Raw genomic sequence first — 288,358 nt, 5'->3', positions numbered from 1 at the left:
TGGTTGTCAACGCAACCAAATATTAACATTTGAAGTATACATCTCCGTCAAATGTTTACATTTGGTTGCATTGACAACCAAAGACAATTCAATATCACAAATAGCATTACATTTGAAATCAACCAGAGATTGAAACCTTAGGCCTATATGTATTGTCTATTTTTAGTTGAAACCTGGGTTGAATTGAAAATATATGTTGATGAATTTGCAAATGCTATATGCCTAAATAGCATCATTGATGATATGAGTCAAGTGCGTCAACTGAGTATGGCTCAACACCAACAATTTAAAATAGGCTACTAAAATCACTCCAGTTCAGATTAAAAGGCAAATGCAGTTTAGCGGTATAAAGCGGCATTAAAGGCTGACTTTTGGAACATGCTGACACCTGGGAGTGAGAGGGATAGCTGTTTGTATGTCTGACTGGCTTTATGGAAAGTTGGAGATCTGTACATAATGATGAGATGTTCATGTCTCCGCCATAACAATGGGAGTCGTTGTCCTAAAGGCGGGAAGCAGGAGGCAAGTTTAAGGTCCAAAATAAACCCCCCAAAAATAATTGGGCTTATTTTAGACAGACGTTGTCGAGAGTGAAACTTCTCGCTTCGCTTTTTCCTCTCTGTGGAGAGTGCATGGACGCAGCTGCAGGGAACAGTGGGACTTTTTCTCAACACATTGCAGAAGTAAAGATGTCTGTAGTAGATGGTAACTGCTGTTTGACTCAACATGAAACTAAGCTAGAGTTTTGATCCCGGTTCTGAGCTAGTGTGTAGCGGGCAGGTAATTCTTGTATCACATGTTTGTAGAATGTTAAAGTGGAACTGACAGCGTTTTAACTACTTTGCAGATATGAAACAGACAATCATAATATCAGTAAAAAATGTCAAACTCCCAGTTTATAATACAAAACCAACTTCATGAGAAGTTTTTGACTCAAAATCCCATGACGTACATTAAGGCAGAATAGATGGATGCAGTTCATTGCATTATTTATTATTTTTTTTACCCCTTTTTCTCCCCAATTGGTAATTGCAGTCTTGTCCCATTGCTGCAACTCCCATACGGACATGGGAGAGCTGAAGGTCGAGAGCCATGCATCCTCCAAAACACAACCCTGCCAAGCCACACTGCTCACTTAACCCGGAAGCCAGCCCCACCAAATTGTCTGAGGAAACACCATACAACTGGCGACCGTGTCAGCATGCATGTGCACGGCCTGCCACAAGAGTCGCTAGATCACAATAGGAAAAAGACATCCCGACCGGCCAAACCCTTCCCTATCCCAGACAACTCTGGTCCAATTGTGCATCGCCTCATGGGTCTCCCGGTTCAGCCAGCTGCAACACAGCCTGGGATCGAATCCAGATCTGTAGTGACGCCTCAAGCACTGCAGTGCCTTAGAGCGCTATGCCACTCGGGAGGCCAGTTCAATGTATAATTAATATAATTCACTGTTTGAGTTTCAATGACTCAATATTTTGTACAAAAACGGATGAATCCCAGATCTGTAGTGACGCCTCAAGCACTGCAGTGCCTTAGAGCGCTGCGCCACCCGGGAGGCCAGTTCAATGCATGATTAATGTAATTCACTGTTTTAGTTTCAATGACTCAATGTAATTTGGTTATGTAGTAAGAAATAAGAATTGCTTTGCTAGTAAGGCTGGGAATGTCAATACAGTCAAACTAGCAAGGGTATTTATTTAAGTAAATATTCATTTAGCAAGCTAAAAACAAAGCTGCTGGGAGGATGTCATGTCATTGGCGCAGTGGGTGAGTGACCTACTTTTTCCCCTCATTGTTTTTTGGTGGCTACAGCTAGATATGTTTTATTTATTTTATTTAACCTTTATTTAATTAGGCATGTCAGTTTAGAACAAAATCTTAATTACTATGACTACCTACCGGGTTAACTGCCTTGTTCAGGGGCAGAATTACATATTTGTACCTTGTCAGCTCAGGGATTTGATCCAGTAACCGTTCGGTTACTGGCCCAATGCTCTAACCACTAGGGTACCTGCCACTCCAAAGATGCAGGTGTCATTTGGTTATCTTGTAAGAAATAGGAATTGCTTTGCTAGCTAGTTAGCTAGCTATGCTTAACTTGAAGAATTGTTATCCAGGATGAATTTGTAAATTAATTCTGTCTATCCAATGTCAGAGCACTCTCGTGTGAGTGTGCCAGAGCGCAGAATACCTGATGAATTTACGAACGCGCAACAACCACTGACTATGACTGGTGTCAGGAAACGTATTCAAAAAGTGATTACTGTGCATTCAGAAAGTATTCAGACCGTGACTTTTTCCACATTTTGTTACGTTACAGCCTTATTCTGAAATTAATTAAATTGTTTTTCCCCCTCATCAATCTACACACAATACCACATAATAACAAAGCAATTTTTTTTGAAATTTTAGCAATGTATTAAAAATAAAAAACGGAAATATCACATTTACATAAGTATTCAGACCATTTACTCAGTACTTGTTGAAGCACCTTTGGCAGCGATTACAGCCTCGAGTCTTCTTGGGTATGACACTACAAGCTTGGCACACCTGTATTTGGAGAGTTTGTCCCATTTTTCTCTGCAGATCCTCTCAAGGTTAGATGGGGAGCGTTGATGCAGAGGATTGGGTTCAAGTCCGGGCTCTGGCCCGGATATCATGGATATTCAGAGACTTGTCCCGAAGCCACTCCTGCGCTGTCTTGGCTGTGTGCTTAGGGTCGTTGTCCTGTTGGAAGGGGAACCTTCGCCCCAGTCTGAGGTCCTGAGCGCTCTGCAGCAGGTTTTCAGCATGGATCTCCCTGTACTTTGCTCCGTTCATCTTTGCCTCAATACTGACTAGTTTCCCAGTCCCTACAGCTCAAAAACATCCCCACAGCATGATGCTGCCACCACCATGCTTCACCGTAGTGATGGTGCCAGGTTTCCTCCAGTCGTGGTGCTTGGCATTCAGGCCAAATAGTTCAACCTTGGTTTCACCAGACCAGAGAATCTTGTTTCTCATGGTCTGAGAGTCTTTAGGTGCCTTCTGGCAAACCCCAAGCGGGCTGTCATGTGCCTTTTACTGAGGAGTAGCTTCCGTCTGGCCACTCTACCATAAAGGCCTGATTGGTGGAGTGCTGCACAGATAGTTGTCCTTCTGGAAGGTTTTCCCATCTCAACAGAGGAACTCTAGAGCTCTGTCAGAGTGACCATCGGGTTCTTGGTCACCTCCCTGACCAAGTCCCTCCTCCCCCGATTGCTCAGTTTGGATGGGCAGCAATTTCTAGGAAGAGTTTTGGTGGTTCCAAACTTCTTCCATTTAAGAATGATGGAGGCCACTGTATTTTTGGGGATCTTCAATGCTGCAGACATTTTTTGGTACCCATCCCCAGATCTGTGCCATGACAAAGTCCTGTCTTGAATATCTACGGACAATTCCTTTGACCTCATTGCTTGGTTTTTTCTCTGACATGCACTGTCAACTGTGGAACCTTATATACTGTAGACAGGTGTGCCTTTCCAAATCATGTCCAATCAATTAAATTTACCAGAGGTGGACTCCAATCAAGTTGTAGAAAGGTTGTAGAAACATCTCAAGTATGATCAATGGAAACAGGATGCACCTGAGCTCAATTTCGAGTCTCATTTCAAATGGTCTGAATTCTTACTGTATTTAAATAAGGTATTTCTGTTTTTATGTACTATATTTGCAAAAATGTGCCAAAAACTTTTTTAGCTTTGTCATTATGGGGTATTGTGTGTAGATTGGTGAGTATTTTTATTTATTTAATCCATTTTAGAATAAGGCTGTAATTGAACAAAATGTGGAAAAGGTGAAGGAGTCTGAATACTTTCCGAAGGCGCTGTAAATTGTAGTCAGCAGCACAGTTAGTAACTAATGCTTTAGTTAACATGTAAACAGCCTAACTTGCTCTTCTAGCGCAAGTAAAATGGCCAATGAGGTGTTCTCTCATTTGTGTCTGGAAGTAGCTAGCAAGCTTGCCAACTTTAGCCACTTGGGTGTTTGACTGCAGTTGTGAAGAATCCTTGGATCAACCCTACTCCTCGGCCAGAGTGTCCAGTGTCAATAGTGCAGTGTGTGCTCTGAATTTACGAACAGATTGTCTGACAATGCTCTGAATTTAGGAATGACCCAGAGCGCACTCTGACACACTGGAAGCAATTTACGACCGCACCCTTAGTTGTCAATCAAATGTATTTTGGCATCGATCAAATGGGATGGCAGGCAGGGAAGTTCCCATTCAGTTGTCAAAACGTGGGTTGGGACAAGCAAGCTGTAGAAGGACGAGCAGGTTATTATTTCCCATCGCGCTTTCAGTGCCGAGCGTTACACAACCTTTTCCCAGCTGGCACAATTTGATTGGCTGCTCTCCGATTCAAACTGTAATTCGTTAAATAAAGAGTTTATGCTTTTTTTAATAGCATCATTTTTAATATTGGGATTCAGGTCAGTTTGAGTCAAAAGGCTCAAGTCCAAGTTAAGTCACGAGTCATTGGTGTTAAAGTCAAAGTCGAGTTGCAAGTCATCATATTTGTGACTCAAGTCTGACTCGAGTCCAAGTCATGTGACTCGAGTCCAAACCTCTGGTATTTACATATTTGCAGAAATCCATTCTGGTGTATTTTGTGGCTTTTTGTGAATGCATTCTAATTATCTAAAGTCGTGCTGTTGCTACTGCCTGTAAACACACAGTCCAGTTCAAAGTGTATGATGGTAGGCCCATGTGGCAAATGGCTTATTTGCATAAAGGCCTGCTGTAGCTCTGATTGGCTATGGCGCACTGGTCTGCTAATCTCCGGTCCTGGACAAGACAGATGTTTTTATTCGGTTTTATTTATTGCAGTGTCTACTACTTGTCCAAACGCAAGGTAGCTTTCCCACTCTGTATTGCTGTAGAATTTTCACAAATTCCTTACTATACATCATTCCCAAGCTTTATGAAAACATGAAAATGACCATATCTAAATACTGGCTTGTCAGAAAATGGTGTCATATTCTTCTTGGTGGTGTATATGAACTGATTTTTTATAACATTTCATGTTGTTATAATGCTGTCAGTTCTACTGTAAGTCCCCTATTAACTGAGGTGAATGAAGCTACACCAACAAGGTGATAATGACTTGAGTCAATTCTGCTTGTTTTTGCTGTTCTCCAAATTGCATTTAATAGCTTTTAAACTGTGTAGAAATGCAGTAAATGAGCTTCAATTTAAAAATAAGTCCTTGGAAGATTGTCACTTTGCCATACCCGAAATTTAGCTGAAATGACGCCCCTGATATGAGTAATAAAGTATGGTCACGGTTCATTTGCTCTGTTAAACCTACTCTTTGGAATGACTTTGATAGCAATAGTAAATCTATTTAGTTCTTAAGTGGAGATCTTTCAACAATCATTCTCACGATAGCACATTGATAATAGTCACTCACAAAGAGTAATGGAAAAAGTACCCAATTGTCATATTTGTCACCCAGTAAAATACTACTTGAGTAAAAGTTTTAAGTATATTTAAAACCAAATACTTTAAGTATCAAAAGTACATTTATTTGATAAAATATACTTAAGTATCAAAAGTAAAAGTATAAATCACTTCAAATTCCTTATATTAAGCAAACCAGAATGCACAATTTTCTTGTTTTTAAAATGTATGGATAGCCAGGGTCACACTCCAACACTTAGATATTATTTACAAAATATGCATTTGTGTTTAGTGAGTAGGCCAGAACATAGGCAGTAGGGATGACCACTTGTTATCTTGATAAGTGCGTGAATTTCACAATATTCCTGGTCTGCTAAGCATTCAAAATGTGACGAGTACTTTTCGGTGTCAGAGAAATGTATGGAGTAAAAAGTACATAATTTTCTTTAGGAATGTAGTGAAGTTAAAGTAAAAGTTGTCAAAAATATAAATAGTAAAGTAAAGTACAGATACCCCAAAAAACGACGTAAGTAGTACTTTAAAGTGTTTTTACTTAAGTACTTTACACTACTGCTGACAAATATCAAAGCTTAGCAGGCTGGGCTTGGTTAGAACCTTGGATGGGAGACCAAAGGGGATCTGGGCTTCCATGAATAAACCAAAGCAAGGTCAAAAAGATATACATACATTTACAAGATGTATGTAAATGTAGAATCAATAAATCATTTGCTTCTCTGAGGAAATTTTCTGAACCATTTAGCTCAACCCACTGTTCCTGGCATGGCTGAGGGTAATCTGTCTGGCTGAGGGTAATCAACTTTTTACATTCCTGTTTCACTATGCAAATTGTTTCCATCATCACAATGTGACACGTACTGACCAAGGAGCAGAGTGAGGAAATGGACAAAGCATAATGTAGGCAGACTTTTGAGAGGATGATTTTACTGATTCAAGTTCCTCAATAGTTCCCGCTGTCACATTTTATTTCACTAAGACATACAGCTCTGCGCTGATATACTTTGTGAATTGTAACACATTCATCCAATGGAGTTGCTATTGTGGTATAGGCAGTGGGCCATGGATGACAGAGTAGGAACAATGGGGATATCAATTAGAGCAGAAAGCCTCGCCCACCTTTGTCCCTCAATACTCCATACACTCCAACACATGGGCCCCGTTAACAGTGGAGTGCTGCTCCACCACCGCCATCCCCAACGAGAGATCATCAAATGATTAAAATTGAAAAGGAAAGACTGGCTTCACACCCCATTTAGCACAATGCAAACATAAATCACATTGGTATAAACTCACATTTCCAGGCCGGAAGCTTTAGAATGGTTCCTCAACTCAATGCATCCTCTCACTTTCCTTTCCCATATGTGCTTTAATTCTGGGAATTGTTATCTTTCTTCATAATTGCTGGTGTTCTCATTTTTGGTCTGTACATTTTTTGGTTTAAAACGTTGTGATTGCTACATGTCGCTGCCACTCATCGATGGAACAATGACGGTGAAACAGTGTAGAGACGTTAGTGTACAATGTCAATTACTGCCCTTAGTACTCTCTCCACTTTCCCTCTGCAAAGTACTGGGAAATGACAGTGGTTCCGCACGCACACCTTGCGGGCTGCTGCAGCATTCTGTGGCACGTTATTTATTTGTCAGACATTTCTTCTGTTAATGCGAGTTAGTGCTAGTTTGACCACCAGAGGGCATCTTTGAGAAGCATTTGATAGTCTTCCATATTGGCATTACCAGAGATTTTTTATTTTATTTTGAAATAACATAGTAAATGGGATTGATTTTAAAGAAATTTGTCTTAATTAATTTGATTAATATTATGGTGTTTCTATTCCAAGAAAAATGAAAATTGAAACCCTCGGGGTTTCCATTAGGATGGAATGGAAAATATGGCGCCGTACAACGTGAAGGTCGGGAGTAGGCTACAGCATAAGAGGATTGGAGGACTCTAAATTAATATCTAAGGGGCATAACATTTCCACACCCTAATTGTAGTGTAACCGAACTTTCAGTTGAGCATACTTGCTCTTTGCCTTCTCTACTTCTCTACCCGGAAGTTGATACTGTTGCGATGCAACCTCTTGCTCGCTAGTTATCACAAATTATTAGTTAGACATTTTTCGACTTTGGGTGTGTTGTTAAATTCTCAAGCACGCAAGCTAACGTTGGCTAGCTTGTTAGCTACTTCCAGACACAAATGAGACCACTCTGACCATTTTACTCGCCCTAGCAAAACTGGTTAGGCAGTTTTTGTGTTAACCAGAGCGTTGGTGACTGTAACTATGCTGCTGGAAACAATTTAATTACGCTTTTTTACAGACGTTTACTGACACTGACCATATTCAACAGGTGTTGAGCGCTCGTAAATTCATTATTCTGCGCTCTCGTACTCAGACGAGAGTGCTCTGAAATCAGAGTAGATAGCCAGAGCGAATTTACGAAAAGCACCCGAATGTCCATTGAGGACGCACAACGACTATACCATTTAGCTAAGCTAAGAATGACGGGAATAATCAAGTCAATAAACGTTGGGTAGTTAGATAGCCTATAGTTAATATACTGCCAAGTTTGATGTATAACTACTAACGTTAGGTTGATGGCTAACATACCGGGACACACTGTTGTAATGATATGCTATGTGGTTCGTAAGGACAGCGTAGCCAACAAAATGTCAGCCAACATAACGTGTAAGGTAACTTATTTGAAAAGTCATTACTTTATTACATTGAGTAGCAAGCTACCACGAGGACGCTCTCTATCGACTCTGCGGCTTGAGCACGCTGAACTTCGGGCAAGAATGTTGAGGGTTCGAAACCTGCTCCCTGCTTGTTTCATTTGAAGTCGTGCACAATTATCAGTTTATTGTTTGGTTTATATTGCCCATTCATTGTCAGTTAGAGACACAGTAGTGCATTGGGACCAAAAGCATAATCAGTGCTCTAACTCCCCCTCGGTCGTTAGGGGCAAATCTGGTCTGTGACAGGAGGGGGGGTTTTCAGTCAAAAATAATTGTTCTGAAAGAAAAAACGAGGCAATCAAATATTTTGTAATAGAGCTCAAAACGTTATGCATTTTATTCCCCAAAATTATTTTGAAAACAAAAAATGTATTTCGCTTTCAACCACCCTCCATTTTGGCAATTTTTTGAGTGTCAGTTTGGCTACAACGGATACTGTTCAGCCTTTCTTTCCAACACAAAGGAAGTCATAGCGGACACCTACGAAGGACTGTGTCATGATGGCATCTCAGGTAAGCAGCACTGGGCATTATTCCGTCCAACTTCTACATAGCTAGTAGTTAGCTCCTTCGATTCAGTGTCGGTTCATAACATTCTACTATATTACATACATACATACATACATACATACATACCGTAGAATGATAAATCATGCAATTATTATTCTCAAGCTAACCAAAAACATTTAGCTATGAACACCTGTTCTCGCCATTTTCAGTTGAATTCATCAAACTTTCTTTCATGGCAGCTCATAAGCAGACCATGTCCTATTTGTTTCATAGTCGAAATATAATAATTTTGCATGACAGTATAACGGTTAGCTTTTTTTACAGAAGGATGAAAGAACACAATATGTCTGTCGGGGAATGCTATTCTGATATGTCAGATGAAGAGTTAGACCAGAAAGTCAGGGCCATTAAGGCAAGGATGCCCCATGCGGGCTTTAGAATGGTCAAAGGAAGTCTCCAAGCAATGGGCCATCGTGTACAATGGCGAAGAGTTAGGGAGTCTTTGCAGCGTGTAGATGGTGCAGGTATCGTTGCCAGAATGATCCAGCTTCGTTGCATTGCTCTGCAAAAATACTCTGTACCTGCTCCCCTGTCTCTCGTCCACATTGATAAAAATCATAAATTGATAAGGTACTAGATGTATAATGTCTCCATCAAATCTTAGAAGTTATTTAAACTTTTTTATTCTTACTTATTCATAGACAAATGTTTAATAATGTATGACATTGGAGTTGTTCTTCATCAACTGGCAATACATAAATAATGAAGCAGGTTAATAGGTTAAACATTTCACTTTTCATTCCAATGCTTTTTTTCAAGATACAACATTGTCATCGTTGGCGGTATAGATGGATTTTCAAGGAAGGTAAGTATATTATTTTGTATACATATTGTATATTTCCCATCACCTAATGAACAACCACAATACCAGTCTGGTGTTAAGCTTTCTGTGCTGTTTTGATGTATCCTACAAATGACATCTCCTGCTTTAGATTGAACAGTCATATCTCAGTTATTCTTTTCATATCTACAAAAAATAAGCGATTTTCTTTACTTTCAGAGTGAGAGCTGATCAAGGGGTCGAAAATGTAGATATTGCCAGATGTATGTTCACTGTCCGATGAACAGGCTTTATTGTTGGCAAAAGTGTCCATAACCAGAGGTAATTAAACTCTTCTGTGTTCTTTTTCGCTCTTCCTCTCTGCCTGTCTTGTTGTACATGGAACCTGTCTCACGTGCATTCATTAAAGATGTCAGCTGCTAATTTTCAGATTTACACCACATAAACACAGCCATTTTCAGTGGACTATCAAGCCCCAGTTGCTGCCAAGTCATGATTTCCCTGGGGGTTAGCCTTGCAATAACCAAGTGGTGAGACACATAGCCCTCTATATTTAAATGTTTCAGGTACACTCAGATAGGTGTCTGCATCACATACAGTCAGTAACCACTCAGAGGCACACGCAACTTGCATTTCTATAACCTCGGACCCACCTTAGTGTTCACTATTCATGGAGGAAGACCACAGGACCCCAGAGATTAGCCACCCCCCACCACAAATCTTTTTCTTTCTCTCTGTTAGAGTGGAACGCTTATGGACAGATGTTTGGAGTGCTGTGACATGTCAGTACTACAACTTGCTGCACAGTTTGGAGGAAGAAGGCTACCTTGACCTGTCAAATTCTATCCACCTCTTCTGTGTGGGATATGTGTTCCTACCTCGTCTGCGGGCAGATCTGCAGAGTTTCACAGAGAGTTGGAATAATCACCCTTTAAGTACAGAGGCGAACCTGACACCTCCCCAGCTGTTGCCTTAGCACTACACAACTGATTTAAATGATCAAGTCATCATCAAGCTTCAAGTGGTATTTATGTATTCATTTGTGATCTGGTAATGTAAAAGTTTAATAATGACATTATCTTCTGTTTTTCAGCATAAAGTACTCTGTAGTCACTTAGTGTGGACACCAGGTGAGACTACACACACACAGATTCCTGTTGATCACAGTTTCTTTAACTACCTTATTTTCTCAGTAACAGTCTCTCTCCTTCACTTCATCCCTCTCCCCCTTCTCCCTAAATCCTCTATGCTATATCAGCTGTGTTGGTGAACCCCTGAACTGGCTGACACAGAGAGCACAGCATGATCATAGGTGAGAGGTCAATTGGTCGGCTCAACAGGCACTATTATTAAAGAAATGCTTAACATTGAAATACAGATAGGGATGTAGTAGTCCCAGAGTTAATGATCCAAGGTCAGTTTTGCATTTCACCTCCTGATGATTATGATGACTGACCGTGTTATAATAAAAAAAACAAAGCTTAATCATGCTCTGTCTGTATCCATCTGTCTCTCATCTGCAGGTATGTTTTGATGTGAGAGAGGAAGCCAGTCCCATCATCGCCACCTTACCCGCTCTTAAGATAACCTTCGGGCCAACTGGGAGCCCAAGGCTGGTTAGGAGACACCGCTAGAGACACTATATAATTGTGATGAACTGAGAGAATATTAGGATAGCACTGTAATTCATTAACCTTTCACGAGCCTCTACCCCGGGTCCGGGATCACCCCCCACCCCCCCCACACACTGATTAGCATAGCTAGCATAGCTTCACAAGTAGATAGTAGCATCTAAATATCATTAAATCACAAGTCCAAGACACCAGATGAAAGATACAGATCTTGTGAATAAAGCCACCATTTCAGATTTTTAAAATGTTTTACAGGGAAGACAAAATATGTAAATCTATTAGCTAAACACGTTAGCAAAATACACCACTATTCTAACTCCATCAGTTTCTTACTCCTTCAGGTGCTATCACCAATTCGGCTCAACTAAGATATTGATAGCCAATAACCTATAAAAAAAACCATCAGATGACAGTCTGATAACATATTCATGGTATAGGATAGTTTTTGTTAGAAAAAAGTGCATATTTCAGGTAGAAATCACAGTTTACAATTGCACCGACCATCACAAATCGACTAGAATTACTAGATAGAGCAACGTGTATGACCAATTTACTCATCATAAAACATTTCATAAAAATAGACAAAGCATAGCAATGGAAAGACCCAGTTCTTGTGATTTCAGACCATATTTCAGATTTTCTAAGCGTTTTTCAGCGAAAACACAATAAATCGATAAGTTAGCATACCACATGTGCAAACGTTACCAGAGCATCGATTCCAGCCAAAGAGCGCTATAACGTAATCACCGCCAAAATATATTAATTTTTTCACTAACCTTCTCAGAATTCTTCCGATGACACTCCTGTAACATCATTTTACAACATACATATACAGTTTGTTCGAAAAGGTGCATATTTAGCCATACAAAACCGTGGTTATACAATGGAAATAGTCACAACTCAAGCCTCAAAATGAGGAACGTCAGCTTTCAGAGTGATCTAGTTTAATCGAAAGCTAATCATATACTTGACTAAAAAATACAGGGTTGACAGGAATCGAAAGACAAATTAGTTCTTAATGCAACCGCTGATTTACATTTTTAAAATTATCCTTACTTTTCAATACAGGGTTCGCCAAGTGAAGCTATACCAAACAAAATGGCGAAATATGCGTTTAAAATATTTCGACAGAACAACAATTTATCATATTAAATATTGCTTACTTTGAGCTGTTCTTCCATCATATTCTTGGGCAATGTATCCTTTCTATGTTATAAACATCTTTTGGTCGATAGATGTCCTCTGTCCTTCGAAATATCCACTAACGATCGAACGGGACCCCAAAACGTGTCCAAAGTTTCAGAGTGCACAACAAAGAAATTCCTCAAAATCGCACTAAACGGATATAAATTGCTATAAAACGGTTCAAATTAACTACATTATGATGTTTTTAACAACTATAACGACTGAAAACATGACCGGAGAAATATTGCTGGTTAGACAAGGATTTGGAATGAGGCAAGTCCGATGTCCTTCACGCTTCAGGCGCGCGACGAGAAAGGGTGGTCCCTATACATTTTGTGGTTTTATAATGGCTGGGATTGTGCAATAGACTCCATTCAAAACGTGATGACGTACAGACACCCAGAGGAAGACGTAGGCAGTGTCGGTTTCTTCATAGCATTCACTGTCGCCTTAAAAACAGACTCCAGATCAGGGGTAAACATTTCTGGAATCTGACCCCTGTCATGAAAAGTGCTGTAGATTTTGTTCTGTACCACTCAGAGACAAAATTCCAACTTCTATAGAAACTAGAAGGTGTTTTCTATCCAATAATAACAATAATATGCATATTGTACGATCAAGAATTTAGCACGAGGCAGTTTAATTTGGAGACCCAAATATGCTAATGCGGAACAGCACCCCCTATAGTTGCAAGAAGTTAATCATATGCTGTCTTCCCTGCTCCTCTGTTTTACCTCATTCCCTTTCTGTCTTCTACACCTCTCTCCCCACCTCCTCTTTCTTCCTATTTGTTTTATAATGCACACCATATGTACATTGAAGTACAGATTGAACTTGTATTTATAAAATTATATTACAATTATAATATTTATAATGCATGTATTGTGTATTTATAACACCTGCATAATGAACTTTCAATAAAGCGTTTCACATTCTCCACTGGTTGAAATTAACTATCTCATTGAAATACTAAACATATTCTGTGTCCTCAGATTAATGCAGATGAAGGGAGTTAGATATGCATAGGACGTGTAGACTACTGTTTTTTTCTGTATATATGAATTACAAATCAGCCTTAATTAACTTAAATCATGTTTCTAGTCTACTGCATAGTTACAATGTGTAATCATTGATGTCCCAGGGGCAGGAGTGGTAAACACGGTTGAAGTGTATAATTGTAATACATACATGCAGACACAGCATCATTCAAATAATGGAGTTTGATGCACCTGGTATTGGATATGACTGAAAAAGAACGTCTCAGAGATTCATACTAGAACCGCACCTTTATTTGCCAAGGAAGAGTACATGATCAGTTAATATATTCAATATACAGGCTACAATGTGGGGGATCTCATGCTTGGTAATAACTACAGTACATAGGACTTGCATCCTTGGCACAATAAAGTATTATATTCTACTCAATCAATAGGCTTCATTAATGCCATTCAGACTTGAAGTCGATACAACAACTATGATAGCTGAGGTTCATAGGGTCTGAACTAGTATTCATACCAAACGTTTTAGGGTCCATACACAGAGCGGCTACATACTGTAGCTAGCTACACATACATAGGCATACAGTTATTTTTTTATCCTCCACTACACAATAAGCAAATAAATAGTTAGCTATCTATGTTACTTCAGCTGCATTGCATTGCAAATAAAAGCAAGGCAAGCTTACACAATTGTACATTACATTTGCAGTAAATGCTTTAGTCAGCTAGATTCTTTACATCCACTGTTTCACAAGATGACAGACTGGTTTGCTGGTTTTCTCAGGAGTCCCTAAAACATTAAAGAACACAAATTACAATTTCATACTCATGTCTTAGCACTAGCTAGCTAGCTGGCTAATTTTAGCTAGTCAGCTAACTTGCTAAATAGCGATTTTCGTAAATTAACTTTATGACAAAAAAAATATGCACAATCGTTTGTCTCTACATTAACTAACATAGTCCTCAATTGTACATGTTTTGCTTGACTCGTTATGATGTTATAATTACTTACATTTGCTTCCACCGTAATGTTTTATCAGCCAACTTTGCTGAAGAAAGTCACAAGTGACGGATGGCTCGCGTCAAAATCGTCATTGGAACCACTTGATATGATTGGTCATATAAAAACATTGGGACCCAAATGCATAATGAGTGCTCTACCTCCCCCTTGCGGTGGTCTGGAGCTCGCAACTTTTAAAGGAGGAACCACTGTGTCACGTTCTGACCTTAGTTCCTTTGTTTTGTCTTTTGTTTAAGTATGGTCAGGGCATGAGTTGGGTGGGTTGTCTATGTTAGTTTTTCTATGATTTTCTATTTCTGTGTTTGGCCTGATATAGTTCTCAATCAGAGGCAGCTGTCAATCGTTGTCCCTGATTGGGAACCATATTTAGGTAGCCTGTTTTCTGTTGGGTTTTGTGGGTGGTTATTTTCAGTCTTTGTGTTAGTGTTAGATAGTTGCCAGGACTGGATGTGAGCCGGGGGTGTAACTGCCGACTGGAACATCACTGGTCATCGAGGGGTTTGAAGATGAGGGGGAGGCCCTATTTCCTTACTCCGTGTAGACGGAAAAGGGAGGGTAGGCAACATACTGTAGGAGGAAAAGCATACGGCATCACCCTATTTCATGGGTGTGTCAACTCTCCCACCCCAAAGGGCGTGGTCACCGTTTTGGGGATGGGGTCTCCCAGGGCCCTCACAAGGTTGTTGCTTCTATCAGGCTGCTGCAGCAAGTCTGTCAGGATAAATGTGGGATTTCTCGGGACAGAGCAGCCGGCAGGCATAACGTAAGATGTCAGGCAATGTAGCCGAAGGAAGAAGGAAACGACTGCAGTGCATTATTCATAATCCTGGGCAGTAGGACAGCTATGTGACTGGTATGTCTTGGCCCTGCTCCATGGAAGAGGATTGTCAAGAGCAAAGATATACCCTCGCTCCCGTAAGATGGGGAGGCAGAGCAGGCAGTGGCCCGGTTGCGTGAACCAATCAATCACAGTAGAACTGGACAAGGAAAAGCCAAAGCTTTGTGGACTCGGGAGTACCAGATAGCTGTCTGGGGCTCTGACGCTTGGTGAGGGTGCCATCCCTGCCCCTTCTTTCCTAAGACCCAGAAAGTAAAGTAAGGAATAACTATACTGACTGAAATTTAGCTCAATGGACAGTGTTTTCCATAACAGAGCCAATATGACTTTAGAGGAAAAACACCTCTCAGAACCCTGGAAACCTGTTCTCCTGTAGAACGGGGAAGCGAATATGGTTAGGGTTCCTCTGCCTTGTTATCTAGAGTGGCAGCGTAGGCTAGCCACTAGTGTAAAAGCCTTGCTGCTGGTGGCTAGCAAACAGTAACTTGTGTAAACGGCGTTATCAGCTACAGTACCTAGTTATAAGCCGTACGGCTAATTTCTAGCAATAATGAGCACAGTAGAACACTATAGCCACGAGGCTAGTTGGGTGTTAGATAGCTAGCAGCTACTTTGTGGTGAAGGTGTGTCGTAGCTAGTTCAGTGTGCTGGCTGAAGGGATTCACATGGCGGCAGAGTTAGCCTTCAGTTAGTGTGCTCCTGCAACCGACGGAGCCGTGGGGCTGAGACAGTCAGTCTAGTTAACTCAATGGGTGAAAGTAGGTTAAGATACACAAGAGAATGGAGTTAGCAATGCTACTGTGTGTGCAGGTAGGAAATGCTAGTGAGGTTATCTTGGCTCTCAGCGAACTAGACAAGTTAGCCTTCCAGCATGGGCTAACTGAGTTTCAACAACTAGCCGCAAAGCAAGCTACCAAAGGAGACTCAGAAGTAGAAAAAGCAATTTCTACACAAAGCAAAAACCTTTCAGACCGTACTCTAACTCTCGACAGGGTCTGAACACCTATTAGTCCATTCAGTCCCAAAATGTTTTGCATGTCAGCAGTCAAGTTTTCAAGATATTGGACTTTCAAGAAGCAGAGTGTCACCGGCCGCATCAGCATGATGATGCAAAATGCATCATATTTTGCTTCGTCATGCTGATGTGGCCTGCAAAGTTGCAGTGAGGATACAAGTGCATTCAGATCATCTCAATTCTCATTTTGCACCCAAAAGGTGTTAGACTCGAATGATTGACACTATCAAACAGATCGGCAAATAGCCACTCCGTAAAGGGCTTAGGGACAGTTTAATTTCAACATAACATTGGCATTATGTTGTCTTATGTAAACAAGTCTGAGGCGCTGCATAATGGGCAGGACTGTCTCACTGTCTTGAGGTTCTGGCCGCTATGATTGGATAGAGCGTGCACAGCTGATAGAGCTCAATCAGCACAGCTGATTCTCTCGTGTTAGTAGGTACTGGGTAAGTGGGCATGATTTGGAATTCATACTCAACCCTCCAGGAAGTCTGTTTTGGACGAGAATGACTTTATGACCAAAATTATCCTATTTACACTTTGTAGTACATTTTGACAATATAATGAATGTCTCTGACTCATATTGATGCCACATAGGCAGTTTAAAACCAGAGAAGTTGGTTCTAAGGGGCAGTTGACCTTTAACACCATCTGCGCTGAAATTCGCTCACTACATTATTCAGAACAACACTGCTTACCTCGAAACAGCACTCTACATAACTCAAGAAGATCTAAATGCATATTCCCATTAAACTGATTGAGATCAATTGGTTGGCAGGTAGATGCTGCATGGACTATCATTCATGATTGACAGTGAGAAATGTTTAGGGAGGGTGAACACAACAATTTGTGTGTAAAGTAGAGGTTAAGAAACACATACGCAGAACTTTATTCGGATCTTCAGCTCTGGAGAAGACGCTTCCAGGGGGGTGGGACGGGGCGGTTACCTACGGATCCACAGCCTTGACCAAACAAAAAAGCAGTATGTACCAAAAATCCTTTTAACAAACATACATTTTCTTTTGACTTGTTATACCCCTGTCTAAATTCAGTTTATGTACTCTTGTCTGTATATTTCCTTTTTTGTATTTTGTGTTATTATATATGTACATTTTATATGGTTGGATGGAAACATGGCTACAGACAGCATTTGCATTTACCACTGTAATGTTATAGTCGACATTCTCCTGTTTTCATAGAAGTAAGTTTACCGAGCAGTGTTTTAATATTACATGTTACATCTCTATTGGTTACACAGACTTTTGGCCTACCATCCCATTCTAACCACCTCTCGCCGGCTTTGTGTTTATGTTATCTTCTTATGGCTGAAGGGGCAGTATTGAGTAACCTGGAAAGAGGTGCCCATTTCAAACGGCCTCGTACTCAATTCTTGCTCGTACAATATGCATATTATTATTACTATTGGATAGAAAACACTCTCTAGTTTCTAAAACCGTTTGAATTATTTCTCTAAGTGAAACAGAACTCCTTCTGCAGCCCATTTCCTATCCGGAAGTGAGATTTCCGAAAGCGAGGTCTCTGTTCAAGAGCTTGTCTATAAATGGGCATGTCACTTAGGACTATAGATACACGTCATACACCTTCCCCTGGGTGTCAAGCGGAAGTGAGAGCAGAAATGAGTTGATTATCTTGTTCAGAGATTGAATACATCATCTTGGAATGAGAGGTCCGCCATTTTTTTTTCTTTTCGAAAGCGCGAAGTAGGACCTGGAATCGCCTTCTGGAAAGCCGTCGTTATGGGTGAATACAATCTCCGGCTTAGATTTTATTTGATACATGTCACAATATCATCCTAAAGTATGTTTTTTCAATATAGTTTTATTATATTATTGAAATTTATTCGGGACTTTAGGCGTGATGCGTTGTATGAATTTGTTCACGAAGGAGAGGTTAGCGCCGCATGGCCAGTGTGCTTGCTAATTCAAGAGGGAAAGAGTTCGTTCTGGATCCAAACAAAGACGGTTCTGGACAACGGACTCCTTGTACAACATTCTGATGGAAGATCAACAAAGGTAGGACCCAATTTGGGATGCTATTTCATATATCTGTCGAACTGTGCTATCGCTACCGATTACCTGGAATCAATGCTGTTGTGTGTTAGCTACTGCAGTAAGCTAATATAACGCTATATTGTGTTTTCGCTGTAAAACACTTAAAAAATCTGAAATATTGGCTGTATTCACAAGATCTTTGTCTTTCATTTGCTATACACCATATATTTTTCTGAAATGTTTTATGATGAGTAATTAGGTATTTGACGTTGGTGTCTGTATTTACTCTGGCTACTCCCGTGCTATTTCTGACTGTAGCTATGATGGTAGCAGTAATGTAAAACTGATTTATAGCTCAAATATGCAAATTTTTCGAACAAAACATAGATTTATTGTGTAACATGTTATAGGACTGTCATCTGAGGAAGTTGTTTCTAGGTTAGTTTGGTTGGTTCTAGGTTAGTTAGGTTGGCTTTGTGCATGCTACCTGCATGCTACCTGTGCTGTGAAAAATGTCTGTCCTCTTTTGTATTTGTATTTGGTGGTGAGCTAACATAAATATACGTGGTGTTTTCGCTGTAAAACATTTAAAAAATCGGACATGTTGGCTGGATTCACAAGATGTTTATCTTTCAAATGCTGTATTGGACTTGTTAATGTGTGAAAGTTAAATATTTTAAAAATATATATTTTGAATTTCGCGCCCTGCACTTGAGCTGGATGTTGTCATAAGTGTACCGACCTCGGGCTTGCAGCCTTCTTCTTGAGGATAGGGTGCAGAGTTTTCACTTAGGGAAAAATAGCGTGCGCAATTTCAACTTCGTGCTACTCATCCCCAGAATATAAGATATGCATATTATTAGTAGATTTGGATAGAAAACACTCTGAAGTTTCTAAAACTGTTTGAACCATATCTGTAAGTATAACAGAACTTATATAGCAGTCAAAACCCTGAGGACTAACTTTTTTATTGTTAAGTTCCTGTATGTTCAATGGGTTCTCATGGGCAAAGCAGAATTCTAATCACTATCCACGCAGTTTCTACTGCTTCCACTGGATGTCGCCATTGTATGGAAAAAGGTTAAGGTTTTTCATTAGTAAAATGAGAAAGATATTGACCCGGAAGTGGAGTGACGTCGTGTGTTTATGTTTGAGAGTTGAGCAAGACTTGAAAAGTACCGTGAGTTTGTTGATATCCTGTATTGAAAACAGATTGACCCGTCTTCAATTTGATCGATTATTAACGTTTACAAATACCTTAAGTTGTATTACAAAAGTACTTTGAAATGTTTTGGCAAAGTTTAGAGGTAATTTTTTAGATATTTTGTCGTGATTTTGCGCAAATTGAAGGCTGTTTTTCCTGGTACAACGGCGCCAAATAAATGGACAATTTGGATATATATGGACGGAATTAATCGAACTAAAGGACCATTTGTGATGTTTATGGGACATATTGGAGTGCCAACAAAAGAATCTTGTCAAAGGTAATGCATGTTTTATATTTTATTTCTGCGTTTTGAGTAGCGCCGGCATGGTTGAAATTGTCAACAAAGAGAGTGTAGTCATTGCACTATCATCAGATAATAGCATCTTATGCTTTCGCCGAAAAGCCTTTTTGAAATCTGACATGTTGGCTGGATTCACAACGAGTGTAGCTTAAATTTGGTATCTTATATGTGTAATTTAATAAAGTTTGATTTTATAGATTTTTTTTTGAATCTGGCGCTCTACATTTTAACAGGCTGTTGGGACGCAAGCGTCCCGCGATCCCAGAGAGGTTAAAGTAACCAACTTTGGCCTTCCGAATAGTGTACTTATTTCTCATTTGCCTGAACGAGAGCCAGTCAGCCTGAGTATGCGTGTGCAGATCCTTTCGCCAAATGCAATACTTGAGGTGGAGTAACTCTGCAAGATCACGGTCGAACCAGGGGCTGAACCTGTTATTAATTCTCATTTTCTTTATGGGGGTGTGTTTGTTAACAATAACACTGAAAATATCCAAAAAGAAGGGCTAAGTGTCTTCGACAGAGGGAATCAAGCTGATTCTATACCATTTTACAGAGGCCAGTTCATGAAGGAAGGCTTGCTCATTCAAGTTTTTTAGCAAGCGTTTCACTGAGCAGCCATTACGAACACAGGCTGTAAAACAGTGATCACTAAGGTCATTACAGAAAACACCAGACTGATACCTATCAGGATTATTTGTGAGGATAACATCAAGAAGAGTAGCCTTTTCTGGGTGTTTGGAGTCATGCCTTGTGGGATTGGTAATAATCTGAGAAAGATTTAGGGAGTCCCATTGCTTTAGGACTTGGTCAGGGGGTTTAAGCATGTCCCAGCTTAGGTCACCTAGCAGGAAAAATTCAGACTTAGTGTAAAGGGCTAGAAGAGAGCTTAGGGCAGGTAAGGTTTCGGCCGGTGCTGATGGAGGACGATAGCACCCAGCAGCAGTCAACAAAGAGCTATTTGAAAGTGTAATACTTAAAACCAGCAAATCAAATTGTTTGGGGACAGACTTGGTGGAGACAACCGAGCACTGAAGGTGATCCTTGGTTAAGATTGCCACTCCCGCACCTTTGGAAGATCTGTCTTGCCGAAAAAGGTTATAACCAGAAAGGTTAACATCAGTATTCAAAACACTCTTCCATAACCACGTCTCAGTAATGACCAACACATCTGGATTGGAGCTGTGAACCCACACTTTCAATTGATCCATTTTAGGTAATAAGCTTCTATAAGCGTTATAACGTGCAGTTATAACATGCAGCAAACCCAGGCTTTTACGAGAGCAGAAATCAGTGATGCAGATATCAGAGCACAAGTCAGAATTGGGGCTAGCAACAGTAGATGGGCCAGAGTGTACATGCACATTTCCAGATATCATCAACAGTAATAGAAACAAGGCATGGCAGAGGACAGGGAGAGCTCTGCAGTGCTGATTTATGACATCTGAATGTGCATCAGATGGCAACAAGATCATATTGTTCAGCAATTTCATCAGTTAAGGAGCAGTTTTCTCTCTGTGGGTCTAACCCCAATAAGTTCTGGAAAACGGTGAAAGACCTGGAGACTAAACCCTCCTCCTCACAGCTGCCCATGTCCCTTAAAGTTGATGATGTAGTTGTTACTGACAAGAAGCACATAGCTGAGCTCTTCAATCACCACTTCATTAAGTCAGGATTCCTATTTGACTCAGCCATGCCTCCTTGTCCAACATTTCCTCATCTCCCACCCCTTCTAATGCGACTATCTCCGATGCTTCTCCCTCTTTTTCCCATCCCGCTACAAAGTTTCTCCCTGCAGGCAGTCACTGAGTCCAAAGTGCTAAAGGAGCACTGAAACTTGACCCCCAAAAAACATCTGGGTCAGATGGTTTAGACCCTTTCTTCTTTAAGGTTACTGCCTCTATAATCGCCAAGCCTATCTCCAACCTTTTTAACCAGTCTCTCCTTTCTGGGGAGGTTCCCATTGGTTGGAAGGCAGCCATGGTTCGTCCTTTATTTAAAGGGGGAAATCAAGCTGATCCTAACTGTTATAGGCCTATTTCTATTTTGCACTGTTTATCAAAAGTGTTGGAAAAACTTTCTTGATATCTATAGTATTCTCTCTGGTATGCAATCTGGTTTCCGCTCAGGTTAAGGATGTGTCACTGCAACCTTAAAGGTCCTAAATTATGTCACCATTGCCCTTGATTCTAAGCAATGTTATGCTGCTATTTTATTTACTTGGCCAAAGCTTTTGATACGGTAGACCATTCCATTCTTGTGGGCCGGCTAATGAGTATTGGTGTCTCTGAGGGGTCTTTGGCCTGGTTTGCTAACTACTTCTCTCAAAGAGTGTAGTGTATCAAGTCAGAATATCTGCTGTCTCAGCCACTGCCTGTCACCAAGGGAGTACCCCAAGGCTCAATCCTAGGCCCCACGTTCTTCTCAATTTACATCAACAACATAGCTCAGGCAGTAGGAAGCTCTCTCATCCATTTATATGCAGATGACACAGTCTTATACTCAGCTGGCCCCTCCCCGGATGTTGTGTTAAATGCTCTACAACAAAGCTTTCTTAGTGTCCAACAAGCTTAACCTTGTTCTGAACACCTTCAAAACAAAGGTCATGTGGTTTGGTAAGAAGAATGCCCCTCTCCCCACAGGTGGGATTACTACCTCTCAGGGTTTAGAGCTTGAGGTAGTCACCTCATACAAGTACTTGGGAGTATGGCTAGACGGTACACTGTCCTTTTCTCAGCACATATCAAAGCTGCAGGTAAAAGTTAAATCTAGACTTGGTTTCCTCTATCATAATCGCTCCTCTTTCACCCCAGCTGCCAAACTAACCCTGATTCAGATGGACATCCTACCCATGCTAGATTACGGAGACATAATTTATAGATCGGCAGGTAATGGTGCTCTCGAGCAGCTAGATGTTCTTTACCATTCGGCCATCAGATTTGCCACCAATGCTCCTTTTAGGACACATCACTGCACTCTATACTCCTCTGTAATCTGGTCATCTCTGTATACACGTCGCAAGACCCACTGGTCGATGCTTATTTATAAAACCCTCTTAGGCCTCACTCCCCCCTATCTGAGATATCTACTGCAGCCCTCATCCTCCACATACAAAACCCGTTCTGCCAGTCACATTCTGTTGAAGGTCCCCAAAGCACACACATCCCTGGGTCGCTCGTCTTTTAAGTTAGCTGCAGCTAGCGACTGGAACGAGCTTTAACAATCACTCAAACTTGACAGTTTTATCTCAATCTCTTAATTCAAAGACTCAATCATGGACACTCTAACTGACAGTTGTGGCTGCTTTACGTGATGTATTGTTGTTTCTACCTTTTTGCCTTTTGTGCTCTTGTCTGTGCCCAATAATGTTTGTACCATGTTTTGTGCTGCTATCATGTTGTTGTCATGTTGTGTTGCTACCATGCTGTGTTGTCTTGTATTGCTGTCTTGCTATGTTGTTGTCTTAGGCCTCTCTTTATGTAGTGTTGTATTGTCATGTGTGTTTTGTCCTATATTTACATTATTATTTAATTTTTTGTCTTTTTAATCCCAGCCCCCGTCCCAGCAGGAGGCCTTTTGCCTTTTGGTAGGCCGTCATTGTAAATAATAATTTGTTCTTAACTGCCTTGCTTAGTTAAATAAATAAATACAAATATATAACTGAATGAAAGTGACGGCCGGCAGCGGCCACTGCAGTAGAATGTGGAGTGACAGTTCGTGGCTATTATGAGGTCTAGAGGCTTAAATTCCTGAAATATTATGTTGTTTCTCTAAGTTCTCTGAACATTCGGAGAATGTCACACCATCTTTGAGAACGTTCCCAGAATATACCCCCAAAAAGTTTTTTAAAGAACCATGAGTGAACTTGTTGGAAACATGTTCAAGTCCTGAAAGTTCCTGAAATCAACGTTGTTTCTTAAAGTTTTCGAAATTCATGTGTGAATTTAGGAAACATTAAAGTAATGAAATAACAAATGTGAAGTTTTCTAGGTCTAAGCCCTCAGATGGTGATATATACTAAGCTAACATATGGAATTGTTTTAAGATTGTCCTACCATGGATCCTTTAGCTATTTGATTTTGAATTTTAGGACCCCTATAGATATAAAAAAAAATATATAAAACATGCATTTGATGAAACATTGAATTGAGCAATAGCCCATGGAAACGCATTGAATAGCACATTCGTACATGGCAAAACAGAGTCAAAAAATGTATCAAAAGGAAGTATGTTTTGAAGTGTCGGTCCTATATCTGAGAGATATAAGAAAACTCAGGATTTTAACAACTTTACTCATGGCACTTTTTACCTCCCATTCGATTTGTCATTTATACAAGCCGGTACTGGGTTACCTTCAGATGACTCCCAAAAAGCTTGTGTGCGTTATAGAGCAGAAACATCTGACACACTCGTGTTTGTGAGAGTCTCAGCTTTCTATGGTGGTGTCATATTAGTTTCTAGCTCAAAGTGTTTGGGTTTTACAGATGATGTTGTGACGATTGTTTTGTCCGGATCCTCCCATGTCTGGAAAAACACCACATTCACAAGCCCCAGGCTATGGAATAGGCAACTGGCAGCTAGCTACCTGCGAACTCAGTAGAATCTCACAGAGCCTATGCAAGAAACAGGAAGTCTCTAGTGTAAACACACAGGGAGCTATTTAATCAAATCTGATGACGTGACGTGTCAATCAACTCTAGGGGGTTTTGTTCCAAAGCCAAGCAACTATCCTGTAACAAGTTGTGAGAAGGTCTTATGCCAGATAACCATAGGACAATCACACTCAAACCATGCTCTGATGATTCTTAGAACGTTTTGTGCTACCTGGGTTATTAGAGTTGTGCATGGGACTGCAGTCGGCTCCAGGTGCATCTGTAGTAATGGTTTCTTTATATGGTTCAGGGTCAAGCAGCATTAAGCAGGCCTCGATCGTTTCACACTGAATATTAAACGCTTTATCATGAATTTTGTGTATTTATGCTGCAAAGAGAACATGCACGCACACACACACACACACACAGATACACACAAACATGCTGCTGTCTTTTTTGGAGATGTGAATAATTCATGTTTTTTGAAGTTCTAATGCTTTGTGCTTCATAGCGGATGGAGTGTTTCTGGTCCAAGTCAAGGTTCCGGGCTGCACCTGTGCTAGCGGGACTACAGCGGAATTACAAACGAGGCTCAGGGGAGGAGGAGGCTTTGGAGGAGGGGCGAAGGCTGCAAACAAAATGCATCTTTAATTGTGAATCTGTTTATATTTAATCCCACTTGAAGTGGAAAAGCCCATACAGTGCAGACACCTCTGCATTAATTATGCCCAATTTCATGATGGTGCATGGAGGAGAGCGCCCTTGGTAATTATTAAAAAGTCTTTACACCGCCTGCAAAGAAGGATACATCAAAGTGGCATCAAGAGTTCTTCACAGAGCTAATAACCTCGAGGAGAGCGCCCTTGGTAAAAAATAAAAAAGTCTTTACACCGCCTGCAAAGAAGGATACTGTACATCAAAGTGTGCACCAAGAGTTCTTCACAGAGCTAATAACCTTCAGTTATACTGTTGGTTGTCACTTACAAAGCTTTGTCACTCAGTGACTTAGTGTGGGCAAAACTGGGGCAAATAATCTGAATTAAATCTTGAGAGATAAAGAGAACAAGGGGAATACTGGATCACAGTGCTGCCACCGAATGTTTGAACAGAATATCATTGTGCTGAGATCTTTATTTTACTGTGATCAGAAATGTTATGAATCTTATACCGAAGCAATTATTTCATCAGATAAATGAAGAGATGGTGTAAGCATACCAATGCCATGGGAACACAAACGTATTTACTTGCATAATTATTAATAATAATAGTAGTAAAAATAATAATTATAATTGGTACCATAACTGTCAAAAACCTTACTGACAGTGCTGTCAAATCCATTTAGATGTTGTAGCCTATTTAAATATCACTGACAAATACAGTATAACCCACTGGACACAGACCTCAGTTCACAGACGTCAGTTCAACATCTAGAATTGTCAACCAATGGGAATTCAAAGCAAAATCAACAAAAATGTTAACCAGTCATTGGATTTAGATTTTTTTTAAAGACATACATTCCTTTTTGGAAATCCAAACAGTTTTTCACATTGATTCACATTACATTTTTCTGTTGAAATGAGGTGGAAATTATGATTCAATCAGTTGTGCCCAGTGGGAACTATTAATAACTCAAATCATAAAGTTGGTTCAGCAGGCATGACCAAATCCTAAATAAATCGGTGGACTATTAGTGAAATAGACAATTCTATAAATTTAACGATTTATAAAGACGCACCAACTTCACACAAGTGATAGCGTAGTGAAATGTGATTAAACACAACTCTTTGTTAAGTGAACATCAATACAGAGGATATTAAATTGTTAATGCAATCTGATTACATTTCTTCTCCTATTTTCTCCCCTGTATGGTGCTGTTTGACTTTTCTGCTCTGCTGTATTGTCACCCAGCAGCAGTCTACTGATTGGTTGAAGGTGGTCCAATTGCTGACAAATGTGGTTTGCAAAACACCATTCATTAGAAATATAGGAAGTGGTTTTGATGGAATCAGTAAAGTAAAACAATAGTGAAACAGACAGGTATTCAGTCTGGATTCTTTATAGACAGTGGGAAAAACTGGCTACTGCCCACCATTAATTACAACCAAGTCAATCAGGGAAAGCATGTCAATGAGATGAGCAAAGAGATTGAGGGTTATACGTCTTCCCACAATGGCAGCACGGCTAATATGATGCCACTTGCAAGAGGTTTATTGGAGGATCACAAAACACCATGTCAAGAATACATAATTGCTGCCATGAATACACATCATCATTGTTTATCCACATGATCTATCATCTATCAGGACAAAGTAAACATTTATGGAGAAACATTCAAATCAAATCAAATTGTATCTGTCCCATACACATGGTCAGCAGATGTTAATGCGAGTGTAGCGAAATGCTTGTGCTTCTAGTTCCGACAATGCAGTAATAACCAACGAGTAATCTAACCTAACAATTTCACAACAACTACCTTATACACACAAGTGTAAAGGGATGAAGAATATGTACATAAAAATATATGAATGAGTTATGGTACAGAACGGCATAGGCAAGATGCAGTAGATGGTATAGAGTACAGTATATACATATGAGATGAGTAATGTAGGGTATGTAAACATTTTATTAAGTGGCATTGTTTACAGTGGCTAGTGATACATTTTTTTACATCAATTTTTCCATTATTAATTAAAGTGGCTGGAGTTGAGTCAGTATGTTGCCAGCAGCCACTCAATGTTAGTGGTGGCTGTTTAACAGTCTGATGGCCTTGTGTCACGCCCTGGCCTTAGTTATCTTTGTTTTCTTTATTATTTTAGTTAGGTCAGGGTGTGACATGGGGGATGTAGGTGTTTTTGTCATGTCTAGGGTTTTTTTATGTTTATGGGGCGTTGTCTAGGCTAGTCTAGGTGTTTGTATGTCTATGGCGGCCTAGATTGGTTCTCAATTAGAGGCAGCTGTTTATCATTGTCTCTGATTGGGAACCATATTTAGGCAGCCATATTCATTGGGTATGTCGTGGGTGATTGTCTATGTGTAAGTTGCCTGTGTCTGCACTTGTCGTTATATAGCTTCACGTTCGTTTGTTGTTTTTGTAAGTCTGTTTAAGTATTCTTCGTTTCGTTATAATAAATAGAAGAATGTATTTATATCACGCTGCGCCTTGGTCCTCCTCTCTTCATCCAAACGACGAACGTGACAGAATCACCCACAAAAATCGGACCAAGCAGCGTGAAAGAGAGGAACAGTGAGTTGTGGATTTCTGGACATGGGAGCGTGATCTGGACTATACAACTTGGGAAGAAATTGAGAGGTGGTCGATCGATCCAGAGAGAGTGCCGGAGCCCGCCTGGGATTCGCTGGAGCAGTGCGAGGAGGGTTACAGGAGAATGGAGTAGGAGAAACGAGCACGACGGCGCGGTAGGAAGCCCGAGAGGAAACCCCAAAAATGTATTGGGGGTGGGCACACAGGGAGTGTGGCGAGTTCAGGTAGGAGACCTGCGCCAACTTCCCGTGCTTACCGTGAGGAGCCGAAGATGGAACCAGAGCCAGTCGGGGTGGAATTGGAGGTGAGCAACAGGAGTGAAACAGAGACTGTGAAGGATTTAATGGGGAGTTTGGAGGAGAGTGAAATGAGGGAGCTGCTGTGTTGGTGCTTGAGGCACGACATCCACCCGACGGAGTGTGTTCGGGATTTGATGTTACCTGAGTCAGCTCTCCATACTCGTCCTGAGGTGCGTGCTAACCGTCTGGTAATGACAGTGCCAGTCCCACGCACCAGGCCTCCTGTGCCCCTCCCTAGTCCTGCACCTCCTGTAGCAGCCCCACGTACTAGCTCTCCTGTGGCAGCCCCATGTACTAGCTCTCCTGTGGCAGCCCCACGCAACAGCTCTCCTGTGGCAGCCCCTCGTACCAGTCCTCCGGTGCCGGCGCCACAAACCAGGCCTCCAGTTCCAGCACCCCGCACTCGCCTTGAGGTGCGTGTCCCCAGCCCAGTACCACCAGTGCCAACACCACGCACCAGGCTTCCTGTGCGTCTCCAGAGCCCTGTACGCCCTGTTCCTCCTCCCCGCACTAGCCCTGAGGTGCGTGTTCCCAGCCCGGTACCACCAGTCCCGGCACCACGCACCAGGCTTCCTGTGCGTCTCCAGAGCCCTGTACGCCCTGTTCCTCCTCCCCGCACTAGCCCTGAGGTGCGTGTCCCCAGCCCGGTACTACCAGTTCCGGCACCACGCACCAGGCCTACTGTGCGCCTCCAGGGTCCAGTATGCCCTGTTCCTTCTCCCCGCACTCGCCTTGAGGTGCGTGTTCCCAGCCCGGTACCACCAGATCCGGCACCACGCACCAGGCCTACAGTGCGCTTCGGCAAGCCTGAGCTGCCCGTCTGTCCAGCGCCGCCTGAGCTGCCCGTCTGTCCAGCACCGCCTGAGCTGCCCGTCTGTCCAGCGCCGCCTGAGCCACCCATCTGTTCTGAGCCGTCAAAGCCGCCCGTCTGTCAGTCAGGAACCGCCAGAGCCGCCCGCCAGTCAGGAGCCGCCAGAGCCGCCCGCCAGTCAGGAGCCGCCAGAGCCGCCCGCCAGTCAGGAGCCGCCAGAGCCGCCTGCCAGTCAGGAGCCGCCAGAGCCGCCCGTCAGTCATGAGCTACATCTCAGTCATGAGCTGCCCTTCAGTCATGAGCTGCCCATCAGTCATGGGCTACCCCTCAGTCATGAGCTACCCCTCAATCTTGAGCTACCTCTCAGTCATGAGCTACCCCTCAGTCATGAGCTACCCCTCAGTCATGAGCTACCCCTCAGTCATGAGCTGCCCCTCAGTCCGGAGCTGCCCCTCAGTCGGGAGCTGCCCCTCAGTCCAGAGGCGCCCCTCAGTCCAGTGGGGTCATTTAGGATGGTCGCCGTTCCTAGGAGGCCACCAAAGCGGGTAATGACTATGGTGGATTGAGGTCCACGTCCCCTACCCGAGCCGCCGCCGTAAGAAGGCCCACCCGGACCCTCCCATTCAGTGTCAGGTTTTGCGGCCGGAGTCCGCATCTGCACCTGTACTGACCTCGCCTTCTGGATGATAGCGGGGTGAACAGGCAGTGGCTCGGGTGGTTGTTGTCCTTGAAGATCTTTATGGCCTTCCTGTGACATCGGGTGGTGTAGGTGTCCTGGAGGGCAGGTAGTTTGCCCCCGGTGATGCGTTGTGCAGACCTCACTACCCTCTGGAGAGCCTTACGGTTGTGGGCGGAGCAGTTGCTGTACCAGGCAGTGATACAGTCCGACAGGATGCTCTTGATTGTGCATCTGTAAAAGTTTGAGTGCTTTTGGTGACAAGCCGAATTTCTTCAGCCTCCTGAGGTTAAAGAGGCGCTGCTGTGCCTTCTTCACCACGCTGTCTGTGTGGGGGGACCAATTCAGTTTGTCTGTGATGTGTACGCCAAGGAACTTAAAACGTACTACCCTCTCCACTACTGTCCCGTCGATGTGGATAGGGTGTGCTCACTCTGTTGTTTACTGAAGTCCACGATCATCTCCTTTGTTTTGATGACGTTGAGTGTGAGGTTATTTTCCTGACACCACATTCCGAGGGTCCTCACCTCCTCCCTGTAGGCTGTCTCGTCGTTGTTGGTAATCAAGCCTACCACTGTAGTGTCGTCTGCAAACTTGATGATTGAGTTGGAGGCGTGCATGGCCACGCAGTCGTGGGTGAACAGGGAGTACAGGAGAGAGCTCAGAACGCACGTTTGTGGGGCCCCAGTGTTGAGGATCAGCGGGGTGGAGATGTTGTTACCTACCCTCACCACCTGGGGGCGGCCCGACAGGAAGTCCAGTACCCAGTTGCATAGGGCGGGGTCGAGACCCAGGGTCTCGAGCTTGATGACGAGTTTGGAGGGTACTATGATGTTAAATGCTGAGCTGTAGTCGATGAACAGCATTCTCACATAGGTATTCCTCTTGTCCAGATGGGCAGTGTGGTTGCGATTGCGTCGTCTGTTGACCTATTGGGGCGGTAAGCAAATTTGAGTGGGTATAGGATGTCAAGTAGGGTGGAGGTGATATGGTCCTTGACTAGTCTCTCAAAGCACTTCATGATGACGGAAGTGAGTGCTACGGGCGGTAGTCGTTTAGCTCAGTTACCTTAGCTTTCTTGGGAACAGGAACAATGGTGGCCCTCTTGAAGCATGTGGGAACAGCAGACTGGGATAAGGATTGATTGAATATGTCCGTAAACACACCAGCCAGCTGGTCTGCGCATTCTCTGAGGACGCGGCTTGGGATGCCGTCTGGGCCTGCAGCCTTGCGATGGTTAACACGTTTAAATGTTTTACTCACAGCGGCTGCAGTGAAGGAGAGTCCACAGGTTTTGGTAGCGGGCCGTGTCAGTGGCACTGTATTGTCCTCAAAGCGAGCAAAAAAGTTGTTTAGTCTGTCTGGGACCAAGACATCCTGGTCCGCGACGGAGCTGGTTTTCTTTTTGTAATCCGTGATTGACTGTAGACCCTGCCACATACCTCTTGTGTCTGAGCCGTTGAATTTCGACTCTACTTTGTCTCTATACTATCGCTTAGCTTGTTTGATTGCCTTGCGGAGGGAATAGCTACACTGTTTGTATTCGGTCATGTTTCCGGTTACCTTGCCCTGGTTAAGCAGTGGATCGCGCTTTCAATCAATCCACGGTTTCTGGTTTGGAAATGTTTTAATAGTTGCTGTGGGTACGACATCGCCGATGCACTTGCTAATAAACTCGCACACCAAATCAGCGTATTCGTCAATGTTGTTTGACGCAGTGCGGAACATATCCCAATCCACGTGATCGAAGCAATCTTGAAGCGTGGAATCAGATTGGTCCGACCAGCGTTGAACAGACCTGAGCGCGGGAGCTTCCTGTTTTAGTCTCTGTCTATAGGCTGGGAGCAACAAAATTGAGTCGTAGTCAGCTTTTCCAAAAGGAGGGCGGGGGAGGGCCTTATATGCGTCGCGGAAGTTAGAATAACAATGATCTAGGGTTTTACTAGCCCTGGCAGCACCGTCGATATGCTGATATAATTTAGGGAGTCTTGTTTTCAGATTAGCCTTGTTAAAATCCCCAGCTACAATGAATGCAGCCTCAGGATATGTGGTTTTCAGTTTACATAGAGTCAAATAAAGTTCGTTCAGGGCCGTCGATGTGTCTGCTTGGGGGGGAATATATGCAGCTGTGATTATAATCGAAGAGAATTCTCTTGGTAGATAATGCGGTGGACATTTGATTGTGAGGAATTCTAAGTCAGGTGAACAGAAGGACTTGAGTTCCTGTATGTTGTTATGATCACACCACGTCTCGTTAATCATTAGGCATACCCCCCCGCCCCTCTTCTTACCAGAAAGATGCTTGTTTCTGTCGGCGTGATACGTGAAGAAACCAGCTGGCTGTACCGACTCCGATAGCGTGTCTCAAGTGAGCCATGTTTCCGTGAAGCGAAGAACGTTACAGTCTCTTATGTCTCTCTGGAATGATACCCTTGCTCGGATTTCATCAACCTTGTTGTCACATTGCGACTCTCTAAGAGTGGTACATTTATTGGGAATGTGACAGAGTATTATTTTCAATACATGGAGGGAAAAATAGGAAATGTCACTACACTATTATTAAGACATGCATCCAGTGATACAGAAAGATGCATATTGGTGATGATAGGGGGGATGATGTGTTGGTGATGATAACAGGTGATGTGTGAATCCCATGGTGTCCATTCTATATAAAGACCAAAAAGGATCCTCAATAGCAACTGCCTGCCTACAATAATAGACAGAATTTTCAGTTTATGGCAGTGCATTGTTATTTTAATTTCACTCTCCCACACACACGCACACACACTCTCTCTCTCTCTCACTCTCTGTCTTATCGTCTCTCAGACTACGACTTACCATGCCCCACTGAACCTCAACCTTATAGCTCAATAAAACGACAGCGGCCACGACGACAGCAGCCACGACGACAGCGGTGAATGTAATTGCCAGGCATATGATTGTAAAGAATACGACAACCCATAGTCCTTGCACGCAATGACTACGTCAAGTTTGTGGCTCTACAAACTCGTTGGGTGCATTTGCAGTTCTGGTTGTGTTTTATTTTTTATTTTTTGCCCAATAACTGAATGATGAATGATGACTGGAGTAATTGTATTTCTAAGTAAGTAGATAACATGTTTCTGAACACTACTAAATACATCCTGATAATGCCATTTAATGATTAAGATGTGAGAAACTACAACAAAACATGCTAACATTTCACCATTAACAATAACAGGGGAGGTACTTTATGATCTGTCATTATTCACAATTCATTTATGATTATCCATCATCGTAGTAGCATAAGTGTTCAGGAACATCTTCTATTCTTACTTACAATAAAGGTGACTCAAAAATGACACAAGTCATTATTAACCATTCAGTTCTATTGGGCAAGACATAATCCAAAACAAACTGCAAACGGGCCCAAGAAGTTTTTACTCTTACAAAACAAACACCTAAAATGTGCAGTTTCACATGTGAACTACTGAAGCTGTTTTCACATGGTGAGCTTAAATGTCATATGTGAAACCAAATTTTCACATGTATTAAGTATAGAGTTCACAGGTTAACAACACATTTTCACAGTGAGGAGAATAATATGTTTTCACCTCACGTGAATTGTAGGTACACGTGAAATTTGCAGTTTCACATGTAAAAATATTGGATATGCAGTTTCATACGTAAAAAATATTCACATGAAATTCTCACTTTCACGTGTGGAATTGCATTTTCTAGTGAAAAACATTCACATTGTCACGTTCCTGACCTGTTTTCCCTTGTTTTTGTATTTGTTTAGTATGGTCAGGGTGTGAGTTGGGGTGGGCATTCTATGTTATGTGTTTCTATGTTGGGTTCAATGTATTAGCCTGATATGGTTCTCAATTAGGGGCAGGTGTTTTACGTTTCCTCTGATTGAGAACCATATTAAGGTAGGCTGTTCTCACTTTGTTTGTGGGTGATTGTTCTTGTGTCAGTGTTTGTGCCACACGGGACTGTTTCGTTTGTTAGTTTGTTCCTGTTCGTGCGTTCTTCGTTGTTTGTAAGTTCTCATGTTCAGGTCTGTTTACGTCGTTTATTGTTTTGTAGTTTGTTAAGAGTTTTTCCGTCTTTGTCTTTCTTCAAATAAATCATCATGTATTCTACCCAAGCTGCGTTTTGGTCCGATCCATGCTCCTCCTCAGACGAGGAGGAGAACGAACGTTACACACATGTGAAAATCACATTTGCCGTTTCACATACACATTTTAAAAACTGTGAAAATCAATCACGTGAAAAGATAATTAGCAGTTTCATATGTAAGAAAACTACAACTGTGAAAATCTCACTTTCAAATTTGGAATTGCAATAATGTTATTCTTCTCCTATGTAAAAAAGATGGTGTTAACATGTTGCAGTAGCAATGTTTCCACCGGTGGACTTAGGGGGACCACATCTTAAAAGCCCAAATGCGGGACAAGGGACCGATTTTGCGGGACATTCACAGAACAGTGGAGGGCAGGTTAATGGATCACGTTCAAATGGCGACATAGTTCTTCTGTATGAAGGTCACTGTCTGTTAATAAAGGGGCAATCCTTAGTTGCTACATCCATTTTTAGACTTACTGTACTGATGTATATTATATTGTATATTAATGAGATGTACTGATGCCTCATGACCTTAGTTCAGCTGTTGTACCCCACCAGAACTCAACATATAAGCTTGTTTTACTCCGATGTTTGTAAACAAAGTAAATGTAAGCAACCACTGTATAGCCTAAAAACACGGTTAAAACTATAATTTTGATATCATGGATGATCAGTCCTTGCATCCATAGCGTAGTGTATTGATTTGTGAGTGGTTGCATTTCTCCAGCCCCATCCCTCAGCTTTTTACTGAAACTGTGGCGGGGATTATATGTTTAACCTCTTTGGGCTATAGACGCAGTATTGAGTAGCCTGGATAAAATGTGCCCAATTTAAACGGCCTCGTACTCAATTCTTGCTCGTACAATATGCATATTATTACTACTATTGGATAGAAAACACTCTCTAGTTTCTAAAACCGTTTGAATTTTGTCTGTGGGTAAAACACAACTCATTTGGCAGCACACTTTCTGACCAGGAAGTGGAAAGTCTGAAATCGATGCTGTGTTCAAGATACTCATCCTAAAACATTTCTGAAAAATACACAGCCTACAGCAATTGAAAGACAAAGATCTTGTGAATCCAGACAATATTTCAGATTTTCTAAGTTTTTTACAGGGAAGACACAATATGTAAATATATTAGCTAACCACGATAGCAAAAGACACAACTTTTTTTCTCCACCATTTTTTTCCTGCATCAGTAGCTATCACTAATTCGACTAAATAAAGATATATATAGCCACTAACCAAGAAACAACTTCATAAGATGACAGTCTGATAACATATTTATGGTATAGGATATGTTTTTTTAGAAAAATGTGCATATTTCAGGTATAAATCACAGTTCTACATTGCAGCTGCAATCTGAAATAGCGTTGGAAGCAGCCGGAATAATTACAGAGACCGACGTCAATTACCAAAATACTCATCCTAAAACATTTCTGAAAAATACACAGCCTACAGCAATCGAACGACACAGATCTTGTGAATCCAGACAATATTTCAGATTTTCTAAGTGTTTTACAGCGAAAACACAATATATCGTTATATTAGCATACCACATGAGCTAACATCACACCAGCATTGAATCAAGGCAAAAGGGGCGATAACGTTATCGCCACCAAAATATATAAATTTTTTCACTAACCTTCTCAGAATTCTTCAGATGACAGTCCTGTAACATCATATTACACAATGCATATAGAGTTTGTTCGAAAATGTGCATATTTAGCATCACAAATCGTGGTTATGCAATGTAATCTGTCAAAACATGGCATGCATTCTGGCCGGCGCCATCATGGAAAGGCACCTAAGTTTACGATTATTTATCGATTAGATTGACTAAAAAAATACAGGTTGGACAGCTAATGAAAGATGCATTGGTTATTAATGCAACCGCTGATTTAGATTTTAAAAATTTACGTTACTAGACATACATTGTGAGTTACAGCCAGACTAGTGCCGCAAAAAATGGCTGACAACTGCGTTTACATTTTTCCACATAAATACGGAATAAAATCATAAATAACTCTTACTTTTGGACGAGCTTCCATCAGTATCTTGGGCAATGTGTCCTTTGTCCAAAAGAATCGTTGCTTTGTTGTAAAACGACCTCCTCAACTTCGGAACTAGCAGCTAACGATAGCTACACGGCACACACATGCCCAAATCCTCAAACGCAATACTAAGGAAATTCAGAAAAATAGCAATATACTCGCATAAACTGATATAAATCGGTTTCAAATAACTTTGTTATGATGTTTCTAACACCTATATCGAATTAAATCACAGACGGATATATCTTTGATCAATAACGAGAGCTTTTGAGCATGCGATTCTGATGTCCTCCCTTGCGTCCTGGCGAGCGTCGAAAAGAAGGGACATCTCACTCCATTCCCTTTTATAAACTCTGAGAAACACCTAGAGACACCATTCCACTTCTCATTGGTTACTGACATCCAGGGGAAGGCGGGTGCAGTTCATGTCAAGCCATAGGGCACACACAGAGTTTTAAACTGATCCGAGATCAGAGACTATTTTTCAGAGCTTCGCATGTCCTGTCATGAGTTTCGCTGTAGAAAGAGTTCTGGTTCACCCACAGACATAATTCAAACGGTTTTAGAAACTAGAGATTGTTTTCTATCCAATAGTAGTAATAATATGCATATTGTACGAGCAAGAATTGAGTACGAGGCAGTTTAATTTGGAAATGTAAAAAATTAAATAATGCTAACAGCTCCCCCTATTGACAAAAGGTTAACCTGATGAGGACCAGAGGGCGCTGTTTTCACTTTGGGGGAAAATCGTACCCAATTTAAACGGCCTCGTACTCAATTCTTGCTCGTACAATATGCATATTATTATTACTATTGGATAGAAACCACTCTCTAGTTTCTAAAACCGTTTGAATTTTGTCTGTGGGTAAAACACAACTCATTTGGCAGCACACTTTCTGACCAGGAAGTGGAAAGTCTGAAATCGATGCTGTGTTCAAGTGGCTGCCTATAAATGGGCATGATACGTATGACTATACGTGCACGTCATACACCTTCCCCTGGATGTCAAGAGGAAGTGAGAGGAAAAATGAGTTGATTATCTCTGTCTGAGGTTGAATAAACCATCTTGGAACAACGTGTCCCCCATTTTCTGTTTTCTGCAAGGCGCGTGTTGGGACCTGTTATTGCCTACTGGAAAGCTGTCGTTATGGGCGAATACTCTCTCCGGCTTTGATTTTATTTGATACATGTCACAATATCATCGTAAAGTATGTTTTTTCAATATAGTTTTATTAGACTATTGAAATTTATTCGGGACATTAGGCGTGTTGCGTCGTTTGCGTTTGTTCACGAAGGAGAGGTTAGCACCACCTGGCCAGTGTGCTTGCTAATTCAAGAGGGAAAGAGTTCGTTCTGAATCCAAGCAACGACGGTTCTGGACAAAGGACCCCTTGTACAACATTCTGATGGAAGATCAGCAAAGGTAGGAACCATTTTGTGATGCTATTTCATATATCTGTCGAACTGTGTACTAGTAGCTTTGCGCTCAGGTTTTGGTTATTCCCTTACCATAACTAAGTCTTATGTCGTAATGAAGATATTTTTAGAATTCTAACACTGCGATTGCATTAAGAACTAATGGATCTATCGTTTCCTATACAACATGTATTTTTTTGTAATGTTTATGAATAGCTATTTGGTCAGAATAGGTGAGAGTCTAATAGAAATATCCGCACATTCTGGGAAAAATATGCTACGTTAGCACGTTATGCTACGTTATGCTACGTTGTATAACCACGGATTTCAGCTCTAAATATGCACATTCTCGAACAAAACATAAGTGTATGTATAACCTGATGTTATAGGACTGTCATCTGAGGAAGGTTTATGAAGGTTAGTGAAATGTAATATCTTTTGCTGGTTTATTCGCTAACGCTAACGTGCCTATTGCTATCGCTAACGTGCCTTGATGAATGAATGCGGTAGTGTGGTAGGCTATTGTAGTAAGCTAATATAATGCTATATTGTGTTTTCGCTGTAAAACACTTAAAAAAACGGAAATATTGGCTGTATTCACAAGATCTTTGTCTTTCATTTGCTATACACCATGTATTTTTCAGAAATGTTTTATGATGAGTATTTCGGTATGTCACGTTGGTGTCTGTAATTATTCTGGCTGCTTTCGGTGCAATTTCTGATTGTAGCCGCAATGTAAACTATGATTTATACCTGAAATATGCACATTTTTCGAACAAAACATAGATTTATTGTATAACATGTTATAAGACTGTCATCTGATGAAGTTGTTTCTTGGTTTCTTTGGTTTGTTCTAGGTTAGTTTGGTTGATTTTGTGCATGCTACCTGTGCTGTGAAAAATGTCTGTGCTTTTTTCTATTTGTTGGTGAGCTAACATAAATATATATTGTGTTTCCCTGTAAAACATTTAAAAAATCCGACATGTTGGCTGGATTCACAAGATGTGTATCTTTCATTAGCTGTATTGGACTTGTTAATGTGTGAAAGTTAAATATTTCAAAAATTTTTTGGGGGAATTTCGCCTTTTCAGTGGAATGTGGGAGGAGTTCCGCTAGCGGAACGCTGGGGCTAGAAAGGTTAAAACATTTCTGAAAACCATTGGTTATATGGTCACCATTGGGGTTTTACATTTTGCCTTCCTGACAAGTTATGGAGTCTGGACTGCCACTGAAAATCAAAGGAACAGCACAAAAGAGCAAGTGAAAGGAAGTATTTTTCTCTGCTGGATACAGATCATTTTTATTCCATGCAGGTATTATCTGTGTAGGCCTGTCTTCACGCTGTGATCAATAGCTTTGTATAACGTCTGTTCCCATGCTCATCTTAATAATGAGACCTGAACACAGCCAAATTCTCATTTTGTTTGGCTTTGAAGAATAACAAGGTTGCTAGTTGCAAAGCTTCCATTGATTAATATTTATTTTCTCACAGCCGTAGATGAGAAATGATCGGTAATGGTACTTGCTAGGGCAAGAAGAATCGATTGGGATTCATGCGAATGATGAAAATCAATCCGAGTGGGATATGGGAGAAATGAACGAGGAGACAAACAGTGGAGGAGATCCGGGCAGAAAAGACCTCAACTGTCACACCCTGATCTGTTTCACCTGTCTTTGTGCATTTCTCCACACCCCTACAGGTGTCGCCCATCTTCCCCCATTATCCCCAGTGTATTTATACCTGTGTTCTCTGTTTGTCTGTTGCCAGTTTGTTTTGTTCGTCAAGCCCACCAGCGGTTTTCCCCTTGCTCCTGTCTGTTTATAGTTCCTGTTTTCTTGTTTTCCCAGTTTTGACCATTCTGCCTGCCCTGACCATGAGACTGCCTGCCAGTCTGTACCTATTGGACTCTGATCTGGATTACCGACCTCTGGCTGCCCTTGACTTGTCGTTTTGCCTGCCCCCTGTTATAGTAATACACTTTTGTTACTTCGACACTGTCTGCATCTGGGTCTTCCCTAAAACGTGATATCAACACTCCATTCAGGGAGTAGGTAGATCATTTTCTTGACAGTATCTAAGCCTAAGTGACACAAATTATGCCTTAACAGTTGTTTCCCAAATAAAAAATATTATAATAATTGTAAGCACACTGATAGAATTAGTGCAACAGTAGAACCATATGGTTCAGCTTGTTTCAGAAACAGTATAAAGATTGGCTAATACTTTTTTTTAAATTGTCCATAATAAACCATTTATAGGGCATTTGTTTAGCTACAGTTTATTAATCATTACTCCCACATTTGTAAATGTTAGTAAACTAGTTATTCACACATGTATACATATTTCCTTAAACATCCTGTGTTCTGTGCTTCTTCTTTTACCAGGTACTGCCGGAATGTTTACCAATGGCATGCCCGTCTTTATGTCAGAAATAACACTTGTCACTCAAAAAATTTCTAAAGTATTTCTAAAGTATAAATGGTGCGCACTTTATAGTAGTACCCCCTAGAGTCGATGTCCGCACCTGCATGGACATCTAATTACAATTAAAAAAAATCCCCATAAAAATCTGTCTGCTTAAGATTTCATCAAGACTTTTCATCAAATCATAAAAAGTATAAATATTGGAGAATACCTACAGGGGTCCTAAAATCCCAACGCAAATAGCTAAATGATCCACAGCATGACCATTTTTAAACAATTCCAGTAACAAATATGTTACTGTAACTTAGTAGAACCCCCCCCATTAGAACGAAAACTCCTTGCTATAGATTTATTTTGGCTCATGCACGGCACCCCTCTTGAGTTTGAGGAGCAGAAGCGACAAAACCATCTTGAGTGATTCCATCCAGTGATCCTCCCCCTTTGCTGCGTCTGAAGCAGCAGACATCGGTGGAGAGACAGATGGTGTGTTACACTAGTTTTCCTGTCGTCACGGTAACTGTTATTTATACACTACCACAGATGAGATCTTTTTGTTCTCCTCCAAGCTAGAGAGGGGTTGAAGATAGAAAAGGTGGAGAGAAGCGAGTGGGTGTCACGACTCAGGATAAGACCCAGATGCAGACACAGGAGGCAGACAGTTAGAATCTGAGATATTTATTATAAAACAGGTGGCAGGCAAATGGCAGGTCAAGGGCAGGCAGAGGTCAGTAATCCAAGGCAGAGTCAATCTGGGACAGAACGGCAGGCAGGCACAGGGTCAGGGCAGGCAGAATGGTCAGAACCGGGAAGACAAGAAAACAAAACTTGAGAAAAAGGAAAAACAGGAAACACGTTGGAACGACCTGACAAGACAAGATGAACTGGCACAGACAAACAGAAAACGCAGGTATAAATACACAGGAGATAATGGGCACAAATGGGAAACACCTGGTGAGGGGTGAAAACAAGCACAAGACAGGTGAAACAGATCAGGGTGTGACAGTGGGAGAATAAAACAAATGTCCCTATCACCTCCTCAGACCCCTGTTGAACAACTCACTTCTGGCTTTCTGTAACTCGAAACGCGTGGGCCCTACCAAGAAAGTATAATAAAATAATAAAAAAATGTAAAATATCACTTATATTAGCTGGGGGTACAAGGCCATGGATCATTATAATGTCACCATGTACAGAACACTTAGGGTTGGAGATCAATGATAGATTTTACACCAAGATCTAGCACTACAACCTTTACATTCTCCAACCCCCTTCTGTAAGCTATGGAGGCAAAGTGAATTATCCGGCACTGCCATAGCCTATGATGTTCATAATAGTGAGAAGTGATGTGAGGTGGGAGGAAACTTGTTTTCCTCTTCCAAGTAACATTATGGCAGTTGGTCATCCGTCTCAGCGTGACAGGTCATAACGTTGTTATTATCTCTTCAGGAGGTTTACCTCACTCAGGCCACAAGGTTATCTTCCAGACCACACCCTGATATGACAGCAAATTAGGGAGCGGGCTAACACTTCTATTGGTATTGTTGGCATGATTCCTTGCTTGAGTTACGGATGAAAGTTTGGTCTTCTGTTTTAACTCCAGCATATTTAAATGAATGTGAACACTGAAATGTTGATGAATGTGCACTGTCCCTGTCAAAATAAATGCCGTAGGTAAATGTGCTGATTCTGGCTCAGAATGTTTGATTGAATGTCTTATTGCTTCTCTGATCACTTAATTCGCATAATCTCATGCAATCGTCTTTGCCTCACATCTCCATGGTTAGTTTGTGAGAGCGGTGTTTTGAGTGTAGATAAGAGGGAATTGGAAGGTCACAAGCCTAGCCAATTTAAAGATGCCATTTATTATAGTTAATCGCACACATTATTATATGTCCTGTTTGCAGAGAGCACCGTAGGGAGTGGTGGGGTGGGGAGAAATTCATAACCACTCATTTCAAAAACTTTACCCGGGTTTTGGGTAAAGCTGGCTACCCAGTTTTCACAACTGCAAAATGATGGTTATGGTTCGGAAGGAAGCATGAGCAAGCCCTACGCAATTGAGCAAATGTGAGATGCGAGGGGAGGTGATATGAGTTGAGATGAGGAGAGACAAGAGGGAAAGGAGAGAGAGTGAGGGGGCAGACTAATCAGGCCTGTTTGTCTCTGTCTCTCTGATTGCTTTGATCTTTACTTTGGACAGTAAGTCTGACCACTGCTTTTTCAAAGTCCTTGAATATTGATGGTCACAATAACATTCTCCAGACTAAAATGTGTCAAATCAAGATGCAGCTTGAGTGCGAAGAATAGTGTGGGCACGAACCAATGAGATGCTCATTATCTTGATGAGCTCTCATGTATTGATTGAGATGTGTGTTAAAAAAATGTAGCTACATGAATTAGGACAGGGACAGGCACAGCACTAGATTGACAATTAAAGATCCCCAGAGATTCATTTTGTGATTCAAGTCTTGGAACTTAAAGTGGTTAATCAGGTGCCATCATCACACATTACAAATTGTGTGCAGCCTTTTCTTTGTGTTGGTAACTGTCTTCTCTTGCCTAATTATCACCATCACATTTGAAGTTAACTTAAACTAAACCGACGGGTGTTTATTTTCACTTAGTGTTACACTATTTACAATTGTTGTTAGATTGTTTTTATTTTAGTGTGTCTTGTCTGCTTAGGGGATCGGACTGGTTGAGTTGTCAGGTCAGTGGAACACAGGCAGAACAGAGAAAAATAGTCCAAAGAGAATCTCAGCAAATCATACATGATGGAAGAATGACCTTTGGAAAGAGGTTGACCCTGATGCAGGAGCCACATACTGTATGTCAGGAAGCCTACTACTCATAGAACACGTGGGCATTGTTGGCCTGAGAGAAGCTACCAGAGCAGTACTGATTCAGACACTCACCTGCTCTGATAGACATTATGCACTTTACTCACACAGACACAGTTGTGTAGCCTAAATGCACCTTTGTAAATGCCCTGCTGGTCCGACGTGCTAACGGCTCAATTTTCACATGAATCAACTCTAAAATTGCTCTGAATCAGAGACTCCATTATTATAAAAATCCACCATGTCGAATTGTGGTCTTGCCCCCAAGGTTCCTGGCGAAGGTGTTTACCATGGTGTGAAATGAGGTGATGTCTAAAAATACAGGAGGTCAACAGGGGGGTTTGGGAGGGGTTAAACGATTGGCCCTCTATTCAGAGAGCGACAAAATGAGCATCTCTGCCTAATTACAATCTCCAGAAGGTGGTGGGCCTATCAGGACATTTGGAGGGCCGTGGCTGCCAGACCAGACAGTGGGCTGAGAGGGAGGGTAGAGAATGGGGGTTGAAGACAGCTTGAGGAAGGGCAAGAAGGTCACCACAGCCCCTCCTTTAGACACAGCAGAAGGTGGAGGGTAGCAAGGTGACATGGTGGAGCAGATGGCATATCTCCTCCTTATCCCTTTTTTCTTTCCATCCTCTCCTCATTCTCTCCTCTTCCACCTGCGGATGTGGACACCCCCCGAGGCTCGGCCCACCCACCCCAGGAACCAGGATGCAGGTAATTTATCACTGAAATCCACACACACTGTACAGTAGATCCATGCCACTCTTTACTCCACAGCACGCTCAGTATCATTGTCAGGTCAAGCACGGTGTCCTTTTTGATTCCCTATTATTTACCCTTTCATGAACAAGATATGATTCCTAAAGAAAATGTGAAACCTTGATGCTATCATTACTGTTTGTACTGATGAAGACAATTGATGGAGACCAAATGGCACCTTTCCTAGAATGAAATACAAATACAATGTGTTAAGTGACATAGTAAGTGGTGGCAATAGTTCTCAGTGGATGTGGAGGATATCCGGAGAAAAGACGAGAGGAAAAAGTTGGAGTTCAGATTGATCGATTGTTTTCACCCATGAAAAACCATCCTGCAGGGCCAACAGCAGGTCCTTCTAAATGCCTGTCATTCTTTGTGTGGGTAACTCCAATATCTCAGCCAAGCAATCTGAGTATTTCCCCCTCTACCTTATTTTTTCACATAGACTGCAGACATGTATCGGTTTCACTTCTCTGCGAGTGAGTTGACGGCCTGACAGGACTTGAGAGGAAAGGATACACAGTGTCCTTATTCTGTCACCCTCCTCCATTGGCTTTAACTGGCCCAGACATGATGCATTCTAGCACTTACAGCACATCCAATAAATCACTGTCCTCTAATACAATACCGAAGAGTTTACTCAAGGAGCTATGAAATTACCAGCCTTCAACCTAATCTATTTCTGTCTCCTCTCCTTTTTTAGTTTATGTGATGGCTGAGTAGAAATAAAACTTTTGTCAGTAAGTAAAGCTGCACAGTGATATTGTGACAGTGTTGCTGCATGGACAGTAACGTGTCACATTGCGTTGGGAGTGAAAGCCCATACAGTTGTGACAGCTATTCCCTAGGCTATAATATGATGCAAACCTATATGATCTTGGGAAGTGTACTGTAATACACAAACACAAGCATATACACAAACACACTTACAGTATGCCCATACTCTTTACAAAGGATTTCAAACACAGCACACAAAAGCGTCCAAGTCAATTTTCAGCTGTAAAGGTGCAGTGTCCCTTTACGGGGTCCCTAAGCAAGATTTGGTTGGGGGGACACCGCAACTCGAGACAAAACATTTTAGTGCCCCCCCTCTTGACGGTGGAGAGAACATTTTTAGTTTTGCAGCTATTTTCCTGCAATTCTACACATTTTGTCATGACTTATGCCATGTTAATATGATATCTGAGCGAGAATGACTAAGAAAATCAATGGGGGCCCTCTGGAGGTCACAGCCCTCTGGAGGTGTCCGGTCGGTATTCGGCCATGATTACTATATGTTTATATAGCTGGCTAGACTAACTACCAATCAAAAAATTCTTAGTGGACATGGCTAACTACTGTCAGTGACTGGCATAACAAAAGAAAAGCTGATGCACAAACACATTTCTAAATGGTATTTGGTGTATTCTACTATTCTTACTCTCTATTGTAAGTTGAGACCCCGTCTGTGTTTCCATAAAAATAATATATATATATATACTACTGTTCAAAAGTTTGGGGTCACTTAGAAATGTTCTTGTTTTTGAAAGTTGAAAGTTAATGGAATATCTACATAGGAGTACAGAGGCCCATTATCAGCAACCCTCACTCCTGTGTTCCAATGGCATGTTGTGTTAGCTAATCCAAGTTTATCATTTTAAAAGGCTAATTGATCATTAGAAAACTGTTGTCCTGATTAAAGAAGCAGTAAAACTGGCCTTCTTTAGACTAGTTGAATATCTGGAGCATCAGCATTTGTCGGTTCGATTACAGGCTCAAAACTTTCTTCAGAAAGTCTATTCTTGTTCTGAGAAATGAAGTCTATTCCATGCGGGAAATTGCCAAACAACTGAAGATCTCGTACAACGCTGTGTATTACTCCCTTCACAGAACAGCGCAAACTGACTCTAACCAGAATAGAAAAAGGAGTGGGAGGCCCCGGTGCACAACTGAGCAAGAGGAGAAGTACATTAGAGTGTCTAGTTTGAGAAACAGACGCCTCTCAAGTCCTCAGCTGGTAGCTTCATTAAATAGTAACCTCAAAACACGAGTCTCAACGTCAACAGTGAAGAGGCGACTCCTGGATGCTGGTCTGTTGGTTCATTGCAAAGCAGAGCAAACAAACACAACAATGTATGAATGAGATCACCAGTCATACACTTTCTTATACAGTGGATTCTGTCACAGTTTCTCACCTTGCATCACAGAATACACACTGTAAAATGTGTGTGATAGGTGGGAGCACTCGTCTTTAATTAAGGCAAACAGGAGCATTTCAGATAACTTTAATGGTAAGATTGTGAAACTGTAAATACTTACAGTAGGAAATGTATGCCTTTCCTAAGTATTTTGATTTAACCCTTCATAGGCCAATATAATTCAAGAATTCTGTTGAGATTACTGAACATTTTCAAAATAAAGCAAATTTTCTCACACATTTCAAACAGACAAAGCTAAAAAACAAAGAACAAAAGAAAATTACTAGTTAACTTAGTTTTAAAGAGCCCAACCTCTTCTTTAATATGACACCACATTCATGTCATTACGAATAACACTCATTTTGTCTTCCATTGTGTAAAGACACTCACTATTATAAAACGGTTAACACCAAACAAAACACAAAACCCTAGAGTATTTAAATTGTAGTAAATTTTACTAAATATCTCACTCAAAATGTACCAAGTATAATATATTATAAATATTATTTACATATAAATAAATAAAAGTATCCAAAATGGGACCAGAAGACAATATTCAAAAAAGGTTTATTTCAAAACCCACACAAAGTAGGCTATTTGATTGACAACGATTCTTACTTCTTTTACACAGGATGAGCAGTAGATGGCGTTGCATGACCAGATGTGACAGCCGGTGGTAACTTGTGGAAAATGCTGGAATGTGATTTTAACCAATCAGCATTCAGGATTAGACCCACCCGTTATATAATTTGAAATAGTCTCTGAATAGTTGTTTGTATTTTTACATTGTTACAGCAGCGGACAAACATCTGGGTAGAAGGTACGCCGACCTCTTCCTCCTGCTCGGGGAAGAGCGGGGGCTGATACTCCAGGGAACACTCAAACGGAGATAGGCCCGTGGCAGAGCAGGGAAGGGTGTTGCGGACATACTCGACCCACACCAGCTGCTGGCTCCAGGAGGTGGGGTTGGCGGACACCAGGCAGCGCAGAGTAGTCTCAAGATCATGGTTGGCTCGCACCGACTAGCCATTGGAATGGGGGTGTGACCCAATGAGGGAGCAGAAGGCCTTCCAGAACCAGGACGAGAACCGAGGCCCCCGGTCGGAGACCATGTCCATGGGCAGTCCATGGATCCAGAAGTCATGCTACACCATGAGCTGGGCCGTCTCCTTAAGTGAACGGCCTAGAAAACCGGCTTGACATTCGGGGAACCCGGCCGGTACGAGAGGTAGAAGTTGAACCGTGTGAACAGCAGGGCCCACCTGGCTTGCCTGGGGTTGAGGCGCTTGGCGGTGCGGAGATACTCCAGGTTCTTGTGGTCGGTCCACACGATGAATGGGTGTTCCCTCCCCCTCCAGCCAGTGCCTCCATTCCTCCAACGCAATCTTCACCGCGAGAAGCTCACGATTCCCCACATCATAGTTATTTTCTGTAAAGTTGAGGCGGTGGGAGAAGAAGGCGCAGGTATGTAGCTTGAGGTCCAGGGCAGAACGCTGGGACAGGACCACCTCCACTCAAACATCAGAAGCATCGGCCTCCACCACGAACTGAAGGGAAGGGTCCGGATGAACCAAGATGGGAGCTGTGGTGAAGCAATGTTTGAGGTCCCAGAACGCCCGGTCAGCAGCTGGAGACCACGTGAACGGAACCTTAGGCGAGGTGAGTGCGGACAGGGGGGAAGCCAGGGTGCTGTAACCCCAGATAAAGCGGCGATAGAAGTTGTTGAACCCCAGGAAGTGTTGCAGCTGAACCCTGGAAGTAGGCTGGGGCCAATCCACCACCGCTCTCACCTTCCCAGGATCCATTTGCAGCTGCTTCTCCAGAAGGCATTGGAGAACCTGTCGGACGTGGAGCACATGTTCTTGGGTGGAACGGGAGAAGATGAGGATGTCATCTAGGTATACAAATACGAACCGGTTCAACATGTCGCGGAGAACATCATTGACCAGAGCCTGGAACACAGCAGGGGCGTTGGTAAGGCCAAATGGCATAACCAGATACTCGTAGTGACCGCTGGCCATGTTGAAGGCGATCTTTCACTCGTCCCCTTCCCATATCTGCACCAGGTGGTGGGTGTTCCGTAGATCCAGCTTGGAAAACATGGTGGCCCCCTGGAGCGGCTCGAAGGCCGAGTAGATGAGTGGTAGCGGGTAGCGGTTCTTCACCGTTATGTCGTTGAGACCCCGGTAGTCGATGCACAGGCACAGGGTCTTGTCCTTCTCCACAAAGAAGAACCTTGAGCCGGCGGGAGAAGAAGAAGGATGGATGAATCCTGCAGCAAGGGAGTTCCCAATGTAGTTCTCCATCGCCTTGGTCTCTGGTCCCGATAGAGAGTACAGTCGTCTTCGGGCAGAGTCGTGCTAGGGGGAAGGTTAATCCCGCAGTCATAAGGTCGGTGCGGCGGGAGCGAAGTGGCCCGGATGGCAGGCAGGCTCAGGGTCAAGGTAGGCAGAGGTCAACAATCCAGAGGTGGGGCAAAGGTGCATGTTGGCAGACAGTTTCAGGGGCAGGCAGAGTGGTTAGGCAAGCGGGCTCAGAGTCCGGACAGACAAGGGACAAAACCAGGAGGGCGAGAAAAAGAGAGACTGGGAAAAGCAGGAGCTGAGAACAAAAATGCTGGTTGACCTGACAAACAAGACAGGCAACGGAAAAACCGAAAACTCAGGTATAAATACACAGGGGATAATGGGGAAGATGAGCGACACCTAGAGGGGGGTGGAGACAATCACAAGGACAGATCAGGGTGTGACATATACGAAGAAATGTCAATTAAAAAACGGTCAAACGAAATGAAGTGCAGCTAGTTTGCAGTCTTTACAGCTTCAGTGTTTGAAGTGATTGTGTTAGCTGTGTTGTTGGCTAGCTCCTCTGAACAACAATGTCCTAATGAGAGTGCACATTTTCTATGCCAGGCGAAATCACGCCTCATTAGCTCATTGTTACGGATGTACCCAAATAAATGTCACTAGAAAACAGCTTAAACAACCTCTTTGGGCTAGGTGGGGCGCTAGTGACCCACCTCGACAACATCCGTGAAATTGCAGAGCGCGAAATTCAAAATACAAATATCGTAATATTAAACATTCATGAAAATACAAGTGTCATACATCATACCATGTGATTATCTGAGGACAGCGCCCCGCTTACACCAGCATTAAAAACATTTTCCAAACCTGCAGAGGCATCACAAAAATCTGAAATAGCGATAAAATAAATCACTTACCTTTGAAGATCTTCCTCTGTTTGCAATCCCAAGGGTCCCAGCTACACAAGAAATGGTGGTTTTGTTCAATAAAGTCCTTCTTTATATCCCCAAAAAAGTCTGTTTAGTTGGCGCGTTTGATTCAGTAATCCACCCGTTCAACTCGTTCAACGTGCAAACAAAGGAATCCGAAAAGTTACCAATAAACTTCGTCCAAACAAGTCAAACATTTCCAATCAATCCTCAGGTACCGAAATATGTAAATAAACAATACAATTTAAGACGAAATGTAGTATGTTCAATACCGGAGATAAATAACGAGGTATGCGCCCTCATCCACGCGCGCGACAAGACTACAGTCCAAATGAGAGCCACCTTGAAAAACTACAACTACTAATTCATTTTTCAAAAAACAAGCCTGAAACCCTTTCTAAAGACTGTTGGCATCTAGTGGAAGCCATATGAACTGCAATCTGGGAGGAATTCCTTTGAATTCCTATCCCATAGACAAGCATTTGAATGGACGGTGACCTCAAAAAAAATCATTTCCCGGATGGGTTCTCCTCGGGTTTTCACCTGCCATATCAGTTTTGTTATAGACACAGACAGTATTTGAACACTTTTAGAAACTTCAGGGTGTTTTCTATCCAATGCTACCAACTATATGCATATCCTAGCTTCTTGGCCTGAGTAACAGGCAGTTTACTTTGGGCACATCAGTCATCCGAACTTCCGAATACCGCTCCCTAGCCTTAAGAAGTTTTAAACAAATGAAAATACAGCTACTGTTGTTATTCTTTTTGAGGTTTGACATGACTGTAAATTAGCCGTAGTTGGCTAGCTAGCAAGCAAAGGATAAGAATGTTGCCAGCCAGTATGGCAACGGAACATTTAGAACGAACGACCATAGATACAGAACAAAAAGACTGAACAACTGGGTCGCTTCTCTGGCAACCGAACCAATTGAACAAGTGACCAGCCGTGCTTGGGAAGCAACCCCAAATTTGTGTCGGGACTACATCTTGTGGAAGGATGAAATAGTATGAATAAATTAACCTTTTCACACGTACCAACACACGGGTGTGATCATTCTACAGTGGTCCCTGTAGTGTATGATCAAACCGGTGTGATTAGAACTCTTATTTAGAACGGCCAGAATGATGCAACAATCAGCATTTGAGCTGGCCACACTGTTTTTTCAGAAACATTTTGCACAAACAGTCCTTACAAAGTTGTCCAGAATGTGAGTAGTTTATTTTTGGATGCAATGATCAGACATTCACTGAAGTATCTACTACAGCATAACACAATAATCAAATAATCCAATAGTCCTAGCGCTAATTGAGGAAAGATTAATGTAACACAAGCGGTCACATATTTTTATAACTCTCGGCTGACAAACTACAATATGAATTAGCTAATAGCTATTACTATTATAATTAATCACATCACGGGTGAGCTCACCATTTATCGAAAAAATTGATTAAAACACTTTCTAGAAATCGAAAGTAATCTGACAATGGGTAGTTTCTGCACGCAGCCATGCTTTTTTCTCTCACAGAAACCAAAGATAATAAGAGAAGACAAGATGAGTTTGGTCTGTTTATAGTATGCATGTTGAAGGGGATGTGTCGTCTACCATTGTTCACATCCCACGATTCACTTCCGGAAGTTCTCAAAAAATTTGTGAACCCTTACTCACCTCATTTTGTTATAACATATTCTATCCGACAGACCTGGTCTGACATCCAGAATGCATTGTATGTCAACAAATATGGCTCCACACAGAGCTGGAATTAGTTTAGCTCATCATAATCAGTACAACCTTCAAAAAATTATTTTACACACATAATATGTGCCCATTACAATCTATGCAAGAATCGGAATGCATGATTTGTCAATAGAACTTGAAAACATGTGAATAAAACAGTAAATATATAAATAATTACCTCACAAAATATTTTCTGATAGTGATTTATTGATACGTTTAAGTGGCGCGTGCCGACAGTCAATCACGTAACCTCTCACTCCCACTCTGAGCCATTCAGTGTTGTTATTTATGTATATTTATGTATATAGCTAGTGAGATAAGCTGTAGAATTAGCAATGTCTTTCAAAAGGAGACAACTCGGAAATTCTGGAGATTTTTAAAATTCTGACAATGAGTCTGAGTATGAAAGTCACGAATCAGATTCTGACAGTGAGGAGCTGCCCCCCAACCTTGTAGCCATTGAGAACCCTGAATCTGAGGACTCCTTGTCCACTGACGATGTCCCAGGTCTCTTTGAAGATGCTGGTGGTGATGGAGGCAGACCAACAGTGGATGAAGTACAGGAGTTCTGTGGAAAGGTTCAGCTGGAAGGCCGCCAGTCATTTCACCCCTCCTGGCCCTGCTGTTTGCCTTGACGAGTCCCCGTCTGGAGTGCAACGCCCCTTGCCATTTCCATCTGAGGCAGAGTGCTTCAAGTAGTTTCTGACAGAGGAGCTGGTGGAGACATAGCAGAGGAGACCAATCGCTATGCCTTGGAGCTACAGGAGAAGAGAGAGCCAGGAGTGAGGGGGAAACTTGCTAAATGGGTGACAACCACAATTAGTGAAATGTATACCTTCCTGGTGACAGTCCTTCTCATGGGGATAGTAAAGAAGAACTCCCTAAGATAATACTGGAGCACAGATCCTGTTTGCAACTCCCTTCTTTGCCACCCTCTTTTCCCAAGACCGCTTCCTAGTTCTGCTGCGATGCCTACATTTTGTCAACAATGCTACTGCCATCCTAAATGACCTGTTATACCAAATAAGAAATGTTCTTACCAGCCTGACATTAGCATTTGGTCGGGTCTTTGTGCCATACAAGGACCTATGCATTGATGAGTCCCTGATGTTATGGAATGGTAGGCTGGCGTTCCGTCAATATATTCCCTCCAAAAGGCACAGGTTTGGGGTTAAGTTCTTTGTCATGTGCGACGTGAAGACAGGATTTGTCCAGGACATTATAGTTTACACAGGGTCCACCACTGAAATCCAACATTTTGAGGGGCTTGGGAGTGTCGGGTCCGTGGTGATGGCTCCTCATCTCAGCAAGGGACACACTTTGTATGTGGACAATTGTTACAGCAGTCCCACACTCTTCCAGCATCTGCTCTCCAACAGCACAGGGGCCTGTGGCATAGTCAGGTCGAACAGGAAGGGGATGCCGGCATTCGGATGCAGAGAGGGGAGGTGGAGTTCAAGGAGAACGGTCAACAGCTGGCAGTAAAGTGGCATGACAAACGAAACGTCCATGTCCTCTCCACTGTCCATACAGCAACCATGTCGGCCACAGGGAAGGTGGACCACCTGACAGGAGAGAGAGAAATCAAACCAGACTGTGTGCTTGACTATAACCTCAAAATGGGGGCAGTGGATAAGGCGGACATGATAAACAGCTTTGTGGAATGCACTTGGAAAATGACCAAGTGGTATAAGAAGATATTTTTCCAACTGATTGACACTGCTGCCCTCAATGGCCACATAGTTCACCTCCAACTAACAGGTGAGATGATTACTGAACAAGGTATTTTTGGTAAATGGACATACAGTTCACATACAGAAACTATTATAACGTAATAAGTCACTTACTTTGATAGACACGCAGCCTGGATTTGAACCAGGGTGACTGTAGTGATGCCTCTTGCACTGAGATGCTGACCGCTGCGCCACTTGGGAGTCATAAGGCCAGGGTAGCTTCAAAATACAACACAAGCTAATACTTCTCTGACGCAAATATATTATGCTCCATACATACATTGAGCTGTGGTAAAAATGGCATAACACGACATACAGAAACTATTATAACGCAATAAGGCACTTACTTTGAAAGAAACGCACAAATTTCCAAAGTTATTATTGGAAACGAAAACAACAATGACTGCGAACGCGGACAACAGACGGAAAATATGAACACAACACGTGTGTGCAGATCCTGTTCTGACGGGAGTTGCGCAAATATCTGCAGACTTGAACTGCACAAGCAATTGGGAATTGCATTGGGTAAGTCTGCCTGGGTCAGAAAGTCAAAAAAATGAATTGTCCGCAAAAGACTTCTCTTGGGCCTAACAACACCTGCCAATATATCCTCCAAACACCGGCTTCTCGGGCATTACCACTTAAATGTAGGTAACTTCGCTCAATAAGATTTAGTACAGACCAGGCCTGACACAAAATGTAGGAATGTAGAAAGAGTAGCCTACTTTGACAACAATTCAGTGGATGCAACAAGTATTAGATAGAGAGAGATAAAGAGGGAAGATACAAAACATAACTCTTCAGCGACAATAAAAGATTTGTAGGATAAATTCATATTTCACACAGTCACTTTAGTGTTTGCATTTAGCCTACAGCATGTCATGGAACTTGTGGAAGCACAGCCCCACCCTGCAAAGTGGCACAGAACACTTAGAGCACCTAAAGGAGGTTTTTACACATCTCCCACTCTTTGCCCTGCATCCACTTCAGATGCACACCACACCGTCTCTCTTGCGCCCTTCAAACTTCACCTGCCTTCAAATGAGCTGTAACTCGGTCCACACACCCTGGTGCCACATTCTTGGCTCCCCTCTTCCTGCCATTGTACCCATATGATAAAGTGAACGCAAAAGCTGCATTTTGAATGCCTTCAGGGACCAGCGCCTGCAGTTTCTGAGAAGGGGCCTTTGCATTGTCCCCCACACAATGTACGCATTTATGATGGAAATGTTGAGCATCCCCCAAAACGCATACTTCCACCATTTTCTGCTGTGCGTCCAACATTGTAATAGCTCCTCAGCTGGTCAAGATGGTCAACAATGCCCATTTTCTTGTTGTAATCGATTACAAGCTCTGGAACAGATATAAGTTCCTACTACTTTTAAAAACAACTCCAAAACCCCTGCCACTGTCACTTTAGGCCCAGGCTGTGTGGTACAAGGGTGAATGGTGGGACTTGGGGCAGACACATGCCATGGAAACGTAGGCTCCACTCTCGGGTGTGCTCTCCCTCTTCCTCCTCCTATCCCTCTGCTTCGTCCTCTGCTTTGTCCTCTCCCTCGTCCTCTTCTTCCTCCTCTCCTCTCCTTCACTAGCCTCTTCTGCTCTCCCTCCTCTTCACTCTCCTCTTCCTCTCTCCACATCTCTATCCCTCCAATCATCTCTAACTCCTCTTCCTCCCTGCCTTTTGCTGCTGAGCCCTGACTCTCCACATCACTTACCTCACGTTCACTGACCTAGAGGAGCAGAGTAACAGAGGGAAAGGAGAGGAGCAACAAATAGGATACAATTGTAGTCAGGAAAAGCATCTCTCTCTCTCCCTCTCACACTGTCTCTCCCTTCCTCTTTCTTTTTTCTCAACCATACACATACTCTCTTCCTAATAAGGGTTCTCCATAATAAATTGTGTGATATAGTTACAGGCCTCCCATTCCACACACACACACACACACACACACACACACACACACACACACACACACACACACACACACACACACACACACACACACACACACACACACACACACACACACACACACACACGCTCTCTCCTCCAATCAACTCTTGCCTGACAGACTAACTACAGAGTTCGCCAATGTTAGCTGATTAGTTACGAAGCTGGGACAGTTTAATGAATTACATCGGTATAAACAAGACAAAACAACCAACTAGTTAGCTGATTATATACGCATAAGCACTGCAACTATTTCTATGAGACAGAGAGCAGTCATTCAAGATCCACCGCTAAAGTACCAAGTTATCATGACATGACAGCATTTGTTAATCTGAGTTATTCCCCAAGTTTCACAGCATCAAACAACGACAACACCAAACATATATCTGTTTACTTATTTCACTCAAGATCATCACTTTTCAAAGTGCAAGGACGTGTGAGAATCCGTATCACTAGCCAACATAGATAAAGCCTCTTTCACAGTGAAAAGTTGTGTCTGCTTCGGAGCCGTCATTTTGAGTAATGATTTAAATTTTTTATTCAAATGACAGCATACCCTGTTTCTGATTTCTGGTTGATGACAACAACCATGTTGTAGTAATTTAAAGAAAAGCCGTCGATGGCCGCTTTGGGTTCTAATTAAGCACTTCTCAGTATTTAATATTCAGACTTACCTTACGCAGGTGCGCACCGAGCTCTTTGGGAGTGGCTAAAAGCTTCAAGTTCCTTGGCGTACACATCACTGAAACTGAAATGGTCCACCCACACAGACAGTGTGGTGAAGAAGGTGCAACAGTGCCTCTTTAACCTCAGGAACCTGAATAAATTTGTCTTTGCACCTAAAACCCTCACAAACTTTTACAGATGCACAATTGAGAGCATCCTGTCGGACTGTGTCATCGCCTGGTATGGCAACTACACCATCCGCAACCGCAGGGCTCTCCAGAGGCTGGTGCAGTCTGCCCAACTCATCACCGGGGGCAAACTTCCAGGGCATCCGATGTCTCAGGAATTCCAAAAAGATCATCAAGGACAACAACCACCCGAGCCACTTCCTGTTCACCCCGCTATCATCAAGAAGGCGAGGTCAGTACAGGTGCATCAAAGCTGGGACAGAGAGACTGAAAAACAGCTTCTATCTCAAGGCCATCAGACTGTTAAACAGCCATAACTAAAACATTTGATGCCCTATATACATAGACTTGAAATCTGTGGCCACTTTAATAATGGAACACTAGTCACTTTAACAATGCTAACATTATTTACATTACTAATCTCATATGTATATACTGTATTGTATCCTATTCTACTGTATCTTAGTCTATACCACTCTGAAATTGCTCGCCCAAATATTTATATATTTTTAATTCCATTCCTTTACTTAAAATGTGTGTGTATTGTTGTGAAATTGTTAGATATTACTTGTTAGATATTACTGCACTGTTGGAGCTAGAAACACAAGCATTTCGCTACACCCACAATACATCTGCTCAACACGTGTATGTGACAAATAAATTTGATTTGATTTGAATACATTTTATTTAACCACTGCAAACCCTCCCAGTGGCTGGCAAACAGATTTCCTTATGGAGTTTTCATTAAATGGGGGTTGCAGTACATTTATCTAAAGCCATCCCTTTAAATACGATTTACCCTTAATTTGAATTTTCTCGACAGAGAATGTGTTCAGAATAGGTTCAGAATATTAGGGATCAATTAAAGAAATCCATCAAAATATAGGCCTATGAACATCTCAGTTTCAGCACCGATTGGTAGATTTAAAAAATCTTGGATCTTTTAGGGTTAGGAATCTACCTACATCATAAAAAACAGGTTTGGAGAGCCTTTACACACAAAATATATTGGTGACTCAGAAATACAGTGGCTTGATTCATTCTGAAAGTTGCCATTCAGTTGTTTGATCCATTAAATATAGGAAGGGGAGAACTCTGTGACAATAAGGGTTGATCAATAGTCCTGTAAATCTACCCTAATCTTCACTGATTATGGTACTGATATGACAACGATCCAGTCATTGTAAACCATGCGCCAGGCTCCAGGTTTAAATTGCCACCAAGGCGCAGCATGACTTGGGTTCATCATACTTTAAATGTGAACCAGCGGGAAAAAAACACAACGAACGAAAAGCTCCGTCGTGCAAAATACATGCAACCAAACAAAGACAAGATCCCACAACTGAAGGTGGGAAAAAGGGCTGCCTAAGTATGATCCCGAATCAGAGACAACGATAGACAGCTGCATCTGATTGGGAACCATACTAGGCCAACAAAGAAAAAGACAACATAGATATACAAAAACTAGAGTACCCACCCTAGTCACACCCTGACCTAACCAAAATATAGAGAATAAACAGGGATCTCTAAGGTCAGGGCATGACACTTGGTCTGCATTCCATGATGATTCCATGATGATTCCATAAAGTGGGCTGTCACGGCCGTTGAAAGAACTGGACCAAGGTGCAGCGTGGTGATCGTACATTTTCTTTATTATTATGAAAAGACGCCAAACAAAACAATAAACACTACCAAACAAACCGTGAAGCTAAAGGCTAAGTGCCATAAACAAAGTCACCTTCCCACAAAGACAGGTGGGAAAAAGGGCTACCTAAGTATGGTTCTCAATCAGAGACAACGATAGACAGCTGTCCCTGATTGAGAACCCTACCCGGCCAAAACATAGAAATACAAATAATAGCACATAGAATACCCACCCCAACTCACACCCTGACCAAACCAAAATAGAGACATAAAAAGGATCTAAGGTCAGGGCGTGACAAATTATTGAACAACTTGTAAAACGTAAAATATTTTCCACTATCATTACTAGCGACCCTCGGGATCAACCACACGGACATGACAGAGGAAAGAAAGGGAAACGAACAATGTAATCTAATGATGCCAAATGCAGGTTACAAATTGAAGGGAACTAACACTAAAGTGATAATTATATGTGTGTGTGGGTATTACTGACGGTGGCTACCGATAGTGGCTAATATTTAACATGATACAAATTGTTTTAAAAAAAAACGTGAGAACAGTTCGGACTGAGATTAAAACATTCTGTAGCGCACAAAGATTACATTTGGCCCGACTGTCACTCTGTACAGATTTGGCTTGTCATCTCATTTGGCTTGCGTCTCCAAGATTCATCCTTGCAAGGACATACAATTTAATTTCTGCATAATGGCACATAGCCTACCTGTCATGTTGATATGCTTCAGTTTGCTGCCATTTGACTGGTTTCACATTTGTTTCCAACAATCATAAGGTAAAATAGATCTAAAACAATTGTAATTTATATTTACAATCCCCTTATCCAAAAGGATTACTAATTTAGCTAGCTCTCATCATAAAACAAATGTATCTATAAATGTCTTTTTACATCAGTAGTTGTCAAAGTGCTTGTACAGAAACCAAGCCTAAATTCCCAATCAATAGCTCTTACCAATTAATAAATTACAGTGCATGGAGAATGGTGTTATTTATGTCAGGAAAGAATGTATTTGATGTTTTTCCACTTGGAACCAACAGGTTGTGCAACCTTATTCATCGTATCCTTATTCAAATGTGTACCTTGCTGGCACTGGCTTTTTCCCATCCGTAAGTTAAAAGGTCAGAATATGGGTAGAGAGAAAAGTGCATAAAAATTGAATTAAATTCAATTTATGCACGGGTAACTCGGGTCTGAATTCCTCCCATAGAAGACATCACAGCTAAAAAGTATTTGTCCATGCAGTATTACATAAGCTGCCTCAGCTGGACAGTATAAAGTTCATTACCATTGTTTTATTATTATACAACCCAATGACCCAGGCCTCCAGAGAAAGCCAGACAGAGCTCCAGTTTCAACACCACTGTGTAGGCCTGTCTCAGAATGTAGTTAGTGTGGCTCTCTGTTTGACCGGCCAGCCAGGATAGGGGAGAGAGGGGGGTGAGAGGGAGAGCTAGGCCCTGGGGTTGAGTCCTCAAAGTGCCTGTTATGCTCTACTTAAAGTTCTTTAAATAGGGTGATTCACTAGGATGTGATAGCCCCAGTGATCTTTCAGCGGTATCATGGGATGTGCTTGATCTGCGCATCATGGGAAACTGGGCTAGGTTGTGGACAGGACAGCAGGCCATGCTACTGTGCGGCTGGAGGTCTGTGCTCTTTATATCTTCAGCAGATGAATCTGTATGACCCAGCACAGCTACCATAAGAAGAGTAATACCATGCTTCCTAATAAGAGGCCCTTAAAACCGATGTAGGATGTTAATTTGATCACTCCTTTGTTGCTGAGAATTGTTCTGCTCAGCAGGAAATGCAAACTTGGCTTCTAAAGTTTGTCATTTCCACTTAGACATTTCTGACTTGATTTGGCCAAAGAAAAAATGTCTCAACCCCTACAAAAATGTCCATTCATTATAATCCACATAATAATATAATGCCCATTTCCTGTTGCTGCAGGATTATTTTCCTGCTGTAGCAAACTGTCTCAAATTAAGATTCTACATCTGTAAATAACTGTATTTACAATGTAAACTGACCTGTCATATGAACCCTGGTGATTGCAGTATCTCCAGTACAGTTGATTGGCCTTAATCAGCACAATTCATTCCTGCACCGAGGGAAGGGATTCATTGCGACACAGCAGACTGAGTGGAGGAGGCTGTAGCAGTAGCTACTGTAAATGCCTTCCAGTGGATGTGGAGGCACTAACGGAGGCTAAACGGGGATGCTGAATGCACCTCTATCTGCAGCTCATTACCCTCCTCTCCATTCCCAGGAGGCTTGGCTCCGGTTCACGCTGAGCGCTGTCCTGCCAGGAGGAGGGTGATTACAACCATTTTACTCAACAAGGGACTTTCTCTCTCTCGCCCGCGCTTATGCCCCTCTCCTCTTTCCCTTTTTACCTCGTAGCCATTTGATTTTTATAGTTATGTATCAATCACATAAGAATACTCAGAGAAAAACGGGTTTTGAATGACAGAACATCATTTTTATTTACTAAGAGGCTAAGAGAAAAAAGCCAGGCATGATGAAAATAATAGAATCATGAATCATACATCAGTTATGTAGTCTGACAACAGAACACAAGTATAGAAATCAGCCCAGATTAGGCTCTTTGAAATGAGATTGCAGTAGTGTGTAGCCGAGGGGGGAGACAGATGGGAATTATGTACTGCAGTTGTTCCCAAACTACGGGGGGCACAAGGGGATGCCAGGGGTGGCGCGGAGTTCCCCAAAACCAATTTTTTAAGGAACTCAGTCAGGCTTTCAACTTAATCATGAAAGTTGAAATTTCTAAATTGGGTAGCGCATCAGCAGTTTTTCCCTTTGTCATGTCAGTTATTAGATAGCGATTTATAACTTGTCAGAAATGTCCAGATCAACTAGCCCATGTCAGCTAATGTTTTTTAGCTAGGTTTTTAGCCCATTGATTTTGTTGTAATGTTTAACTCACTCAGATATTACATAAACACACATAAGACATGCCAAAATCTGTAGAACTGCAGGAAATGAGCTTTAAAACGGCAAAATATTTCTCCACCCCATGGCAAAATGTGTTTCCCAATGATGGAAGGCGGACTGAGAATGAAAAAGTTAGGAACCCCTAATGTACTGTATGTATAAAGATGGTGTTGTATGGGTGTCTGAGAGGAAGATGCTTATGCGTTTCTCTGCCAAGGCTCCACGTACTCCAAACCCAGATGGGCAAAGATGTCCTTCTCAGTAGTCGCCGGTAGGCATAGTTTCTGGAGAAAGAACAAAGACAAAATTGATGGTTGGATTCAGAAATATGGTAGACATAAGAGATATGTGAGAGACTGTGAGAGTTGACATGGCTTGACGGCAAGATGCCACGCACGCACTGAAACATCTCAAGTTGCAAACCATACAAGCCCAAGTATGATCAGATCAGAGGTCACTCATGTTTGTCTCAGATGAACACAAAGATAACATCTCTATACAGGCGCTTGCGAAAGTATTCACCCCCCTTGGCATTTTTCCTATTTTGTTGCCTTACAACCTGGAATGAAAATAGATTTTTGGGGGGTTTGTATCATTTGATTTACACAACATGCCAACCACTTTGAAGATGCTAAATATTTTTTTATTGTGAAACAAACAAGAAATAAGACAAAAAAACTGAAAACTTGAGCATGCATAACTATTCACCCCCCCAAAGTCAATACTTTGTATTGCCACCTTTTACAGCAATTACAGCTGCAAGCCTCCTGGGGTATGTCTCTATAAGCTTGGCACATATAGCCACTTGGATTTTGCCCATTCTTCAAGGCAAAACTGCTCCAGCTCCTTCAAGTTGGATGGGTTCTGGTGGTGTACAGCAATCTTTAAGTCATACCACAGATTCTCAATTGGATTGAGGTCTGGGCTTTGACTAGGCCATTCCAAGACATTTAAATGTCTCCCCTTAAACCACTTGAGTGTTGCTTTAGCAGTATGCATATGGTCATTGTCCTGCTGGAAGGTTCCTGCCAGACATAGCATTTTCCTTGATGGCCAAAAAGCTCAATTTTAGTCTCATCTGACCAGAGTACCTTCTTCCATATGTTTGGGGAGTCTCCCACATACCTTTTGATGAACACCAAACGTGCTTGCTTATATTTTTCTTTAAGCAATGGCTTTTTTTCTGGCCACTCTTCCGTAAAGCCCAGCTCTGTGGAGTGTACGGATTAAAGTGGTCCTATGGATAGATACTCCAATCTGCTGTGGAGCTTTGCAGCTCCTTCAGGGTTATCTTTGGTCTCCTTGTTGCCTGTCTGATTAATGCCTGGTCTCTGGGTTTTGGTGGGCAGCCCTCTTGGCAGGTTTGTTGTGGTGCCATATTTTTTTCATTTTTTAATAATGGATTTAATGGTGCTCCGTGGGATGTTCAAAGTTTCAGATATGTTTTATAATTTATAACCCAACCCTGATCTGTACTTCTCCACAACTTTGTCCCTGACCTGTTTGGAGAGCTCCTTGATCTTTATAGGGCCGCTTGCTTGGTGGTGCCGCTTGCTTAGTGGTGTTGCAGACTCTGGGGCCATTCAGAACAGGTGTAGATATACTGAGATCATGTGACACTTAGATTGCACACAGGTGGACTTCATTTAACTAATTATGTGACTTCTGAAGGTAATTGGTTGCATCAGATCTTATTTAGGGGCTTCACAGCAAAGGGGGTGAATACATATTGTAACGATCTTCGTCTGGAGAAAGAGAGGAGGACCAAAGCACAGTGTGGTAAGTGTTCATGATGAAACTTTAATAGAACAAACTGAACACTGAAAATACAAAACAATAAATTGAACGAACGAAAACCGAAACAGTTCCGTGTGGAACACACAGACACGGAAGACAACCACCCACAAAACACAACAGAAAACAGGCTACCTAAATATGGTTCCCAATCAGAGACAAAGACTAACACCTGCCTCTGATTCAGAACCATATCAGGCCAAACGAACAACCCAACATAGAAACACAAAACATAGATAACCCACCCAACTCACGCCCTGACCATACTAAAACAAAGAAAATACAAAAGAACTAAGGTTAGAACGTGACACATATGCACGCACCACTTTTCCGTTGTAATTTTTTTTTTTTTTTTGAAACACGTAATTTTTTTCATTTCACTTCACCAATTTGGGCTATTTTATGTATGACCATTACATGAAATCCAAATCAAGGGGGATGAATACTTTTGCAAGGCACTGTATCCATGGGTCAACAAAGTCAGTTGCCCTCTTCCCTTCAGACTTTTCTCTTCTGACTCACAACAGCACCCCTAGAACCAAGTGTGCACAAGTTGCTATGATTTGATGAAAATCAAACCTATCAATATGTACATTAACTCAGAAAGTAGAATGGAGGCTATCAATCTTATTGCACAATAAATGTGCCAACACTGACCATAGCGTGAGCACCCATATTTATATCCAGCTGTCTGCGTCCTCCTCATAGTCATAAAAAATCTGACCTTGCTCTAACGCCACTCTTGAAGAGACAATAATTTTCACTGACAAATCATGGAAGGGATTTTAATGGTTTAGCGTACACAAGCATCATATGACAAGTTATGTCTATATAGCTACATTGGGGTGGCAAGCCTTGTGAGTGTGAGATTCCCGGTGAAAAGCTGTAATCCTTGAAGTGCTAAACTAGACCTGACACACAAAAATGAGAAAAGAGGGAAAACGGGTATGTGTTGGGCCCCTCTGCCAGCTAATGGCAGATGATAAACAATCATATCTGGTAGGAGAGAGGGAAAAGTGCTTCTAGGCATGTATTATGCCATTCTAGCCCATTATTTACAATGCAAATAACAAGGGGGACATTACAGGCCCTGAGTGCATGCTGGGTAAAAGAAGTCAGTCCAGCCCAGGTCCAATCTGTGTAAATATCACTCCCTCAGTCTTCATTTGACTTCTGTCTCTGTTGATAAAATCAATTTCACAAACAGTCAAGGCTTACATCTTGATCATCTAAATTTGATTATGACCTGACACTCATTAAACGCAGTCATGCTCGCATGTCTGTCTGACAGGGGCACACACACACACACACACACACACACACACACACACACACACACACACACACACACACACACACACACACACACACACACACACACTTACTTTAAGTCTCTCCACCAGCTAAGTGGATGATTGTTTCTCTGCAGGTCACCCTCACTAACTCTCACATACATTAAACTCTAGAGAAAACACCCCCATGGTTACAGCAGATTAAAATATTTCCACAGAGGTGCAATTTGCTATATTCTTCCCAACAACTCCCTAGTACCAGAGCAGACCACCAGAGACTTTTTTCCTCTCAGGAAGTAAATAAGACAACATCCACACAGTGATTGGGGAACTGGTGAAGTAGTCACATATAAGAGCTTTGGACAGTCAGATCTGAAGGCTCATAGAGCATCATGTTCAGGCATCCCTAACTAGATGCATGTTTACTGTTCAAAAGGCTCAACGGAAAGCTATGGTAAGCTCTAACGTCCAACTAACAAAGGAAATGTGAACTCTGTCTAATCCCCTCGGGGGAATTTTTTCATTACTTACTGGCAAGTTATGTTTATATTAACTTGTCAGTTATTTGTTCCCCAATAGCAGGGGCACTGGCTAGATTTCCTCGACTAAGCGGTACCCCCTGTATATAGCCTCGCTATTGTTATTTTACTGCTGCTCTTTAATTATTTGTTACTTTTATTTCTTAATCCTCATTTATATATATTATTTTTTTAACTGCATTGTTTGTTAGGGCTTGTAAGTAAGCATTTCAATGTAAGGTCTACTACAGTTGTTGTATTCGGCGCATGTGACAAATACAATTTGAATTGATTTGATTTGACCACAGCAAACTCTCTGAACGCTTTGACCAAGAACATGTTGTTGCTCTTCTGAGCGTTGTCTTACTTGACTTAAACCCTTTTACTCCGTAAGGAGCATATGCCATCCAAATACAAGCCTACTTACCATGTACTACAATAAGTACTACTTTATTCAGACAGATCTATGGTAAGCACTCCATTTCTGACAGAGTAAGTGCAGAGGAGCTGGAGTGTGAGTTACTGCATGTCAATGTCCTTGCCTTAGTGACCGGCTAATCAGCTGTGTATTTCCTTTTCCCGCTGCATAATTACAGCTCTCATGGATGTGAACACAGACATCAGGCCATGACACACAGGCTGATGGATGGGCCTGATGGAAATTATTGACTGCCACTCGAAGAGCCATGCACATCCACACGAACACACAAATGAATGCACACCCACAAATTCAAACATTTGTTTTACTATATTTGTGGGGAGCAAACAATTGATTCCCATTCAAAAACATATTTTACCTAACCATAATCCCTAAGCCTAAACTAGTATTTTTCCGTGTTTTACTATGCTTGTGAGTCACCACAAGGATAGTAAAACCAAAAACACACACACACACACACCACACACTGGAACAGACTTGCTGGCTTTTGGGTCCTCAGACACAGTGAAATGCAAACACAGTTGAATAATATGCAAATCCACACTAAATGAACAACACATAGGAACATGTAAATACAGATGTTACACAAACACTACAAACACACACAACAGGTGGCCTGTCAGAGAGCACTTTCTTTTGATTGTATTCAGTGTTGATATTCATAATCTATAATACACTGGCAGTATGTCTGAAGGACACGGCAATTCGGGACTGTTGCGTTTGTTTTCCTCTGTTGGACAGCAAGCAATGCATTTAAATTATTCAAAGGAAAATAAGTATTTTGACATAGTCACCTTTGAAAATCACCCATTTACATTTGTGTCCAACTCTTTGACACTGAAAAATCCCCCAGGACTAAAGAACACATTGTTTCTGTAAGAGAGAAACATATACATCCATCTACTGTATCATATTTCTCCGTATCCATAGCGTACTAGTCCTGTGGGTCTCTCCATCAGAAATCCATCGATATCAAACCACATCAGGACTATTACATAAGGCATACCAGCGTGGGCCACAGCCTTCCTCCCTCTCTTTGTTTAGATATTTTTCTCCTTACTGTCACCACCTGGAAACATGTTATTGCCAAGAGAGTGATGAATCGAAAAACATTTTGATTGTCTCTAAGTTAATCTATCTTTATTGCAGCTCACAGGAAAGTGCTGACAGTGGCGGAAAAGTGGGAGTCGATTAGTGCCTCTGCTTTCCTACTGAAACGATCCACCCATGATCAGCACGCACGCACAGGCTCACACACACACACACACACACACACACACACACACACACACACACACACACACACACACACACACACACACACACACACACACACACACACACACACACACACACACACACACACACACACACACACACACACACACACCTAGCCTTCTCCAGGCACACTGGGACAGCAGAATAGAACCAGGGAGAGAAAGGAGACGATTCAGACACCTCACTAATCAACCCAGCAATTAGAGTTAGCATCATGAACCACTCTGAACCATAAAAAGGCTATTGAGCTGAATGTGGTTTACATTGCCTAACTCTCTCAGCCTGCTAATCAGCCAAATAAACTGGGCAGTAAGAGGAAACAGTGCCAGATAATCAACCGTTTAATCATACACAGCAAATTAGTTTATTTGGCCGCCAGGGTTTTGCCACATAAACATGAGTAAAAAAACATAATTTTTGATTAGAGTGTCCAAATGTAACAAGCAAAGGAAGACAAAGTCATTAAGCCAGTGTAATATGACCTCACTATATCTCATTGTCTATTAAGCAGAATTCTCTATTTATCTCCTCTAACACTTTCCTTCAAGCCTTCATAAGGCCTACATAACACATCACTGTCATACAACTAACATAAGCCCAAATCACACGGAGGGACATCCGTCAACGATGTGAATTTTGGGTACGCGAGAGTAGCGACCGTTCATTCACAAAGACAGTGTAGTGTTCGCCAGCGTAATTGTGATGAAAAGCCATTGGAAACAGTTGTATTCTCTCTTGAAATCGGAGTTACCTCATTCCTCGAGTTTTCCAGCCATAGCCTAGGCTATAATGCCTATGATCGAAATCAACACAGGTAGGCTGCCATTGTTTTCAAATAGGTAACCTAATTGTCAGAACAAACACAGCCTATACATCCCAATAAACGTTTTAACCATAAAACTTTACTTGGTAAAGTAGAGAAGTTTAAAACAATTCCTCTAATTCCCTTTCGACCCACTCAATCTCTAGTCCAGACGTGAATAATTTGAACCAAGGCAATCAATAACCATGCACTTTCTTTTGAGGCTCCCTAAATTTTATCAGCATATCAGCATGCGCGACCCGGGCTGGCAAAACCCTGGATCATTGTTATTCTAACTTCCGCGATGCATATAAAGCCCTCCCCCACCCTCCCTTCGGAAAATCTGACCACAACTCCATTTTGTTGCTACCAGCCTATAGACAGAAACTAAAACTGGAAGCGCCCGTGCTCAGGTCTGTTCAATGCTGGTCTGACCAATTAGATTCCGCGCTTCAAAATTGCTTCGATCACGTGGACTGGGATATGTTCTTCATTGCGTCGGACAATAACATTGATGAATACGCTGATTTGGTGAGCGAGTTTATTAGCAAGTGCATCGGTGATGTTGTACCCACAGCGTCTATTAAAACATTCCCCAACCAGAAACCGTGGATTGGTGGCAGCATTCGCGCAAAACTGAAAGCGCTAACCACTGCTTTTAATCAGGGCAAGGTGACCGGAAACATGACCGAATACAAACAGTGTAGCTATTCCCTCCGCAAGGCAATCAAACAAGCTAAGCATCAATATAGAGACAAAGTAGTCACAATTCAAAGGCTCAGACACAAGAGGTATGTGGCAGGGTCTACAGTCAATCACGGACTACAAAAGGAAAACCAGCCCCGTCGCGGACCATGATGCTGATGCTGATCTCTGTACCCCACGCATAAAATTATCTGTAAGGTCCCTCAGTCGAGCAGTGAATTTCAAACACAGATTCAACCACAAAAACCAGGGAGGCCTCGAAAAGAAAAAAAGCAGATATTGAATATTTCTTTGATCATGGTGAAGTTATTAATTACACTTTGGATGGTGTATCAATACACTCAGTCATTACAAAGATGTAGGCGTTCTTCCTATCTCAGTTGCTGGAGAAGAAGGAAACCGCTCAGCGATTTTAACATAAGGCCAATGGGGTTTAAAACAGTTGCAGAGTTGAATGGCTGTGATAGGAGAAAACTGAGGATGGATCAACAACATTATAGTTACTCCACAATACTAAGAATACTAACTAAATGACAGAGTGAAAGGAAGAATAAAAATATTCCTAAACATGCATCCTGTTTCGCAATAAGGCACAAAAGTTAAACTGCAAAAAAATGTGGCAAAGAAATGTCCTTTATACAAAGCATTATGTTTGGGGTAAATCCAACACAACACATCAGTGATGTAACACTCTTCATATTTTTATGGTGGTGGCTTCATCATGTAATGCGTATGCTTGTCATTGGCAAGGACAAGGGAGTTCTTTGTTGTTGATATAAAGAAACAGAATAGAGCACAGGCAAAATCCTAGAGGAAAAACCTGGTTCAGTCTGCTTTCCAACACACTGGGAGATACATTTACCTTTCAGCAGGACAATAACCTAAAACACAAGGCCAAATATACACTAGAGTTGCTCACCAAGACGACATTGAATGTTCCTACAGTATGTGGCCTAGTTACAGGTTTGACTTAAATCGGCATGAAAATCTATGGCAATACTTGAAAATGACTGTCTAGTCAGAATAAAGAATAAAAGTGTTGTGTTCAGTAATATGGTGTCGATGCTCAGTTGAGTATTGAATACTGTTACTTTAAGAATGTATCAGGCACGTTGTGCGTAAACGGAGGTGTAAGGATTGGATGAGTGAGTTTTGAACGAGTGGTCAACATCTGAAGTAAAAATGTTCAGTTTAATTGCACAACAAGCCTCTTATAACATGTATTGACTCAGGAATGTGAATACTTATGTAAATGTATATCTGTATTTCATTTTAAATACATTTTAAATACGTTTTTAAAATACAAAAAAAAGTTTTCACTTTGTCATTACGGGGTACTGTGTGTAGATGGCTGAGAAAAAAATCTATACTGTATATTTTGAATTCAGGATGTAACAACAAAATGCGTAATAAGTCAAAGGGTATGAATATTTTCTGAAGGTACTGTATACAGCTGAAGTCGGAAGTTTACATACACTTTAAAAAAAATGTTTTTCAACCACTCCACAAATTTCTTATTAACAAACTATAGTTTTGGCAAGTCGGTTAGGACATCTACTTTGTGCATGACACAAGTCATTTTTCCAACAATTGTTTACAGACAGATTATTTCACTTATAATTCACTGTATCACAATTTCAAAGGGTCAGAGGTTTACATACACTAAGTTGACTGTGCCTTTAAACAGCTTGGAAAATTCCAGAAAATAATGTCATGGCTTTAGAAGCTTCTGATAGGCTAATTGACATCATTTGAGTCAATTGGAGGTGTACCTGTGGATGTATTTCAAGGCCTACCTTCAAACTCAGTGCCTCTTTGAAATCAAAAGAAATCAGCCAAGACTTCAGAAAAACTATTGTAGACCTCCACAAGTCTCGTTCATCCTTGGGAGCAATTTCCAAAAGCCTGAAGGTACCACGTTCATCTGTACAAACAATAGTACGCAAGTATAAACACCATGGGAACACGCAGACGTCATATCGCTCAGGAAGGAGACGCGTTCTGTCTCCTAGAGATGAATGTACTTTGGTGTGAAAAGTGCAAATCAATCCCAGACCAACAGCAAAGGACCTTGTGAAGATGCTGGAGGAAACAGGTACAAAAGTATCTATATCCACAGTAAAACGAGTCCTATATCGACATAACCTGAAAGGCCGCTCAGCAAGGAAGAAGCCACTGCTCCAAAACTACCATAAAAAAGCCAGACTACGGTTTGCAACTGCACATGGGGACAAAGATCGTACTTTTTGGAGAAATGTCCTCTGGTCTGATGAAACAAAAATGTAACTGTTTGGCCATAATGACCATCGTTCTGTTTAGAGGAAAAAGGGGGAGGCTTGCAAGCCGAAAAACATCATCCCAACTGTGAAGCACGGGGGTGGCAGCATCATGTTGTGTGGGTGCTTTGCTGCAGGAGGGACTGGTGCACTTCACAAAATAGATGGCATCATGAGGCAGGAAAATTATGTGGATATATCTCAAGACATCAGTCAGGAAGTTAAAGCTTGGTCGTAAATGGTTCTTCCATATGGACAATGACCCCAAGCATACTTCCAAAGTTGTGGCAAAATGGCTTAAGGACAACAAAGTAAAGGTATTGGAATGGCCATCCCAAAGCCCTGACCTCAATCCTATAGAAAAGTTATGGGCAGAACTGAAAAATTGTGTGCGAGGAAGGAGGCCTACAAACCTGACTCAGTTACACCAGCTCTGTCAGGAGGAATGGGCCAAAATTCACCCAACTTATTGTGGGAAGGTTGTGGAAGGCTACCCGAATCGTTTGACCCAAGTTAAACAATTTGAAGGCAATGCTACCAAATACGAATTGAGTGTATGTAAACTTCTGACCCACTGGGAATGTGATGAAAGAATACTATTATTCTGACATTTCACATCCTTAAAATAAAGTGGTGATCCTAACTGACCTAAGAAAGGGAATTTTTACTAGGATTGAATGTCAGGAATTGTGAAAAAATGAGTTTAAATGTATTTGGCTGAGGTGTATGTAATCTTCCGACTTCAACGGTACTTTCGAAACACAACCCAGTTGATAAATGTAGAATGTCGTTGTATTCATGCATTGCTGCCACATTTATATTAATAAAGCACTATCCTATACATAATGTTGACTTGCAGTTAATCGTATCACTAAATACACTTTCTAACAGTACATCACAATTTCAGAGGTAACAATGCACAACCAAAGTGCCAATTTCAGTATGAGCTGGTGGGGACATTTATGTCCAATCGAAAGCTGGTCTTAGCTGTGAAGCAGTTGGGTATGGCAGTGTTTCCCAAACTCGGTCCTGGGCATATAGCCTACATGGAAGGGTTTTTACACATCCAAAATAATAACAGGAGCTGGCAAAAATAATGTAATAGCTTACATATATTTATAGATAAAAACGGGATGTCCTCTCACTGTTTTGCTGCTGCCTAACTTTATCTTTTAATAAAGCTTTGGTGATAAAGATTTATTTCAAAGCGGTCTCCCGAGCCAAACCTTTTATCGATGGTCTTAGTCCTGGGGCCCCGCCTGGGTGCACGTTTTGTTTTTAGCCATAGCACTACACAGCTGATTCAAATAATCAAAGCTTGATGATGAGTTGGTTATTTGAATCAGCTGTGTAGTGTTAGGGCAAAAAACAAAATGTGCACCCAGGCGGGGCCCCAGGACCGAGTTCTGGAAACCCTGTGTTATCACATAGCTTTTGACAAATGAAGCTCATCCTATCCAGCTGTGGCGCAGTGCCCATTATGCACACGGAACAAGATAGTGTTTTTGTGCCCGTTAACCTCATATTTAGAAACATAAACTAATGATTTCTCCCATTTTGTTTAATTTGATTAAAAACCAAGCACAGCCTCCCCTCCTCTGTTTTTTTTGTCATACCCAATGCATTCGCCATGTAGTCAAGACTATTGATAAAAGGTTTGCCTCGTGAGACCGCTTTGAAATAAACCTTTTTCACCAAAGCTTGATTAAAAAATCAAGTTAGGCAGGAGCAAAACAGTGAGCGGACATCCCATTTTTATCAATAAATATATGTAGGCTATTAAATTATTTTTGCCAGCTCCTGTTTTTATTTTGGATGTGTAAAAACCCCTCCATGTAGGCTATATGCCCGTCTTGAAATGAGAGATGAGCCCATGTTATTTAATAAACTGTAGTATCAATCCATAATTGTTGCGTTTCCCAACAAGAAAACCAAATAATGTTGCTCAAACAGAAGGGGGAACGAACAGAGTCACTGACAACAACCAAAACGATGGGGTTTTAGGAGGGATTATGAAAGAGACTCATGGGGGTGTCCACTGAAAGTTGACTAGTAACAACAACTGGAACCATAAAGACACCCACCATGAGTGCCCACTAAATTTGCCGAAAAACAGGCAAACAAAAATAAAACCCACACCAAACTTAAAGACAGGAGGCACACCAAAATGTGGAGCAAAATGAAAACAGGGAAGATCAGATAAAGGTATTTTTTTCAATAAATCAAATAGGGAGAGACAACTAAAGGAGTTAACCCTCTACATCTCTCAAGACAACTGGAGCACTGGGCCAGCCAATCTTAAATATCACCTAGGTCAGCAGAGGTGAAACACCTACCCACTAACGAGATGACAAACCAGTGCGCGTCCCATGTGCTAACGTCCAACCTTGAAATATAAATGGAAAAACCAATACCTGTAACAATAATGGACTAGGAGGATAATATGCCGTTACCCCTGCCGAAATTGGAGTTGATGACAATGCAAAGCCTGTCAATAACATACAGAACTTGATTGCACCTTGATTGCCAGTGAGTGGCCAAGCCCTTGTCACACTTACAACTTGATTATTCATCAAACCCAGCCCTTTCGCGCCACCGCCAGCTATTGCGCTCATAATAATGGCTGTGAAAATAGCGATAAATATTTCTTACACACCCACGGAGCTGTAGTGCTACCGCCAGCGCTTAGACTCACCATTGAATAAAGTTTGTTAAAAATAGAGCTCTGGGTGTTTTTCACGGCTCTCTCTTGTACGGACCCCAACAGAATGCTCCATTAATGATTACAATAAATTACGTTTCACTGGTCTACTGAAGCCTGTAAATAATGAATTGGTTTGTTCTAAAGGGGCTGGTTTTGCATGACCAATTTAATTCCGTCTGCATCCAGACAATGTGATCCGGTGGTGCTGCATCAGCAGAACGAAGGTTCTGCTCAATTAAAAAAGTATCTGCAAAACATGAGCTTTGTTTGGAAGTTTTCTTTAACTGTGCTTTCATCTTATAATGAGTTAATTCTTAAAAGTCTAAGCTGTGGTGGATGGGGGGGATCATTTAGCTATTTGATTCGAATTTTAGGACCCCTTTAGGTATAAACAATTATTTGATAAAATATTTCATTTGGACTTTACTAATATAGCCCAGAGAAACGCATTGAATAACACATTCATAAATGGCAAAAAAGGCAGTCAAAAAATGTATAATAAGAAACAAGGTTTGTAAAGTGTCTGTCCTATTTCTAGGAGATATAAGAAAGCTCAGTAAATATTATCATCATTTTATTTTAACACATATTTAACCCCTTTTTTGGGTAGGCACAAAACTACCTTCATACTTCCATTCATTTTTAAAAACCGGCACCGGTTACCTTCAGACGAGTCCTGTGACACTTGTGGGTGATGTAGAACAAAACCACCATCAGGTTCTTGGGTCTTCTCCCAAGTCCGATTTTTGGGATGTCTCATAGTCTTGACAAACAACGCCCTAGCTCTGCCACCTTTCACCGCAGATACGGAAGTGCGACACACAGTAGGTGGATGCTGAGGGTTGAGATTCATCCAATGTTGTTTATTATGTTACTTAGATTGACGCACAGGTGTATCAATCGACTCTAGGGGGATAACTGATTTTAATGTTTATTCTATTGTATTAGAAAAGTTGCTGTTGAAATAATTTAACACGTCAAATTTGCCGTTTCACATGTAAAAGTCACATTTTCACATGTGAAATAGCTGTTTTCACATGTTGAACCTACCTACATGTCGCATGTAAAACCATAATATCATATGTATTAAATTTAGTTCACATGTCATCACCAACTTTTCACATATGAGGAGAATGACATGTTTTCACCTCACGTGAATGGCACCTCACGTGAATGGCAGATTCACATGTGAAAATCACATGTTAAAAAAACTCCACGTGTAAATCTCACTTGCACTTGTGGAATAGCATTTTCAAGTAAAAGAAATTCACATATGAGAATCATATTTGCCGTTTCTAAGCTTGGACGGTATACCATTTATACCGTATACTGGCATATTTGGAAGTAGTCATGTGATGGTTTTTCAATACCGTTGAAACTATTTCTGTAAAGTTTTTTAATACATTTGAATATTTGTAGCTATTTTTAAGTCAATACCGTCAGTCAACTTGTGCAATATGTTAGGCGATAAAGCAGATCGCATTCTTCATTTCACCTGTCACATTATAATTCATTATGAAGCTTGCCGGTAGTCTTTAGCCACATGGTATTTGTTTACAAGCACAATATGACAAGCGAACGACAAGCCTTGTGAATCTCTTACGGTTGTGCATCACATGTCAGGTGATCTAGTTACAGTATGGAATTCATAACTAAATGTTCGTCAGCTAGATATCTTATAACTATTAAGTTAATTGTCTAGAATGTGCTAAATGCTCTGCAGTTACGAATTTGGTTTGCTAATTTAGTAGCTAGTTAATAGCTAAGTGGTTAGCTTCTTACAAAATCAAGCTTCTCTTGGTAACAGCAGAGAATCGCTTCCTGGATCAAGTGCCTTGCTGTCTTATATTTGTTTTGTGTATGCAGCAAACTTGTTTTGTTACTTGTATAATTTTATTAGCTGGGATATATGTCCTGCAAATAGTTTATGTCAAAGACTGTATGAAAGGTTAGCATTCACTGTAGGATTTTACATGTACTTGTACTTTACATGTAACCTTCGAATTACAAATGTTGCCCCTTGTGTTTACTGCCAGTATTACCGAATATCCCGGAATGGCGCAAGTTCGGAATGAAGGTATAACAGTCTGCATACCGCCCAAGCCTAGCTGTTTCCCATGAAAGAAAACTCCACGTGAAAATCTCACTTTCACATGTGGAATTAAAAGTTCCATATCGATCCCGTTAACGGGACTGCAGCCATAAGAAGTTATTAATAGAGTAATATTATATGGTGCAAATATTATATAGTGTTATTATATGGTGCAATCCTCTAGTGAGTGAGTTACTTTTGTGCCATTAATATCAAGCAAAACTCCTGAAGTCAAGAACAAAATTCGTAGTTTTGCATACAAAAATAATGATATTGAAAGAAAAACATAAACCTAAAAGTATTGATAGCGAAATAAAATATTACAAGGAAGTCATTTTGAAATGAGAGAACAAATTAATTGTAAATGGATTAAAAAAAATTTTTTTAATTCAAATTAAAATGCCTCCTTCTTTCCTGCAATTTTCCCTATCTTTGGTTATGTTACATTGGCCTTTGCTTTCACTGCCATTTTTCCAGTTGCAAGTTTTGGCACATTTATTCCAACAACATAGGACCCTGCATCCCACTGCTGGTTTGCCTCAGAAGTTAAGCAGGGTTGGTCCTGGTATGTCCCTGGATGAGAGACCAGACGCATCTGGAAGTGGTCAAAAATAATGATAAACATGACAAATGTACATGTGAAACTTCACATGTCTGATATCTAGCGTTTCACTGTAGTAACATAACACATAGATCATGTCGTGGTTACTGTACTGCACACAAAAGCAGGAGGTTCCATCTGATGCAGGACATTTCATTGTATGTTCAGTGGAGTGTCCCGTGAATTATTCATGGTCCAAACTGAAATTGGATATATGGATGGATGGGTGCCACCCACCCCAAAGGCCATGTCAATTAATGTTACATGACAGGCAGACAGACCCAACATCGGAGCCGGAGTGAAAACGTCTGCCATTCACTTTCATCAATAATGCAGCAGGATCCGTCTCTAGAGTTAGCCCGATTGAAGACACCACCCCCCCCCCCCCATCTCTCTCATCCTCCCCCTCATATTCTCTTCTGAGTTCCAAAAAATATATATATAATTCCATAATAATAGATTGCAACAATAGTTGTGTATTCAGGGATAATAGCTTGAGATTAAATTTCATTTTCGAAACACAAAAACATCTGCAAGGAATTGGATCTATAAATACCACTCCTTTTCTCTCCCAGGATAGTGATAATGGGCCTTGTGTGGGAGGATGGGAAGGAGGGGGGAAAGGTGAGGAATGAGGGGGCGATGGTGAGAGGGGTGTCAAAGAAAGAGGATGTGAGAGGAACTTTCAGTGTGGTATTGTTCACCCTGGTGGGGGAATGTTCTAATGTGTGTTTCTCCCCCTATCTGTCTCGGTCTGTATGTCTCTGTTCTCTCTTTTCTCTCACAAGGTTTCTTGATCTCTCCATCCGTATCTCAAACTCAGTTTCATTGCTTCCCTCAGAAACGCTAGCCTCGTTCGAACTCTTGCGAGATTACATTCTGTTGGGGGGGACATAACATATATATTTATTTTATATATAGTTGAATAAACACTCCAAACAGCCTAACCAACCGCTCTGAGGCGTCCGCATGGTCCTAAAGCACGTTTTGTATCACTTTCTAATTATTAAACTGGTTGCACCGCTGCAGATAGGTTCTGGTCACAACCAGATTCAAACTATTTGAGTCCCTCCCTCCCCTCCACTGTATGGCTGATCTTAAGGAAGTTGGTGTTGATGTTGCTGTAGCAGACGTTATATCAGAACAGGAGAGCATAACTTAATTGAAAGAACAGAAAACAACTGCATTGAAGGCTTTTCTCAGGGAAGAAGATATTTTGGCTTTTCTACCGGCTGGGTCGGCAAGAGCTTGATTTACCACCTGCCTCTTCTGGTAGTGAAGAAAATGTGACAGATCGAGGAACCAATTCTCATTGTTTTGTCGCCTTTGGTTGCCCTTATGGAAGACATTGCCAGGTTGTTTTCGGTAGCCCAGAGTCTTGGCATAAGTTAAATAATAAGACCAAATAAAATACAATTTTAAATGCACTTTAAAAAAAATTGGGATTTGATTTATTCCTATTCTTCTACTTTAATTCCTGGTTGAGATGGAGAAGTGAATCCAACATACCAAGTATACATTTGTAGACAAATTGGAATTAAAGCCAGACTAAATCATTGGCACAAAATGATTTGCCCTCCATTTGGCAAATCTGATCATAGTTCTATCCTCCCTATTCCTGCTTACAAGCAGAAACTAAAGCAGGAAGTACCAGTGACTCAATCAATACGGAAGTGGTCAGATGACGCAGATGCTAAGCTACAGGACTGTTTTGCTAGCACAGACTGGAATATGTTCCAGGACAAATCCGATGGCATTGAGGAGTAAACTACATCAGTCACCGGCTTCATCAATAAGTGCATCGATGACGTTGTCTCCAGTCACCATACGTACATACCCCAACCAGATGGCATGGATTACAGGCAACATCCGCACTGAGCTAAAGGGTAGAGCTGCCACTTTCAAGGACCAGGACACTAATCCGGACGCTTATAAGAAATCCCACTATGCCCTCAGACGAACCATCAAACAGGCAAAGCTTCAATACAGGACTAAGATTGAATCGTACTACACCGGCTCCAAAGCTTGATGGATGTGGCAGGGCTTGCAAACTATTACGGACTACAAATGGAAGCCCAGCCGCGAGCTGCCCAGTGACACAAGCCTACCAAATGAGCTAAACGACTTCTATGCTCGCTTCGAGGCAAGTAACACTGAAAAATGCATGAGAGCACCAGCTGTTCTGGACGACTGTGTGATCATGCTCTCCGTAGCCGATGTGAGTAAGACCTTTAAACAGGTCAACATTCACAAGGCCGCAGGGCTAGATGGATAACCAGGACGTGTACTCCGAGCATGTGCTGACCAATTGGCAAGTGTCTTCCCTCACATTTTCAACCTGTCCCTGGCCGAGACTGTAATACCTACATGTTTCCGCAGACCACCATAGTCCCTGTGCCCAAGAACACCAAGGTAACCTGCCTAAATGATTACCGACCCGTAGCACTCATGTCTGTAGCCATGAAGTGCTTTGAAAGGCTGGTCATGGCTCACCACACCATCATCCCAGAAACACTAGACACACTCCAATTTCCTATAGGGGGGAGGTCATAGACCTGACCGTGTGGTGCCAGGACAACAACCTCTCCCACAACGTGATCAAGACAAAGGAGATGACCGTGGACTACAGGAAAAGGAGTGCCGAGCACGCCCCCATTCTCATCGATGGGGCTGTAGTGGAGCCGGTTGAGAGCTTGAAGTTCCTTGGTCTCCACATCACCAACAAATTACCATGGTACAAATACACCAAGACAGTCGTGAATAGGGCAAGACAACACCTATTCCCCCTCAGGAGACTGAAAAGACTTGGCATGGGTCCTCAAAAAGGTCTACAGCTGCACCATCGAGAGCATCCTGATCGGTTGTGTCACTGCCTGGTATGGCAACTGCTCGGCCTCCGACCGCAAGGCACTACAGAGGGTAGTGCGCACGGCCCAGTACTTCACTGGGGCCAAGCTTCCTGCCATCCAGGACCTCTATACCAGGCGGTGTCAGAGGAAGGCCCTTAAAATTGCCAGAGATTCCAGCCACTCTAGTCATAGACTGTTCTCTCTACTATCGCACGGCAAGTTGTACCGGAGCACCAAGTCTAGGTCCAAAAGGCTTCTTAACAGCTTCTAACCCCAAGCCATAAGACTGCTGAACAGCTAATCAAATGGCTACCCGGACTATTTGCATTGACACCCCCCCTTTTTCTGCGCTGCTGCTACTCGCTGTTTATCATCTATGCATAGTCACTTTACCCCTACCTCCATATTACCTCAATTATCTTGAATAACCTGTACCCCCGCACATTGACTCGGTTCTGGTGCCCCCTGTATATAGACTCGTTATTGTTATTTATTGTTGCTCTTTTATTTTTTCGTTTAGTTTATTTAGTAAATATTTTTCTTAACTCTTATTTTTCTTAAAACTCTATTGTTTGTTAAGGGCGTGTCAGTAAGCATTTCACTGTAAAGGTCTACACCTGTTGTATTCGGTGCACGTGACAAACACAACTTGATTTGATTTGAAAACGCAATTCAATATCACTTTTGCCATACTGTAAATAGCCTATTAAAAAAAAAGTTATCGAATTTTATATTGGATTCACGTCTCCAAAATAAAAGTTAAAGAATAAGATTAAGCCAGTGGCTCAGATGAAACTGTCCAAGCAATAGATACCCTTTAAATGTTGATATTCGGTTGTGTTGACTATCAAACACAATTCAATATTAGTTATTTTGTCATGTCTATTGCATTGTTTACACTTTTGATATGTATTTATCATTGTCATTATTACACTTTTTTTTCAATTTTATCTCAACAGATGTCCCGGACGGTTGTATTCCTGACCACGTGAGTAGCGATTCACCTGATATGAAGATGAGCTGGCTCCATGCCTCTGTGTCACAATTGTGGACAGATTCGCCATGTTTGGAGACATCACTGACATTGTCAGAAATACCTCCAGGGGCCAACCTCTAGAGAAAAAGCATCCCATGCCGTATGCCAGGTGGCAGAAATGTCTACACATACAGCAAAGCAAGGGAGAACCATGAAAAAAATATGACTTGGTAATAGATTCAGTACCAGTGCCAGATGCAACCAGGTCTAGTGAGGTGGACCACAAACAACAACATACTGAGGTAAGACTCAGCGTTGGCTTCTTCCTGTCCAACAAGCAGGATGCAGTGAAAGAGGGAGATGGGGAGAGGTTGTTGAAGTTACACACTGTAGCTATGTTGTTCTACAAGGCCTATGGTCATGGCCAGATAGCCTACAGTACACTTCTACTGACCTTGCAAGTCAATGCCACTCCTCCCTTCGGATGGCACACAGTCTTAACTGGAACAGGTTTTGGAACGGGAAGGGAAAGAATATCCCTGTTGACTTACACCTAGACCACCTCAACAACTTCTTGAAGTCATTTTTAAGGGGCTGGGTCCAAACATGACAAAGCAAGGGGCAGACAGGATTAGCAAATGCATTGGTGCCCTCAAGTACTTGATGGACATCACAGACTCTTGAGTTATAGGTATCTAAGTCTAGTGGCATCCATCATGCTGCTCATCAGACCGAGGACATTCTATCCCTTGTGGAGGTTATCAGGGAGGCAGAGAGGTTATCAAAACCCAACCAGGCAGAGAGTTCACAGCATTCCCTGGTTTTAACAGAAACCGACTCTCAAAAGTGAAGTACAGTGAGTTGTGGGGGTGGGTGAGGTCCAAATTGAAGGAGTGGAGAAATGTTCCAGTTTGATTTGAAACAACTTATGTGCCAGGCTAGCTGGTGATGTGGGCTGCTTAGTCTGACTATCGAACCCTGTCCAAGCGGTAGATAGCGATTGGGAGCTAAGGAGTAGTCTAAGTCAACTAATGTTGTCACTGTTAATATTTCGTATTGATCTGTATTTGAATTTATTTAAGTTTTGTATTTATTTTGTATTTATCAGTATAACTTTGATCTGTTTTTATCTGTATAACTTTTCATGCATTATTGTTCTGTTGTACTGTATACTGTAACAAGTTAAAACTCAAACTTTGGTTTATACTTCTTGATTAAATCATCATAATTTGAACAAATCCATAATGTTAACAGTTGAAATACCTCAGATAGTTTTGAGCAACAGTTATGACAGTTTTTGAACAAGTAACAACATAGAGATAGTAACACAGTCTCATTTCTGAACAGTCGTTCAACTAACTCTCGTTCAACTAAATCTATATAGAACAATGTCCCACCCCCCCCATAAAATGAAAGTTGTGTTATAGCAGTTTGGTTCTAGTGGCCTACTGCTGACCAATGGCGCCACGTTTGTTTAAGTGTCCCTTTTATTTATCTGTCTGAGTCGAAGCTGCTGTGTTGTTTTTCCATCTCATGTGCCTCATCGTCCTCATCAAATTAACCAATGTAATCAACATCTGGCTCCGTTAAGCTATCCTGATGGAAAGTAGGCTCTACGCCGTCAATGTTGCCAAAAACGTCACTGATGATGTGGATGAATTTCTCTTGCATGTTGATGCTGTGAGTGCCAACACTGGTGTACCTGAAAGACAAATACATGCACCAATGCATAAGTAATAATAGCCATTATAATAGCCTGAAGTTCGGGAAAGTTCTCAAAGGCATACCTGTGTCTTATCGGATGTTTTTGAAAATATTATAGACACATTGGTGTGTTTCCAGATAAATAAATAAAATTTAACAGGGGTGTATGTGCGAAGTGTTATGTCTCATGGGTTTCATAACCACGTCTTAATAACAATTCAATTATGATAAGACGTGAGACAGGAATCAGTTCAACCATTTATTTGGAACGTGACATCAACACATACAACTCCTATGATGCTCTGCTCTACAACCCCAAAACACTACTCCTCCCCTCCTAAATGAATTATCTACCAAGTGTCTAGGTGCCCTCCTATCTCTTGTAGGATAATGGCGGTCAACCTGACTGTAGACTGTGGCATTGGCACAGGTGTAGGCATGTGAGTCGCCTGTGTCCCAGTCTTGTCACACACTTGTGTGGTGCGGCTGGGTCAGTGCCCTGAGTTACGTGACTGTGAGCTCCTAGGTGACGACTGCTGGGTCAGGGTGTCACCCATTAACAGTTCTGGACCACTCACGACTGGTGGTTCTGTCGGTGTTGCTTTACTCAACAGTAACTGATCTGTGTGCCTTTTTTTCCAGATGGTGTCCTCTGCAGTCTGGACAGTGTAGGACACAGGACCAGTCTGAGCAGTGACTGTAGCAGGAACCCACTTTGGTCCTTTGAGGAAGTTCCAATCTAAGACTGTTTCTCCAGGATTGAAAGCTCTGTCCTTTAATCTCAGTTCACAATGTTTGACTTGACGCTTCTGTTGATGTTGCACTGTCTCCTTTGAGGTTTGAGGTTTGAATGGGTTGCAGCTTGTGCGTAGCTCTCTCTTTATGAGTAGCGATGCAGGTGAAGCCTTGGTGGTTGCGTGAGGCGTGTTCCTGTAGGATAGCAGGAAGCTGTTCAAACGTTAGTGTAGTGTCCCTTGACCCTGAGATGCTTTTAACCTTTCTAGAACCTCAACCCCGGATCCGGGATCACCCCCCACCCCCCACACACTGATTAGCATAGATAGCATAGCTTCAGAAGTAGATAGTAGCATCTAAATATCATTAAATCACAAGTCCAAGACACCAGATGAAAGATACAGATCTTGTGAATAAAGCCACCATTTCAGATTTTTAAAATGTTTTACAGGGAAGACAAAATATGTAAATCTATTAGCTAAACACGTTAGCAAAATACACCACTATTCTAACTCCATCAGTTTCTTACTCCTTCAGGTGCTATCACCAATTCGGCTCAACTAAGATATTGATATCCACTAACCAAGAAAAAACCTCTTCAGATGACAGTCTGATAACATATTCATGGTATAGGATAGTTTTTGTTAGAAAAAAGTGCATATTTCAGGTAGAAATCACAGTTTACAATTGCACCGACCATCGCAAATCGACTAGAATTACTAGATAGAGCAACGTGTATGACCAATTTACTCATCATAAAACATTTCATAAGAATAGACAAAGCATAGCAATGGAAAGACCCAGATCTTGTGATTCCAGACAATATTTCAGATTTTCTAAGCGTTTTACAGCGAAAACACAATAAATCGATAAGTTAGCATACTACATGTGAAAACGTTACCAGAGCATCGATTCCAGCCAAAGAGCGCTATAACGTAATCACCGCCAAAAGATATTAATTTTTTCACTAACCTTCTCAGAATTCTTCCGATGACACTCCTGTAACATCATTTTACAACATACATATACAGTTTGTTCGAAAAGGTGCATATTTAGCCATACAAAACCGTGGTTACACAATAAAAATACTAGGAAATCAAGCCTCAATATGTCTGACGTCATCTATCAGAGTGATCTAGTTTAATTAAAAGCTAATCATATACTTGACTAAAAAATACAGGGTTGACAGGAATCGAAAGACAAATTAGTTCTTAATGCAACCGCTGATTTACATTTTTAAAATTATCCTTACTTTTCAATACAGGGTTGGCCAAGTGAAGCTATACCAAACAAAATGGCGATGTATGCGTTTAAAATATTTCGACAGAAACACGGTTTATCATATTAAATATTGCTTACTTTGAGCTGATCTTCCATCATATTCTTGGGCAATGTATCCTTTCTATGTTATAAACGTCTTTTGGTCGATAGATGTCCTCTGTCCTTCGAAATGTCCACTAACAACGACCGAGACCGCGAAACGTTCCCAAAGCTAGAAAGTGCACGACAAATAAATTCCTCAGAATCGCACTAAACGGATATAAATTGCTATAAAACGGTTAAAATTAACTACATTCTGATGTTTTTAACAACTATAACGACTGAAAACATGACCGGAGAAATATAGCTGGTTAGAAAACGATTTGGAACGAGACAGGTCCGATGGCCTTCACGCTTGAGGCGCACGTTGAGAAAGGGCGGTCTCTGTACATTTTGGTCATTTATAATGGCTGTGAACGTCCCATCGATTTCATTGAAAACGTGATGACGTACAGACACCCAGAGGAAGACGTAGGCAGTGTCGGTTTCTTCATAGCATTCACTGTGGCCTTATAAACAGACCCCAGATCAGAGGTAAAAATTTCTGAAATCTGAACCCTGTCATGAAAAGTGCTGTAAAAATTGTTCTGTACCACTCAGAGACAAAATTTCAACTCCTATAGAAACTATAGACTGTTTTCTATCCAATAATAACAATAATATGCATATTGTACGATCAAGAATTTAGCACGAGGCAGTTTAATTTGGAGACCCAAATATGCTAATGCGGAACAGCACCCCCTATAGTTGCAAGAAGTTAAGGCATGTTTCATGGTCTGTGCAAACCTCTGTGCAAGCCCGTTGGTGGATGGATGATGCGGTGCCGACCAGATGTGGTGTAAGCCATTCACCGGTATAAACGTGGTCATTTCCTGTGACATCAGTGATACCTCTCATGGTGACATTCACCTGTTCAAAGTCTTTAACAAGATGTGTGCTGGTTGAAGTTGAAGGTGTTTCATTGTCTTTTTGCAGACGGCGTCTGACACAAGAGATACAGCTGCCCCCTGTGTCGATTTCCATACGCACCGGCTTCCCCTCTAGCAAGGGAGAGACATAGTAGCTGTGGGGCCCCCGAGCAACAGTCAGTATATACTTCCTCGTCCGATGAGTCACTCACCTCTGTGTTCTTCTGCTAAACAGCGTGAACATGTCTCTTGTTTCCAGTCTTCGACATTTTCAACGTTTTTTTTTACCACATGCTCGGCAATCCATGTCTTTAGAACAGCATGTAGACGCCTGATGAACCACTTTCCGCTGTGGCAGCTTGATTTCCCTGTCTCTGATTTTCAGTTGCAACTCTGTGCACTTTTCCTGATGGACTTAACTGCTGAACCTCTTTAGCAGCTACAGTAGTTCCATGGACACGCTGATTTCAATGGCCTTTGCCAAGGTCAGATTACTTTCAGTCAATAGTCTCTTTTGTGTAGCTTCACTCTGTGGCCCACATACTAGTCTCTCTCTAATGGTGTATTTTAGAACATCATTCATCTCAGTGATCTGATCATTTCTTTAGAGCAGCAGCAAACATTGTAACAGATTCCCCTCTTCCTGATTTCTTCTGTGGAACCTAAACCTTTCAGCAATAACTAGCGGTTTTGGTGAAAAGTGTCCTTTCAGCATTTCCCAATATCCCCATACGTCTTATTACCTGGCCTGTCTGGCTGTTGCAAGCTACTTAGTAAATGAAATGTTCTTGGCCCCATTACACTCAACAGTTCTGCCCCCATCAATGTAATTTACAAGGACACAATATTCAAACTGTTCTGTATATGAGCTCCACTGTTCAATACTTTCATCCAATTGGAAATGTCCAATGTTTCCAACAAGTCCAGACATTTTTCCTTTCTAAATAGGATCCTGATTATCACTCACTTCAATGTTGTGCTTAGCCACCGAAATATCTTCCTCAGTTACGTGATCTTCATTCACTTCAATCACTGACATTTCCTCCTCAAGTTCACTCATCAATCAGTTTTTAATTCACAGTTGAATAAATGTCCTTTCCTTTACTTACTGTATATTTCTCCCTTTTTAATCACATTGTTTTCCCGCTCCGACGTCCATCTCTAATCCTTTTCTGCCGTCCATGACGATGCTAATTCTCTCTCTTAGCTAGCTCAAATATTGCTTCTACTAGCAATACCCTGTGCTAACATTAGCTTAGACTGTACCACGGGAAATAGTTTTAAACATGTAAAAAATGACTTCTTCCTGACAGAATAGTTCCTGCAGGTTCAGATTTCCTCTTCGCTAATCTTTGGTTATGTCTCGTGGGTTTCATAACCACGTCTTTATAACAATTCAATAATTAATTTAGACGGGAGACAGGAATTAGTTCAACCATTTATCTAGAAAGTGATTATCTCAACACATGCTCTGCGGCACAACCTCAATACATAACACAAAGCTTATTTGAAATCGTTTTATCCATCATCTCAGCTAACACTACTGATATCAAAAGTGCACATGACTGTGTTCTTTCATGTCCCTCACACAGACCTAGAGGCTCTCAACCCAGCATGACATAGAGATATTGTCTGTTAAATTATGGGAAATCAGTTGGTTAGGCTTCCTCTTGAATTTGAGGGCTACAGGATCGGGTTGAGAAGGAAGTGAAAATTACCAGAGTCCATATTTAGGAGTTACAAACAGGTGGGACCTGATCCCTGATCAACACTCCTAATCTAAGACACTTTAGGAATATGAGCCCAGGACATGAACTGGCACTGGTTTTATTTGGTGACAAGGTTTACTCACCATCTTTGGCAACGGATCGGAGTTCTCCCAGCTTTGTAAAGCTCTCTCTGAAGGCTAATCCCCTTTTGCACCCTCTCCCCTGGTTGAAAGAAAATAAGATCCAACATTAGAGTCTAAATCAGAAAGTGTAATAATAACATACATAATAACATACGAACTTGCAAAAATAAGTCATCATACTGTCCATTACTATCGGTAACATTGTAACGTGAGGTTAGAGCAAGTCTAAAGTTAGCTAGCTACAGTAGCTTCTTGTCTTTGAGAAAGTCTGTTACTTATGCACTAGCTAGCTAACGAGCTGCTAGCTAGGAGTCCAACGAATGTTTAACATAGCATGGACTCGTTTGATATAAAATGATGTAGTTATATTTACCATTTGTATGTGACATGAACCTCATCCACATCAATCCCCATGAGGTTCTCGAAACAACCTGGCAACGTCCATGGAGGATGTCCGCCTCATTATTTACACCGAGCTGCATAGCAGTGATCCCCAGGTTCGCACCCTCCCTCATCTGGTACTCCATGAAGGCGACCAACGGCGACACAACAATGAAAATTGGATCCTTGATCAGTCTCTTTTTCTTGACTAGCAGCAGAGCTAGCTAGTAAATCAAGCTCTTGCCAAACGCAGTCGGGAGAAGAGCGAAAACATCTTTCCTCTGAGAAAACCCTTCAATGCAGTTATTTGCCTGTTCTTTCAATGAAGTTATGCCCTCCAGTTTTGATATAACTGATGCTATAGCAGCATCAACACCAACCTCCTGAAGAGGAACTATTGTTGTTATGATTTTCGACTTCTTTCCAATACAGGCGCTTCTCGTTGTCATTATCAACTAAACCACCCCCACAGATTAGCAGAAAACACTGATTGGTCTAGCCATACCCTGGAGGGAAGGGAGGGGCTCAAAAGGTTTGAATCTGGTCATGACCAGTCTGTATTCGTGTAGCGAAATGTAAGCTTGCGAGATCCGGATCCGTTCGTACGAAGCTACAGAGAGGCACTGACCTTCAGAATAATTCATTGTGAATAACGGTCCCTTAATAGAATATGATCAGACAACACAGACATTGCTTCGCATGGCCTTACCAGGAACAGTCTGTACAGATCTGGAAGTAAAAAGTACATTTCAATGTAATATTTTTACAACAGTATTTAAGTGTGAACTATACATCGGAGGCTTCTGATCTTTCAGTAGAATACAATCAAATGTAAAAGTAAAATCTCAACCCTGAAAAAAAGTACAAGCAAAACAGAAGCACGCAGACACACACAACTTATTGATTACTCAGAGCCACCAGCACCATCACCTACGGCAGCATTCAGCACTTTGCCCACATGTACATTCAAAGTCAATTTATAGTCAATCCGGCGGCATTTCCGGCGATATGGCCTCGGAAGAAGTCAGGGCATTCATACTACGTGCAATTCGCCCAGTAGAGCGTGGTGAACGAAGTTACGCAATTGCGCACACCCTCCATAGAGCCTCTGACCGCATATCCCGATCAAGCATAAATCAGCTTTCAGTAGTCTCAGTACTGTACCACCACAGGCCATCAGTTTAACACCCTGCTCCTGTCCCTCTCTCATTGCACACCATCAATTTCACTGTAGCTCCCTCTCCCTGACTCTCCCCTATCACTCCTATTACACCAGCCTTAATTGTCTCTCTGACCTCCATGGAAAATGACCCAATCACACAGCAATTGTAGCCTGAAATGAGAGTCCATATTTGCATTGTTCCCCTGTCACTGGGGGTGTGATTTCTTTGGTGGATGGAGAGAAAAGGCTCCATGTTCAAGGAGAGGAAGAGTGAGAGGCATTGTGAAGGGTTTGCTTTGAAGAGATATCTGTATTAAAAGCATGGCAATCTCCTCACAATAGAAATTGGCAGACAATTCAGTGCATTCGGAAAGTACTCAGACCCCTTGACTTTTTCGACATATTGTTATGATACAGCCTTATTCTAAAATTGATTGAATAGTTTTTTCCCCCCTCATCAATCTACACACAATATCCCATAATGATAGAGCAGAAACAGGTTTTTAGAAGTTTTTGCAAATAAAAAGCCAAATAAAATAAGTAAGTATTCAGACCCTTTACTCAGTACTTTGTTGAAGCACCTTTGGCAGCGATCACAGCCTCAAGTGTTCTTGGGTATGACGCTACAAGCTTGGCACACCTGTATTTGGGGAGTTTCTCCCATTCTTCTTTGCAAATCCTCTCAAGCTCTGTTAGGTTGGATGGGGAGCGTCGCTACACCGCTATTTTCAGGTCTCTCTAGAGATGTTCGATTTGGTTCAAGTCCGGGCTCTGGCTGGGCCACTCAAGGACATTCAGAGACTTGTCCCCAAGCCACTCCTGCATTGTCTTGGCTGTGTGCTTAGGGTCGTTGCCCTGTTGTTATGTGAACCTTTGGCCCAGTCTGATGTCCTGAGTGCTCTGGTGCAGGTTTTCATCAAGCATCTCTCTGTGCTTTGCTCCGTTCATTTTTCCCATAAACCTGACTAGTCTCCCAGTCCATGCTGCTGAAAAACATCCCCACATTATGATGCTGCCACCACCATGCTTCAACGTAGCAATGGTGCCAGGTTTCCTCCAGATGTGACGCTGGGCATTCATGCCAAAGAGTTACATTTTGGTATATTCAGACCAGAGAATCTTGTTTCTCATGGTCTGAGAGTCCTTTAGGTGCCTTTGGCAAACTACAAGTGGGCTGTCATGTGCCTTTTACTGAGGAGTGGCTTCCATCTGGCCAGTCTACCATAAAATTTCACTGTGAGGTCTACACCTGTTGTACTCGGCGCATGTGACTAATAAAATGTGGTTTGATTTGAATTTTACTACAAACAAAATCCTGTTTGATCAATATCCTTTATATGCATGTATTTCTTACCTTTGCTTTTCTTTTGAGTGGCAGCCAAAATATATGAATTGATATCACAGGAGGTTGGTGGCACCTTAATTGGGGAGTACAGGTTCATGGTAACGGCTGGAGCGGAATCGATGGAATGGTATCAAATACATCAAACACATCGTTTCCATGTGTTTGATGCCATTCCATTTGCTCCATTCCAGCCGTTATTATTAACCCCTCAGCAGCCTCCACTGATTGAAACTGATATTGAGCCTGTAAAACCCCCCCCAAAAAATTACAAAATAAATCAAACCAAAAATACATACGTTTGTTTTACTCCAATGTTTGCAGACAAAGTAAATATAAACACTCTATAGCCTCAAAACATAGTTAAAACTATAATTTTGATATCATGAATGGTCAGTCCTTGCCTCAATAGGTCTGTCTATGAATTTGAGAGTGGTTACATTTCTCCAGCCCCATCCCTCAGCTTTTTACCAAAACAGTGGTGGGGATTACGCTTTGATATTGTTTCTACTGTGGATTGCCCTTTTAAGTGAAGTATATTGCCAGATTTGAAAGAAAAATATATACCAAAGCTCGCATTTTCCCATCTACTGTAGATTCAACCTAGTTTTATGCCATCTCCTCAAATCCCTGACACTCTGCCCTCTCAAAGCCAGAGCTTTCCAACCCGCTCTGAACGTAAACACCCAGGGATAAGCCATTGAAAATGTCCAAATCCATTTGGTGTGATCAAAGCAAATATTTCACACCGCAAAGTCCTTGAGCTGCTCTTGACTGGCTGAAGACTGTACATGTTTGAAAGTTTTTTAAGCTAAACTGCCTCCTGGGCTTTGTTATACAGAATGGGCAGTTTCTCCTGGTCAAGGAGAGTGATTGAGAGTTTTAATCTGGGTTGTATTCATTAGAGCACGCTACGGAAAACTAAAAGAAATGTGCATTTCTATCTGACTGTGCCAATAGGCCTGGTCTGGTCCAAGCCAGCAGAGTAGGCCCTGGTTACAGCAGCTGCACTCAGATTGGATTCATGAGGCAGCAAATGATGATCAATCAGTGCTGCGGATGAGGCAGCCTAACTGGACTATTAATCCTTATTCACACTGCAGGCCCTTATGCTCAAATCAGTTCTGTTCTTCAAATCCTGGCTGTCCAAACGGCAAGTTACAAGTGACCAAATCGGATCTGTGTGTGTTCAGACAGCAGTCATTTGCTGACATGGCTATGCTAGTTGTCAAAAATGTCATAGTAAGGACGGGTGCGTGCAGTGGTGTAGGCTGATTGAGGCACCACAATAAGGTGTAGGCTGATTGAGGGACCACCTGTGTAGGGCCATAAGCAAGAAAGAAAATACAAATCCAAAGGCAAAGCTTTTCGTGGCCGGTGATTTTAATGCAGGGAAAGTGAAATCTGTTTTAACCTATTTTTTGGACAGCATGTCACATGCGCAGCTAGAGGCAACAAAACTCTAGATCTCTTTTACTCCACACTCAGAAATGCATACAAGGCTCTCCCTCACCCTCCCTTTGGCAAATCTGATCATAACTCTATCCTCCTGACTCCTGCTTACAAGTAAAAACTCAAAACAGGAAGTACCAGTGACACGCTCATACGGAAGTGGTCTGATGAAGCGGATGCTAAGCTACAGAACTGTTTTGCTGTTTCACTAGCGCAGATTGGAATATGTTCCGGGATTCATAACATTGAGGAGTTTACCACATCAGTCACCGGCTCCATTAATAAGTTCATTCGATGACAACTGTCATGATCTCGCTCTCCGTAGCCAATGTGAGGAAGACGTTTAAAAATACTTTTAAAGTCTGCCCTGCCAGATGGATTACCAGGATGCCTACTCAGAGCATGCACTGATCAGCTGGCAAGTGACTTCACTGACATTTTCAACATCAGTCTTCTGTGATGTATATAAAGTGTAATATTGGGATGCAAACTCCAAATTGAATACATCTCTATATCTGACACGGTACAGGTGTCTTCCTTTTTTAAGCCCATAACCATGTACTGTATGTGAGGTGTAAACTTTTGTCTCAAAGTAGATTTGTTTAAGACTACCAAGAAACACTCTGTGTGACCCTGATGTAGCCCAATGCAGTAAAAGGTTAAGTTTGCTGACGACACAATGGTGGTAGGCCTGATCACGGACTACGATGAGGAGGTCAGTGACCTAGTAGTGTGGTGTCAGGACAACAACCTTTCCCTCAATGACAGCAAGACAAAGGAGCTGATCGTGACTACAGGAAACGGAGGGCCAAGCATATTTTTGAATTTGTAATGCACAAACTTAACTGAATGAATATTGCATTCAGTTTCAAAATTCTATTTGAATTTAATTTAAAATTCAAATACAATATTCACAGAGTGTACAAAACATTAGGAACACCTTCCAAATATTGCGTTGCATCCACTTTTGCCCTCAGAACAGCCTCAATTCCTTGGGGGCATGGACTACAAGGTGTCAAAAACGTTCCACAGGGATGCTGGCCCATGTTAACTCCAATGCTTCCCCAAAGTTGTGTCAAGTTGGCTGGATGTACTTTGGCTGTTATGAGGGAAAAAGGGCAACTCAATATTGAAATTATTTATTTGGGATTTTTTAGGAATGAACAGCTGACTGAAGACAGGACAGCCGAGCATTAATGCGGTTAAGTCCTTTTCTGCAATAACATGTGCTCTTAACAACTCGATAAAACTTTTCTGCCCCTTGTTGAAACAAGCAAGGTGTTGTGGCGAACAGGGTTGTGCTCAATTCAGATTTTTTTTCTCGGTTGATTCCCATTCTAATTGAATTGGCCACACCACGAAGGATTTAGATTTTGAATTTGAGTGACAGGAAGTCACATTAAATTCAGTGCAATTCAAAGAAATTCCACTTAGTCATAGAACATGAGAGTTTCATTGAATCTGACAGGTCACACTTCCGGATACCAAGGAATATATCACTTTTCTCTGGAAACAATGTTCATATAGTCTTTTAACCTTGGTGCGTAGAATAGCCCATTTCATCAGTGTTTTTTTCTAACCTGATACAATCTTGTCTTTGTGTGACTTAGTCATAAGACTGGGCATATAGCTAAGATCCGTTTAGGTGCGACCGCACAATGTGAGACATCCCGTGGGTTTACTATCTGCAGGAAGTCAGCTGTGTTGAACCTTGCAGGAAGGAGCACATTATAGCGTGAACTGTGACAAAACGCAGTTGTACGGTTGAGCCATCCTGCTATCAACCTCGGGGTATCTTAATCTGCACAGACAAACCAATCCCCTTTTATACTATCTTCCTCCCCTGTTTACACACATCTGCTAAACTGCCACGTAGACAAGAGGTTGTACTTTTTCTATAAATGCAGAGACCCGACTGTGTTTGTTAAGCTTTCAACTCTGAACCATTCTTGGTAATGGTTTTGGGCTCCGGAGTGGCGCAGCTGTCTAAGGCACTGCATCTCAGTGCTAGAGGTGTCACTACGGACCCTGGTTCGATTCCAGGCTGTATTACAACCGGCAGTGATTGGGAGTCCGATAGGGCTGCACACGAGTGGCCCAGCGTCCTCCAGGTTAGAGTTTGGCCGGTGTAGGCCGTCATTGTAAATAAGAATTTGTTCTTAACTGACTTGCCTAGTTAAATAAATGGTTTAACTAGGCATTTTTGCAAATCTTATAATAAAACTGTTGTTCCTATAGAATTTCTCTGAAAATGAGTTGTCAGAAGTGGGATGCTAACTCCGCTTGCTGATCGTTCCCGAGGAGACTGAGGTTAACTGTGGGCCATTCCGTTCCGAGCATGCATAGTTAAGGGTGAGGCTGATTTTCTTAAACAAACCTCCAATTGGGGAGAAATCTGGGAACTTTTAAAATCTGACATTTAAAAAAAAAATGAAAATCCTGTTCTGGGAATATGTCACGTGTGTTGGAGATACCAAGACTATCTCAAACATTATGGTCACTATAAGCCAATGAGCTCACATATTATACAGGTTAGCTACAGTAGACTCACATCCCTTAGCATGTGTGCCATATTCCTTGACTGACTCAAACAGATCAAGATATACAGTATATGAGAGTTCAGTGCACGTAACCGGGTTGACCTTTATCACCTGATTTCCTTAACAAAAGGAACATCTCAATAGATGGTCTCAATAAGCTTTATTTTTTCCTATTTGGGGGACCTCTTACATAAAAAAAACACTGTAGAACTCACTAAATTGGTGTAATTTAGCCATCTCAGGGATCGGCCAGCAACATCCCATGGAGGTGGAGAAACAGCCCAGCAAACATGGCCCCATTGGTTTCATGTGGGTATTCAGTCGGCTAGGTGAGCACAGTCTGGCACACACCAGCCCAGCACTGGCTATCCCACAACAAAGCCCACACCAGTCTGACACGGGGTCGCCATCACCAGTCAACACAGGCTAGCCCACACCAATGCCATACTAGCCCGACATGGGCTAGCCCACACCAATCCCACACCAGCCCAACATGGGCCAGAACACACCAAGCCCAACACATCATCCTTATTTGCAAATTGCAGTAGGATGTAACATACTGTCTCCAGTCTCCCTGGTACATACCTTATTCTGGTTAAACAACAACGACTCATGTGAACATACTTTCCCATGAGAAGTTTCGTCAACCACTGCTGTTTCTCTTAACTAATCATCACCTACCAACTACAGGCACAGCCACCAATACGCCTTGTGGGAACATATTTACCCTTAGGCAATTTAGAGCTGCGTTTCTCAACTCCAGTCACTTAACATAGGGTCAAGAGTCAAGATGTCAAGATGTATTGCACCATCATGGTTTATACCGTGTTCTAATTGACAGCTTAATTTACATACATTGTCTTTTTACATTTTGTTTTAGGCCAGTACAAACACACCTGATCCACCTGGGGTGGGTTTCACAAAGCATCCAAAGCTACCAATGTACTTTATTTCTCTCAACCATCCAGACACACTTTCGTAGAACAGCAAAGTGCTTACTTTAATAATTTAATTAATTCACACATCAAAATGTTATACTTTTTACTCTCTCTTCTGGGTGGCTGGGTAGTGGAGAGAAATAACATACTACTTAAACTACAAAGGCTTTATGGAAACATTTCCACAGATGCATAGGCTGGAATAAAAATGTGCAAGTTAGAATCACTGATATAAACTTTATAAACTAATCATCAGCCATTAACTAGCCTGGTTGCCAGATCTGTTGATGCCTTAGCCAAGGTCTGTTGGAAACATTGGGTTAGCTAAATCACAAAAAGCTTCAAACAGTGTCTAGAGAATGATGACAAGAACATGAAACAAAACCAAGACTTTGAGATAGAGGTAGAGGTTCTAGTGGCTTCTATACCTAAATTCCCTCGCTACAAACTGCAGGTGTGCAAGTTCACATGTCACAGCAACTGCTTTCTCCCTAACAAGGATGACATCAAAAGTTCTGCCATGATGGATGATGATGGCACCTGTATCATGTGTCCAGGAATCTGCTCTTACCATGACCACAACAGGGGAAAAGGACACATGAAACCAAGAAAGAGAAAAAGACCATTCAAAAACTTCATGAAGATGCAGGGAAAATTCATGAACAACAACCTGATGCTGGATAATATTGAAGAGAAGTATGCTGTGATGGAGGACAACGAGACCTTGGATTTATAACATTCTATCTGTGAAAAAATCTAGTTCTGAGATAATAATAATAATAAAATGACATGGTATTGTTATAGAGCTTTTCTAGTACCTGGAGTCGCTTTACATAGTTATAAAAATACAAGAAAATATAGCTGCAAGCAGCCATGGCAAGGTTCAAGCCCTATTGCACCACAGTGCCACCATCAGGACAAATTTGACTCATTGCCTTTGGATGATCTACTTCTGTACTCCTTACCACACCTGCCAAATATTAGAACTCAACATCAAAATTATGCTTTTGATTGATTTTGGACAATTTTTTATTATGTTGACTACTTTCTTGAATACTACACTGCTCAAAAAAATAAAGGGAACACTTAAACAACACAATGTAACTCCAAGTCAATCACACTTCTGTGAAATCAAACTGTCCACTTAGGAAGCAACACTGATTGACAATAAATTTCACATGCTGTTGTGCAAATGGAATAGACGAAAGGTGGAAATTATAGGCAATTAGCAAGACACCCCCAATAAAGGAGTGATTCTGCAGGTGGTGACCACAGACCACTTCTCAGTTCCTATGCTTCCTGGCTGATGTTTTGGTCACTTTTGAATGCTGGCGGTGCTCTCACTCTAGTGGTAGCATGAGACGGAGTCTACAACCCACACAAGTGGCTCAGGTAGTGCAGCTCATCCAGGAAGGCACATCAATGCGAGCTGTGGCAAGAAGGTTTGCTGTGTCTGTCAGCGTAGTGTCCAGAGCATGGAGGCGCTACCAGGAGACTTTGAGCCTTTGAGCAGGAAGAGCACTGCCAGAGCCCTGCAAAATGACCTCCAGCAGGCCACAAATGTGCCTGCTGGAGGTCATGGGGGGACCTGTGGACGTCGGGCCCTCATAACACCCTCATGGAGTCTGTTTCTGACCGTTTGAGCAGACACATGCACATTTGTGGCCTGCTGGAGGTCATTTTGCAGGGCTCTGACAGTGCTCCTCCTGCTCAAAGGCGGAGGTAGCGCTCCTGCTGCTGGGTTGTTGCCCTCCTACGGCCTCCTCCACGTCTCCTGATGTACTGGCCTGTCTCCTGGTAGCGCCTCCATGCTCTGGACACTACGCTGACAGACACAGCAAACCTTCTTGCCACAGCTCGCATTGATGTGCCATCCTGGATGAGCTGCACTACCTGAGCCACTTGTGTGGGTTGTAGACTCCGTCTCATGCTACCACTAGAGTGAGAGCACCGCCAGCATTCAAAAGTGACCAAAACATCAGCCAATAAGCATAGGAACTGAGAAGTGGTCTGTGGTCACCACCTGCAGAATCACTCCTTTATTGGGGGTGTCTTGCTAATTGCCTATAATTTCCACCTTTTGTCTATTCCATTTGCACAACAGCATGTGAAATTTATTGTCAATCAGTGTTGCTTCCTAAGTGGACAGTTTGATTTCACAGAGGTGTGATTGACTTGGAGTTACATTGTGTTGTTTAAGTGTTCCCTTTATTTTTTTGAGCAGTGTATGTTGATGGCAGATTTGCAATATGGCTTCAATGAACCAACTTCTTTAAACCCAATATTTTCCAAGACTCTAGCTCAAACATCATGAATGAGCTTTAAATGAATCAGTTTTCCTGGAACATCAATTTATACAAAAATAATTAGGACTCCAGAGTAGTACGTTTTTAGGCTATTCCCCTTCCTGAATTAATTTTCCATGAATTAAGAATGATAGGCCTATCTTCTTATTTTCACATCGTATGTGTAAATGTGTGTCGTCCTGCATTTGAGCTGCTCTTGTCTATTTTTATTCTGTATTGTGTACATTTTTATGTTGTGTGGACCCCAGGAAGAGAAGCTGCTGCTTTTGCAACAGCTAATGGGGATGCTAATAAAATAACAAATAACATTGACAACTCAAATCGCTTTGAAGAATAGCCTTTTAATTAGCCTTCGTCTTACCTAATGAAAGCCTGTAACTGACATGACAAAATAATATCTTTACATTCAATATTGTTTCAACAATCACACTTAATTGAAACTTAAATGATCAATTCCCAGAATCATATAGGCTATGCCACACAGGTTTAAACTTTGTATGGCCTGCGTATGGTCTAAATGAAAGAAATCCTGAATGCATGTAATAATGAACTGATATTGTTTACTTAATTATGGAAACAAATACTGGCTTGCGCTTTTGCAGGCTGTATCCATGCACTGGGTTGTTGTCCTCCTTGTCTACAATGACTTGCGCAGCACCTGTTCCCACGATAGTGTATTCCAGCATTATAACCTTTATTTTTTATTTCTCCTGTTACATTAGCCATTTTTGAATGAACTAAGAGTCAGGGAAAATACATTTGTCAACATATTGTCAGGTGGTGGATTGGAGTTTTCTGGTGTGGATGATCAGGGGCCCGGAACATAATTACAAAAAATGGTATACTGCAAATTGACTACAAGAAGTATATAATAAATAAAAAAATATATATATAATATATTACTAACATAATAATTTCAAACCTTGCTTATATTTGTATACTATCACATATAGAGTATTTCTGTATTATGCGTGGGAATACTATTATGCGTGGTGTTTAAAAAAAAAAGTTATTAAAATAAAATAAAACATATAATTTTTATTTATTTATTTATTTATTTTTGCTCAGAAAACTTGGAGGGCCAATTGGGGAACCCTGGCCTTGGCTGTCTGTCTCACCACTTGCATAATAGAATTCGCAACTCAATTCAACACAAGCTCCTGGGTTTGTAAAAAATATTTGAACAGTCAAGCCTCTAGTGCTTTAGATAAGATATCGACTTCATTGTGCGTGTGTGTGTACTGTAAAAACTGCATAAACGATTCAGGCAATTCCTGAACTCATCTCTGAATTTAATTTATTCTGGGTCTATGGTATAGTATAAAGACTTTGCATAAGGTTACCAATTATGCAAAAAAAAAACTATTCATTTTTAAAACAACTTCCATCAAAACTTTGATTGCTGCTCAAGGACTTATGGGTTCAGTCATATTATGTGTTATTTACTTGGAAACAACATCTACTGTTTGTCCATCCAGATTGGGAGACTCACAATCTTTGGCAAAGAAAACGGAAGAAAACTTCTTCAACCTAATGCTGAGCTACAGACATGATGTCGACGTCATAGTGCAAACAAATTGACAACCATGAAGTCTGAGGCAGATTTCATGCTGCCCAAGAAAGATAAATGAGCATCATTAAACTTTACACGGGGACGTCAGTCCGAGAAAAGTATTATCAGGAGCTGAACAAATACGGTTAGAGCGTTTGACCAGTAACTGAAAGGTTGCTGGTTCGAATACCGACAAAGTGAAGTAACTGAAAAGTCTGTTGATGTGCACTTGAGAAAGGCACTTGCTAGTCACCGTGCTTCTACATCTGCATTGATTGCTGTTTGGGGTTTTAGGCTGGGTTTCTGTATAGCAGTTTGACATCGGCTGGTGTAAAAAGGGCTTTATAAATACATTTCATGATTTGATTGACTTAACCCTAATTTGCTCCAGGGACGCCGAACTACTATGGCTGACCCTGTAAAACAGTGGTCACCAACCGGTCGATCGCGATCTCCAAGGCATTCCTAGTCGATCACCAAACATTTCTGTAAAAATCCCAACAATAAAGCTTTGCATTCCTATTTATTTTATTCATTTCGCTCTGTTCGCGGTAGGTGCACTTGATTCAGCAGCCCTAGCGCAGGGAAGGCAAAGTGTTCCCATTTTGAACAATTTCATGTGTCTGAAGGTAAAACTTTGCCTACCCAGCAGGACCAGAGAACAAATCAAGTGCACCTATAGGCTGTGGTGTAAAGTATGACAATTGAGTATGTTTTACACCACTGCCTATAGGCCAACCACTGGCCAATCAAATAACTCAGATCACCGTGTGCACAGTTTCCTTGAGCCATAGACTGTAAAAATAAGCCTCAAAAGGACAGCAAAGTTGATACAATGAGATTTAAAATCTTGTAAAACCATACTAGAGCGACTCAACGAATACAGCAAACTGAGCAATCGGGGGAGAAGGGCCTTGGTTAGGGAGTTGACCAAGAACCCGATGGTCACTCTGACAGAGCTCTAGAGTTCTTCTGTAGAGATGGGATAACCTTCCAGAAGGACAACCATCTCCACAGCACTCCACCAATTAGGCCTTTCTGGTAGAGTGGCCAGACGGAGTAAATGGCACATGACAGCCCGCTTAGAGTTTGCCAAAAGGCACCTAAAGACTCTCAGACCATAAGAAACAAGATTCTCTTGTCTGATGAAACCAAGATTGAACTATTTGGCCTGAATGCCAAGCGTTATGTCTGGAGGAAACCTGGCACCATCCCGATGGTGAAGCATGGTGGTGAGAGCATGCAGTGGGGATGTTTTTCAGCAGCATGGACAGGGAGACTAGTCAGGATTGAGGCAAAGATGAATGGCGCAAAGTACAGAGAGATCCATGATGAAAACCTGCTTCAGAGCGCTCAGGACCTCAAACTGGGGCGAAGATTCACCTTCCAACAGGGCAATGACCCTAAGCACACAGCCAAGACAATGCAGGAGTGGCTTCGGGACAAGTCTCTGAATGTTCTTGAGTTGCCCAGCCAGAGCCTGGACTTGAACCCGATCAAACATCTCTGGAGAGACCTGAAAATAGCCGTGCAGCAACGCTCCCCATCCCACCTGACAAAGCTTAAGAGGATCTGCAGAGAAGAATGGGAGAAACTCCCCAAATACAGGTGTGCCGAGCTTGTAGCTTCATACCCAAGCAAGACTCAAAGCTGTAATCGCTGCCAAAGGTGCTTCAACAAAGTACTGAGTAAAGGGTCTGAATAGTTATGTAAATATGATATTTCAGTTTTTTATATATATATATAAATCATCAACAATGACTAAAAACCTGTTTTTGTTTTGTTTTGTGAGTAGATTACTGAATTTAATACATTTTAGAATAAGGCTGTCACCTATCAAAATGTGGAAAAAGTCAAGGGGTCTGAATACTTTCTGAATGCAGTGTAGGTAATTTAAGTGGAGATTGTCTTGTCTTTTCCTACTAGCACTGACTTTGCTAGGGAAAATGTACTTACTACGACTGTGATATGTGGTTGTCTCACCTAGCTATCTTAAGATGAATGCACTTACTGTACGTCGCTTTGGATAAAAGCGCATGCTGCATGACTAAAATGTAAATGTGAAATGTATACTAATACATTTTTTGCCAAAAACCTGGTTGCCTCTGCCAGAAAGCTGAAACATGTCCGAAAGGGGATATTCCAGCAAGAAAATAACCCCAAGCACACATCAAAATCCAAAGAAATTGTTAATTGACCACAAGAGATTATAAAAACATTAACGCTCCAAATCTCAAACGACCACTCATGATGCATAAAGGCACTCCACCCTCCTTTGTCCTCTCTCCTGTCTGTCTGTCACACCTCAGAGGTGTACATGTGACGCTCTGAGGGCACTGTGGTATGAGCCGCAAAATTAAACCCAGAGTCTTTCCTCCCCATCCTCTCCTGCCTTTCCTCTCCTTTCTGTGAAAGGCCTCTTTCCAGACAGTTTTCATCCTGTCTGCAAACAGTGCTTTTCAGCACCAGCTGGGGAGCATTAAAAAATGACGCTCCCCAAAGCCCAGTGCAATTGCTCCGGGTTTTGTCTACCCATCCGCTTCTCTGAGAATGGATGGAGCGATGGAGGGAGAGAGGGAGAGAGGAGGGAGGGGGAGGAAGATTAGTTGTGAACACTCCACATGCTACGACTGAAATCGGACAGGCAGTTCAACTCACTGCTGACTAGTGTTCCTGGAGGAAAGATGTGATACTGAATGTTACAACTGTAACAGATGTGACCTCAACAGAGAGGTCACATCTGGATTGTGACGCTGAGAATTTCCTCTAAATGTGTGACGTGTTGAGGGATAAGTGAAAAACGAGGTCGCATTGGGGAATTTAGGTCATGAAACACTTTCTTTTCAGAGTGATGCTAAGTTCATTACATGTTTCAATTGTCAATTCTAACACGAGCTTTGCATATTTGCAAGGCAAAATGTAGTGATGAGTTTCAGACATGCCTCTAACCTTGCATGAGGTACACCAGGCTTTGAACTCAGAAACAGCCCTGCTTCACTCTTGAAAAAAATAAGTGTTTAATAGTGTTCAAATATCAGGATATACAGTAGCCTAAATAAGAGGAAATGTATCTGTCAATCAATTTACATTACATTTAGGTGAGAGAATATTAATTTCCCCACTGTATGACCGCACAAACATACACACACACCCATATTCACACCCATACAAACACTCAAAGACACTCACATACAATATATAATCACACTGTGTGCACATACAAAACATATGCAGCACACATTCATACTTACACACTAGCACATACAGTAGTGAAATACATTTGCATACACATTTGTATCAGACAAATACTCACATACCTTCCTTGACACACATGCACTCTCTCACACACACGTACTCCCACAGGTAAGGAATGTTAAGGGTACACCATGCAGTAGAGGGCTTTGTATAGGAGGTGCTGGACAGGTCACAGAGCCCTCCTCATTGTGGAGGGAGTCAGTTTGTCTGGGGCTTGATGAAATCCTCCACCTGTCCTCATTCATCAAGCCCTGAAAACATACTAATTATGCCACACCTTCAGCCTAACAGCAGAGGACAGACACTCAACCCAACTCCCTGCTCCCATGGAACACAGGCCCTCACATCACACCTCACTCACAGACTAGGCTAATGTATGCTTTAAATACAGCCGCAGTAGTACTATATTGATCTAAGGCCTTGGGACTTCTCTGCTGTCGTAATATGGACAACATACAGAATGACTGTAGCACTCCAACGATGTGATGTTTGTATAGGAAGTCCAGCTGCCCGCCAGGTATTGCTATTGTATTGTGACACGCTGTCTCTGGAAGCTGTTGCGTTTCTTTCTCAAGGCTTTTCCCCTGGGCTTGTCCTTCCTTAATTGGGATAATTAGTGTGAGTTTAGTCATATCGTTTCCAAGCTATTCCGTATTACAGTGAGACAGAGCACGTCGTCATGTGCATCCATCCAGGAAGAGCTCTTTAAAGCAAATGACAAGATGGAAGTCCTCCAAATGACCGTGTTTGGTCTTCAATGGTCAGGTGGAGACGAGTAACCCCCCCTCTCTCTGAAACCCCCTCCCTCCTAATCAGCCCATTCCAATATCTCTCCGGTTTGTCCTGACATCAGTCAGACGCAGAGCATCGACTCTCTGGGGGGAAAAGATTGGTCAATTATGGCGGCTGCAAAGATAAAAGTGCCATTATCTGAGTGGTGGCGGCCATACGTTCATCCAATTAATGAGGGCTTTGCAACAGTGATGAGGACCAGACAGAGAGGGACCACTCCTCCCTGCCTAGAGCGAACAGAAGAACAGAAGGAATAGTCAACGATCTGTGGAGACGGAGGCAGCCCGGCGACTTAGAAAGTGAATTGATCTTCATTACCTTAATTATGGCTGTAATGTCGAGCTGTCAGCTGAAAAACGGGCCACACTGTTGAATGATATTGTCAGAACGTACCCTTTTAAGCGATCTGCTGACCTTGAAACTAGCAGTGAAACTGCAGTCTGTGCCAAAGTGAGCCTGGGTGAGGGAGGTTTGTGTGTGTGTGTGTGTATGTGTGTGTGTGTGTGTGTGGTGTGTGGTGTGTGGTGTGTGGTGTGTGTGTGTGTGTGTGTGTGCATGCAGATAACGTCAACATCTCAATTAATCAGAATGTTTCCGACCACTTTCCTCATCAAACTCGAAAACTCAACCATACACTTGTCACGACTTGGCCCTTTTGGGGTGTATATCGTGGCTCCCCCCATCTCTCACTCTCTTTCTCAGGTTTTACAACCGTCATAAATTCCTGCTAGAAACTCTCTCTCTTCGCTGCCATGGAGTATGGAGAGAGAGAGCCTATGGAGAACAAAGACATTCTTCTTCCCAAAACTCCTAATCCCCAAAACTGGAGAATTAAACAATATTTATATTTTTGAGAATGTGGGAATGGTCCGTGGACACTGAAGGGACAGTCATGTCGAGTGTGCTTCATTTGGTGATCTCATGAAGGACAGGAAACGCACATAACTATATTTCTTAAAGTGTACATTTCCCAGCTGTCAGGTTTACTTCTGAATGGTGTATAAGATGGATGAATAAGTATAAGAATACTTTTGAAAAGATAACAATGTGATTTAGTCTTCTTAATTGCTTGTTTTATGGTAACTTATACACAGTCAATAGCCATGCCCAGGTGGGCACAAACATGAAGAGATGGCCCCTTTTCTACCCAAGTATAAAAGCCCCTGTGACGCAATTCACGCCAGACCACGCAACCACGGTGTAAGCTAAGGTTGCAAATGGTTGAATTTCTAAGACCAGAAAATATAAAGTGGTAGCTACATGTTGAAATGGTTCGCACTACAACTCTACCAAAGGAGAAGACCATACAGCGTGGAGCAATGGCTACACGGCTAGAAATGGTTAAATTCTGAGACTATCGATTCACAACAGAAGTAAGAAATCCAACTACCAGTCTGCAGCCGGAAATGTACAACCGCCAAAACATTTATTCTATGCGACAACCATGGGTACACCTGACTTATCCATTATGGACACAACAAGAGACTTTTTGTCGATTGACTCTCCAGCAGACGAACCGGCGGCCACAAGACAACACTTGTAAATATGTAAATTGCAATTTATTTTCGAATGAGCGGTCGTTCATGTAAAGTATTATCAATTTCTATGAGTGTAGTTATCAGCTATGAGTTTCCCGCTCTTGAGCGGTCCACACCCCTTTTCCTTTGTCTACCAAGCTGTCATATCGGTTTCGTCCGCTAGGGACTTTTTCTTTGTATCATGTAATACCCCATGTATGACCTAATTGTGTGTGTTTTCATGTATTTCTGTGACTTGATTAGTTAGTTAGTAAATACATAATTAAACCAATTTGTATATCACTGATTCATGATTTATGCTAGGGTTCGTGCAGATATCCAAGGGTTTGCGATGTTCAGTAATGAGAACTGATGAGGTACAATTCATTAATAAGCGACTGTTTTGATAAGATATTAAAATATCTAAAGAGTCGAGTCAGGAAATAGAGACTCTATAAACATTTTCCCGTGGTTCCCCGACTTCCTAGTTAATTAAAGTTTACATGATTAGTTTAATCACGTAATAATAATTACACAGAGAATTGATTTGATTAAATAACAGTCTTCACATTTAATGATAGTCACAGACACAACACACTCATCTGACCTGACCCCAGATCGAATTTTGAGTGTAAGTGTATGTGATCCAATCACCCTGTCCCCGCCAGCACCCAGATGCTTACCTCTGCCCTTGTGTTTGAATAAACAATCTCTGAGATGGCCGCATCTGTATAATATGTGTCATAAAGCTGCCACCCTGCTCTCTCTATGTCCTGACCCCCATTCCCAAGGGAGGGGGTAATGGGGGCATTGCGGTGACAGTGTGTCCCCCTGTCGGTCAGTCGGGTGACATGCCTGGTGCCCTTGTCCTGCTTCACTCACTCCTCAAGATGCCTGTCCCCATGCTCCCCCAGCCCTGTACATGTAAATGTGCCAAGATGCATTGCTGCAGGATGCCATGCTCTTAGCAAGGCTAAGTGTATGCATAACCTCAGCACTGACTGTCATCTGGGACTGTAATAAACATATTTATGTTTTTCATGTGACACATTCTCTTACATTATGTCATATTTGTTCAGAGGAATTTTAGCGTAAGCTTGAAATGAATGATCAAAAAAAGGAACGCTCTTATTTAAAACGTATCTACCCCCAACTTCACGCCATAGTCTTTAGCATGTAGTGCAATAGTAACATAGTGATAGTAGTAACCCTTTGTGATAAAACAAATTAATTACATCATGTATCGAAACAAAGTGGAATTTGTCATTAATTTAAAACCTCTTAGATGTTAAGTTCCCTATACAGTATTTGGGACTTTGAGCAGTTCTGGACCAGTTCCGACTGATAATTCTGTTTACAATGCGCTCTGTAAATGGTGCAACATCATTTGCCTTACAATCTCAAAAAGCACTGGTTGTTCCAATTCATACACGCTATTGCAAGCTCAGTTATCAGTTTCACGGACACAGGAAATTGGCTATTTGCATAAGGAGCGACAAGTCATAATTTCTGGCCTATCCAGACAAAATAACGATTTCTTGTGCCTGTGAAACTCACAGCTGCGCTTGCAATAGTGTATATTGCATATAGCGGATGCAACAATAGTGATATTCTCAGATGGATTTATAGCTGTCGACAGGATTTTTTTTAATTTTTTTTTATCATACAATTTAATCAAGACCACTTTCTCTTGGTCACAGACAGACGAAATCACTTTGTGTTTGAAGCTGAAGTTGTAACGCAGCCAGTGTGGCTCAGCATCAAGACCACGTGGAACACGTGTCAAACTCATTCCACGGTTGGCCGAGTGTCTGCGGGTTTACACTCCTCCCTTGTAATTGATTGATGAATTAAAGTCACTAATTATTAAAGAACTCCCCTCACCTGGTTGTCTAGGTCTTAATTGAAAGGAAAAAACAAAAACCCTCAGACACTAGGCCCTCCATGGAATTAGTTTAACACCCCTGTTGTAACGAGACTGCACACGTATGAATGGTGTCTCAGCACGTCTCAAGGGCGTTTGGGGGGGAAAAGTATCTTTCGTCAGTAATATGAAATGGTACCAATATTGTATGTCACTAAGTATGATCATATTTATTTTACAGATATAAGAAAGGTGACATTTGATAGTAAGATGTTTATAATTTGATTGTTACTAAGCATTTCAGTCATTTGAAGCCCTTTTGCACCACTTTTGTTGAACAGGAAAGAAATCAAAAAAAAAAAAATCATATTTTTTTTTTTTCATAATACTTCTACTGCGCTTGTGTTTTCAAAGGTGAGAACATGTCAACAATCTATAATTTTTTTTTACATTTACATTTACATTTAAGTCATTTAGCAGACGCTCTTATCCAGAGCGACTTTTTAAAAAGATACTTTTCTAAAACTATGCAGCATTACCAGTTATTGTTATTACTTTTGGATATGTCTATTTATGCAGAAATCTACATTTTGCCCTATCATTCAAGAGGTATTAAACTGAGTGTAATTAGCTCTTGCTGTGTGGGCAAGTGAGGGTTAATGTGATTTGAATTCTAATGAGATGTAAATCTATATAATAGCCTTTTATCATATCAGTTTCTCGATCAATCTGTTGGCTGAAACTGAGATGCAAATGTAAATCATTTGGAAATGTGTAAATGAACCTTGCGCTTCCCATTACAATTAACTTCACCTTAACAAGCCTCTACCTCATATATTGAAACCAAGATGGATTTGATTCACTTATAACTTAATGCTGATGTGTCATTACTTCTTCTCGTTTTAGTGTGTATTTTAGAAGGTGTGTGTGTGTGTGTGTGTGTGTGTGTGTGTGTGTGTGTGTGTGTGTGTGTGTGTGTGTGTGTGTGTGTGTGTGTGTGTGTGTGTGTGTGTGTGTGTGTGTGTGTGTGTGTGTGTGTGTGTGTGTGTGTGTGTGTGTGGACGTGTTTAACTATACTTGTGAGGACCAGAAGTCCCCGCAAGAATAGTAAACAAATAACAATTTGACCAACTTGGGGAATTTTGTTAGTCCCCACAAGGTCAAATGCTATTTCTAGGGGGTTAGAAAATTAGTGTTAGGGTTAGAATTAGGTTCAGGGTTAGGACCTAGGGTTAGTTTTCGGGTTAGGAGCTAGGTTTTGGGGTGAAGGTTAGGTTTAGCGGTTAGGGAAAATAAGATTTTGATTGGGACTGAATTGTGTGTCCCCACAAGGTTAGTTATGCAAGACTGTGTGTGTGTGTGTGTGTGTGTGTGTGTGTGTGTGTGTGTGTGTGTGTGTGTGTGTGTGTGTGTGTGTGTGTGTGTGTGTGTGTGTGTGTGTGTGTGTGTGTGTGTGTGTGTGTGTGTGTGTGTACATGCATGTGTGTGTATGTATGTGCGTTCGTGTGTGTGTGTGCGTGCATGCCTGTGTGCGTGCATAGGTGTGTGTTTGTCTGTTTGTTTGTGTGTGCATGCCTTTGCATGTATGTGCGCATGTGTTTGTGGGGTGCATCATGCCACTTCACAGCAAGCAGAACTGTAATTAAAAATGTTGCCCTCACGTCAATATCTAGTTTCTGCTCACTCAGAGGAGAATCATATTGTTATAAAATTACTCAAGATAATGTGTCTGTGTATTTCCAGCACAGGCATTCTAACACCCAAGCCTAATCCCTCCAATAATGTTTGAGGACAAGTGCTTTGCTGTAATTCACCACCCAGATTCATAAACACACACTCTGGAGGCTAGACTTTGGAGTGAGAGAGAGAGCCAACACGACAACTAAAACATTTGTACTAATACAGCACAATACTGTAGGTGACAAAAAAAAATCCTCAGTGGTAAAGATATATTGAGCATCACCTCCATTGGGACAAGACCGGTCTAAAATCAATGGTTGAGCCTTGTATTTATCAATTGCAATGTAATGAGAGAACACACAGTACCTTAGTTTTGTCATACAGGGCATGGTTGTCAAGAAGCATCTGCCTCTCCTTTTGGGCAAATGTCCTCAGATCTCTCCCAAACTGCTGTGGAAGAACAGAATTGATAATCATATCTCTTGTTATCAATTTATCTCCGTTTCCTGCCACCCTCCTGCCACCTTACAACCCTTGTTGTATTCCCCAACAGTAACCCTGCAGAAGAAAAGAAATGCATAGACCAGCATAGGTTGGTGACCAGCCTTCTATGTAAATTCGCAGGTGACCAGCCTTCATTGCCTTTTCCCTGGTGACCAGCCTTCGTTGTGTTTTATCTGGTGACCAGCCTTCGTTGTGTTTTATCTGGTGACCAGCCTTCGTTGTATGTACGCTGGTGACCAGCCTTTATTTTGTTATCGCCGTTGACCAGCCTTCACTGTATTTTTGCTGGTGAGTCATATTATGCTGTCTTGCAAAGGGATGTCTAATTCCTACTGGAATCCAGCCTGAGTGGGGATATCCAACAATTTGTATATTACAGTGAAAGAATACTAAAGATTACCCGCCGAAACACCAATCTCAACGTCAACAGTGAAGAGGCGACTCCGGGATGCTGGCCTTCTAGACTTATAGGCGGAGTTGCAAAGAAAAAGCCTTATCTAAGACTGGCCAATAAAAATAAAATATTAAGATGGGCAAAAGATCACAGGCACTGGACAGAGGAACTCTATCTAGAAGGCCAGCATCCCGAAATTTCTCGCATGGAATAACCTTCATTTCTCAGAACAAGAATAGACTGACGAGTTTCAGAAGAAAGTTCTTTGTTTCTGGCCATTTTGAGCCTGTAATCGAACCCGCAAATACTGATGCTCCAGATACTCAACTAGTCTAAAGAAGGACAGATTTATTGCTTCTTTAATCAGGACAACAGTTTTCAGCTGTGCTAATATAATTGCAAAAGGGTTTTCTAATTATCAATTAGCCTTTTAAAATGATAAACTTGGATTAGCTAACACAACGTGCCATTGGAACACAGGAGTGATGGTTGTTGTGTAACAGTCCTGTGTGTAGCTGGTGTAGAGAGTCAGGCGCAGGACAGCAGATATGAGTAATCAACGTACTTTACTCAAAAATACACAGCAACATAGCGAGCCCACAAAACGAAACCGATGTACAATGAACAATCACTCACAAACAAAACATGGGGAACAGAGGGTTAAATAATAAACAAGTAATTGGTTGAGTGAAGCCAGGTGTGAAAGATAATAATTAAAAGTGGATCGGCGGTGGCTAGAAGGCCGGTGACTTTGACCGCCGAACGTCACCCGAACAAGGAGAGGGACCGACTTCGGCGGAAGTCGTGACATGCTGATAATGGGTCTATGTATGCCTATGTAGACATTCCATAAAAAAATCTGCCGTTTCCAGCTACAATAGTCATTTACAACATTAACAATGTCTACACTGTATTTCTGATCAATTTGATGTTATTTTAATGAACAAAAAATGTAATTTTCTTTCAGAAACAAACACATTTCTAAGTGACCCCAAACTTTTGAAAGGTAATTTACATTCTAAACTAATCCAATCTGTTATTTGGACTTATTGCACCCATTACTGAAATTGATGTTCCAGTTTAGATGGTTTAGCTAGTCTCCTTTATTAATTTCTCTAACCCTGGCAGTCATTCTTTATACAGATTGTAGGAATCCACTCTGGCTGGATTCTAACAAGGAATTAAACATCACTTTGCAAGCATGATGTTACTTGATGCTGGTTTTGCTTTAGTTTATGGTGGTCACCAGTGTCCAAAACACAGCGGAAGTTGGTCATCAGTGAAAACACAATGAAGGCTGGTCACCAGCAAAAACACATCAATTAAAATGTTTTTTTTTTGCAGTTATTGTGGGTGTAGCGAAAGGTCAGTCACCAGCGAAAACACAATGAAGTAAGCATAACCAGCTAGACCATGCTGGTCAGACCAGCTTGGCCAACTAGACCATGCTGGTCAGCTAGCAGAACCAGCTAGACCATGCTGGTCAGCTAGAAGAACCAGCTAGGCCATGCTGGTCAGACCAGCTTGGCCAACTAGACCATGCTGGTCAGCTAGCAGAACCAGCTAGGCCATGCTGGTCAGACCAGCTTGGCCAACTAGACCATGCTGGTCAGCTAGCAGAACCAGCTAGGCCATGCTGATCAGACCAGTGTCCAAAACACAGCGAAAGCCAGCATGGACCAGCATAGACCAGCATAGACCAGCTTGAAATGTATGCTGGTCTATGCTGTTTTTATCAGCAGGAAATACATCTGCCATATCATATGTGTTCCGATAGTAACTTTCTTGTTAGTGTTTAGCTATTCATTTCTCATCATCAATGTTTTATTTTTGGTTATTGACTGCTCTGTCAAGCACTATCATCATGTGACTTGGATCATTTGTTTTTTGCAAATTAAATGTTTCCTAATTCAAACTCATCTGTCTTTAGATCAAATTGATTAACAATTTTAGTCAATGTATCTTTGTGTGTCTTGGCATCCACATTTATTTCACAATAATTTGACCCAAGCCTACCCTGGAGCCGGTCCAGCCCAGGAGGGCAAAGGCGTAGCGGTCAACAGGTGGAGCCACCAGGTCCACCCGTATGGCTCTCCAGCCCCTGCTGTCCCCTGGGTCCCTCTGCAGCCCTCTCTCCCCCTCCACCTGGCCCTGCTCCAGCCTCAGGATCAGGAAGCACTTCTGGAAGCTGTCCATGTCCTCAAACCTGCAACTAGGCAGCTTGCTCACATCAAAGGTGGAGCCCTGGTACTCACAGTACAGCAGAATGCCCTTGTGAGGAGAGAATATTAATCAGCGTGGACATAGTCACTGTCACCGCTAATAAAATAGATATTGACATTATAAATATAATATAGATATTGACTTTGTAATGGGATTGGTTTATGCTGCTACCGTACTTCAGTGCCTGATGTATGTTATTATGAAAATGTAGTTGCGTATTTGCACATGCTGTCATCTAGAGCCTGCAATGGGTTTGTAGGATTTCTATACACACTCGCAATAGAAGCATATAAAAACAGTGTGTCTGCCACTTAGTGTAATATGCCAACTGTGAGATTGCAACTTCAAGACTCAGAACATAGTGGGGCCATTCGGACCCAATGGCACACAATACCACTCCATGGAAAATCACTCCCAAGTAAGACATTACTTTATAGCAGAGAGGGAGAGAGAGAGAGCGAAAGAGAGAGAAAGAAAGGAGATGGTTGGGGAGCGATATAGGGAGAGAATCAGTGAGGATACGGCTGAATAAGACAAAGGGAAAGAGGGAGAGGAGTAGATGAGTAGATGACTTGGGGTGTGGATAGTGGAGAGTAGGCAGTAGCAGGAAGAAGAGGATTGATTTCCTCTGGGCTTTGGCCCGGCTGATTATGCAGCTCCCGCAGTCCAGGAGCGCTAAGGTGATTAACATTACAAATTGTCAATTTAATTCCAGCACCCACAGTAATTGTTGGGATACTGTGTTCCTCTAACTGACCATTAATCTGCAAGGCTCTTCTCAAAGAGCAATAATTGCAGGAGGAAGTGCAGCTGTAACTGCTCCTCCTGTCCTACCAAGACACTGAGGTCAATCAAGAGACATTAAACCGTACTGAGCCAGTACTGCCTGGTCTTGTTTGACCGTGTTTCTCCGCTTCATTAGAAGAGACAGCGTTTCCCAGAGGGCATCGGGAGAGGAGGTGATGATTGAGTCATTAACTGATGACATCAGAGAGACTGAGTGAGTGACATGTGGGGACTGCACTCAGAGATGTTGTCCTCGTCCCTCTTCCCCTGCCCCTCGTCCCTTACACCTCAGCTCCTCTAATTAGCTTCAGGCGCTGATCAGCTTGTCCTCAGAACTGAGAGAGAAACCCCTGATGTCACCCCTGTTGAACCACAGAAACCCTATCTATCTGCAATTACTGTACAGGTAACCGTTCACTTCCAGTAAGGATACAAACAGATTAGAAAGCCTCCAACTCCTTCACATACTGGATCATTCATTCTACATACATTCTCATTACCTACATTTCAACATACTGTAGATAATGAAGCCAAAGAAACTGAAAATACTTAAATACTTAATTAAAACAATCTTCCATCAAAATGTATAGCCTTAAGCGTGAATCATAGTCCTGAGATGCTGAGAGACGATAGTCCGATGTCCCATTGTGACATAGCTAAGCGTCTCTGAGACCACAATCTGCAGCCCGATTGTGCACCTCCCCACAGAAACCCTCACTAACTTTTACAGGTGCACAATCGAGTGCATCTTGTCGGGCTGTATCACCGCCTGGTACGGCAACTGCACCGCTCACAACCGCAGGGCTCTCCAGAGGGTGGTGCGGTCTGCACAATGTATCACCGGGGGCAAACTACCTGCCTTCCAGGACACTTACAACACCCGATGTCACAGGAAGGCAAAAAAGATCATCAAGGACAATAACCACCCGAGCCACTGCCTGTTCACCCCGCTTCCATCCAGAAGGTGAGGTCAGTATAGGTGCATCAAAGCTGGGACAGAGAGATTGAAGAACAGCTTCTATTTCAAGGCCATCAGATTGTTAAACAGCCATCACTAGCACAGAGAGACGCAGGGCCTCTACCTTCCATGCAGCATCAGCTGTGAGGCCTGCCAGGCGATGATTGACACCAGTTCCACGATATCCCTTGTTCAGCCTGGTGTTCTTCCAGACACAGTGGGCCCTTCCCCTCTGGGTTGGACCCCTACCTTGGTATATCTTCACAATGTGACAGGGGATCTTGCGGAAATGAAGCGCCGGCGGTCCTTATCGGTGAGAGTCAGCAATGTCTTGTTGGAGCACAAGTTCTGGTTGGGCGATATCCAAGATGACTGCATCCTAGCGTTGGATTCACTCAGTCAAGTGCCTAGATGTTGGAATGCGGAGCTTCCAGATGAAAGACTCCATGATGGGACTTCGGAGCAGTGGAAGAAGACACCGGCAGCCGCAGCTGACTCGTCAGGAATTGGTGACAGACAGCCCCACAAAGATCCTTCCCACAGATGAGAAGGAGCAACTAAAGACCCCCAAAGAGGTGAGTGTGCCCCAGCAGGTCACCAGTGGCACAGTGGACATACCTTCGGAAGCTACCCGGCAAGCTGTGCGGGAACAAGGGTAGAGGTGTTCGGAAGGGCTGGAGCCTGAGCAGCGGGATGTGTTGGAAGCACTGTTTGCAGAGTTTGTGGATGTCTTTGCAGTATGAGATGAAGACTGCCAGAGAACCAGTCTGGTCCAGCACTCCATTGCTTGCCACTGGCAAAGAGAGAGATAGCAGAGCAGAAGATCCGGAAGATGGCAGAGACAGGGTTCACCCAACAGCCCTTGGGAGGCCCACCGTAGTCCTTGTCAAGAAGGACTGCTCATAGTGCTTCTGTACAGACTACAGGCAGCTGAACTATGTGACCAGGAAGATTTCCTATCCCCTCCCGAGCATAAATAATGCACTGGACTACATCACAGGGTCACGATGGTTCAGTTCCCTCGACCTACGCAGCGGTTATTGGCAAGTGGAGCTTGCCCCCTGAAACCAGGTCAAGGTTGCAGGTCACCGTGATACCCTTCGGGCTCTGCAAAGCGCAGCCAACCTTTGAGCGTCTTATGGAGCAAGTGTTGGACACAATTCTCCGCAACAAGTGTGTGGTCTATCTGGAAGACTTCCTTGTGCATGCAACATAATCTGTGTGAGGTTCTGCTTGCCATCCGGTAGGCAGGACTCAAGTTCCTTCACAAGAAGTGTCACCTACAGCAGTAGGAGGTCAAGTTCCTAGGCCATTTCGTTGGGGCAGACGTAGTCACAACTGATCCAGCCAATGTGGTGGCGGTTCAGCACTGGGTGACCTTCAGGGACCTCTCTGAGTTGAGAAGCTTTGTTGGCCTAACTTCTTACAACTAGAGGTTCATCAAGGACTTAGCAACAGTAGCCAGCCCTCTACACGCCTTACAAACAAGGAACAGCGGTTTGACTGGGATGATGACTGCACGGTAGCAATCGCTGAACTGCATCAGTCCCTATTCAAGGCTTCTGTCCTGGCATACCCCAACCCCCAGCACCCATTCATTGTGGACACAGATGCCAGCAATGTGGGCATTGGGGGCAATCTTTCACAGGAGGGGCCGGATGGGGAATGGGTGGTGGCCTTCTACAGTCAGCGCCTCAACCATGCCGAGTGCAACTACTGTGTCACCCGGCGAGAGTTGTTGGCTGTGGTCGATGCACTCCATCATTTCCGACTTTACTTCTATGGGACCCAGTTCCTCCTCCTCATGCCTCACTTACCTGGCTTCTCAACTTCCAAGAATCAGAGGGCCAGGTGGCTCGCTGGTTAGAAGAGTTACAGGAGCAAGATGCAATTACCAGATGCAACACACACGCTGATGCGTTGTCTCACCAGCCGTGTGAAGAGGATGACTGCAAGCACTGCCCACGCTTGGAACAAAAGGAGGGTCTCCTGCCCACATTGGTGGTAATTCAGACGGGAGACAGGAGCTCAGCACCCTTGGAGAGCTGGAGAGGGAGTAGGAAGGTGACCGGATGTTGGCAACTATTCGGGGTTGGTTAGAAACCGGTCAGTGGCCTGTTTTGAACAGTGTCTCACCCCTGTGCCCTGAAGCCAAGGCCTACTTCTCCCAGTGTGACAACCTTGCCATTCACAATGGGCTGATGTTTCGAAAATGGATGGAACCAACACACAACTTGGTGGTGTGGTAGCGGCTGGTGCCTTGTTCCATGTGAGCCCATGCCTTCAGGCCTGTCCATGGGTCAGTGGGGGCAGAACACTTCTGGTACACAAAGACCCTCCAACGACTCTGAAGGAAACTCTACTGACTCTCCAGATGCTCCCATGCCCCGTTGCAGTAATATCAGGTGGGGGCCCCTGTGGACATCCTGGGTCCTTTCCCCATGACAGAGGCAGGCAATCGATACCTACTTGTGGCCATGGACTATTTTACCAAGTGGCCAAAGAACTACGCACTCCAATGGACTTGTCCTTGTTCGTGGAGCCTCAGGCTTGGAGTACCTCCACCACCTTCATCAGCACCTGGACACAGCCCATGACTTTGCATGGCATCACTTGACGGAAGCAGGGGTAAAGCAGAAGTGGGCATACAACACCTGCTGCCGAGGTCAGCCTTTACAGCCTGGCCAAAAAGTGTGGCACCGGCACAAACATGGTCTGATCCCAAAATGAATGAGTCACTGGGAAGGCCCATGCAGGGTTCTGGAACGACTTTTTGACATGGTGTACTGCATCCAGCTTCAGACTAGTGGATGAGTTGTGGTCCTCCATCAAGATCGGCTGGCACCTTACCAACCTCATACACCTCGTAAAGTGGAAAGAGAGGACAAGGAGGTGGTTACTCCTCCTCACAGCCCTGGATCATTGGACAGCACAGCGGTTTCCTCACCTGAGGGGCAAGGTCAGAATGGGACTCCGTCGCGGTCACGAGGGAGCCACTGTCGCAGGCTCCCATCTCGAGGTCAGGATGGTACCCCTCGACGACAACCACGACTCCGCCGCTGAAGACCCCCATCCAGGTTTCAGGTTTTTGTGTTGGATTTCGGGGTTGTCGGGGACAACTGGCCCATTAGATGATCTGGAGGTGTGACTTGTTGGAGGCGTGGCCTTGGGTTAACTCTGTTGGGACAACTGTGGGTGAAAGTGTCATGCCAGTTCATGTATTACGCTGTACTCTTTTAATAAAGGTTAACTTCTTGCGACTACAGGGGGTGCTGTTCCGAATTAGCATTTTGTCGTCTCCAAATTAAACTGCCTAGTACTCAATTCTTGCTCGTACAATATGCATATTATTAATTATATTGGATAGAAAACACCTTCTAGTTTCATACAACGTTGAAATTATGTCTGTGGGTGACCCAGAAAAATTTCTACAGCGAAATCCATGACAGACAGTGAAAGGTCTGAGAGCGAAGCTCTGGTTTCAGATCAGTTTTTAAGGTCTCTGTCTATCCTATGGCACGACACGAACTGCACCCGCCTTCCCCTGGATGTCAGTAACCAATGAGAAGTGGAATGGGCCTTCTAGGTAGCTCTCAGAGGTTATAAAACACCAAGGAGTGAGAGTAGCCCCCCTTTCGACGCAAGCCCTTACGCAGGATGGGACCTCCGGACGCCATTTTCACAGGCTCGGTTATCAACTTGAAATGTATCCGTCTGTAATTTAATTCGATATAGGACTTAGAAACATCATAAGGTAGTTAATTTAAACCGTTTTATAGCAATTTATATCCGTTTAGTGCGATTCTGAGGAATTTCTTTGTCGTGCACTTTCTAGCTTTGGGAACGTTTCGCGGTCTCGGTCGTTGTTAGTGGACATTTCGAAGGACAGAGGACATCTATCGACCAAAAGACGTTTATAACATAGAAAGGATACATTGCCCAAGAATATGATGGAAGATCAGCTCAAAGTAAGCAATATTTAATATGATAAACCGTGTTTCTGTCGAAATATTTTAAACGCATACATCGCCATTTTGTTTTGTATAGCTTCACTTGGCCAACCCTGTATTGAAAAGTAAGGATAATTTTAAAAATGTAAATCAGCGGTTGCATTAAGAACTAATTTGTCTTTCGATTCCTGTCAACCCTGTATTTTTTAGTCAAGTATATGATTAGCTTTTAATTAAACTAGATCACTCTGATAGATGACGTCAGACATATTGAGGCTTGATTTCCTAGTATTTTCATTGTGTAACCACGGTTTTGTATGGCTAAATATGCACCTTTTCGAACAAACTGTATATGTATGTTGTAAAATGATGTTACAGGAGTGTCATCGGAAGAATTCTGAGAAGGTTAGTGAAAAAATTAATATCTTTTGGCGGTGATTACGTTATAGCGCTCTTTGGCTGGAATCGATGCTCTGGTAACGTTTTCACATGTAGTATGCTAACTTATCGATTTATTGTGTTTTCGCTGTAAAACGCTTAGAAAATCTGAAATATTGTCTGGAATCACAAGATCTGGGTCTTTCCATTGCTATGCTTTGTCTATTCTTATGAAATGTTTTATGATGAGTAAATTGGTCATACACGTTGCTCTATCTAGTAATTCTAGTCGATTTGCGATGGTCGGTGCAATTGTAAACTGTGATTTCTACCTGAAATATGCACTTTTTTCTAACAAAAACTATCCTATACCATGAATATGTTATCAGACTGTCATCTGAAGAGGTTTTTTCTTGGTTAGTGGATATCAATATCTTAGTTGAGCCGAATTGGTGATAGCACCTGAAGGAGTAAGAAACTGATGGAGTTAGAATAGTGGTGTATTTTGCTAACGTGTTTAGCTAATAGATTTACATATTTTGTCTTCCCTGTAAAACATTTTAAAAATCTGAAATGGTGGCTTTATTCACAAGATCTGTATCTTTCATCTGGTGTCTTGGACTTGTGATTTAATGATATTTAGATGCTACTATCTACTTCTGAAGCTATGCTATCTATGCTAATCAGTGTGTGGGGGGTGGGGGGTGATCCCGGATACGGGGTTGAGGTTCGGTAAAGGTTAAGCTTGTACACTGCCAGTTTTATAGTCTTAATCAGACTGACATAAGTGCATATGATACTAAAGAGTCTACTAGAGTTCCATTGTTAAGATAGTCACCATTTTGTTGCAGTTTGAAAGCCAATACTCTAGAACACTGCTGTGCGTATGTGTACACATTTTGGACTATGATAAACCCTTTAGGCAATCTCCTATCACAAGTCGTTGATGAAGAAAATGTGCATATTTTAAAAGGCTTTAATTTAGGTCACTTATGTAAATACTGATGGATATTTCTGTACATTTATTTTCTAACCTTGAATCACTAAGTATGCCTTGAGCGAAAGGATTAACTTCACTAGGGTAGGGGGCAGCATTCGGAATTTTGGATGAAAAGCGTGCCCAAATTGAACTGCCTGCTACTAAGGCTCAGAAGATAGGATATACATATAGATTTGGATAGAAAACACTCTAAAGGTTCCAAAACTGTTAAAATAATGTCTGTGAGTATAACAGAACTGATATGGCAGGCGAAAACCCGAGGAAAATCGAACCAGGAAGTACTATTATTTTGAAAGGCTGTTTTTCCATTGTAAGCCTATCCACCATACAAAGACTTAGGACCCAGTTCACGAGCTCCGTGTCTTCCTCTACATGTGGCCAGTCTTTGGGCATTGTTTCAGGCTTTCACTCTGAAAAATGAGTGAGATACAGCACTTTCAATCAGTGGCCAGTGGAAATTTCCATTCATCAGCCATGCGCCCTGATCGGGAATGTGCCTTTCTTGTTTCTCCATTCCTATTGACGAAGCTTTTGTCCAGTTGAAATATTATTGATTATTTATGACAAAAACCATCGGAGGATTGATTTTAAATATCGTTTGGCATGTTTCTATTAACTTTTATTGTACTTTTTGGGGTACTTTTCGTCTGGAATTAGTGCACGCACCTTTTATTACTGGATTACTGGACAAAACGCGCGAACAAAAAGGAGGTATTTGGTTATAAAGAGGGACATTATTGAACAAAACAAACATTTATTGTCTAACATGGAGACCTGGGAGTGCCACCAGATGAAGATCATCAAAGATAAGTGATTAATTATAATGCTATTTCTGACTTTTGTGACACTCTCCTTGGCTGGAAAATGGCTGTATGGGTTTCTGTGGCTAGGTGCAGACCTAACATAATCGCAAAGTGTGCTTTCGCTGTAAAGCGTTTTTGAAATCTGACACCGCAGTTGCATTAAGGAGAAGTTTATCTTTATTTCCATGAATAACATTTGTATTGTTTATCATGTTTATGATGAGTATTTCTGTAATTTGATGTGGCTCTCTGCACTTTCACCGGATGTTTGTTTGAGACAATGCATTTCTGACCATGACGCGCCAATGTAAACTGAGATTTTTGGATATAAATATGAACTTTATCGAACAAAACATACATGTATTGTGTAACATGAAGTCCTATGAGTGCCATCTGATGAAGATCATCAAAGGTTAGTGATTAATTTCTATCTCTATTTCTGTTTTTGTGACTCCTCTCTTTGGCTGGAAAAATGGCTGTATGGTTCTGTGAGTAGGTGCTGACCTAACATAATCGCATAGTGTGCTTTCGCAGTAAAGCCTTTTTGAAATCGGACACTGTGGTTGGATTTACAAGAAGTGTATCTTTAAAATTGTGGGTAATACTTGTATGTTTGAGGAATTTTAATTATGGGATTTCTGTTGTTTTGAATTTGGCGACCTGCAATTTCAATGGCTGTTGTCGAGGTGGGACGCTACCGTCCAACTTGTACCAGAGAGGTTAATGAGTTAGCGACAGTTTTACAGATCATAAGTGTCTAAACATGGGTGCCCTTCCTTTGAAGAAGCCTACGGCCCCACGCATACAAACCCACCATAAAAAAGCGACGTCTTAAAGTTTCTGTCTAGGATGCCTGTTTAGCGCAACGCCACACTGTAATATTCTTCTACGCAGCAGGTAATGTCAGAGAGCATCCCATCATAAGCTTATTTCACCAGAACTGTTTAAAGAGGGAATTACTGAGGCGGCCATGTTGCAGGGAGTTAATCTTTGAAGTTAAGCTTTGCCTTTAAGACAAAAAACACAAATGCAAGTGATGGGATTCTGCGGCTTGCCAAATTGATCAAAAATTCTTATTTGATTATTTATTTTGTTTCGTTCTTTTCAAGTGTGTGACAAACAGCTGACAAGCAGGCTGCCACCATGGCCACCTGCCCCAGATGACAAGCAGGCTGCCACCATGGCCACTTGCCCCAGAGGACAAAGAGAGCGGCGGTCACAGCGGTGGCAGGGACACGGGCCGCTGTGATCTAATGTCAAATTTTCTCTGAATCAGAGCACAAACCCTCCCTTCATGTCCCAGATTAGTGTGTGTTAGCAGGCTATGTTTGAACTGTGTTTTCCTTTGATTCAAAGCTTTTCCGGAACAGTCCGGTCTGATTACTGAAATTATAGTGGAGCATTTTGAAACGTCTGTCTGTGTGTTTGTGTGTACTGTGTAGACGTGTTTAACTAGACTTGTGGGGACCAGAAGTCCAATAATAGTAAACAAACACAAATTTGACCAACTGGGGACATTTTGTTAGTCCCACAAGGTCAAATGCTATTTCTAAGGGGTTTAAGGTTAAGGTTAGGGTTTTAGGGTTAGAATTAGATTTAGGATTAGGGTTAGGTGATAGGGTTAGGTTTAGGGTTAAGGTTCGTTTTTTGGGGTTCAGGTTAAGGTTAGGGTTAGGGAAAATAGGATTGTGTCCCCACATGGTCAGTTATTCAAGACTGTGTGTGTGTGTGTGTGTGTGTGTGTGTGTGTGTGTGTGTGTGTGTGTGTGTGTGTGTGTGTGTGTGTGTGTGTGTGTGTGTGTGTGTGTGTGTGTGTGTGTGTGTGTGTGTGTGTGTGTGTGTGAGCAAGCGTGTGTTTGTGTTCATCCAATGTCAGTGAAAGTACAAAAATCATCTGTAGTTTTCTTTTAGACAACGCAACCGTCAAAGCAAATGGAGACATTTGTGAGATATGGAGTGTCTTGCTGTTTTTATTACGGCGTGTTTTGCAGTCAAACTGGGCAAAAGTGAAACCTGAAATGTACATTTAGGCAAAATTCCGACTGGTTAGGGTAAAGGTTCGGGATAGGGTTAAAACAGAAAATTACAAAACAAATGCCTAGCACTGGGATTGAACCTGCAATGCTCGAAGCCGTAGCGTTTGGTTTAAGGCCATTCTCAACCACGTCCCCAATGCCCTAGCTCGTCCCGAGCGTACTAGATGGTAATAGGCAATCGCATTGCCCTTAGTGGCGCCGACAGATAGGGCAGCCATGCTTTTAGCTCCTAAGCAACTTTGCAGTATTTAGTTTTATATGCTATTTCTTACATTAGTAGCCCAGAATTCTTTGGGTGTTATTACATACAACCGGAAATAACTTTTGAATATCACAGTGGCGGTAACTCAACAGGATTACGACCAGGAATACGACTTTCCCAAATTGGATCCTTTGTTTGTACCCCTCAAGGCAATTGAACTGATTCCAGAGCCTGATCCAAAATACCGCCGGCGGAGAAGAGGACTCCTAGTCCGACTCAGGAGGCGCGCACACCACCCACCACTTCCTATTATATTACTCGCTAATGTTCAGTCTCTGGATAAGTTGACGAGTTCAAGGCTAGGATCTCCTTCCAGAGAGACATCAGGGATTGTAACATACTCTGTTTCCCGGAAACATGGCTCTCTCGGGATATACTGTCTGAGTCCATACAGACAGGAAATCTGTTTCATGATTAACTACTCATGGTGTGTTTGTGATAAGATACAGAAACTCAAGTCCTTTTGTTCACCCGACCTAGAAAACCTTACAATCAAATGCAGACCGCATTACCTCCCAAGAGAATTATCTTCGGTTATAGTCACAGCTGTGTATATTCCCCGTTTAGCCTTTACCACGACGTCCCTCAAAGAACTACACTGGACCCATTGCAAACTGGAAACCACATATCCTGAGGCCACATTTACTGTAGCCGGGGATTTTAACAAAGATAATCTGAGGAAAACACTACCGAAGTTCTACCAACACATTGACTGTAGCACTCACTCTGAGAAAACATTGGACCACTGCTACTCAACTTTTCAAAATGCCTACAAGGCCCTCCACCGCCCTCCCTTCGACAAATCTGATCACGACTCCATTTTGCTTCTCCCTTCCTATAGGCAGAAACTCAAACTGGAAGTACCCGTGCTATGGCCTACTCAACGCTGGTCTGACCAATCGGAATCCATGCTTCAAGATTGTTTTGATCACACGGACTGGGATATGTTCCGTGTAGTCACTGAAAATAATATCGACGAATACACGGATACGGTGACTGACTTTATCAGGAATTGTATAGAAGATGTTGTACCCGCTATGACTATTAAAACCTACCCAAACCAGAAACCGTGGATAGATGGCAGCATTCGCGCACAACTGAAAGCATGAACCACCACATTTAACCATGGCAAGGTGACTGGGAACATGGCCGAATACAAACAGTGTAGTTATTCCCTCAAACAGCCAAAACGTCAGTACAGAGACCAAGTGGAGTCACAATTCAACTGCCCAGACAAAAGACATATGTGGCAGGGTCTACAGACAATCACGGACTACAAAGGGAAAACCAGCCACATCGCGGACACCGACATCATGCTTCCGGATAAGCTAAACACCCTTTTCGCCCGTTTTAAGGATAACACAGTGCCACCGACGCGGCCAGCTACCAAGGACTGTGGGCTCTCATTCTCCGTGGCCGACGTGAGTAACACATTTAAGCGTGTGAACCCTCGCAAGGCTGTTGGCCCTGACGGCATCCCTAGCTGCGTCCTCAGAGCATGCGCAGACCAGCTGGCTGTAATGTTTACGTACATATTCAATCTCTTCCTCTCCCAGTTTGCTGTCCCCACATGCTTCAAGATGTCCACCATTATTCCTGTACCCAAGAAAGCAAAGGTAACTGAACTAAATGACTATTGCCCCATAGCACATACTTCTGTCATCATGAAGTGCTTTGAGAGACTAGTCAAGGATCATATCACCTCTACCTTACCTGACACCCTAGACCCACTTCAATTTGCTTACCGCTCCAATAGATCCACAGACAATGCACTGTCCATCGCACAAGAGGAATACCTATGTAAAAATGCTGTTACTCATTACTCATCTCATATGCATATAAAGTACTGTATTATATTCTATTCTACTGTATTTTAGTCTATGCTGCTTCGACATTGCTCGTCCAAATATTTATATATTCTTAATTCCATTTCGTTACTTTAGATTTGTGTGTATTGTGTGTATTGTTGTGAAATTGTTATATATTACTTGTTAGATATTAATGCACTGGTGGAGCTAGAAACACAAGCATTTCGCTACACCCACAATAACATCTGCTAAACATGTGTATGTGAGCAATACATTTGATTTGATTTGATCATTGGAACTTGTCATGGAAATAAAATGCCATAACTTCACCATTTTAAATATGGCCGGACTGTGCATAATCCACTGGAGGTTGGGGTGCTTTTAGTGTGTTTTGAGTATGACTTGATTAAACTAAATAATTGTCCTTGACTTTTAAATAACCTGAGTATTACTTTCTCGCAAACATTTCTCTACACACATGTCCTAACTGCACAGTCTACAGTTTATGGTACTCAAACCTCATAACATATCTAATTCATGTGCCCTCTGGCTACTATTGTTGCTTTAAAAGTACTACGGCCAACATATCCATAATCATATAATATCATTACATCAGTACTTGATCTACATAGTGCACTACAATGGAAATTAATCTACCACCACCACCCGGACAGTTAGAGCAGATGATTGGTGAATGGTGGATGAGGCATCGCCCTGTCACGTTCTCCGTTGCTATTACCAGGGCAAATAGCTGCATCTCATCTGTCTACCATCAAAATGTCTGGCTGACCTTTGCTTGTGCCCCCAAGTTATGCTTTCATATCCATCAGAAGAAATGATGAAGCCCATTTTTTTCACAAGGACATTTCCAGATAGATAGATTTTTACCTCTCCCCCAGGGCTAAAGGGGAAAAACAGCCATGATATTCAGCATAGGCAAAGAGTTGATGACATGTGGCCCCCAGGTGACCAGATTGAAGATGACAAGGTTACACGACTTAGAGTCAACCTCTGCTACCTCCACTTTATCACAGTCTCCTGTGCTCCCTTTCCTATGGACATATTCCTCCCCCATGCCATGGACCCTATCTGGGGAAGTTCCTTCCTTCCTTCCCACCCTCCCCTCTTCTCACCCAAGGGTGGGAGGAACCAGCAATAACCAGAGTGTGTGTGTGTGTGTGTGTGTGTGTGTGTGTGTGTGTGTGTGTGTGTGTGTGTGTGTGTGTGTGTGTGTGTGTGTGTGTGTGTGTGTGTGTGTGTGTGTGTGTGTGTGTGTGTGTGTGTGTGTGTGTGTGTGTGTGTGTGTGTGTGTGTGTGTGTGTGTGTGTGTGTTAGCATAGGAGGTTTTATCAGAAGAATGGCCCATTAAAGCAAGTTAAGGCTGGGGGTGGAGGGTGGGGATGGAAGGAAAGGGGAAAGATTTTTAAAGCCAGGAAGCGATGACAAAAACAGGCCTGCAGCTACAGTAGACACCACAGCCCTGCTCTTCATCAAACACTGTTCTCATTTCATCCCCTCCAACATGAAATCCATCAACTGTCTCAGAGGAGAGGAGCATGGTGGTACCAAAGAACACGTCCCCCCCCGTACCCCATCTCTTTCTCCCTCGTTCTCTCTCTGACTCTCTTACTCAAAGCCAGGTTAACTGTATAAACCACATTAAAATAATCATTTCCTGGGCCGAGGCCCTCGATATTGGTGTGACCATCTTATTATTGCCTCCTTATGTGCCAACTCATATGCACTTGGCTCTGTAATCATCCTCTCCTCCAATCACTTTATCCCTCTCCACACTGTAGGGCACTAACCCAATTCCCCTCAGCCCTCTCCTCTTTTTCTCTGTTCATATTACTCCCTCAACTCTACAAACATTTCTTTATTTTTTCTCTACTGCATTCTGAGAACATTCTTTCTCCATTTTTTTCCTCTGTTTTGTTTCAACGCATTTCTTTCTGAGGTGTGGAAATATAGTGGAGTGGAGTGAGTAAGTCGGGAGGGTTAGTGTAATGTCTGCTTCCAACTCACAGCCTCAAACACGTAGATCCCCTGAACGCAGCTCACTTTCCAGCCCACTTTCCAGCTCACACTCTCAAACACCTAGATCCCCTGAACGCAGCTCACTCTCCAGATCCCAATCACCTGAATTCTAATTACCTGTTCACACACCTGTATGTCATTATCACACACTATTTAATTCAGTTCTTTGCACCCCATCCATGTGAGGTATTGTTTGTTTTGTGACACACGTCTTTCGGAGCGCCGGTTTCTCCCGTGTATGATAGTTTTTGCCTGCCTCACTAATGACGCCTTTTGCGTATTCCCTGCCTGTATTTCCTGTTATAACAGGATTTCCTGTTATCTACCTATTGCCTGATCTACCGGACTACTAGCCTTTTCCCAGCCTGTACTGTTGTCCCTTTTGACCCCCTGTGTATGACTTTCTGCCTGCCCCTGGACCCAGCTACCTGCCTCCTCCTGTAGTCCTTTGCAATAAACACCTGCTGCGCCCTGCACTTGAAACCAGCTCTCTGTCTCCCCTTGTGTTCATTACAGTTAGGCACATCATTACAGTTAGGCACATCATACTCAGTCTTTGCAGTAGTGTATGTGCACTAGGACAGATGTGGGAGGAATCACAAGTTCCATACCTTGAGGAGACAAACTAGTTGTTCTTTGTCAGCACTGACTAAGCTGCTAATCAAGGGTTTTATTCTCTTTTCAACTTTTTGTTGAAAGAATGCAATTAAGTAGAATTTACCTTTTATAATAAAACAAACCTTCACCAAAACTGCACACTCCAATCTTTACTGAATGTTGATGTTGATGTTGCCACAATCCAAACATCACTTGGTGCTGTGCTTTTCTATCATTAATCTTGGTAAAGGGTAACTAACCACGCTGGAACCTTCTGAGGGGACTGATATGTTTTTTTACTGTATATCCTGTATAACTGCTATACAGTTCAATCACAGTCATTGCGCTTTGTCTACTGCATATGCAATAATACATTGATTTACCTGGTCCCTCAGTCTGTCAATCACATGAAGCAGTAGCCCCTCTTCTTTCCCCATCTCAGGCATAGTCAAGAGGAAGTCCACATCATGCCCATACTCTTTCCCCCTGGGGACAGAAAGTGATTTAAGACTATTGTCACCAGTCAACGCAAGCAATAAATAATTAAATGAGAATATCTTTAGTCACACTGGATAACTGTTACACAGTAAGATGGCAGCCTGGCTGTTAGGAGAAAGGAGTATATTAATGGATTTGACTTTTTCTGTTATTCAAACAAGCAATTTGTCCCGCGTCATTAAGTTCAAAAGCTCATTTTTGTTATCTCAGCTGTCAGCAGAGCCTTCCCTTTTATGAGAATCATAATTTTCTACTTCGATTACTGTAATAAAGAAAACTCGTACTGAGCATGGCTGCTCACACAATATATAGTCTCTCAATGTCAGCAGAAATGTGAGCAGTGAACAGATAGACAGAAATAAGTGAATAGAACAAATAGAAAATGCTTCTCTGACATGTACTCAAGCTTTGAGACATATCAACCACAGATGTGCCATGGCCCTTGAATGTCAGATGAGTGGAGTGAAATGTACTGATTCCTATTAGGACAACCTCAAAAACCTGTTTCTAGACCTAAAGGCCTGAAGACCTTATTTAACCAACCTATCAAATAAGAGATCTGGAGGTCTCTATTTTTCTGCTACGAATCTAATTGGAACCAGCTGCCCTGAGAGGATGATCCAAAGAGTGTATTAAATCATGGAAACCCACCCGCTCTACTAGTCTCTGGCTCAGATGGCATCAACAGTGAGTTGAACAAAGAGTACACTGATACAAAGAACCTAAGCATTGCCTGTGACTGTTGGAGTTGGCCCTCAAAGGCTTATAGCCAAGTTATGCCTGATTGTCATCCTGTAGGTAGTTTATAGAGGAGCAGCATGCCCCCTCAGAACCTGGGCCTTGGTGGCTCTAAATAACCCTGCTGGTGTCATCCCAGAGCACTGAGGCAAACCACAAGTTTCTTTCAGTTCCTGATCGCCCCTCTTTGATCAACAAGCACCCACAATCATATAGTCATAAGCGCCTATCTTACGGTTAACAACGCATCAAAACAACAACAAATTGGCCCGTGTCTTAAAGCGCCGTTTGATCTTGTCCACCACCGCCATCGCCGCCATCTGAATGATGGGAGTAACAGAGCAGCAGGGCGTCAAAAAAAGAAAAAGGAGAGGACAAACAGACTGTCTGAGGGAGAAGGCTGCAGCAAAAGGTCATTGTGTCTAATTCAGTGGGCAAGGAATGAGACAACAGATGCTTAGAGCTCAACAAGGCATGCTAATGCCTCTCTAGCTCAGTTGTAGCACAGCAGAGAGGTCTACCTCGCAGACATAGACAGTACCTGGCTCACATGTTTAGTCTGACTGAAGATAAGGTCCCAGCTTTATTGTGATAGATTCAGGGCATTTTACGCTTTCGAAGTACTATGGGCAGTCTGATGCACAATTACAAAATCACGGACAATCTGTTGCTCAAGCCGATTGAAAAGCACTTCCATCTAACCACTAAGCAACATTTTGATTTAAAACTAAGTCATCATGTGCCAAATTGTAAAGTTGGAGTAATTTGAAGTGAATTACCAAGGGCTGAGGCCTATCATTCTGAGTTCCACATTCGGATTCAATGAGAGACAGAAGCTGTGAGGTGAGAGAGCTAGTAAAGATTTGTAACCTTTTTGGAAACACACACATCTAATGAATGGACACTACTTTCATGCAAATATGCCACAACACACTTCTGCCTAATACCAAGGCAGTGTGGTTCAGTAAATCTCTGAGCTAGCCTCTGCTGTACTAGCAAAATGCACTTGATTGCACCACGTAAGTGTGTGTCATGAATAGCAAAACTGGAGGCCGGGGAAAATCATCAGCATAAATTCAGTTTGCCTCCAATCAAATCTCAAACACCAAGTATTTATCGAAGTGTGTGCTCCAGAAGCCAATTTCAGTCTGGTCTCATAGACTAGTCTTAACATAGTAAACGCAGGGACTGGGAGACTAGTCAGGATTGAGGCAAAGATGAATGGAGCAAAGTACAGCGTGATCCCTGATGAATACCTGCTCCAGAGCGCTCAGGACCTTAGACTGGGGCGTAGGTTCACCTTCCAACAGGACAATGACCCTAAGCACACAGACAAGACAACGCAGGAGTGGTTTCGGGACAAGTCTCTGAATGTCCTTGAGTGGCCCAGCCAAAGCCCGGACTTGAACCCGATCGAACATCTCTGGAGAGTCCTGAAAATAATAGCTACGTTCCCCATCCAACCTGACAGAGCTTGAGAGGATCTGCAGAGAAGAATGGGAGAAACTCCCCAAATACAGGTGTGCCAAGCTTGTAGAGTCATACCAAGTGATGATTTTAGCATGTAAATATGTGTGGGTCTAAAACAAAAAAGTGGAATGCATGCCAGCAAAGTAACTACACAACACAACACTAAACAATACTTTAATCGCACTATAACGGTGACAAACGGTGCCCATAACTGTTAGGGCCCACATAAAGCTGTCTCAACAGCAGTCCCAACATCTTGGAGGAGCCTTGTCTGGCAGCGAAACAGTTAATTCAGCCTCATTTTACTGCCTTTAAAAAAAACATCGCTGATATTGCTGACTTGCTTAAACAAATGTGGTTTCTAATGACAATTGAGATGTACAAACTATGGCATTAGGGGACGACAAGCGAATAAGAGGCAATCCGTAATGTCGATTAACCCTCCTTCTGTGTTCCGGTCGAATTGGACCGATTTACAAGTTTTCTCTCTGAAAAATGTAGTTCATTTAATATGATTGGCATAAGGTTCCGGGCATCTGAACACACAAAATACATTTTGATGATTTGTTGTGTTAAGTTGGCTGGATGTCCTTTGGGAAGTGGACCATTCTTGATACACACGGGAAACTGAGTTTTGAAAACACAACAGAGTTGCAGTTTTTGAGACAAACCGGTGCGCCTGGAACCTACTACCATACCCCTTTCAAAGACACTTAAATATTGTGCCTTGCCCATTCACCCTCTGAATGGCACACATACACAATCCATGTCTCAATTGTCTCAAATCTTGAAAATCCTTCTTTAACCCATCTCCTCCCCTTCATCTACACTGATTGAAGTGGATTTAACAAGTGACATCAATAAGGGATCATAGCTTTCACTTGTATTCATCTGGTCAGTATATGTCATGGAAAGAGCAGGTGTCCTTAATGTTTTGTATACTCAGTGTATATGGATGTATGAGCTCTGTGGTAACTTATTAAAATTACTATTAATAATTAATAGAATACTAATAATTAATAAATTACTCTATGCAAAGATATTTTTTTGTCCTCTTATGAATTATGTCTTATTTACATTGGTCTCATTCCTAACGCAAGAAAAAAGCGACAATAGTACTGTTTGTCCATCTTCAGGCGCCATAGCCAGTATTGGAGTAACTACAATGTTGTTGATCCATCCTCAGTTTTATTCTATCACAGCCATTAAACTCTGCAACTGTTTTAAAGTCATGTTGGCCTCATGGTGAATTCCCTGAGCAGATTCTTTCCTCTCTGGCAACTGAGTTAGGAGGAACACTTGTATCTTTGTATTGACTGGGTGTATTGATACACCAGTGTAATTAATAACTTCACCATGCTCAAAGTGGTGTTCAATGTCTGCTTTATTTTTACCCATCTACCAATAGGTTCCCTTCTTTGCAATGGTATTGGAAAACCTCCCTGGTCTTTGTGGTTGAATCTGTGTCTGAACTTCACTGCTCGACTGAGGGACCTTACAGATCATTTTATGCGTGGGGTACAGAGATGAGGTAGTCATTAAAAAAATTATGTTAAACATTATTATTGAACACCGAGTGAGTCCATGCAACTTATTATGTGACTTGTTAAGCACATTTATACTCCTGATGTTATTTAGGCTTGCCATAACAAAGGGGTTGAATACTTTCAGTTTTTCATTTTTTAGGGAATTTGTAAAAATAAAAAATCTAAAAACATAATTCCATTTTGACATTATGGGGTAACGGTAGCTAATCCCAATCCGTACGCATTTGCGCAATCGCAACATTCAAACGAGGCTATAATGAAAACTAATGGGACTGAAGCGACTGTGTTGGCATCAAAATCCGGGGTGTGAACTAAGTTTCGACTCAGCATTGATTGACATGGCAATGGACCAATAGTATTGGAGAAAAGTTTAAAAAACTGACGCCGCTGACGCTGTACGTTAAAGTGTGGCGTGTCCCGTAACGTACATCATGCATTATTCAACGAATTCTGTGCCGTACAGCCTCTTTCCAGCAGGTGTAGCGCTTCTCTCGCATATTAAAAACAAGAAATGATCAATAGTGAGTGTAAATTACTCGTGAGTTCATCAATAGTTCATTCAATCAATTGTTAATTTTTCGCGTTATCACTGCGAGCCATCATGACTCTCAAAAACCGTGACAGCCACAGTTTAATTGTTAAGATAAATTTAGCGCTGCCCTAAAAACCCTACACAAACTTTCAAATAGGTATGTAATGAGACATTATATAAACTATTCATTGTGTTTCATTTACATTTGAGGTGATAAGTTGGCAAAATCAGGTGGAAAAAGCAGTTTCCCCACACTATCTCCCCCTTTCACTATGATGCAGTAGCTTTCTCTTTCCAACGCGCCATTTTGAAAAAGACCAGACGTAGCTCCATTGCCTTCAATCATGCAGAGACGGGCAGCATGAAGGTCTCGTCATTGATTTTGCTGGAAAGGGGAGAAATTGTGCGCTAAAATAATGTTTTTGTGGCGCTAAAATAAGGTCAACTGTACGGAACAGCGCGATGTACAAACGTGCGTTAGCTTACATTATAGTGTGTAGGCCAGTGACCAAAAATCTCTATTTAATACATTTTAAATTCAGGCTGTAACTCAACAAAATGTTGGTAAAGTCAAAAGGTGTGAAGTCACTGTAATTCATGAACCATTCCTTGTTAGCATGTTTTAAATGACAACGCGATCATTGGACAAACCGTTGTGTTTTTTGGAAACGTGGGTGTTTATTATGCTGTGGTTGTCTTGGTTGCGCATAGGACAGGTTTAAACATTTGTGATTACAATGTATAAACATCCTCTCAATGCGTGGTGTGAGCGGGTAATAAATAGCCTGACTTGTTTGAGAAATGGTGCAGACTCACCGCAATGTTTAAAACTCAAAATGCAGTTGCCTGGAGCTCAGACACTCTGTCTAACTGTAATTCTAACATAGCCGGGTAGGCTGAGACAATGTAGTCTCAAACATTTATACCTAACATTTAACCCTTTTACTGTTGTGTGGTAATCAGTTGAGTGTGATTTTTATTCCTATGCGTATTGTGCATATGGCCAAGTCCATTGGATATGTGAAGATATGTGTGAGTTTTGTCCCACCCCTCTGCTAGCCAGTGGCTACCCGGGTGGCTGTTCTTTGACAAGCTACACGGGATGGTCTAAGGTATTTGATAGGAGTGTCCTATGTTTACATTTGTTCGCTTGTTGTTATAATGATGATTGACTATTTGCCCTTACACGACAAAGATTACTTTGATTTCAGATTTTGACTTTTTCTGACTCAACCTATTGCCATTACGTATTTTTCTAGCGTTTGATCTAATCACTGACACTATGGAAAGCAGCTGAGTCCTGGGATGAATTTCTTTGCTTTGGCTCAACGATAAAAGGGAATCACGTCGGCCTGGCTGATGCCATCTATATGGATGTAGGATCTCTGTGGTAACTTGTATCTGTACAGGGTACATTTTAAATTACTTCATGCAAAGGGATTTTATTGTCCTTTCAGGCATTATTTCTTATTTACATTGGTCTCCCTCACATAAGCCTATGACATCCTGTAGAGATGGGGCCTGGGTGATCAGGTTACTGTAAACTTGGTATCATTTGATTGGTAACTAACGTTAGCCACCTAGCTAACGTTGGCGTTAGCCACCTAGCCAAAGGTTAGCCATTACAAATTGTAATTTGTAACATATCCTACGAAATGGATGATGAACATCCACAAATTAATACATACCATATGAAACTTAAAATATCATACTAAATGGAGAGAGATGGATTTCCATTTACTATGTTACGTCTACCCCTGAGTCCAGGTTGCTAAAATGGGATGAAAGCTCCATTACCAAGGAGAGGCAGCTTTTACAGTATAGTCACTGAGTCATGGCATCAGTTTAGAGGCTTTCTTTCGTCTACAGTCGGCAGATACTTCTGAATCAACCCTGGTTAACGGAAAAAGAAATGACAGCATTTCATTGAGTCTCAATCCCGGCAAAGAGATTTTTTGTATCTCTAATGGTATGCCCTGAAAACACTGTATTCTTATTTAGCTATAATTTAAGCATCTACTCCAACTCAATCAGACGGCTCTAAAAGTGTGCTTATACGACTTCTTGAATAGAAAGACTGATGGATGTTTTAAAGGCTGTACCCAGAAACCATGGCTGTGTTCAAGTTATCCGGCCTAAGCAACAACAGTTGCTGAGACAACTACATCTACTACTGTGGGCTGTATACCTGAGGGGTAGTTACTGTACATACAGCTTATAACACTACTACATTAGGAAAAACTGTAATATTATTGATAATTTCTGTGCAGAACATATAAAGTTTAAATGGATATTTACAAGTAAATGACAGGGGCGACACGGATGAATAATAGATTTGTTGGTTGTTTTGCTGTGCTTAGAATCTTATTAAAAAACACATTGTAATAAGTTAGCTATGTTATGGCAGCTAGAAATACCTGCCAAGAGAACTTACAGCTGTTTCCTGATTCTTTAATGTGTTTTAATTAACAGCTCCTATATTCTTGAGGATCTTGGGGAACAGTTTTGTTGGCTAAGATGATACACCTGAACATACTGTAGTGGTTGAGTCCACATACTGTCAGTATCCTTAAGGATAAGCATACTTGCATCTAGCAATATGTTATTTCCCAAAATGTATCACAAAATTGGCAAAGGATTTAAGTGAAGACGTATCCTCAAAAACATTCTTAGGATGCCAGAGAGAACTCTACAAACACTATAAATAATTCAAATGCTTCCTATACGATTCCACAATACAGAGAAAGTTGCAGTTCAATGGAGCAAGTTGAGCTAATGCATTTTTTAAGTGAAAAAGTTATTGACAAAAAAGCAATGCCATGGCTGGGATCTGTGATAACATCACTGCAAATAAAAACAGCACCTTATTGACACCTCAGTCTTTTCACACTCTGAAGTGGCAGACAGCTTTTCTGTATCTATTTTTAATCCTCCTTGTTACCCTCCTTCCACAGCTGTCCTCTCCATAAAGGTGAACGTCACAAGCATCAAATCACTAATGCCAACAAATCCTCACACACTTCTCCAACTGAAGTGTCATCAAGGCTATGTGCTATAGATTGTGCAGGAGTGCAGGACCTCAGAAACTTTGAATGGCAAATTATTATTCTCTATGCTTAGTGGAGATTTTCTTTTAGGCAGAGGCCGCGTTTCCAAAGGTAACCGCCCCGTTCCACCCCCTCCCGCCCCCTGGAAGTCTCAGTATTACGTTCTGCGCATGTGTTTCTTTACCTCTACTTAATGCACACATTTGTGACTTGTTTCAGGAAACTAGGCCTATGTCGCACGTCACTACTTCACAGGAGTGGCATTTGAAATGTCTTCTGGAACATATGAACTTTCATGTGCCTTAATAACAGACTTGTATTTCATCCATAAATATGAATAAAATTGTTAAATTACGAGCCTAGTTTAGCCACGGAAAAAGAGAGGAACCTTCCCGCTAGCCATGACTGGCTGAGATAATGGATGGGCTGGACATGCCGGGAGATGAGTTTGGATTGGTCTGCCATGTAGCTTGCTTCTGTCTATAACATGAGGTGTTCAGTATGTGTTGACAGTCCATTCTACCGCGCCGTTTCTCAACAACATTGATGCCCCAAATTTAGCAGGCACTATCGACAGATCAATTGGAAAAAGTGATGGGCTACTTTCTGCACACACCACGGTCAGTGTGGACCGGTGTCACTTGACACAATGCTGGCCAAACAAGATGTTGCTCCAAGTCTGCTGTGAAGCGTTCATCCACATAACGTAAACTCACTCACTTTTGTACATCGCCTTGGTCCGTACAATTTACCTTATTTTAGCGCCCCAAAAACGTAATACTTCCAGATCAACTGTAATGTCAATACCATTGTAAAGCACAATTTCTCTCCTTTCCAACAGAATCAATTACATGACCCCCACGCTGCCCGTTTCTGCATAATTCAACAAGGCAATAAGCTCCGTCGGGTCTTTAAAAAAATGGTGGGTGAGGAAGCGAAACTAATGCGTGATAGTGAGAAGGAGAGATGTTGTGTGGGAAAATTGCTTTTTTTCACTCGATCTGTCTAACTTATCACCTTATCGCCTCTAAAATGTAAATAAAACACTATAAAGAGTTTATATAATGTGTCATTACATACCTATTTGAAGGTTTGGGTCGAATTTGAATCTGGTTTTTAGGGCGGTGCTAAAGTGATCTTAGAAGTAAACAGCAGCTTTGAGAATGATGATCGCATGCAATGATGACGCAAAAAATGACTAGGTATCCCCCCTTACCCCCGTCACTGTCCATTTCTTGTTTTTAAACGATGAGAGAAGTGCTACACCTGGTGGAGAGAGATTGTAAGACAGAAATAGTTGCTTTATGCGTGCTGTACGTTACGACATGACACGTCACCATGTAATGGAGGGTCCGTTTTTTTCTACTTTTCTCCAATACTATAGAGCCATTACCATGTCGATCAACGCTTGAATAGAAACCTAGTTCACACCCCCGATTTTGAAGTCAACCCAGTCGCTACAGTCCCATTAGTTTTCTTTGTAGCCTCATATGAATGTTGCGGTTGCGCACATTTGTATGGAATGGGGTGAGTTTACGTTATACGGGTAAGAGTCTAGCTACATTTTCAGATATAAGTTTCTAATTTAGTCAGAAAGTAGTTTTTATTGCAAGTTAAAGCATACTGTTAGTTAGATAGCAAACAAGCTAACGTTACGTGTTTGATCTGTGTAGTAATATTATTTAAATCAGAAATCCATTTTCATTGCTAGTTATTACCTAAGCTTAGCTAGCTAACATTGAACCTAGTTTGGTAGCTGCACATTTATACCACAGCTATGACAATGTTTGTATTGATAGTAGTATGAGTTGGGATTATGGCAGTTCATTGTTTAGCTAGCTAGTTACATGTCTAAACAAAAGACGCCACTTCGGACGGATTAGTACATGATCCATCAAATTAGCCAGGTGTGTCTGGGGGTGATTTCGACCATATATTGTATTTCCTGAACATGTGTACATGTCTAGACAATCGTGACCCATCCACTTAGCTAGATGTGGCTGGGGGGTGGTTATAGAATTTCCTTCACATGGCCCATCAATTTAGACAAGTGTGTTGGGTACGCATCATCTAGTAATGATAAAGGCTTAAGAGGGTGTGAACGATGCTGAATGGGTGTAGACAAAGAAGAGCTCTCCAGTAGGTGTACCAAACTTTGGTACACCTACTGGAAAAGTGGGGTTGCATCCAAAGTGTGGTTCCAAGTTTCAAAGCAGAATTACTTCCCCATTGTTCCTCAACTGCAATGTATGATATACAATTGTATAGCTTGGAGTCTCTACTTTTATCCAATATAAAAACACAATTTCAAATATTGCTACATAAGACCGAATTGAGGCAGTCGGTCACATTTGTGGTCAACCTCCATTCACATTTCTCACTGTCAATCATGAATGGTAATTATTCAAGTTATACCAGTGAAACTTCCATGCAGAATCTGCATGCCAACCATTCTTCTTGAGTTATGTAGAGTGTTGTTTAGAATTTTTTAGCAAAGCACATATTTTGCCTAGTGGTGAGTGCTGTTGAGTTTTGGCCCCGTGAGAGAAAAATGTGACCATTCGCACAACCATCCTATAATCTAATCAGAAATGAGGTGATGTTTTTTGTCTTACAGTAACGTTATATTATGCTATTACATTATGTTCTGTTAAGTAGAATACTATCCGTATGTGATCTTGTAGACATTGATTCAACTTTATTAACGAACACCATTCCTCCAGAGTAACCTGTTATCTGGACAGCCAAACGAGTAGAGCAGAGACAGGCTCTGTATAAAGTACAAAATCCTGCACATGCACAGAAACTTCAACTTCAAAGAAGCCCAAAGAGGCTTCCATAGAAACAGATAGACAGCCACTCCGTTTTGCTTTTAATGACAGTACTTAAACGTACAAAACAACGGGTTTATAAGGTTATTCGCGTTATATGAATCATAACTCTAGTACAGTATGACGTGGATGGACGGATAGATGAAAAGGGCTACAGAATAGTGTAGAAATAACATTCTGTACATTGACCTCCTTTATGTGATGTAGAGGAGGATGACTGGAGGGCCCCTCACTGTTAAGAACATTTGAATGATGTAATAATATTTATTTTTGGTATAATAGGTCTCCACTGCAAAGGTGTTTCATCAACCCTGAGAATATCTCCATGGCGATGTGCATGTTCTCTCGCCAGTCGATGGTTCGATTATGAACTTGAGAGGGTCACCTGGCTCAAAGAACAACTCTATAGCAACCAGTTCATGATGCAAATTAGATTATGGTATTTTCTTTTTGAACTACTTCCAGACCTGGGTTCAAATACAATTTGAAATCATTTCAAGTACTTTAGATGTGCTTGCTTCAGCTTGCAATGGAACCAATAGAAAAGTCCCAAAAGTGCAAAACCCGCCCACCCGATAATCCAGGCAGGTAAAAAGGTCACCCAGGTCTGGCTGCTTTAGATTGTTTCTCTCTTCCATTGAGCTTTGAATACTTTAAATCTCTTCCTCATACCCTGCAAACAATAATGAGTCGTTATGGCGTCCCGGGATATTATGAAATGGTCACCTAAAGTCGTCAGGATGTTGTGTCATGGTCCCCTGGAGATTTTGTCTAGTTCGCGGTTGGTCCCAAGGAACTACTCGTTTGGCTGTCCAGTCACAGCTCTTTGTCTTTTTAGGGACACCCACACACACAAGGAGTGCTTTTAACATACATATTTGACACACTTTGACATAAATGATTACATTCGGTATGTTTATTCATACAATAATTATTATTTATTATAAACTGGGTAGTTTGGATACTGGATGCTGATTGGCTAAAACAGCATTTAGCCGTGTGTACAGTACGTGAGACTGTTTCATGACTATGATGTTTATCCTTTTCACCTCGATAAAATGCCTACATCAACAATAGTTCAACATGCCAATGTAGAAAATAAGCATTTAGAAAAAAGGGATACAATGTGAGTTTGGGAACACAACAAAAACCGAGCTGAACGTCATTCTACGGGACTTTTATGGTTCAGTAAGAAACATGAACAGCGAAGAATATGGGATTAGCAGCTACGCTGGACACAGAGCTGGTTTGAACCGACATATCAATGACCCCCCTCTCAGTCTGGCATGGAGTATACAAAAGGACACCGAACTCACAACAAGCAACAATGCTGCCAAAGCCTGCAAAAAAAGCTGCCTCTTCGCAGATTTAAACAAACCACTGCTTACGAACCACCATGATCCAGAAACTGTTGGAAGCTTGATTAGAGGCACGAGAAATATTGTCTGTCATAGGACACAGATTCACAACCTCTTCAAAGTTACTGGAGGCCAAATCTGGAAGCGAGGACGTGGTGGAGCACTGACAACACAGCAGCAGCTCCCCCAGCTAAAAGAACAGCACCGTGGAGCCAACAAACGATTACATGGGGAAGCCAAAAACAAACGATAACATGGGACAATTTTTCATCCAGATCAACATGAATAAATAATTGCCATGTCTTTGTCACTCTAAAAGTGGCGCTAATGCTCGGTTTTTGAATACATTTAATGTAAGCTTGCGAGCTAGCCTGTGGTTATGTTGCAATGCAACCAGTCTAGCAATGAGGCTTTTGTCCGGACTACCTTTTCTGTCCAAATGTATTTATCATGAATTTATTTATTAAAGCAACATTTCAATTTACATGTGTAGTTCCTTGCCTTACTGTGTTGGCAACCGGTATATAAAAACAATAAGGTACCTCGGGAGTTAGTGCTATATGGCCTATATACCACATCTAAGCGCTCAAACTGCTGAAATAAGTCAGATTAACTGATAACTATAATAGCAGTGCATATTGTACTCTTTTGCTAAGTGCTTCTGAAATTCTACAGACTTTGTGGAGCACCAGAAAGATCAGCATACCCCAAATTCAGAAAAAGTTGTGAGTTCAAATTTCAGGTTGGGTCATATTGAAAAGTCAATCGAAATCATATTGTCATTGATTAACTTCTTATGGCTGGGGGCAGTATTGAGTAGCTTGGATGAATAAGGTGCCCAGAGGTGCCCACAGTAAACTGCCTGCTACTCAGTCCCAGTTGCTAATATATGCATATTATTAGTATATTTGGATAGAAAACACTCTAAAGTTTCTAAAACTGTTTGAATGATGTCTGTGAGTATAACAGAACTCATATGGCAGGCAAAAACCTGAGAAAAAATCCAACCAGGAAGTGGGAAATCTGAGGTTGGTCGTTTTTCAACTCATTCCCTTTTGAAGATACAGTGGGATATTGGTCATGTTGCGCTTCCTAATGCTTCCTCTAGATGTCAACAGTCTTTAGAACCTTGTTTGATGCTCCTACTGTGAAGGGGGGTCGAATGAGAGGGGATTGAGTAAGGTCTGCCATGAGCTGATCATGCTCGTTCACGTGAGAGTTAGCTTGCGTTCAATTGCATTTCTGAAGACAAAGGAATTCTCCGGTTGGAACATTATTGAAGATTTATGTTAAAAACATCCTAAAGATTGATTCTATACTTCGTTTGACATGTTTCTACGGACTGTAACGGAACTTTTTGACTTTTCGTCTGCTCCTAGTGAACGAGCTTCTTGAGTTTGGATTTGTTTACCAAACGCGCTAACAAAAAGAGCTATTTGGACATAAATGATGGACATTATCGAACAAAACAAACATTTATTGTGGAACTGGGATTCCTGGGAGTACATTCTGATGAAGATCATCAAAGGTAAGTGAATATTTATCATGTTATTTCTGACTTCTGTTGACTGCACAATATGGCGGATATATTTTTGGCTTGTTTGGGCTCTGAGCGCCGTACTCAGATTATTGCATAGTTTGCTTTTTCCGTAAAGCTTTTTTGAAATCTGACACAGCGGTTGCATTAATGAGAAGTTTATCTAAAGTTCCATGCATAACACTTGTATTTTCATCAACATTTATGATGAGTATTTCTGTAAATTGATGTGGCTCTCTGCAAAATCATCGGATGTTTTGGAAGCAAAGTTTGGATTTGGATGGATTTGTTTACCAAACGCGCTAACAAAAAGAGCTTTTTGGATATAAATATGAACTTTATCGAACAAAACATACATGCATTGTGTAACATGAAGTCCTATGAGTGCCATCTGATGAAGATCATCAAAGGTTAGTGATTAATTCTATCTCTATTTCTGATTTTTGTGACTCCTCTTTGGCTGGAAAAATGGCTGTGTTTTTCTGTGACTTGGCTCTGACCTAACAAAATCGTTTGTGGTGCTTTTGCTGTAAAGCCTATTTGAAATCGGACACTGTGGTGGGATTTAGAAGAAGTGTCTCCTTAAAATGGTGTGAAATACTTGTATGTTTGAGGAATTTTAATTATGGGATTTCTGTTGTTTTGAATATGGCGCACTGCACTTTCACTGCCTGTTGTCATATCGATCCCGTTAATGGGATCGCAGCCGTAAGAAGTTAACTTCTTGCAACTATAGGGGGTGCTGTTCCGCATTAGCATTTTTTGGTCTCCAAATTAAACTGCCTCGTGCTCAATTCTTGATCGTACAATATGCATATTATTGTTATTATTGGATAGAAAACACTTTCTAGTTTCTATAGCCGTTGGAATTTTGTCTCTGAGTGGTACAGAACTACTTCTACAGCACTTTTCCTGACAGGGAGTCAGATTCACAATCAGAGCCACTATAAAACAACAAAACGTGGAAGTACCGTCCTTTCCCTTCGCGCGTCTTACGCAAGATGGACATCGGACTTGCCTCCTTCCAAATGGTTGTTTAGCCAGTGATATTTCTCCGGTCATGTTTTTACTCGTTATAGTTGTTAAAAACATCATAATGTAGTTAATTTGAACCGTTTTATAGCAATTTATATCCGTTTAGTGCGATTTTGAGGAATTTCTTTGTCGTGCACTTTGAAGCTTTGGGCACGTTTCGGGGTCTCGGTCGATGTTAGTGGACATTTCGAAGGACAGAGGACATCTATCGACCAAAAGAAGATTAGACCCAAGAAAGGATACATTGCCCAAGAATCTGATGGAAAATCACCTCATAGTAAGAAATATTTAATATGATAAATCGTTGTTCTGTCGAAATATTTTAAACGCATATTTCGCCATTTTGTTTGTTATCGCTTCACTTGGCGAACCCTGTATTGCACAGTAAGGATAATTTTAGAAATGTAAATCAGCGGTTGCATTAAGAACTAATTTGTCTTTCGATTCCTGTCAACCCTGTATTTTTTAGTCAAGTATATGATTAGCTTTCGATTAAACTAGATCACTCTGAAAGATGACGTCCGACATTTTGAGGCTTGATTTGCTAGTATTTTCATTGTATAACCACGGTTTTGTATGGCTAAATATGCACATTTTCGAACAAACTCTATATGTATGTTGTAAAATGATGTTACAGGAGTGTCATCGGAACAATTCTGAGAAGGTTAGTGAAAAAATTAATATATTTTGGCGATGATTACGTTATAGCTCTCTTTGGCTTGAATCGATGCTCTGGTAACGTTTGCACATGTGGTATGCTAACTTATCGATTTATTGTGTTTTCGCTGTAAAACGCTTAGAAAATCTGAAATATTGTCTGAAATCACAAGATCTGGGTCTTTCCATTGCTATGCTTTGTCTATTTTTAGGAAATGTTTTATGATGAGTAAATTGGTCATACACGTTGCTCTCTTTAGTAATTCTAGTCGAGTTGTGATGGTCGGTGCAATTGTAAACTGTGATTTCTACCTGAAATATGCACTTTTTTCTAACAAAACCTATCCTATACCATAAATATGTTATCAGACTGTCATCTGATGAGGTTTTTTATTGGTTAGTGGCTATTTATATCTTTATTTGGCCGAATTTGTGATAGCTACTGATGGAGTAAAAAACTGGTGGAGTAAAAAAAGTGGTGTCTTTTGCTAACGTGGTTAGCTAATAGATTTACATATTGTGTCTTCCCTGTAAAACATTTTAAAAAACAGAAATGATGGGTTTATTCACAAGATCTGTATCTTTCATCTGGTGTCTTGGACTTGTGATTTAATGATATTTAGATGCTACTATCTACTTGTGAAGCTATGCTAGCTATGCTAATCAGTGTGTGGGGGGGGTGGGGGGTGATCCCAGACCCGGGGTAGAGGCTCGTGAAAGGTTAACACCCGCTCGCTTAACCCGGAAGCCAGCTGCACCAATGTGTCGGAGGAAACAGCGTTCAACTGACGACCGAAGTCAGCCTGCAGGCACCCGGCCTGCCACAAAGAGTCGCTAGAGAGCAATGAGACAAGTACGCTGTTCAGCTAAAATAGTGTAAAAATCTTTAAGAAACGTGGCTTGGAGGGTCATGTTTCGTAGGACGCATGACTCAACCTTCGCCTCTCCCGAGCCTGTTGGGGAGTTGCAGCGATGAGACAAGATCGTAATCACGAAATTGGGGAGAAAAAGGGGGTAAGAATTACCACAAAATAATACAGGGGACCATGACACTGCTTCCCAAGAACATTCAGGGAACCATGACACAACCTCCCAAGAACGTCCTAAAATGTCCTCGGGGACATCCCTGGGACAAACCGGGAACTATTAAATTCACATGTGAGTTCCAAATATCTCTAACGGTCCCCCCAGTGTGTTTTCTTATGTGCTGTTCCAAAATGAGATTGTTACACAGCAGGACTGCCCTAAAACCAAGACACGCTCTCTGCTAATTATCTATAGGCTATGTTCAACTTGTCAATTTCCATGATTTTCTAACAACAGTTTGAATTGAGGTGTGTTCTGCCTCCTCATTAATTCACATAAAAGAAGCCAATTTCTCTGTGGCGGACAACTTACGTTTTAGGCATGCTATGCTAATGTAGGGTGAGGATTAGCTAGATGAGCCAGACAAATTTTTCTCTTCGATGACAGACCAAGTACTCCACCAGTGCTTCAGTCAGAACAGAACCTGCCTGAACTTTTCCTCCTGGCGCAGTTTCCGGTTGGCGCCCGTATTGCCTTCATTGTCGTTTTCCTTACTAATAATTACTGTGTGTGTTTCTATCAAAGTCCCTTATTACATTATCATAATACAGTTTCTGTATATTGTGTTGTCATTTCTACTGTAGCACAACATATTTATTTATGGAGCTTAATGTATTCCTTTATTACAGCGGACACACAAGGTACTGATTTCATAACCTTTATGGTGTTATACTCAATTGTGCTTATGTAGTAAAAAAATACTGTTAGTTATGTAAAACAATGCTAATGGCGTCAAAGCAGTATTAGCTTGTGTTGTATCCTATTGCCGCTTTCAAAACAACTGGGAACTCTGAAATCTCTGTCTTCCGACTTCAGTACGTTCAAGACAACTAGGAACTCTGGAAAAAAACTAGCTCTGACTAGGAAAAATCGTTTTGAACGGTCATCCAACTCGGAGATCCAAAAGGGAACTCAGGCCTCTGTCTAGAGCTCCAACTTTCCGACCTGAAGATCGCGGACATCATGATTTGACCTTGCTTTTCTGAGTTCCCAGTTGTCCGGAAAGCTTCATAAACACATTATTTGAAGCTGCCCTGGTCTTATCATGACCATTGCATTGGCCTGTGTATTAATTTGGCCTGCATAGCTCTGTCCTGCCCTACACCTTTGTGGAGCCCTTGTGGAGCTCTTCAATTATTATGTTGTTTTATTTCTATATCTTGATATTTCATTCTAATTAGCAATAATTCCTCTTTATTCTGTACTTTCAGAAACCACGCACACACCCACACACACATTGAACATAACTTGCCAAGATCATAACCGGAACTGGACACATTTCATGCAGAAGATTGAGGACAGCTTTTGTATGCTAGCAACATACTGTTTGGAGAGGGAGTAGGGAGGATGATAAGGGAGTGGGGAGGTGGGTGAGCTATTGTCAACAGAATTGCATAATGAAACTGTATTTGATTTATATGTGAACTGTATGTCCAATTACAAAAAACCTTCAGTAATCATCTAACTTGTTAGCTGGTGGTGAACTATGTGGCCATTGAGGACAGCCGTGCCGATCAGATGGAAAATTATCTTCTTATACCACTTGGCGGTTTTCCAAGCACATACCACAAAGCTGTTTATCATGTCTGCCTTATCCACTGCCCTCATTTTGTAATTATAGCTAAGCGCACACTCTCCCATCAGGTGGTCCACCCCTGTGGCTCTCTCTTCTCCTGTAGCTCCAAGGTTTAGCGATTGGTCTCCTCCACTATGTTTCCCACCAGCTCCTCTGTCAGAAAAAGTTTGGAGCCCTCTGCCTCAGAGGGAGATGGCAAGGGACTTTGCACTCCAGACTGGGACCTTCCAGCTACCGCAGATCTCTTATGCTTCATTGACACCAGCAATTACAGAGGGACCTGGGACTTTGTCGGTGAGCAAGTGGTCCTCAGATGCAAGGTTCTCAATGGCCACATGTTGGGGGGGGGGGGGGGGGGCAGCTCCTCACTGTCACTGTCAGAATCTGATTCCTCACTGTCATACTCAGAATCATTTTCTGAATTTACAAAAAAAAAATGAATTTTCGCATTTGTGAGTTGTCTCCTTTTTTATATACATTGCTAATGCTACATCTTAGCCCACTAGCTACATACATAGACAACAACACTGAATGGCTCCAAGTGAGTGTCAGGGGTGACGTGATTGGCTGCCAGTGTGGTGATACTGATGATGTTTCCACAGATGGTTTGTTTATGTTGTACCCTAGAAACGAATGTGACCCTGTAAAGACATTTGTTATTAGAAGAAGCTAAAATGTTGAGTAAAATACCTGTAAAAGTAATATATTGGAAAATTCTGTTACTTAATTGTGAAAGCACTGTTTTCCTATTGAGATGTATTGCATTGGAAATTGTACACTGTCTCTTTAAAAAAGAACACCAAATTGAGAATTACATCATGCAAGAGGTCAGTCAGTTCCGTGATTGCTATCATAGAAGACCGACACTACTAAAACAAAAAGTTTAGTAATTGAACCAAGCCCCTCATATAAAGTTGCCAAAACGAAGTTGGACTGGAGTTGTCACTCATTTCAAGGGTGTTTCCGCCCGGTATAAAACAAAAATCAAGACGTTAAAATGTTAAAATACCTACAAGAGAAGACTGCAGTGGGAAGAAATATATAGCTAGCTAGCAAGCATGATCCTGTGGTGGATTTGTTGCATGGAGGAGAGAGAAACTGACCAACCGTTAGTTGATGTACTCTTGTTTTCTAGCTGTGAACAATCCAAGTAAAGGATCAAATGGAATCTGAAAGGGAAAATGTTGTAGTCGAAATTGAGAAGAAATTGCCTGCGTTGTCATTAAGTGAGCTGAAAGAAAATATGCGAGAATCTGAAACTAAAAGTTAGTGAGGACATTGCAAATGCATCTAATTTGTTGAGGAGAGGTATCATTCAGTACTTAGAGAGAGATGTATTTTTTATTTAACTAGACAAGTCAGTTAAGAACAAATTCTTATTTACAATGACGGCCTACCCCAGCCAAACCCTGATGACGCGATTGGCACTCCAAACCATTACCGGACGTGATACAGCCTGGATTTAAACCAGGGACTGTAGTGCACTTGGACCTCTTGCACTGAGATGCAGTGCCTTAGACCGCTGCGCCACTCGGGAGATGAGGTTACTCAGGTGAAAGATCAGGGACTTGCAGTGCTTTTGGCAGTAAATTATCAGATTGACAGCTTGGGAAACGTGGGTAATGTTGTTGAAGATGCATCAGTACATCAGGATGGGGATCATGGGCAGCCGGTTGTGGTTGACACCCTATTGTGGTGGGTGATAGTACTACTGCTACAGACATTTCTTCTCACAAACCAGCCAGTGCAATTGAGTCAGATAATAAGCCAATACGAGTGCAGGTGTACACCCCACGTACAGAAAATAGTTCGGAATCAGTAGTCAGATTGGTGAAGTTGGCCAGAAGGATATATTGAACTTCAACAGTCTTGAGAGTCAGATTGAAAGATCTGAAAAAAGTCTATATTGAAGGTGAAATTGTTGAAGCTGTCATTCAGTCGATCGTTCCAGAGGTTAAACTGAAATGCTACCTAAAAAGCAGAACTGACTTGACACTGAACTCATTGAGACAAATACTGATAACTCATTGACCAGTGCAGTTCAAGAACCCAAAGAAACCCCTATTCAGTTCTTAGTGCATGCAATGGGCATCAGACAGAAAGTCTTCTTTGCATCAGAACGAGCTAAAGCTGGATTGCAGTACAACCCAGAATTGATCCAAACACAGTTCTTGCAGACAGCGATGACAGGTCTCCAAGATGACGTCATATCTGCAGATCTCAAGCCTTGCTTCCAGGATCCAAATGTGAAGGGCGAGACATTACTGGATAAGATGAATACTGTCTACAGTCTGGAGATGGAAAAGAAAATCAAGATGTCCGCCTTATTGAAGAGCAAAGAAGCTAAAGTAGTTGCAGTTCAGGAAGAGGAGAAAGACTACACAGAACAGGTCAGTGGTCTTAGGAAGGGGAATGGTCACGCACCTAAACTAAATACCCTGACTGAGAAGCTTAAAGCTGGAAACAAAGCCATCTGTGATCCTCTTCAATACCTCACCACAGACGTAGCCAGCCTTTCTCAGACCAATAGGACAAAGACAGGGAAGTACCCACTCCAGCCACGTACAAAAATATATACTCCGGTAGTGGTGATGGTAAACGCAAACCAAAATGCTGTCAACAGTGTGAAGAGTCCAACCCTGATGGAAGAAATGGACGCTGTTACAAATGTGTCAGTAATGAACACTTCGCTGTAGGCTGTCATAAACGAAGAGAGAATACTGAACTCAGCAAAAAAAGAAACGTCCTCTCACTGTCAACAGCGTTTATTTTCAGCAAACTTAACATGTGTAAATATTTCTATGAACACAACAAGATTCAACAACTGAGACACACACTGAACAAGTTCCACAGCCATGTGACTAACATAAATAGAATAATGTGTCCCTGAACAAGGGGGGGGTCAAAACCAAAAGTAACAGTCAGTATCTGGTGTGGCCACCAGCTGCATTAAGTACTGCAGTGAAGCTCCTCCTCATGGACTGCACCAGATTTGCCAGTTCTTGCTGTGAGATGTTAACCCACTATTCCACCAAGGCACCCGCAAGTTCCCCGTCATTTCTGGGGGGAATGGCCCTAGCCCTCGCCCTCCAATCCAACAGGTCCCAGACGTGCTCAATAGGATTGAGATCCGGGCTCTTCACTGGCCATGGCAGAATACTGACAATCCTGTCTTGCAGGAAATCCTGCACAGAAGGAGCAGTATGGCTGGTGGCATTGTCATGCTGGAGGGTCATGTCAGGATGAGCCTGCAGGAAGGGTACCACATGAGGGAGGAGGATGTCTTCCCTGTAACGCACAGCGTTGAGATTGCCTGCAATGACAACAAGCTCAGTCCGATGATGCTGTGACACACCGCCCCAGACCATGACGGACCCTCCACCTCCAAATCGATACCGCACCAGAGCAAAACCGCGACTCGCCAATGAAGAGCACTTTTTGCCAGTCCTGTCTGGTCCAGTGACGGTGGGTTTGCGCCCATAGGTGCTGTTGTTGCCGGTGATGTCTGGTGAGGACCCGCATTACAACAGGCCTACAAGCCAGCCTATTGCGGACAGTCTGAGAACTGATGGAGGGATTGTGCATTCCTGGTGTAACTCTGGCAGTTGTTGTTGCCATCCTGTACCTGTCCCGCAGGTGTGATGTTCAGATGTACCAATCCTGTGCAGGTGTTGTTACACGTGGTCTGCCACTGCGAGGACGATCAGCTGTCTGTCCTGTCTCCCTGTAGCGCTGTCTTAGCCGTCTCACAGTATGGACATTGCAATTTTTTGCCCTGGCCACATCTGCAGTCCTCATGCCTCCTTGCAGCATGCCTAAGGCACGTTCACCCAGATGAGCAGGGACCCTGGGCATCTTTCTTTTGGTGTTTTTCAGAGTCAGTAGAAAGGCCTCTTTAATGTCCTAAGTTTTCATAACTAGGACCTTAATTTCCTACCGTCTGTAAGCTGTTAGTGTCTTAATAACTTCTTATGGCTGCAATCCCGTTAACGGGATCGATATGACAACAGCCAGTGAAAGTGCAGGGCGACAAATTCAAACAACAGAAATCTCATAATTAAAATTCCTCAAACATCTTATACCATTTTAAAGGTAATCTTGTTGTTAATCCCACCAAAGTGTCCGATTTCAAATAGGCTTTTCAGCGAAAGCACCACAAACGATTATGTTAGGTCACCGCAAAATCACAGACAAACAGTCATTTTTCCAGCCAAAGACAGGAGTCACAAAAACCAGAAATAGAGATAAAATGAATCACTAACCTTTGATGATCTTCATCAGATGACACTCATAGGACTTCATGTTACACAATACATATATATTTTGTTCGATAAAGTTCATGTCAGGTTTTGGCCAAGACTGTTCGGGTTTTGGTCACTAGATGTCCCCATTGCACCTTTTTTGTACCTTTTGTTTTTTCTTGCTCTAATTATTGTTTGCACCTGTGGGTCGTTCCCTTGTTAGTATTTAAACCCTGTGTGTTCCTCAGTTCCTTGCTCAGTGTTTGTAAGTTAGCACCCAGCCCCAGCCCAAGCCTTGTTTTATACAGATATTTCTCTTGTTGGATTTTCCAGAGGTTCTCTGGTTTAGTTCTTGTGTATTATTTGAGTAGTCTTTTGAGGTTTGTTTTTCCCTGCTGTTTTTTACCACTTTGTGGAGTTTCTTTTGTATTTTGGAGGATTTCCATTTTGTGCCTCTTGGCTTTATTTTTGGACATTGTGGATTTAGTTTCTTTGCCTGAAGATTTTGTTCTTTAATTAAACCACCATCTCTAGTACTGCTGTGTCTGCCTCATCTTCTGGGTTCTGACGATTATTAGTGACTGTTTCTCGCACCGGGTCCTGACAGAAACACTGAGCCATTATAATGAACCCAGAGGCAGCCAGTACCCAGGATTTTTTTTCTCCATGCTGTCCCACCACGAGGGGACTGTCCAACGCCACGAAGCTGCTCTGGTTCAGCAAGAGGCCTTAATGGCTAGACATTCTCAACTTCTGTCAGAGATGCTGACTTCCATAAAGCAGATTTCGGATCGACTTTCCCCGGCAACCGCTTCTGCTCCAGTTCATCCGATTCAAGTGCCCCTGGCAGTTAACCCCCTGGCTGAACCTCGTCTGCCGCCTCCCCAACGGTTCTCAGGGGATCCGAGTGTTTGTAAGGGGTTTCTCACCCAATGTTCTCTCTCCTTTGAGCTGCAACCATCGTCGTTTCCCACCGACCGGTCCAAGATAGCATATATCATCACCCTGCTGTCGGAAAAAGCCCTAGCCTGGGCTACTGCTGTGTGGGATGCCCAAAGTCCCTGCTGTGCCAGCTACTCTACCTTTGCTGAAGAATTCAAGCGAGTGTTTCAAGGTCCTACCAACGGCCCTGACTCAGCCAAACAGCTCCTGACTCTCCGCCAAGGTCGGCGCAGCGTGACGGACTATGCCATCCAGTTCCGCACTGTGGCAGCAGCAAGTGGCTGGAACAACGAGGCGCTCACAGTGTGTTTTTTGAAGGGTCTTTCTGACACCATCCAAGATGAACTGGCCACTCGGGAACCACCGGACAACCTCGAGTCCCTGATCAAGTTGGCTTCACGCATAGACCAGCGTCTGAGAGAGAGAGAACTCAACCGTAGACCGCTCACCCTAGCTCCTATCGGTTCCAGCTCCGAGTCTCCACCTTTATCCTCGCTGGCTCCACCAGAACCCATGCAGGTTGGACGCATCTCCCAGGCTGAGAGAGACCGCCGGATGAGGGAGCGATGCTGTCTATATTGCGGCAAACCGGGCCATTTCCGCTCCACGTGTCCCGGGCTCCAGGGAAACGCACTCTCCCGTGCAGGCCTGGGAGGACTGTAACGGGAAACATAACCTCCTCCCATCCATCCAACTCCCGCCTGCTCATTCCAGTTACCCTTTCCTGAGACGACCACGAGTTTTCTCTTCAAGCCTTGGTAGACTCTGGAGCCGCAGGTAACTTCATGGATGGGGTCTGGGCGAAGGAGAATGGCGTTCCTTCTGAACCTCTAAGTGACCCCATAAGGGTTACTACGTTGGATAGAAGCCCTTTGGGATCTGGACTTGTCACTCGTGCCACTACCCCCTTGCGACTTTCAGTTTCCCAACACCAGGAAGTGATGAACTTTCATCTGATCTCCTGTTCCGAGTTCCCTCTCGTCCTTGGTTATCCCTGGCTTCACAGCCATAACCCTCACATCGACTGGTCTGTGGGCACTATCAAGCAGTGGGGTCCTACGTGCCAAGCCACTTGTATCTTCCCGAGTTCCCAGAGTTCCCCTTCCGAGTCTCTAGAATCCATCGACCTGTCCCGAGTTCCCGAGTGTTACCATGACCTCAAACTGGTATTTAGCAAACAGAGGGCCACCAAACTACCACCCCATAGACCTTACGATTGCACCATCGACCTGTTTCCGGGGACCTGCCCTCCCAGGGGTCGGATCTTTTCCCTTTCTCCTCACGAACGAGCTGCTATGGATACCTACATCAAGGACGCTCTGGCAGCAGGCCTCATGCGTCCATCTACCTCGCCGGCGGGAGCAGGGTTTTTCTTTGTGGCCAAGAAAGACGGTGGATTACGACCTTGCATTGACTACCGGGGACTCAATGCCATAACCGTCCGTAACCGCTACCCGCTACCCCTTATGGCCACAGCCTTTGAGCTGCTCCAGGAAGCAGTTGTCTTCACTAAGCTTGACCTGCGGAACGCATACCATCTTGTGCGGATCAAACCCGGGGACGAGTGGAAGACCACTTTCAACACGCCTACTGGTCACTACGAATACTCGGTGATGCCCTTCGGCCTGACCAACGCCCCGGCTGTGTTCCAAGCGCTCATAAACGATGTGCTTAGGGATATGCTTAACATCTTCGTGTTTGTTTACTTGGATGACATCCTCATCTTTTCGAGCTCCCTTCAAGAACACACTAAGCATGTCAGACAAGTGCTCAAACGCCTCCTAGACAGCCATTTGTACGTTAAGCCGGAAAAGTGTGAATTCCATTCCTCTCGAGTACAATTCCTGGGATTTATAGTGGAACCCGGTCGAGTCCAGATGGACCCCAAGAAGGTAGGGGCGGTAGCGGATTGGCCCACCCCCAAGTCCGTTAAGGAAGTTCAGCGTTTCCTGGGCTTCACCAACTTTTATCGCAAGTTCATCAAGAACTTCAGCTCGGTGGCAGCCCCTCTCTCAGCTGTAACCAAGGGTGGCAACACAAGGTTTCTGTGGGGAAGAGAGGCTGAGACGGCCTTCCAAGGACTCAAGCAGCGCATCCTCTCTGCTCCCATCCTGACACTACCAACGGCGGATGAACCTTTTGTGGTGGAGGTAGACGCATCAGAGGTTGGGGTTGGAGCTGTCCTGTCTCAGAGGGGTGAAGACAAGAAGCTTCATCCTTGCGCCTTCTTCTCTCACCGGCTTACCCCGGCCGAGAGGAATTACGATGTGGGGGATCGTGAACTCCTAGCGGTTAAGATGGCATTGAAGGAATGGAGACACTGGCTCGAGGGGGCTTCTCAACCGTTTCAAGTGCTTACGGACCACAAAAATCTGGAGTATATCCAGCAGGCGAAGCGGTTGAACTCCAGACAAGCTCGATGGTCTCTTTTCTTCAGCCGATTTCAGTTTATCCTCACCTATAGACCCGGGTCGAAGAATCTCAAACCGGACGCCTTGTCACGAATCTACTCTCGAATCTAGCCATTCGAGAAGATACTGAGATGACTGTCCTTCCGGCCGCTAAGATCGTGGCTCCGATCTCGTGGCAAGTGGAGGATACCGTGAAACAAGCTCAAGCCATCGAACCGGGTCCTGGAGGAGGTCCGGCCAATCGGTTGTTTGTTCCCAAGGCAGCAAGGTCCCAAGTCCTTCTGTGGGGGCACTCCTCTCGCCTCACCTGTCACCCGGGCGTAGGTCGCACCTTGGAGTTCATCCAGCGTAAGTTCTGGTGGCCCACCATAAAGGACGACGTTGCCACTTTCGTCAAGGCCTGTTCCGTGTGCTGCCAGGGCAAATCTTCTCACCTCCGCCCTCAGGGACTCCTTCACCCTTTATCTATTCCCCACCGACCCTGGTCCCATATCTCGTTGGACTTTATTACTGGCCTTCCTCCGTCCCATGGTAATACTACGATCCTAGTCATCATCGACAGGTTTTCTAAGGCGGCCAGGTTTGTTCCCTTGACCAAATTACCTTCTGCCAAGGAAACAGCTGAGTTGGTGATTAACCATGTGTTCCGAGTCTTTGGCATTCCGCAAGATATGGTTTCCCAACACCAGGAAGTGATGAACTTTCATCTGATCTCCTGTTCCGAGTTCCCTCTCGTCCTTGGTTATCCCTGGCTTCACAGCCATAACCCTCACATCGACTGGTCTGTGGGCACTATCAAGCAGTGGGGTCCTACGTGCCAAGCCACTTGTATCTTCCCGAGTTCCCAGAGTTCCCCTTCCGAGTCTCTAGAATCCATCGACCTGTCCCGAGTTCCCGAGTGTTACCATGACCTCAAACTGGTATTTAGCAAACAGAGGGCCACCAAACTACCACCCCATAGACCTTACGATTGCACCATCGACCTGTTTCCGGGGACCTGCCCTCCCAGGGGTCGGATCTTTTCCCTTTCTCCTCACGAACGAGCTGCTATGGATACCTACATCAAGGACGCTCTGGCAGCAGGCCTCATGCGTCCATCTACCTCGCCGGCGGGAGCAGGGTTTTTCTTTGTGGCCAAGAAAGACGGTGGATTACGACCTTGCATTGACTACCGGGGACTCAATGCCATAACCGTCCGTAACCGCTACCCGCTACCCCTTATGGCCACAGCCTTTGAGCTGCTCCAGGAAGCAGTTGTCTTCACTAAGCTTGACCTGCGGAACGCATACCATCTTGTGCGGATCAAACCCGGGGACGAGTGGAAGACCACTTTCAACACGCCTACTGGTCACTACGAATACTCGGTGATGCCCTTCGGCCTGACCAACGCCCCGGCTGTGTTCCAAGCGCTCATAAACGATGTGCTTAGGGATATGCTTAACATCTTCGTGTTTGTTTACTTGGATGACATCCTCATCTTTTCGAGCTCCCTTCAAGAACACACTAAGCATGTCAGACAAGTGCTCAAACGCCTCCTAGACAGCCATTTGTACGTTAAGCCGGAAAAGTGTGAATTCCATTCCTCTCGAGTACAATTCCTGGGATTTATAGTGGAACCCGGTCGAGTCCAGATGGACCCCAAGAAGGTAGGGGCGGTAGCGGATTGGCCCACCCCCAAGTCCGTTAAGGAAGTTCAGCGTTTCCTGGGCTTCACCAACTTTTATCGCAAGTTCATCAAGAACTTCAGCTCGGTGGCAGCCCCTCTCTCAGCTGTAACCAAGGGTGGCAACACAAGGTTTCTGTGGGGAAGAGAGGCTGAGACGGCCTTCCAAGGACTCAAGCAGCGCATCCTCTCTGCTCCCATCCTGACACTACCAACGGCGGATGAACCTTTTGTGGTGGAGGTAGACGCATCAGAGGTTGGGGTTGGAGCTGTCCTGTCTCAGAGGGGTGAAGACAAGAAGCTTCATCCTTGCGCCTTCTTCTCTCACCGGCTTACCCCGGCCGAGAGGAATTACGGTGTGGGGGATCGTGAACTCCTAGCGGTTAAGATGGCATTGAAGGAATGGAGACACTGGCTCGAGGGGGCTTCTCAACCGTTTCAAGTGCTTACGGACCACAAAAATCTGGAGTATATCCAGCAGGCGAAGCGGTTGAACTCCAGACAAGCTCGATGGTCTCTTTTCTTCAGCCGATTTCAGTTTATCCTCACCTATAGACCCGGGTCGAAGAATCTCAAACCGGACGCCTTGTCACGAATCTACTCTCGAATCTAGCCATTCGAGAAGATACTGAGATGACTGTCCTTCCGGCCGCTAAGATCGTGGCTCCGATCTCGTGGCAAGTGGAGGATACCGTGAAACAAGCTCAAGCCATCGAACCGGGTCCTGGAGGAGGTCCGGCCAATCGGTTGTTTGTTCCCAAGGCAGCAAGGTCCCAAGTCCTTCTGTGGGGGCACTCCTCTCGCCTCACCTGTCACCCGGGCGTAGGTCGCACCTTGGAGTTCATCCAGCGTAAGTTCTGGTGGCCCACCATAAAGGACGACGTTGCCACTTTCGTCAAGGCCTGTTCCGTGTGCTGCCAGGGCAAATCTTCTCACCTCCGCCCTCAGGGACTCCTTCACCCTTTATCTATTCCCCACCGACCCTGGTCCCATATCTCGTTGGACTTTATTACTGGCCTTCCTCCGTCCCATGGTAATACTACGATCCTAGTCATCATCGACAGGTTTTCTAAGGCGGCCAGGTTTGTTCCCTTGACCAAATTACCTTCTGCCAAGGAAACAGCTGAGTTGGTGATTAACCATGTGTTCCGAGTCTTTGGCATTCCGCAAGATATGGTTTCCGACAGAGGTCCCCAGTTCGCCTCAAGGTTTTGGAAGGCCTTCTGCCAACTCATAGGGGCCACGGCCAGTTTATCTTCAGGGTACCATCCGGAGTCCAATGGCCAAACTGAGAGGATGAATCAGGAGCTGGAAACCACCCTCAGATGTATGGTTTCCAACAACCCGTCCACATGGTCATCCTTCATTGTTTGGGCCGGGTACGCGCGCAACACCTTGTGCTCCTCCTCCACTGGTGTATCCCCGCATGAGTGTCAGTTTGGCTATGCTCCTCTATTGTCCCCGGACCAGGAGGCAGAAGTCAGAGTGCCTTCAGCCTCGAGGTTCATCAGACGCTGTCGGCTTACGTGGAAGAAGGCACGTCTTAATCTTCTGCGTTCCTCTCAGCAGTACCAACGACAAGCCAACAAACGTCGCCGTCCAGGTCCTACCCTGTACCCCGGCCAGAGAGTATGGCTCTCAACAAAGAACTTACCACTACGGGTGGAGTCTCGCAAGCTGTCCCAGAGATTCATCGGTCCCTTTAAGATTGCCAGGAGAGTCAATCCCGTTACTTTTTGCCTGCACTTACCCAGATCCCTTAAGATCAATCCGACATTTCACATTTCTTTATTAAAACCTGTTGTTTTTTCTCCCCTTATCCCGGCAGGCAGACCTCCCCCTCCGCCCCGTGTCATCGGTGGCCAGTCGGCTTATACCGTCCACCGGATACTGGATTCCCGCCGGGTGCAGCGGTCCTGGCAGTATCTGGTGGACTGGGAAGGCTACGGTCCCGAGGAGCGCTCCTGGGTTCCTGCCAAGGACATACTGGACCCTGACCTCATTCGTCAGTTCAGGACCCTCCACCCTGAGAAGGCTGGTAGGAACGTCAGGAGCCGTTCCTAGGAGGGGGATTCTGTCAGGTTTTGGCCAAGACTGTTCGGGTTTTGGTCACTAGATGTCCCCATTGCACCTTTTTTGTACCTTTTGTTTTTTCTTGCTCTAATTATTGTTAGCACCTGTGGGTCGTTCCCTTGTTAGTATTTAAACCCTGTGTGTTCCTCAGTGTTTGTAAGTTAGCACCCAGCCCCAGCCCAAGCCTTGTTTTATACAGATATTTCTCTTGTTGGATTTTCCAGAGGTTCTCTGGTTTAGTTCTTGTGTATTATTTGAGTAGTCTTTTGAGGTTTGTTTTTCCCTGCTGTTTTTTACCACTTTGTGGAGTTTCTTTTGTATTTTGGAGGATTTCCATTTTGTGCCTCTTGGCTTTATTTTTGGACATTGTGGATTTAGTTTCTTTGCCTGAAGATTTTGTTCTTTAATTAAACCACCATCTCTAGTACTGCTGTGTCTGCCTCATCTTCTGGGTTCTGACGATTATTAGTGACTGTTTCTCGCACCGGGTCCTGACAGTTCATATTTATATCCAAAAACCTCAGTTTACATTGGCGCCATGTTCAGAAATGCCTCCAAAATATCCGGAGAAATTGCAGAGAGCCACGTTTCATAACATAAATACTCATCATAAACTTTGATGAAAGATACATGTTTTACATAGAATTAAAGATACACTTGTTCTTAATACAACCGCTGTGTCAGATTTCAAAAAGCTTTACGGCAAAACACAATATTCAATCATCTGAAAACAGTGTTCAGCCACAAAAGCAATCCATACAGTTACCCGCCAAATTGTGCAGTCAACAAAACTCATAAAACATTATAAATCTTCACTTACCTTTGCTGATCTTCGTCGGAATGCACTCCCAGGACTCCCACTTCCACAAGAAATGTTCGTTTTGTTCGGTAATGTCCATCATTTATGTCCAAATAGCTATTTTTGTTAGCGTGTTTGGTAAACAAATCCAACGTCAGGAAGCGCGTTCACTAAAAGCTGACGAAATGTCCAAAAATTCCGTAACAGTCAGTAGAAACATGTCAAACGATGTATTGAATCAATCTTTAGAATGTTTTTAGCATAAATCTTGAATAACGTTCCAACCGGGGAATTACATTGACTTCAGATGAGCGATGGATCAGAGCTCCCTCTCATGTGAACGCGCATGGTTAGAGCATGGTCATATCTTGGCAGACCTGACTAATTCCCCTCTCATTCGCCCCCCCTTCACAGTAGAGGCATCAGACAAGGTTCTACAGACTGTTGACATCTAGAAAACTCATCTATTTCTCGCTGTGAATTCAATAGGATCTTGGTTGAAAATCGACCAGCCTCAGAATTCCCACTTCCTGTTTGGATTTTTTCTCAGGTTTTTGCCTGCCATATGATCTCTGTTATACTCACAGACATCATTCAAACAGTTTTAGAAACTTCAGAATGTTTTCTATCCAATATGAATAATAATATGCATATATTAGCAACTGGGACTGAGGAGCAGGCAGTTTACTATGGGCACCTCTGTGCACCTTTCATCCAAGCTACTCAATACTGCCCCTGCAGCCATAAGATGTTTTAACGACCGTTCCACAGGTGCATGTTCATTAATTGTTTATGGTTCATTGAACAAGCATGGGAACCAGTGTTTAAACCCTTTACAATGAAGATCTGTGAAGTTATTTGGATTTTTACAAATGATCTTTGCTGAGTTTACAAGCAAGATTGAGATTACTCTCACGAAAACATGTGCAGCTGAAATGCAGAGACAGTTGCCACTTTCAAGGAAGCAAGAGAGAGCTGCCAAGCTGTTAGGACAAATATGTCTAGTCCAGTGCTCTCTTGACAGAATCAACACCTTGTTGACAACAGTTGTCCCTGACGTGATATAGCGGTTGTAGGCCTAGCTACTCCCTGTAGCAATGGTAGAAAGATAAACAAACCATCTGGCGACAAATCATCAGTAATGTTATCATAACACCGGCATGGGCATCTTGTATCAATAAATCACTATCAGAAAATGGTTTGTGTGGATATCATTTCTTTATTTATTGTTTTATTCACGTTTTCAAGTTCTTGTGACAAATCATGCATTCCGATTCTTGCATAGATTGTAATGGACGCATATGATGTGTGTAAAATATATTTTTTTAAGGTTGTATGGATTATGATGAGGTAATGCTAAGTTATATTCCGGCTGTGTGGAGCCATGTTTCTTGACATCATTCAATGCGTTCTGGGTGGCACGTAAACGTCTGTCAGACCAAGGATGTTACAGCAAAACGAGGTGAAGGGATGGTTCACTCATCTTTCGAGTAAACTACCAGAAGTGAATGATGGTAGACGACACACCCACGTCACCTTTAACATGCATACTGCAAACAGACCAAACTCATCTGGTCACGTCTTCTTATCTTTGTTTGACACAGAAAAACAAACACGGTGGCTCGCACAAACTCTATCCACCGTGGGATTACTTTAGACTTTTAGAAAGTGTTTTGCTCAATTATTTCAATCACTTGTGAGCTCACCTGTGATGTGATGAATTGTAAATAGTAATTGCTATTAGCTAATTCATATTATGGTTTCTATCAGCTGAGAGTTGGCTACATATGACCGCTTGTGTCAGCTGACTATTTACTCAGTTAGCGCTAGGACTAATGTAGCCTACATTTTCCGATGTGGATGACAATTATGTTATGCTGTTGCTATTGTGAATGTCTGAACATTACATCGAAAAATGAACTGCTCACATTGAGGACATAACCTTGTCAAGACTGAAAAATGTTCTATGAAGAACAGTGGCCAGCTCAAAAGCTGCCTGTTGCGTCAATCGTAACTAGACGTTCTGATGAAGTGTTCTAATCACACCTGAGCATACACTGCAGGGACCACTGTAGAATGATCACACCCCTGTGTTCGTACACGTTAAAGGGCTAGACAAAAACTCCATGGGACCATGACACAATGGCCCAAGGACGTATAGGTGACCATGACACAATGGGCCAAGAACATCCTAAAAACTTCCCCAGGTCATATAGGTCCCCCATAGAATGTTTCCTTGGGACCATCATGTGACGTCCTAAGGACTAGTAAAATAAAGGTCCTGCTAACAGACTAAAAAAGTCCTGACGTTGTCCTCAGTGACATACTGGGAACTAGACAAATGTCCCCCAGAGAACGTTCCCTTGGGACAATCACACAACGTTCTTAGAACATTCTCAGAACTTCACATGAATAACATTGCGCCGAAATCCTTAAGAGACCTTGTAATGAATACTCAGGGAGAAAAGAGTGTAGATTCATGCGCAGAGAGCGGCAGATGTTAATTAAGCCTTCGCAGAAGGCAGGAATCGTGGTCACAGGCAGGCAACGGTCAAACACAGGTAGGCAGTCAAAAACAAACAATATCTCACAACCCTACAAACAGAAAGAACTGAACTGAGTAGGGAGCTGATGAGACCAGGTGAGAAACGAACATAGGTGAAATCAATGAACAAAAATGAAAGACAGGGCTACGTTCCAGAACACAAAGAAACAGGGCTATGTTCAAGAACACAAAGAAAAAGAACACAAGGTTGACTAAGAAAACAAAAGCAGAACCTTACAGACCTAATGGGAATGTCGCCGAATGTCCTCAGGACGTCCCCAGTTTTCTGGGTAGACCCTTCAACATAAACACATCTTGTAGCTGCAAATCAATAAAATAAATCAGCTACAGTTCCTCCTCTCAACTCCAATCATGTTAACTACCCATGATGCTTTAATCACTTTTTAATCTCCCCCTCTTCCCCCCAGTGGAGACAATATTTACATAATCAATTATCATTCCAGCTGTCATCCCTCCATAGGGTGCAAGAGTCATGGGACATTTACAGCTGTTTCCAGAAGATCAACCACACTGGAGCGGAGAGGTTATTGGCACACGGGCCTATGTGGGACTAAAATGCTAATCAATTCAGTATGCTTGTGTGGCTGCCCAGAGCGTTACAAAGAACTATACTTCCACAATGTATTATTGAGGGAAGTATCCACAGACTGGAATCTTTATAGAAATAACCTGGGGAGTGGGACATCCTAAAAAATAGAAAAATAAAGAAAACAAATCTAAATTTAAAGAAAAAAAGAAATCAGTGTGTTTCTCTTTCCACCGATTTTACCTACTGTGTATAAAGGATTATACTGTATTATCAAGGATTCTACTGTACTGTCAGAGAGAGAGAGAGAGAGAGAGAGAGAGAGAGAGAGAGAGAGAGAGAGAGAGAGAGAGAGAGAGAGAGAGAGAGAGAGAGAGAGAGAGAGAGAGAGAGAGAGAGAGAGAGAGAGAGAGAGAGAGAGAGAGAGAGAGAGAGAGAGAGAGAGAGAGAGAGAGAGAGAGAGAGAGAGAGAGAGATATAGAGAAAGAAAGAGAGATGGTTGGGGGATAACAGAGAGCAAGGAGATTTACAGTTGAAGTCGGAAGATTGCATACACTTATGTTGGAGTCATTAAAACTCATTTTTCAACCACTCCACACATTTCTTGTTAACAAACTATATTTTCGGCAAGTCGGTTAGGACATCTACTTTGTGCATGACACAAGTAATTTTTCCAACAATTGTTTACAGACAGATATTTCACTTATAATTCACTGTATCACAATTCCAGTGGGTCAGAAGTTTAAATACACTAAGTTGACTGTGCCTTTAAACAGCTAGGAAAATTCCAAAAAATGTCATGGCTTTAGAAGCTTCTGATAAGCTAATTGACATCATTTGAGTCAATTGGAGGTGTACCTGTGGATGTATTTCAAGGCTTCCCTTCAAACTCAGTGCCGTTTTGCTTGACATCATGGGAAAATTAAAGGAAATCAGCCAAGACATCAGAAAAAAAATTGTAGACCTCCACAAGTCTGGTTCATCCTTGGGAGCAATTTCCAAATGCCTGAAGGTACCACGTTCATCTGTACAAACAATAGTATGCAAGTATAAACACCATGGGACCACGCAGCTGTCATACCGCTCAGGAAGGAGATGTGTTCTGTCTCCTAGAGATGAACGTACCTTGGTGCGAAAAGTGCAAATCAATCCCAGAACAACACCAAAGGACATTGTGAAGATGCTGGAGGAAACAGGTACAAAAGTATCTATAGTCACAGTAAAACGAGTCCTATATCGACAACCTGAAAGGCCACTCAGCAAGGAAGAAGGCACTGCTCCAAAGCAGTGCCTCCAAAGCAAAACGTATTGTGGGAAGATTGTGGAAGGCTACCTGAAACGTTTGACCCAAGTTAAACAAGTTAAAGGCAATGCTACCAAATACTAATTGAGTGTATCTAAACTTCTGATCCACTGGGAATGTGATGAAATAAATAAAAGCTGAAATAAATCATTCTCTCTACTATTATTCTGACATTTCACATTCTTAAAATAAAGTGGTGATCCTAACTGACTTAAGACAGGGATTTTTTTACTGGGATTAAATGTCAGGAATTGTGAAAAACTGAGTTTAAATGTATTTGACTAAGGTGTATGTAAACTTCCGACTTCAACTGTAAGTGTTACAGACTGTTGGTTAACCAGCAGCAGGCCTGTCATTCCCGTAGAGAAGAGAAGCGCATGTCCTTATGGCAGACTGCTCTTGCATTATTTAACACGGCTACATTTTTACACCACCATAGAGCCCAGAGCTCCGAACTCACTGAAGCACACTGTGCCACACATAAATACAGCACAAAGGAAACGGACATAAAGAGCCTCTCTTCGTAGCTGCCTAGCCAGCAATTTATGTGAATGTAGACATTCTTTATGAACATGGTAATGTCATGTGAGTGTATATGTGAGTGTAATTACTGTAGGGTACCATATATGCTTGATGCTTCTATACACACTATTTTCTCTTCTCTCTTGGCAGGAACTAACGAACCATGTATGTGATAAAGTATGTAGAATGAACTCATTGTGCATAACAGATATTGGAGTAAATCAAGGCAGATTGAACTGTCCAATTTATTCTCTATCACTTTTTCACAAGCACATGCACACACATGCAAGTGCATGCACAAATATGCACGCACACACACAAATTACAGAGGGGATTTCCTAGACTCTAGGGAATCCCCACTCTGTAATGTGTGTGTGTGCGTGCGTGTGTGTGTGTGTGTTTGTGAAAAAGTCAGAGAGAATAAATTGGACAGCTAGAGGTCATGGACACGCTCATGGTTTGTGTCATTCTAAAAAAATTAAAATGGGCTAAATAATATTAGAAATATAGTTCATTTAATGTTCCAAGTGTAATTTGATTCCTGCAACAGTGGGGTTATATTCATCAGACAACAACAAGAAACTAAGACTATTGCATACTGTACAGACAGTGTTGTATTTGGCCTACTATTTCAAACTCTACAAACACTCAAATACATGTACACTGACAAGCTGAGACAAGAGTACTGTACCTGCGAAAGCCACCTGTCAGAGCCAGTATAGCATCGGGTGCGATCCAGTGAACTGTCTCTTCGATGATGCATCCAAGAGCTTTGGCCTCGGCTTTACTGACAGCCTTGGAGATGTCACTGTAATACAGGAAACCTGAAGGGAAAATGTCAAAATCGGTCTGTCTGAAGTGGGCAATAGCTGCAGTAGAATTGTGGAGGATGTACAGTATAGTAATTTACTTGTAATTTTGGAAATATTCAAACATTTTCAAAAATGGATTTTCATAACATGTCAAATATATAATAAAATAACAATAAATATGAACTAGAATCACAAAGCTGTTAAATATTCTCCTGAGTATAACCTATCAACTTAGTGAATGCTTTTGCTGTTTAATATGAAGATTTCAACATGGAATATATTTGATGTTTTACACGTGATGATGTAAAGCTACATGAAACTTATCATGCTGCATGACATACTCATGTGCAATTTAAATGTTTCATACATGGGGAATGCATTTAACACTGCACACCTAAGTGCTAAAGCTTTCTAAGCCCTAAAAAAACAATTAAGAGTGAGAATATAACCTAATTGATGTTCAAGGACTACAGGTATCACTCTAAATTCATGTGACAATAAAATGTGTCACGCCCTGACTTTAGTTATATTTGTTTTCTTTATTATTTGGTTAGGTCAGGGTGTGACAAGGGTGGTTTGTTTAGTTTTCGTATTGTCTAGGGGTTTTTGTCTTGTCTAGGTTTTTTTTGTTTATCTATGGGGATTTTGTATTGTCTAGGGGAATGTAGGTTTATGGTGGCCTGAATTGGTTCCCAATCAGAGACAGCTGTTTCTCTTTGTCTCTGATTGGGGAGCCTATTTAGGTTGCCATTTTCCATGTTGGTCTTGTGGGTAGTTGTCCATGTTTAGTTGCCTGGATGCACTGCGTTGGTGGCAAGTGCCATTTGGATATTTATTGTTTTGTTGGCGACATCGTTAAATAAAGAAGTATGTACGCTCAAAACGCTGCGCCTTGGTCCACTCCTTTAAACGGTCGTTACAATATGCTATTTTCTCTCACCTGACTTGCCCTCCACTTCTGTACTCGCCTCGCCTTTCCGCTATACCTTTCTCCTCCACTCTTCCGAGTTGACAATCATGGATGTTTCAAAATATATACTGTGTATATAACATATAGTGTATGTTTCAGAATAATATAAGAACGTTGTACTCTTGCTAAGAAAAAAAGGTTCACGATCTGGGTTACTCTTTCACAAAAAACTACTCAAAAGCGACAGAGAATGCTAAAACTCTCTAACTTCAGCTTAGTTTACTGGAAATTTCACCCGCTTCCAAAAAACGTATCTGAGTGGAAATTGAATTGAATAAAACATTATTATCCATTATAGAACAGATAATAAAATAGTGGTTTATGAAGACTTCGCCAAGCCAATGATAAAATAACAAAGGTACCCTAACACTTCAATTAATAGCCTGGGTGTTTATTTGCTTAAATCACTGAACACTATTAGAGGCAGGCTTCTATTTGAGCCAGGGATCTATTTACATAATGCACGCAGCTTTTTCTCATTTGCATAGTTAATTGTTTAATTCCAGCATTCACTTCCAGTATTTTAATCAATTTCTTCATTTCCTGCGCTAATGTGTTATTATTTACACACTGTGCCACGTTTCTTTTGTCTTAGTACCAATGTTCCCTAAAAAGAAATGCCACTAAGCACATTCCCAAGCCTACTGAGCGCAAACTTGAACGTTATGAGAATTCTGTGCAACTTCAAGTGTGAACTGTGAACACAGGCTGAACTCGCTTTAAGTTGCAGTTTCAGACAGTGGTCAAGTACGCTACTGTGGCTATTTGATCAGAGTGGCCATTTGACCAGAGTGGTCTACCATCAAAAACAATGGAGAAAATGCATCCCATAACATTTTAACATTCTATCATTCAGCCTACAGTAGCAGCCAACGTGTGGTGTTCAATGTAGGCCTACATCCCATGACACTTTTGAAAAGAACATGCAGGGCTCGACATTATCCTGTTTATTCACTTGTTCTTCAGACAAGGAGGTGACTGAAAATGTTGTTGTGTTGTTTGATGCAAGAAAGCACTTTACAAAATAAAATGCATTATTATTCCCATACCATTATTACAGAGGATCAGACAATGTATGCTACAGTACCCTCTGCCTACTCGCTACCTAGCTCCCCATGAGGTCTCAGCTTCACCCTGTGAAGTGCTAATTGTCCCCGGGTCTACTGCTGTGTTAAAGAACCTACTCTAGGACATTACATTAACAGAATTAGGGACTGTTTTAGGATCCAGGATCCTCTCTGTTCATATAATCGTATTCATTATGACCTAAAAGGCAAAACTGATCCTAGATCAACACTCCTACTCTGTGACTTTTTGTGAATACAATCCCAGGGATAGAGATACCAGCAGAGTTCGTTATAATAATACTTTCTGTAGTTTGGTCAATATGAAAAGTAGGATCATTGAGTGCAGCTGGATATGTATGTTGTGATATCAAAAGAAAGAGAAGAGGTTGTGTGCCACTCCTGTTTATACCAGCTCTCTGCATCCTGTTCAACTGGATGTTGGGCTCGGTCAAAATCTCCTTGAATGAGCGCAGCCCTCTGCGGTACCACTTCTCAGCTGTTTTGGGTCCAACCCCGAACACACTGGTGAACAGCTGGCAGGGAAGGACAGATGTACTCAAGAGAACATATTATCAGATTGGACCTCTTTGGGAGGCGGAATTACTGGTACTTGTGCTATTTAAATACTTTCTGGCAGCATTTTTATGGTGTATACAATGATCATTTGGTGGAAATGTACAGGAAATAAAAGCTATGGTATTTCTATGACTTCAAAAGAATTTCAAAATAAGTTCCTTTTGAGCAACTTACCTTAAGTGCTTGATATCGTTCATCACCCCGTATCTCTTCAACTTTGAAAGAGCGGCCAAATGTAAGGATCTCCTGTGGAAAATCAAGTAGACTACATTAATATATTGATTTTACCTGCCAAACTGCTGGTAAGTTCTAAGTAATTTCTCTAAAAACAGTTATATAGCTTGAGTAATTGCTTTTCATTTTAGAACAGATTATACTTAAATCAAGTACCCCTTTGATGCTCATGTCCATTCCTATTCTATAAATTATATCTTTGGTATGGTTAAGTATCGGATTAATTCCACAATAGCTGTAATGAAAAGCTCAGGGTGTTATTTTACACAGCTCCAAATGTTTGTTTTGAACAGGCTTTGTTGCCGAGCCTAATAGTGTTCTCCTCTCTGGGGAGCACAACTCATTTGCTGGTCACATTTTAAGTGTCTCCATATTACATTTATCAAAGGGTGTAGGAAAGGGATCATCAACTAGATTCATCCGATTCGGGATGCTTTTTTCTTGAGCGCATGTTCAGGGGGCCAGAACATAATTACAAATGATTACAGAAAAGCAAATTTACCGCAATAAGATAGAAAACAGATAGTTGAATATTTGACTGAAACATCATTATTTTAAACCTGGCTTACATTTGCAAATGATCACATACTGTATATCTCTCTATTATGCGTGGGAATACTTTGGAACAGATTTCCAAAATTAAAATCACTTTATGTCCAACATTTAAAAAGAATGATAAAAAAAGTATCATTATTTTTTGCTCAGAAAATGTGGGGGCGCCAAACAAAATCATCCCGCAGTCCACCTGTTAGGGGACCCTGGTGTAGGATTAACACTCCAAACAACATCACAATTATCTAATAGAACCATAATTGGTCATCTCAGAGGACACAACTCGTGGTGAAGCGTTTACAAGTTTGAGGTTAATATTGTAACAATGAACAGCAGCTAAGACCTGAAAGTAGAATATACTTTTCTGCCTAAAGTTCACTGCTCAATGCTGGTAATCAACCCTCAAGCCAAGGCCAACCCTCCTCAAACTCAGGGATATTGCTCTGACACATGTTCTCATTGGGGGGCACACACACACACACACATTGTTCAGCACTACCACTGCCTCAGTGCTCACTACTAGCTACTACTAAGTTGGTTTTTAGCTTTTTCCTCTCTGATGTTCACTCAACAATACTCGACTCAGTGGTTGCTTACTGGGTTCACGCTTTTAGTTTCACTTTGTTTTGTATCATGTCACTGGTTTAGTTTTTTTGATTGTGTTCTGTAAAGAGCCACTATGAGAAGTAGGATAGGTAATGACGGACTCTCAGCGGAACACCTATATCAGGCAAAATGACAGTATGAGTGGGAATCTCAAGACAGTTTCCTTTTACTTAACATAAAGAATCCTCATCCTTTTGGATAAAGACTGTGTCTGAGCTTTGAGAGATTAGCTGTCAGTGCTCTCTCTCTTCTTTCTCACCATGCATTTCGTATTGAGACGTTGCCTGAATTTCAGACCTGCATGGATTTGCCCATAGATCTCACCCAGCTGTGGCTTAGCATTCAATTCAAATAGGCATTCTCTGACACTCTACAGCCTGCAATGATTTCTGCCCTGAAGATGTTTGTGAACGTGTGTTTAGGGAGGGTGGGGTGGATTGACCCGATGTGACAGGACAGTCTTCTCAAAAGTGTGTGTGTGTGTGTGTGTGTGTGTGTGTGTGTGTGTGTGTGTGTGTGTGTGTGTGTGTGTGTGTGTGTGTGTGTGTGTGTGTGTGTGTGTGTGTGTGTGTGTGTGTGTGTGTGTGTGTGTGTGTGTGTGTGTGTGTGTGTGTGTGTGTGTGTGTGTGTGTGTGTGTGTGTGTGTGTGTGTGTGCATTTATGCGACTGCGTGTGTGACTGCACATATGTTACATGGACTGCAGCTGAAGTCTGAAATGTGTATGTATGTGAATGCACAAGTGTATATGGGTGATTCTACAGAAGTGGTGAAAATTGCAGTCCCACCATAATTTTTTTAAATTTATTTACATCATGATACTGTATGTTCTAATTCAATTCAAGGCAATAACAAACATACTATAAAATTAATATAGTATAAAGTCATTGTTTATACATCTATTTCTATTTTACCTTTATTTAACTAGGCAAGTCAGTTAAGAACAAATTCTTATTTTCAATGACGGCCTAGGAACAGTGGGCTAACTGCCTTGTTCAGGGGCAGACCACAGATTTTTACCTTGTCATCTCAGGGATTCAATCTTGCAAACTTTCAGTTACTAGTCCAACACTCTAACCACTAGGCTACTTGCTGGGGGGTGGCTATCCCAAACCTGACTCCTAAACTACATGTTTGAAAAGAAAGCTATACATTTTTTAACATAACTAACACTATTATTTTAATAGAACATATTGAGTGGTTTTATTATTACATTGATATATACTGATCTAATTAGTAGTTTTGTTTATTTATAAACATCTTTCTGAGGGAACCTCCGGTCGGGCAATTGAAGAAGACGCATTTAAGAGAGGCTCCCAATTAAACTTTTCATATTAACATTTAACATGCCAAATCTAGTTTTCCAATTGATATATTGTTTGGTTATTTCCTTCAAAGCACTTTTTGTTGTGCCATGGTCAAAACCCCCCTGAAGAGAACTGCTATGAACAACGCATCCACGAAGGCCAAACACGAAGGTGTTTGAGCACTGAAAATGGCTGCCACAGCCAGCCCTGCTGCTGCAGAGACATTGTCTATGACCACATCTGTAGCTGAGCTAGCTAAAGAGCAAAGTAGCCTAAAAGAGGATATGGCTGTTCACATCAGCACCTTGCTGGCACCTCTCCAAACTTCCATTGATGCCTTTTGAGAAACAGTCAACACTTTTGGGCAATGTCTCACTACAATGGAAGGTTCCACCACCGACAACACTGAGCGGATTGTCGAACTGGAGAAGGTTGTTACCTGTCTGAAAACAGACAACACAGTTCTGCTATCAAAGGTAGATTCGTTAGAAGTGATATCCAATGATGTCTTTGACAAGCCGCCAGACCTCGTGTCATGCCCTGTTTCACCTGTCCTTGTGCTTGTCTCCACCCCCTCAAGGTGTCGCCCATCTTCCCCACTTATCCTCTGGGTATTTATACCTGTGTTTTCTGTCTGTCTGTGCCAGTTTGTCTTGTTTGTTCAAGTCAACCAGTGTGTTGTCTCAGCTCCTGTTTTTCGCCAGTCTCTCTTTTTCTCGTCCTCCGGGTTTTTGACCCTTGCCTGTCCTGACCCTGTACCCGCCCGCCTGACCACTCTGCCTGTCCCTGACCCTGAGCCTGCCTGCCATCCTGTACCTTTGCTCCACTTCTGGATATCGACCCCTGCCTGCCTTGGCCTGCACCTGTTGTTACAATAAACATTGTTACGTCACACAGTCTGCACTTGGGTCTTACCTTGATTCCTGATACCTTGACCAAGTGCACAGATCCCCCCACCCCCAAATCCAACCCAATGGAGCGGCCTAGGGGATCATTGCTCGCCTTTATCCCTACTAAGACAAGGAATGTGCCATGCGCTGGGCGAGAGAGCATCAACAAAAATTCAGTGGGCAAGATATACCTTTCTACCTGGACAGGAGTGCCAAACTCGTGAAGGTCATCAAAGCCTGTCTCTACAAAAAGGGGATCAAGTTTCAGCTCTATCTTCAGGTCTTTTATGAGGGAGAGACCCTTACCTTTGACAGACTGGACGAAGCTAAAGCAATCTATGCCCGGCGCTTGGAGTAAAGTTGATCGAGGAATGCTAACAGCATGGCTGGCCAACCATGGCAGACGGATTAGCTAACGTTACTTTGCTAGCATTTACTGTCTGGCTAGCCACTCACTGACTGTCTCCTAGCTGGCTAGCTAGCTAGCGTGACACTGACATTTGCATTGAAGCAATGTTATTATTTCATTCCAGGAGCACCCAAGGACATGTTCTTTTCTTTAGCTTTATGTAACTGGCTAGATGAGATTTCAGACATCAACAGTAACTGATACGTCACATTCTCACTTGCTGGCTAACTGGCTAACTACCGAGATGTGGCTAGCTAGCTGGTTTTGGACATTGGAAATTTGACTGGCTTGCTAGCATGGCTAGATGGATGACTAGCTGCACACAATAACCAGAATACTTAATCATTAAAATGACTATTTGAATAAGGCTGGGGACTTATACCACTTCATCATTTCAAGCTGCTAGCTGGCTTCATTATTGTTGGATATTTGGGCAACTAACTAGTTAGCTACACCTGGAATCAAATGACTGATTTCCTGTGTCCATGTAAGTAACTTAGCTGGCGTTAGCAACATAATGTTTTCTGTATGAGCTTGAGCTCTCTAAAGATGACTTAATCCTATAATCTCAGGGTAGACTTTGCGGTGATTTCATAAGCTTTCATGTTTTTGAATGTTTAATTCAGTGGGTGTTTAGATACAGTATGTATTGTAGCTAAAATGTATTCAAATGTTATTTGTCACATGCTTTGTAAACTAACAGTGAAACGCTTACTTATGGGTCCTTCCCAACAACAACTTGGCTATATGTAGCCTTTATTTAACTAGATAAGTCAGTTAAGAACAAATTCTTATTTACAATGACGGCCTACCCCTGCCAAACCCGGACGACACTGGGCCAATTGTGCGCCGCCCTATGGGACTCAAATCAAATCAAAGTATATTTGTCACGTGCGCCGAATACAACAACCTTACAGTGAAATGCTTACTTACATTCTCTAATCATGGCCAGTTGTGATACAGCCTGGACTCAAACCAGGGTGTCTGTAGTGACACCTCTAGCATTGAGATGCAGTGCCTTAGCCCGCTGCGCCACTCGGGAGCAGCGGGATACCTGTACCGAGTCGATGTGTAGGGGTATGAGGTAATTGACGTAGATATGTACATATAGGTGTACATATAGATAAAGTGACTAAGCAACAGGATAATAAATATTATCACCATTTATGATGAGTCAAAAGAGTTGCAAAAAAGGATCAATGCAGATAGTCCGGGTAGCTATTTGGCTTGGGGGTAGAAGCTGTTCAGAGTCCTGTTGGTTCCAGACTAGGTGCATCGGTACCGCTTACCAAAAGTCTATGACTTGGGTGGCTGGAGTCTTTGACAATTTTTAGCGCCTTCCTCTGACAATGCCTCGTATAGAGGTCCTGGATGGCAGGGAGCTTGGCCCAAGTGATGTACTGGGCCGTACGCAGTACCCTCTGTAGCGCCATGCGGTCAGATGCCAAGTATTTGCCATACCAAGCGGTGATGCAGCCGGTTAAGATGCTCTCAATGGTGCAGCTGTAGAACCTTTTGAGGATCTGAGGACCCGTGCCAAATCTTTGCAGCCTCCTGATGGGAAAGAGGTGTTGTCGTGCTTTCTTCACAACTGTGTTGGTGTGTGTGGACCATGTTAATTCCTTAGTAGGGGGTGTAACGGTTCACCAAACCCACAGTTCAGTACATATTGCAGTTTTGGGTACACTGTTCGGTTCAGTTTCGGTACAGCAGGAAATTGAAATTCCAATAGTTACTGTAGTAAATGTTGGTTTATTAAAGAAAATACAAAGTGTTGGTATTCCTAATTCCGTAAATGATCATGAGTCATATAATGACTTTTTGAGAGCACAATCAGGAATACCAACACTTTGTATTTTCCTAAATGAAACCACACAATTACTCATCAACGACAACATTAAATTGAAGTGCAATATGCGTGTGAAATCAATATGAAAACATGGCTCAGATATTGTATAGGCCTATGCTGTAATGTTTTCTTACAAAAAGAAAAATATACGCACTTGTGTGACTCTCATAAAAGGGGTGTGTATGTAACACATACTTCTCATTTCCCACTCTGGAGTAATGTGATGGGCTGTCACTGTTAAGTAGCTCTCTGTAGCCCTGGTGGGCCATCCATCTGTAGTAAGCGCAACACAGGGTGCATTGGCCAATTCATTGACAACTTTAGCTTTAGTTTGCTTATATAGAGCGGATACTAACCTGTTTGCTGAAATGGGTGTAAGGGAGAAGTTCGTAACGTCCCTCGAGCACTTTCACGAGGTGCTGAAACCCCCTATTCTTCTCAAACACTGATAATGGGCGCATATCCACGGCTATAAACATACCTATTGCTCTTGTAATTTATTTGGCCCATTCAGAATCAGCTGCGAAGGGCTGCTTGAATGCAGAGGGGAGACAAAGTTGTGTTTCTGCGTTTTTTTGCGTTTCTGTCTTGCTCCGGTAGTAGGAATACTGGGGTGATGTCTGAGTAAATGTGTCAACATGTTTGAGGTTGAGCAGTGGTAACATGTTCTCTCTGTCCATCACGGTTGTAATCTACTGGGAAACCAAAATGTTCCCAAACTGGAGATTAAACTATGATGGAGAATCCTCCTGGTTTATCGACCCCATCACTGGTAAACAACTAGTTTCCGGCTGCTCCTCACAAAAAGACAGTTAGAAATGCAGCAATTAATATATACTTTTTGATTACAACGTGCACATAGGCTCTAGTTGTTTTCAGTGGTGCAAAGTACTTAAGTAAAAATACTTTAAAGTACTACTTAAGTCGTTTTTTGGGTATCTGTATTTTACTTTACTATATATATTTTTGGCAACTTTTACTTTTACTTCACTACATTCCTAAAGAAAATAATGTACTTTTTACTCAATACATTTTCCCTGACACTCAAAAGTACTCATTACATTTTGACAGGAAAATGGTCCAATTCATATACTTATCAAGAGAACATCCATGGTAATCCCTACTGCTTCTGATCTGGCAGATTCATTATACACAGATGCTTCGTTTGTAAATTATGTCTGAGTGTTGGAGTGTACCCCTGGCTATCAGTCAATAAACAATTAAAAAAATGGTTCTGTCTGGTTTGCTTAATATAAGGAATTTGAATTGATTTATACTTTTACTGATGTGGACTGCAATAGCGATTGTGTTATCTGTGGATCTGTTGGGGTGGTATGTGAAATGGAGTGGGTCCAGGGTGTCTGGGATGATGGTATTGATGTGAACTATGACTTTCAAAGCATTTCATGGCTAAAGATGTGAGTGCAACTGGGCGATAGTCATTTTGACAGGTTACATAGGCGTTCTTGGGCACAGGGACTATGGCGGTCTGCTTGAAACATGTAGGTATTATAAACTGAGTCAGGGAGAGGTTGGAAATGTCAGTGAAGACACTTCTCAGCTGGTAAGCGCATGCTCTGAGTGCACGTCCTGGTAAACCGTCTGAATGTTAACCTGTTGAAAGTTCTTACTCACATCGGCTACGGAGAGTGAGCCGGCGTAGGAGGACTCGATCTTAGTCCTGTATTGACACTTTGCCGTGGCTTGTAGGTGGTTGTAGCGGGATTTCTTATAAGCATCTGGATTTGTGTCCCGCTCCTTGAAAGTGGCAGCTCTAGCCTTTTGCTCAGTGCAGATGTTTCCTGTAATCCATGGCTTCTGGTTGGGATATGTACGCACGGTCACTGTGGGAACAACTTGTTAATGAAGCCGGTGACAGATGTGGTAAACTACTCAATGTTATCGGATGAATCCCATAACATATTCCAGTCTGTGTTAGCGAAACAGTTCTTAAGGCTGGGACAATATCAGTATCGCAATCCTCATTAGTATCGTGTCAAGGAAACAAAACACAAGGCGGATTTAACTTCTTTAGGAAAACAGCCCTAATGTTGGAAGCAGCCCTAATGTCGTTTTTTTCCCCTAGTTGTACCGTAGAAGAAAAAAAATCACGACAGCTGTGATGGAAACAGGATGTTTCCGTACAATTTTATAAATGTCGACAGTTCGTTCGTCTGTAAAAATTATTTTAGAAATGGCGATGGAAGCATCTTTATGTGCAAATAATGATATAACAACCATCATATCGAAGTAACGTGATGACATAGTGTGTTGTCCCCCCACTACGACTCAGGAAAGCATGTAGTTATATTAGGCTACAGATGAAATAAGTTATGATGAACTTCACAGGGTGGTGAAAGTGCACAATGATCTTGATGCTCCTTTCCAATAAATATTGAGGATCTTATTCTGGTGACATGAAGATCGATGCTTGACTGCCTTTTGACAACAACAGAAATATTCTCGCTCTTATCCATAATAATGCCATCATGTAGACTAGTCTACCCGCACAGCCTACCTGCACTGTATTTGCGAGCTGTTGGCTAGAGCGTACGTGCCAAGACCAGAGTAGCCACATTTGCTATTTAACGCAATAGTTTTTGTGACAAAATCAGTAGAGTTGAAAATGCAACGGAAACACATTGAAAGACATCGATTTTTATTTGGTACATGAAAACTTAAGCGGAAAAACTTGTATCTGTGCCATCATGGCATCTGTGACAGCATGTGCAACACCATTGAAGCTATCTCCATTTTAAAGTGGCATGCGCCATGCTCTACCAACTGAGCTACAGAGGACCAACATGTGGGTAGTGGACAAGTGCACACTTCAGGAAAAAGTGTCAAGTATTGAGATGCATAGCCAGTGGGGAGACTCCAATCTTCCAAGAGCCCAAACATTGACATCTATTTGGCCAAAACACAATGTGCTATACTATACTGTAATTTACTGTACTGAACTGTACTGAACTTGAGTTTCTTACAAATGAAGAAAGGGCCCATGGACTATTGATCTGGTGGTCTGGATCTTGAGACCACTCGAGACCACATTCATTTGGTCTTGAACTTATTACGGTCTCAACTCACTGAGTCTGGATCTTGGGACCAATGGCCTGGTATAAATCTTTGTCTTGGCTCCTGGATATTACCTTAGTCTTTGGTTTACAAACCATAGGCAACCCAATTTGAAAAAGACAATACTCGCTGATCACTCCCAACCCATTGGAATCCCCACCCAGTTGACTACTTTTAAATGGTGGAAGCCCTCAATGGCAATGTCTATACTAAAACAAGTTAGATCCATCCAGAGTCCTCCATATATCTCTATGATTGACACTTGAGACTGAAACGTCTGTTATTTTTCCAAAATAAATATAAGATAATTTGACATAATTAATTAGATGCATAAGTAATTCAATCAATCAGAAAGGTTCAGATTCATACAATCAAGACGGAACACTTTACAGAGAACAATATAGATTATATTTCTCTAGATTAAGTCTTAAAGTTTAGAAAATCCATTTAAACAATAATGTTACTATTTAGTTAATGTGGTATGCAGTGGAGATGATATTACCTCCATGACAGCCTTGGTGTGTTCCCCCAGGCAGGGGAGGCCCTGGATGGCCTCCAGACAGTGCACTGCTGACGGCAGACTCTTCAGGACTGAGGCTGCTTGACGGAATGCCAGGCATGGACCCTTACTTTCATTGAACTCAGAACTTTCAGCCAGTTCCTCCATCACATCCTACAGAGAAGAGGGGAGGATGAGAGAGAGAGAGAGAGAGAGAGAGAGAGAGAGAGAGAGAGAGAGAGAGAGAGAGAGAGAGAGAGAGAGAGAGAGAGAGAGAGAGAGAGAGAGAGAGAGAGAGAGAGAGAGAGAGAGAGAGAGAGAGAGAGAGAGAGAGAGAGAGAGAGAGAGAGAGAGAGAGAGAGAGAGAGAGAGAGAGAGAGAGAGAGAGAGAGAGAGAGAGAGAGAGAGAGAGAGAGAGAGAGAGAGAGAGAGAGAGAGAGAGAGAGAGAGAGAGAGAGAGAGAGAGAGAGAGAGAGAGAGAGAGAGAGAGAGAGAGATTTGACAGAGAGAGAGATCGGAGAGATTGCATACACTTATGTTGGAGTCATTAAAACTCATTTTTCAACCACTCCACACATTTCTTGTTAACAAACTATATTTTCGGCAAGTCGGTTAGGACATCTACTTTGAGATGAAACAAGGAAACCCAAAAGAATTGTGATATGAGGTCAGAGAAATAGAGGGATATGTCAGGTGTGCACTCAAACATCAAATGCACTGACCCGTGGTGACAGTCAGACAGGGATCGGAGTACACAGTTCCCCTCTCCTTCACTCTGCTTCTTTACCCCCATCCATCTGTCTTCCCGCCATGGTAGGCCCAGGCGCACAGGCCTTCTACTGGATGACCGCACAGTGACATGTTGGTCGGTGTGCGCCAAAGAGGAACCTGTCATTTTCCTCTTGTTGACAAAAGGCTCCCCAGGGGCCTGCAGTGCTCTCTCCTCTCTGAAGCAACATGGTGGTTCAAACGAAAGTAAAGAACAACTGGCAGGAGTTTTCCCTTTTGTTATTTTCAGAAGAAGGATTTGGCCGGGGGGGAGGGGGCGGGTTTATGCATGAGCTGTCCCAGAGGACACCATGTTCCAGGAAAGAGAAGCTTCATTACTCGATACCCATTGCTCTGCATTGATATACAGAACAGACTCATGGTAAATGTAGGTATGTACAGTCAGGTCCATAATTATTGGCACCCTTGATAAAGATGAGCAAAAAATACTATATAAGATAACTAATACAAATACTGAGCTATATTGCATGCAAAAAAAAAGGGAAATTATATTATTTTATACTAATCTAATTGCTCAGAGAAAGATATTTTGCTTAACAAGCAATAAAAAAAATGAGAGATCAAAATTCTTGGCCCCCTACCCTTGCGAGGATAACAACACTGTGACTTTTTTGAAAACGTTTGATGAGATTGGAGAGCACACTGAAAGGGATCTTAAACATTCCCCCATAAATAATCTTTCCAGCTCCTTGATATCCTTTGTCTGCGCTTATGACTGCCCTCTTCAAATCAGACCACAGGTTTTCAATGGGGTTCAAGTCCGGAGACTGTGGCAGAGGCAGCCAGATTTTTGGCCGCAAGGGGATCTTCCATCAAGACAATAACCCCAAGCACATATCCAAATCTACAAAGAAATGGTTAATTGACCACAAAATCAATATACATGACCATCTCCCAATGTCTGTTGGAAAGCAGACTGAACTCTAGAATTTTGCCTGTGCTTAGCTCGAATCCGTTTATTTTTATACAAAAAAACTCCCTAGTCCTTGCCAATGACAAGCATACCCATAACATGATGCAGCTACCACCATGCTTGAACATATGAAGAGTAGTACACGGTGATGTGGTGTTGGATTTGCCCCAGGACATCAAGTATCAGGTATCAAGGTAAGACCCAGATGCAGACATGTCGAATTGACTATGGTTTAATATTCCAACAGGGGCAGGCAATAGACAGGTCAAGGCAGGCATGGGTCAGTAAACCAGAGGTGAGGCAAAGGTACAGATCAACAGGCAGGCTCAGGGTCAGGGGCCGACAGAGTGGACAGGCAGGCGGGCTCAGAGTCAGGACAGGCAAGGGTCAAAACCAGGAGGGCGAGAAGAAGAGAGACTGGGAAAAGCAGGAGCTGAGAACAAAAACGCTGGTTGACTTGACAAACATGACGAACTGGCTACAGACAAACAGAACAGAGATATAAATACACAGGGGATACTGGGGAAGAAGGGTGACACCTGGAGGGGGGTGGAGACAATCACAAGGACAGGTGAAACAGATCAGGTTGTGACAGTTCATTTCTTTGCCACATTTTTTGCAGTTTAACTTTAGTGTCTTACTGCAAACAAGATTCATGTTTTGGAATATTTTGATTCTGAACAAGCTTCCTTCTTTTCACTCTATCATTTATGTTAGTTTTGTGGAGTAACTACAATGTTGTTGATCCACCTCAGTTTCTCCTATCACAGCCATTAAACTCTGTAACTGTTTTAAAGTCACCATTGGCCTCATAATGAAATCCCTGAACGGTTTCCTTCCTCTCCGGCAACCGAGTTAGGAAGGACGCCTGTATCGTTGCAGTGACTGGGTGTAATGATACTCCATCCAAAGAGTAATTAATAACTAAACCATGCTCAAAAAGTGATATTCAATGTCTGCTTTTTTACCAATAGATGTCCTTCTTTGCAAGGCATTGAAAAACCTACCTGGTCCTTTTTGTTGAATCTGTGTTTGAAAAGCACTGCTCGGCTGAGGGACCTTACAGATAATTGTATGTGTGGGGTACAGAGATAGGATTGTCATTGATAAATCATGTTAAACACTATTATTGCACACAGATTGAGTCCATGCAACTTATTATGTTACTTGTTAAGCACATTTTTACTCCTGAACTTATTTAGGCTTGCCATAACAAAGAGGTTGAATACTTATTGACTCAAGACATTTCAGCTTTTCATTTTGTATTAATTTGTAAAAATGTATAATAACATAATTCCACTGACATTACGGGGTTTTATGTGTAGGTGTCACGTTCCTGACCTGTTTTCTCTTGTCTTGTATGTGTTTATTGGTCAGGGCGTGAGCGGGGTGGGCATTTCTATGTGTTGTGTTTCTATGTTGGGTTAAAGGGTTGCCTGGTATGGCTCTCAATTAGAGGCAGGTGTTTGGCATTTCCTCTGATTGAGAGTCATATTAAGGTAGGTTGTTCTCAATGTTTGTTTGTGGGTGATTGTCTCCTGTGTCTTTCGTGTCTGTGTATGTGCACCACACGGGACTGTCTTGGCTGTTCGTTCGTTTGATGTAGTCTGTTCCTGTTCGTGAGTTCTGCGTGTAGTTATGTAAGTTCCATGTTCAGGTCTGTCTACGTCGTGTTTGTTATTTTGTAATTTCCAAGTGTTTTCGTATTTCATCTTCGTGTTTCAATAAATATCATTTATGTCTAATTACCTCGCTGCGTATTGGTCCACCGATCCTTCTCTCCTCTCCTCGTCCGAGGAGGAGGAGGAAGACGACAGCCGTAACAGTAGGTCAGTGACACAAAATCTCAATGTAATTCATTTTAAATTAAGGCTGTAACAAAACAAAATGTGGGAAAGTTTGCAGGTTTTTTCTCTCCTGGTCTGGTTGAGTAGTGAGCTAGATCAGTGCGGTCACCAACAGTGTGGCTGGGCCATGGGTGATCTGTCCAGACATGGTGCCTCGGGTCAGCAGGCAAGACCTGAGCCCAGACTGGCAGAAGGCTCCACTGACCCGTTCACAACATGCAGCGAGAGGATGACCTCAAACACACCAACAAGCACGCACACACACACACACACAAACAGACAGGTAGTTCACACGCATGCATGCACACACACAACACATTCCCACGCATGCACAGCTGGGCTCCCTTCACAGCATGAGATAACAAGAGGATTGAGGCCTTCATTGAGAGGGGTGAGAGGGCAGGCTCCTGCTGTGCTGGGATACTCTGTCTGCATGGTTGGTCTGCCTGGAGGAGCTAGCTTGGTAGCTACTGTAGCAGGGGGAGCCTTATCCATAATTTAACTAGAACCACTGTACAGTGGGGCAGCTTTCCACTGATTATGGGGAAAGACATCTTAGCTCTATTTGTCTAGTACAGGCATTGGTTGACTAGTACAGGTATCGTATGGCACCTGTGCCAAGGCTTTGCCTCACTGCACCAAACAATTGTATAAAATTGACTAAATAAGTGAAAGTGCATTTGTTTTGAAGTTGCATTGGTTTTCCATAATGGCTACTGCTTTGGACCTGACCACGTTTGTGAGAGTATTTCTTATGTGTGAAGATAATGTGTCTTGAGGGTACTTTTAAAGGAAGGTGAAGGGTGTGTAGCGAAGATGCATTAGGCGCGTCTCTTTCCAGAATGCGCTCTTTCCTGCCTATCCATGTGCTTTCATTGTTTGAATTATTGTACAGTGTTAGTCTTTATACATTCCCCATTACATACATCACTGGTAGTAAATGAACTATTAATCCCCATAATTTCTAATCTACAATGTTTGGTTACAGTCATTTCTGTTAATGTATCAATATATTTTTACAGTCATTTACCATTCTTGGAGTAGGCATGTTGTTTGCGTGTTCCTATGTTACTGTTGTGAGAAACACGTTATGGTGTGTCAGAGCACGCATAATAGTAACTGGCCTGCGCACAATGTATAAAAGTGCCCATTTGGGGATGTCTGATAGAGGGAAAAAAACTCTAGACCTCCTTTACTCCACACACAGAGATGCATACAATGCTCTCCTCCGCCCTCCATTTGGCAAATCTGACCATAATTCTATCCTCCTGATTCCTGCTTACAAGCAAAAACTAAAGCAGGAAGTACCAGTGACAGGCTCAATGCGGAAGTGGTCAGGTGATGCGGATGCTAAGCTAAAGGACTGTTTTGCTAGCACAGACTGGAATATGTTCCCGGATTCTTCCAATGGAATTGAGGACTATACAACCTCAGTCATCGGGTTCATCAATAAGTGCATCGACAACGTCGTCCCCACAGTGACCGTATGTACATATCCCAACCAGAAGCCATGGATTACCAGCAACATCCGCATCGAGCTAAAGGCTAGAGCTACCGCTTTCAAGGAGCGGGACACTAATCCGGACCCTTATAAGAAATCCCGCTATGCCCTCAGACGAACCATCAAACAAGCAAAGAATCAATACCGGATTCAGATTGAATCCTACTACACCGGCTCTGAAGCTCGTCGGATGTGGCAGGTCTTGAAAACTATTACGGACTACAAAGGGAAATCTAGACGCGAGCTGCCCATTGACGCGAGCCTACCAGATGAGCTAAATTACTTTTATGCTCGCTTCGAGGCAAGCAATACTGAAGCATACATGAGAGCACCAGCTGTTCTGGACGACTGTGTGATAACACTCGCGGTAGCCGATGTGAGCAAGACCTTTAAACAGGTCAACATTCACAAAGCCGCGGGGCCAGACGGATTACCAGGACGTGTACTCAAAGCATGTGCGGACCAACTGGCAAGTGTCTTCACTGACATTTTCAACCTCTCCCTGACCGAGTCTGTAATACCTACATGTTTCAAGCAGACCACCATAGTCCCTGTGCCCAAGGAAGTGAAAGTAACCTGCCTAAATGATCACCGCCCCGTAGCACTCACGTCGGTAGCCATGAAGTACTTTGAAAGGCTGGTCATGGCTCACATCAACAGCATCCTCCCGGATACCCTAGACCCACTCCAATTCGCATACCGCCCCAATAGACTCACAGATGATGCAATCTCAATCACACTCCACACTGCCCTTTCCAACCTGGACAAAAGGAACACCTATGTGAGAATGCTGTTCATTGACTACAGTGTTCAACATCATAGTGCCAACAAAGCTCATCACTAAGCTAAAGACACTGGGACTAAACACCACCCTATGCAACTGGATCCTGGACGTCCTGACGGGCCGCCCCCAGGTAGTGAGGGTAGGAAACAACACGTCTGCCACGCTGATCCAAGACACTGGAGCCCTTCAGGGGTGTGTACTTAGTCCCCTCCTTTACTCCCTGTTCACCCACAACTGTGTGGCCAAAAACGACTCCAACACCATCATTAAGTTTGCTGAAGACACAACAGTGTCAACGATGAGACAGCCTATAGGGAGGAGGTCAGAGACCTGGCAGTGTGGTGCCAGGACAACAACCTCTCCCTCAATGTGAGCAAGACAAAGGAGCTGTTCGTGGACTACAGGAAAAGGCTGGCCGAACAGGCCCCCATTAACATCGATGGGGCTGTAGTGGAGCGGGTCGAGAGTTTCAAGTTCCTTGTTGTCCACATCACCAACAAACTATCATGGTCCAAACACACCAAAACAGTCGTGAAGAGGGCACGACAACACATTTTCCCCCTCAGGAGACTGAAAAGATTTGGCATGGGTCCCCAGATCCTCAAAAATTTCTACAGCTGCACCATCGAGAGCATCGTGATTGGTTGCATCACCGACTGGTATGGCAACTGCTCAGCATCTGACCATAAGGCGCTACAGAGGGTAGTGCGTACGGCCCAGTACATCACTGGGTCCAAGCTTCCTACCATCCAGGACCTATATAATAGGCGGTGTCAGAGGAAATCTGCAAAAAATGTCAGAGACTCCAGTCACTCAAATCATAGACTGTTTTCTCTGCTACCGCACGGCAAGCGGTGCCAGAGCACCAGGTCTAGGACCAAAAGGCTCCTTAACAGCTACTACCCCCAAGGCATAATACTGCTGAACAATTAATCAAATGGCCACCAAACTATTTACATTGACCCCCCCTCCATTTGTTATGTACACTGCTGCTACTCGCTGTTTATTAACTATGTACAGTCATTTCACCCCTACCTACATGTACAAATGACCTCAACTAACCGGTACCCCTGCAAATTGACTCGGTACTGGTACCCCCTGTGTATAACCTCGGTATTGTTATTTTATTGTGTCTTTTTATAATTGTTTACTTCAGTTTATTTGGAAAATATTTTCTTAACTCTTCTTAAACTGCACTATTGGTTTAAGGGCTTGTTAGTAAGCATTTCACGGTAAGGTCTACACTTGTTGTATTTGGCACATGTGACAAATAAAGTTTGATTCATTTGATTTCTGATTGTCTTAAAAATATATATACAGTGAGGGAAAAAAGTATTTGATCCCCTGCTGATTTTGTACGTTTGCCCACTGACAAAGAAATGATCAGTCTATAATTTTAATGGTAGGTTTATTTGAACAGTGAGAGACAGAATATCAACAAAGAAATCCAGAAAAACGCATGTCAAAAATGTTATGAATTGATTTGCATTTTAATGAGGGAAATAAGTATTTGACCCCTCTGCAAAACATGACTTAGTACTTGGTGGCAAAACCCTTGTTGGCAATCACAGAGGTCAGACGTTTCTTGTAGTTGGCCACCAGGTTTGCACACATCTCAGGAGGGATTTTGTCCCACTCCTCTTTGCAGATCTTCTTCAAGTCATTAAGGTTTCGAGGCTGACGTTTGGCAACTCGAACCTTCAGCTCCCTCCACAGATTTTCTATGGGATTAAGGTCTGGAGACTGGCTAGGCCACTCCAGGACCTTAATGTGCTTCTTCTTGAGCCACTCCTTTGTTGCCTTGGCCGTGTGTTTTGGGTCATTGTCATGCTGGAATACCCATCCACGACCCATTTTCAATACCCTGGCTGAGGGAAGGAGGTTTTCACCCAAGATTTGACGGTACATGGCCCCGTACATCGTCCCTTTGATGCGGTGAAGTTGTCCTGTCCCTTTAGCAGAAAAACACCCCCAAAGCATAATGTTTCCACCTCCATGTTTGACGGTGGGGATGGTTTCTTGGGGTCATAGGCAGCATTCCTCCTCCTCCAAACACGGCAAGTTGGGTTGATGCCAAAGAACTCCATTTTGGTCTCATCTGACCACAACACGTTCACCCAGTTGTCCTCTGAATCATTCAGATGTTCATTGGCAAACTTCAGACGGGCATGTATATGTGCTTTCTTGAGCAGGGGGACCTTGCGGGCGCTGCAGGATTTCAGTCCTTCACGGCATAGTGTGTTACCAATTGTTTTCTTGATGACTATGGTCCCAGCTGCCTTGAGATCATTGACAAGATCCTCCTGTGTAGTTCTGGGCTGATTCCTCACCGTTCTCATGATCATTGCAACTCCACGAGGTGAGATCTTGCATGGAGCCCCAGGCTGAGGGAGATTGACAGTTCTTTTGTGTTTCTTCCATTTGCGAATAATCACAGAAACTGTTGTCACCTTCTCACCAAGCTGCTTGGCGATGGTCTTGTAGCCCATTCCAGCCTTGTGTAGGTCTACAATCTTGTCCCTGACATCCTTGGAGAGCTCTTTGGTCTTGGCCATGGTGGAGAGTTTGGAATCTGATTGATTGATTGCTTCTGTGGACAGGTATCTTTTATACAGGTAAGAAACTGAGATTAGGAGCACTCCCTTTAAGAGTGTGCTCCTAATCTCCGTTCGTTACCTGTATGAAAGACACCTGGGAGCCAGAAATCTTTTTGATTGAGAAGGGGTCAAATACTTATTTCCCTCATTAAAATGCAAATCAATTTATAAAATTTTTGACATGCATTTTTCTGGATATTTTTGTTGTTATTCTGTCTCTCACTGTTCAAATAAACCTACCATTAAAATTATAGACTGATAATTTCTTTGTCAGTGGGCAAACGTACAAAATCAGCAGGGGATCAAATACTTTTTTCCCTCACTGTATACTGTATATATTTCCAACAATCTCCCCCTCGATAACCACCGACCCTCAGTGTGAAAGAGCAAAATGTCATGCTCGGATCCCATATATTCTGTGGAAACATAATAAAATACCTTAACACTTCTCCCTTGTGCAAATAAAAATCAAATCAAATGTTATTGGTCACATACACATGGTTAGCAGATGTTAATGCGACCCGCAGTTTGGAACTTGGTAGTGAGTGTTGCAACTAAGGACATATGATTTTTACGCGCTACAAGTTTCAGCACTCGCCAGTCCCATTCGGTGAGCTTGTGTGGCCTACCACTTTGCAGCTGAGCCGTTGTTACTCCTCCACGATTCTACTTCACAATAACAGAGCTTCCCCGGCCAACTAAGTGCTAATAGGGCAGAAATCTGACGAACTGACTTGTTGGAAAGGTGGCATCCTATGACGGTGCCACGTTGAAAGTCGATTTTATACACCTGTCAGCAACGGGTGTATCTGAACTAGCCGTATCCACTCATTTGAAAGGGTGTCCACATACTTTTGGCTGAACCCAGTTGATACATTGTTGCAAGTTTGCTTGCTAGAGCTCAAGACACAGAAAAGGAGACAGAGGCAGAGTAGAGTGATGAATGCGATTAAAAGAACCTATACCATGCTTTGCCAATCTCTAGCATCTCTACTTACCAGCTGTAAAGTGAAATGTGTCCGTCGCTATCAAATAAACGTCTGAATCGAACTTTTGTCCAAACCGCACCCTATCCCTGTTGAGTTAGACAGTTGGCTGCCATTAGACCATACACTTCACGCATACTTCCTGCCACAAAATCTACCACTGTCTACACAGCAGGAATATGGTGCGGTTTGGACAAAAGTTGGATTCAGACGTTTATTTGATGTTGAGGGTCACATTTCACTTTACGTCCGGTAAGTAGAGCTCCTAGAGATTAGACATATGTCTTTGTTGACATTAAATTTTTTCATGGTAGGGTTATTTTCTGTCCCAACCCACCAGAACGATTCACAACTCAGAGTCCAACCAATACACAAACTCTTGATGTTGTGTCCCAAAGCAAGCTAGCTAGCTAGATAACTTTAGCTAACCATATGCCTTGCTCTAACCTAGCATTTCAATGTTACGGACAGTAATGGACAGTATGATGACTTCTGTTTGTAAATCCATAACTATGTATGTTATTATTGCACTTTCTGATCTAGACTCTGAAGTTGGATCTTATTTTCTTTCAACCAGGGGAGAGAGTGCAAAAGGGAAGCCAGCCTTCAACGACAGCTTTGTAAAGCTGGGAGAACTCTGATCCATTGCCAAAGAGGGTGAGTAAACCTTGTCACCAAAAAAAAACAGTGCCAGTTCATGTTCATGTCCAAGAGTGTTGATCAAGGATCAGGTCCCACCTGTTTGTAACTCCTAAATATGGACTCTGGTAATTTTCACTTCCTTCTCAACCCGATCCCGTAGCCCTCAAATTCAAGAGGAAGCCTAACCAGCTGACTTCCTATCATTTAACAGAACAATATCTCTATGTCATGCTGGGTTGAGGGCCTCTAGGTCTGTGTGAGGGACATGCAAGAACACAGTCGTCCACTTTTGATATGAGTAGTGTTAGCTAAGACGATGGATTAAAAGAAACGGTATATGCTTCGCACATATACCCCTGTTAAAAAATATTACATTTTGAAGTACTGCAGTGTGTCTGTAATATTTAAAAAAAAATATTAGATGACAGATTTTCCCTTGAGAACTGTAGGCTATTATAATGGCTATGATTACTGATACATTGGTGCATGTATTTGTCTTTCAGTTACACCTTTGTTGGCGCTGACAGCATCTGCAGACATTGAGACCAGGTGACCAAGCTATTGCATATGGAGAAGGCAACTAAAGTGACTGTGAGCTCCAACAAGACAAACATCAGACATGGACTGGGTCAGGTGGCTGCAGATAACCTGAACTTCCTAGATTGGCTAGTGAAGGAGTTCAGGGACAAGGGGATATCAATGTCTCCCAACCTTATTTACTAAAGGGATTAGAAAAGGTGTTCAATTATCTTAAAGCAGAACGAGGTGAAGATGCTTGCACGCTTAGAAAAAAAGGGTTCCAAAAGGGTTATTTGTGGAGAGATAGTTCTACCAAGAACTGTTTTGATCTGAAGAACCCTTTCTGGAAGACAAGAGTTCTTTGTAATGCAAAGTGTTCTACCTAGAACGTTTAATATCCTTAGAACCGTTTTTGAAAGAATGGATGATTCATTGAAAGGCAAGAATGATTTTTCAGAAGGCAAGTGTTGCTTGGAAGGCAACAAGGGTTCTACATAGAGACATATTTCCCAGCATGCTCTATTGCAGGGTGATTTTCAGAATAGTTTTTTTTATATATCTGCGTTTTTGCATGTGAATTGATTTGATTTGGCCTGTAAACCAGGAGTTTCCTAACACCACTGTGTTAGGGTATAACTAGGCCCTCAAAGAAAGGCCTTTTGATACACTATATATACAAACTTGTGTATGTGGACAACCCTTCAAATGAGTGGTTTCGGCTATTTCAGCCACACCCGTTGCTGACAGGTGTATAAAATTGAGCACACAGCCATGCAATCTCCATAGACAAACCTTGGCAGTAGAATGGCCTTACTGAACAGCTCAATAACTTTCAACGTGGCACTGTCGAAGGATGCCACCTTTCCAACAAGTCAGTTCGTCAAATTTCTACCCTGCTTAAGCTGTCCCGGTCAACTGTAAGTGCTGTTATTGTGAAGTGGAAAAATCTAGGCTCAGCCGTGAAATGGTAGGCCACACAAGCTCACAGAATGGGAGTTTTCTGAGTGCTGGGGGGGCATTAAAATCATCTGTCCTCGGTTTCAACACTTACTACAGAGTTCCAAATTGCCTCTGGAATCAACATCAGCACAATATCTGTTAGTCGGGAGCTTCATGAAATTGGTTTACATGGCCTAAGAACACCATGCGCAATGCCAAGCATCGGCTGGAGTGGTGTAAAGCTCACCGGCCATTGGAGCAGTGGAAACATGTTCTCTGGAGTGATGATTCACTCTTCACCATCTGGCAGTCCGACAATCTGGGTTTGGCGGATGCTTGAAGAAGCAACCTGTCCCAATGCATTTTGCCAACTGTAAAGTTTATTGGAGGAGGAATACTGGTCTGGGGCTGTTTTTCATGGTTCGTGCTAGGCCCCTTAGTTCCAGTGAAGGGAAATCTTAACTCTACAGCATAAAATGACATTCTAGATGATTCTAGAATGTCATTGTAGGGGAGGGCCCTTCCCTGTTTCAGCATGACAATGCCTCCGTGCACAGTGAGGGTCCATATAAAATGGTTTGTCGAGATCGGTGTGGAAGAACTTGACTGGCCTGCACATTTCCCTGACCTCAACCTCATCTAACACCTTTGGGATGAATTTGAACACTGAGGCCTGAGACAGGCCTAATCGCCCAACATCACTAATTATCTTGTGGATGACTAGAAGCAAGTCTCAGCAACAATGTTCCAACATCTAGTGGAAAGCCTTCCCATAAGAGTGGAGACTGTTATAGAAGCAAAAGGGACCAACCTTAGAACCTTTAATATATGGTTCTAGGCAGAACCCTTCATATAGGATTCTAGGTACAGTTGAAGTCAAAAGTTTACATACACTTAAGTTGGAGTCATTAAAACTCGTTTTTCAACCACTCCCCAAATTTCTTGTTAACAAACTATAGTTTTGGCAAGTCGGTTAGGACATCTACTTTGTGCATGACACAAGTCATTTTTCCAACAATTGGTTACAGACAGATTATTTCACTTATAATTCCCTGTATCACACATAATTCACTGTATCACAATTCCAGTGGGTCAGAAGTTTACATACAATAAGTATGTGCCATTAAACAGCTTGGAAAATTCCAGAAAATGATGTCATGGCTTTAGAAGCTTCTGATAGGCTAATTGACATCATTTGAGTCAAGTGGAGGTGTACCTGTGGATGTATTTCAAGGCCTACCTTCCATCGCAGTGCCTCTTTGCTTGACATCATGGGAAGATCAAAAGAAATCAGCCAAAACTTCCAGAAGAAAAATGGTAGACCTCCACAAGTGTGGTTCATCCTTGGGAGCAAGTTCCAAATGGCTGAAGGTACCACGTTCATCTGTACAAACAATAGTATGCAAGTATAAACACCACGGTACCACGCAGCCATCATACTGCTCAGGAAGGAGACACGTTCTGTCTCCTAGAGATGAACGTACTTTGGTGCGAAAAGTGCAAATCAATCGCAGAACAACAGCAAAGGACATTGTGAAGATGCTGGAGGAAACAGGTACAAAAGTATCTACATCCACAGTAAAACGGGTCCTGTATCGACATAACCTGAAAGGCCGCTCAGCAAGGAAGAAGCCTCTGCTCCAAAACCGCCATAAAAAAGCCAGACTACGGTTTGCAACTGCACATGGGGACAAAGATCGTACTTTTTGGAGAAATGTCCTCTGGTCTGATGAAACAAAAATAGAACTGTTTGGCCATAATGACCATTGTTATGTTGGGAGGAAAAAGGGGGAGGCTTGCAAGCCGAAGAACACCATCCCAACCGTGAAGCACGGGGGTGGCAGCATCATGTTGTGGGGGTGCTTTGCTGCAGGAGGGACTGGTGCACTTCACAAAATAGATGGCATCATGAGGGAAGAAAATTATGTGGATATATTGAAGCAAAATCTCAAGACATCAGTCAGGAAGTTGAAGCTTGGTCACAAATGGGTCTTCCAAATGGACAATGCCCCCAATAATACTTCCAAAGTTGTGGCAAAAAATGGCTTAAGGACAACAAAGTCAAGGTATTGGAGTGGCCATCACAAAGCCCTGACCTCAATCCTATAGAACATTTGTGGGCAGAACTGAAAAAGCATGTGCGAGCAAGGAGGCCTACAAACCTGACTCAGTTACACCAGCTCTGTCAGGAGGAATGGGCCAAAATTCACCCAACTTATTGTGGAATGCTTGTGGAAGGCTACCTGAAACGTTTGACCCAAGTTACACAATTTAAAGGCAATGCTACCAAATATTAATTGAGTGTATGTAAACTGCTGACCCACTGGGAATGTGATGAAAGAAATAAAAGCTGAAATAAATCATTCTCTCTACTATTATTCTGACATTTCACATTCTTAAAATAAAGTGGTGATCCTAACTGACCTAAGACAGGGAATTTTTACTTCGATTAAATGTCAGGAATTGTGAAAAACTGAGTTTAAATGTATTTGACTAAGGTGTATGTAAACTTCCGACTTCAACTGTATAAACATGTACAATGGGTTCTATGAAGAACCCTACATAGAGGGTTCTAGGTGGAACCCTTTGCAAATGGTTCTACCTAGCACCAAAAAGGCTTCCCATATAGTGACAAACCGAAGAACCCTATATGGTTCTATTTAGCACCTTTTTTTCCAAGGGTGTAGGTTGACAGAGACCAGGAGCATAAGGCTGAAATCCAACGGATTGGAATGTAACATGGCAAGACACTCTCACAGTACAAAATCAGAGTTTTGTCTTCTTCGAATGGAGAGGGGAACTGCAGAAAAAACTTTAAATCAGGAACATCTTAGAGGAAGGAGTAAATGAGCCATTTGCTTAAGGATACAGGACATCTTTACACCATCAAGGCAGCCTGTACTGTATTTAGTACTGAACTAATTGAGGCAGTTGTAGAACACAGGACATAAATATTTGACTTAGCCTATGTTGTCAACAACCTTCCAGTATTCAGATTACAACAAGCAAGAGAAATTCTGCACATCATCAGTAAAGTTTTTGGTGATGTTGAGGGTGTGGAGCCTATTTTGATTACATGGGTTAAGTTGATGAGGAAGATGAAGACTTTGAGACGAAAACACAACTCAGACACATAAATGAAAGGTACACTTGCACAAACATGGCACCACTGGTCAACAATAGGCCACTAGAAGTAAGCTTTTAACACACAACTGTCGTTCTCCAGTGCATTCGAAAGTATTCAGACCCGTTCCCTTTTTCAACATTTTGCTACGTTACAGCCTTATTCTAAAATAGATTTTTTTTAAATATCTTCATCTATCTACACACAACACCCCATAATGACAATGTGAAAACAGGTTTTTAGACATTTTTGCAAATGTATTACATATAAAAAACGGAAATACTTTATTTGCATAAGTTTTCAGACCATTTGCTCTGAGACTCGAAATTACGCTCAGATGCGTCCTGTTTCCATTGATCCTCCTTGAAATGTTTCTACAACTTGATTGGAGTTTACCTGTAGTAAATTTAATAGATTGAAAGTAATTTGGAAAGGCACACACCTGTCTATTTAAGGTCCCACAGTTGACAGCGCATGTCAGAGCTAAAACCAAGCCATGAGGTCGAAGAATTTGTCCGTAGAGCTCCGAGACACGATTGTGCCGAGGCACAGATCTGGGGAAGGGTACAAAAAAATTTCTGCAGCATTAAAGGTCTCCAAGAACACAGTGGCCTCCATCATTCTTAAATGGAAGAAGTTTGGAACCACCAAGACTCTTCCTAGAGCTGGCCGCCCGTACAAACTGAGCAATCGGGGAGAAAGGCCTTGGTCAGGGAAGTGACCAAGAACCCGATGGTCACTCTGACAGAGCTCCAGAGTTCCTCTGAGAAGGGAGAACCTTCCAGAAGGAAAACAATCTCTGCAGCACTCCACCAATCAGGCCTTTATAGTAGAGTGGCCAAACGGAAGCCACTCCTCAGTAATAGGCACATGACAGCCCGCTTGGAGTTTGCCAAAAGGTACCTAAAGGACTCTCAGACCATGAGAAACAACTCTTTGGCCTGAATGTCAAGTGTCACGTCTGGAGGAAACCTGGCACCATCCCTACAGTAAAGCATGGTGCTGGTAGCATCATGCTGTGGGTATGTTTTTCAGAGGCCGGGACTGAGAGACTAGTCAGGATCAAGAGAAAGATGAACAGAGCACAGAGAGATTCCTGATGAAAACCTGGTCCAGAGTGCTCAGGACCTCAGATGGGGTGAAGGTTCACCTTCCAACAGGAAAATGGCCCTAAGCACACAGCCAAGACAACGCAGGAGTGGCTTCGGAAAAAGTATCTGAATGTCCTTGAGTGGCCCAGTCAGGTGCTTCAACGAAGTACTAAGTAAAGGGCCTGAATACTTACGTAAATGTGATATTTCATTTATTTTAATTTTTTTACATTTGTAAAAATTTCATATAAACTGTTGTTGCTTTGTCATTATGGAGTATTGTGTGTAGATTGAGGAGGGAAAAAAAGATTTAATCAAATTTTGAATAAGGTTGTAACGTAACACAATGTGAAAAATGTCAAGGGGTCTGATTACCGTCCGAATGAACTGTATATAGTAGTTATTTAGTTGAATGCTTAGAAATGAGACTGTTACTATCTGTTACTTGTCCAAATGCCACTTATTAAAACTGTCATAACTCATGCTCCAAACTATCAGTGGTGTTCAATTCCAACTATTAGCATTATGGCTTTTTTCAAATTATGAATTATTCAAAAAGCATAAAACAAGATAGATTTTTACTTTGTTAAATTAGACAACAAAACAATTTACACAGATAAACATTTACACAGATAAAAGGTTGTACTGATAAATACAAAACATAAATAAATACAGATCGATACAACATATTTCCAGTGACAATATTAGTTGACTTAGCCTACTCCTGCCCCTTAACTCCCAATCACTGTCTACCCCTTAGTCAGTCTTGGTCAGGCTAAGCCAAACACATCCCCAGCTAGCCTGGCACCCAATTTGTTTCAAATCAAACTGGAACATTTCTCCATGTCAATTTGGACCTCACCCACCCCAACAACTCACTGTTCTTCACTTTTGAGAGAAGGTTTCTGTTAGAACCAGGGAATGCTGTGAACTTTGCCTGATTAGGTTTTGAACATGTCTGCCTCCCTGACAACCTCTACTAGGACTAGAATGTCCTGAGTTTGGCGAGCAGCATGATGAATGTCACTAGACTTTGATGCCTCCAATTCAGCATCTGTGGTGTCCAAGTGCTTGAGGACACCAATGGACTTGTTAATCCTGTCTGCTGCTTGCTCAGTCAAGTTTGGACCCGGGCCTTACAAAAATGACTTCAAGGAATTGTTGAGGGGTTCCAGGGGTAAGTCAAGTGGGATGTTCTTTGCCTTCCCATTCCAGAACCTGTTCCAGGTAAGACTGTGTGTCAACCGAGGGGAAGGAGTGGCATTGACTTGCAAGTTCAGTAGGTACAGTAAGCATATTGGCTATGAGCATATGCCTTGTAGAACAACAAAGCTACAGTGTAACTTCATTCTATAGCTAGAGGACTCCTGATAGCTCCAGGAGTGATAAGTATACTTTTTTTTGTCTTTATCTGTTGTGGTCTAGTACTGTCTTTCTGCTAGCTAGAGCCATCTACTTTAAGTGATGCTTGTCTTCCCAGTGTCCTGAACTGTTGACTGCTCATAACTTGCAGATCGTTGTTGACATATCGACCAGGATCAAGGGGCAGGGCAATTTGTGACTTGTTTTGGTAGTCAGTGGCTGTATTGGAGGGGGGAGTGGTTTCACCTCAATAAGGCAATTAACAATTAGTACAGGGAGGTGTGCTCTCAACCTCTGCTGGGCAATTATCAATGTGTGTTAGTTCTTCAGTCTCTCCTGGTTTCTCAGTGGCAGCTGTAAGCGGCAGTCGTGTCAGTTTTGATTCAAAACTAAGACCGTTGCCAAATCAAAGACTGTTCTGCGGAGTTGTTCGAGGAAAGAAAGAGAGGAAAGCTCCACATCACTCTCTCACTTGAGTATCTTACCTAGTTATTTACAGATTCTCATTTTGCTCTTTTGTAGCTTTGTCAACTATGTTTTTTTTTTATACCTGTTCACACCTCTCCCTGTAGGCTTTACAAATGCTCCCCACCCCTTGGCTGCAACCCTTCTAATTTAGTGTTCCCTGCACTCACAACCCATGTGGAATTCCGGGTCTCTGGCAGCGTTTGGAACTGCCGATCTGTGGTCAAGAACAGTGAGTTCAGCTCAGCCTATGCTGCCCTTCAATCCCTTAACTTTTTGGCCCTGACAGAGACACGGATCACCCCAGAGAACACTGCATCTCCTCTTTCTTTATCTGACTGTTTTCTCTCATAGTCCAAGAACATCTGGTCATTGTGATGGTGGCACTGGTCTACTAATTTGTGGACATATTCCCTTTTCTCCCTCTCACCTGTCCATCTCATTTGAATTCCATACTGTCACTCTCACTTGTCTACTCAAGCTTAACATTGTCATCTATCGCCCACCAGGTGCCCTTGGAGAGTTCCTCAATGAGCTTGACGCCTTGATAAGCTGATTTCCTGACGATGGCTCAACGCTCTTCGTACTTGGCGACTTCAACCTCGCGACGTCTGCTTTCGATTTAATTTCTTTTCAACTCTCTCTTTCCCCTCCTTCCCCCTTGACCGCACCCTTTCCCAATCCCCTCCAACTGACAAGGCAGGCAATACACCTGACCTCATCTTTACTAGAGGCCGCTCACCTACTAATCTTACTGCAACCCCCTCCAGGTCTCTGATCACTACTTTGATTCCCTTTCTGTCTCCCTTTCCTCCAACCCTAATCACTCAGCCCCTACCCAGATGGTCATGCTCCATCGCAATCTTCGCCCTCTCTCCTCTTCTATCCTATCATCTTTCCCTTCTGCTAAATCCTTCTCCCTGCTGTCTCCTGATTCTGCCTCATCGACCCTACTCTCCTCCCTTCTGCATCCTATGACTCACACTGTCCCCTTTCCTCCCAGCCGGGTCGCCCCCCCCCCCCTCCCCCCTCCTCCCTCTCTGTGGACGACTTTGTCAACCACTTTGAAAAGAAGGTTGAAAACATCCGCTACTCATTCATTCAGCCTATTGTGTCCACTGGTGTCACTCACACAGAACTACCCTATGCCTTGACCTCTTTCTCCCCTCTCTCTCCAGATGACATACTGCAACTAGTGAGGTCTGGCTGCCCAACAACCTGCCCACTCGACCACCTCCTCCCTTCTCCAGACCATCTCGGGAGACCTCATTCTTCCCTCCAACTCATCCCTGACCACTGGCTACGACCCCTCTGACCTCAAAATGACACGAGTTGCTCCCCTCAAGAAATCAACACTCGACTCATCTGACAAACTGTAGACCTGTATCCCTTTCTTTTCAAAACACTTGAGCATGCTGTCTTTGATCAGCTCTCTCTGTTCTTATCCTCCTAGATCTATCTGGCTGCCTTCGACACCGTGAACCATCAGGCTCTGCACATTTTTGTATTGCATCCCACCTGGCTGGCAGCTCCTACCAGGTGACGTGGAGAGGATCTGTGTCTGCACCATGTACTCTCACTACTGGTGTCCACCACCAGGGCTCGGTTCTAGGCCCTCTTCTCTCTATACACCAAGTAACTCGGCTCAGTCATATACTCACTTGGTCTCTCCTATAACTGCTCCTCCCCCCGTTCTGACACCCAGGTGGCAACACGCATCTCTCTGTGCCTGGCAGATATCTCAACTTGGATGTCGGCCCACCACCTCAAGCTCAACCTCGACAAGCTGGAGCTGCTCTTCCTCCCGGGGAAGGCCTGTCCACTCAAAGACCTCTCCATCACGGTTGGCAATTCCACTGTCACACTCCCAGAGTGCAAAGAACCTTTTCGTGACCATTGGCAACACCCTGTCGTTCTCTGCAAACATCAAATCATTGACCCGCTCCTGCAGGTTCATGCTCTACAACATCTGTAGAGTAAGACCTTACCCCACACAGGAAATGGGGTCCTAAACCAGGCACTTGTCTTCTCCCATCTGGACTACTGCACCTTGCTGTTGGCTGGGCTCCCCGCTTGTGCCATCAAACCCCTGCAACTTATCCAAAACGTATCAGCCTACCTGATTTTAACCTTCTCTAGTCCTCTCATGTCACCCCGCTCCCCCACACACTCCACTGGCTTCCAGTCGAGGCTCACATCCACTATAAAACCATGGTGCTTACCTACCGAACACTAAGAGGAACTCCCCCTACCTTCAGGCTATGCTCAAACCCTACACACAAACCCTACACACCAACACTCCGTTCTGCCACCTCAGGTCTCTTGGCCCTCCCACCACTATGGGAGGTCAGCTCCTGCTCAGCCCAGTCCAAGCTCTTTACTGTCCTGGCACCCCAATGGTGCAACCAGCTTCCCCTTGAAGCTAGGACAGTAGAGTCCCTGCCTATCTTCCAAAACATCTGAAACAATACCTCTTCAAACAGTATCTTAAATAATCCCCCCAGATATTGAGGAAATGGGTACTTTCTATGCCTGTGACATGTGGTTGTCTCACCTAAATATTTTAAGATGAATGTAAGTCGCTCTGGATAAGAGTGTCTGCTAAATGACTAAAATGAAGAAAAAAAATCGAATGTAACCTCAACTTCTCCACATCTGCCTCCTTCACATCCTGCATGTCGGACAGGAAGAAGCCAAAGCAGAGTCTTGCCTCACTATGTTTTGTGGTACCCCTCACTAGACCTGGTTGCATCTGGCACTGAATCTACTACCAAGTCATGTTTTATTCTCATGGTTTTCCCTTGCTTTGCTGTAATTGTTCAGCAGTCTTATGGCTTGGGGGTAGAAGCTGTTATGAAGCCTTTTGGACCAAGACTTGGCACTCTGGTATCGCTTGCCATGCGGTAGCAGAGAGCAGTCTATGACTTGTGTGGCTGGAGTCTTTGACAATTTTTTGGGTCTTCTGACACCGCCTAGTTTATAGGTCCTGGATGGCAAGAAGTGTGGCAACAGTGATGTACTGGGCCGTACACACTACCCTCTGTAACACCTTATGGTCAGATGCCGAGCAGTTGCCATACCAGACGGTGATGCAACCGGTCAGGATGCTCTGGATGGTGCAGCTGTAAAACTTTTTGAGGATCTGGGGACCCATGCCAAATCTTTTCAGTCTCCTGAGGGAGAAAAGGTTTTGTCGGGCCCTCTTCGCGACTTTCTTGGTGTGTTTGGACCATGATAGTTTGTTTGGACCATGATGGGGGTTCTGAATGTTTCAGCCGCCTCATTGCCCTAAACAGGTACCTAAAGGAACTTTGCAGCAACAAGGTCTCCTTTTGCAACAATTTTAACTCGCTGCTGGGAGCAACCAGCAATCTTTAAAAGAGATGGGATTCACCCTATTTCCAGCAACTGCAAACTGTTTTAGACACTGACGGTCTTGGTCTGGTAGTGCTCCAATCCTCCCTGTCATAATTAGCAACAGAGGACATGGAAAGCATATTATGTGCAGTTAATGTAAGTAACCTAATTTATGTTCTTCTAACTCCCCTGAATACCATGTCAAGATTGTTTCATTGAATATAAGATCTAAATAAGTTGTTCACATGCAATTTATTATTTCCAAATACATTGATATTTTCATGCTAACTGAAACCCAAGACAGTAGGTTATGTATCAAAAAATCAAATGTAATCCATTTTTAGATGTAATTTTAAGGCAACAAAATGGGATGACTGTCTCTCGGTACCCTCCTCTTCATTGACATTCAAGGCACTAGAAGCTGATTTGTTTAAGTCTTAATAATGCTAAATATATGCTAATATATGCAGTATTCGGCAAGTATTGATATAAAAAATGGTATTATTGATATAAAAAGTTCTAACTATTGATATCGATAATTAACATTCAATTAATTTTTCATATCAATACATACTTTGATATAAAAATGTCATTGATATCAAAAATTACATTATTGTTGTAAAAAAATGAAATTATTAATATAAACAATATACCTGTATGTTAAAATGGCTTTCCATACTCTAGTAGACTACTAAAAGAGGTTATGCCTACTGTTGGCCCCAACATACTGTCAATTGTAAATAGCTCACTGACCTCTGGCTCCTTTCCAGCCTGCTTTAAAACTGCTCTGATCCAACCTCTTCTTAAAAAGCCCAATCTTGACCCCTCTTTACTGAGCAAATATAGACCTCTCTCAACTTGCTTTCTTTATCCAAGCTTTTTGGCGTTTTCAAACAATTGGTGGCTTATTTGAGTATGAACAACTTATTTGGAAAAATTCCAAATCGGGCTTCCGCTCACTTCACACAACGGAAACCTCTTTATTAAAAGTCAGTAATGACCTTCTGTTGGCTGAGGATGCTGGTGAATGCTCAATTCTAGTTATTTTGGATCTCAGTGCCGCGTTTGGTACTATTGATCATTATATATACTTGTTGACCGGTTGGAGAGGTGGGTGGGAATCTCAGGAGTTGCCCTCAACTGGTTCAGATCATATCTATGTGGCAGATTTTTTTTCAGTGAGCATGGGTGGTTCAGTAGCCTTCCCAGCACCTATTCACTATGCCTTTTGTCATCTAAGAATTATAGCTTAAAGTCATATCTTTTACTTCAGTCACTGATCTGGAAAAAGGTAGACATGCTTTTATTTCCTCTTTGAATGCATGTCTCAGTCAGAAATCTCTCCGTCATCTACAGTGTGTCCCAAATGCTGCAGCTCGACATTTAACAGGCACCAGAAAATGTAACCATATTACACCTATTTTAGCTTTTTTACACGGGCTACCAGTCACTTTTAGACTAGATTTTTTATAAACTATTAATCACATTTAAGACTAGGCTTGGTTTAGCACCATCCTATATCTCTGATATTTTATCTCCCTTACGAGCCAGGAAACAGCCTGAGATCCTCTGGCATGGCACTGTTGACCGTTCCAAAGTCTAGGTTGAAAAGGAGACTGGGCATTTTCCATTAGGCCCCCTAGACTTTGGATGGTCTGCCAGAGGAGATCAGGCTTGCAGAGTCAGTGGCTCTATGTAAATCCATGCTGAAGACACACTTTTATGAAGATGCTTTTAATGTATGATTTCAATGTATTTTAACTAGGATTTTTTTTCTCATTATTCTTCTGCATCAAATGTATTTATATAGCCCTTCTTACATCAGCTGATATCTCAAAGTGCTGTACAGAAACTGAGCTGTACCCAGTACCTGGATATTTGAGCCAAAAATCAGTTTTCTCTGCCAGTAGGCTGAAACTTGACCGCAAGTGGATCTTCCAGCTAGACACGAACCCCAAGCACACATCAACATCCACAAAGAAATGGTTAATTGAACATAAAATGAGCAATGGCCATCTCAGTCTCCGGACATGAAGCCCATTGCAAACCTGTGGTTTGAAATGAAGAGGGCAGTCCATAATCGCAAATGAAGGATATCCCGGATATGGAAGGATTCTGTTCTCCAACTCATCAAATATTTTAGAAAAAGGCTCAGTGCCATTGTCCTCACAGAGTGAGGTATTTGAAACATTTTGACCCCTACCTTTTTGAGAGAAAAGAATATTACTTGTTAAACAATTGTTTTTCATCTTTATCAAGGGTGTCAATAATTTCAGACCACACTGTATATCTCCACACTTTTTAGATGTGTTCATCCTTGTAGAGAAACGTTCCAGGTGCTGTAGTTCATTCATGCTATTTTGATATTTCACCAGACCTCCCTGGTCTTTAACCCTAGCTGGTTAGAAAACGATTTGGAACGAGGCAGGTCCGATGGCCTTCACGCTTGAGGCGCACGTTGAGAAAGGGCGGTCTCTGTACATTTTGGTCATTTATAATGGCTGTGAACGTCCCATCGATTTCATTGAAAACGTGATGACGTACAGACACCCAGAGGAAGACGTAGGCAGTGTCGGTTTCTTCATAGCATTCACTGTGGCCTTATAAACAGACCCCAGATCAGAGGTAAAAATTTCTGAAATCTGAACCCTGTCATGAAAAGTGCTGTAAAAATTGTTCTGTACCACTCAGAGACAAAATTTCAACTCCTATAGAAACTATAGACTGTTTTCTATCCAATAATAACAATAATATGCATATTGTACGATCAAGAATTTAGCACGAGGCAGTTTAATTTGGAGACCCAAATATGCTAATGCGGAACAGCACCCCCTATAGTTGCAAGAAGTTTTAACCCTACTGTTCCCAGGATATTAGGATTTAGTTTAATTACTTATATCCCTTATATCCCTTATATCCACAGCCACAGGTTGAACTGACATTACAGTAATTATCTTAAATAACACTTGTGAGTGATGTATGTTGAAGTGGAATAATGAGTGAAACATCAGCCTGATGAGGAGTGAAGAGAGACTGGTGATTACAGAGCTAATGCAGTGGAAAGGAACAGGGGAAGGGGAACCGAGCACCACTCCCACTCAAGTGTCTCTCAGTCTGTCTGTCTGTCTGTGTGGGTGTGTGTGTGTGGGTGGGTGGTATGAACATGTCACATGAATATGTGTGCAAGTGTGTGAGTGCATGTGTAGTCAGTCAGGGAGAAGTGAAAGTCATTATGAAACAGATGTCTCCATATGCTCCCAGTAAGCTCTGCTTAATAAGGCTTGGAGAAACTCTTCATCACCAAGCACCAACTTCCCACACACCAAGCACCAACCTCCCACACACCAAGCCCCACTGGAAGTTTGAGATCAGATCAGCGGTAGTCAGAAGTTCTACAGCTGCACCATCGAGAGCATTCTGACTGGTTGCATCACCACCTGGTATGGCAAGTGTTCGGCCTCCAACCGCAAGGCACTACAGAAGGTAGTGCGTACGGCCCAGTACATCACTGGGGCCAAACATCCTGCCATCCAGGACCTCTATACCAGGCGGTGTCAGAGGAAGGCCCAAAACATTGCCAAAGACTCCAGCCACCCTAGTCATAGAATAGACTGTTCTCTCTTCTACCGCACGGCAAGCGGTACCGGAGCACCAAGTCTAGGTCCAAAAGGCTTCTTAACAGCTTCTACCCCAAAGCCATGAGACTCCTGAACAGCTAACCAAATGGCTACCCAGACTATTTGCATTGACCCCCCCCCCCCCCCACCCCCACCCACCCCACCCCACACACACACACACACACACATTTTTACACTGCTGATACTCTCTATGCATAGTCACTTTACCTCTACCTACATGTACATATTACCTCAATTACCTCGACTAACCTGTGCCCCCGTACTGTCACGACTTCCGCCGAAGTCGGATCCTCTCCTTGTTCGGGCGGCGTTCGGCAATCGACGTCACCGGCTTTCTAGCCATCGCCGCTCCATTTTTCATATATCCATTTGTCTTGTCTTGTTTCCATACACACCTGGTTTTCATTTCCCCAATTAAGCTACTTGTATTTAACCCTCTGTTTCCCATCATGTTTTGTGTGTAATTGTTTCATGTTGCTGTGGTGTCTTTTTACGCGCTTTACTTTTGTTATGTTCCGTGTTTTTGAGCGCATTTTATTTATGTTGTGCTCTCGCTTTGGAACATGAATAAAGTGCGCCTGTTTACATCACGCTACTCTCCTGCACCTGACTTCGCATCTTTTACACACGCTGACACGCACATTGACTCTGTACCGGTACCCCCTATATATAACATCGTTACTGTTATTTTATTGTTGCTCTTTAATTATTATTATTTTTTCTATTTTCTATTATTTTATTTTTTTATTGAATACTTCAGTTTATTTAGTAAATACATCTTTAAATACATATTTTTATAAAAATGTTTGTGAGAAGGCGGCATTGTTATTGTGTAGATAAACGTTACCGCACACAAAGCAATGGCAAGCTGCAGTATTAAGGCCAGTTTATACTTGGTCTAACGACATGTCTGGAGACAATAACAATGTGACAAGTATCGCTGGTCATTCCAGTGGAATGTCTTTAGACCGTTGCTGCAACTGTCAGCTTCCTTGTCGCACAGACATGAAAAAAGTATCTGCGACTGTCGCAACGTCCGTCGTCGTAGCAGCCGGGCTGCTACAGCAACCAGAACAAATCCTCTTGTGACAAGGAGTTCTACAATTCTCTGATAGAATGACCTTTTACTTCGTCACACTGTGGTAGTAAGCTATTTTCTGGAAACTTGCCATTACTTTGTAAATAATCATGTTCTTGGGGTTTATTTTCCTGTAATAATGAATAAAAAGTAGCTAAAGTTAATACGTCATCAACTATACTCTGGTCATTATTTGAACTGACTAGCCAGCTAGCTAGAAAACTAGCTAGCAATGAAACAAAACATTGTTTAGAAAATTGCTTTAAGTTGCCTGGCATGCTAGGTTGACATTTACTGAATTTTCATTTTTAAAACGGATGGTTTTTTTGGTGTTGTCTACAGACATGCCGATAGACGGACTGTAAACCAGCCTTCACACTCCCTCACATCCTGTCTGAAAACGTGGCCTCCAAACCCCCCTCCCTCCCTCCCTCTTTCCCCTGGCATTGGCCACTAGCTGCCCGATGGCCAGATGGCATAGAGACAGATCCGTCGTTGTTGGTGAGAAGCTTTACGTCAAGTGCCCATCTCAGTGTGCCGTGCCTAGCCTCAGGGTCAGCCCATGCCAGCCTGTGTCAGTCCTCGTCGGCACCTCAGCTGTTCTGCCTTCATCATGGCCTACCTGCAGATGCTTCTCATTTGTAGGTTAATTTATCTGATTGGGGGTCAGCGTCGGTGCATTGGTGTGTGAAGGAAGAGACCCCAATCAGAGCAGAACTGGTTGCGATGGATGCTTTGTGGGAGCAATGAGCGTGTAATAGCCTCACAAAGACAGAGATAGGGACATGCAATTGAGTAAGAAGGTGTGCTTGTATGGGTGTGTGTTCTGTTTTTCCTTACTGTGAATATCTTGTTGTGATTTTCCGTGGTCGTCCGCCTCTGACATGCGTATTGAGAAACATTGGCCACAGCAGTGGGTGGAGAACAGTCTGTCACTGTGGGTGTGTTCTGTATACAAAAACAAAGAAAACGTATTTGAATTCATCGGAAAAACTTGCTCTAGTGGGAGTGATGTTCACCAGCAATCCAATGACAAGTCACCGCATCAGCCAGAGTTTCTGAATCAAACTAAATGTGACAAAAGGGGATTTCAAAAAGTTACATGAAATTGTTATGAGTTCTAAAAGCTGAACAACAATAAAGGAGGTTGAGAATATCCCAGTCCCCATGTCACCAAGGCAACAGTCTAATGACACTCATCATAAAGTCTGGTGGTATCCAAATCCATTACTCCAGCTAACCTGTAACAAAAAAAGAATGCTGCAAACCCATAATCCAATGTGCCTCTTATAAATTGCTGTTTCATTTCCTAAGAAGAAATTGTCCATTTGTGATGTATCAAAAGGATTACAGATGTAATATTAATGTTCTCGCAGACAATTAGACATCTACAATGGAACATTGTGTCTGTGAAAATTACCTAGTGGTTCAGGAACACTGTGACAGAGAAGAATTGTAAGTAGATAATGAAACCATGCTGTGTTGACGGAGAAACTTTTAAAGAAAGAACAGGGTGTTAAAAGGAAGATAATGAAAAAGGGCTTGGCTTCTCTCAGGTTCTCTCACACTGGACGACTGAATAAACCAGTAAGGGATACACAAAAAATCATCAGTTATTCCTTAGCCAAAGGGCTCTCCTGTTCTTAAAAAAAAGCATTGAATAGCTCTGAATATATTTCATGGCACCAGATTTTATGCCAATCAAAAGTTAAACTTCATTTCTCCTCTCTTATACAGAATATAACATACATTTCTTTTGTGGTAGTTTTAATCCTCTGACTAACCGTTCGTGTGGGCATGTGGACGGGGCTGTGAACGCTTGTGTGTGTGTCTACACAGACTAGTGGTATCCACACAGACAGAGAGGTGTGTTCAGGCCGCCAACTAGGGTTAGGGGTCACAGAGGCATTCACTCCTACGGGGGGGCACTAGCCCTTCCTAAACAGAAGATTGATGACAACCACCGCACAGGGACAACAGGTGTCTCTGTGTTCACAGGACTTACGCATCTCTTTCCAATCTTGCAACCATTCCCACAATCTCTCACTCACTGTCTCCTCTCTCCTTGTTCTCACCATCACCTGTTCCACCTCCCACTCCACTTATGCAAAACAGCCACTGTAGGATGGAAAACCGTTGTAACATATATTCATAGAATTTTTTTATATCAATCATTTCATATTTTTATATCAATAACTACATCGGACGATACTCGTTCACTCTGCTCGTTCATGCTGCTCGTTCATGCTGCTCGTTCCGTGGGTAAGAAAATACTCCTACCATTGTCTCTCCCAAGCATCTTTGACCTGTGTTTTGGCTTACTGCCCCCGCCTACTGCTTGTAACCGCAACACTAACATGCGAGTTGGTAATCTCCCGCTCGTTTAGGTAAGTGCAGCCAGGGTCCATACAGTGAGCAAGTTCTACGCTTTCTCACTGTTTATCGTGCATGTGTGATCTCACCGGTGCAGATGTGATCTCACCGGTGCAGGTGTGATCAAGTGTGTGTTGCTTGAGTGTGTTTGCCATTTCACTGGCGGAGCTTGTTTTTGGGAGGTGGGGTGTGGGTTGTGTTCGCAAACTATTTTTAGCTCACAACAAGCTTGTAGCATGGCTAACACAAAAAACGCCGCAAAGCTCAATGCGAAATAGGAATACGTATCAAGCACTACACAACATGAACTACTCGATCAACAAAAAGAGTTCTATAAAGATCTAATAGATCTGCAGGAAAATCACTTTAAGTCTATCCTGCAGCTCTGTATGGATTCTACACACAAAAGGGTTGATGATCTTTAATGGAATTTAAACACAGTTTGGAATTGACGTGGTCGGAGGTGGAGGAGATAAAGGTCACGAATGTCATCTGCCAGACCGCATTCAAAACCATGTCTGAGGATTTCGCAAATTTCCAAACAACACTTGACAAGCACTCTTCCAAAGGAGACTACCTCGAAAACCGATCGAGGCGCAATAACATTTTAATCGATGGAATTGAGGATGTAAAGACCCATTAGATATTGATGAAGAGAACAATAAATATAATGATTGTGTTGATACAGATTCAAATTTCCTGAAATGTACCAGAAATTATTCTATCACTTGTGTTTACTATAATTCTAAGCAATTTCACAACCTGTATAGCAGTTTATCTAATTCCAAGACAAGCTTATTTTCTAACTTCCATTTGAACGTTCGCAGTATTCTTAAAAATCGTGACCACCTTGTTCATTATCTGTCTTCTCTCAATCATTCATTTTCCTTTGCTGCCCTTTCAGAAACATGGTTAACTGAAGAGACAACCATGGTTTTATCACATCTCCTTATAATGCTGTTCACCACTGTAGAACCTCAAGAGTAGGAGGAGGAGTGTCCATTTTTGTTCAGAAACGTTTTCAATTCTTCGTAAAAGAGAACCTCGCACTTACATCTGATAACATTGATGATAAATCTCTTTTCATAGAAATTCTCTCTGGTAAATCGTTTAGTGGTAGTTTCATTGATATCCTTGCATCAACTTTGGAATTGATGAATAATGAAGATAAAATGGGTTTTCTATTGGGTGATTACAACATAAACGTATTTAAAAAGTGATGAACCACTCAATGACACCTGGCTTTTTGAATACTTTATACTCCAGCTATCTGTATCCCCTCATCTATAAACCCACAGGACTGATCAGTTCATCTGCACTTTTATTGATAATATTTGTGCATATTCATTGAATAATGTGGCTAGTACAGGTACCCTTTATACTGACATTTCTGAGCATTTCCCAATGTTCCACGTATCTTCGCCAGCTGGAAATGAACATATGGGAATGATTAAAGGCAGAATCTTTAACAAAAGTAATTGTGAGCACTTTAAAGATGTTGATATTTCATGGGGAAATGTTTATTACCAGACTTTTCTCACATCTTCCAATTCTGTATTTCACCACTGCTTTCCCTTAGTTAAACCACATAAGAAAGCAGCAGATGGGTTCTGTAAACCTTGGTTTACAACAGGTCTAAAAAAAAATCCTCAGTAAAAAAAGACTAGTTGTAATTAAAGGTTTGTCACAAATCCCTCTCCCCTGAATTCCATGAAAACTTACAGGGCTGAGCTTGCTTTATGCAGGTTTGCATCGTGTAGTCCTGCCTTATGCAACTGTAGGCCTAAATCAAAGTCAACACATAGTCTATGTCAGCTATTGTGCTTATTGATTAATTCCAGTCAATAATTCTGGATTGAAAAAGTCTAGATAGCCTAGTCAGCCCAAGTTTGAAAATAAACCTAATTTGATCCCCTCCACATTTTCTCACAAACAAATGGCCTATAACTAGGCCTACACAACGTTATCGCTTCGTTTACCTTGGCCAGAGGGACAGGGTGCATAGCAGGCTAGACTATGCAGCTGCTGTTGTTAGTAGCCTACAGTTGATCAGAATGAAAAAAAGTATAATTTCCATGCAATACAGCATGTCAGATCACTAATGTTTAGGTGCCTGGAGTGATGTTTCATCACGCTTGCTAAATAAATACTAGAGGAAAAGTGGAGAGCGCACCTTCAGAGACCTGCACTTTCCTTGAATCTGATTGGTCAGACACACACAAAGCCTGCAGCAGGACTCCAATGTGAAGAACAGAGAAATTGTTCACAAATCATGAGGCAAATCGACAACAACAAAAACTTAGAGGAAAACCTGCCATAGTCTTCAGAAAACCTAACACTGAGATTTTTTAGAGGAACAATTACACAAATTCAAAAGGTGTTGAGAATTCCTCAATGGTCTAGTCGTTTCAGTCCTGATCTAAATCTGATTGACAATCAGTGACAAGTATTGAATATTGTTGTCCATCAATGATCGTAACCAAATTTACTTAGCTTGAGTAATTTTGACAAAAACAATGGATATGTTGCCCTAAGAGTTGTGCAAGGTTAGTAGAATCTTATTCAAAAATGTTCACAGTTGTAATGGCTGCCAAAGGTGATTCCACCAATTAACTCTGAGGTGTGAAGACATACTTTTATTTTTTATTTTTTTATTTTATTAAATATAATTTGACTTTCACTTTGAAAAAGATGAGTAAGTTGTGTAGTTCTATAGGAAATGTACTAAAATGTACTAAATGAGAAAACTGTGCAAGGTGTGTGTAGACTTTCACTAGCGACCGTATGTAAGAGCATGCAAATGTAATCCCGCCCCATGAAGGTCATTATCATATAATTTTTTATATAAAAATATATATTTTTGAATATTGATAAATACTTTGATATAAAAATTAAAGTTATTGATATCAGTAAATACAATTAGGGAGTGTACAAAACATTGCTCTGCTCTTTCCATGACATAGACTGACCAGGTGAATCCAGGTGAAAGCTATGATCCCTTATTGATGTCACTTGTTAAATCCACTTCAATCGGTGTAGATGAACAGGAGGAGACAGGTTAAAGGATTTTTAAACCTTGAGACAATTGAGACATGGATTGTGTATGTGCGCCATTCAGAGGGTGAATGGCACACATTCACAGATTCTCGTGTGTATCAAGAAAGGTCCACCATCAAAGGACATCCAGCCAACTTGACACAACTTTGGGAAGCATTGGAGTCCACATGGGCCAGTATCCCGCTTTCGACGTAGAGTCCATGCCCCAAGGAATTGAGGCTGTTCTAAGGGCAAAAGGGGTGCAACTCAATATTAGGAAGATGTTCCTCATGTTTTCTACACTCAGTGTATGTTTCCCTACTGGTATATACTAATGGAAATATTACATTTCAATAGATTTTTAATAGGTAAAATTCCCCTCAGACACAGTGTGCAGAGTACAGGGTGAAATATGTATGGTTGTAAAATGCATAATGTTTTTATTTTATTAGGAAGACCCTGTGGCAAAAGTGCTAGCAAAGCCAGCTCTGAGAATATTGTCTCTCTACACAAGGCTCTTAAATAGATTTATAACTCTCTATTGGAAGCGTGGCACACGTAAATGCCATGGTGTATTGCCTTGTTCAATTTAGAATAGGGATACATCACGGGATAAGCAGTAAAAGAGGCTTGTGGTTACCTTAGGAGACAGGTCGATAAATGTTAACATTGCATCATTAGCTCAGCTGCTTAATGACATAGCCACCAGAAATCTATTGATGGGCCAGATTTGAGCATTTCATATGGAATAGCACGAATGGCTGTGCAGGAATGGGAAATAGACATTTTCATATCCGTTGTTGCATAACTTTGGCACACACTCGTCATATCTTTGCATAATGTTGTCAGAAAGGCAGGCTTGCGAACCCTTTTGTGATGAGGTTGATGGGAAGTGGAACTGGGTTCAAACACTATTTGAAATATTTCAAATACTTTATTTGCTTTAGCTTGTCTGGAGTGTCAGATGGACTGGGTTTGCACATTTGGGTCTTTCTATTGGTTTCATTACGCCAGGCAAGCTCAATCCAGCCCAGCTAAAGTATTTGAAATGATTTCGAATCACATGTGTACCCAGTTATGGTAGGAAGAAGAGAAGAACCAGGCAGTATATTTCTTTATTCTGTTGCAGATGCCTCCACAGTGCCTTCCAGGAGAAACAAATCGGTGTTTTGGTTAGGAGTGAGCTCCGAGTCCTGATGTTACGCTGATGGGTCTATTTGACATGCGAGAGCAATATGGGGGATCCTTCTGCCGCTGTCAAGCAAACTGAAATGTCGAAATGTGAGTGGAGGCTAGAGAAAGTTAAGTGTTAAATTCCTCTCTTTGACACACACACACACACCAATGTGCAAACACAAACACGTACATGCACACACAAACACGTACATACACACAAACACACACACACACAACCTACACAATAAAGCCCCCCCTTAAAATCTGTTAGCATTAAATATATTAACTTTAGATAAGGATTTTATTACTCCTTTATTGAGCGTCACCAGTGACATACCGACTAATCCATTACTACAGGGTAATTAGTATTATTGCAAATGTCGTTGAGAAAATTGACTCAGTAAAATGCAACCTTGAACACACTATCTGTCTCTCCTTCTCAAACATCATTCTTTCATGGACTAATTCACACTACCAAGTTTACTTCAATATGATGGTTATTATATCAATCTTTGCACATAAAAGCGTTTCCACCTCCATTTCTAGCATAAATCATTTTGCTGACACAAAAAAGATCCCACCTTGTCTAGCATATTTTGTTTTGTCGACATTTGGAAAGTGTGCCGACAAACTTGCTGTTTCTATCAGGCCTGTCATGAAATGTTTTATCTGATATGTACTTTACCCGCATAAAAAGAATGTATGGAAACCTGATTACAGAATAGGTTTTAACAGTGTAGATACTGTAGTAGGGTGGCACTTACTGTGAGCTCAGGCTACCTTGCCTCCCTGTAGCAGAGGATGCCTGAGAAAGTGGGCTTGGTGGGGTTGAGGTGATATTCTGTGTGGAGGAGACCTCCACACCAGGAAGATAGTGTCCCTGTCCCTTTAATGGGAAATACTGGACAATTTGCTGAATGTGGACGTCCATTTTTGATAAACGTATAATCTCAGATAGCAGAAACAAGTCGCACGCCTAGTCTTGGGGTTGTTGCCCCAAAACTGAGTTCCAACCAAACGTAATGTATTATTTTCATTTAGAATTGCCATGGCAATGGAATAGAATGGGTAAAACTGGTTTTAAATTAACACTGGCTCTTAGCAACAAAACATAAAACATGTCTGCGCTATACTCCGAGACGATATTCACTAATAAGAAGGAAATCCCCTTGACCGCGCCCACAAATTGGGAAAACATTGTCCCCACATTGTAAAAGAGCTAACTTCGTCGAACATTTTTTGGTATACAGAAATAACAAAACGTGCCAAAAAGCTGCTGTGTTGTTCAATGTACACGTATCCAGGTCAAGAATCTTGACCTGTGGTTTGTAATGCTCCCACATAGAGAAATACAGCCTGCGAGAAGAGCCTGGTGGCTTCAAGCTATTTATTGTGGGAGAGCAGGAAATGTGGGGACCCAGTGTCCAAGTAGACTACACGTAGCTATGTGTGGAAAACATTTAATCACAGGTAAGACATTTAACTTGTTTAGTATAGTCCGTTTGTAACTCCACTCACTACTTGTAGCTGTATAGTCCGATTGTTTGTGTTTTTGGTCTTGGTAGCTAGCTAGCACTCACTAGCACTGTCATTAAAAGGGGCATGAGGTAAGCCATACAATATTATGTTTTTCTAAGTAGTCAGAATGCTCGGGAGCAAGCAATGTTGAAAAGTAATCTTTAGACATGTTGTGCTTTACTTAAATGTTGTTTTTAATTGACTAAAACAAGCAGACAAGAAAATTGCATTTGAAAAAGGTCAAGATTTTGCTGTGAGGCAATGGGGTAACATAGGTAAACTCAGGTTGTTTTCCCCACAGGCAGGTGGGACTGCGACGTTCTATTTAATACCGGCTGGGACTATCTGACGTACACTACCGGTCAAAAGTTTTAGAACACCTACTCATTCAAGGTTTTTCTTCATTTAAAAATATATAAATTGTAGAGTAATAGTGAACCCATCAAAACTATGAAATAACACATATGGAATCATGTAGTAACCAAAAGTATTAAACAAATCAAAATATATTTTATATTTGAGATTCTTCAAATAGCCACCCTTTGCCTTGATGACAGCTTTTCACACTCTTGGCATTCTCTCAACCAGCTTCATGAGGTAGTCACCTGGAATGCATTTAAATTAACAGGTGTGCCTTCTTAAAAGATAATTTGTGGAATTTCTCTCCTTCTTCTTGCGTTTGAGCCAATCAGTTGTGTTGTGACAAGGTAGGGGGGTATACAGAAGACACCAAATAGGGCTAAAAGACCAAGTCCATATTATGGCAAGAACAGCTAAAATAATCAAAGAGAAACGACAGTCCATCATTATTTTATTAAGACATGGAGGTCAGTCAATATGGAACATTTCAAGAACTTTGAAAGTTTCTTCAAGTGCAATCACAACAACAATCAAGCAGTATGATGAAGCTGTCTCACATGGACCACCACAGGAATGGAAGACCCAGAGTTACCTCTGCTGCAGAGGATAAGTTTATTAGACTTAGAAGCCTCAGAAATTGCAGCCCAAATAAATGATTCATAGAGTTCAAGTAACAGACACATCTCTACATCAACTGTTCAGAGGAGACTGTGTGAATCAGGCCTTCATGGTCGCAAAGAAACCACCACTAAAGGACACCAATAAGAAGAAGAGACTTGCTTGGGCCAAGAAACACGAGCAATGGACATTCGACCGGTTGAAATGTGGCCTTTAGCCTGGAGTCCAAATTTGAGATTTTTGGTTCCAACCGCCGTGTCATTGTGAGATGCGGTAGGGGTGAGCATATGATCTCTGCATATGTGTTTTCCACCGTAAAGCATGGAGGAGGAGGTGTTATAGCAAAGCTGCTGGTGACACTGTCTGTGATTTATTTAGAATTCAAGGCACACCTAACAAGCATGGCTACCACAGCATTCTGCAGCGATATGTCATCCTGTTTGGATTGCGCATAGTGGGACTATCATTTGTTTTTCAACAGGACATTGGCCCAACACACCTCCAGGCTGTGTAAGGGCTATTTTACCAAGAAGGAGAGTGATGGAGTGCTGCATCAGATGACCTGGCCTCCACAATCCCCCGACCTCAACCAAATTGAGATGGTTTGGGATTAGTTGGACCGCAGAGTGAAGGAAAAGAAGCTAGTGCTCAGCATATGTCGGAACTCCTTCAAGACCGTTGGAAAAGCATTCCAGGTGAAGCTGGTTGAGAGAATGCCAAGAGTGTGTAAAGCAGTCATCAAGGCAAAGGGTGGCTATTTCAAGAATCTCAAATATAAAATATATTTTGATTTGTTTAACACTTTTTTGCTTACTACATGATTCCATATGTGTTATTTCATAGTATTGATGTCTTCACTATTATTCTACAATGTAGAAAATAGTAAAGAAAATAAAGAAAAACCCTTGAATGAGTAGGTGTTCTAAAACTTTTGACCGGTAGTGTAAGACCATGGGCCAAGAGGCCGTGATATAGACTTGAACCCATCAACATAGCTAAAATGGATGTCAACACTCCAATGCACCAATCACACAGACATGTTGTAATATTCTGCAGGTGCACTCCAGGATATTAAGAATAACAAATTCGCAACATATTGTATAAATTATATGAAATTATATATACATGTATATATTTTGCAGGACATAACATATCTTGCTAAATGGATGACTAGTACACAAAAAACGGGGACCACTTTTTGCTCATGAGCACCACTTTCAAAACTACTGGCTGAAAATATACAAAAGTTTGTCAGTGCATCTTTAATCAAATACTACAGTATTACAAACAACCCCACCAAGATGCCCATCTGCTAGCAAATGGTTTCAGTGGGGAGAGAGGCCTATATTGTGTGTGACACCTCAGACAAATTAATTCAACTCACCCTCTGTCTGTGTTTTTCAGAACTACAAAATACTGTATCAGTATAACAGTATCTATATTGTATTTCCTTTGTTTTCTAAAATATTCTCTCTTGCACACACACACATACACACTCGCTACACACATACACTTCTCCAGGCCATCAGACTGTGTCACGCCCTGGCCATGGAGAGGCTTTTATTCTCTATTTTGGTTAGGCCAGGGTGTGACTAGGGTGGGCATTCTGGTTTCTTTCTTCCTATGTTTTCTATTTCTTTGTTTTTGGCCGAGTGTGGTTCCCAATCAGAGGCAGCTGTCTATCGTTGTCTCTGATCGGGAATCATACTTAGGCAGCCTTTTTCCCACCTGTGTTTTCTGGGTAGTTATTTTCTATTTAGTCTCTGTTACCTGACAGAACTGTTCGCTTTTGTTTTGTTACTTTGTTCGAGTGTTTTTTGATAATAAATAAAATCATGAACACTTTTCACGCTGCGCTTTGGTCCACTCCTTCCGACGACAGACGTTACAGACTGTTAAATAGTCACCACTAACCGGCCTCCACCCAGTACCCTGCCCTGAACTTTAGTCACTGTTACTAGCCGGCTACCACCCGGTACTCAACCCTGCACCTTAGAGACTGCTGCCCAATGTACATAGTCATTGAACACTGATCACTTTAATAATGTTTACTCTTTTACCCATTTCATATGTATATACTGTATTCTAGTCAAGGCTCACCCTACACAACTACTGATGTACACATTTTTCTATTCATATGCTGTCCATAATGTCTATACACACCATCATATACATATATATTTATTTTCCGGACTCTGACATTGCTCGTCCTGATATTTCTTAATTCCTTTATTTGTATTTTGGGGATTTGTGTGTAACACAACACACACACACACACACACACACACACACAAACACACACACACAGCGGTAAATACCCACATACACTGACCACAGGTTCCCTCACCTGAATACGGTGCCTGGTCTCCACTCTGACAGGTCTCGCCTCCCTCATGCTGTCCGTGAACCAGGAGATGTCCAGCACAGCCAGTCTGGAGACATCCCTCAGACCATGTCCCATCAGCCACGCCCACAAAACCTCAGCCTGATTGTCCTCCGCCACCACGTGAGTGACATCATCACTGCACAAGGAACAGGAAGAAGGGGGTCACAGGTCAAAACTTTACATAAAGCCGGCAGGTATAATGCCTTATGATGTGGTTACAAGTGGGGACTACACATCGCTAGCGGAGGAGTCGTCCAGTGGCTACAGAGAGCTGAGGACTAAGGAAAACGTCAGGACCGGCAAGCCAGGCGAGATATGCATTCACAATTGAGATCCATAAAGATATGCATTCACCTACAGCAGGAATGGGAAACTTAATGTTGCGAGTTAGAATAGTAGAAAACTTGAGGTGCAATTTCGGCCTCTCATGGTGAGTTCAGATTTTTTTATGGCACCCACTCCATTCAAAGTTGCCCATCCCTGACCTAGAGTATCCCACAGCTCCATAGGGATCCTCACAACAGACGTGTCTGGTTTTCTCCCAGCCGGAAACTCTCTCTGTTCCACCAGTGTGTAACTACCATACCAATGAGCCAATCAGAGCACCTGTCCGTGCATGATTATCCTCCCCATGCTCCTTCTTCTCCTCCTGTCTCCTAGCTGAGGTAAAACAGCGGAACGGCTCCTTACGGCTAGCTGAGGTAAAACAGCGGAACGGCTCCTTACGGCTAGCTGAGGTAAAACAGCGGAACGGCTCCTTACGGCCCTCCCAGGACATCCCAACAGCCTAACAGAGCGTCACTTCAGGAGAGAGGCAAAGGCCTAATTGGCCAAATCAGCAGTGAAACTTATGCTCTGTCTGACTGCTCTGTGTACTGGTTGGTTGGTTGGCCTGCCGCTGAGACCAGGTTTAGAGAGGCTCCCCCACAATAACAGCTACAGAGTGAGGCTCATCAAAGATAACACAAACAGTATGAGTGGATAGAGCATATAATCACATTCAATGTCTTTGCGCAGGTGTGAATATGACTATATTATCACCAAACTGAAAAAAAAATATTCTACACACTGCCAACATCAACTTTGGAGGTTATTGTGGTGTACTGAATATGTTTATTTACAGACAAAGAAGTGGTAAAACCCATCCTCTTAGAAAAAGGAAAAATAAAGTGTCCTTCAGATTAATCGCCATCTGTTGATTCTAACAAAAAAACAGGAAGTCTTTCAAAATGTCACAATCGAGTGTGGACTGATGTAGATATTCAACCCTGTGCTTAAATTGATATGTAGGTCCTGAATTTAGCCGTGGTGGATAAATAAAATAGAGTGCTCTCTCAAGGATAAATAACTGAGTGCTCTCTCTCATTCCCTCACTGCTCTTTTATTCACTGCCCTCTATACAGAAACACAGCCCCTATAATCTAGGCCAAAATCCTGATATTTCTCTGACTTGCGACCAGCAGTGAATGTAAAATGGCACGGCAGATAGATATGCAAATGAGCAAGCATGCCCTGCTGCACCAGATTGGAGTTCCCAGGAACAGTGGGACCCTGAGCTCCAGCGCAGTGAGCAAGGACAGGCTAAAGTCAATGGGGTTCAGATAGGGAGAGCTGTGCTAACTGGAGTGTACACTGCATCCTACTGCATCCCACTAGGAGATCCAAGATCAAGATTACGGAAGGTGTGTGTCGATAACAGAATTATCGACATGCCATTAATTTCACAGCGGCTAAAGCCAAAATCGCAAACTAGCTCGTCACTCAAAACTCCCACGATATACTCACAATTCAGAAAACTTGATAATGCTTAAGGTGTTTTGTATTTGCGTTTCAGAGTTGAAATTAGAATGGTGGATTTATATGAGTGGTTAAACTGATCAGAACACACTTGATCAATTATAAATGAGGGTTTGTGCCTCTCATCCACCTCACAAACAGCATTCACCCGCACCAGACAATGTATGTGTGCTTGTGTGCGTGTGTGTGTGTGTGTGTGTGTGTGTGTGTGTGTGTGTGTGTGTGTGTGTGTGTGTGTGTGTGTGTGTGTGTGTGTGTGTGTGTGTGTGTGTGTGTATAACGTTCAAGAGAATATCTTGTTTGTGTAAGGCTGTGTTAGGGAGGTGTTATCAAAACTGCAGCTGATATCAAACTGTCTGCTAGGCAGAATGTCAGTTCGAGGCGCACACGGCCTATTTCCTGTGGTTGGTTTCAAACAATTGTATCAAGCCAAGTGTAACCGTAGAGGCGCTCAAGCTGTGTTTCTGGGAATGCTGCCATCATCCCCAGCCTGGTGCGATGCGGAGCTGGCAGCAGCTCTGTTCTACAGCCTCCCAGTTCGCATACTCCCACTGGTGCCCCTCAGGCAGACCTATACAGCTCTATCTGCCTGGCTGAGCTTGATCAGCTCAGTATCGCTAGCTACCGCTGCCACCCAGCTATGGCACAGTGGATCATTAAATGAACCTGTGGCTGGCTGCTGGCTCCATGTCAATTCAGCAAGCCATGACACCCACCATCTCAGATTTTTCTGAAATCGTTTCTGTAGTCAGGAAGAGATAAGTTGAGCATTCCCGGAAGCATTATTTTGTTGAAATATAATTTGATCTCTGAGAAATTAAGCTAATTGATTTTTGTTGGAAAAATAGACATTGAATAGTTCAATGCCGCTGAAAAAGATCCCCAAGCATGATGCTGCCACCACTATGCTTCACCGTAGAGATGGTGTCAGGTTTCCTCCAGACGTGACACTTGGCATTCAGGCCAAAGAGTTCAATCTTGGTCTCTTGTCTCTCATGGTCTGAGAGTCCTTTAGGCAAACTCCAATTGGGCAATCATGTGCCTTTTACTGAGGAGTGGCTTCCGTCTGGCCACTCTACTATTAAGGCCTGATTGGTTGAGTGCTACAGAGATAGTTGTCCTTCTGGAAGGTTCTCCCATCTCCACAAAGGAACTCTAGAGCTCTGTCAGAGTGACCACCGGATTCTTGGTCACTTCCCTGACCAAGGCCCTTCTCCCCCGATTGCTCAGTTTGGCCGGGCGGACAGTTCTAGGAAGAGTCTTGGCAGTTCCAAACTTCTTCCATTTAAGAATGATGGAGGCCACTGTGTTTTTGGGGACCTTCAATGCTGCAGAAATGTTTTGGTACCCTTCCCCAGATCTGTTCCTCGACCCAATCCTGTCTCAGAGCTCTACGGAAAATTCCTTCGACCTCACGGCTTGGTTTTGCACGGTCAACTGTGGGACCTTATACAGACAGGTGTGTGTCTTTCCAAATCATGTCCAATCAATTTAATTTACAACCAAGTTGTAGAAACATGAGCTCAATTTCGAGTCTTAAAGCAAAGGGTCTGAATACCTATGTAAATAAGGTATTTATGTTTTTTTATGTTGAATAAAAAAAGAATTTTTTTTACTGTTTTTGCTTTGTCGTTATGGGTTGTTGTGTGTAGATTGATGAGGATTATTTTTTTTTTTAATAAATTTTTGAATAAAGCTGTAACGTAACAAAATGTGGAAAAAGCCAAAGGGTCTGAATACTTTCCGAATGCACTGTAATATTTAATAATTATAGTACCTAACATCCGATTTGGACCAATTTTTTTCTAACACAAATGACGTTTCCATCCAACATTTGAATGTGAGTACAACATTTTCACCACAGGCCTGACGGAAACAGCAAGTTGGTCGGTAAACTTTCCTAATGTCGACATAACAAAATATGGTAGACAAGGTGGGATCATTTTCTGCCTGTAAAACGAATTATGCAGTTCAGGCTGTAACAAAATAATGTGGAATACGTGATTGGTGTGGGTTGTGGTGGGTCTGTTAGTGGCTTTTGACCATTTTTTGGGATTCCTCATGTTTAACTCATTGTTTGGTCCAAATCGGATGTTAGGTAATATATTTATTCAATATTATATGAGTCCTAGAAATTAAAATAGCCAATTGGGTGCAATCAATTGAGTTAATTTCTTAAAGATTTAATTATATTTCAACAAAATAATGTTGCAGGAACGCTAATCTTATCTGTTTCTAACAACAGAAACAATTTCAGAACAATCTGATATAGTGGGTGTCAAAATGGTGTCTTTATTGTGCTTTTTGAGGTGGAACAACCCTGCTCTGTTATACAGGCTATTGTGTGGTGGCTGGTGGGCGATTCCTTCTTAATACACAATGTCATTACTTGGAACCAAGAAACTTCAAACAATCAGACATAGAGCAACAACATTATGACCAGGAGGTTATGGAAAAACATCACATAGGGCCAACCATGTTGGGCCAACCACACGATCGATACCTTCATTTGACCGTTAAACAAGGAAACCAAAAAAATCTATTTGACTTGAGAATTACAGTGTGCTGGTTGGCCTACCTGAGGACATCTTCCACCCTAAAGCCTTTTGACCTGGCCAGGCTGGTCAGAAAGTTCCTTCTACTGCTGCCCATCTTCCTCTCCACCAGATACAGCGTCACCTCCTTGAACTTGACCTCTACCTGACCCTGAGCACCAGCCTCAACTGGCCTCTTCCTCTTTTTCACACGCGCTAGCATGCCAGCATGGTTCATCTCTTTGGGATGAGCTTCAGAAAGTGGAGCACTTAAACTTGAAACTCGTTTTGCTTTCTCAAAGGTCTGTCTTGTGTGCCTCACACCTCTTGCCTCTAGGAAAATGCTTGTTTTGGTGATGCCACAGTTATTGGTCTCTTATTTGTCAACACAAGGATAAACTGGCAGTTGGAATGAGGTCTGTGAGGGGCTGACAGACAGGAAGCCTCTGGCAAAGCAACAGGTGTTTATGATTTGGATTTTATTAGGCAGAGATCAACTGCCGCAATCAAAAAATGACAAAGGGGAAAAAACCATAAATAACTTATCGAAGGCCTATTAGAGGGACTTCGTGAATCCACATAGAATGGATTGAAAATGTATCTGCATAGAATCTAATGAGGAAAAGCAAAGCCATGTTAACAATACCAATGAAACTGGGCCCAAATTTTTATTTTATTTAGATTATTATTAATCGGAATGATTCTGGACTGTAGGTTAGAGCAAAACCTTTTTCCAGGGGTCAATGATTAGGACTATTTTGTCCAAATTGGGGGGTGTGCATATGGTGGTAAGTTTTGAAACATTATTAGGTCATTAAAGCATAAGTATTATTTTGAGATGTTTCTCAACTCCTCAGATAAGACACTAGAATGGACTGAGATGATTTTGTAGCTTGAGTCTTTGAATGGATGTACAAGTCCCTGTCCAAGGATATAAAAAAAGTCAAAAAGTTCATCCCAAGGCAATTCCAAGTAAATATCCATAATCCAAGAGAAATCTTTTTGGTCTAATGGCAATGGATGGCTCTGAACTATTCAATGTCTATTTTTCCAACAAAAGAGTGTGAGAAACGGAGGAAAGAGGCCTGGGGTGTATTCATTCTGCCGATTCTGTTACAAAACGTTTCTTAAATGGAAGCAAATGGAACGAAACGAGGAGGGACCTACCTGAATTTGTCCAATAGAAACATTTGGCGGAATAAATACATTCCAGAAATCACTCTTTGTAGCAAACAATGGCCGTGTTCGCTTGCTCAGTCGGTGAATTGCACATTCGCAGTTGCCCCTCCCACGCATGCCTGCCTCACCTGGGAAAACTTTAGACGACAGGAGGTTGGTGGCACGGTTAACCTTTTCTCAATACAGGGGGTGCTGTTTCCACTTTGGAAAATATCGTCTCCAAATTAAACTGCCTCATACTCAATTCTTGCTCGTACAATATGCATATTATTATTACTATTGGATAGAAAACAATCTCTAGTTTCTAAAACCGTTTGAATTATGTCTGTGGGTGAACCAGAACTCTTTCTACAGCGAAAACCATGACAGGACATGCGAAGGTCTGAAAACTAGGCTCTGATCTCGGATCAGTTTAAAACTCTGTGTGTGCCCTATGGATCGAAATGAACTGCACCCGCCTTCCCCTGGATGTCAGTAACCAATGAGAAGTGGAATGGTGTTTCTACGTATTTGTCAGAGCTTATAAAAGGGCAAGGAACGAGGTGCGCTCCCTTTTCGACTTCCGCCATTACGCAACGCAAGACCCCAGGATAGCATTTTGAAACGCTCAGTTATCGGCCTTAGATATGTCCGTCTGTAATTTAATTCGGTATAGGTGTTAGAAACATCATAACGAAGTTATTTGAAACCGATTTATATATATTGCTATTTTCGGAATTTTCGTAGTATTGCGTTTGAGGATTTGGACATGTGTGTGCCAGGTAGCTACTGTTAGCTGCTAGTTCCGAAGTTGAAGTGGACGTTTTACAACAAAGCAACGATTCTTTTGGACAAAAGGACACCTTGCCCAAAATTCTGATGGAAGCTCGTCCAAAAGTAAGAACTATTTATGATTTTATTCCGTATTTATGTGGAAAAATGTAAACGCATTTTTCGGCCAATATTGCGGCACTAGTCTGGCTGTAACGCACACTGTATGCCTAGTAAGGTTAATTTAAAAAATCTAAATCAGCGGTTGCATTAATAACCAATGCATCTTTCATTAGCTGTCCAACCTGTATTTTTTTTGTCAATCTAATCGATAAATAATCGTAAACTTAGGTGCCCTTCCAAGACGGCCAGAATGCATGCCATGTTTTGACTGATTACATAGCATAACCACGATTTGTGATGCTAAATATGCACATTTTCGAACAAACTCTATATGCATTGTGTAATATGATGTTACAGGACTGTCATCTGAAGAATTCTGAGAAGGTTAGTGAAAAAATTAATATATTTTGGTGGTGATAACGTTATCGCGCTTTTTGCCTCGAATCAATGCTGGGGTGATGTTAGCTCATGTGGTATGCTAATATAACGATATATTTCTTGGTTAGTGGCTATATATATCTTTATTTAGTCGAATTAGTGATAGCTACTGATGGAGTAAAAAAATGGTGGACAAAAACAAGTTGTGTCTTTTGCTATGGTGGTTAGCTAATAGAAATACATATTTTGTCTTCCCTGTAAAACATTTTAAAAATCAGAAATTATGGCTGGATTCACAAGATGTTGGGCTTTCATTTGCTGTATGCTGTGTATTTTTCAGAAATGTTTTAGGATGAGTATTTTGGTAATTGACGTCGGTCTCTGTAATTATTCCGGCTGCTTCCAACGCTATTTCAGATTGCAGCTGCAATGTAGAACTGTGATTTATACCTGAAATATGCACATTTTTCTAAAAAAAACATATGCTATACCATAAATATGTTATCAGACTGTCATCTTATGAAGTTGTTTCTTGGTTAGTGGCTATATATATCTTTATTTAGTCGAAATTGTGATAGCTGCCCATGCAGGAAAAAAATGGTGGAGAAAAAAAAGTTGTGTCTTTTGCTATCGTGGTTAGCTAATAGATTTACATATTGTGTCTTCCCTGTAAAACATTTTAAAAATCAGAAATGATGGCTGGATTCACAAGATCTGTATCTTTCATCTGGTGTCTTGGACTTGTGATTTAATGATATTTAGATGCTAGTATTTACTTGTGACGCTATGCTAGGCTATGCTAGTCAGCTTTTTTACTGTGGGGGGTGCTCCCGGATCCGGGATGAGTACCAAGTAAAAGTTAATTGGGGAGAACGGGCTCGTGGTAATGGCTGGAATGGAATAGGTGGAATGGTATCAAATATATCAAACATGGTTTCCATGTGTTTGATGCCATACCATTTGCTCCATTCCAGCCATTATTATGAGCAGTCCTCCCCTCAGCAGACACCACTGCTTTAGACGTTCCTGTTTTTCTACTGTCAAAAGACTACAGTAGCCACAATTCTGTTGACAACCAAAGCAGACAGGCCTGCAGTTATTTAACATAGAAGTCAACCTATTTCCTGTAGTTTCAAAGTGATTAAACATTTTGTTAAATGTAATAAACTAAACTGTTTTATTTCTACTTCAAAATGGAGCAGACTTTGTTAAAACTTCATTGGGATGGGGGCAGTATTTTCACGTCCGGATGAAAAGCGTGCCCAAAGTAAACTGCCTGTTTCTCAGGCCCAGAAGCTAGGATATGCATATATATATATATATATTGGTAGATTTAGATAGAAAACACTCTAAAGTTTCTAAAACTGTTAAAATGATGTCTGTGAGTATAACAGAACTGATATGGCAGGCAAAACCCCAAGGACAAACCATCCCAACAAAACAAAAAAATCAGCTTACCACTGTTTTCAATGGCTAGTACTATAATTATAAGCCCAGGAATTGTAGTTTTTCTAGGTGGCTCCCATTTTGTCTGTTTTAAATTGTATTGTTTATTTGCATATTAGGATACCTAGGTTTTATTATAAACGTTGTTTGACTTGTTTGGAAAAGTTTATTAGTAACGTTTGGGATTCATTTTGTATGCATTTTGATGGAGGGAAACTGAGTGGATTATTGACTGAAGCGTGCCAGCTAAACTGAGTTTTTATGGGTATAAAGAAGAACATTAACAAACAAAATGACCCTTTGTGATGTAACTGGGACCTTTTGGAGTGCCAACAGAAGAAGATCATCAAAGGTAAGGCATTTTTTATATCACTATTTCTGACTTTCGTGTCGCACCTCCCTGGTTGAAATATGTTTGTCATGCATTTGTATGATGGGGCGCTGTCCTCAGATAATCGCATGGTTTGCTTTCGCCGTAAAGCCTTTTTGAAATCTGACACGGTGGCTGCATTTATAAGAAGTTAAGCTTTATTTTGATGGATTACACTTGTGACTTTATGAAAGTTCAATATTTATAGTAAATTAATTTGAATTTAGCGCTCTGCCATTTCATCGGATGTTGTCGAGGTGTCCCGCTAGTGGGACGCCAATCCCAAACAGGTTTTTAAGTTGTTAGCATTGCTGGGATATCACCTTCTGAAGGCGTTGATGTTGAAACATGTATACAGTGCCGATTTGCCTCAAGATGAGGTAAAGTTGATTAAGGCCACTGCACGTGTATATCGGGAGAATCTTTTCTAACCTGTGGCCTAACGGGGGAAGACTGGGTGAAAGCATAAGGAGGTTTTTTAGGGCCTTCATTATTGTGGACCCCAGCAGAACAGTATCCCGAAGGTATATAGTCAGGCTAAGAGGGAGTCGGAATCGTCATGTATCAAACTTGTTTCTGCATATATAGTTATGCAAAGCTTAACGCATTATTAATACTTGTTATGTTTTGTGTTTTCTTTTCCTTTTCAAGTCTTTTGCTATCACTGGAAAGGGAGAAAGTCAAACGCTCCAGCTGAAATGGAGAATGTCAAAAGCTCCACCTGAAATCATTATCATTATTATAGGAGGGGGAATAAGAGTGTACATAGTGTGATTATAAATCAGAGGCCATAAGTCTCGGAGGTGTAAACATACAAATCAACTGTGAATGTTAATCATGTTTAATTTTCTGTTCATTTATAAGTAATTTCAAATTGTATATAATGTTGAAAGGAATGAGTTACTATTCAAAAAGGAGTGACTGTTGGATTCCCGCTTGAAATATACAGTACTTGCTATACTAGAAGTTAATGATTACATGTATAAGTATATATGTATGTATATGGTGGGGTCATTGGGGGGTGGATAAGAACTAGGGGTATGGAAAGTTACTGAGTGAGGAAAAAGGCAATCACTTGGTTGTGGTCACTGATAAGATCAGGTATCAAGGTAAGACCCAGATGCAGACCGTGTCAAAGTAACAATGTTTATTACAGCAACAGGGCCAAAGGTACAGGACGGCAGGCTCAGGTCAGGCACAGGTCGGTAATCCAGAGGTGGGGCAAAGGTACAGGGCAACAGGCAGGCTCAGGGTCAGGCAGAGTGGTCAGGCGGGTGGGTACAGGGTCAGGACAGGCAAGGGTCAAAAACCAGGAGAACGAGAATAGGAAGCAGGAACTGACACAAAAATGCTGGTTGACTTGACAAACAAGATGAACTGGCAACAGACAAACAGAGATCACAGGTATAAATACACAGGGGATAATGGGGAAGATGGGCGACACCTGGAGGAGGGTGGAGGCAATCACAAAGACAGGTGAAACAGATTAGGGTGTGACAGATAAGGTTGGATTGCCGTGGATTAGAGAGGCCGAGGTCAGGTCAGATGAAGTGAGAAGGAAAAGCTCTATTACACACACCACTTAGGTTTCTTCCTAGCAACAGAGATGTATTGGCTGTCTAGATGTGCAAGGAGTTGACTTCGCCTAGTAGTATGGTATAAATACTTGAAACTGGTGTGAACATGTATTTGTCATTGCAGCTGTTTGACCCAGTGGGTGAATAAACTTGGTTTGAGCTTTTACTAGTTGTCCGTTAGATTTTCACTCTGTTTGTCAGAACTTAACACACCGATACTACACATTCCTTTGTCTCATGCCCTCCTTCACACTTGTCACATCTAGGTATCTCCCTCCTACACACTGCTGCAATGTGTTTGAAGTTTTATGATGCTTGTATGTAAACTAAAGTAGATAATTTCAAGATTGTTCTATACATCAGTTGGGGTCTCTATAAGCTTCATTGTGAGGTCATAAACCTAGCGTGAATGCGCATCCTTGAAGTTTATATAGTCAAAATGTTTGCCTTGGGGTAAGTCAATGGCAAGTTGAGCAAGTTGAAGTGTTTTCTTCCCAGGCGTAATGCAAGGCATTATCGTTGGGATGTGAGCTAAAAACAGGGCCTGGCCTATGTTAAAAGTGTTTAAAAAAGTACAAAGGGTTTGTTAGGTGTTATGTCTGTCTTAAAATCTGCTTAAAATTATAAAAAGTTTTTTAAAAAGTGATTGTGATAGTATTGAATTGTGTTTGGGAAATAAAGATAGACATGGTTTTAAAAAGGAAGTGGTAATATTTAATTAATCAATTTGTAGGCGGCTTAACATACCCTATCCAGCGGCTGAACTTACCCCATACCTATATTTTTTGGGACAAGCTATGTTTTCAAAAGTGTAATGTTTACATGAATTCTGATTATATCCAGGGATGCACAACGTACTGAAATAAATGTAGATATCTTTGTTAGAAAGATTACTATATCTAAAAAAATATTTCTAAACTTTTGAATTAATGGTTCATCCTGGGGTTTTGTGGACCTATTCTTTTGGAACCATGATAACCAGCATATTGTTGACATTTGTACGATAAACATAAAGTGATGTGTCAGTTCCGGAACCATAACTACAGGAGGAGGGACCTCCATTGTTTGAGGAGATCATTGGTCGTGTTTCGCTGCCTATTCAGTACTCAGGAGAGACGAGGTGATGCATCAACCAATGGCGAATTCCTGTCAGTTCACTCTAGGTTCATAGCAGAAAATATTGTCCCAGCTGTCAAAAATAGTGATGCAGCCGACGGCAGCTGTCAAAAATAATGACGCGGCCGACGGAAGTTGAGTCACAGCCTGCGTCGGCGAAAGAGCAGCTAATTGCACAGCGCTGTATTGCTCTCCTGTCTGGCTCACACAGCAATGCTGCTCAAAGAAAAAAGGAAGGTTTGGCAGAAAAGAGGGGCAGCGCACCGATTGTTATAATAATATCGACATCTATACTGGGAGGTGTGAATTGCAGACAATTACCACGTGCCATATGCTCAGGTAGAAACCATTAGCCATAACCATTAACCCAAACAAAGAAATACATTTTTCAAAGTTGATACATGTGCATCCAGGTATACTTATCCTATGTGAGTCAACTTATTTGAATGAAATGATTTAATATGATTTAATACATGTCTTTAAAACTTCTTATGGCTGCAATCTCGTTAACGGGATGATATGACAATAGCCAGTGAAAGTGCAGGGCGCCAAATTCAAACAACAGAAATCTCACAATTAAAATTCCTCAAACATACATGTATCTTATACCATTTTAAAGGTAATCTTGTTGTTAATCCCACCAAAGTGTCCGATTTCAAATAGGCTTTACAGCGAAAGCACCACATGTTAGGTCACCGCAAAATCACAGAAAAACAGTCATTTTTCCAGCCAAAGACAGGAGTCACAAAAAGCAGAAATAGAGATAAAATGAATCACTAACCTTTGATGATCTTCATCAGATTACACTCATAGGACTTCATGTTACACAGTACATATATGTTTTGTTCGATAAAGTTCATATTTATATCCAAAAACCTCAGTTTACATTGGCGCCATGTTCAGAAATGCCTCCAAATATCCGGAGAAATTGCAGAGAGCCACGTCAAATAACATAAAGACTCATCATAAACTTTGATGAAAGATACATGTTTTACATAGAATTAAAGATACACTTGTTCTTAATGCAACCGCTGTGTCAGATTTCAAAAAACTTTACTGCAAAAGCACAATATTCAATAATCTGAGAACAGTGTTCAGCCACAAAAGGAAGCCATACAGTTACCCGCCAAATTGTGCAGTCAACAAAACTCATAAAAAGCATTATAAATCTTCACTTACCTTTGCTGATCTTCATCGGAATGAACTCCCAGGACTCCCACTTCCACAAGAAATCAAATCAAATCAAGTTTATTTTATATAGCCCTTCGTACATCAGCTAATATCTCGAAGTGCTGTACAGACACCCAGCCTAAAACCCCAAACAGCAAGCAATGCAGGTGTAGAAGCACGGTGGCTAGGAAAAACTCCCTAGAAAGGCCAAAACCTAGGAAGAAACCTAGAGAGGAACCAGGCTATGAGGGGTGGCCAGTCCTCTTCTGGCTGTGCTGGGTGGAGATTATAACAGAACTATGCCAAGATTTTCAAAATGTTCATAAATGACAAGCATGGTCAAATAATAATCAGGAATAATTTTCAGTTGGCTTTTCATAGCCGATCATCAAGAGTTGAAAATAGCAGGTCCGGGACAGGTGGCGGTTCCATAACCGCAGGCAGAACAGTTGAAACTGGAATAGCAGCAGGGCCAGGCGGACTGGGGACAGCAAGGAGTCATCATGCCCGGTAGTCCTGACGTATGGTCCTAGGGCTCCGGTCCTCCGAGACAGAGAAAGAAAGAGAGAAGGAGAGAATTCGAGAGAGCCAAGATTTTCAAAATGTTCATAAATGACAAGCATGGTCAAATAATAATCAGGAATAAAAGTCAGTTGGCATTTCATAGCCGATCATTAAGAGTTGAACAGGTAGGGGTTCCATAACAGCAGGCAGAACAGTTGAAACTGGAACAGCAGCGAAATGAAATGTTCGTTTTGTTCGGTAATGTCCATCATTTATGTCCAAATAGCTATTTTTGTTAGCGTGTTTGGTAAACAAATCCAAAGTCAGGAAGCGTGTTCACTAAAAGCAGACGAAATGTCAAAAAGTTCCGTAACAGTCAGTAGAAACATGTCAAACGATGTATTGAATCAATCTTTAGTATGTTTTTAACATAAATCTTCAGTAACGTTCCAACCGGAAAATTACATTGACTTCAGATGTGAGATGGAACAGAGCTCCCTCTCATGTGAACGCGCATGGTCAGAGCATGGTCAGGTCATGATAGACCTGACTAATTCCTGTCTCCTTCGGCCCAACTTCACAGTAGAGGCATCAGACAAGGTTCTACAGACTGTTGACATCTAGTGGAAGCCGTAGGAAGTGCAAACTCATCCATATCCCACTGTGTATTCAATAGGGGCTTGGTTGAAAATCGACCAGCCTCAGAATTCCCACTCCCTGTTTGGATTTTTTCTCAAGTTTTTGCCTGCCATATGAGTTCTGTTATACTCACAGACATCATTCAAACAGTTTTAGAAACTTCAGAGTTTCTAATAATAATATGCATATATTTGCAACTGGGACTGAGGAGCAGGCAGTTTACTATGGGCACCTCTGGGCACCTTTCATCAAAGCTACTCATTACTGCCCCTGCAGCCATAAGAAGTTTTAACCCCTGCTACCACTAACACTGCCCATGATGCATACTTCAAAATACATCTCATTTGCACCGTAGTCCAGTTCTATGCTGTTACTATAGCATCCTTCACCACTACTACTGCTCGTTCAGTTGCTGTCCCTACAGCGACTGCCATGAGAATAGCTATTGCATTGAATCTGTCTCCTGCTCCTGATCTCCTATTGCCTATGTGGTTCACCAATAGATCGAGAACTGAATCGTTCAGATACTCCCTAACTGTCTCCCAACTCATACCCAGTTTTCTAGACACCAACATCTCCACTGATATCCTGTGTTCTGCTACAGTCGGTATCTGCCGATAATACTTCCGGTGCTCAGGTTAGGTACACATCTCTCATCCCAGAGCCAATCTACACCACACCCCTTTGTGAACACCCTCGTTACAGTGTAAACTTTAGGTCCCAACGGTTGATAAGCAGCAACCTTCTAACACTTTCCTTTTACAGTCACTTGGTCCCAATCCTCTGGGAGATATGTCAAGTGTTTGCTGGCTTGTTAGGAATAGGGGAGCGATTAGTGGCGTTGGAAGAGTATCCAACCGTACAAAACTCTGTGTCACATGTTTCTTAATCACACTCTGCAGGAGATGTGATGCTATTATTACAGCAAACCTCCCTTCCGGTGAGCTGGCCTCATGTATACAGGGATCTGTGGCTATTCTTTCAAGCGTTGTACCTTCTTGGATTAAACCCGTCACTGAAAGTTGACAATAGTGTCTGAAATGACAACACTATCTCTGCTACTCCCACCTACTCCCACCACTTGACTTCCTAGTAGTCTCTATATTGTGCATAGTTAGCTGTCCTTCCTCTACTATGTGCTTTCCCCTGTATCACTATACACGAGGAGTGGTGTCGTTCCCCAGAGACTCTATTTCCCACTTCCTTAATCTATGAGCCTCACAAATCTCCGCCCCAGTCATATTAAATTCCGCTTTCCCAGTTTCCTGTAATGTTAACGCCTTGGTTTTTGGGACTCCGTAGAATAAACTGATATCGATCCTACCAGGATCTGTCAACACCCTTACGGAAACATTCTGTCTCAAACATTCTGTCCCCTATGTACTTTGCCTCTAGCCTCAATTTACATTTGCACCTAGATTATTCCATCTAACCCATAACACGTTAATCCTTACTGCTGTGCCACTCATATAGTTATAAACATACTAAGACATGCTCAAGTCAATTAGGCAGTTTCCAACAATCCCTCATCTGGCACAATGATCACTCACATGTTCCACGCCACCTAGAAAACATTGTTTGTTAACCCACTCAGTTGCACCCAGTCTTCTTCTTCGTCATCCTTGGAGGTCAGTGGTTAAACAAAGCCCCTATTATCAATGTCCCTATTACGGTTTGCCCACGCTACCATCTAGTGGGTTCTCTGATAACCTCCCTCTCGGAGGACACGAAAAGATAAGGTTTCCTGGGAGGAAAGCCTCCCTAGACTGAATGGATTGTTACAAATATTGAGTTAGTTTCAGGAACCACGTTGTGCTCTCCTCGCAGCTTAAGGGCAGCGCGCTCTCTCTCTCTCCTTGTCTCCTTTCCAAATCATAATTAGAACTATTGATAAATGATCCAGCCCAAATTTGGAATGACAGTCCTTAGTGCGTCACTTTGAGTCTATCACCGAATTCAAGACCCTCAACTTATCACACACCGACACTGGCAGAATGTACGTTTACAGACAGGGGGAAACATATATACAGTATGTACTACTCATATTACCAGCATTAACTTTTCTCATCACGGCCACCGTTCATCCCTGTCTCACACTGTCTTGAGTCGCATGGTAATGACAGATAGGTATCTCTATGTATTGTTTGTGTGCAGACCCCCACAATCAACCTGATACCCCAAATACACAGTTTAGAGCAACTCAAAATCTATTACAGGTACAGTTGACAACCCCCCCCCTTCCCGGTACTCATTCTTCTGGCGTCTCTTAATTTTCTTTCTCCGATAGCGTTACAATTCATCTTCCCAATGGCACACATGTAACTCACGCCTGTCAAAGTTGATGGCCTTTGATAATGTCCCGATTTCAATATCTGGGGAAAAATCGTTTTTTCCCAAGTGAAGGAATGTCTCACCTGAGCCTCCTCCACCATTCTGTACAGTCCGTTCTTTCTTGTTCATTTTCCGACCAGTGCACCAGCAGCATGAGAGGAGTTTGGACATGATCTCTCTCCATGCTCACTCCACATGCACGGTCTCAGGACTCATTCCGCACTCCTGCCGCCCGTACACAGGTTGCTAGCTCAGATTAAGGTCTCAGGTAGAAGTGGTGCAGGACAGGGCCGTAGTGAACGCCATTGTTGCCATTACTTCAGCCAGTTAGAGGTGGTGAGGCTCACACTCTTCTTGGTCGAATGATCTCTTCCATGCACCTAGATACCATCTGGAGTCACTCTCACCATAACTTTGAGAGAGGACAGACAAGAACAGTATAGGTCATTTCTGATTTGGGAAATCAAGACAAACTATTCACTGTATGACAAATTATTCCATTCCCAATTTTATTAATGCAAATATTTCTAAGACAAATGTCAAAGAGCATAACAACACACTGTTGAAACAAATTAGCTTATACTCCCATATCGTATTGGCGACCTCACCTCAGAGTTACAGGGTCAGGGAGTTGGAGGGCTAACCCTTTGTGAGAAATCCCGACCAGACAGCAAACCCAATCTGGTGAGGTATGTGTTGAAGCAAAGACAAAAACAAATCAACCAAAACAACAACACTTCTTCATATTGTTGGATTCGGGCTCAAATTTGAACATTGAGATATTAAAGACATGATAGATCAGACGCATAGTATACAAAGGAGTGAGATCTGTAGATTGACAGAGTGGCTGTGGAATGTGCTGGGTGGACGAGAGGAGATCACAGGATTGCTATCGGGTAGCGGATGAACATCTGTGGATTAGGCGAAGGAGGGGTTGAGGTCAGGAGGTCAGGTCAGATCCCCTGAAGAGAGTAAGAAGGGTTTAGTACCCTCTTCCTGTCGAACCATAATATGTACGGATTGGAGAGAAGGAGGAGTGTCCAAAGTGGGGTATATATAATTGTGATGGTGAGAACATGTTTTTGTCTGAATACAGCTGTGTTGACCCTTTGGGAAGAATTAAACTTGGTTAACTTCTTATGGCTGCAGGGGCAGTATTGAGTAGCGTGGATGAAAGGTGCCCAGAGTAAGCGGCCTGCTCCTCAGTCCCAGTTACGAATATATGCATATTATTATTAGTATTGGATAGAAAACACTCTAACGTTTCTAAAACTGTTTGAATTGTGTCTGTGAGATTAACAGAACTCATATGGCAGGCAAAAACCTGAGGAGTTCCACTTCCTGTTTGGATTTTTTCTGGGGGTGCCATATTTTCAACCAAGCTCTCATTTAAAATACAGAGAGATATGGATGGGTTTTCACTTCCTACGGCTTCCACTAGATGTCAACAGTCAATAGAACTAAGTCTGATGACTCTAATGTGAAGGGGGGTCGAAGGAGACAGAAATTAGTAATCACTGCCATGAGGTGACCATGCATTCAACACGCGCGTTCACGTGAGAGGCAGCTCCGTTCCATCTCTCAATTGAAGTCGATTTAATTCTCCGGTTGGAACGTTATTCAAGATGTATGTTAACAACATTCTAAAGATTGATTCAGTACATCGTTTGACATGTTTCTACTGACTGTAACGGAACGTTTGGACATCTCGTCACATTATAGTGGTCGCGCTTTGAGACTTTGGTTAGGGTATTTGGTAAGCAATTCGAAAGTAGCTAATTTGACATAAATAACGGACATTAACGAACAAATCAAGCATTTATTGTGGACCTGGGATTCCTAGGACTGCATTCTGATGAATTCATCAAAGGTAAGGAAACATTTATCATGTATTTTCTGGTTTCTGTTGAGTCCAACATGGCGGCTAATTTGGCTATTCATCTGAGCTCCGTCTCAGATTATTGCATGGTTTATTTTTCTGTAAAGTTTTTTTGAAATCTGACACAGCGGTTGCATTAAGGAGAGGTATATCTATAATTCCATGTGTATAACTTGTATTATCATCTATATTTATGATGAGTATTTCTGTTGAAACGATGTGGCTATGCAAAGTCACTTGATGTTTTTGCACTTAGTGAATCTAACGCCTCAATGTAAACTCAGATTTTTTTATATAAATATGAACTTAATCAAACAAAACATGCATGTATTGTGTAACATGAAGTCCTATGAGTGTCATCTGATGAAAATAATCGAAGGTTAGTGATTAATTTTATCTCTATTCTGGTTTTTGTGAAAGCTATCTTTAGCTGTAAAAAATGGCTGTGGTTATTGTGGTTTTGTGGTGACCTAACATAATCGTTTGTAGTGCTTTCGCTGAAAAGCCTATTTGAAATCGGACACTTTGGTGGGATTAACAACAAGATTACCTTTAAAATGGTATAAGACACATGAATGTCTGAGGAATTTTAATTATGAGATTTCTGTTTTTTGAATTTGGCGCCCTGTTTTTTGAATTTGGCGCCCTTCGACTGGCTGTTGTCATATCGATCCCATTAACGGGACTGCAGCCATAAGAAGTTATTAAGCTTCTCTAGTGTCCGTGAGTTATTTACTCTGAAATTAGAACCTAACAATATTATACTTAAATCTCACCCAATGTCTCTAGCCTTTCTGGCGAGGGTGATCAGGCCTCACCAAAAAGTCAGAACAGAGGTCATTCAACACAAATTGATTAATTAAATATTACCACTACCTTTTTAAAACCATATCTATCTTTATTTCCAAAACACAATTCAATACAATCACAATTGCCTTTTTTTATCTTTTGATCATTTTAAGCAGATTTTAAGATGGACATAACACCTAACAAACCCTTTGTAATTTTTTTAACACTTTTAACATAGGCCAGGCCCTGTTTTTAGCTCACATCCCAACGATAATGCCTTGCATTACGCTTGGGAAGAAAACACTTCAATTTTCTCAACTTGCCATTGACTCAACCATTGGCTCAACTTACCCCAAAGCAAACATTTTGACTATATCAACTTCAAGGATGCGCATTCACGCTAGGTTTAGGACCTCGCAATGAAGCCTCAGTTGTGGTCTATAGAGACCACAACTGATGAGACCACAAGATTAGAACAATCTTGAAATGATCTACTTTGGTTTAGATACAAGCATCATAAAACCTCAAACACATTGCAGCAGTGTGTAGGAGGGAGATTCCTAGATGTGTGAAGGAGGGCATGAGACAAAGGAATGTGTAGTATCGGTGTCTTAAGTTCTGACAAACAGAGTGAAAATTTAACGGACAACTAGTAAAATCTCAAACCAAGTTTATTTACCCACTGGGTCAAACAGCTGCAAAGACAGAGACGTGTTTACACCAGCACAAAACTCCACAAATATTTACTTATAATATTAACTCCTTCCTCCCTTTCGTCAATTCTATAAAGTTTTTATGAGCTTGCAAGGAATTTTAACTTTTTACCTTTTAGAATCCATTTTAGAATCCATTCCTTTCGCATAGATTATCCAACACCAAAATTGGTTCCACACCTGTCGCCATGTAAAATTATCCAGATATTGTTACTGGTCCTATGGTCAGAGACATGGGTATTAGTCGTATCGCTTTTGATTCTGCCTGTTACCCGCTAAATGTAAGACTTTTTCCTGTCACAAATTTAGCCAATTTTGAGCTCCCTTGCTCCGCTGCCCTCAAGAGTGTCTGCTGCTCTTCTTTTGCTAATACGCCAAACAACTACATCACAGCGTTTCCTCCAGAGGGAGCGGTTGCAGTAGGCTTCCCTGCATCCCTACACTCACTTTTCCAATGACCATCGGCCCCACACCTAAAACAGGGCTCTGACGCTCTGCGCCTTGAGAGAGATTCACTGCACTTTCCTTCCTGTTCTTTGTCTTACCTTGGCCGTTAAAGCCACTGTTAATAGCTTTCACTGTGGCTGTATTAACCTCTCTTGGGCACGTGAGACGGTAGCGTCCCACCTCTTCAACAGCCAGTGAAACTGCTGGGCGCCAAATTCAAATACAGAAATACTCATTATAAAAATTCAGAAAACAAAACATATTTTACATAGGTTTAAAGATTAACTGCTTGTGAATCCAACCACGGTGTCAGATTTAAAAAATGCTTTACGGCGAAAGCATACCTTACGATTATTTGAGAACATAGCCCACTAGACAAAGCATTACAAACAGTAGCCAGCCAGGTAGAACAGTTACACAATTTACAAATAGAGATAAAATTAATCCCTTACCTTTGATGAACTTCATATGGTTGCACTCAGCAGACATTCATTTACTCAATAAATGTTCATTTTGTTCGATAAAGTCTCTTTATACCCAAAAACCTCAGTTTTGTTTACGCGTTTTCTTCAGTAATCCAGAGACTCAAACGCAGTCAAAACAGGAAGACCAAAACATCCAAATTGTATCCGTAAAGTTCATAGAAACATGTAAAACTAGGTTTATATTCAAACCTCGGGTTGTTTTTAGCCTAAATAATTGATAATATTTCAACCGGAAAATAACGTCGTCAATTTAAAAGGTAAACAAGAAACGCACTCTCTCGGTCCACTCATTCAGATTGCTCTTCCTTCTTCATTTTTCAGAATACAAGCCTGAAACAATTTCTGAAGACTGTTGACATCTAGTGGAAGGCATAGAAACTGCAAGTTGAGTCCTAAGTCATGGGATACTGTATTGGCATTGAATAGAAAACTACAAAACCCCCAAAAAACTACTTCCTGAAAGGATTTTTCTCAGGTTTTCGCCTGCCAAATCAGTTCTGTTATACTCACAGACATTATTTTAACAGTTTTGGAAACTTTAGAGTGTTTTCTATCCAAATATACCAGTTTTATGCATATCATATATTCTGGGCCCGAGATGCAGGCAGTTTAATTTGGGCATGCATTTCATCCAAAATTCCGAATGCTGCCCCCTACCCTAGAGAAGTTAACCACACACACTGTCATGTCTGCTCCCCCTCTCCCTCCTTGGCACTTGAGGGCACCACGCTGCCCATCACTACGCACGCCTGTCACCATCATTACGCACATCAGCGCGATATTGGACTCACCTGGACTCCTTCACTTTGTTGCCCCCTCTATATCTGTCTGTCCCTCAGCTTGTTCCCCGTGTCAGCATTGATGTCATTATGTTTTCCCCTGTCCAGACAGAATTAGATTCCACTCTCAAGGTTCCTGCACATTTCATCCCATTGAAAATATTGGTCACTACCCCCGCAATAGCCGTTTTGATAACAGATTTCAAACCTGCCATCAAAGCAGACGTACATATTCTATCAATGTACTCACGTACCCAGTCTTTTTAATGCTGAGTACAACTACTAATTTTGTTTTTATCAGTTTTGTTTTTCTTTTGATAGAACATTGACATCAAAACGCTGGTGTATTGAGCTTTTGGTTTTTCTTTTATGTCATTGTGCCAACTCACAATAGCATATCTGAATTCTTTATTAGATTGGAATTTTCCATCAGCAGGGAAATGCTGACCAATTTTATCTAGTTTGCTCAATTTTCCCCAATTGGTAGAATGCTCTTGCACTTCTTTTAGTGCACCCATGTTTTGCTATAGTTTTCCTATTCTATTCCCCCTTTTTCGGGAGTGTCAGAAACCACGGATGCCATTTCAATGGTGGTTATTTATGCGCCTCTCTCGACTGTGCCTAGGGTGTTTAGATTTCCTCACTCACGACTCTAATACACGCCCTGTATTTACAATTTTCCAAGGTAGGGATACCCACTTCCCCTGAGAATATTTATGGTATTTGTACCTATTAATTGGTCACGCCACCTGATACCTTGTATTAGAACCAATACTGAAGCGTCTGTCAATTTACTACTGGAGAATACGGGAGACCTAATGTCTCATACCAGTGTCACGCTTCAAATATCACTGTTGTTGACAACACACATAACCTAAATTATTTACAGTAGTCTTCTTATTTCCACATAATCTGTCAACCTCTCTCCTTATTGCTACTGCAAATACACTCGAATCATGTTCAAACAAGGCTCTCTTCCAGAACTTGTAGGCAACCATGTAGGCAACCTTTTATCACCATCCACATTACCACTCACTGACAATGTTTCATCGTAAAGCGCAGATATATTCAGATATCTCCTATTCTCCTTAGTATGCACTTCCTTCCTTTGTCCTTCTATATGGACTACTTCTCTACAACCTTTTGTACTAGTACACAAGCATGACAATATATCCATACACACACACTCTACGGCCTCACAGTCATTGCGGCTGGAACTTTCGTCCCACTTACAGAGCTCACAGGGAAATAACCCCACTAGGGACCTATCCTACACGGAATTTACCCTACACTGTAGTGTCACTCACAGATCTCGCAGAAACTATCTCCACTTGGGACTTATCCTAACGGAACCCACCCTATACCATGTATTTCTATGGATCTCGCTGAGGAATAATCCCACTCGGGACCCCTCCTTACGGAACCTACTCATAACCATATATTTCCAACCAGTAGTTACACAATGGGCCTACTAAATAAATCAAATCACATTGTATTTGTCACATGCGCCGAATACAACAAGTGTAGACCTTACAGTGAAATGCTTACTTTCAAGCTCTTAACCAACAATGCAGTTTTAAGAAAAATACAAACAACAAAAAAGATTTTTTTTTACAAATAATTAAAGAATAGAAGTAAAATAACAACAGCGAGGCTATATACACAGGGTACCGGTACAGAGTCAATGTACATGGGCACCGATTAATCGAGTTAATTTAGATAATATATACATGTGGGCAGAATTATTCAAGTGACTTATGCATAGATAGTAACAGAGAGTAGCAGCAGCGTAAAAGATGGGGCGGGGGTAATGCAAGTAGTCCCAGTAGCCATTTGATTAGATGTTCAGTAGTCTAATGGCTTGGAGGTAGTAGCTGTTTAGAAGCCTCTTGGACCTAGACTTGGCACCCTGGCTTTCTATGTCCATATCCTATAATTGGTTCAGCCTATGACTCTCATCTCCCCAAGATGTCAGCATGAATGTTAACAGGTGTAGGAACTGTGCCGACCTTGTTTTTGGTGCCGGCTCCTGTTTCACTGATTCTGACTCTCTAGTTCGACTGTAAATCGGGGTGAATCCTGCAGACGGCACCAACTGTTAGGTTCTGAAAAACAGAGTGAAAAACTAACGGACAACTAGTAAAAGCTCAAACCAAGTTTATTCACCCACTGGGTCAAACAGCTGCAAAGACAAAGCAATGTTTACACCAGTATTTATACCCTCCTACTAGGCGGAGTCAACTCCTTCCACATCTAGACAGCCAATACATTTCTGTTGCCAGGCAGAAATATAAGGTGTGTTCGTGTAATAGGACTGCTCCTTCTCACTTCATCTAACTTCACCTCGGTCTGAATTCCTCACTCCTCCATAATCCACGGCTGTCCAACCTTATTAGTGACGCCGAATACAACCTTACCTCGGCCTGAATTCCTCACTCCTCCATAATCCACGGCTATCCAACCTTATTAGTGAGCACAACCAGGTTATTTTTTTCACCTTTATTTAACCAGGTAGGCAAGTTGAGAACAAGTTCTCATTTACACTTGCGACCTGGCCAAGATAAAGCAAAGCAGTTCGACACATACAACAACACAGAGTTACACATGGAGTAAAACAAACATACAGTCAATAATACAGTAGAAAATAAGTCTATATACAATGTGAGCAAATGAGGTGAGATAAGAGAGGTAAAGGCAAAAAAAGACCATGGTGGCGAGGTAAATACAATATACCAAGTAAAACACTGGAATGGTAGATTTGCAGTGGAAGAATGTGCAAAGTAGAAATAGAAATAATGGGGTGCAAAGGAGCAAAATAAATAAATACATAAATACAGCAGGGGAAGATGTAGTTGTTTGGGCTAAATTATAGATGGGCTATGTACAGGTGCAGTAATCTGTGAGCTGCTCTGACAGCTGGTGCTTAAAGCTAGTGAGGGAGATAAGTGTTTCCAGTTTCAGAGATTTTTGTTGTTCGTTCCAGTCATTGGCAGCAGAAAACTGGAAGGAGAGGCGGCCAAAGGAGGAATTGGCTTTGGGGGTGACCAGAGAGATATACCTGCTGGAGCGCGTGCTACAGGTGTGTGCTGCTATGGTGACCAGCGAGCTGAGATAAGGGGGGACTTTACCTAGCAGGGTCTTGTAGGTGATCTGGAGCCAGTGGGTTTGGCGACGAGTATGAGGCGAGGGCCAGCCAACGAGAGCGTACAGGTCGCAGTGGTGGGTATTATATGGGGCTTTGGTGACAAAACGGATGGCACTGTGATAAACTGCATCCAATTTATTGAGTAGGTATTGGAGGCTATTTTGTAAATGACATCGCCGAAGTCGAGGATCGGTAGGATGGTCAGTTTTACGAGGGAATCTTTGGCAGCATGAGTGAAGGATGCTTTGTTGCAAAATAGGTAGACAATTCTAGATTTAACTTTGGATTGGAGATGTTTGATGTGAGTCTGGAAAGAGAGTTTACAGTCTAACCAGACACCTAGGTATTTGTAGTTGTCCACATATTCTAAGTCAGAACCGTCCAGAGTAGTGATGCTGGACGGGCGGGCAGGTGCAGGCAGCGATCGGTTGAAGAGCATGCGTATAGTTTTACTAGCATGTAAGAGCAGTTGGAGGCCACGGAAGGAGAGTTATATGGCATTGAAGCTCGTCTGGAGGGTTGTTAATACAGTGTCCAAAGAAGGGCCAGAAGTATACGGAATGGTGTCGTCTGCGTAGAGGTGCATCAGAGACTCACCAGCAGCAAGAGCGACATCATTGATGTATACAGAGAAGAGAGTCGGCCCAAGAATTGAACCCTGTGGCACCCCCATAGAGACTGCCAGAGGTCCGGACAACAGGCCCTCCGATTTGACACAATGAACTCTATCAGAGAAGTAGTTGGTGAACCAGTCGAGGCAATCATTTGAGAAACCAAGGCTATTGAGTCTGCCGATGAGGATATGGTGATTGACAGAGTCGAAAGCCTTGGACAGGTCAATGAATACGGCTGCACAGTATTGTTTCTTATCGATGGCGGTTAAGATATCGTTTAGGACCTTGAGCGTGGCTGTGGTGCACCCATGACCAGCTCTGAAACCAGATTGCATAGCGGAGAAGGTGCGGTGGGATTCGAAATGGTCGTTAATCTGTTTGTTGACTTGGCTTTCGAAGACCTTAGATAGGCAGGGTAGGATAGATATAGGTCTGTAGCAGTTTGGGTCAAGAGTGTGTGTCCCTTTGAAGAGGGGGATGACCGCAGCTGCTTTCCAATCTTTGGGAATCTCAGACGACACGAAAGAGAGGTTGAACAGGCTAGTAATAGGGGTTGCAACAATTTCGGCAGATCATTTTAGAAAGAAAGGGTCCAGATTGGTGATTGACTTTTTCCTCACTCTAACTTTCCGTACCCCTAGTTCTTATCCACCCTCCATTGACCTCACCATATACATTTCTTATACATGTAATCATTAACTTCTAGTATAGTAAGTATATTTTAAGATAAGAATCCAACAGGAGGAAAAAGCTGTGTGTGTTAACTGAAGGGGTACCCATGGTGCTGGAGATCAGAAGTGTTCGGTGAGAGAAAGGCAGGTCGAGGTTGCCAGGATCAGTGTAGTACAGAAGGTATCGTATGATGATGCAGTGAAAAGAGTAGTAGAGGAAGATGGGTCCAGGGCGAGGGATCCTAAGAGGCTCCCTGTAAGTAGGCCATGGCCAATAGAGAGTGATAGAAATAACATGTGTTTCAGGAAGGTTGGCTTAGCTTTCATAGAAGTGGTTATCAACTGTACCGCAGAAATGTAATCACAGAAAATAGAGGTTGTGGTGGCAGCTGCAGAGAAGTACTTGGGTGTACACGATTGTACTGCAGAGGATTTACAAGGTGTGTTGAATGATAGTGTCCCATCCTCCCAGGCTGCTGGCCTGGTCTAAGATCAGATGGGGCCAAGTAGTGGAATAATGGTGAGGTTAAAATAGGTGTAGAGCTTTGTTGATTTTTCTTCCCTTTTCCCAGTCCTTTTTCCCTTCCCTTTTGTGTCACAAATTGTAATGAATTCACAGCCCAGAACAGTAGGCAGAAACACAGAGCTAAATAAGCTAAATAGATTAATAGGGAGGCCTCACACTCCAGTACAGTAGGTGGCAGTGTATGCACCTTTCAGTTGGTTGCGATCTGCCAAAACAAATGTAAAAATCCCATATAACGTTGCGGTCTATATCATCCAATCACAGAGCAGATACAAGTCACGTGACCACCGGACTCGTAAGAAACATAGCGGTTGTTGGTTGGGTGCGGTGTTAGTTTAACATTTCTTTATTAAAGGGTAAAAAAACACATAGTATTTAGCAAAATAGTGTTTTTTAGACACAACTGCAAACTTCAAGGAGTAGGGCATTCAAGGACTGGGTTTGATGGGAATCTGTGATGTCATGCCTTGATCAGAGTGAACCAACCAATCATGGGGCTACCAGCCTGTCTGTCTGACGGAATGTCTTCAGCCACTATAGCTCTCATTAGCCTGATGCTTGAGGGTTAGTGTCACAGGCTAGGCTTTGTCTAATTGTCGGCCCACTTCCCTCCGATCGCTCAGCTGTTTGCCATGCTGGCTCAAGTCCAACAGTGTGATCTGACGAAATACACATACTCGCAAAGACTCACACAGCCGGCACATTCACAGTTCACACCCAGCTCCAATCGTATCTCAATGATCACTCTCCGTTCTCATGTGACTTTAGTAAGGAAATGGTATGACCTGAATCAATTGTTTAATTGGTTTTATTACATTTTTATGTGCACTGAGTAAGCAAAATTACCTTGAAAAGATGCGTCTGGAGAGTGATGTCAGGTGCATTTTAGGTGCTGAATGAAATGTGAAAAGACACCTTCTCCAGACATTGAAAGCCTCTTAATATAGGAAAGAGAAACCAGCTGAAGACTGCAACAGAATAGTTATCAGTGCGCCCATGGCACATGCTCCTATGTTAGCTTTTTCAAAAGCTGTAGACCTTTCCTACTGTAAAATGCACAAATCTACCTATAGCGGCCTCATGAGTGGAATGTTATTTTTTTTTTTAATGATTTAAATTAAAAAACATATCTTTTTTTTAAATAAATCCGAAAATCCAGTGTTTCTATGCCAAATGGTTTTGTTATATTTCATTCTTCTGTGATGTAAACTAAGCAAAAAAACAAATGTCCTCTCACTGTCAACTGCGTTTCTTTTCAGCAAACGTAACATGTGTAGTATTTGTATGACCATAACAAGATTCAACAAATGAGACATAAACTGAACAAGTTCCACAGACATGTGACTAACAGAAATGGAATAATGTGTCCCTGAACAAAGGGGGGGTCAAAATCAAAAGTAACAGTCAGTATCTGGTGTGGTCACCAGCTGCATTAAGTACTGCAGTGCAGCTCCTCCTCATGGACTGCACCAGATTTGCCAATTCTTGCTGTGAGATGTTACCCCACTCTTCCACCAAGGCACCTGCCAGTTCCGATCCAACAGGTCCCAGACGTGCTCAATGAGATTGAGATCCGGGCTCTTCGCTGGCCATGGCAGAAAACTGACATTCCTGTCTTGTAGGAAATCACGCACAGAACGAGCAGTATGGCTGGTGGCATTGTTATGCTGGAGGGTCATGTCAGGATGAGCCTGCAGGAAGGGTACCACATGAGGGAGGAGGATGTCTTTCCTGTAACGCACAGCATTGAGATTGCCTGCAATGACGAGAAGCTCAGTTCGATGATGCAGTGACACACCGCCCCAGACCATGACGAACCCTCCACCTCCAAATCGATCCCGCTCCAGAGTACAGGCCTCGGTGTAACGCTCATTCCTTCGGCGATAAACACGAATCTGACCATCACCCCTGGTGAGACAAAACCGCGATTCGTCAGTGACGATCAGCACTTTTTGCCAGTCATGTCTGGTCCAGCGACAGTGAGTTTTTGCCCATAGGCGACGTTGTTGCCGGTGATGTCTGGTGAGGACCTGCCTTACAACAGGCCTACAAGCCCTCAGTCGAGCCTCTCTCAGCCTATTGCGGACAGTCTGAGCACTGATGGAGGGATTGTGCGTTCCTGGTGTAACTCGGAAAGTTGTTGTTGCCATCCTGTACCTGTCCCGCAGGTGTGATGTTCGGATGTACTGATCCTGTGCAGGTGTTGTTACACGTGGTCTGCCACTGCGAGGACGATCAGCTGTCTGTCCTGTCTCCCTGTAGCGCTGTCTTAAGCGTCTCACATTACGGACATTGCAAATTATTGCCCTGGCCACATCTGCAGTCCTCACGCCTCCTTGCAGCATGCCTAAGGCACGTTCACGCAGATGAGCAGGGACCCTGGGCATTTTTCTTTTGGTGTTTTTCAGAGTCAGTAGAAAGGCCTCTTTAGTATCCTAAGTTTTCATAACTGTGACCTTAATTGCCTACTGTCTGTAAGCTGTTAGTGTCGACCGTTCCACAGGTGCATGTTCATTCATTGTTTATGGTTCATTGAACTAGCATGGGAAACAGTGTTTAAACGCTTTACATTGAAGATCTGGGAAGTTATTTGGATTTTTACGAATTATCTTCATACAAAATTCAAAAGGCACTCGCACATCTGAGCAATCTTATTTGCAGGTGCATGGCAACAATTCAACAGGATGAAGGAAAAAGGAAACCGCACACTGCTCTTGATAGTATCACCGATATTTAATAAGCTTACGTATCGGCCACACGGCCTTCGTTAGAGCTTTTGTGATTTTTTAAAATTTGCACGCCCCACCCACATCCGTTCTACACATCGAAGGGGGTTGGAGGCAAAGGAAAAACAAATAAGTGCTACCAAATATAACAATATGCATTTCATAAATATTACAAAAGTGTATAAATAAGGCGTATTGAACACGTCTGTAAAATCTCAATGAGGACATAGTAAGTTTTCATTAGTCACTGGGTACATCATACGAAAAACGTCAGAATAATCTACAAGAGACACATATTTCATGTTCAAATTCACAACATAACATACATAGGCATTTCATCATTAAGTCCTACGAATTATCTTTGAAAGACAGGGTCCTGAAAAAGGGACGTTTCTCTTTTTGCTGAGTTTAAGACATAATAATGTAATATTGGGATACAAACAAACATTTTATACAGTTCAACTCTATATCTGACATGGCACAGTTGTATTCTTTTTTTAAGCCCATAACCATGTGTGTGAGATGTATACTTTTGTTTCAAAGTAGATTTGTTTCAGACTGTGTAAGAGGTTAAGACTGGCTGTGAAGATGATCACATTAGTCCAACCTCCCAAAAAATAAACCAACAGACCAATTCAACTACAAAAGCTTTCTCAGTAACAGTTATGGAAAAGCAGTCATGCTATGACTGTGATATGTTGTATGTACCTTAATTGATTGCACTGACTGTAAGTCGCTCTGAATAAGAATGTCTGCTGAATGACCAAAATGTTAATGTAAAAACAAACACTTGCAAAGCATGCTGGGTAATAATTCTAATGAGCTCCGTCCCCAAACAAGTACACATTTGGTCGGTGCAGACCAGATCTAAATCTGATCGATTTGGTTGAAAGTAATGAACATGTGGACCAGGGAGCAGTGTGTGGTTTGTCTCTATAACATTCAGAAGCTGAGCTATGACCTTCTAAAGTTGAGGCGTCAAAGAAATGAATCTTATAGTAATCTTACACGATGTGTGACTGTCACCATCAATTGATCTATTGACTTTCTGTAAAAGAGAATTTGTGTAATTAAATTGAGGGTTCTTATAAATGATCATAATAATATATATTTGGTAGCGGAATAACATTTGGGGAAACTATTTTCCTTTATTATTAAATGGCCTATCTAAAACATGTCATGAGTCTTGTTAAACTACGTAGAATTGCAGGAAATTAGCTTCAACACAATTTTCCTAGGTCCCTCAAATTAAACAAAATCAAGCTGCTGGTGTATCTATGAAATCTATGATCCCTTATTAATGTCACTTGTTAAATCCACTTCAATCAGTGTAGATTAAGAGGAGGAGACAGGTTAAAGAAGGATTTCTAAGCCTTGAGACAATTAAGGTACGGATTGTGTATGTGTGTCATTCAGAGGGTGAATGGGCAAGACAAAAGATTTAAGTGCCTTTGAACAGGGTATGGTGGTAGATGCCAGGCGCACCGGTTTGAGTGTGTCAAGAACTGCAACGCTGCTGGGTTTTTCAAGAAGGGTCCACGACCTAAAGGTCATCCAGCCAACTTGACACAACTGTGGGATGCATTGGAGTCAACATGGGCCAGCATTCCTGTGGAACTCTTTCTACACCTTGTAGAGTCCATGCACTGACAAATTGAGGCTAAGCTGAGGGCAAAAGGGGGTGCAACTCAACATTAGGAAGGTGTTCCTAATGTTTAGTACACTCAGGGAAGGTTATCTCAAATGTGGAAAAGGGGGCCATGGGGAAAAAAGATTTGGAACTCCTGGAGTAGAGTACAGTAGAGTTCAGTAGAGTACAGTAGAGTACCGTATAGATAAATTCAGTAGAATACAATACAGTATAGTTTAATTCAGTAGAGTACAGTACAGTACAGTAGAGTTTAATTCAGTACAGTACAGTTTAGTTCAGTAGAGTAGAGTACATTAGAATAAAGTACAATACAGTACACTCCACATAACTTTTCTTTACTGTACTCTACTGTGCGCTACTGTAATGTACTGTACTCTGCTGTGCTCTACTGTACTGTGCTGCACTGTGCTGTCCAAACGTGTGGAACATAGATTGATTCAGATTTGATTGGTTCAGATTTGGTCCGGACTGTACCAAAGAAATACGACAAGTCTGGACAGGACCAAAAAAAGACATCGCCGTCGGTAAATGCTTGATGGGTATTATATATTGGGGATGTTACAAGAAGAAACCCTCCCCTTACATAATTGTCTCACAGAAAGAAATTGCTTGGTTTCTTTCCTCAGCTGTATCGAAAGTGACTGATTGTTGAGCAAAAAAACGACAAGGTTGTTGTTGTAAAATGTAATGGAGTTTCGAGAGCGTTGCATCTCCTCTTTCTTGTGACGACAAGGGCTACGGCGTCAAACATTGAGTGGGCTGTCATTATGTTGAAGTCAAACATGACACTTTTAGACACATAAAGGTTGACAAAATATAAATGAGGTCAGGCTCGTCTGTGGGAAGGATAACGCTGTCATGCAATATTGTGTCACGTAGCCAGAAAAGTTCACTTTGTAATTTCTCACTTTGACTATGAGGAAGTCTTTGTTTCCCATTTTCTCCCTGCAGATAAAGTGTGACATTTGTTCCATTACAAAAAAAGATTGCAGTTTTGAAACTGCAGTGGACTGGGGTATTTTGGATGCAGTAATTGCAGTTCTACTGCACTTTAACTGCAATTGCACGGCAAAATTATTGCAGCAAAAAGATGCAGTACTTGCAGCTTTTGGATGCAGTACTTGCAGCCTACTGCAGTTATACTGCACTCTGACTGCATTTTTTTCTGTAAATAGAACATGAGAGAGAGAGAAAAAAAGAGAGAGAGAGAGAGAGAGAGAGAGAGAGAGAGAGAGAGAGAGAGAGAGAGAGAGAGAGAGAGAGAGAGAGAGAGAGAGAGAGAGAGAGAGAGAGAGAGAGAGAGAGAGAGAGAGAGAGAGAGAGAGAGAGAGAGAGAGAGAGAGAGAGAGAGAGAGAGAGAGAGAGAGAGAGAGAGAGAATGACCTGCCCCAGTGAGAGATGATCTCCACTCGTCCCCTGGTCTTCTTCCTGATGTGGGCTGTAGTGGAGTAGCGGAGTGTGAGAGAGGTAAGTCCATCACTTCCAATTAGAGGCTGGACTTCAGAGCTCCATTTGGTGGTGACAGTAATGAACATGCCAACCAGCGAGCAGTGTGAGGACTGGAGTTCAGCTCAGGTGGCCAGCTTCCTTTGCCAGGTGAGTGGAAGGAGAAGTATGTGTGTGTCAAATAGACCAACAGTTGTAGACCAACAGGTGTAGACTAACAGTGAAATGCTTTCTTACAGGCCCTTCCCAACAAGACAAAGAGAAAAAATTGAAATAATAGAAAAATAATAACACGATTAATAAATATACAATGAGTAATGATAATTTGTCTATATTCATGGGGTACCAGTACCGAGTCGATGTGCAGAAGTAGGAAGTAATTGAGGTGTGTGTGTGTGTGTGTGTGTGTGTGTGTGTGTGTGTGTGTGTGTGTGTGTGTGTGTGTGTGTGTGTGTGTGTGTGTGTGTGTGTGTGTGTGTGTGTGTGTGTGTGTGTGTGTGTGTGTGTGTGTGTGTGTGTTATGTGGAAGGTGGTATTAAGTAGTAGAGGTGGACCCAGGTAAAAGTATTGCTAGTTTCACCAAAAAGAAAATAACAACTACATTATTGTTTGCAACTGAATGAATTGACCAAGACCACAGCAAATTATAAGTTAATCATTAGGATGTATGTCATACTGCTTTCAGAATCAAATGCGAGAATGTGCTGCAGCTGCTAAAAGAATGAGGATTGATGGACACAGGTTTATGGTAAGTCATTTTTTAATTCACTCTCTCCCTTTGCCATTGTAATACTACCTAAATACTACTACCAATGCTTCCACAAAATACCACCACCAAACACAACAAACCAGCATTGATATAAACAGGTACATTTTCAACTTTTGGCTTTTAGCCATTTTCAGTTTGGTGTTCTAATGATGTCAGAGTGAACAATGGACATACTCTAAATTCCCATGCAATTCCTACAGCAATTATGGCCTTGAAAGAAGTACAATAATTACAATTCCCTAATGCTACTTTTGGCAATTGTTGCTGAAATGAGTTTACATTATGTTCCATTCTCACTAAATCCTTGTTAATTAACTGGTATTGGACAAAAAATCCAATCCTTTCCATGCTGCCTGAGTGTGTATAAGATACCAGCAAAGCAAATGTTAACAAAGTCTGCAAAGTTTATAGGAAGTAGCCCATTATTAGTCAAGAAATCCCCACTCTGACTTCCCAGAATTATTTAAATACAGTACATTTGGAAAGTATTCAGACCCCTTGACTTTTTCCACATTTTGTTACCTTACAGCCTTATTCTAAAATGATTCCATTCTTTTTTTCACCTCATCAATCTACACACAATACTCCATAACGACAACGTGAAAACAGGTTTTTAGAAATTGTTGCAAATGTATTAAAAATAAAAAACAGATATACATTATTTACATAATTATTCAGACCCTTTGCTATGAGACTCGAAATTGAGCTCAGGTGCATCCTGTTTCCATTGATCATCCTTGAGATGTTTCTACATCTTGATTGGAGTCCACCTGTGGTAAATTCAATTGATTGGACATGATTTGGAAAGGCACACACCTGTCTATATAAGGTCCCAGAGTTGACAGTGCATGTCAGAGAAAAAAACCAAGCCATGAGGTCGAAAGAATTGTCCTTAGCGCTCAGAGACAGGATTGTGTCGAGGTACAGATCTGGGGAAGGGTACCAAAAAATGTCTGCAGCATTGAAGGTCCCCAAGAACACAGTGGCCTTCATTCTTAAATGGAAGAAGTTTGGAACCACCAAGACTCTTCCTAGAGCTGGCCGCCTTGCCAAACTGAGCAATCGGGGGAGAAGGGCCTTTGTCAGGAAGGTGACCAAGAACGTGATGGTCACTCTGACAGAGCACCAGAGTTCCTCTGTGGAGATGGGAGAACCTTCCCGAAGGACAACCATCGCTGCAGCACTCCACCAATCAGGCCTTTATGGTAGAGTGGCCAGACGGAAGCAACTCCTCAGTAAAAGGCACATGACAGCCCGCTTGGAGTTTGCCAAAACACACATAAAGGACTCTCAGACCATGAGAAACAAGATTCTCTGGTCTGATGAAACCAAGATTGAACTCTTTGGCCTGAATGCCAAGCATCACGTCCAGTGCTTCATTTGTAAATCGGGAGGTGCCGAAAAGTGAGCGCGAGAGGGGAGTAACCTGGGGTGTTCTGAGGTTTTGAGGTACTTGAACACATGAGAAAAAAGTGACACAGAGCAGTGGAGTAGAGGCACTTACAGAAGTTACACACATGGGGAAATTTTTTTGTATCCTAGGGTCCCAGACAAATGTGGCCTTTTGTGAACACATTTCATGCAATTATACATAATTTTACATGACACATGACATTGGAATAATCTTTTTTAATGCTGCACAAATAAATGATGAAATTGGCAGGCTACTTTGACACTGACAAACTGAGAATCTGAAATCAATAAAAACAACTTTGTCTTGAACCATCGATAGCCTTGGCCTAGGTGTGTGGAGACATATTGTTGGCTACAATATGAGGAGAAAATTATAGTCCTAAAAATGATTTCCAGTTTCACTGACTCACCCAATGACACGCAGCTCACTCGCTGGTGATGGCTGATGGGCTCGTGCCAAAAGCCTAACTCTCTTTTGTTTTACTTTGTAAATATTCTGGTAGCCCGGGCATTGTTATTGGGCTACAATCCACAGCTAGGCTATTTAAAAGAGAAGCTATTGATGGTGTAGTAGGCCATTCTGAATTATTTTGTTTTTTTCTGAACAGACAGCAGTAATTATATAACTTTGCCAAATGTATTTACATTTATCAGAGGTGCTGCAGTTCCTTTTTAACCCTTCACGTGATTTTATAAGAAAATAAATTATGAAGTGCAACGCTGGCGAGATGAGAGTTGCAGGCTCATGTTAATCAGAGCAGAGAGGGAGAGAGATCATATAAAGTGAATCTTATTTTAGTTATGTGAGAGATGCTGGCACGCTTCTCACACAGATACGGCCACACGTTGGTCTCAAACATAGGTTACAATGTTGCGCAAATCAGAAACCCGGGCTGGCCCAACCCAAATCAACTCTTAGAATATTAGGCCCTGGCTGAAAATCTACTTTTTCACATTAAGTTTTTTTGTGAGGGGCAGAATAATTAACAAAGAGGCAACTCAAATGAACTTTGATCGCTTTTGTCAGAGTTTTTACATACCAAAAGTGAAACATATTTTTCATGCCACGAGAGGTACCGGATCCGGCCAAATAGGTTCCGGAACAAAACAGCCCAAAACGGAGGATCCGGCTCAAATTAAGAACTGGTCACGTCTGCAGGAAACCTGGCACCATCCCTATGGTGAAGCATGGTGGTGGCAGCATCATGCTGTGGGGATGTTTTTCAGCGGCAGGATCTGGGAGACTAGTCAGGATCGAGGGAAAGATGAACGGAGCAAAATACAGAGAGATCCTTGATAAAAACCTGCTCCAGAGCGCGCACAACCTCAGACTGGGGCAAAGGTTCACCTTCCAAGAGTACAACGACCGTAAGCACACACCCAAGACAACGCAGGAGTGGCTTCGGGACAAATCTCTGAATGTCCTTGAGTGGCCAAGCCAGAGGCCGGACTTGAACCAGATCGAACATCTCTGGAGTCACCTGAAAATAGCTGTGGAGCGACGCTCCCTATCCAACCTGACAGAGCTTGAGAGGATCAGCAGAGAAGAATGGGAGAGACTCCCCAAATACAGGTGTGCCAAGCTTGTAGCGTCATACCCAAGAAGACTCTAGGCTATAATTGCTGCCAAAGGTGCTTCAACAAAGTACAGTCTGAATACATAAAGTGGGGAGAACAAGTATTTGATACACTGCCGATTTTGCAGGTTTCCTACTTACAAAGCATGTAGAGGTCTGTAAAATCCAGAAAATCACATTGTATCATTTGCATTTTATTGCATGACATATGTATTTGATACATCAGAAAAGCAGAACTTAATATTTGGTACAGAAACCTTTGTTCGCAATTACAGAGATCATACGTTTCCTGTAGTTCTTGACCAGGTTTGCACACACTGCAGCAGGGATTTTGGCCCACTCCTGCATACAGACCTTCTCCAGATCCTTCAGGTTTCGGGGCTGTCGCTGGGCAATACGGACTTTCAGCTCCCTCCAAAGATTTTCTATTGGGTTCAGGTCTGGTGACTGGCTAGGCCACTCCAGGACCTTGAGATGCTTCTTACGGAGCCAATCCTTAGTTGCTGGAAGACCCAGCCACGACCCATCTTCAATGCTCTTACTGAGGGAAGGAGGTTGTTGGCCAAGATCTCGCGATACATGGCCCCATCCATCCTCCCCTCAATACGGTGCAGTCATCCTGTCCCATTTGCAGAAAAGCATCCCCAAAGAATGATGTTTCCACCTCCATGCTTCACGGTTGGGATGGTGTTCTTGGGGTTGTACTCATCCTACATGTGTCATGTAAAATTATGTATAATTTATCATGTTTTTTTCATGATTTCTCCATGTTCTCTCATGGTTTCTCATGGTTTCTCATGGTTTCTCATGTCTTATTCAGTTTCTTGTTTTTCTTTGTGCCTTTTGTAAATGAGCAACGAGGTGTCACCATTAGATTGAGGTTATTTTTTGAGTCATGTTTTTTACAGTGAAATGCTTACTTACGAGCCCCTAACAAACAATGCAGGTAAAAAAAGATATAATTATAAATCAATATGAATAAGAAATAAAAATAACAAGTAATTAAAGAGCAGCAGTAAAAAAAACAATAGCGAGACTATATACAGGGAGGTAGCGGTACAGAGTCAATGTGTGGGGGCACCGGTTAATTGAGGCAATATGTACATGTAGGTAGAGTTATTAAAGTGACTATGCATAGATGATAACAACAAAGAGTAGCAGCGGTGTAAAAGAGGGGGGTCAATGCAAATAGTCTGGGTAGCCATTTGATTAGATGTTCAGAAGTCTTATGGCTTGGGGTAGAAGCTGTTTAGAAGCTTCTTGGACCTAGACTTGACGCTCTGGTACCACTTGTCGTGCGGTAACAGAGAGAACAGTCTATGACTAGGGTGGCTGGAGTCTTCGACAATTTTTAGTGCCTTCCTCTGACACCGCCTGGTATAGAGGTCCTGGATGGCAGGAGGTTTGGCCCCAGTGATGCACTGGGCCGTTTGCACTACCCTCTGTAGTGCCTTGCGGTCGGAGGCCGAGCAATTGCCATACCAGGCCGTGATGCAACCAGTCAGGATGCTCTTGATGGTGCAGCTGTAGAACCTTTTGAGGATCTGAGGACCCATGCCAAATCTTTTCAGTCTCCTGAGGGGAAATAGGTTTTGTCATGCCCTCTTCACGACTGTCTTAGTGTGCTTGGACCATGTTAGTTTGTTGGTGATGTGGACACCAAGGATCTTGAAGCTCTCAACCTGCTCCACTGCAACCCCGTCGATGAGAATGGGGGAGTGCTCGGTCCTCTTTTTCCTGTAGTCCACAATCATCTCCTTTGTCTTGATCACGTTGAGGGAGAGGTTGTTGTCCTGGCACCATGCGGCCAGGTCTCTGCCTGTGATCAGGCCTACCACCGTTGTGTCATCTGTAAACTTAATGATGGTGTTGGAGTCGTGCCTGGCCGTGCAGTCATGAGTGAACAGGGAGTACAGGAGGGGACGGGGCACGCACCACTGATGGGCCCCTGTGTTGAGGATCAGCATGGCGGATGTGTTGTTACCTACCCTCACCACCTGGGGGCGGCCAATCAGGAAGTCCAGGATCCAGTTGCAAAGGGAGGTATTTAGTCCCAGGGTCCTTAGCTATGGTGTTGAATGCTGAGCTGTAGTCAATGAATAGCATTCTCACATAGGTGTTCCTTTTGTCCAGGTGGGAAAGGGCAGTGTGGAGTGCAATAGAGATTGCATCATCTGTGGATCTGTTGGAGCGGTATGCAAATTAGAGTGGGTCTAGGGTTTCTGGGATAATGGTGTTGATGTGAGCCATGACAAGCCTTTCAAAGCAAAGGCTACAGACGTGAATGCTACGGGTCGGTAGTCGTTTATGAAGGTTACCTTAGTGTTCTTGGGCACAGGCAGTATGGTGTTCTGCTTAAAAAAAATTGGTATTACAGACTCAGACATGGAGAGGTTGAAAATGTCAGTGAAGACACTTGCAAGTTGATCAGTGCATGCTCGCAGTACACACCCTGGTAATCCATCTGGCCCTGCGGCCTTGTGAATTTTGACCTGTTTAAAGGTCTTACTCACATCGGCTGAGGAAAGCGTGACACACAGTCTTCCGGAACAGCTGGTACATGCATGTTTCAATGTTATTTAGCTCAAAGCGAGCATAGAAGTAGTTTGTTGTCTGGTAGGCTCGTGTCACTGGGCAGCTCTCGGCTGTGCTTCCCTTTGTAGTCTATAATGGTTTGCAAGCCCTGCCACATCTGACGAGCGTCAGAGCCGGTGGAGTACAATTCGATCTTAGTCCTGTGTTGACCCTTTGCCTGTTTGATGGTTCGTCGGAGGGCATAGCGGAATTTCTTATAAGCTTCCGGGTTAGAGTCCCGCTCCTTGAAAGCGGCAGCTTTAGCCTTTAGCTCAGTGCAGATGTTGCCTGTAATCCATGGCTTCTGGTTGGGGTATGTATATACGGTCACTGTGGGGACGACGTCATCGATGCACTTATTGATGAAGCCAATGACTAATTAGGTGTACTCCTCAATGCCATCGGAGGAATCCCGGAACATATTCCAGTCTGTGCTAGCAAAACAGTCCTGTAGCTTAGCATCTGCTTCATCTGACCACTTTTTTATTGATCTAGTCACTGGTGCTTACTGCTTTAATTTTTGCTTGTAAGCAGGAATCAGGAGGATATAATTATGGTCAGATCTGCCAAATGGAGGGTGAGGGAGAGCTTTGTATGCGTCTCTGTATGTGGAGTAAAGGTGGTCCAGAGTTTTTTCCCTCTGGTTGCACATTTAACATGCTGATAGAAATTTGGTCAAACGGATTTAAGTTTCCTTTCATTAAAGTACCCGGCTACTAGGAGCACCGCCTCTGGGTGAGCGTTTTCTTGTTTGTTTATGGCGGAATACAGCTCATTCAATCCTGTCTCAGCGCCAGCCTCAGTCTGTGGTGGTATGTAAACAGCTACAAGAAATACAGATGACAACGCTCTAGGTAGATAGTGTGGTCTACCTTCAGGCTCTGATCAGGCCCTACACCCAAACAAGGGCACTGCGTTCATCCACCTCTGGCCTGCTCGCCTCCCTACCTCTGAGGAAGTACAGTTCCCGCTCAGCCCAGTCAAAACTGTTCGCTGCTCTGGCACCCCAATGGTGGAAAAAACTCCCTCACGACGCCAGGTCAGCGGAGTCAATCACCACCTTCCGGAGACACCTGAAACCCCACCCCTTTAAGGAAGACCTAGGATAGGAGAAAGTAATCCTTCTACCCCCCCCCCCCCCCCCCCCTTAAAAGAGTTAGATGCACTATTGTAAAGTGGTTGTTCCACTGGATATCATAAGGTGAATGCACCAATTTGTAAGTCGCTCTGGATAAGAGCGTCTGCTAAATGACTTAAATGTAAATGTAATGTAAATGTCTACAGCTTATCATGAGATACTTTACCTCAGGTGAGACATAGCTCGAGACTTTCAGTGTATAACCATCCAGCTATATGTTGATAGTGTAGTCGTTCAGCCACGACTCCGTGAAGCATATGATATTACATTTTTGAATGTCTCCGGCGCCATTTTGAATGTCTCCGGCGCCTTTCTACCTCATTTCAGCATGTGTGGGTGCTGAGGGTGCCTTGCATATTTATGTGGTACTTTAACCATATGGTTGGCTGTGCATGCAGCTCTCAGAAAGTGAGCAGATATGACATATCATAATTTCTCCAAAGGCACAACAGAGGGCAGTTCAGCGGAGGGGCAGTCTTTCCACGCCATCTTTGGCTAGAAGCAAATCCTGGATGTTGTTTGAAAATGTAGCAGTTCAATATTTCTCCCTATACTTTATATGGTGGAGTGCCTTACGTCACTCAGCAGAGGAGTACTATAGTATGTAAGTCATGGAAGATGTGGTTGGACAGAGGGCAAGTGTCTTGTCACAGAGGGAGATAATAACACCATCAAGTCTGAGATCCTCCCTTTTTTTCCTTTTTCCTTGCTAAATGACAATAGTTTAGTTTCTTATGTTGATTTTAGGAGAGAGCATGCCGTGTCAGATTGTGGCTCTACCTCTCTCTCTTTCCTCGAGCTGATTTAGAATTCAAACCAGTCTCTTCAAAGCCAAGTTGGAAAATGATTTGTGAGGTACTGCAGAGTGAAGAAGCTCTAGTATCTTCTCCAGAGGGCACCGCTGGTATTCAATATGTAGGACTGGTTGTAGGGCATAGGCCTGTTCTGTTTCATTCAAACACCGTGAGAAACTTGACATAAATAATTACATCTGAGGCCAGCAGATGAAAAGGCACTCAGGCGATTTAGTGTCAAAAGGATAAGCCTGGTTTTAGGCAGCTACTTTTTTTTCCAGCTGCAAGGGAGTGAATGCTTGCATCGTGTGCGTGGGGGTCTGTTTCTACTGTGACCCCTTTCATATTAAGTCATATTAAGTAATAATAGAAGCAGGTTCATGATTTAATCATCTGTGAATCCGTTTGATAGAGAGAATGCTGGTGGGAGGAGCTATAGGAGCACGGGCTCATTGTAATGGCATGGAATGGAATAAATGGAACGGTATCAAACAAATCAAACATATGGAAACCGCATGTTTGACTCTGTTCCATTTATTCCATTCCTGCCATTACAATGAGCTCATCCTCCTATAGCTCCTCCCACCAGCATTCTCTCTATCAAACTGATTTACAGAAGATTAAATCATGAACCTGCTTACGAAAGTTAATTACGCGAGGAACCTTCTTCAAATAGAATGTTCCCCTCTTGGCACCTCTCCTTATGGTGCATGCTGTGTTACTCATCTAAGAAAATGTAGAAGTACAATATTGCACCTCACAGTTACACCATCACTCTCTAACTGCTTTGGTAACCATGATGTCCTTCATTTGCATTACACAGTAAACACAGATACAGTACATTATTAGTAACTACACTTGACATGTTCACATATGTTATTATAAGTATTAGAAAACTGTGTAGATAAAACGACCTTGTTCCAAATACATGACCGTACAGGTCACTGAATAGCCTACGCGTAGACCAAGATCAAGAAGTTGACAAAAACAATTAGTATTCTATTCATCATCATTTTACAATTGGTATTAAATTTGTTTTTATAATCACTGAAATCCAATTCAACATAACACATGCAAGAGCTAACAAAACGCAATATAGCATGAGACCAAATGAGGACCTGAAGCAATCAATTATGAATGAAGAGAGAAATACATAATTTAGCAGGATTTAGAGCATATTTTATGTTAATCATTTTTGGTGTAGTTTTTCTCTGGAATTCAAGGCAAATTCCTTGCTTCAAAGATAGCCATGAAAACATATCCAGGGGAAGTGCAGTCAAAAACATGATTCTGTTATTTTGATGATATTTCTGCACTATGATGTCGAAATCAACACTGAAATTGTGAAAATGATGATGATGTCCTTTTTGTGTAAGAGCTGTTTGAAAAAATGCCTGGAATTTTTGCCTGTTCAGGTGGGATGAAATGTTGGTATTTTATTAGGATCCCCATTAGCTGTTGAGAAAGCAGCAGCTACTTTTCCCAGGGTCAACACAAAACATGAAACAAGACATATTACAGAACGTTAATTGACAGGAACATCTCAAGGACAGAACTAAATAAATAAAACAAAATATCTAGGTCAAATATGGGAAAGGCGTTGTGCCGTGATGTGTTGCCTTACCTGTTTGTTTTTTTTACCAGGTTTGCTATTAATTTGAGCAATATGAGATGGGAGGGAGTTCCATGCAATAATGGCTCTATATAATACTGTACGGGTTTTAAAATTTGTTCCGGATTTGGAGACTGTGAAAAGACCCCTGGTGGCATGTCTGGTGGGGTAAGTGTGTGTGTCAGAGTTTTGTGTGTAAGATGACTATGCAACACATTAATGTTTCTTATCAAAAGAAGAAGTAATGCAGTCAGTCTCTCCTCAACTCTTAGTCAAGAGAGACTGGCATGCATAGTATTTATATTAGCCATCTGATTATAATGAAGAGCAAGACGTGCAGCTCTGTTCTGGGCCAGCTGCAACTTAACTAGGTCTTTCTTTGGAGCACATTACCACATGACTGGACAATAATCAAGATAATGCAAAACTAGAACCTGCATGACTTGCTTTTTGGAGTATGGTGTCAAAAAAGCAGAGAACAGACCTCTCCCCATCTTTACAACCATTGAATCTATATGTTTTGACCATAACAGTTTACAATGTAAGGTAACACCAAGTAATTTAGTCTCCTCAACTTGTTAAACAGCCACGCCATTCATTACCAGATTCAGGTGAGGTCTAGAGCTCAGGGAATGCTCTTAGTTTTAGAGATGTTCAGGACCAGTTTATTACTGGCCACCCATTCCAAAACTGACTGCAACTCCTTTATAAGGGTTTCAGTGACATAATTAGTTGTGGTTGCTGACGCGTATATGGTTGAATCATCAGCATAAATAGAAACACAGTTTTTGTTTAATGCCAGTGGCAGGTCATTGGTAAAAATAGAAAAGAGTCGAGGGCGTAGGGAGCTGCGGTACACCACACCCTACATGTTTCATTTGAGAAGCTTCCATTGAAGAAAACCCTCTGAGTTCTATTAGTTAAATAGCTCTGAATCCACGATATGGCAGATGTTGAAAAGCCATAAAACATTGGGTTCTTGGTCACCTCCCTGACAATGGTCCTTCTCCCCCGATTGCTCAGTCTGGCCAGCCGGCCAGCTCTAGTAAGAGCCTTGGTGGTTCCAAACTTCTTCCATTTTTAGAATGATGGCCACTGTGTTCTTGGGGACCTTCAATGCTGCATAAATTTTTTGGTACCCTTCCCCAGATCTGTGCCTTGACACAATCCTGTCTCGGAGCTCTACGGACAATTCATTCGACCTCATGGCTTGGTTTTTGCTCTGAAATGCACTGTCAACTGTGGGACCTTATATAGACAGGTCTGTGCCTTTCCAAATCATGTCTAATCAATTGAATTTAACACAGGTGGACTCCAATCAAGTTGTAGAAACATCTCAAGGATGATCAATGAAAACAGGATTGAGCTCAATTTCCATATTATTATTATTATTATTATTTTCACCTTTATTTAACCAGGTAGGCCAGTTGAGAATAAGTTCTCATTTACATTTGAGACCTGGCCAAGATAAAGCAAAGCAGTGCGACAAAAATAACAACACAGAGTTACACATGGGATAAATAAACGTACAGTCAATAACACAATAGAAAAATCTATATACAGTGTGTGCAAATGCAATAAATAGGCCATAGTGGCGAAATAATTACAATTTAGCATTAACACTGGAGTGATAGATGTGCAGATGATGATGTGCAAGTAGAGATACTGGGGTGCAAAAAGAGCAAAAATAAATAACAATATGGGGATGAGGTAGTTGGGTGTGCTATTTACAGATGGGCTGTGTATAGGTGCTGTGATCGGTAAGCTGCTCTGAAAGCTGATGCTTAAAGTTAGTGAGGGAGATATAAGTCTCCAGCTTCAGTGATTTTTGCACTTTGTTCCAGTCATTGGCAGCAGAGAACTGGTAGGAAAGGCGGCCAAAAGAGGAGTTGGCTTTGAGGATGACCAGTGAAATATACCTGCTGGAGCGCGTGCTACGGGTGGGTGTTGCTATGGTGACCAGTGAGCTGAGATAAGGCGGTGCTTTACCTGGCAAAGACTTATAGATGACCTGGAGCCAGTGGGTTTGGCGATGAATATGAAGCGAGGGCCAGCCAATGAGAGCATACAGGTCTCAGTGGTGGGTAGTATATGTGACAAAACGGATAGACTACATCCAGTTAGCTGAATAGAGTGTTGGAGGCTATTTTGTAAATGACATCGTCGAAGTCAAGGATCGGTAGGATGGTCAGTTTTACGAGGGTATGTTTAGCAGCAGGAGTGACGGAGGCTTTGTTGCAAAATAGGAAGCTGATTCTAGATTTAACTTTGGATTGGAGGTGCTTAATGTGAGTCTGGAAGGAGAGTTTACAGTCTAACCAGACACCTAGGTATTTGTAGTTGTCCACATATTCTAAGTCAGAACCGTCCAGAGTAGTGATGCTAGTCGGGCGGGTGGGTGCGGGCAGCGATCGGTTGAAAAGCATGCATTTAGTTTTACTAGCATGTAAGAGCAGTTGGAGGCCACGGAAGGAGTGTAGTATGGCATTGAAGCTCGTCTGGAGGTTTGTTAACACAGTGTCCAAAGAAGGGCTAGAAGTATACAGAATGGTGTCATCTGCGTAGAGGTGGATCAGAGACTCACCAGCAGCAAGAGCAACATCATTGATATATACAGAGAAAAGAGTCGGCCCGAGAATTGAACCCTGTGTCACCCCCATAGAGACTGCCAGAGGTCCGGACAACAGGCCCTCCGATAGTAATTTGAGAAACCAAGGCTGTTGAGTCTGCCAATAAGAATTTGGTGATTGACAGAGTCGAAGGCCTTGGCCAGGTCAATGAAGACGGCTGCACAGTACTGTCTTTTATCGATGGTGGTTATGATATCGTTTAGAACCTTGGAAACCAGATTGCATAGCAGAGAAGGTACGGTGGGAATCGAAATGGTCGGTGATCTGTTTATTAACTTAGCTTTCGAAGATTTTAGAAAGGCAGGGCAGGATGGATATAGGTCTATAACAGTTCGGGTCTAAAGTGTCTCCCCCTTTGAAGAAAGGGATGCCCGCAGCAGCTTTCCAATCTTTAGGGATCTCAGACGATACGAAAGAGAGGTTGAACAGGCTAGTAACAGGGGTTGCAACAATTGCAGTGGATAACTTTAGAAAGAGAGGGTCCAGATTGTCTAGCCCAGCTGATTTGTAGGGGTCCAGATTTTGCATCTCTTTCAGAACATCAGCTATCTGGATTTGGGTGAAGGAGAAGCAGGGGGGGGGCTTGGGCAAGTTGCTGCGAGGGGTGCAAAGCTGTTGGCCGGGGTAGGGGTAGCCAGGTGGAAAGCAAGGCCAGCCGTAGAAAAATGCTTATTGAAATTCTCGATTAATCGGTGGTGACAGTGTTTCCTAGCCTCAGTGCAGTGGGCAGCTGGGAGGAGGTGCTCTTACTCTCCATGGACTTACTCTCCATTGGTTCCTAACTTCCCTAAAAAGTTGCATATCGCGGAGGCTATTCGATGCTAATGCAATACGCCACAGGATGTTTTTGTGCTGGTCAAGGGCTGTCAAGTCTGAAGTGAACCAAGGGCTATATCTGTTCTTAGTTCTACATGTTTTGAATGGGGCATGCTTATTTAAGATTGTGAGGAAAGCACATTTAAAGAATAACCAGGCATTCTCTACTGACGGGATGTGGTCACTGTCCTTCAAAGATACCCAGGCCAGGTCGATTAGAAAGGCCTGCTTGCTGAATTGTTTAAGGGAGCATTTGACAGTGATGAGGGTGGTCGTTTGACCGCGGACCCATTACGGACGCAGGCAATGAGGCAGTGATCGCTGAGATCCTGGTTGAAGACAGCAGAGGTGTATTTAGAGTGCAGGTTGGTCAGGAGGATATCTAAGAGGGTGCCCGTGTTGACGGATTTGGGGTTGTACCTAGTAGGTTCCTTGATAATTTGTGCGAGATTGAGGGCATCTATCTTAGATTGTAGGACGGCCGGGGTGTTAAGCCCAGTTTAGGTCACCTAACAGTACGAACTCTGAAGATAAATGAGGGGCAATCAATTCAAATATGGAGTGCAGGGCACAACTGGGGGCTGAGGGGGGTCTATAGCAAGCGGCAACAGTGAGAGACTTGTTTCTGGAAAGGTGGATTTTTAGAAGTAGAAGCTCGAACTGTTTGGGCAGAGACCTGGATAGCATGACAGAATTCTGCAAGCTATCTCTGCAGTAGATTGTGACCCCGCCCCTGCCCACTTTGGCAGTTCTATCTTGCCGGAAAATGTTGTAGTTGGGGATGGAGGCTTCTGATGTTAACATGCATGAATCCAAGGCTTTTACGGTTACAGAAGTCAACAAATGATAGCACCTGGAGAATAGGTGTGGCACTGGGGTCTACAGGGCCTGGGTTAACCTCTACATCACCAAAGGAACATAGGAAGAGTAGGATAAGGGTACGGCTGAAGGCTATAAGAACTGGTTGTCTAGTGTGTTGGGAATAGAGAATAAAAGGAGCAGATTTCTGGGCGTGGTAGAATAGATTCAGGGAATAATGTACAGACAAGGGTATGGTAGGATGTGAGTACAGTGGAGGTAAACCTAGGCGTTGAGTGACGATGAGAGAGGTTTTGTCTCTGGTGGGACCAGTTAAGGCAGGTGTGGGGGGTGGGACAAAAGAGCTATCTAAGGCCAGGTGACCGGGACTGAAGGCTCTACAGTGAAATAAAACAATAAGGACTAGCCAAGACAGCAGTAGACAAGGCACATTGACATTAGAGAGAGGCATAAAGCAGTCACAGGTGTTGATCGGGAGAGCTAAGACAACAACGGGTAAATGGAGATGAATGGGTCAGTTAGGTACATACTTAGCTGGCTAGCTGGCTAGCTCCTAAGTTCGAGGCTGGGGCCAACAGATTAACAAAATGACGTACCGTGTTATTGAAACAGTCCACGGGGCATCAGCTGTGTAGCCGAGTGATTATAGGGTCCAAAGAATAGCAATAGGTGAGTCAGGGAGCCGTTCAGAAGTCAGTACTACGCTAGGCGAGTGGGAGACACGGCGCTTAGAAAGCTAGTGGGTCCAGGCCAATTGGCAAAATAGGTATTGTAGCCCTAGAATTAGCTGGTATATGGGCCTAGCTCGTGGCTAGCTCAAGGCTAACTGATGCTTGCTTCGGGATAGAGGTGTTAGCTAGCGTCAGCTAACAGGAGCCACTCGGTAGCAGCTAGCTAGCTGCTATGATCCAGTGTAATGATCCAGAGCGACAGGAATCCGGTGATGTGGTAGGGGGAAGCAGTCCGATATGTTGTGCAGACTGGCATGTTTTGTCCGAGCTAAAGCTGGCGGTGTCCGAGCTGAAAGGTGAGAACAAAGATTAGTAGCTAGTTAGCTGGCTAGCTCCTGACGTAGGTTCCAGTTATAAGGAATAAAAATAGCAGATCCGTACCACATTAGGTGAGGCGGGTTGCAGGAAAGTATATTTAGCTCATAGATAGAATGTGAGATTAAAATGTATAAGAGAAAATATTTTTTTTAAACGTCTATTTACACGGGATAAGACAAAGACAAACACAACACACAACACACGACCGACTGCTACGCCATCTTGGATTTTTATCTTGGAGTCTCATAGCAAAGGGTCTGAATACTTATGTACATAAGGTATTTGTTTTTTATGTTTAAAAAAAATGCAAAAGAATCGAATACCTGTTTCCACTTTGTGTTTATGGGGTACTGTGTGTAGATTGCTGAGGATTTTTATTTATTTAATCCATTTTAGAATACGGCTGTAATGTAACAAAATTTGGAAAAAGTCAAGGAGTCTGAATACTTTCCGAAGGCACTGTAGCTACTATATTGTGATCACTGTTCCAATGGGTACGGATACAGCTTTAGAACAAAGTTCTACAGTATTATTTCAAATGTGATCAATACATGTGGATGATCTTGTCCCTGTAGTGCTTGTAAACACCCTGGTAGGTCGATTAATAACCTGAACCAGATTGCAGGTACTGGTTACAGTGAGAAGCTTCCTCTTGAGCAGACAGCTTGATGAAAACCAGTCAATATTCAGGTCCCCAAGAATGTAGACTTCTCTGTTTACATCACATACACTATCAAGCATTTCACACACATTAGTTAGTTACTGACTGTTAGCACTTGGTGGCCTATACCAAAATAATAAGCTTCAGATGAGGCAGGTTTAACCTGTTACCACAGAACTTCAATAACACTTAATATGAGATCTTCTCTAAGCAATACAGGGAAATGGCTCTGAAAATATACTGTACACTATATGTACAAAAGTATGTGGACACCCCTTCAAATTAGTGGATTCGGCTATTTCAGCCACTCAGCTCTTCAGTACGGGCCATTCTACTAACTTTGCAGCACAATAATTGTTCGTCGGGAGGTTCATTAAATGGGTTTCCATGGCCAAGCAGCCGCACACAAGCCTAAGATCACCATGTGCAATGCCAAGCTTCAGCTGGAGTTGTGTAGTCTCGCCGCCATTGGACCCAGGAGCAGTGGAAACGCATTCTCTGGAGTGATTAATCACACTTCACCATCTGGCAGTCCGATGAATCTGGGTTTGGCAGATGCCAGGAGAATGCTACCTGCCCCAATGCATAGTGCCAACTGTACAGTTTGGTGGACGAAGAATAATGGTTTGGGGCTGTTTTCATGGTTCGGTCTAGGCCCCTTAGTTCCAGTGAAGGGAAATCTTAACGCTACAGCATACACTGACATTCTAGACAATTCTGTGTTTCCAACTTTGTGGCAACCGTCTGGGGAAGGCCCTTTCCTGTTTCAGCATGACAATGCCCCCATGCACAAAGCAAGGTCCATAAAGAAATGGTTTGTCGAGATCTGTGTGGAAGAACGTGACTGGCCTGTACACAGCCCTGACCTCAACCCCTTCGAACACCTTTGGGATGAATTCGAACGCCAACTGCGAGCCTGGCCTAATTGCCCAACATCAGTGCCCAACCTCACTAATGCTCTTGTGGCTGAATGGAAGCAAGTCCCCGCAGCAATGTTCCAACATTTTGTGGAAAGCTTTACCAGAAGAGTGGAGGCTGTTATAGCAACAAAGGGGGACCAACTCCAAATTAATGCCAATGATTTTGGAATGAGATGTTCGATGAGCAGTTGTCCACATATTTTTGGTCATGTAGTGTATATAGCAATACCTCCCCGTAAGCATTCCTGTCTCTTATATAGATGTTATATCTTTGTATCGCTACTTCTGTCTCATCAAATTAATTATCTAAGTGAGTCTCAGAAATGGCTAATATCTGAATGTTATCTGATGTTAGCCAGTTATTGATTTTAGGAACCTTATTTCTAAGGCTACATAAATATGGGCTATTTTCATCCCTTTCCTGGGTAGCGTCTCATAATATGTAAAAGAACAAACAGAGCAAGATATAAATAAACATTCAGCAGCCCATTAATCAGTTGGTGTGTGTAAGTGTGTGAGCTGCGGGGTTGAAGCTACAAACCCATGGGCTTGGCTCTCTCATCCCTTCCAGGCTTTTAGGAGGGAGGGTGGACAGTGAGCCTGTCATAGAGGATGTAAGCAATGTCCCCACGTGCTCCGGCAGCTTTCATGGCCGGGAATAGTTATTTCATCTTCTGGCGCACAGCTTCAGGATAGTAATTGTTGAGGAAGACAAGTTCTTGGCTCTTTCCAGAACAGCAACCTTGTCATCAAACCTCCGAATCTGATCGGATTATTCTGACCAATGACCAGTCATCTTTTATTTGCGTATGTATCCTCCTACTGTGAAGGAGTAAGCGGGGTAGGCTCTAGACTCTAGACGATCCTATCTGCCGTTGTAAATAAACATTTGTTCAAGAGATTTAAATTAAAGAGACTGCACAGAGGCTTTAACATTTATTGAGGGATGAGCGTGAGTAGACATTCAGATAAGTCATCGGAATTGTTTCAAAGGGTAACATGTCACGGGACTGGAATGAAACATTTAGTAAACAAATGATGGACAAAATAAGATTGAATGTAAATCTGCTCCGGATCAACGTGCACAAGTAGGGCCATACAATAACAATCCTTTTCACATTAAAAGCAAGCATATAGCGAAGGCTTTTAGCTGTTTTAGCGCCATGCTGCCATCTAATGTAAGGTAAGAAGTGATACATTCCATAAGTGGTCTCTACTATTGTATCAGCTACTCCAGTGGTTTTCAAACTTTTTTCGGTTACTGTACCATCAAGTACATTCAGGTCTGCCCAGAATACCCTTGAAGTACTCCTTCATGTGCATTTTACCAGTAAGCCTATGGTCTCATGAGTCTTCTCAAGTACACCCTGTGGATAGGCCAAGTACCAAGTCCTTGTACCCCTAACGGAAAACACTCTGCTATTGCAGTTATATACTACTCAACTTGTATCCACCTTCAATCAGCATATTACTGAATGTTTTGTAAAACAGAATGACAGACTGTTATGTTATTTTACAAAACCCAACATAACAACACATTCAATTACAGTAAAGAACACAGAGATTTGAAGTTAAAAAATATTTAATTTGTATCATCTATCTTTCTGCTTCTCTTACAGAATCTGTCTGACAGTGATATGACCAGGTTCAGCCTCATCCATCAACTGTGAGTAACCCTCTCTTCATACTACTCTCTCTGTGTGTCTTTCTCGCTCTGTGTGTCTTCCTCTCTTGTGGTCTTCCCTCATGTGAACATAGCAGAGGCCTTTTTTTAACCAGGCAAGTTAGTTAAAAACAAGTTCTTATTTACAATGACAGCCTACCAGGGAACTGTGGTTTAACTGCCTTGTTCAGGGGAAGAACAACAGTTTTTTACCTTGTCAGCTCAGGGATTCGATCCAGCAACCTTTCGGTTACTGGCCCAACGTTCTAACCACTAGGCTACCTGCCCCCCCTACCTGCTGCCCCTTTCAAGTACCAAGAGAGCACTACAAAGAGAAAGTGTGTGTGTGTGTGTGTGTGTGTGTGTGTGTGTGTGTGTGTGTGTGTGTGTGTGTGTGTGTGTGTGTGTGTGTGTGTGTGTGTGTGTGTGTGTGTGTGTGTGTGTGTGTGTGTGTGTGTGTGTGTGTGTGTGTGTGTGTGTGTGTGTGTGTGTGTGTGTGTGTGTGTGTGTGTGTGTGTGTGTGTGTGTGTGTGTGTGCGTGTGTGTGTGCGCGTGTGTGTTTTCTCGTGCGCGTGCCTCTCTCACTTTCCTCCCCGAGGTATAAATGATCAATCTATATTACTAGGCTGATGCATTTACTGTGAACTCTTTCCTTAAGAGTTCCCGTTTTCGTGTGGTTAATCATAAACTTGTGCAATAAGGAAGTTGAATAAGCAATTGAGGCTCACACCAACGTGTTCATGATTTTCCGGCTTTGTTTCAGTGTTTCTACTGTTGTTCTATTGTTTGGTTTGTTTGATATCTGATGGAGAATCCAAACAGATGGATTATTAGGGAGCCAGAGCTCTAGAGGGAAATGTAAAATGGCCTCTCCTCCTGATCAAGATTTGCTAGTGGTGTAATAGTTACTATTCTTATGTTACGCTTCGTGGCTAACTAAACATAGCTCCAGAGAAATCTATACTAAATAAGCAACATGAGTCAACTGTCAAGGTATGTGAAACAGAAACCGTACGTGCTTATGAGCTAAAATAATGTACTATTACACTCTTAGAAAAAAGGGTTCGAAAAGGGTTCTGCAGCTCTCTCCATAGCGGAACCCTTTTTGGTTCCAGATAGAACCCTTTTTGGTTACAAGTAGAACTCTTTTGGGTTCCATGTAGAACACTCTGAGGAAAGGTTCTACATGGAACCCAAAAGGGTTCTTCCTGGAACCAAAAGGGGTCCTTCAAATGGTTCTCCTATGGGGACAGCCGAAGAACCCTTTTTGGTTCTAAATAGCACCTTTTTTCTAAGTGTGTAGTAGTCTATGTCTAATTTCTGCTCATATTGGTAGGCTTGTGGCTAATGGGTAGACGTTCAAAGAGGTCACGACCAGCTTCAAAATCATGTTGTTAAACATTTCTGTTGTCTTGCCTGTTGGAACACATGACCCCGCAAAAAGAAACAGAATATTGTAACAATTCAGACCCCTAAAAATAGGAATGTGAGCTTTTTGTTGTTGTATCATTGATAAACTAGAGTGCACAGTCAACCCATGTCATTTGCTAATTATACTGTATGTTCCAATGCAAATTGAGCCTAATAGCACTTAAAAACACAGCGTGAATCCTGACTAGAACCCTTATTGAAGAATATTCCTGAATGCCCAACAGATTGAGCCTGTATATTGCACAGCAAAAGCATCAGGGAGTCGTTTCAACAGTGGCTTTGAATTATGTTTTTTTTTGTATTTTAGCAACCTGTGTGTGTTTCCATCTCTTGGGCAATTGACAAATGTCATTAAAGGCTCCCCTCTCTGTTTACTGTGCTGGCTGGTCAGAGGATTGTCACAGCAGGGGCAATATTTATCTTTTTAATCTGCCATGTTGTTGTGTGGTGGGAATGTTATTGTGTAAATCCAAATTACACTGAAAACAGAATTGTCTTCATGACTAAACTCAAGAAGTGGAAAGGAGAAGTGATTGCTCTTGCAGAGGTATTATTATTTCCCCACCACTATGATGACATTTTAGGCAGGCAGCCAGTGCCAGTGAATTTATTCACAACACAAGCATTGAGCTGGATAGTAGCTAGACGCAGCAGGTGGCCTCTCGGGTCAATTTACTCATTAAGATATGGATACATTTAACAAGCTCACAGCTCCTGCAAGTGTAAAACTTCGGTAAGAGATACCCACATTGGTATGCAATATTATGTTGGGCAATGTATTTGTAACACTGGGAAATATGTTATATTGTTAACCTTTGTAATCAAAACCAAAGTTTTTTTTACAATTAAAATTCTGGCTATTATTCAATGATGACCTATTTCTATAGAAGACGGAGTGGCAACTGGCAAGTAAAGGAATGCCTACCGTAAATATATAATTGTATACACTAAGTTCCAACAGGTTATAATACTGTACATCTGTTCCATTGTTTTCCGCAATGCTCACAATAATACATTTACCAGACAATTTTTCTCTGTACCTTACCGTAGGCCACAGAAACTATTCCATCCAATGTTGCATCCAGATGAAGTTAAACAGTAAAAAATGTGTTTAAGCAAAAACAGTTTATTTATGATGGCTCTAGCTGGCTGTTACATAAATCAAAATCTAAAGTGAGAGGGAATGCGGTAAGAGAAGACTGACTAGTGTGGATGTTACTGTAATTCCACGTCTCGCACCTGTCTCATGTAGGCTTCAGTGATTGAGTGAGTTTGAGTGTGTATGGGTGTGAACTTTATACACACCTACGGTTCATCTTCACCTCCAAGTGCTAGCCAACGCGGAATGTTGACTCTGAAAGACTGCAACTATGGTTTTTGCCAGAGCCATATATTTAGACCTTGCCATATATACACACACATATACACATATAAGACCCCTTGACTTTTTCCACATTTTGTTACATTACAGCCTTATACTAAAATGCATTAAATTGTTCAATCTTCACACAATACCCCATAACGACAAAGCAAAAACAGGATTTATAATTTAGAAATAGCGTCATGCTGCCATCTAGTGTAAGGTAAGAAGTGTTACATTCCATAAGTGGTCTCTACTATTGTATCAGCTACTCCAGTGGTTCTCAACCTTTTTTCGGTTACTGTACCATCAAGTACATTCAGGTCTGCCCAGAATACCCTTGAAGTACCAACTTCATGTGCATTTTACCAGTAAGCCTATGGTCTCATGAGTCTTCTCAAGTACACCCTGTGGACAGGCCAAGTACCCCCAGGGGGTGTAATAAAAAATGGAAATATGTAATTTACATAATTATTTAGACCCTTTGTTGAAGCAACTTTGGCAGCAATTACAGCCTCAAGTCTTCTTGGGTATGACGCATCAAGCTTGGCACACCTGTATTTGGGGAGTTTCTACCATTTTTCTCTGCAGATCCTCTCAAATTCTGTCAGGTTGAATGGGGTGCGTTGCTGCACAGCTATTTTCAGGTCTCTCCAGATATGTTCGTGGCTGGGCCACTCAAGGACATTCAGAGACTTATCCCGAAGCCACTCCTGTGTTTTCTTGGCTGTGTGCTTAGGGTCGTTGTCCAGTTGGAAGGTGAACCTTCGTCCCAGTCTGAGGTCCTGTGGTACTTTGCTCCGTCCATCTTTCCCTCGATCTTGACTAGTCTCCCAGTCCCTGCCGCTGAAAAACATCATCACAGCATGATGTTGCCACCACCAAGATTCACCGTAGGGATGGTGCCAGGTTTACTCCAGACGTGAAGCTTGGCATTCAGGCCAAAGAGTTCAATCTTGGTTTCATCAGACCAGAGAATCTTATTTATCATGGTCTGAGAGTCCTTTAGGTGCCTTTTGGCAAAATCCAAGTGGGCGGTCACATGCCTTTTACTGAGGAGTGGCTTCCGTCTAGCCACTCTACCATAAAGGCATGATTGGTGGAGTGCTGCAGAGATGGTTGTCCTTCTGGAGCTCTGTCAGAATGACCATCAGGTTCTTGCTAACCTCCCTGACAAAGGCCTTTCTCCTCCGATTGTTCAGTTTGGCCAGGTGGCCAGCACTAGGAAGACTCTTGGTGGTTCCAAACTTATTCAATTTAAGAATTTTATTGTTATTTATTTAACCTTTATTTAACTAGGCAAATCAGTTAAGAACAAATTCTTATTTACAATGGTGGCCTACCCGTCATTGTATGGAGGGTAGGCCACTTGAGGTTAGGCCACAAGAATGATGGAGGCCACTGTGTTCTTGGGGACCTCCAATGCTGCAGACATTTTTTGGTACCATTCCCCAGGTCTGTGCCTCGACACAATTCTGTCTCGGAGCTCTACGGACAATTCCTTCGACCTCATGGCTTAGTTTTTGCTCTGACATGCACTGCCAACTGTGGGACCTTATATAGACAGGTGTGTACCTTTCCAAACCATGTCCAATAGATTTAATTTACCACTGGTGGACTCCAATCAAGTTGTAGAAACATCTCAAGGATGATCAATGAAAACAGGATGCACCAGAGCTCAATTTCAAGTCTCATAGTAAAGGGTCTGAATAATTGTGTAAATAAGGTATTTCTGTTTTTTAAACTTAATACATTTGCAAACATATCTAAAAACCTGTTTTCGCTTTGTCATTATGGGGTATTATGTGTAGATTAATGAGGGAAAAAATGTATTTAATCCAATTAAGAATAAGGCTGTAACGTAACAAAATGTGGAAAAAGGGAAGGGGTCTGAATACTTTCCGAATGCACCGTACGTGTGTGCTGTAACATTTTGTCTAGCACGTGTTATTGTCTCCAAATGGTATTAACAGTTATGTACTGTATTACGTTTATGAACACTGCATGATTTTTGTTGAATATGATACCTTTAATGAGAAGCTTCAAACGTGTCTTCCAGCCAGCTTCAGAAGATGGTCCAGGATATCAAGAAGAATGATGGCAGTATCCTAAACAGGCTGAGAAGGTCAGTTGATCAAAATAAATGTTTGACACTCCATAAACAGAGAGCATTGTTTAACACTGCTCTCTGTTACCCACAAGTTTGCAAGGACACTAGTTTTACCCTAGTTCCTTATATTGAGTATACACTACACTGACAAGGTAGAGGTTGGCATGTATCTGAAATGCAGTATATGAGGGGAATGAGATTCCAGCATCTCTATATGTGAGAACCAGAGCAGAGGTATGTATGGCATTGGAAATACAGCTCAGTTCAGCTCAGTTCAGCTGAGAGTGCAGTCCACTCACATGGTATAATTTCTTCAATGTTTTTTTGTGGTGATAAACAAGGTTATTCAAGTTTTTTAACTAGTTTTTACTTCGTTTAGTTTTGGGGTTTTGATTTGGAATTCAGTTTAGTTTCAGTTAGTTTTGAGAGCTGATTTGCTAGTTTTAATTTATTTTTAGTTGTATAAAAACATATGTTATATTTTGGTTTGATATTATTTAGTTTCGGTTTTAGGTTTAGTGTTAGGGACAGAAAGCATGCATGGGAGGCTAGGAGCCATGTGTGTTGTATCGTTTATTTTGGGGGGTTGGGGGGGGGGGGTAATAGGTTAGGTTAGGTTGAAATTCTAAAGTAAATTTCAATGTGACTTGGATTTGAAGGGAATAGCCCCGAGACAAGAATTTGGTGGAAATGTATCTCGCCCATGTTTAACCCAATCCAATGCTTTTTAACTTTTGTAAGAAGAATCAAATTAGCTACAAATAAGTTTTTTTTTGCAGGTTAACTAGTGATAGCTAGTGATAGTAATGCACAAGCTATGCCTGTTTGAAACATCGCATTCGTCTGGCCGCATTAACCCGCAAGATAATAGTTTCAGTACATTTTTTTTTTACAGGTTTGTTCATTATTTTATTTCAGTTTACAAAATAGTTTTTTCATGATTAGTTTTAGTTTCAGTTTTACTTTACTACAGTAACCTTGGTGATAAGTGGCTATTCCTCTTTCTTCAATCTGAAAATAGACAAACAGAGAAACATGTACAGACAGGTGGCTTTACTCTCTCTCTCTTTCCCTCCTTGAAAAGGAGCCGCTGGCACACAACTGTATATGTAAACATGCTGTAGAATTAAAGTATTCAGTAATAGATCATGAAGAAATGACATAGGTTTCAGAATGAGCAGGTGATACTACACAGAACTGGGAGGGGTAACATGAATGTGTACAATCACTCTTCAGGCCCAAAGTTGAATGTCTAAAAATAGTTAAGTCCATTCTTGTTTCTAAAACTTTGGCTTTTACTCCTAACTGGTCTGTCTGTACTGTAGATTTCGAAACAAGTCATCTCCAAAACTACCTGTAAGAGACTATCGAGGTAAGACCTATCAAGGTAAGACCTCACAATGTGGCCCTTGAACTAGTGTATATTATAGTGACAAAAGTTTGTTTTTGGGGAGAATGGTCAGCAATATTTTTGCAGCAATATGTTCAGAATATGATTTCAGAAGCTATGATGCATGTCTTCCCAATGCTGTAATTTCCAATTACTTTGCGTCTCATACTGTGGGGCCCTTATTTAATATTTATCTTTACAGATAATGACGTGGAGGAAGAACAGTGGTCTGAAGAAGAGTTTGTGAGTTCAATCCACATGCTATATTGATTCTAAAACACTAAAATATTAGAGAAATGCTTCTAATATAAACTTGCATCTGACAGTGCTCCCACAGACGTTTGACTAATGTCAGCAGCTGTACAGTGTTTACACTTTACATCAACCAAAGCTGTGGGACTGAGCATCTTAACGATATCATGATGTTGCAGGACAGTGACACTTATGAGGTCCCTCAAGAGGAGAAGGATGACAGCTATGAGCCTCCTCCCTGTCAGAGAGTCTTCACCTCCACTTCGTCTGCCTCCTTTCCCAGGGGGGAATACATAGGTGAGATCTCATCCACTCTGCCACACACACACACACACACACACATGTACGCATCCATGCAGGCATGCACACACGCAGGCACTCACGCACAACCACACAAATCTACTACTTTAAATGTGGAAGACACATTTCAGTTGAATGCATTCAGTTGTACAACTGACTAGGTATCCCCCTTTCCCTTTCCTTACTCTCTCTCTAACACTAGAGGCTATTCAAGACTACTCTATCCTCTATCTACATGTATCTATTTAATATAGAAGCTGTGTTTAGCTCATGGTAGGAGGACTACTGTATATAAATCACATATTTGATATGCTTGCATGCATGAAGGAAACGGCTGATAATATTTCTGAGTGACCGCTTGAAATGACGTGGAAACAACGTTGATTCAACCAGTATGTGCCCAGTGGGTTGTCAGTGGACCGGACAGACACAGAGCACCGCAATGACCACGTGTTGTAGCGTTATGGAAATACTGATGTCCTGTTTCTGCTTTTGCTTCTCTTTTCCAGACAGCTGCCGCAGCAGGCCGAACCACTCGCCCAGGAAGCCCATCTGGCCTCCAAAGACCACCAAACCACCCCCGTCACCATCACTGCCCCCTAAACCCAACCAGCAGGACTATGATGAAGTAATGGGAAGTTGTTAGGCAAAACAAGAATGATTCTTGATGCTTTCTGTTTTCATGACAGTGCGTTATCTGTCATACCTTTATGACAGCATATTGACACCTTATTTGCCTCGTACTTTTTCATGACACATTGTACGATCGCTGTCTTTAGGAAGACTACGTCAACCCAGAAAGTGACAACTATATAAACCCCACAGAGGAATCACCTGCTAGTAAGCTATCCCAATAAATGAATCAGACACTGGAAATATGATCCATATTTACAGTATACTATGTTCCTCAATTATATTATCTTCAACATACAGGTGTCATGAAACCATTGCACATTTTTATCTGTTGCCAATCACCGTCAGATAAACATTACCAAGACACCTTAATGTCAACATACAATCCACATGTAAACTTCCCTTCAGACCGTCCGATGCATGGAAGAGGCAAACCGATAACGAGCAGTCCTTCAATGTCCAAGACTGTGCCAGGGTGCTCAAATAGCTCAGGTATGTAACTGCATCTCAGCAGCGGCACTGAATATATGGAATTGTTTGGGGGGATTGATTGAATTTCAACAGATTTCCACACGTTTCATTTATTGTGCTTAATGTGCCCGACTGAGTTAGAATTTTGAGGCTTAGTCTTTTTGTTTTGTTTTTCAGATGTGTATGAAGTCCCTGACATGGAGGTAGGTTTGATAACCAACGGCTAATACATTACAATTAATAGTATAGTTAATGACTGTAGGACTATGCTTGATGTGTCCCATGTTCTCTTTCATCTAAAGGAAAACTCTCCTCCCCCACTGAGCAGGTCAGTTCTGGTTCAGGGACGGTAGCACTTTTCAGACCGGGTCAAATGGGATCAACATTTCCCATGACAGAAATACAGTATCTAAATATCTATTTATTGGAAAAGACACAAAACTGACAGCTTTTTTAAATTAATTTTTTACAGGCCTTCCACACTCCTCAGAGTCCCTACACAGAGTTTGCCCCCTAGAGCCAGCCCAAGGTGCTAACAATGACTACAACCTCTTCTGGAGACCAGGAAACATGGATTTTATGCATGATTGCCATTGAAGGATAAACTATTTAATAAACATGAGGTCGTTTTCTTCTGTTTCATTGCCACACTGACATGAATAATTCATATGTTCTCTTCTCTCTCCAGAATGCACATAAAGAATTGTCATCCCATCCCAGTAAGTGCTACTGTACCAAAGAGACTCTGGACTTTGTACCTGACCCCAAATACTTCCTTTGATGAGATAGTAATAGAACAGTAAAGATTGGATATTATCAGCACTGGAATCATTAACCGTTTTTTTGTTATTGTCATCCAGATCCAGGAGCCCATAGATGATGATGAATATGAAGTCTGCAATCCAGACACAAGTATGTATTCATCCATATTACCACCATCAGCCAAATGACTAAACCTTTGAACATTAATGTGACAATTATACATTCTAAAAGAAAACAGACAACTATTAACAAAGAACATTGTTCCATATCCTCCAAAATATTTGGTGTACTATGTTGGTAGTTACTTCAATTGGCTAATTATGCCATCTAGTGGATTGCTTGATGCAAAACAAAAATGGAACATTAGTAAGTTGCATGGACTCACTCTGTGTGCATAATAGTGTTTAACATGGTTTTTGAATGACTACCTCATCTCTGTACCTCACACATACAATTATATGTAAGGTCCCTCAGTCGAGCAGTGAATTTTAAACAAATCGTCTTGAAAATCTATGGCAAGACTTGAAAATGGCTGTCTATCAATGATCAACAACCAACTTGACAACGCTTGAAAAGAATAATGTGCAAATATTGTACAATCCAGATGTGCAAAGCTTTTATAGAATTACCCAGAAAGACTGCTGTAATCGCTGCCAAAGGTGATTCTAGCATGTATTGACTCAGGGGGTTGAAAACTTATGTAATCAAGTTATATTTGTGTTTATTTTTCATATTATGTTTTACACATTTTTTTTTTTTAATTCTTCCATTTTGACATTACAGAGTATTTTGTGTAGATCTTTGACAAAAAAATGACAATTTAATACATTTTAATCCCACCTTGTAACACAACTAAATGTGGAAAAAGTCAAGGTGTGTGAATACTTTCTGAAGGCACTGTACATGAGACACAACACAACATACATTACAATGAATGGAAGTTAAAAGATTATAAAAGAGCATAAAATAACTTAACATTGTGTTACTTAACAGAACTTACTTTATATGTGTGAATTTACTGTATGTCATCTCTGTTCTCCTAGCTGGCAGTACAACGTCTGGGGAAAAGCCACTGCCTGCACTTCCCAAACCAATGCCCAGAGAGATGTACGTGTCACTCACTAAAATTATATATCATATTTTCTATTCATTGCAGGCTGCTTGTTCACTTAGAAGAGCACCGGAAAAGTCTGGTTTCAGGGATTACCTAACTCACATAATCCTCTCTATTTTAGGAAGCCATTGAAGCCATATTTTAAACCGGTAGGGGAAACTCAAAAATATATTTTGGGGAAAAAACATGTGAAATTCTAAATTCTATGGGAAATGGTGCAGGGTGAAAATGTTTGTCTTTTTTCAGAGGCCAGATATTGCATCCGGGGGAAATGAAGGTAGTTACCTATTCCTAAACTGATTTGATTTCATAACCTTTTATGCCTATGAAATGCATTACAGTACATAAAACACACAATTCAATGAATGACATGTCTGTATTGCTGTAAATTGTTAAATCCAGAAAGTGTTTATGCGGTCATCCACTTGCATAATAGTAGACCACTGTAACACACTCTCTTGCTATATCTGCTTTTCCACAGGCACAGCACTGGCCACGAGGCACATTAACCAGAAACTCACGGCCACACCCCAGCCCTCTGAATACAAGCGTGCCAAGTAAGAAACATCATGACTTCATAAGAAATCTCTCTATTTTGCGCCATGCAGATCTCTCTTTATAGCCTGGCCCCAGATCTGGGGCAGGGGAAGAGTTAGCAAGACAGCACAAACCGACATGCGTCAAGGCCAATATAAATGATCCCGGAATGTTCTTCTTTTCTCTACTGCAGGATTCCTCTGCCACAGATGTTGACCTCTCACAGTAAGTACAGGTCTGAGAGAGTCATGTTGATTACAAATGATATGCAAACGGCCACAGGCAGATGACCATAACATCGACCCTGACAGTGACACAACACAGCAAATATTTATTCTGTGAATGGATTCTGCTGTCTCTATACAACACTAAATGAGTACTTTTTAAAATGTATTTTTTACTGTTTTCTAATTCCCAGAAACTGATAGAGGAACTGTAGCCACAGATGAAAATGGGTTAACAGATGCTGAAGAGGTGATAAAAACTTGACCTAAATGTCACTATTTTATTTATAACATACTACGATGTAGCTCAAAATACTGGTGATGGCTTGCACAATGCATGGATGAATACACTATTGAAGTTTGTGAAAACTGCAAAGCATATTAGAGCCACATGGACTTGACTTTAAACACACTTTCTTGTTTCCGTATTTTTGTGGTTGTTGTAGGGGACAGATGTCTTGAAGAAACCCTGGTATGCCAGCTCCTGTGACCGTAAGACAGCTGAGGATGCCTTGGTTCGCTCAAATAAGGCGAGTCTCACTCACATGAATACGGACAATTAAACATACTCTTATTATAATCACGGTCTTAAGATCAACTTGCATTTTTTAATAAACTAAATCATAGGTGTTAGGATAAAAATGAGACTTTGATTGCTCCAGCTGACTGTACTGTGCATCTCCTTTGTTTCAGGATGGGTCCTTCCTAATAAGGAAGAGCTCTGGTCAGGACACACAACAGCCATACACTTTAGTGGTGTTTTACAACAGTAGAGTCTACAACATCCCAGTGCGCTACATCCAAGCATCGCAGCGGTACGCACTTGGAAGGGAGAAGAAAGGAGAGGAGGTAGACAACATCTCATCTTGACGGGCTACAAAACAATGTTCTGATATCCATGAAATATAGATGGCCTGATTCCTAACCTATAGGCCTGACACCTCTTATTGTATTCCCTCAGCGTTTCACCAGTGTTTCCCACATCATTGAGAACCATCAGAGGAACCCCCTGGTACTGATTGACGGCCAGAGTAACACCAAGGACTCTACCAAACTGTGCTATGCTGTGAATCCTTAGGCCTCACTAGACCCTATCTAGTCCTATGGACCATCAGGGATTTAAGGTTCGGACTTGGAGTCACATTCCAAATCAGTGCGTCTAGTGTAAGACCTGTGTGCAAGTCATCAGGCAATTTGATGCTGCTCTCAGTCTGAAATTACTGACCATCTGTTCAGGGTTTGTGACAAACAGTTGGATTAGTCTAGTCACATTCACCAGCCATGGCTATCCAAGCAAGACCAGAATAAAATTGACTTACTGTAATGTGCTAGTCTCTCTAGACAGACGGGTTGCTTTTGGCAATGTACCAATGCTCCAGCTTAACACGTCTGTACGTAATATAACGTCGGTTGGACATAGAGGAACTACATCACTGCCTTCTCCACCTGTTGCACACATCCCCCGGTCACAGAATAGAAACTATCAAGATGATGATCACAGGTTATTTTTAATGAGTGCATTTGGTAATTGGCTAGTTTACATCAACTACCTTCACTAAAACCACTGCAAAGGTTTTACCTGCAAACTTTGTATCGTGATTTGATGGGCGAGGTGCCTGTCTGAAGAGGACCCCCCTGGAACAATTTTTCCCTCTTTTCGGAATGTACTAAGTCAGTCCGTCATGATTACCAGACCCTAGTCACTGTTGTGGCCTAGGGTCGTGTTTCCGAGACTGGTACTGTGCCAATTCAGTAAAATAGTTCATGTGTGTACATTTTCAAACTTGTGTTGAACATTTTGCATTCTATGGGGTCTTTTCCACCAACCAAACATGGCCCCTCGAATAGTGCCATTATGTATTCTTAAAGAATAAAATATTGTAGAAGTATTATAAATAGAAAGTAACTACAGTAAGCGTGAATGGTGTATGATGCTGGTAAGCAACACCAATAGAACAAAGAAATGTCTGCAGCATTGCGTTTTATAACATTCTTTAGTTGTGTTCATTAACTCAAAATTATTGATATACCTTTCCTTTCTTAATTGTGTTACCTGACTTACATACATATTCAATAATCACACAGATATTGTCAAACTATTTGTATTTATTGATCTGTACAACACATAATGCTACCAGGTGTGTATCAAGATAAATACATATTCGTTGTGTAAAGGTCAGGCACTTGGAGAAAAACAAATATTTCTTAAGTCAAAATTGTACCTCTTTCCCTGACTTCTCAATACTATTCCAAACCAGGTACGTCCTATAATTCATCCATGCCAGAGAAAGAGAGAGAGAAAGAGGTGCCTAGAGGGGTTGCTGAACATACGCGCCATTACTATGATGCACTGTGATTGTGATGTGGAGAGACACTTTGACAATTTTCTGTTTAAATGCAGAAATACATGGTGGGTGACTAATGCTGACGTGTGCAAGCAGAAAGGGTATGGTCCGAAAGATGTACTATGTGTATTTATGATTTGGGTCCATTTGACCAATGGTCCTGGGCTGACTAACTAAAAGTATCCCTGCCATGGATACTGTCAGAACATAAGGAAACATACAGTAACATGCATATCAATATTGTCAAAAGCTTCATAAAGTGAGATAATGGGAAGAAGTATTCACTGTCTGTTCATAATCCTATTAAAAAACATCATTTCAAGTCACAATAGGAATTTCTTTCAGAAAAACAATATTTTGCATGTAAAACCAGCATTGTTAGGCTATATGCAGACATGCCATCAGTCATCCTATAACATACTATGGATTTTGTTAAATTATAAAAAGGTGGATACTTTGGACTACTCCTGCTACTAGTGCAGGACTAACTTAACAAAATGTACTATATTTGAAACCATTCATATTTTTGGTACGTACTGTATGCATTCAAACAAAAACAAACACATTCACTATTTTCTATGGCCAATAACAGAGGGGGGGGAATAAAACACAGTGTACACCTGAAAATCAGAAATAAAACGTCAAATAATATAGCTTTTCAAAAATAAATTGATAAAGCCTAGTAACATAGGAAACCTGCCATCCCCTCCGAAATCTATAATCATACCACACACACACTATACATACCCGTATAATGTTAAATGTTCATGTTTAGAGCTTTAGGAGTATGGCTCATTCGTGTCCTTATTACAGTGTTCTGTGAAAGAGTCCCTATGACAATGTACTTACATCAACTTATATAGCATTTCATATTGGCTAGACATAACTGAAACAACAAATAGATTGCATCCTATCTAAAAGGATGATAGCACTGAAACATAAGTGGGTTTCAAATTAAATACTTAGATATGAGCAAATGAAAAAAGAAACATTAAAAAAAGAAATGCAAATTTTACCTGAGTGTTAGAGCCCTGTATTTTCAAAGAACTCATGTTGTTACATAGATTTTGTACACTATTATTTTGTCATCATTATCAACATTATTCTCTAATAAGACAGTGAAATTTATTTCATATTTTCTGTCCATTGCTTTTGTGCAGAAGCACCTTTCTCAACTTTGAATCCAGTGTAGATTACATTATGACTTTTCACATTCCAGCTTATCCCACTCTTTACTAGATTCCATCAGATGGCGCTGGCCATGTCCAATCCAAACCTCCTGATCACTGAAGACTCGGCCACAAAACCAGCAGCTAAATCGTAATGGAGGCTCAGTGCTGTGTGAGATTACTTTCACCACTTTGTACTTCTTTCTGCTCATCTTTTTCAGCTTCAATTTCAAGATGAATCTCTCTTTCACTCTGCTCTCAGGCCACATACGTTGATGAGAGATGGAGGTATTCGTTGGGGCATTTGCCCTTAACATATTACAACCCATGCCTGCAAGGGCCTTCAATGTTTTTCGAGACAGCAGAACTTTTTGGACCTCCCCTTTGTACCTGTGGACAGTTTCCATGATATTTGTAACCTCGGGAATGTCTGTGTCTGGGTGATTTAGCACTACAACAGGCTGGTCTCCCCTTGGACGTGTAATGAGTTGAGTGGGACTTAATGGCAATAGCTTCAGGGTCCTCTCCACATCTCTAGGGCCTGGCTCCCAGTGATGCGCCGCTGCTGGTGAAGCCTCTTCTTCTTCCACAACTTTGTTGGAGGGTTTATTGGCTTTTGAGGGGGGCTCAGGAGAGTCCTCTGTGGACAGTTTGCTCTGCCTCTTTCCTCTGACTGTCTGTTTATTTTGCTGTGGTGAGAGGCAAATCCTGTCAAAGACCTCCTGTTTTCCTCCATCTCTTAGTGTGGTATTGGGAGGGAAGTCCTGAGAATAAACATCTGGAGTGTGGACTGGAATCTCTGACCAGTTTGTTATACCTGTTGAAATATTCAAAAAGAGAACAAATCACAATTAGTTCAGTAAAAAGGGAAGTAAACTGCTACAATAATGTCTATCCATACAACATAGAGTGGCATGGACAGAATCATACATGACAGGTAATCAGAAGTAAATAAGGGAAATACATTTAACAAATCAGATTTAATTAATTTCAGCAAGATAGTGTTGATTACCTTGTGGGGAAGTAAGGTAATTGAGTATTGGGGAGGGAGACACCATGATGACCTGAGCTTCTGTAGTTCCAACCCCTTCCAGGTCAGGCTTCTCTTCCGTATTCTTATCATTTCCATCTGATTTGGCTCCATTTGATACATGAGGTAGGCCTACCCTTGGACAATCTTGGCCATCTAGGACATGATAATCCACGCCATTGTTCATTCCTTCTGTGTTTTCAGAACTGACATTAGTGTTTGGAAGCTCCACATTTTCAAAATGATATTCTAGGTTACTCGTTGTTATGGTGCTTGGAGGGATTTTAGAACTTGGCTGACTTTTCTCGACAACGACTAAACTGTTCTGGCTCATAGTGCAACTTTCAGATGCAGTGTTGTCTTCCTTTGTCTCAACGGAATGCAAGGATGCCTCTGTTTTGTCTGATGGTGTAACCTTAACAACCAAATGCTTTTTGCCGTCCACCATTTTGAAACCCATGGCCTCTGTAGTGCAATTGGGAGGAACTAAAATCGTATTTTTTACCATGAGGGCACTAAGGTTGTTAACTCTGGAGCTGAAATGTCCAAGGTTTGGAATAAAGCCTCCCTCTGACTTTGACGACCTAGTGACCACTTTGGAGTTGGTATGTTTCTTTTTGCCATTTTCCGCTGACAGTGCTCTTTTAAGAAATTGCCTCGTCTCCTCCAAAGTTTTCTGTGGGTGCTCTAGTCTGTGGTAATTGTTCAACAAACCTCCTCCTAACAGGGGAAGAGGACCTTGTGACATCCACTGCATTTCCTTAACTGGGTTCTTCTTCAGGAGGAGCTTTAATGCTGGTGATGATTTTTTCTCTACAGTTTTAGGGCTGACCACTTTCTTTCTCCCCCTTTTTTTGTCCCCCATATTCTTGGAAGAGCACAGAGCCTCAGGAAAGGATTTTAGCTTTTTCTCACTTTTCTCCATTGTCAACTTCGGCACTTTCATGTCCTCTGCCGTATCTTCACAGTGATTCACATCTTTGGGTTCTGCGTCATGTCTTTGGTGTTCCTGGCCAACCCTTGTTTCCTGGTTCTCTCTATTTTCTTGAGTTTGATCATATTCTACTAACTTTAGGGTTGAAATCGTGCCAACATAATTTTGTGTCAAGAATGATTCTGGACAACTGGGTGGCCTGGTCTTTGGGGGGATAGTTGAATTCGATTGGCATCCGTTTGCATTGGAGTCCCCAGCACTAGTTTGACAAGCAATCTTCTCTGATTCCTGCTCAGTGACACACAATGACGTCTTTGTTGTGTCAGAGGTCTCTTGCTTTGCTGCTGGTGTAACCTTGAGAACCAAATGTTTTTTGCCTTCCACCATTTTGAAACCAATGGCTTCAGTAGTGACATCCGGAGGAACTGAAATCTTGTTTTTGAGCATGAGGACAGTGATGTCTTTGTCTGTGTTTGTGAATCCAGGATTGGATATCATGCAGTTTTCTGAGTTTGAAAAGGAAGTGATGGCTTGGGGCACATTTGAAAGTACAGTCTTAAGAGCTTCGTTCCATGTTTGCCCACCTGTTTCAGCAGCCACAGACTTCTCTAAAAATTGCTTCGTCTCCTCCAAAGCCCTCTCTGGATTTGACAATCTGCAATATTTATCCAGAAATCCTTCCCCCGGCAGAGAAAGACAGCCTTGTGACATCCAGTTATTTTCCCTCACTGTACTCGTCACTGTGTGCTTCAGTCTTGGAGAGGAGTTATCTACTGTTTTAGGACCAACATCTTTAATTTTCGGCTTGTTTTTCTGGCTCTTCTCTTCACCATGAATGGTGGCCATGTGCTTTGTGATGATATATTTTCGATGAGATTTATAGTCACAGAACTGGCAACTGAAGCGGAATTGTGCTGTTTTGGCCATGAGATGTCTCATCAAATCCTGGTCAGCAGGACCTGCTTGCGGCGCAATGTTATGTAGATACAGGTGCTCCAAAAATGCTCCTATATCTCTTGTGGAGAACTTGCACTTCTCACAACAGTAGTGGCCATTCAAGCTGTGGTGCATGTTTAAATGTGTGGTGAGCTGCAAGAGGGTGTGCTGGACATTGTCATTGCATATGTTGCAGCTGACAAAAGTGTCTCTGTGGCCTAATTGGTGGACTTCAAGGCGGGAGAATTCATGTGTAATAAAACTGCACATGTCACAAGGAAAAATTGGTTGGCTTCCTGGGTGAGTCTCCTGAAAGTGCCTCAGTAAGTCATTAGGGCTGAATTCTGTGCTTTCCTTGCATTCAGAGCATGTAAACCCAAGTATATTTCTAGAAACCTTTGTCACATGTTGACCCTCTTGTGCTTTAAGGGCTGTCTTCTTCAAATACGTCTGCTCTGTGCTTTTCTCCATGTCCTCTGTTATCTTCTTTGGCCCATGCTTATCTTTACTTTGCATGACTGGGGGCTGAACGGCAGCTTTCCTGAGACGGAGTCGTTTGTTCCAGTTTCTGTCATCATCGACAACTTTTATATTACCTCGAGCAGGGACATCTAATTCAGCGCGTGCTGGATCCATATCAATTCAGGCCTCTGTAACAGAGTTAAAAGAAACAATCAACAATTGATTTGCAAGCCAGACATTCATTATAGACATTGAACTTCTGACCTCATTGTAAAAAACATAAACAGTCAACCATATTGATTTAACTTGGTTTGATATTTTTGAGAAAAGATGCGTAAATAGCCCAGGACAAAACATTTTCACCAATTATCCTGATCTGCAATCATTTATACAAGAATGATGCTGTGTTTTATTACCACAGTCAATAAGTGCACATTAGTGCAAACTCTTGTAGTGCAGTAGTCTTCACTATAAGGCTAGTACTCTGCAGCCTACCTGCGTGGTGTATTGCCTGACTAGTGCATGTTCTCACAACATAACCAACAGCATGGGTCAACCTTATCCACCTGTTGCAGATTCAATGTAATTACAATTCAGACTATTTACTATAGTGGAAATGTCTTACTCCATAATCTTTTACTCAAATGATGTGCCATGTAAATTTCTCAATGTGACTGACCAAAGGACTTGCAATAATCCACCAAATCTGACAAAAAATGCATTTGTAATGGATCTCAGTCGAAGAAAAGATTCTATGCTAAAGCACACCTGTTCAGATTATATCCCAATAGGTCTCAGTAGAAGATAATGTTAACGTTATATGCTAAATTGGTTGCTGGCCGCAAAAAAATATTACAGAATGTCAACTTTGCATCAGGTCAAAACTGTCAGCCATTTTTATTGTGCTATTTGACTTGACCAAAACAAACACACTGAGAAGGTTCATTAACATGTAACAAACAAACGCGTTAATTTATTGTTTTAAAGCAATTCATATTTTTGCTTCGACCATCACTCATCTTCACCTTTACCTCACTGCGTTGTAAAACATTTACTCTGAAGTGTGAGCTTTCGAACGGCTGGCTGATTTGCCAATTGATTGATTTGAATTAAATACACATGAAGAGCTTATGTTGTGACAAAGTGCACAGAAAAATTGCACGACAAAAAGTTAATATCATCAATGTATCTCAACCAAAATGTATTTACCGCTGAGTAAAACTCCGATATAATTGACAACGACGACATAATTCGAGACTTCGGTTGGCTTTTACCTTTGTTTTGTAGGCTTGACAGCTCAGCGAATGGCAGCCATGACAGCTTCATCCGGGGATTACGCGGAGTTGAGCGAGAGCTGTACAACAGAACGGATGAATAATGGCTCATGCACCGTTTAGCCTACATGACAGACACACGGCTTGAATATACTATCCAAAAGTGTTTTATTATATCGCTAGTCGGTATAATCCTTTTTATTTACTGTTACTTTCAGTACGTGCAGCTCCATAGTTTATAACAGTGTTATAACTGTTCGAGGGACTCATAACAAGATTGCACTTCCTTTGCCCCTCCAAATAGCCTACTGTTCACTGAACCATCTCTTCTTGGTATTTTGTTGTCAGCCTGTCAGTGAGAAGATTATTATGAAAAATAAATACAAAAATGTAGATTGCACCCTTAAAAATAATAATAATACGATGTAAGGTAATTACTGCTGGGTAAATGTTCACTTGTATGTGATAGGCTATTTGGGTAATATATTTGTTAGCAAAGGAAGGGAATAATCCCCTTTTGACCACTTTGCTAGGGGTGGGATTGTGCCTCAATCAGACCAAAGAAGCCTGCTGATTAAATCACATGAGACTAAAGATTCCGGAGGGAGGAAGCAGGAGGCTACGTGCCCATGTCCTTTGCTGCTTGCGCAATGGAAAAGGTGTTGGACTAACAGATCAGGGATTTGTGTTGAAGACATGCTTGGGATACAGCGCTAATCAGTGGCTGGTATGCATGGATGCCAAGGGCAACCATGCTTACCCAAAAAATGAAGAAAAAAACCCCTACAAAAATATATATTTCGTCCCTGTGTTTCATAATTTTCCTTCAATTCGCAAGAGGCTGAATGTATCTCACAGGAGAAAGCATCCGAGCGAGCGAAACAGCGCCCCTCTGTCTCTACGTGTAGGCCATCTGTCTGATGCTGTCTGGTCCAAACGAGTATGACATTGTTGCCGTCCGTAGCATTGAAGGCAAGAGAAGCCAGAGAGCATCTGGCCTACCTTGACAAAAAAGTATAACACATGTGCCAATCAGGTTGAGCTAAAATGAGCCAATCAGGTTGAGCTAAAATGAGCGAGCTCAACTCTGAATGGTCATGGCGCACAAACCAAAAAGTGTGAAGGGAAAATTCTTTGGATTTTGGCGTAACTCCCATCAAATCCAAATGAGAGGATATGTCATTGACAGAAAAACTTAGAATTGTTACATATCGTTGTGTTGTTGTCTTCCGGTGGCCAGCTAGCCAGCAAGCTAAAATGGGCCCTTCCTAAATTAGCCATGGTGGAGATAGGGATTTGGACTCTTTTTACTTAATTCTCCAATAATTATAACAGCGATTCTGATTCTAACATTAATTAATATATTGTTGTGCCCCTGCCCCGAGAGGTTGGAAGTTCAATATGTAGCTAGATGTAGGCCTAGAAGACAAATTGTAACTAGCTAACGTTGCCCATGAATAGAAGTTAGGCTAGCGACGAAGGATTTTAGCTAGGTAGCCAAGGACATCAAAAAAGAAAAGCGTGTACTGTATGACAGTGACAGACCGTTTCGTCAAAATGAAAGAGAGGATAGCATTGGCGTTTCTCTACAAGTAGGGTGAGTTGACATGTTTTTCTAATTGGAGCTAATTGTTTTTGATATCTTTTAGTTGTCACTATTAGACTAAGCAGAGGTGATTTGATTATGTTGAGGAAAAAGAAGAAACCCGCACACTGCTCTTTAGTAAGCTTTACGTATCGGCCTCACGGCTTTCGTGAGTTTTTTTTAAATTAGCACCATTATGTAGACATAGCTCCACCCACATCCGTTCCACGCATCGAATGTGGTTGGATGTGAGGGAAAACAGACTGCGCCGGATATGCCACTCCACAGAGGACTCTCTAGAAAAAGCAGCGAATGTGCGTAATTGGTTTCTAAGAAGAGGCTACTCTTCACAATGTGTGGATGAAGCTCTTAGTTTGGTATTGGGGGAAAACATTAGATGAACTGCTACATAAAATACCCACTAGAGCTAAAGAACACTCTGTAATGTTCACCACCACATATACGTTGTACTCTCGAAAAGTAGGAGATGTTGTCAAGAAACACTGGCATGTTTTATCATCGGACCCAGCTTTGCCAGCTGAATTTAAGAATCCACCACTAATTGTATATTGGAGAGGTCGCAATTTACGCGATAAATGGCTCCATGCCAACTGCCAGCCGCAAAAGCAAATCGACCAGGCTCTTTTACGCCCTCTTCGGAATGGTAGCTATAAATGCAGAGGTTGCGCACAGTGCAACAATATGATGAAGTGTGAATATTTCTGCCACCCACATACAGGAAAACGGTTCCAAATAAATGACATTATTACCTGCTACACCCCCCCCCCCCCCCCCATGTTATCTACATGATTACATGTCCATGTGGGCTGAGTTATGTAGGTAAAACCTCTCTTTCTCTCAAACATAATTTGTGAACATAAAATTCAATCAGGAGAAACGACAGGGATGATCCAGTCGTAAAACATTTTAATGACCTGAAACATGACATTTCTAACTTTAGATTTTGTGGCATAGAGAAGGTTAATATATCAGTGATATAAATAATACTCTGAGCAAAATGTGTTTCTGGATTTTCACCCTCCAGACAGAAATGCCTATACGTTATGTTGTAAATGTGAGTATTAATTATGCTCCCATTTCAGATTACTCTGATGTTTTTCTTGCGCTGTACCCAATGATGTATGACAACTTGCTTGGTAGGTCTATGTCCTCATTGTAGTTTTACAGACGTGTTTAATACGTTTTATGTACACACTTTATTTGAATATTTATGAAAAGCACATTGTTATATTTGGTAGCACTTATTTGTTTTCCCTCGACTCCAACCACATCCGATGCGCGGAACGGATGTGGGCGGGGCTATATCGACATAAGGGCGCTAATTAAAAATACTCACAAAAGCTCTGACGGAGGCCGATACGTAAAGCTTAATAAAGAGCAGTGTTACTATGAAGAGCAGTGTGCGGGTTTCTTATTTTTTCTCATTTTATTCAACTGTTACCATGCACCTGCAAAAAAAGATAGCTCAGATGTGCGAGTGCCTTTTGAATTTTGAAAGGTGAAATGGTGCTGGAATAATGGAGGCAGCTCCTGTTTTCTTTGTGACTTGCTGTAACTCTCTGGGGTTCAATAGTTGTTTAGTGGTCTGAAAATGTTGGAAACATTAACTTGCTTGACCATGCTGCCGGTCATGTAACTACTGTCTGTTACTGTACATGCAATATGTTTTGTGGACTTCACTGGACAGAGGTTGCTATCCGGTTTTGTGATAAAACAAAGATATGGTTGAATTTATTCTGTCACTGTGTCCTCTTATTGTCTCGGCCTTCAGGCTTATATATCACGGTCGCAAGGCATATGAGTTAACAGGTTATAGAGCAAACAATGGAATTATCACAACACATAGTTTGTAATATGTCTTTTTTTTGGGGGGGGTGGGGGGGTCTTGGCTTCCCCAGTGATTTTAACCGCTACTGGCGCTAATTGGAATCTTTTCAACAGAGCATTTAGTCGTCTTTTGTAATCCGTGATGATATTCATTTAGCTGCTTGAAATTACGGCAATACTTTACCTAAAGCATATGGTAATGATTTATTCTTTGTTACAAGCATGTATGAGTTATAATAGACTTATAATAAGTTGTCTCTATGTATGACATTTTCAACTGACTCAAAATAGTTATTTAGTGAAGATCATTATGAAATTATAATAAGACATAAGGGGTAATACATGCTTAAGACAAGTCTTATAATGCATAATAACAGCATCATAATGCATTACTGGCAAGTGTTACACAAATGACTCCTAATTTTGCAGCAATTGTTCAAGAAGTCTCATAGCCTGTGCTGGGTTTTTGGCTGTAACATTGTTGTCCATCTCTTTTTAATTCAGATGACCACCTTGGAGCGATTTTTCACCTATATTTGAAATTTGAAAAAACTCAATACAGAGAGGGCCATCAAGACTAGTAAACCCTTATAAACACAGGAAGCTGTGGAGAGCTGTAGAATAGAGTGGACTGAGACATATTTGTGTGAGACTTACTCAATTGGCACAGCACAGGCTCCAATACATAATAGAACAAATCTTTTTTCAAAAAATATATTGAGTATCAAATTTTAAAAAATTATTAACATTTTAAATGTGAATGTATTTGTCTTTTCACCCTTACAATCATTTCCAGATAATGTTTTAAACAGAGGTTGCATGAAAGTACATTAAGGATTACTTGTCCTATACTGTTCAAACGTATTATTAAGTTATGAGTAATGGTTACGAAATCACCAAATTGAACACTTTCTGTGGTACTAACAGTACTTCCATTCATTTCACTTGCAGCGTTGGCCCCCTCTGTCAGACACTGACAAAAAATAGGCCTACACCAAACAATGCATATTGAGCAGCCTATTCGCATTTTTCTTGTTTGTAGTCTTCAGGAGGTCTGGGGGGCTGATGTATAGTTCTATAACGATGAAAGTTAGTTATTTGCAATCCCTTGTTCGAAAAGAAAACATTGGTACCAAATATGCGGCTGTAAGTGGTGCGGTAGTCCGTGTACATTTCCGTGTGCAGGCATGCATGTGTTTTCTCATGTCTTACATGACCATAATGGGAACGAGAAATCATGCGCATGCTAGCACACGGAAGAGTATCGCTCGAGTCCAACAAAATCCAATAAAAACGTGTCTGGACACTTCTATAACATTCAATTTACATTAAAAAAAGATAGATTTGCTTAAAAAAAAGTGAACTTTCCTTTGAATTTCACGAGCCAAATTCAATATGGAAGGTTTGTCATTTTTGTGTGTAATACCACTACTATCCACTGGAGGGGAGCAAAGCTGTACTCATTCGAAGCACAGGTTGCAGGTGCTTCCAATGGTACCTGGTTGAAACGGACAGATATAGTTTGATAAAATCGAACAAAAACTGAAATAAAAACAGCGTAGTCCTCGAAATCGGACACCAGTCAGCTCATGGGTTTATTAAAGGCATTTTGTTATCACACTGGATGTTATGAATTCCCTGCCAGTGACTCTAACACAATCTCACAGCCCTCTCTCAGAGACACAAACTTTCAGACTTTCTGACTCTTCAGTAGGCACCCCTCCGCCGGCAGGAGCCTAGCATGCTAGGGGGTCATACACTGGCCCTTCACATCTATGACACTGGCCACTGGTTGGTCGCTAGGGGCTATTCCCAGGGGTCCAGTCATCGGCCCATCGGCCTGGCTCTGCAGGTCACACTCTTCTTGCAGTCTCCTCCAAGCAGAGAGAGAGAGCAGCAAGCTCACCTCTGTCCTGGACAGCAACATCTCAATTTTCTCTCTGGACCAATGGTAGGCATGTTTCAAAACCACTACCATTCCCATCATTTCCATACAATGTCTGTTGTATGTCAATAAAGTATCCTTTTGTGTGTAACTCTGTGAGGTTGCCTCATTCCCCTCTTACCGGGGGAGGTGCTAGCGGGTCACAGATCATCCCAAACGGAGTCGTTCTTCAACACTGCACAATCAGAGGTGTCTGATACTGACCTAAGCCTAAACTGATTCCTCTTACACTGCTGTGTAAATCCACCAGATCATGACGTAGGGCGCTACATCTTAGGCCTATCTACCACCAACCAGCTGAAACAACTCCAGCTTTTTTTGTATTTGAATGGGAGACATGAATTTAGAATGACTATGCTAGTATCCATCAAATTAGAAACAGGTCAACCTTATACTGTGTTTTAGGATGGGGTAAATATCATGGTATAGGCTACACAGTAAAGTACTTTCCCAGCCATTCATTTCAGACATGACGTTTATTAATTCTGAAATGGACATTTACTGTTTTGATGTAATAGCTGATATTACTCACGGGGCACCTTTCTTCATTAGAGGCTGTACACCAGCATTCCCCACACACTGCCCTAGTTCACTACCTGAGAGACCAAGATACCAACGAATACCCATCAAACTTTATTCTAGATCTGTCTGAATATGTTTTGACGTTTAACTATTTGTGACCCGTTACAGAAAGCTGGGCATGTGACGCACGTTACTACTTCACAGGAGAGGCATTTGAACGTCTTTTTCATCAGAAATGCCTTCTTGAACATGTGAACTTTCATGTGCCTTAATAAAAAACTCTTATGTAATCTATAAATAAAATGTGAAATTACAAAGTTGTTTAGACATGGAGAAAATACAGAATCTTGCCTAGCTATGATTGGTTGAGATAATAAGGGGGCTGGGATATTCACGAGAAAAAGAGTCCATTCCGTCACTCAAGGCTTCTCTGTAAAAGGGCACATCCTGCTCTCTGCTACCGCGGATATTTGAAAGATCCATTAACTAAAATGTTCATCATCGACTACATGCAAAGTGTAGCTACAGCTTTCAATACCAGTGTTGTCCTGAATACAGCTGCTGGTATCTTATCGACACAACTCTGTCTTCTGTGACTAAGTCAGTCGGGACTGGTTGAAGCCGAGTGGGAAGGATTATTTAGAACGTGTTTCAGTATGCCGTGAATCATCGTAATCCATACACCGATAAGAGTCTACAGTTAAAATGCCAAGATGGCTACATGTACTGTACATCAGATGATCAGGTGCATCCTGTTTCTACAACTTGATATGTTAAATTAAATTGATTGGACATGATTTGGAAAGGCACACACCTGTCTATATAAGGTCCCACAGTTGACAGTGCATGACATAGCAAAAACCAAGCCATGAGGTCGAAGGAATTTTCCGTAGAGCTCCGAGACAGGATTGTGTCGAGGCACAGATCTGGGGAAGGGTACCAAAACATTTCTGCAGCATTGAAGGTCCCCAAGAACACAGTGGCCTCCATCATTCTTAAATGGAAGAAGTTTGGAACCGCCAAGACTCTTCCTAGAACTGGCCGCCCGGCCAAACTGAGCAATTGGGGGAGAAGGGCCTTGGTCAGGGAAGTGACCAAGAATCCGGTGGTCACTCTGACAGAGCTCCAGAGTTCCTCTGTGGAGATGGGAGAACCTTCCAGAAGGACATCCGTCGCTGCAGCACTCCACACATCAATCAATCAAATGTATTTATAAAGCCCTTTTTACATCAGCCAATGTCACAAAGTGCTATACAGAAACCCAGCCTAAAACCCCAAACAGCAAGCAATGCAAATGTAGAAGCACGGTGGCTAGGAAAAACTCCCTAGAAAGGCAGGAACCTAGGAAGAAACCTAGAGATGAACCAGGCTCTGAGGGGTGGCCAGTCTTCTTCTGGCTGTGCCGGGTGGAGATTATAATAGTACATGGCCAAGATGTTCAAACGTTCATAGATGACCAGCAGGGTCAAATAATAATAATCACAGTGGTTGTAGAGGGTGCAACAGGTCAGCACCTCAGGAGTAAATGTCAGTTGTTTCTTCATAGCCAATCATTCAGAGTTAGAGACAGCAGATGCGGTAGAGAGTCAAAAACAGCAGGTCCGGGACAAGGTAGCACGTCCGGTGAATAGGTCAGGGTTCCATAGCCGCAGGCAGACCAGTTGAAACTAGAGCAGCAGCAGGACCAGGTGAACTGGGGACAGCAAGGAGTCATCAGGCCAGGTAGTCCTGAGGCATTGTCCTAGGGCTCAGGTCCTCTGAGAGAAGAGAGAAAAGAAAGAAAGAGAGAGAGTTAGAGGGAGCATACTTTAATTCACACCGGACACCGAATAAGACAGGATAAATACTCCAGATATAGACTGACTCCAGACTGATCCTAGCCCCCCCGACACAAACTATTGCAGCATAAATACTGCAGGATATAACCTGCAGGATATAACCCCATCCACTTTGCCAAAGCACAGCCCCCACACCACTAGAGGGATATATTCAAACCACCAACTTACTATCCTGAGACAAGGCCGAGTATTGCCCACGAAGATCTCCCCCACGGCATGAACCCGAGGCCTTCATAGTAGTGGCTAGACGGAAGCCACTCCTCAGTAAAAGGCATATGACAGCCCGCTTGGAGGCACATAAAGCACTCTCAGACCATGAGAAACAAGATTCTCTGGCCTGATTAAACAAAGATTGAACTCTTTGGCCTGAATGCCAAGCACCACATCTGTAAGAAACCTGGCACCATCCCTACGGTGAAGTATGGTGGTGTCAGCATCATGCTGTGGGGATGTTTTTCAGCAGCAGGGACTGGGAGACTAGTCAGGATCAAGGGAAAGGTGAACAAAGCAAAGTACAGAGAGATCCTTGAGGAAAACCTGCTCCAGGGTGTTCAGGACCTCAGGTTCACCTTCCAACTGGACAACAACCCTAAGCACACAGCCAAGACAACGCAGAAGTGGCTTCGGGACAAGTTTCTGAATGTCCTTGAGTGGCCTAGCCAGAGCCCGGACTTGAACCCGATCGAACATCTCTGGAGACCTGAAAATAGCTGTCCAGCGACACTTCCCATCCAACCTGAAAGAGCTTGAGAGGATCTGCAGAAAACAATGGGAGAAACTCCCCAAATACAGGTGTGCCAAGCTTGTAGCGTCATACACAAGAATACACAAGAAGACTCAAGGCTGTAATCGATGCCAAAGGTGCTCAACAAAATACTGAGTAAAGGGTTTGATTACCTATGTTAATACAAACAATAGCATTACTTGTTGAGTCAGACAAGCATCATTTTATTTTTAACTTTATTCTTTAAAAAAATTATCGGTTGATCAGATTAGAGCCAAAACAAAGTAGCAGTTACTGGAATTACTCAACAGAAATTAAGCATGGGAAACATACAAGACATGAAATGATACATTTTATTTTCATTCACAATAACTGACATAACTGGGCCTCTTGCGATTGCCATATCAACAGAGTTGATTAGGAATTTGTTTCAGTGCACCTCATACAAACAAGACAGTAAAAACATTATCACAAAATAAAAAACATCCATAAAAGCATTTGTATTTTATCAATACTCTAGATCTTGAGGGCCTCTGTACATACTGGTGACAAGTGCTAACCAGAATAGTATTGTCCTCTAAAGTGCCAGTCAAAGAAAGCTACTAGACTATTGAGACACAGACGCAGCCACAATGTGTGTCCTCAGGGTGAGGAGATGTTGAGGGTGCCACCCGGGGTTTGGCAGGAGGCAAAGAACTCCTTGCGGGCGAACATGATGACCTCGCTCAGTTTTCGTAGTAGCAGGAACTGCAAGTCGTCGACCCATCATGGCTTGGAGCTCTGGGTGCTGCCGCTGGTACAAGGCATGCTCCACCTTCAACTCCTGTAACACACATGTCAGGTCATGTTGGAAACTTAGGGGTTAGTGGTTTGTGTGTGTGTACCTGTGTATGTGTGTACCTGTGTGTACTTGGGGTAGGACCAGTAAGAGCCTCATGTTGACAGAGAGCCCACCTGCACTCGGGTGGCCAGGTGCCTAAACAGGAACAGGATATGACGACAAAGAGAGAAATGGAGCACTGGTGTCTTGTATGTAAATTACATTTGCTTGATTTATTGATTGTTTAAGGAGTGACCTCTTACCCGTCAGGTAGGAAGTAGCAGTGCCAACACTGCCAAGTGGCTGGGATGTCCTCCAACTGAATCCACTGTCCTCTCCACCCCAAACACCTCCACCACCATCTGCTGTCTGCACCCTAGATCCCTCTGAAGACAGATAGACCTGAGTGTTGCTGCAGTACTATGCATACTCCGCCTTCAACTCCCCCTATAACATACACACAAGTCACGTCATGTTGGAAACTTAGGGGTTAGTGGTTTAAGAGTAAGGGGCTAGGGTGAGAGTAGGGGGTAACAGATGGCTTGAGGGAAAGACTAATATGTCACCTTCAGGAACTTTGAGGGGATCTGCATGTCCTCCCACACCAGACACCTCTTCTCAAACACTGGCTCATCCCTCACCTGATACCCAACACACAAACATGTAAATAGGGGAACACTCTTAATAGTGTGTGTGTGTGTACCTGTGTATGTGTGTATTTGGGGCGAGAGCAGCAGGAGCTTCATGTTGAGGGGAGAGTCCACCTGCACTCGCTGGCAACGTACCTTAACAGGATATGACATCACAAGTAGAAGTGATGTCCACTTACCCGTCAGGTAGGAAGTAACAATGCCAACACTGTCAAGTGGCTGGGATGTCCTCTCCACCCCATATCCCTCTGATCATATATAGACAATACATTAACCACACATGGTCAATAATAGACGGTCAAATCAAACACAACTAAGAACACAAACTTCATAGAACAGTGAATTTGTAGCTAGGCAATACCGTTAGCTAGCTAGCTTGTCTAGCCACAAACACAAATTACAATCACTTGAGACTGTGTGGTTAGCTAGCTGCCCTAACGGTAACGTTAGCTTATGTTAACTACACTAGGAACAAAATCAAAACGCACCCTCTCCTTTCCCGCCTACCTTGACAGTGCTTGTTTTCCGATATCTGAAGCGAAAAACGGAAAACAAAAAAGGTAGCTTTCTGTCAATTTCGATCAACTTGAAATAAAAGAAAACGGATAACGAGTGGTGAATCACTATTAGTCATCCTGGTTAATGTAGGATAGCCATTGTCTAGAAGGTACACGGACCCTGCCGGCCTAGTCTAGGATCAGATGGGGCCATTAGTGGAATATTGGTGATGTTTTAATGGGTGTAGAGTTAGTTGGTAGGGCAACTCCAGTACCGTAGGTGGTGGTGTATGCACCTTTCAATTTAAAGAAGAAGCAGACAAAGATTTTTAGAACTAGACCAACATAGACCACAGCCTGTCGTTTCAAAGGGAAACAAATGAGCCATAGTGGGCAGAACAAGCAAGGAGGTGGGCAGAGCCAAGCACGAGCTAACAAGAGGTTAGCATGCATTTGCATAGTTCCGTTGTGGAATGCCTACTCTGTAAAGTGCGCGTGTGCAATAACTCAATTCGCCTTTGCACTCCTTTTTTTTTTCATTGGCAAAGGGTAAAGTCTACAAAACTTTGTCTACTCTGTTCGTAACAGATTGTAGTTTTGGGAACAGAAAACTATTTTGAAATAAAATGTTTCATCGATGAGTAAATTAGCAGAATGTCGGCCAAAATCCACCTCTTCCATCTTCTCCCACTGCCGGTGTTGTGCCAAAAATCTCTCCCCTGCCAGAATTCTCCACCCCTTCTAATTTCCATAATTTCTGGCTAGAGTCAAAGACTTTATGTGGCAAACATCAGAGCCAAATACTTTCTATAGAACAAACTTCACGTCAGGATAGGCAACCGAAATTAATAATAAATGTGTGTGTGTTATATTAAACATAGAGGGAGTAAAATGTTGGCAAGCAATAAACATTTCAAAACAACTATGGCAAAATTATTATTCTTACACTTAAAAAAAAAACTAGTCGAATAAGACATAGGAGAGATGACGAATTTTGTCAGAGAGATTTATTTATAGACGAATACAAAATCATCAGCGGATTTAAGTACGGGCGATATGGGCAGCCGCTCTGGGCGGCATCTTGCCGGGGGCGTCCCCGGGTGCAGGCGGGGCGGGCGCCATACAAGCTAGAACAGCCACATACACTTGAAACAAAAAGCCAAACCGAAAACTTTCTTTCTGCTACTAAGATCAGTGAAAAGTAGGCTAAACTGACAACAGAGTGAAGAGCTGGGGGGGAATTCTGGCAGGGGGGAGATTTTCGGCACAACACCGGCCACTGGGCTTCCTCTCGCTACCATATACATCTGGTGAAATATCTGTCTCATTGTTCTATCTGTGAAGCAGCTCTTTGGCTGTGCTTTTGCATTAGCACCCATTGCAGCAGCACCGTTAGAAAAAAAGATTGCAATTTTAA

At 42.2% G+C, this 288,358-nt stretch overlaps 2 protein-coding genes and 2 long non-coding RNA genes across 11 annotated transcripts; 1 reads left to right on the top strand and 3 right to left on the bottom strand.

Moving 5' to 3' along the window:
* Positions 1–58,841: 58,841 nt before the first annotated feature.
* On the bottom strand, positions 58,842–212,140 carry LOC139570700 (DNA nucleotidylexotransferase). The gene is made up of 11 exons (XM_071392823.1): positions 211,934–212,140; positions 207,520–207,694; positions 196,932–197,039; positions 170,463–170,633; positions 161,215–161,286; positions 160,874–160,997; positions 158,307–158,439; positions 123,041–123,143; positions 107,836–108,090; positions 105,288–105,371; positions 58,842–59,579 (listed from the first exon to the last, which is right to left on the bottom strand). The coding sequence occupies exons 1-11, from the start codon at positions 212,125–212,127 to the stop codon at positions 59,493–59,495; spliced, it is 1,506 nt and encodes a 501-aa protein (XP_071248924.1). The 5' UTR covers positions 212,128–212,140; the 3' UTR covers positions 58,842–59,492.
* Positions 212,141–239,373: 27,233 nt separating this feature from the next.
* LOC139570690 (B-cell linker protein-like) lies at positions 239,374–271,036 on the top strand. 7 transcript variants are annotated; one of them, XM_071392794.1, is made up of 24 exons: positions 239,374–239,493; positions 240,029–240,091; positions 257,735–257,781; positions 262,629–262,694; positions 264,005–264,051; positions 264,272–264,312; positions 264,501–264,618; positions 265,131–265,249; positions 265,401–265,461; positions 265,663–265,746; positions 265,903–265,928; positions 266,028–266,053; positions 266,198–266,254; positions 266,414–266,444; positions 266,580–266,637; positions 267,531–267,594; positions 267,723–267,750; positions 267,848–267,878; positions 268,083–268,158; positions 268,332–268,363; positions 268,557–268,612; positions 268,809–268,892; positions 269,056–269,211; positions 269,324–271,036. In XM_071392794.1, the coding sequence occupies exons 1-24, from the start codon at positions 239,425–239,427 to the stop codon at positions 269,438–269,440; spliced, it is 1,557 nt and encodes a 518-aa protein (XP_071248895.1). In that variant the 5' UTR covers positions 239,374–239,424; the 3' UTR covers positions 269,441–271,036. The 7 variants fall into 7 exon arrangements, with proteins under 7 accessions (XP_071248895.1, XP_071248893.1, XP_071248894.1 ...); XM_071392792.1 differs by having other exon boundaries at positions 264,005–264,066; XM_071392793.1 differs by having other exon boundaries at positions 239,376–239,493; positions 264,005–264,066; positions 266,586–266,637.
* On the bottom strand, positions 270,451–276,792 carry LOC139570691 (uncharacterized). Of its 2 annotated transcripts, none has more exons than XR_011674146.1 (3): positions 276,448–276,792; positions 272,889–275,426; positions 270,451–272,693 (listed from the first exon to the last, which is right to left on the bottom strand). It is a non-coding gene; the product is annotated as an uncharacterized lncRNA (long non-coding RNA). The 2 variants fall into 2 exon arrangements; XR_011674145.1 differs by having other exon boundaries at positions 276,513–276,792.
* Positions 276,793–285,313: 8,521 nt separating this feature from the next.
* On the bottom strand, positions 285,314–286,566 carry LOC139570699 (uncharacterized). Its single transcript, XR_011674148.1, has 4 exons — positions 286,361–286,566; positions 286,058–286,241; positions 285,875–285,950; positions 285,314–285,797 (listed from the first exon to the last, which is right to left on the bottom strand). It is a non-coding gene; the product is annotated as an uncharacterized lncRNA (long non-coding RNA).
* Between the last annotated feature and the right edge of the window lie 1,792 nt (positions 286,567–288,358).

This window comes from Salvelinus alpinus, chromosome 3, assembly GCF_045679555.1.
Source record: "Salvelinus alpinus chromosome 3, SLU_Salpinus.1, whole genome shotgun sequence".
Taxonomy (NCBI): domain Eukaryota; kingdom Metazoa; phylum Chordata; class Actinopteri; order Salmoniformes; family Salmonidae; genus Salvelinus; species Salvelinus alpinus.
Note: the sequence above shows the minus strand (reverse complement) of the source record. Positions and strands in the feature narration are given on the sequence as shown.

Bases quoted from the DNA above. Each gene is read 5' to 3' on its own strand.
- LOC139570700 (XM_071392823.1), bottom strand. From the start codon at position 212,127: ATGAACCATGCTGGCATGCTAGCGCGTGTGAAAAAGAGGAAGAGGCCA. The intron at 197,040-207,519 runs GTGAGGGAACCT...TTTTGTATACAG, and splicing joins AGACCAGGCACCGTATTCAG to AACACACCCACAGTGACAGA. The intron at 123,144-158,306 runs GTACAGTACTCT...TTCTGTCCCCAG, and splicing joins CTGACAGGTGGCTTTCGCAG to GGGGAAAGAGTATGGGCATG.
- LOC139570690 (XM_071392792.1), top strand. From the start codon at position 239,425: ATGAACATGCCAACCAGCGAGCAGTGTGAGGACTGGAGTTCAGCTCAG. The intron at 268,159-268,331 runs GTAAGAAACATC...TCTCTACTGCAG, and splicing joins TCTGAATACAAGCGTGCCAA to GATTCCTCTGCCACAGATGT. The intron at 268,364-268,556 runs GTAAGTACAGGT...TCTAATTCCCAG, and splicing joins ACAGATGTTGACCTCTCACA to AAACTGATAGAGGAACTGTA.